At 52.5% G+C, this 260,992-nt stretch overlaps 5 protein-coding genes and 1 long non-coding RNA gene across 20 annotated transcripts; 2 read left to right on the top strand and 4 right to left on the bottom strand.

The window, feature by feature from the left end:
• Positions 1 to 60,634: 60,634 nt before the first annotated feature.
• LOC116229449 (relaxin receptor 1-like) lies at positions 60,635 to 73,206 on the top strand. 3 transcript variants are annotated; one of them, XM_031593921.2, is made up of 18 exons: positions 60,636 to 61,176; positions 63,394 to 63,537; positions 64,204 to 64,284; positions 64,368 to 64,473; positions 64,810 to 64,881; positions 65,138 to 65,209; positions 65,526 to 65,597; positions 66,397 to 66,468; positions 67,900 to 67,974; positions 68,063 to 68,134; positions 69,499 to 69,570; positions 69,667 to 69,738; positions 69,893 to 69,964; positions 70,052 to 70,123; positions 71,190 to 71,419; positions 71,516 to 71,926; positions 72,087 to 72,302; positions 72,571 to 73,206. In XM_031593921.2, the coding sequence occupies exons 1-18, from the start codon at positions 61,125 to 61,127 to the stop codon at positions 72,738 to 72,740; spliced, it is 2,133 nt and encodes a 710-aa protein (XP_031449781.2). In that variant the 5' UTR covers positions 60,636 to 61,124; the 3' UTR covers positions 72,741 to 73,206. The 3 variants fall into 3 exon arrangements, with proteins under 3 accessions (XP_090006670.1, XP_031449781.2, XP_090006671.1); XM_090150544.1 differs by having other exon boundaries at positions 60,635 to 61,176; positions 71,190 to 71,926; XM_090150545.1 differs by lacking the exon at positions 65,526 to 65,597 and having other exon boundaries at positions 71,190 to 71,926.
• A 91-nt stretch (positions 73,207 to 73,297) lies between these two features.
• Positions 73,298 to 115,468, bottom strand: STARD8 (StAR related lipid transfer domain containing 8). 11 transcript variants are annotated; one of them, XM_090150536.1, is made up of 16 exons: positions 115,314 to 115,468; positions 114,632 to 114,951; positions 112,189 to 112,222; positions 85,276 to 85,347; positions 83,784 to 83,865; positions 81,068 to 81,131; positions 78,656 to 80,028; positions 77,744 to 77,917; positions 77,487 to 77,646; positions 77,001 to 77,199; positions 76,684 to 76,894; positions 76,464 to 76,578; positions 75,982 to 76,197; positions 75,418 to 75,638; positions 75,104 to 75,280; positions 73,298 to 74,865 (listed from the first exon to the last, which is right to left on the bottom strand). In XM_090150536.1, the coding sequence occupies exons 2-16, from the start codon at positions 114,674 to 114,676 to the stop codon at positions 74,748 to 74,750; spliced, it is 3,261 nt and encodes a 1,086-aa protein (XP_090006662.1). In that variant the 5' UTR covers positions 114,677 to 114,951; positions 115,314 to 115,468; the 3' UTR covers positions 73,298 to 74,747. The 11 variants fall into 11 exon arrangements, with proteins under 11 accessions (XP_090006662.1, XP_090006668.1, XP_090006667.1 ...); XM_090150542.1 differs by lacking the exons at positions 112,189 to 112,222; positions 114,632 to 114,951; positions 115,314 to 115,468 and adding an exon at positions 109,290 to 109,347; XM_090150541.1 differs by lacking the exons at positions 112,189 to 112,222; positions 114,632 to 114,951; positions 115,314 to 115,468 and adding an exon at positions 109,150 to 109,264.
• Positions 115,469 to 119,993: 4,525 nt separating this feature from the next.
• On the bottom strand, positions 119,994 to 126,661 carry YIPF6 (Yip1 domain family member 6). The gene is made up of 7 exons (XM_031593966.2): positions 126,504 to 126,661; positions 125,925 to 126,053; positions 124,917 to 124,995; positions 124,483 to 124,525; positions 123,412 to 123,537; positions 123,162 to 123,319; positions 119,994 to 122,582 (listed from the first exon to the last, which is right to left on the bottom strand). The coding sequence occupies exons 1-7, from the start codon at positions 126,549 to 126,551 to the stop codon at positions 122,464 to 122,466; spliced, it is 702 nt and encodes a 233-aa protein (XP_031449826.1). The 5' UTR covers positions 126,552 to 126,661; the 3' UTR covers positions 119,994 to 122,463.
• A 351-nt stretch (positions 126,662 to 127,012) lies between these two features.
• Positions 127,013 to 174,942, top strand: OPHN1 (oligophrenin 1). 2 transcript variants are annotated; one of them, XM_090150546.1, is made up of 24 exons: positions 127,013 to 127,242; positions 141,529 to 141,624; positions 144,740 to 144,801; positions 146,314 to 146,385; positions 151,773 to 151,874; positions 152,578 to 152,688; positions 153,310 to 153,414; positions 154,384 to 154,513; positions 155,504 to 155,604; positions 156,778 to 156,869; positions 156,992 to 157,070; positions 158,272 to 158,305; positions 159,424 to 159,486; positions 159,625 to 159,699; positions 161,442 to 161,526; positions 161,833 to 161,891; positions 163,504 to 163,609; positions 165,599 to 165,758; positions 168,391 to 168,538; positions 168,842 to 169,114; positions 170,150 to 170,315; positions 171,549 to 171,599; positions 172,309 to 172,359; positions 172,725 to 174,942. In XM_090150546.1, the coding sequence occupies exons 1-23, from the start codon at positions 127,089 to 127,091 to the stop codon at positions 172,349 to 172,351; spliced, it is 2,367 nt and encodes a 788-aa protein (XP_090006672.1). In that variant the 5' UTR covers positions 127,013 to 127,088; the 3' UTR covers positions 172,352 to 172,359; positions 172,725 to 174,942. The 2 variants fall into 2 exon arrangements, with proteins under 2 accessions (XP_090006672.1, XP_031449824.2); XM_031593964.2 differs by having other exon boundaries at positions 127,014 to 127,242; positions 168,839 to 169,114; positions 172,725 to 174,938.
• An 875-nt stretch (positions 174,943 to 175,817) lies between these two features.
• AR (androgen receptor) lies at positions 175,818 to 222,412 on the bottom strand. Of its 2 annotated transcripts, none has more exons than XM_031593965.2 (8): positions 221,081 to 222,412; positions 200,691 to 200,842; positions 191,984 to 192,100; positions 186,225 to 186,512; positions 182,463 to 182,607; positions 181,568 to 181,698; positions 181,259 to 181,416; positions 175,818 to 180,885 (listed from the first exon to the last, which is right to left on the bottom strand). In XM_031593965.2, the coding sequence occupies exons 1-8, from the start codon at positions 222,049 to 222,051 to the stop codon at positions 180,730 to 180,732; spliced, it is 2,118 nt and encodes a 705-aa protein (XP_031449825.2). In that variant the 5' UTR covers positions 222,052 to 222,412; the 3' UTR covers positions 175,818 to 180,729. The 2 variants fall into 2 exon arrangements, with proteins under 2 accessions (XP_031449825.2, XP_090006673.1); XM_090150547.1 differs by lacking the exon at positions 221,081 to 222,412 and adding an exon at positions 211,166 to 211,310 and having other exon boundaries at positions 175,819 to 180,885.
• Positions 222,413 to 225,285: 2,873 nt separating this feature from the next.
• LOC149916062 (uncharacterized) lies at positions 225,286 to 228,684 on the bottom strand. Its single transcript, XR_016471151.1, has 3 exons — positions 228,640 to 228,684; positions 228,396 to 228,460; positions 225,286 to 226,077 (listed from the first exon to the last, which is right to left on the bottom strand). It is a non-coding gene; the product is annotated as an uncharacterized LOC149916062 (long non-coding RNA).
• Between the last annotated feature and the right edge of the window lie 32,308 nt (positions 228,685 to 260,992).

Here is a 260,992-nt window from a genome sequence, read left to right on the forward strand (position 1 = left end):
TTGTGTCAAACCATGTGCGGGACTGTAAACACTGCAGACAGCAGCCACAGCCTCTCCTCTCTGTGCAGCTGTGCTGTGATGGGATGCCAAGCAGGACATGAGCTGCCCATTCCAGCCCTGCAGGCTCACCTGGAGCACCACTGGTCACAATGGGTGTTAGTGGGAGCCCCCTTGGCACAGATCTGCGTTGTGTGACATGGTCCTGTGTGCTGTGGCACGGTCCAACATGGTGTGGCCCACCAAGCTGTGATATGATGCCTGCCAAGGAACACCACTCTGTCCCAGCCCTGTGCTTCTCCTGGACAGAAGCCTTCTGCAGAATGCCCTGTGGGCTCACGGACCCCTCTGTGCCCAGCCCAAAGGCCAGGGAAGCACTCCTGGAGTGGAAGGAAACAAACAGCAAGGAGCTGAGCCGACGGGCCCTGGCACTGCGCTGTCTGCAGCTTTCAGTGCCGCCTGTCCTGGGCTCCAGCCTTTCCCCGGCAGTCACAGCTCTAATGAACCAGCCCGCTAATGGGCTCCAAGGGTTTTAATTGCTTCTCCACCACCACTGGAGTCAGAGCTGCAGGGCGCACGAGTGAGAGAGGTTTCCTTTCACAATTTGCATTGTTCCGAAGGAAGCACATTTTTTTCCCAACTCCTAATGAATATTGCAAATTCCAAGGGCTTGAGGAGATAAATACTGCCAGGCCAGATCGTGCTCTGCAGAAACACTTTGTCACTAGCTGTTCCCATCATGTGCTCTTTAAAAGCCCGATAAAGTCTAACTCATGATTATGGACAGCTAATGTCTTCAAAGCCCGCACCGACAGAGTCTCTGGTTTCAGGTCATGGAAATGCCACTGTCACTTCAATGTCTGAATGTCCCAAACACATTGTCAATAGGGATGTAAAATGCCCTGAGTCAACGGGAAGGAGGACAAAGGGGAGAGAGGCAGGCTTAGCAAAGCAGGCATAGCCCCGGCCACTTCTACTCGAGCACGGGTCCCTTTCCTGCAGCCAGAAAGTTGGGAAGGTCACTCGGACACCTGATCCCAGCACTGCAAAAGATGAAAAAGGAAAGACAGAACTTGCACCCTTCAGAAATAAAGCTCTGTTTTAACCCCCTCCTGCTCTCCCCACCAGTCCGTTTGCAGGGTGCTGGGCGCGGCGCCGCACTCCCCTCTTCCCCACAGCACAGCCCGACATTTTCTGCTGCATGTCAGGCAGGGGAGGCTGGGGGCTGCCTTGCTTTGGGGCTGATGAGTATAGAGGTGACAGCAAAAGGAGGCATTCAGGTGTAACACACTTTTCTCTGAGCTGAAGGATTGTGGTTTGTTTGGCTCTGCTGCCCCGTGGTGCCCGTGCCAGCCGGCACGCCATGCAGGGTGAGGGGCAGAGGCGGCTTCTCCTTCGTGAGTGCACTGCTGTGATCCAGCCCTGTCTGGGAACTCAGCCTGCCCTGCTCTGTGTGATGGGCATCATGAAGCTGCCATGGGCACAGGGGCAGGCTGTGAGGATCAGTGCGGGGAGGTGGTGGTAGCAGTGATACACTTAGAAGAACAATTTCTAGCCAAGTTACTGTGATTTTAAGGAAAGCCAAAATGACCTGACAGTGCCACGGAGTTAAATTAATCACTATGTGACTTTGCTGCCTCTTTTTCAGCAGAGCCAAATAACAATTTTGCTTCATCTATAGGTGAGACGTTTCTCTGAGGAGCAGAAAGGTGAGGATGAGGCCCATTGTACCGCACCGAAATGTCAGGGCTGTGTTCCTTGGGCTGGGGTCCCCAGCTGCTGCCAGCCCACAGTGAGAGCTGGGGCAGTGATTGGGACTCAGCACACTGGGGCTGCAAGGAGCCCTGCTGGGGCTGCAGTGCTGCTGGGGTGGGAGCAGTGGGCAGCCCAGGCCTGGTCTTAGAAATGGATCTCAGCTCTGTGGGAAGCAGCAGCAGCTCAGCCCTGTCCTGCTGCAGCAGGAGGCAGCGCAAGGGGATGTTTGGATAATACTGAGAGCACTTGGATAGTATTTACTGATAGCACTGGGATAATGCTTCTCTCTTCTGTAGTGTCAAGTTGACGCATTTTATGGTAAATCATTAGAATGTTTGCTGTGAGCATGCTGATTGTACTCCATCCATTTCAATTCAGTGCATCCATGGATATCAGCTGAGCCTTAAAGTGCTCGTAGCACAGCTCACATCATCTGAGGGCACCCGTAAGTTGCCACTGATATGTGCTGATAATATCTGGAGATATTAAAACAAAGGAGTAAAACTTTGGCCCAATGAACCAAAACATTCCGCAATCACAGAGCCAAGAAAGGGAGCACCAAGGAGCTGAAAGGGAGCATCTCCCCCTTGGGAATAATGGTATCCTGCCCACATTGGCCATAGGGGGATGAGAGCTATCCTGCAGGCTCCATGCAGGCACACACAGGCAATGAGTGCTCACTTCTGATCCAGGTACTTCCAGTGGTGTCCTCACACCGCCGCTTCTTCTTTATGCCCTCCATTTCATGGTAAGCACATCTCAGATGGTGAAATGTTTTCATTTTGGATCTGCTCTCTCCAGGAAGCAGGCGGCAGGAGAGTGGTTTGAAAGTCCTTGGCATCATTCACTGCTTGGTTTTATCCCATTATTTTTGGTTTGTTTTTAAAACAAGAGGGAAGGAGCCGTAGTGGAGAGAGGTAAATAACTGCAAAAAAGGGAATCCCACATTTTGGGACACAACAGGGCCAGAGCCAAACTCTCCTTTCCCAGGAGAAGGAGTGATGGGATATGCAGCAAAACCTTTTATTGAAATTCTAAAATTAAATTTGAAGGAAGGATCAAGAATACATACGATTCTATGATATGAATATAGATTCTGGGGTTCCTACTGTCACCAAATTATATGAGGGACAATCATACACAGCCACATAATGCAAAACACTTCAAGTCAATTCCCTTCAACTAAAATTAGGCCAGGAGTGGTTGTGGTTGTGCTGCCATGGCACAGCCATGACCCACAAAGCAGAGCGCTCTGCAGGGCAGACAGAGCTGGGATGCTGGAACTCTCCTCCTGTTTTCTTTTGCACAAGGCAGAATATTTTTTCTGGCTTCATACATCCTCCCTGAACTTAAAAATAGCTGGGTTCCTTCCTGGTACAGTGGAATAGTTTGCTTTTCCTAGATTTGTCATCCAGATTTCCTATTCCCCCTCACATCCAGTAATTGCTTCTGGAGACAGAGGGGCGAGGGGAGCACTGTGCACAGACCCCTGCATGCCCACACTCCACCAAGCACAGCTCTCCACTCACCCCAGCACGGTGCCAGCACAGCCAGCCTTCCAGGAGCATGGCTGCCTTACAGCAGGTCGGGCACACACAGGTTTGCAGCCTTCACCATTCTCACCTTGGCTGCTGCTGAGGAGCCCACAGCTCAGTGCAGGAGCAGAGCTCGGTGACAACCCTGGGCTGCCCACCAGGCACTGCTGGGGAATGGGCAAGAGTGCAGCGTGTGCTTGGCAAAAATAAGGAGAGCTTTACAGACTTGTCCTAAATTCAGTCAGTTCTCCCGATATCTCCCATTCTCCATGACTTGTGAATCAGGCTGGGATCTCAGCAGAGCAGCCTTTGTGCTGACACTTTGTGTTTTTCCCAGCAGCTGTCCGTACTGCTGCCCTCCTCCAAATACCTCTGTGCTGCCTATGGGAAGCAGAGAGACTGAATTCTTTGCAGCCAAAGCTGTACGACTGCTGGCGTGAAGCTCTCGCAGCATCTCCTGTCTGAAGGAGCAGCCACGGAAGTGGGCTTCCCCTCCCTGCCCTTTAGATCGCTTGCACTGCTGCCTGACACAGCCTCAGGATGGCACTTGCCCTAATTGCTCAGCACCGGAAGGAGCTTCGGCTTTGCAGACAGATTAAGTCTGAGGCTTGGAGCTGAGGGCTTGGAGAGCTGCTCGAACAAAGCACGGCTCCATTTCTCCGCCTCCTTTCCTCTCTGGGGGAGGGCGCCCCTGTTCGGAGCGCTGCCCGTGCCGATGTTGCCCAGAGGCGCTGCGAGCGGTGAGTGCAGATCCGCAGACAAAAAATACCCCTTCCCCACTTCCATGCAGGTGTTGGGGCAGGAGCGGGAAGCAGGTAGGGAAACCCAGGGCTCTTGGCTGGGAAAGCAACACTGGTGCTGGCAGCCTGCTGCTTTCCTGCACCAGCATCCCCAGTTCTTCACCTCCTCGCTGCAGAGATGTTCAAGTGGGAGCGAGCCAGGAGCAGACCCACGCTGCACTTGCAGAGCAGAGGGCACTGGAGAGCTCGTGCTGCTCCCACCAACAGCACACTCGTGTCCATCTCAGTGGAAATGGGTGACACAGCGTGACTTTGCAGTGTGAGTGGCCTTTCTGCAGGGTGCAGGACGAGGGGTATTTTGCCCCACACTGCCAGGCACCTATTTGGAATGTGCCTGGTGAGAGCCCTTCCTGAAGCACTAGCTGGAATTGTCCTGCAGCTGCCAGGCCCATGGCAGCCCCCTCCTTCCCTCCTCCCACTGTAGTGCTAAATAAACGTGAACCTGGGCCCCTCTTGTTTACAGGCTGGTGTGAGTGGCTCCCAGAGTGCTTACAGAGCAATCCCTGTACTGCTCACGTGCAACTCCTCCTCCCCCTGCCCCCACGTCCCCCCACGTCTCCCCGCCATACGGACACAGCTGAGCAGCTACTAGATATTCAGAGCCGTGAAGGTTGATAAACAAAAGTGAGATAGGACATGGCACCAGAAAGACCTCAGCTAATGGAATTTTTAAGCTACTTAATTTGGGGGCTTGTCAACCTTGACAGCAAGCCTTTAATAAATGATGTGTTGTAATTTGCACCGAGTTCGCTAGGTGTGGGGAATGGTGCTGCATGGGGGGAGCCCAGCCAGGTGGAACCCCAACAAATCACTGCCTGCAGGGCAGAGCCTGCACTGCCCCACAGTCCTGCTGCAGCTTCACCCTGACACTGCAAGCTCACTCGCACGCAGCCGGAGCCCCCAGACCCCCAGGTAGCTGTGCTCTGGCATCAGAAGGGCTGCCCTGTATCTCTGTGCCAAGGCACATGAACACCAGCCAGGCACTGGGATGAGAACCCCTGCCCAGGGCAGCACTTACAGGAAACGGGTGCAGAGCCTGGGCTGCTGCACAGGCAGTCACATCAAATGAGAGCTGAGGAGCAAGCTGCCCTTTTCCACACTTCCCTCACTGGGGCAGTGTGTCAGGCCAGCAGTGCTTCCTCCAGAGGTTTCTGCAGGAGCTCCAGTTTTTCTGAGCCCTTCTGCAGGAGGCTTTCCTCCTGGCAGGATGCAGGCAGGGCATGGAGTTAGCTGAATGCATTTAGCAGAGGACTTAATGGGTTATGCCCCATTCCTCATCAATTCACTGTGGCACATGCTTCGAGCAAGTGACTGAAAATTAGCTCCGGAGTTGCTCTAATCCACAACTTGGCTGTGTGCACTGAAAGCCTTTCCCTGTGCCACGGCTGGATCCATCAGGCTGCGTGCTACATAAGCTTGTTTTCCTTGCTTCACTGTCTCAGTGAGGTGGGCTCGAGCTCACATCTGCCACACATACACACACCTGCCCACTCCCTTAGCGCTGCAGTCCCACTGAACCTGCGAGGGAACAGCGGTGGCACAACGTCACCACCTGCAGCACCATCACTTCCCAGTCCTGCCAGCTCTCTGGGAGGGTGCTCTCACTTTGGGTCATGAAGCCACCTTCACCTCTGCTCTGTGCAGAGAGAATGACCCAGTAGAGCTCAGCTTAATGAGTGCTCCTCTGGCAGCAGAGCAGAGACAAGCCTGTGACCACTGCTGACTCAGAGACAGCAGCAGCAGCCAGGCTTCTGCACGCGCTGGAGTCTCTGAACCCAAGCAAGAAAAGTCATTAGGAAGAAAGTATCCAGGCTGGGAGACAGCCAGATGGCAGAGGTGGCGGGGAAGCAGATGGGAGATGTTAAACATCCTGCATATCCAAGTGTGCCGAGCCCTGCACTGCTGCGGCTGCGTGGAGCTACTGGGGTGTGGGGCCGGGGCCAGAGCTGCGGGGCTGTGGGGCAGTGTGCCCAATGCAGGGGCTGTGCCTGCTGCTCCAGACTGCTTCCAGCATCCCCACCTCCAGAAGCTGTCCTGCTCCACCATGCTCTTCTTTGGGCGCCTGGCTGCCCTTGGAAAGCCCCTTCCCTTGGAAAACCCCATCCCATCTCCCTGGAAGCTTCAGGAGAGGCCCAGCACTGCTGTGTGAGGCAGCAGGAGTGTACAGCAGGACGCAGCATCTGCAAAGGCAGCCATGCCATGGAGCCCTGGGGCAGCTGCTGGCCATGACGTCATGCTCTCATGAGCAGGGGACAGTCTTACTACCTCAGCCACCACTGCCACTTTGTCACCACTGCCACCTGATCCCTGTGCCTCCCCTGCTGCAGGTCCCACATGCAACAGAGTGCACTGATCAGCATCCCAAGGGCTGAGCTGTGAGCAGAGGCATTGGGAACAGAGCCCGTGTCTCTGAGAGGGAAATGCTGATGGTGTAACACCAAGGCAGGACTGGAGGAGGGCTGCCCGTGTCCTGGGGAGTGCTTCTTACTCCAGCCTTGGGCTGCAGGATGCAAAGCTGCCAACTTCTCACGCTCGTTTTGCGCCTCTAGCCCCAAAGTCAAACATTCTCCAACCAGAAGTGTTCAGCAAAATTAGCTGAAAATCCTGCATAGGTGTGAGATGGCTGAGATCACATTTTAAAGCAAATGTCTCATTTGCTGAATGCCTCTCGCCTGCCTCCAGAACTATGCACAGGAGGCCCTCGGGAAGAGGGGGATGGAGAGGAGCCAGGGGCCGGGCTGTGGGGCTCAGGACGGGCCAGATGGCTCCAAGCACCCCATGCCGTGGTAGATCCTGCCTGTGCTGAGCTGAATCACCCTCTCTGGAGCTTTATAGCTGGCAAAATTAATTTTTTAAAAGCCCCTCCATGATCTCTGGTGTCTGGCATTTGGCTGAGGCATCGGATGCTCTCCAGGCTCCCATTCCCATGTTCTGATGGCAGGGTCAGAGTGGGGAAGCAGGGCCCTACTAGAGGGGTTGCAGCCAAGAGGGTCCCCAGAGCAAAGGGATCCCATGGGGGAAAGAAATGGCCCCAGCCTGCTTTGGGGACAGCCCACAGCCTGACCTGCCCAGAGCTGCTTGGCACTGAGGACAGCAGGCTGGCGCAGTACAGCAGGGCTCCCTATGCTGGGCCACCATTCTGCACTCAGAAAAGGAACCCAAGGCCCTCATCACCAGCTGCCTCCGGCATCCAATTAGGCATGTGCAAATACTTGGGACTAAGGTGGTTTAATTACCATTTCTCTTAGTTCCGAGGCACAGGCACCCAGCTGGCATACACACAGCCACAGGCTCCTCTCCTCCCCAGTGCTTTTCCAGGTCCCCCCTGCCTGGATAGCTGGTGCTCCCAGGCAGCTTTTCTCCTTTTCGAGCAGTTTATCACAAGCTTTCTGCAGATGTGAGATGGGCACTTTCCATCACGATGTGGGCACTTGGAGGGGATGCTGCTGGGAGGGCCCTAAGGTGGTACCACCCTCTCTGCCCCCCATCACCAGCACACACCCAGCCCCAGACACAGTGACCCCAGGTCACGGCACAGCCAGGACCAGCTCCCACTGCCTCCAGCTGCTGCCAAAGGGACCCTGCAGCCACCCCATGCCCGGTGGGAAGCGCCCGGCTCTGCTTTCCCAGCCCAAGCTCCAGGGGAAGCCAAACCTCAGCAGACCAGGCAATTACCAGGGGTTTATCACTCGAAACTGAAAACCGAGCCTATAAATAACCCAGATTTCTGTCTAATGGCTGCATTTCAGCCTATTTTTAATTATCATTTTATGAATGGGTGCATTAGAGTATATTTAAATACCAACTTAGCCGCTCTGTTAATGAGGCAGGATTGTTACAGGCCAGGTCTGGCTATATATTTCGCTGGTATATACATATGCTTCGACATCACATTTAAAAATTAGCTATTTGAAGCGTAAAATTATAATTGGTTTGCCTAATAAAAGGATAAATAAATATCTATTTAACTTCATTACTGTCAAAGGCAGGAGGCTTTTCTCCATTGTCTCCTTAGGGTTTTATGGCAGAAAAGCTAATTAGCTGTAATTGGGTGGATCCGAAGCGAATGAGGCCGGCGCAGCAGCGGTGCCGCTGGGAATGGGGCAGTGGGGCCTTTCCCGGGCTGCTGCCCTGCCTGGGCCGGGGCTGCACCGTGTGTGGGTCCGTCCCCTGCTGCCACGGGAGCCCTGTGTGCCTCCTGCTCACAGATGGGGTCCAGGCAGGGATGCTTTGCCTGGTGGCCTTGGCGGAGCGGCTCCGGCTGAAGGCAGAACCCACAGCCCCTCTTTGCTCTGCAGGATCCCACGCATGGAGCTCACAGCCTCTGTCTGTGCTGGGAGCAGCACTTACTGTGCTTGGAGATGGCAGGAGAGCCTCAGCGGGTGGCAGAGCTGCACCATGCGCTGTGGTGCCGCTGTGCATGCGTGTGGATTTCCATTGCATAAGCTTTTTGGCAAGAGGGGTGAAAGAAAAGCAGGGCTGACACTCGTAGCAAATCACCGAACTGCCAACGAAACCTTTCCTTTTTATCTTTTTTATGAAAACGAGGAAGATGGAATTTTAATAACTGCCCATCCACCCTAACAATGAGCACCAGGCGGGGGATGTTCACACGGACGGTGCTGCCTGTGTTTGCTTATCAGTTCTGCTTGTTGAGCGTGTTCCAGGGATGGAAGAAACTCCGACAGACAGCGTGGAAAATTAATTTTTAATGCCTTTTATTGGCACTTAAGCCATTCAGAGAGGATGAAATAATCCCTGTTTAGGTGGAGTGGCGAAGGTCTTGCAGGGCTGTCGGGAGGCTGAGTCATTCCATGGCCAAAATCAGTGACATCCACAGCCCACAGCCTCACCCAGGGCTGAAGGCCTCCGGGATGGCGCTGGAGCACAACCACTGCCAGCAGTTCTGCTCAGCAGCACGGGAAACAGCCCTAGAATGGGGATGAAGTGCATCAAGGCACGAGGAAGGGGAGCTTCCCCTACTGGGGCTGAAATTCTCTTTCATAGGAAAATTGCAGCCAAAATGATCCAACTGCTTCCCATAGCTCAGGGAAACCTTTTTTTCCTCAACATTACAGCAGTCCTATTGCCTCACCGAGGAATTAATATGCCCCACACTCGAGAGCTGCCCTGGCAGAAGGCTGCTCCAGTGTCAGAGTGTGATCCTGTGGGAAGGCCAGCATGGGTTCATGTAATTAAAAACTGTATCATGACACATGCTCACAAGGGGACTGATTTAGCCTTGTACAAATGACCCCTTTTGTTCTTGTAATGTATTCTTTTCTTCCATCTACTTCTCTTTCTGTGCATGTATTAAGCACCAGCAGTATATTCTCTGCCTCCTTTTAATGAGGTTTATCTCTGGGCACTCATACACACCATACATATCACACACACAGCATACCTCTGTAACCCATACATGTGTGGGTACACCACCCACCCAGCACTCGTGTGAACCCCCAGGGCAGGAGACCCGGTGCCACCATCCCCCTGGGCACAGTGCTCCAATGCCACCCAGGCTGGGACATCCTGATGTCCCCAGGATGCCCATGGCAGTGTGGGAGCAACATGCCTGCCCTCCTTCCCCATCACCTCAGGGATCACCACCAGCCCAGGGATGCCGCCACCCTCTCCCCAGGAGGAAGGAAGCTCAGGAGAGCCTCTTCACATGATGAATTTTAACGTTTCTTTCCACATTCAGCCCAAGTGCAAATCCCTTCAAAGCATCAGCCTCGAGCAGCAGAACTAATTTGAAATGTCACTGAGGTCAAGCCCAGCTTCCCCAGCCATTAACCCGCTTCTCAAGCTGCACACTTCATATTTATTTACATAGTCACTCATTTATTTAAGCCTCAGAACCCAGATTGAAGGAGGGGCAGTGGGGCTGCAGAGGGGGGAAGCCCTGGGATGCTGTCCAGGGATGTGGGGGGAGCACCTCCAGGGGCTGTGTGCCCAGAGTGCCCCAGGGAGAATGAGGGGGTGCTGGGAGGAATGGTGCTCCAGCCCAGCTCTCCAGGTTTGGTTCTACTTCGTTCATCCCTTTCCAACGGCAGGAAGAGCAACTTTGCCCTTCTGGGCAGGCCGCCTACAGGCATAAATCAGTCCAGCATCCTCCAGTCAGTGATGCTGATTGGCAGCAGCTTTGAACCTGCTCTGTATTTCAGCCTTTGCTTCCGATCGCTGATAGATGAGAAAGTACAGAGAGTGGGGGAATACTCTGCACGTGTTTTCTTCCAAAGTTTGGTCATTTGCTCATTTCATGTCCCACTTCCTGGTGAACCATAGAATTTGGTGAAGGTCTACACCCAAACTCTGCCATATCTTGGTTCCTGGTGCTGCTGCCTTTGGTATTGCTGCGGCTTTGTGCTGCCTACAGATAGAACAAAAACATATTTCTGTCTTCCTCACTGCCTTGCCCATCACAGCCCAACCTCCTGTGCCCCAGGGACACATCCCTGCCCCTGTCCTGGCCGGACCCACCCCGCTGCCATGGATCTGCTCTTCATGGGGAATGCATTCACCATGATCTGCTCCATGGGAGAAGGTTCTCCCCAGAGTATCTGTGTCTTTCTAAATGCTTTTCCACTAGGATGTGCCAACTGGGAGATTAAAACCTCTTGCTGAGACATGTCTGGGCCCAGCTGGGACTTCTTAAATGTGAGTGGGCGCAGAGTGGGTCCCTGGGAAAAGAGACCTGGACTGATGCTAGAGGGGAAGGCTGGGCAGGAGAGCACACCTCATGCTCTGCCTTGTGCCTGACAGCCCTCTGCTGGGGAGGGAGATGGGTCTGGGGGGGATTTCTGCCTTTATTACAGTGTAGTCCCACGTCCTGTCCACCTCTGAAGTGCAGGGAGCCCCACATACAAGGGGTGGTGCAGTGGGAATGTCTCCCCATCTTCCTTCCTGCTGGGCTGGAGTCTGGGGAGCAGGAGCTGACCTTTGCTTTTCTTTTTTCAGTTGTGCTCTCACTGCTAGCTGAACTCCAGGCTGTAGAGCTGGCTAGCCTGTGGTTTAAAAAAAAAATCTTCAGAGAGCTCTGGCAGGATATTAAAAGAGTTCATAGTAACTCAAAATGAGTTGGATGTTCTGAGACAGATGTGAGCGAGAGAAGAGGAACTCGCTTGCTGCGTCTCCTCTCTGCTGCTGCTTGAAAGACAGTAATTTGATGGTTTGTTTTGTTTTGTTTTTCCCTCAGAAGCAGACATCTCTCACCCCTCAGTGAGGGTAATGAAAACCCATTTCTCTTATGGTATTCCAACACCTTTCTTCCTCCTTTCTTCCCCTTCCAGCACACCCTGCTGCTGACCGGGGGGTTGGATGTGGCACTGGCTCAGCCGCCTCCATCCTGCTGGGGGCTTCTCCTGTCCGTGGGTGATGCAGTATCCATGGCCAGGAGAATAATGTTTGTGGGGGAAGTTCTGGTGCTGACAGTGACCACAGGATGTGTGGAGGACGAAGGGGAAAATGTAGCAAAATGTGGAGCGGTTCTGCATCTCCAAGCTGTTCCCTCGTGCAGTCAGGCGGAGGATGGAGCACACTGGCAGGAGGTTCCCATCAGAGGCACGGATGCTCTGAGTCCTGCAGAAGCAGCTGTGCAACTTCCACATCCAGGGGGGTGCATTGGCTGCTCCCAGCTTCTCCCACTTTGTGCCAGTTTGCCTTTTGAGGGCACCTGGTGCCTGTAGGATGGCTTCAGAAGAGCTGCAGGGAGGGAGGTGTCAGGCCCTGATGAAGTTATCCTGCTGCAGCTCCTCTTGGGGAAGCAGTGCCAGGCATGCAGCAGCTCTGAACGGCTGTGTCAGCACAAGGAGAGATGTCAAAGAGGACCAGTAACACATGGCATGACAAAAGGTTCTGAGGAAAAACAGTTGTTAGCAGGTTGTTGGTGGGTGAGATTCAAGAGCACCAGCCACACTACCAGAGGTTGTTGGTGTGGTGGAAGGGAGTCATGGCAGTGAGATTCTGTGGGGCAGATCTCATTCTACACAAGCCCTCCCCAGCCCCAGCTGTGCCAAGCAGCCTCCCTGAGCCCTATCCTGCTACAGCTCTCCTCTCTCTCACTTGGATTTGCATCCAGGACCTCAGCAATGCACACTGTGCCACAGGGCAGGCTCACTCAGTTGTCTGAGGTTGGTACGTGGGCACAGCTGCCCCATGTGCTGGCACCTGCAGGCATTTCACCTCTTGCCCATAATGTGAGATGCTGTGGTGTGGCCAGGTGGTCAGGCCTTAACAATCCACACCAGCTGTGTGCAAACTGGGCCTGACATCAGCAAGACAGCTGGTCCGGCTGCCTCTGCCCCTATCTGCTCAGGGATGTTTCCTAATGGGAGAGCAAACCCTCATCGCCCACATTAGGGAGATGAGTGTGATGGAAGGAGCAGAGCTGCAGTGGTGCACAGCTGTCCAGATGTGTCCCACAGCAGGATGCACCAGTGGGAGCCTGGACATCATCCTGGCAGCACTGTGTGTTACTGAGCAAAGCAGGGCTGGAGAGCACCCAGGGTCACCAGCTGGAAATGTGCAGAAGATAATCCAAAAAGGCAAGTGTCTGTCTGTTGCTCAGGTGTTAGCAGAAGTTAATGAGAGTCTCGGTGTCTGATCTCTTGCAATCAATTCCACTTCCTATCACTCTGCGAGAGGTGAATATCCAAGCTGCTGTGATGCTGTTAACTCTGGCTGACGTGCCTGCTTTCAGTTTTGATGCCAAAGGAAATTGCTGGATAACATTGCTGTGTGGCTGCAGATACGGTATGGGGAGCAGGGATATTCTCCTGGCTGGCCTGGCTCAATGAGGAGGCTTCTATCTGAGGTCCATTCACCCAGCAAAACCACTGCTTGTCTTTCCACAAAATCAATTCTGTCCTTGGTTGGGAGAAAGCATGCAAAGCAACCAATGGAGTCAAATGCAGCGCAGAGCTTGTGGTGAGGGGCCACAGTCAGCTCACTGCTTGTTTATTAAGAACAAGAGGTTTGCCAGTGTTTCTTCCCTAAAAACAGGGTTGTTTGCAGAGCACAAACTCTGCAGCTGCCCCACACAGGTAAGGTGGGACCCTAATGGATGCTGTAGGACGGTGGGCAGGGCTTGTTCTGGGACACTAAGCCTTCAGAAATCCTCCCTACTAGAGAAAGCAGCAGAACAAGGGAATTCACGTGCTGAGTTTGTGCTTTGACTGTTTTCCTTCCCTAAAACCAGCTCTACTACGAATCGTCATTGCTCAGCATCGACAGCTGCTCTGTCGGCCTTGAAACGGGATCTGCGGGGGCTGTGAGAGGAGGGGTAAATGCAGCGCACCTCATCCGCTCCCCACCGCCCGTCCTCACAGACTCACCCTGCCCCTTCTGTTCCTGCTCGCTGTCCGAGGAGCAGCACCCGGAGCTGCCGAGCCCCGGTACGGCGCTGCTCGGGATGCTGCCGGCTGAGCGGTATGCAAATGTGCCGAGCGGAGACGATGTGCAACACGACGCCAGCTGCTGGCTCCTTCTGAAATGCAAATCCCGACAAGGGGCCGTCGGGCTGACAGCGGCAGCGGGCGGCTCCGAACACGACAGCCGCTCTGTACGGCGCAGCGCCAATTTGCTGCGGGTGACAGCTCTGACAGAGAGAGGGAAAAGCTGCCGGAGTCGGGCCAGGAGCATCCTGGTGCTGCCCGGGCTGCCGGCAGGGCGAGGACGAGCCGCTGGGGAAACGTGTCGGGAAATCAGCCCCGGTTTGAGGCTGAGCACCGCAGGCGGCACAGCCCCACCTGCTTCAGAGAGACCCTAAAAGATGGGGTGAGAAGGGGCAAAAGGAAACCTGAGTGCGAGCAGAGGGCTCTGAAGGGTACCTTACATCGCCTCTGCTGTTATCTACCACCTCTCGGATGGCTTCAGCATCAATTGCTCTGCCCATGAATGCTGCCTTGTTCTTCGCTATGAGAAGTAAAATTCCTGGCCCTTAGAGCCAGAGATCCTGAAGATATCAGGAGTGCTGACTTCTTTGCTCCCAACTGGAACGAGCTGTTCTGCAGATAGCATCATACATTGAGGGCAGTCAGCCTCCGCTGCTCCCAGGGGGGATGGGTGGAGATTCCCACAGCCCCTCCGTGTCGGGCACAGCAGAGGTGCTGCGGGCAGGAAGGAAGGGAGCGCCAGGCAGCCCCGAACCGCCCTCTGCTGCTGGCAGAGCGCCTTCATGGACGCCCGGCCACAATTGTTTCTCTCCAGCCACAGGGTATGTGGCTCTACCTTAGATGGAGTGTTTCGTTTCTATGGGACCCAACAAAGCCAAACAGCCCTCTGTCAGCCTTTGGAATTTATGAGACCTCTCCATGCCCTGGGGGAGCTCAAGACCAAGCTAACACAAGATCAGGGGCCAGCAGATATAAATTAGCACTGGCTCCAATGAGCCCCTCATCTCTGTGCTCTTTGCACCATCCACAGCTGAGCAGCTCCCAGGACACTGGTTATGTTCTCGGCCCATACTGGGCTATAAAGTCTGGGAGGTGGCAGAGGTGGGAGGAAAAATCTCTACATGTATGTGCTGCATATACGTGTGTGTCCATAAAATGTTTAGCGGAAGCCAATACTTGATCCAGCACAACCTATAAGTGTTAATCATAATAAATGGGAAAAGGGAAACGATTGCTGTTAATAAGGGAGAGGTGTTGCTGTGCTGGTGGGCTGCGGGTGGCCAGTGGCTGAGCCCTGTGCTCCTGCTCCCCATCTCCACTCCTCTGCCTGCCCAGGGCCATGTAGGGCTGTGGGGGCACCATCCTTGGTCACACCAGCACAGCGTCCGTGCTGTCACCACATCCCAGTCCCTGTATCCATGCAAAGTGGTTGAGGAGAACTTGGCCAAGCACCACTGGAGAAGGCTTAACCAGCCCAGCAACCACCCGAGCTCCCAAAGGCTCCGCTCTGCTGAACTCCAGCCGTTACCCAATGAATCCTGAAGTCTCCCCAGGGGCCCAGAGAGGGCTGCCCAGCAGTAATTACCTTGGCTCCGTGCCACCTCCAGCCCACTGCTGGGTGCCAGGGGACCATGGCTGCCCCTGCAATTATGCGCTGGGAGTGTGCAGCTCTGCTGCTCCTCCTGCACCAAGGTGGAAGAGAACACGGCCATGGGGAGAAGGGTGGGAGGTGGGCACTCTGCTGAGTTGAAGGGGCGGGTTTGAGGGGAGAGGCACAGAGAGCCTTTTGCTTTCTCCCATTACAAGCCCCTAAAGCCAGCACTGACGGAATGCTTTGGCTGGGTGCAGGCAGCAGCCTGGGGCTGCCCCGCGGCTCCCCGCAGGTTATAGGAGCCCGGGGAGCGAGGAGAAGAAAGGGCCTGGCTGTGATGGAGTGGTGTGTAATTTTATCACACGTTGCAGCATCTTGTCCTGGCAGCTTGTCACCGGCTGGGCTGTTAAATTCCCTTGAAAAATGAGGGATCCGTGGCAAATTACTGATTATAAGATAGGAAAGGTAATCTTGCTACATGTGATGGATCACTCTGATACTGCAGCGTCAGGTGCCCTAGAAAGCCCCAGCGAGAGCTGCAGAGAAAGTGCTGTGCTGTGCCAGCCAGTGGCAGCAGGACAGACAGCCAACACGGTGCATCAGCAGGACAGACAGACAGCAGTGTGCCTGAGCTGACAGACAGCTGCAGAGAGATGGTGTCACCCATCAGAGGAAAGGGCAAGCAAGAGCCGATGGTTTTTAAGGGAGCTCTGGGAATCCTCGTTACGTTTGTGTTTGGAACGTGAATTACACAGCAAGCTTACAGGTTGCTGCATCCACACTGCTGGGTTGTCCTTGAGTTGTCCTCATTCTTACTCAGGAATAGGAAGGGGACCGGGACAGGGGAAGGGATGGGAAGGTTTTGGCTGCTATGCCACTACACAGCGGTGCTCAAGCACCAACATCCAGCAGGAGCTCTGTGCCAGCCCTGCCCTTCTCCAGGGCCATGTTTTCGGGGAGCAGAGCAGGGGTGGGGGACACTGCCCTGCATCCTCACTGGTCACAGTGGTAACGAGGCAGCCAAATCAAATGGCATCAAAAGGAAGAGCAGACCTCTGGAAGTGCTGAAACAAGTCAGGAATAAAAGGCACTTGTGGAAATTCAATGTGCCATTTCTTATATTTGACCACACCAATTCTCAACAAAAGAAAACCCGGGCTCATTACATAGAACATCAAACCAGCCAAGATAATTATCTCTAATTAGTGCTAATTTAAAAGTGAGGTCTTTTCTATAGCTGGATTGTTGCATATTTCATTAGTTCATTAGATGCTGAGCAGACAATGCCGATAAGAGAAACAGTTCAGAGGGATGATGCAAATCCTGTCCTCCCATCAGCAGCACTGGAGTCCATCCCCACAGCTGTTGGGTGTCACACAGCATCACCCCAGGAATGATCCAATGGTTCAGTGGTTCATCCTCTGGGGAAGTTCAGTGCACACTGCTGAAATTCACTTCACAGTAGTACAGAAAGGGAGAGAGGAACGAGCAGTCCGTCAGTCAGTGCTGTTCTCCCGCTGCCTCTGCAAATACCGCTCCATGCATTGGAGGGCTCTCTTGATGCCTGCACAGGGAAGGAGGATGCAGTGTGCTTCGGACCCCCCTGTAGCTGGGACGGCTCACAGGGATGGCTCTGGGTGACGCCTGAAACCGAAGGTTTCCAAAGGATTGGGTAAACACAGAGATCTGCAGCTCCAGCACTTCAAGACTGCAGGGAAATAACCACTTCCACTTGCAAACTGTACGTGAACTGGAATCCTTGCAAGGCAATAAAATATCCCTTCTCTTCACACTGCAGGTTTTTAATCAGATTAACCTGACTTTATGGGGCTTTTGACTGCAGCCACTGCTGGAGTGAGGTCCGAATTCAATGCGAGTTATTGTCAGGCAAAAGGCAGAGGAACTTTTAATCCTCAGGAAGTTACTGAGCAGGAATGCAGCAATCGAAGAACGTTACCGCAGGTGTTTGAAGCTGTAATTAATCTTTGAGAAAGGAGGGAAAGCTTTAAAGGAGCAAACTTTGGGGTTTTGAAGCATTTCAGAAGAGCAAATCGAGCAGAGATGGAGCATGCAAGGGAGAAAGCTGTGAGCAGGGAGAGGGGCCGGGGTGTGCTCACTGGGGATGGGGAACCAGCAGGGCTCATTGGCTCGGGGTGGGTGGAGTAACCCCACAGTGCCATAGCCAGCACTCAAACCCCAGAGCTCCCCCTGCCAGCTCCTGATGATGGAACACTGCTGATTTTCAGAACTGCCACTGGAGAGGCTGACGTGGCTACATGAGAGCGTCCAGGCAGGAGAGGTGAGATTTTGAGTGCTTTACTGAGAGCAGCACCTGAAAAGAGCCAGGTACGGCATCCAGGAGAATCAGCTAGTTAGTGGCTGCCATTGCAGATGGTGGACTTTTAATGAACAGTAATTTAACTCATTGATTAATTGGAAAGCTTTCCACTCTGGTAATGCTCACCTTACCACGCAGGCATCTCCTGGTTGGTCTTGCCCAGCTCCTCACCTGGCAATGCATAGAATGGGAGGTTGGGCACCAGGAGCTGAGGCAGTGGCACAGTGGATGCAGCTGGTGCCCAGCACTGCACTCTGTCCATCCCATCCCATAATGCCATCAGGGGCTGCTTCCATCCTTCTGTCCGTGAGCTCCCTTCTGCCACCCCCAGCTCCCTGCCCTGTCCCCACGCCATTGTGCCAAACCCCTGCCCTCCCTGGGGTGCGGAGACCCCAGGCACCCCTTGCTTTGCCCATGCATCAGCTGTCACTGGGCCCCAGGGTTAACATTTAGATTTCGTGCTCAATATTCGCAAAGAAAATCTAACATCAAAACCTCAGCGGGGTGCCTGGGAAAGTCTAAGTGAGTCTATCAGAGGGAGCTGCTCTTACAAAGCAGCAGACATCAACAGAGGCTGCTGGTGCTGGTGCTGGTTCTTCACCTGGAACATAAGTACAAATTATAAGTTTAGATGTTATTTTATTAGTAGTATCAACCCTCTTGTTAGCAATCTGTTTCTCATTGCTACAAACACTGCTCTGTGCTGTCAGCCAGCAGTGCCTCTGCTGCTGACCTGTAGTACAGACACAGGGCAGCAGGACCCATCCCTTGGGGTCTCTGCATGCCCCATGGCAAACCCAAAGCCCTGGCACACAGCTGGCCTGGTGCTGGCACAGCTGTCATGGCCCAGCATGAGCTCATCAGCATCTGGGAGGGGGGGATGAAGAGGAAGAGGAGGAAAAGGACGTGATGGCACTTGAAACTGGATACCCCCAAGCAGTGGGGCTGGCTGCTCCACTCCAGCTGCTGCCCCATGTGCCTGGGCTGGGGGGATGCAGAGCCGAGCGAGTGCTTTTTGACAGCCTGAATACTTCCAGTCTTTGATTGGCAGGAGAAAGCATTTTCCCTCACATCTCAGCACCTCCAGGCTTCATCGTGAGGACAGCCAGAATCGTTTTGATACGATATCAACAAGACCTACATGAATAAGGCATAATGGCATTCTGCTAGGATCCAGGAGCTGTTCTGAAGCCGACGCTCAGCTCGCAGCAGCCCAGCCTTGGAGCAGAGAGCAGGAGGAGCAGCCGCTCCTGTGCCATCACCCATCTGTGCCCTTGGGCTCTCAGACTACACTTCTACCCGGGGTGCAGAAGGAGAGAAAGAGGCAAAATGGTTGTGCTGTGGCTTTTTTCAGCAATCTCCTTTTATTTATCAGTTTTATTGAAGTGCCACCTCCCAGCGCTGTAGGGTCATGAGCTCCACAGAGATCCATTTCTCACTGATTGAGCCGAGGATGTGGCAGGAAGGAGCAGAGCCCCGTGGTGCCCCCACTCTGTGGAACCCTGGGACAGAGCTGGGTTTGTGAGCTGCCAGCACGGCCACCCCACGTGGGCTGCAGGGCTGCCCCACCGCCCTCAGACCCCCCCAACAGCTGCTCTCCCTAACAGATTTATTGTTGCTGGTGAGGAAAATGAAACCATGTGGAGCTGTGCGCAGAGCCCAAGAAAGAAGCTGGCCACTTGGAGGCAGATGGGAATTTCCTGAAAGGTGAATATGGCAGAGCATTAAAAGACAAATAAATAAAAAGCCTTGCTTTATTCCTCTGTCTCAGCCGTGCTTCAACTTGCCTCAAACCCCAGATAATATAGGAGCCTAAGAGCTGCCATAAAGGGCAGACCAGAGCTCTATTTAGCCTAAGCTCCCATCCCTTCCAATGTCAGCTACCAGATGCTGCAGGAAAGGCCTGAGGCATCCCATTAAGAGCTCCAATGGGGCAACCCACACGGATGAGATATTGCCACCAAGTTCCAGAGAGCCGGAGGATGCTTTAGAAGCGGAGGCGGGGAGGTTTATCTCCCCCATGTTTCTCTCCTGTTCTACCTGGCAGCAATATGAACATTCCTGGTGAATCCATAACACCGTATTCATGAGCACCATTACGGGTTCTGTCTCTGAAGCATTCTCACTGGGAAGTCTCAGGGAAGCCAGCGCTCTCTTGGCTCACCCCTCAGCAGCAGGTAGCAGAAGGACCCTGCAACCCTATCACCTCATCATCCTGCCCCCATCACCCTGTCACCATATCAGCCCATCACCCCCATGCCTGGTTGGTGTGGAGCAGAGCTCCCCGCTGCCTGAGCCCGGTGCTGGGCACGGCTGCTGAGTTCTCCACAGTTGCTGCATTTTTCCTGCACATATTTCTCTGCATGATCATCTCTGCTCTCACTGCCTCTTCCTTGCCTGCCACATTGAGCCCAGATGTCTCCTTTAAAGGGGAACAGCAAAGTTTTGTTTAAAATAACATTATTTAAAAAAAAAAAAAAAAAAGTCCAAGATCCCCAGCAATTAATCAACCCTACGTGCAGGCTCCAAACTTGCAAACACAGCCGAAAGCAGACGGCCTGGGGCTCAGCTTCCTGCACACCCACCTGCCCACTCCCAGCATCATGGTTCTGTGTCTGCATGGCCAGGAGCTGCGTTACCTCTGGAGGCGTCGGGTCCCATGTTGGAATGCAGGCAGTGCTCCATGCCGTGACACAGAGGGCAGCGGTCCTGCATCCCTTGGGCACAGAGCATGGGGTGTGTAACTGAGAACATGGGGAGAGCCAAACATCAGGAGCAGCGCAAAGCAGAGCCCTGTCTGCAAACTTCTGTTGGGTTTGGCTGCAGGATGGCCTTTGGGTCCTAACAGTGAGAATCGGATCCCCCATGCATCCTTAAGCCCCAGTGGTGACCAGCAAGCTGCTGATGGGGACACTGTCATCACAGCTCAGCTCACAGCTCTGCTCTTGCTGTCCCACGACTCCGAACTCCTACATGCAGCATCGCTCCTGCTTCTCGTGTGTCCCCATTAAATCCACATCCTGAGCACCATGCCCATGTTGGAGAGTGGCACCCTGGGCCAGTGGGAAGGAGGAACTTCCTCTTCCTCCTCCTCCTCCTTCTCCTCCTCTTCCTCCCATCCCAGCCCAGGCTCCTCCAGTGCTGCATCTCTGAATGAGTCTCATCACCCCTGACCCGCTCCCCACCCCCCGCCCTGAGATTTAATTTATCAGGAGCATTATTAAAACAGTCATTTCTCAGCTGTCTAACGTTTCAAACCCCTGCTCTCATTCATCTGATAAATATTTACAGAGCTTGACATTGTCTTCAGCTCATTCGCTTTTGTGCCAAACAATCCCAAACACTCACTTCCCCTCTCCCACCGCCCCGCAGGGCTGCAGCAGTGGGGCCAGGGCCGGAGCCCCCAGCAGAGCCCTCCACCCACACCCACTGCCCTCCTGCACCCAGCAGTGCTGCCGGTGTTGGGAGGGGGTGTGAGCTGCCAGAAATGGAGTGTTGATCTTCTGCTTCCCAAATTATAGCCCAGCATTGTGTGTTTTTCCAGGTTTTTTTTTAATTTTCCACTCCCAGTGTCTCAGGCAGGGGATGAGGTTTGTGCCTAACGCAGCGATGGAGCTGCATGGAATGTGAAGCACCAGAGTGCAGCCTCAAAAGCATCAAACAGTGCCATTCCTCTGCTCTGTCTGCCTCTTCTCCCCTTGCTCCGGCACCCCTGGCTCCTGCTGCAGCTGCTTTCACCCCATCCCCACACAAGCTTCCCTGCAGAGCCTCGGCAGCAAGCGCTGACCGCTCTGACCCCATCAAACCACGTCAGTGTCACCAGCTTCACACCACCCATCCGTCCCCTGGAGCCCAGCACCCCCCTTGCCTCAGCCCTAATGCGGGGCGATGGGCCGGGGCAGCTCAGCACCACTGCTCATCCCTGTGCTCCCTCACAGCCACTCCCCGCAGAGCACAGGGCACCATGAACATCCCAAAGCTGCCTTGGAAAGCATCTGTTTGTGTGAATTTGGACCCAGAGGGAAAGGTGCTGCCTTTTCAGAAGGCACTCCTGCACTGGGGCACCAGGAGCCACAGGCGGTTCTCACTGAGACACCCAGCAGGTGAGGCACTGTGCCCCCACCCACCTGCAGTCTGTCACCCCCACAGGGCCAGAGAAGCCAGGACGATGTGGCTGCAGCATCGCTTCACCACGTCTATTTGTGTCTAAATACAGGATTTCATCAGAAGTGAGAACTCTTGCGGAGACGCATTGATTTCAATGCCGTTTTCAGCAGGTTGGGTCAAGGACTCTGCGGTCACTTCAGAGTGGATGGAGGGAGGCAGATGCTCACAAATCAAAACCCCAATTCTTCTGATTTGGAAATGGATGTTTCAACACCATTCCATTTTGCAAGGCCTTACAGGAGGTCAGATTTTGTTTCCAGCAGAAAAACAATCAATTTCAAGCTCTTGAAATTGTTGAGCAGCAGAATTGCTATCTCCCGCCAGTTTGATCATAAGACAATAATTTCTTTCCACGTATTTTGGGGGTTAGAAAGATGAAGTCCCTTCTGCTGCTGCTGCTGCTCCTCAGAACACCTCTGTGAGGCTGCAGAAGCAAGCAGCTGCATGTGGAGCCCCAGGTCCCAACAATGGCAGCAATCTCGAGGACTTCTTCGGGAAACACCACGGATTTCTCCATCAGCCTCAAGAGAAAGGTCTGATGAGATCAGTCCTCCTGCTGCCTTCCAAAGCAGCTGGTCTATAAAAATGCACTCATTGTTTAGAGAGGGGTGGGTTTTTGTTTGTTTGTTTGTTTGTTTGTTTTTTGCGTTCTTGGTTGTTTATTTTTATTTTTATTGCTTTTCTTTTGCAAAACATTTTGCAGAAATTCCCCTCCTTTCATTCTGGTGACGGTGCAGTCGTGTTGCTGTGGAATTAGCAATAAAATGGATGTGCCAACCCAGAGCTGCCCCAGGCTGGGATCTGCCCACCTGCTGCAGAATGCAGCTCCCAGGCATGGGGCGGTGGGGCCACAAGGCAGCACCCACTGGTGGGCACCGCATGGACGATGTCCCATGCTCCAGGTGTGAGAGCTCACACCAGAGCAGGAGGGAGAAGCATTTCGTTGTTTATGCTCTCTGCAGAATTTCACTGCAGCCAAGTGCAGCCATCCACTCACTCACATACTGAGCAAACACAGCTCTCTTCAGGTGCGTGGCCTGTAGATTCCACCACTGCTTCATCCACGCTGTCCACCACCAGCTCATCCGTAGGATCCACCACCAGCTCATCCCCAGCATCCACCATCGCTCCCTCTATGGCAGCCATCATCTCTTTGCCCGTAGCATCCACCAGCAGCTCACCCAGGTGTTCTGACATTCAGCTCCCATCTATCTGTGCTCAACCAGCCCCACCAGGCTGCAGAAGGTTTGTGTTGGATCAGCTGTCGTGCTGATGTGTCCCACACACCGCTGGAGCTCTGAGGCAATGACACCAAGTGGTCTCTCATGCACTGGGACAATCCTGCACACACGAGATCTGTCTCAGACACAGATGATGAAATAAACTCTGCTGAGAATGTAGCTCATGTCAGTACTTAAAGCCCAAGGCCCTGGGGGTGCCATGGGACCCTGCCTGCTCTGCAGCTCTGGGCTGAGCTCAGGCTGTGGCCCTGGGACGACATTCTCCATGCTGCAGAACAGGAAATAGGGTGGATTTTTTGTCCAAGTATTCATGCGTGGTGAATTGTTAGCAGCAAACCTTGCATTCCCCGCCTCCCCCCACAGTAACTACAGTAAATAAATGCCACATGTGGGCAGCTCCCACAGCCCAGGCACTGTGTGCATATTTGTTATAGATTATCCAGTGTTCCTCAGACTCTGAGTATCGGGAATGTTGAGGAAACTGGTGGTGTTTCACCCAGCTTCAGGAACTCGCTCTGTTGTTTAGAAAGCAAGAACTTCTCATGGGAAAAGTGCTCATCTGAGGGTCAAATGGAGCAGCAAAGGCTGTGTGGTGCCCATGAGCCCCCTGTACTCTCCAGATGTGGGGCTCTCTGTGCACCCCACACACTGTCTCTCGGGCTGTTCTGCCTTTCATCCCACGGACAAATTTCTGGGCAGAATTAAGGACCTTCCGCTCCCCCCCACACACCATGCATGGCCCCAGCACCCACTGCTGCCCTGCTGCATGCACTGCTGTGTTCCTGCCTTGTCACAGCTGGCTGCAACCATGTCCTGAACTGCCTGCAGCTGGGCACTCAGCTGTGATGTGAAGCTGTGCTGGGAGAATGCCTGCTCAGATGGGGCTGCGACAGAAGCAGTGAGCACAGATATCAGCATGTCAGCCAGCCTCCAACCTGCCTTGCAAGGGCAGTGTGCTGGCATTGCACCCCTCGTGTGCCCACATGGCCCTGTGCTTTGCTTTGCTTCCCCATCTCCCACACCTGCAGAGCTCATTGTGCCATCTCTCAAACATACGAGGGAGCAGCATCAGGAGCTGCAGGTTTGGTTCCTTATCTTCATAAAGAAGCCACAGCCCAAGAGGTTTCTCTGCCCAGCACAGAGCTGATCCCTGTGGCTCAGCTCAGCCCAGCCATGCCAAGGGCTGTGGGCAGAGAGGCATCACTGCTGCCATGCCCCTCCTATCCCTCCACCACACATGGTCCGACAGTAGCTCCCATCATTCTCCCTCTATAATTACCTTCCAGTAGTGCACATAACCCACTCATTCATGCTTACATCCCTCGCACTCACGGCTCACCGCCGGCGAGGCTTGCTTAGCCCCGTGATTGACGTGGAACAAGACAACTGTGGAAACAAAGCCATCAATTGACACGTACAGTTTTTAACTGCAGGGTGGTATTTGCAGCCCTAAAGTGATGTCTCATTACTTTGCTGTAGTGATATTGTTAAATGCCAATTCAAACCTTGATCACAAGAGTGGAGCACAGGATTCCAGCCCGAGGAGCAATATTGTGAAGGAAAGAGAAATCTAAAGCCTGCACTGTAGTCCTTCACTGCAATGCCATGGAGGGAAGTGAAAAAGGCCTTGTTATCTTCTCCCCTATCCTCCATGGGCCAACACAGGCCTCTGTGTTAACCCCCAGGGCTCCTCTCAGTCTAAATTTAATAGCTCAGGTTTTCCATCACTCCCTTAGGATGCTGTACTGAAGCCTATGGAGTTGCTCTGCTCTGTGAAATTTCCCTGGGAGTTAGCCTAAATACTTAATTCCTTCCCCCTTTGTCCTAATTAGAGCTAGCAAAATAATGAGAAGATTATTTACAAGTTATCCAGAGCTAAGATTTGCACACAAAATCCATGGGTTGATTTTGCAAGCTGTGGGTGCACGTGTGTGCTGCATGCAATGGGCACGGCACACACCTGCATGACTCAGGAACTGTACAAGTTTGGTTTGGAGCTGGGTGCCCCGGCTGCTGAGTGCATCACCTCCCACCATCCCCTCCCAAAGGAACCCAAGGGATGGCCATGCCTGGGATAGGGCATGGAGCAGAGCCCTCCCCAATGCCCACCTGTTCCATGCCACAGGATGTCCACTGCTGCACGTGGGGGTGTGCAGCCCTTCTTCCCCCCCTTACCCCTCCCAGCTCCCATTCCCATTCTGCAGGACCAGACAGCAGCGTGCCCCATGGTTTGTGGGTCCCAGCACAGCCCCTGCCAGCAGAACGCTGCCCAAAAGGCAGAGCTGCAGCACCACAGGGTGTCCATGGGAGCTCATCCCCACCATGGGAAAATGACTTCTGAGGAGCACCGGGCAGGATATGAAGGCATTGCAGCCCCAGTCTACATAGCAGCACCATGTGCTGCCCTGGAGTGGAGAGTCTGCAGAGACTTCAGTTATAAGCCCCTCTTTCAAAGGCTTTTATTGCACACTTAGTCATAAAACTTTGCCTGGGGCTGACTTGGCAAACGGGTCTCGGCCCGGAAGCCAAACCCTTATCATTTTTTAATAACATTTCATGAAAATCCATTTGGCCCTTTGTAATTTGGACAGGTGGGAAAACAATAGAGCTCGGTGCTCAGCCCGGGCTGAGGCTCTGCCTGCCTGGGGCCCCTGCCCTGCCCAGAGATGCAGTGAAGCTGCAGTGCTGACCTGTCCTTGCTGGCTGCAATGACAGGGACTGCATGACTTGGTCCCTAGCATTTTCCTGCACTGAGCCCTGTGTGTCCCCTGACCAGACACCCATGTTTCCCAACCAAGCCCTTCCCTCCAAGCCACAAGACAGGAGATCTTCATTTGCTGTCAACCTGATGTCACCATCACAAGAACACCAGGTGCTGCCTGCGTGGCTGGGGCTCTGTTCCAGGTCACAGGGATGGCAAGGAGGTGAAAGGCAGAGAGGTGAAGCCTACACCACCCCCAGAGCTGCTCTCATCTCCTGCCTACCGCACCTTCCCCTGCTGAGGCAGAAGTTCCCATCTACAGTGAGATCAGGGCTGGAGAGGTGTCACCAGCCTGGGTGGCTCTATTGGCACAGTGGCAGCCAAGCTGCTGGCAGGAGCAGCTCCACAGTGAACTTACTGCCTGTGTTGTCTGGTGCTCCCCACCTGAAAGCTCCTCCTGTCCCCTTTTCTGACATCTCTGTCTCTCTGCCCCAAGACCCAGGATGCCTTCCCTGTGCCACACCAGAGGTGGCAACCACTGACTCCATGTCCCATCCCCACACCTCCCACCTGCACACAGGGCTGGGGATGGCCACAGTCTCCTCCCAGCACCAGCCGGTCACTGGGCTTAAGCTGTCCCAGGGAGGCAATGGAGGAGAGACCTGCAGCTGCCAGGAGGCAGACGTAAAGTTCAAAGACGTGTTAGATGGGTCTCTTGGCATCAGCCTCTATTTTTACAGCTTGAACGTTAATGCTACCAAAGTTTAAACAATTGTGAGGGACCAGAAGCTTTGAACATGGCAGGCTTAGTGCAGGCAGTGTGCTGCAGCCCTGCTGGGGGGACTTCCCAAAGGCCCAGCACAGCCATGCACGGCAGGCAGCTGGAGCCAGGTACTGTCCTGCAGCTCAGCGGCAGCAGGGGCAGAGGGGTGGCACAGCGTGGGGATGGGGATGATGTGAGTGGATGTGCAGCGTGCATGGAGCAGGGTCAGGCCCTGGTGTGTGTGCCCTGAGAAAGCTGCAGCAGACGTGCAAGCAGGGCTGTGCTGGGACACGGGGTGCAGCACATCATTGCCACCTGCATTTGGTACCAGTTGCCACCAATGCCACCCTGCTCTGCCCGTACTGGAGCTGGTGAAGCAGTGTCACCTGAGCACTGCTCCTCAGGGCGCCTTCGGAGCAGTTTAATACCAGATCTGTGTTTGAAAGGTTGGAGTTATGAGACTGTCAGCATTTCCATTACGGGCCCTGATTAATTTGGGGGATATGGGTAGGGTTAGGAGTTGTCATTCCAGATGTGAATTTTTGTTTTAATTCCTCTAAAAAAAAAAGAAAAAGAAAAAAAAAAGAAAGAAAGAAAGAAAGATTTAAATCCTTTTACTTTGTGTTTTCCCTTTCAAAACAAAGAAAATATGTGCCGTCTGGTCTGTTTTGTTTTTGCTGCAGATCTCCAAATGCTGTTTGCCAGGTTTGTGGCCAAAAGTGCTTTCACTCGAGCTGGGTCCGTGCTCCATCCTTTTTTACAGACTCACCCCAAGTTCAGCCCTGTGCTGCCTGCAGATGCCCTGGGGGTGTGGAGGAGCTGTTGGTCCTCAGTGCCATTGCAACACTGTGGTACAGTGCTGCAGTGGGGCACAGGGTTCCCTTCCTGTGTGACAGCAGTGCCAGCTGTGGTGCCCCAGAGCCATGGGAGCTCCTCCTGTACTTCACTCACACTCTGAGTTCCCCACATTAATTCTGTCCTATATAGGAACACTTTCTGTGCACATTTACAGCCTACATCCTCCTGAATGCTCCCCCGACACCTCTCCCTTGTTTTTACATCACAAGAAAAGATAGGGAGCACTACACCTAATCTAAATATTTATGTTCCCCAGGCCCCCCTGATGCAGTCTATCTGTGTCACATCCCTCCCAGTGAGCACACCATGGAGGTCTGCAGGCAGCCACTGAGGGATGCACCCTGTGAGGAGGAGGTGGGTTGGGCAGCTCAGCTCTGAGTGCATTGCATTCAGGTTAGCACTCAGGTTGGATATTAGGAAACATTTCTGCTCTGAAAGAGTGGTGATGCACAGCACAGCTGCACAGGGAGTGGTGGGGTCACCATCCCCAGAAACACTCCAGAACTGCAGGGATGTGGCACTGAGGGATGTAGTGATGAGTATGGAGGGGTGGGCTGGGTTTGGGGATCTGAGGGGGCTCTGCCAGCCTTAGTGATGCCATGATTGGGAGCATTGGCTCAGTGTTTGATGTCTTCCCGTAGTGGAGCTGGTGGTGGCCACTGTGACTATGTGTGAAGATGCTGCCGTGGGAAATGCATGAGGAGGAGGAGGTGAGAAACCAGAGAGAGCAGCTTGAGGAGACCAACATTTTGCCAAAAAGCAGAGGAAATTCTCCAGCTGGCTCCAGTGGTGTGCAGCAAAGCACTGGAGGACTCATTTACTCAAGTAAATGTGTTTGATAGGGGGTTTACTGGGAACACCACCATGCATGCCAGCCTCACCTGGCCCACAGCCTGGGGGAGCACCCAGCAGTGCCCAGCTGCAGGATCCCACACTCCCACACATCCACTCAGCCCCACATTGGAAGGAGCTGCTCCAAGTGGCTCCAGCACCCACAGCCCCACGGCCATCCCCAGCCATGTGCTGGAGCCCAGAACAGAGAAAGGACCCAGCTGCTGCTCCCTGCAATGGATTGGAGGGGTAACAGGGAGGTGATGAACTCAAGATACAAGAAACGGGCGCAGAGCTCTGCAGAGATAAAAACAAAAGCACTGGGATTTGCTGCAGCTGCTCGGTGAGATTTGGAGGGGGCTGCGCAATGGTGAATTTCCTTTTATTGCCATCTTTTCACTTCAAAATCTGCCTGGCAGCTTTTCAACTCTTTGCAGACAGTTGTTGTTGCTTCTGCTGCTGCTGATGTTGCCAGGAAGGGTCGCAAATAATTTTCTCATTGGGGCTGACTGGGTATCCAAGTTGGGATAGGCATTTCTCAGAAAGAACAGGTAGGGGCTGAAGGCCCTGGAAATGCACTTCTTTCCACTTTTTTTCCCAGTTTGAGGCAATGCAGGGAGTGCAGAGCAAGGGCAGACCTGCAACGATGCTGTGGTTCTTAAAGTCCTCAAAAAGGACATGAAACGGGCAGGGAGCACTGCAGCAATTCTGCCGGGCTCTGATCTCCCCAACCTGCAGTGCTGTGAGGACACTCTGTAGTGCCCAGAATTGTTCTGTCTGTCAGAAACTGTTCAATGAACAGTTCAGCTGTACATTACTACACTGGAATCATTTGGATTGCAATCTGCATTCCTAAAAACCTGCTGCACAATGGCACCAAGACATCATCTGTGGGGCCACGTCCCTCCTGTGGAATCTGGTGCTCATGGGGATCTGTGGGCATGTTCCCTGTGTGCCCCCACTCCCTTGCACCCAAGGGTGCCCCAGTCATACATTTGGCACGGCAGCCAGACCTGCTTCCCTCACGCCCTTGTTGGGAGCTATAAGTGAGCAGCCAGCACAAGGACTGCAGGGAAAACACAGCTCAAACCCAAAGCGTGATCAAGGGAAAGGAAGCCACTTCCAAGCAGGAGGTGGGACCTGGCAATTCCCCCCTCCCCAGATGCTGTAGCTTTGTCACTGTTTGCTGGAGGTCCATGAGTGATGGTCAGCCTCGGGCAGTGGACAGCACTGGGGCACTGGTACAGGTGCGGATCAGGGGGACCCTGCACTCCTGTTGCCTTCCAGGCCCCACAGCCCGTGCACAGCACTGCTTCCAGCCCATCCTGATGTCCTTTCTCATGTGCAAAAGGGTGGTATTCATTGATTTTTAATAATAATTCCCTTGTTCTCCTTTATCATAGTTCCCTTGGTCTCCTTTATGTAATAATTCCCTTCATTTCCATTATGTTATAGCTCCCTCCGTCTCCTTTATATTATAATTCTCTCGCTCTCCTTTCTGTCACACAGCCCAGGAGAGCAGCCCTGGGAATGGCCCTTCCACCCAGCACACTGCCACCAGGGTCCCCAGCCAGGTGCTGGGGAGCCCAGACCCAAAGCAGTGCATGAGGGCATGAGCACAACTTGTGTTATTTCTCAGTACACACCCCGGGTTCTGGAGCAGCAGAGGGACTCCCCATGAAATGCAGTGCAGCACGATGGGCTGATGGGGGAGCAGCGGGCAGGGATGGGCCATATGGAGCTCTATCCATCGGGATCCGGGGCAGCTCTGGGCACTGGGGCTGCTGACCTGGCCCTGCAGGGGGAGGTGGCTGGCACAGCAAGCTGACAGCCCCCCGGCATGCAGGGACATTTCCAGCTCCCCCCACACATTTCTTTTTTCCACAGCTTTTGTGCTTTTTCCCATCTCCCTCTCCTTTTTTCTGCTGCGTTCCCGGCTCTTGCTGGCGAGGCACAGAGTATGGGGAACAGATGGAGGAGGGAAAGGGGAAAGGGGAGGGGGTTTCTGTGTGCCGATGAAATTAGTAATGGAAACACAGACAGCATGTGCATTTGCACATCAGGATGAAATAAGTGTGTGATTTTATGTTTCCCAAATGAGACTGGGAAGTGGACAAATAATTGTTTCAGGGTTTGCGCTCCATTAATTTATTTTTTTCTGCATCCCTCTCGGATTCTCCCCTGGCACTGCCAGGTGGGATTGAGCTGTGGGCACCGGCACTGGGCTGCAGAGGGGGACAGCCCTGAGCTCCCAGCACATGAGGTGTGACATGGCCATGTGTCCTGGGGACACTGGGAATGGCGGCAGCACTGAGGGAGGAGGAGGGCACCCAGTGGGCGAAAAGTGGTCATTATTCACCGTGATGGATGGGAGGAAAAGAAAGTGGAGAGGCGGACAAGGGAGAGAACAGGGAGCTGATTTCCAGATAAAGTTTTCAGGGCACTTAAATAAACAGCTCGACTCGTGGGGAGGCGGGGGGAGCGCTGCGCGGGCTCTGGGCAGCACTGGGAGAGTTTCAGCAGGACACTTCAAATAAACAGCATTTAATAAATGCGTGCCAGCCGTGGGGGCTCGCTCTGACTGCTCCCTGCAGCTCCCCACGCCTGCAGCTGGGCCTGGGGTGGTGTGCAGTGCTGTGTGACGGCAGGCAGCAGTGCAGCAGAGGTGCAGCAGAGGTGCAGACCAGGCAGCCCCGTCCCACTCCAGTGCATCCCTGCTGCCTCCTCTTCTTCCTCTGGAGAACAAAAGAGCAAAAGGGGAGATCAGAAAATGCCTGAGCCATTAAAAACAAAGATGGAAGGCCATCAATGAATTAATACAGCATTAAATGTTAATAATGAGGGGACTCTAAACCTTTATGGGAACAGATTAAAGCCAAGTTCTGCTCCATTAAATTGCTCACGTGACCTCTGCTTTGCACCCACCCCAGGTGAGGTGTAAGGAATGTAGAAGAGGCATTTTTGAGAGGGGTGCCGTGTCCCTCACCATGGGTAGGGCAGTGCTCCCATGCAGTGCTGCTTCATGGGTGCTGCTCTGTGGGTTCCGCTCTGCAGGTGCTCTGCTGCACACTGGTCTGCAGGATGGGAAACCCTTCCAGACACAGAAAATCAATCCCCACTGACACGATGCCTTCCCAGCTGCACTGTTTATAGTTGGCTGAGCAGCGTTTTGCCAGCAGCCCAGGAGCACAGAGACTTGCCTGCTGCAGACACACACATTGTCAGCACTGTGGGCACCAGCACACACAGCATTGCCCACAGCTGTGTGACCACCAGTCAGCTGCACCTCTCAGTCCCTGGCTAACAAACATCCCCACCCCAGCACAGCCCCACTGCACACACTGCGATGTGCCAACCTCAGGGCGTGACAGAAATGCCATGCTTCCAGTGTAATAAAGCCACAATTAATCATCCTCACGGAGCCCCAGCATACCTTTTATTTATTGATGTTATTTAGGGGGCATTTGAAGGCAGGCGGTCAGGCTGTGTCCCATGGTGTCAAGAGCAGTCGGAGCAATTTCCTGAGCGCCTGAATCGCTTTCCCAGCCCTGCCCTCCTCTTGCTGCTCGGTGCTGGGTCAGTCGGCCGGCAGCAGGATGTCATAGGAAACACGCAGGGAATACATTGTGAAAGGTTGCACTGCAAGAGCAGTCTTTTGTACTTCTGCAACAATGTTTACAAACGGCTCTTTGCCTCCTGAGCGAAGCCTATAGCAGGGACAGGGTTTCGAAGGTGGAAGAGAAGGAAAAGGCTGGTGGGATTGTGCACGCTGTATTCCTCTCCTGTTCTTGCAGTATCATCATCACGATGGTTTTATCCTTTACACCAGTGCTGTTTGTGCAAATCATCCATTTCTTCATAAGCACTTTTTTTCCTAATCAGACCTCTAGTTTTTGTTATGCCAAACCACTTCTCCAAATATGGTTTTCAAGCCCTTCCTTTCATTTACCAAAAGACAACCTGAAATGTACACAGCAAAAAATAACAACGGTTTCCCATATATTACTTTCTGAACAGAAAAGTGAACTCCTTTGTGAATGGAGGTGTCTCAGTGCCCCGCCTGGCTGCTGCCAGCCCTACTCCTGGTGGCTCACACCTGAGCTGCTCGCCTTGCACTCAGTTCTGCCCTGCTCCCCTCGCTCACTGTGAGCACAGCCTGTGCTCAGTGTGGAGAGAAATGCAGGGCAGTGTCAGGAATCCTGCACTGCCCTGAGCACACAGGGATGGCTCTCATCAGCATGTGCTGCCAGCCCCAGGGCAGGGAGCAGAGTGGCAAGACTGTGCCAGTGCTGTGTCCCATCAGCTGGTGCACATGGGCACCACACGCCCACATCTTCTCCTCTGGTGGGAGCAGCACTGGGCTGGTGGGCATTGCCATGGTGCTGTGTGTCCTGGGCATCACCACTACATGGCCTTACCTGCTGCAATTCCCTGCTATTGCATCTCTGCTATTGCATCGCCCTGCCCACTGTATTTCCCGGCTGACTGCATTTCCCAGCCCATTCCTCCATCCTGGTTTAAACTTCCCCCTGCCTACAGCCAAAGCTTTTCCTCACTGCTGTAGGACACCCCCATCACCGTGCCGCCCGTGCAGCAGCCGCACAGGGCACACCTTGGGCAGCAGATGGGAGCCGGTTGGCCGCATGCTGTCTCAGCAGAGCCCCATCTCCCCCTGCCCCGTGGAACAATGCAGCTCTGTGCCTGCAGCCCGCAGCCCCGTGTTGTTCTTGGCCGCCCCGCTCGGCTCTCTGTGTGCCGCGGGTTGGGGCGCGGGGTCCTCGGTGGCGAAGCCTTTTGCAATCGAAAGCTTCCTGCTGAGGACCGTTCAAGGGCAGCCCTTGTAGCAGATCTAATTATACAAACAATTTTGTTCTGCTTCTCCAAATAAACACAGCGAGGTCTGCGGGACACGGCACGATGGGAAATTAGAAATGAGAACGCTCGCTAATGGGCTCCTTAGCTGCAGGGGTAAACAGATTATTTGAAAAGGCCCCGGCCGCCCCTCGACATCTCCACCGCTCCTCTCCCCTCTCTGCTCCCCACCTTCCTTCTCAACCCCCCCATCGCACCAAATATTAACAAAGCTTGTGATTTAATCAAATCTCTGAACTGTGAAAGGAGACTTCTGTAGATTTGATTTCAAGGTTTTTCCCGGTCAAGATTTGCATTGAGAAAATTAGATTAAAAGCCTGCATGGAAGAGGAAAGGGTCGGGGGGAGCAGGCATGGAAGGGAATGGGAAGAGTCACCTAGATTCCATCCATTGGTGGGATGGGCTGGAGGTGCCCAGCTGGGGAGCTGGAGGGGAATTCCATGTTCATCCCCCGCAGACAAATGGCCCATGTGCTGTTGGGAATGGGTGATGTCTATGCTGAAGACAGGTTGATGATGAGGAAATACAGGTAACAGAACCCTGAGGTAACTGAGCTTTGCATCACATCGGTGCAACCCACACCCAGCCCCACTCCTACACAATGCACAGCTCTCCTGTCCCAAGCACACACAAATAGGGCCCATCAACACCCAGCATGAGAGGAAATCCAGTGCAGGTCTGAGTGCCTCAGTGGCAGCTTGGCAGGAACACACTGCTGGTCAGGGCTTTGTTTTCATTACTGCCCCATGTGATTTGCAATTGTATCAAAGCTGAAGCAGTAATTACAGCAGCAGTCTCGCCACCCATCTCAGCTCATGTGCAGCAGCACGATGCTCCCAGCCTGCATGTGGGGTGGGCTGCAGTGGGATGGGGAGCAGTGGGCAGGGATGGGAGCGGCTGATCTGGGCTCTCAGCCCCGCTGGGACAGTGATAGGGACAGGGATGGGAATGGGGATAGTGATAGGGACAGGGACAGAGACAGATGTGTCAGCTCGCTCATCTCAGCCCATGTGGAGCTGCACAAGGATAAGGATGGATACAACAAGCTCGGTTACCTGTGGTGGAGCGTTTGTGCCCAGGTGTGAAGATCCGCAATGTGTAACCCACATTGGGAATTACCTAGCAGCTGGGAAGTTATTCTGGTTGATTTGAGGTTTTTTCTAAGCCAACCATACCAGGTCTCTTCTTTCTGAATTCATTTTCTTCATACTGAGATCTTTAAATTAGGTTTTCCTTTTCCCAGATTAAGAACCCCCCTTTGACATTTCAACAATGCGATGTGTCGATTTTTCTGTCCAAAATCCTTTGCCTTTAAAGCGTCCTTCAATCCTACTTTTTAAAAACTAATGCTCCAGAACAAAACAAATATTTCGCTGCAAGTCAGATGTAACATTTCACTAAACCCGGATCAATTCCTTCTTGCTTTCTGATTCCTTAAGCCTGGGTCTCTTCCAGCTGCAGCTCTCGCTGAGCTCTGCAGTTTGGGGAAGCTCTGGGGTGCAAGAAGTGTTTGTCTCTGCACTGGAAGCCAAAGCTCGGATGCTTGGGCTGTGGGACAGGGTGGGCAATGGGGTGATGGAGCAGGTGTGGGTCAGGGGGGACCTGGGGCTCACACTCCTCCATAGGCAGTTTGTGTTTAAAGTTTTAAGTGTCTTGTCACATTAGTTCATTTCCTGCCTTTCTTCTGTGCCTTTATTGCAGCTAATGCATCTTCTCTCATCAATTTTGCAGGGTCCTGGATTGCACCCAGCATCGTGTCCCACATTGTCCCCACTGCCCTGGGCAATGCCTCCAAATCCAGCTGGCATCATCTCTAGTTATAGAGATATGTGAGCTTTCTCCTTCACTCCCCACATCACTAAACCCACCATTCCCAGCTCCCCATGCTCCTTGATGCAGCCTCTCTCCAATCCTTCCCCCTCTCCATGAAGGAGTTGCCTCGGTTTCCCAGGGCTGTGATACCACTGAGCTTAAGGTAGGAGCTCAGGCCCTGCTGGGGGCAGCCCTTGGTGCCACTTGGTGCCGCCCCCCCATGCCACCAACCCACCTTGTCCTGCTGGGCACACCAGCACAGTTCAGTGCCCCTCCTGGCATCTTCTGGTGCCACAGCACTGTCCCCAATGGGACTGCAGCCCTCCTGCACACACCTGTCAGCAAAATCCAGCCGGGGAAAAAAAAAAAAAGAAAGAGAGAGAGAGAGAAAAAAGACTGACAGAGGGAAAGAGCAGCTCTTAAAGGAAATCCAATCCAGAGAGCAGGGCGAGCAGGCGGCCGGCCCGGCTGCGTCTGGGGCTATTGAATGGCAGAGCTAAGTGGTTTCCTCTCCACCTCACAGGGGAACGGCTTTTATGTTCCGCTGAAAAGGTATCCTGCTTGAACAAGCGGAGACATAATGGGGAGAGCATCCATTAAACAGAAGGAAATGAGGGCATGTTAAACATGAAATATTCATGGGGGTTCTCTCCGGCTTGTTAATGCATTTTTGTTTGCAAAATACCTCTCACTTGAGGCCGGTGGGGAAGGGGGGATTGGTCCTGGCTGCACTGTAGGGACAGGAGGAGGACAGGAGGGGCACAGGTGACTCCTGCCCAGTGTGGGAAAGGTTTGCTCAATAGAGTCCTGATGAATATTCCTATGGCCGGTGCGCTCAGCCCCAAGGCTGGGAGTCCGGCACTCAGCATCCTGCTCCTGGCACACGTGGCCCTGGTGTGCTTGGGCCCTGCCAGTTCTTTTGTGCCATTTCACACCGTGCATCAGCCCAGGCTCTGCTGCTCTCAGCCCTAAATCCTTGCTGGGAGAGCTGGTTTTCCCTGGAAGCACAGGGACCGCAGCAGGGCAGGTGGCTGAACTCCTAGCTCCATCCTCCCGCTGCAGCATGGAGCAGCCCTTGGGATGCACTGAGCCTTTCCCAGCTGCACACAGTAATACCTGGTGACACTGAGCACCCAGGTCCCAAGCACAAGAAGCACCAGCACGGTGCTGTGCCTGAGAAACAGCCACAGGGGTCCCCCAGAGGCATCCCAGCATCACACATCCGTGTCCTCCGGCTTCCCATGGCACAGACCTCACCGCTCCCACACAACGCACCGCTGCCTATTTACTGAGACATTACCAGAGAGCATCAATAATTAAAAATAAACTACAATTGTCAAAACAAGCGAACAAAGTGCATCTGGAGATGAATTGCCCTAGCTATGCAAGATGGTGTTTGCTCTGTTTCTTGCTAAGCCATGGATTTCATTAACTTGCAATGGGTCTCCCAGTCATATTGTGCTAATTAGGGAAGCTCTATTGTATTATTGCTGCTGATATTATTATTGCTGTTGTTGTTGTTGTTGTTGTTGTTTTGGAACACAATCTCATGGGTCTCTAATAAGAGATGCTGCACTGAATTCGGAACTGGATGAACCCAGCAAGGCACAGCCAGATGCTGGAGGAGTCCCCAGGACACCAACGGGGGGTCGTTCCTCAGCCCCAAGGGGAGATGGGGTGAAAGCTGAGGGTCCCCCAGCACAGCCCAGTGCCACTCAGCTCTGTCTGCACAACAGATAATTTGGAATGTCACCAGACAAGGAGAAGAGGAAGGGAGAAGGTCTTAATGAAGAATGTTTTCTTATGATTGCTATTTTTCACTCCTAATTAATGAAAGCAGGCTTGGGGTTGGCAAGCAGGAGCAAGGCAGGAAGAGGCGATGAGGAGATTTGCAGTGTGCGTTGCTGGAATTGGTGCAGTCCAGCAGCAGGTGAGGGGAGAAGTCAGTGTGTAATGGAACCATGATGGGGCTGCAACACCAAGGTAAAGAGGCTGGGAAAGATGAGGATCCCATTGAAAAGCGGGCAGCCCTGCTGAGGTCTGGGATCTGCAGGTGGGAGATGGACATCTGGATATTACAGTGATGGTATGAACTCCGAAAGCCGCGAGTCCTGAGGAAATGTGACCAAAGCACGAAGGGAAGATTGTTCAGATGGGGTTTATGCTGTGCAAATACCTCCTTGCAGTGGCATTTGGGAAACACACTCACAGCTGTGGCCTGGGAGGAATTAACACCAGGTTCAAAGCGGCTCAGGCTGAGTGCTTCATCACAAACCATCCGCTTCTGCACCACCCATCGCTCTGGGCTCTGTGCAGCCCTGTGCCTTCCTTCTTTTTTCCTTCCACTCGTGTTAAACAATGCCCACCTCTGCTGGTAATTTAAAACCAGGTTAACATAGCCGTACAGTGACCAACAACCAGCTCATTTGCACTGAAATAGGTTTATAACATTACGTTTTTCCCCTTTTCCCCCTCTGGCTCCCTCGCACAGCTGAAAGCAGAGGGAGGAAACCTGCAGCATTGCCCTGCAGAGAGGGATGGGGTGGGATGGGGTGGGATGGGATGGCATGGAGTGGCATGGGGCTGGGCCAGGGCACCTGGGCTTTGCTAATAGGATGGCCTGCATGTAGCCAGGTCTTCAGATAAATTGAAGCAAGAAGGAGAGGCCTGAGGGCAGGGCTGGTGGAAGTCATGGGTCCTCGCATTTTGCTTAGAGGGGTATGACAAGGTGAGCAGTATTCAGTGAGGAAATGAGGGGAGGGCTGGACTCGCACAGGATAAAGCCCCATGTTACTGGGGCTGGCTGGGACACTAGGAGCCTCATCTGGATACAGAAGGGGGAAAGCTGGGGAGCCTTGAGCAGAATGCAGCTAACAGTTTTGAGTTTGGATCTGCATTTGAATGTTGTTTAAAGCAGGGAGGAAAATGCAAAATGTGCAGAAAGCTTGCACTGTTTGAAAGGTGAGAGAGGACTAGAAGGGACTGACTTGTTCTGGGTCCTCTGGTAACAAGGAAGAGCCGTTAGCATTGTGGAAGACCATAGGATGCTGCAGGGACGAGCCCTGTCCTCGGGCTGCCCCCAGCCCCATATGTGCAGCAGGGATGCTCAGGGAGCTGCACTGGGAACTCACTGCGTGCTCTGACCACGGGTCGTTAGAGCAGTGGGATTCTTAATAAATAATGAACTGGCATTGATTGCTTTTGCCAGTAAGCGCAGAGTGACCTTTATTAAAAATACACGAACGCACACTCAGAGAAAGTCGCTGCCTTCCTGCTGTAGGTGGGGTTATGCAAAAGGTGGAATTGTCCCACAGCAGCCAGAAATGTGGAATGGAGAGTGGGGGGCACCTTGCCCTGGTGCCACCCCAGCACCTCAGTGTCACCATGCCAGCACCCTGACTGCAGAACAGCAAATACAGAGTCCTGAGATGTTGTGGGGTGGCACGGAGCCCAGTAGAGCATTCCCTGAGCTCTGAGCAGGTTTTTCTCAAGAAGTGCATGCAGGGAATGCGGCCTCGGGGGTCCCCACAGCCCTGAAGGACAGCAGCCCTGCACTGGGAAGCTGACGGCATTGACCCCCCCAGCCTGACCATGAGCTCCTCCTGAAGTCTGAGGGACCTGGGCAGGGATGCTGGGATGTGTGGCTGGGGTCGGGGCTGGCTGCATGGAGTTGAAAGCCTGCCTGAGTCAGAGCCAAGCGGGCGAAGGTGGAATTAATTGGAGTGCATGTGGGTGAGTAGCATTGATCACTGAAGTCAGGGGAAGTACATTAGTTATGGCTTTTCAGCAAGTGCTCCTGGAGCAAATGTGTTTGATTGCTAAGTAGAGTTGGGATTTGATTTTACTTATTCTTTCCCTCTGCAGTTTTTGGGTCGGTGTCGGGCACCTGCCCTGCGCACCTCACTGTGCCTCCCACCAAAGAACCCAGCTCAAGCTGTCAGCCAGCAGCCAGCTGGGCAACAGGGGGATGCTACCGAGGCAGGAAGGTGAGGGGTTCCAGCAGAGCAGAATCGCCCTGTGCAGATGGAGCGAGGACTGACAGGGCAGTGCCACGGCCAGGGGGCTGCCCACCTGCAGACACTGCTCCTACAGAGCCCTGCGCCAATCCTGTGCTCTGCTTTGGGAAACCCCTTCTAGAGAGAAGAGAGGAGATGGGTTTAAAGGCTTGATGTTTGTTTTTCATCTACAGAAATGCAAAATGAGAAGTAAATAGGCAGAAGGCTTTGATGATCAATAATTCATCCAATTTGCACTTGTTTTTCTACCCAACACCCTAAGGAGAGATGATGTTAATAAATATGTAACAAAATGATTGGTCTGTTCTCAGATAGCTCTGGGAGCACAGGGATACATGAGGTCACGTTTGCTTCTTCACCTCTGTGACCCGCATTGCTTTGGTATTTAAAGTGAGGATGATGGAGAGATGCTGATTGTGTTTGGAGACCTTTTCCCAGATTTGCAGATTTTTCTCAACTTCCTACAGAAATCTCCTGGCTGAATAGCACTGATGGGGAAAATAAGAATCCACCTTTTTTTCTAGAGCCCTCAAGATGTTCCATTTTGGAGCAGTCAAAGCACATTATGAAACAAAACAGACTGCAATCACAGCCCAGGCAGGAAAGCTGGAAACAAACGGATGCGAGCATGAAATGTGATGTGCAATGAGATGAGATAAACTCCCCGTCTTATTTTGGCCCATTACGGCAAATTATTCATCAAAACACTTTGTTGAAATCAGCCAGCTCCGGGATTTGTTAATTTTCTCTGTTTCAAAATATCAGACTTGGGGGGAGAAGGAGCCAGAAATAGATGCGTAAGTGGCTGCAGCCAAATGGTCCTCGAGTTCAGCCCACCCCCTCTATTAGTACTCATTGTGTTCCTGTGGCAGTTTGGGGTCGGGGCAGCACAGAGCACTGCTGCTCCAGCACTGTGAGCAGGGCAGAGACAGGAGAACGGGCAAACCCAGGGCTTCCCTGCATGATGGGGTCAACCGGCCCCACGTTCAGACATGGGGGCTGTGCTGGGCACCAGCAGCATCTGACAGAACCCATCAATGTGCAGCTGGGGCAGAACAGTGAGAGCTGACTTAGAAGGTGCTGTTGATTTTCTGGTATCGGTTGCAGGCTTGTTTTGTGTGACTAAGTTGGGTGCTCGCTCCTGTTTCTTAGCAACCCTAATAGGCTAATGCTTCTCATTTCTCCGGGAATTGCACAAGACAAATTAAGGCCCAGTGTTTCTGTCATTCTGTCCAGGCAGGTGAGGCACGGCAGCCCCTGCTCTGAGGGGGCTGGGAACATCATGAGGGTCATCAGCTCGTGTGTCTCCAGCACATTGTCCACCTGCATCCCTCATCTCCAACTCCATCCCCCCAAGACAGGCACTGGGCAGGCAGCACTGTGTGGCAGGGATGGGTTTGGTGTTCCACACTGCAAACGCTGCTGAGAGGTTCATAGAGCCATAGAATCATTCAGGTTGGAATAGCCCTCTCAGATCCTCAGCCCACCCAACCACATCTATCACCACATCCCTCAGTGCCGCACCTGCACAGTTCTGGAGCACCGCTGGGGATGGTGACCCCACCACCCCCTGGGCAGCTGTGTCAGTGCATCACTGCTCTGCTGGAGAAGAAATGTTTCCCAGCTGGAATGGGTGCACCAGACTTTCTTCCTCACGTGTGTTGGGCTGCATGCCTTGCGGGTCACCATTCTGATTCCCTATGAAGGCAGTGCCCAAAGCCAGGCCAGAATTGCTCAGCCAGGGCTCAGTGTGCCGCTGCCCAGGAGGAGCTGTGCGCTGGGCAGTGCACCAGGCTGCATTTAGCTTTTCTCTGTACCTTTAAATTGCTGAAGCAATGTAACTTCTCAGGGAAAAAACAAGTCTTTAAAGCCGTAAACAGCTGTTTTCCCTCTTTCTATATAAGAGCAATTTTTAAAAACACTAAAAAATTTAACAACCTTCTTTTTTTTCTGCAGTTTTTTAGTGGAGTTGGGCCATTTCAGGGGTCTGTCAAGCATACTCAGTAACAGCGTGACATATCCAGTAACTACATCACCAATAACCATCTTGGCCTTCCTCTCTGCTTGGCTTTATTACAGCCCCTAAACTAGCTCGATCGGGATTTCTGCTCCGTATTTAAATGAACTTGCAGGCAGTAAAGGAGCGTGTATAAAGGAAGGGGTGAGCGTTATGTCAGTTTTGTGTATTGTAACCCTTTTACTTACAGTCCCTATATCTTCCAAGTTCTGGCAGGGGCAAAGGCACTAACTTATTCACTCCCACTGTCTCCATCCCATAAGTGTGCAGTTAATCCCGAAGCCGAGGCTGCAATATCAGCTTTCTGTTCTAACCAGGGCAGAAAAAAACCAGAGCAGGATGGACCAGCTGCGCTTAGCGCCCCATCAGCTGAATTTCAATGGAATCATTTTGATGAATTGTTTAGGAAGGGAAAAAAAGCCCCATTAGCTGTACATTTGCTGTTAATTAATAGTCTGCTTTTTTCCTTCCCTTTGACGCAGCGCTTCCGCACAGTTGCGCACTCCTCGAGCCATTCCCGCTGCTCCTCCGGTGCCAGGAATGGGGCATCCGTGTGGGTGTGAGCCTTAAAAAGGGAAAGGGTGCAGCCTCAGAGCTGGGAGGGATGGAGGTGTGGAGGAGCAGCTGCCCACTGCACTCCTGACACCAACACGGAGCTGCTCCTGGTCCAGATCCTAATCTTGATCCTGCTCTCCTGGCTGACTGCCCCTTGTCAGCAGGGCTGCCGAGGCATTCCTCAGCTCCCCGCTTTTATTATTTTTAATAACTTCTCCTTTCTTGTATTTATTTTCTGTGCACATCTTGTAAATACCTCTGGAATGCTGCTCGGAGCGGGCTGGCCAACGTCCCCAGGGAAGCAGGGCCACGCAGCACTGCCAAAGCCCCACGCAGGGGGGGCAGCTTTGGGTCAGTCGTTCCCCATTGGCACAGCAATGTGGGGCCACCCCGGGGCTCAGGATGTGGTGCAGACAGAGCCACAGCATCTGCTCGTGCCCATTGTGCCCCATGAGGAGCAGACAGGATGTGTGCCCGAGGGAGGGTGTCCACTCTGAGCAGAGACCCCCTGCCATAGCACCAATGAAGGCAGTATGTACAAAATGCATGGATGTGCTGCACCCGTGCACTCGGCCTGACCAGCCCCAGCAGCACTCTTCAGAACCCCTCACATGATTCTCTGTCTTTTGTGCATTTGTAGATGTAGATCAGCTTTGGGTAATTAATCCAGAAAGAGTCATTCAAGTTCAGCCTGAATTTAGGAAATGACCACAGCTGTAAACACGGGCTTTTCCAACCCGCTTGCATCATCTTAACTCTGCAAGGCTGGGGAATGAAGTGTGAGCTTCAGGAATGTGGATTATGATTTATCTGCTTGTCAGAGACCCCACTGGTGCCCACACACCTATTGGTGCCCCAGCAGTGTTTGCATTCCTGTCAGTTGCTATCTTGGTGCCTGCATCCATGAGCTGCTCTCATTCCACCACTGCATCCTGGCCCCAGTCAGGGCTCACCCCAGCCCTACACGAGGCCAGGGGCTGTGTTAGGGACAGGGACAGGTGGGCTCACAGCCAGGGCCCCACATCTCTCATCTCTACTGCACTGGGACAGAAGGAGGGGGTGCAGTGGCAGTGGGGGCTGAAGCAGTTTTCTCACCTTCAGCAAAGCCTTCCCATTCTTTCAAGTGTTTGGGTTTCCTGCAATAAGCTTTGATTTCCTGGGGCTGTTTTATACTTCTCAAGCTACCGTGGCCTCCAGCTTGTACTGGCAGATCCCTGTGCCTGCACAAAATACCCCTGATGTCAGCCAGATCTCCATGCCTGCTCTGGAATCAGTACAGGCGTGGGTCTGAAAGCTTCCCTGGGGGATATTTTGCCCTCAATATGCTCAGTTTGTGCTTCTCTTTGGGAAGCCTTTCCCCAGGTGCCCCGTCCCAGCAGGGCACTGCCTGTCCTGTGCTCCAACCCCCAGCCCAGGACCAGAGCTCTGTGGGCAGGAGTTCCTGTGCTGCGCCACGTGCTTCATTATCCTCACTAGAAAGAGGAGCCCTGGTAACATTTGGTCCAAATTAATGATGGTTTATTTTGAAATGCAAATAGGTTTTAATCGGAGGGGGAAAGGTGGAAATAGACAGCACTAAGTTTCTACATTCAATTTTTTTTTAATTTTTTTTTTTTAATGAAGCCGTGCATCTGTGCTCTTTTTTTTTTTTTTAATATATATTTCTTTTAATATGGAGAATAACTTTTGTGTGGGCTGAATTAGCTCTAAATGAAAGCAAACAAGGCATAATTAGAAACCGGTCTACATTTTTTCTTCTGTTTCTTCTCCTCTGTAAGGCAGCTTTCTAATAAGGTGTGCATCTGGGAGGGGAGGGCCGGGGGGGAGCAGAGCAGTGCAGCAGAGGGGCCAGGGGCCATGGGGCTGCAGCTGGGCCAGATCCTGGGGGCAGGGCACGGTTCCTGTGCACCCACAGCCAATGCTGCAGGCACCAGAGCTGCAAATTGGCCCTGGGAAGGGGAGGGCTTTGCAGAAGTGTGAATCCGGGAAGTTCCCAGTTGGAAACTACAGGAGTTTCTCATTTAATATGGTGCCACGCTGCATTCCTTCTCTATAAAGAGACCTCATTTAACTTTAGGCGTGTTTATTCATCTAATTAAAAATTGGTCATATTTAATTGATTGCATATATCACTGCTGCTGCCGCCCCGCATAAGCAAGCGTGGTGCAATGGCTTCAGCCCACAGCGGCATCCTGGGCTGGGCACAGCAATACCTCTGCTGCCAGATCACCCCTCTCTGTGCCACCCCCTCTCAACCCACCCTGCTGGGGAGCACCTGAGCACAGCGGGGAGCTGCATGCAGACAGCACTTCCCTGAGCATCCGTGGCTTCCTCCAGCACTGTATCACCCACAAGGAATTCCACCCTGGTCTTGTGGCTTCCAAATCCCTGGGGCTGAGGATCTGAGCCAGCTTCCCCCAGCCCTGCCTTGGTGTGGGGCAACCCCACAGCCATGGGGTGCTGCTCCTCCTCCTCCCCTTCCTCCCTGTCACACCTCTCCTGGGTAATTGAATCAGATTGTCAGCAAAGAAGGGATGATGATTCAGCTCCTGCGAAAGGCCAGACTATTACCTAGCAGCTTAATAATGAAAACTGTCATCATTCTTGCAATAACAAAAGATAAATAAGTTATTAAATGCAAGAGCTTGCCACCCTCCCCAGGCAGGGCACTGCGCCAGAGGAATATTAACTTCTGGCCCCAGCCTTCCTATCAGGGAACAGAGAGGAGGACCCTGAGTGCTCAGTGTTCTTTTTCCTCCAGCCAGCTTTTAGAGGTCTGCCGTGTGCATGCTCAGCAAAGAGCTGGCCCTTCCCTGTTCATCCCCAGTGGGGAGAGGGAAATATGGTCCCAGCGAGTGCAGTAATCAAAGCTTTACTGAGCAGCTCCAGTGTGCAGCTCCAGCAGCGACCAACCTGCGTGGTGCCACCAACCAACAACCTCTGTGGTGTCACCAAGCGGAGACCTGCACGATGTCAGTGTGGCACAGAGTGAAAGGCACATCACGTGTGCAGTGAGAGGTGAGAAACAGGAAGGAAAGAAGGCAGGATGAAGTGACCTCTCCTTCGCAGCTGCATTTTACTGGGAGGAAATCCGTGAGTTGTTACACGCCCCACCAGGAATTAGATGGAGCGAGCCCTGGTACTGCTTAGGCAGCAGCTGTGCGCGGTGCAGACCCATAGGTGCGATTATGAACTGCCAGCCATAATAAATGACCTTCATAACACCTTCCCTCTAAAATTCTCCGACTTTCCCACTAATAAGCAATGTGGTTGTCGAGGCAGTCCTATCGTTTTATCTAAAAATTTCTCCTTCCTTCCTTCCCTGAGGAACATCCATGGTGCCTTCCCGTCAACACAGCCACAAGTTCTGCCCCAGCCCTCCCCTGGGGTCAGTCCTGCTCCCACCATTCCCACCTCCCGAGCTCAGACCCCTTCCCGCAGCTGTTAGCTCCTCAGGGATTAGAAAATATTGTTTGCAGACATGGAACCTCTCTCTCTGAACTATCTCAGTGCCATTTTTAGCCCCGGCACAGCCCATGGAACCACCTTTTTTAATCACCATGTTTACATGCACTTCGTGGAGGCTGCAGAAGTGCCCCGACAAGTCTGAAATCAAAGGCTCGGAGCTGCCCCAGGACAGGGACCAAAGCAGAGCCGTTACCCGCAGCACGGCCGGGCTGCAGGAACACGCTGTGTGGAGGCCATGCCCAACCAACCCCACGCACCCTGCAGCCCCCACCGCCCCTCCCCACCACCCACAGTGCTGCAGGTCCCGGCACGCCGCACTCCATCACTCGCAGCCCCAGCCCCAAGACGCCGTCAGAGACCACAGGCAAGTTTCCATGCGTGGCCATAAAAGAATCCATAAAGTTAGCGAGCATCTTAAAATTAAGCATCTAATGAGCCCCGTGTGGAAGCCAAGGGCTTGGCTCCAGCTTGGCACTGGCTCCGTGCCATGCCCTACCCATAACGGTAGGTGCTCAGCTCTCGGCAGCGGGGCTGGGAGCACTGAGCACAGGGCATGGGGAACATGGGGACAGCGAGAGGGGATCCAAGGCCTTGTGCTTGGGGTACATCTGCCCAGTGAATCCCTGCGTACCCATTCTAGACACTGTGCTAAGTGGTGGCTGTGTGCTCCTTCCCACAGGAAGGGGTATCCGGGTGAGTTCACCCAGTGCAGGGCGCTCCGTGCTGTGCTACTCTTGTGCCACGGTTCATTGCTGCTGCAGAGCATCCCCAGAACATCAGTGGTGAGACGTGAAGGCAGCAGGGAGGGGACCTGTAGCCACACTGAGAGCATTGGTTTAAAACACACTGTGTACTTCTGCTTTTCTCACTATTAATGACACAGCATTCAGTGAGTGAACAAATGGGTGCTGGGTGCTGTGTGCCCCAGCAGGAGGAGATAGCCTCCTCCCCAGCTGTGTATGGCTTTCCCTTGGTGTCACCTCCTTTGCAGCCATCCCTCACGCCCCAGTACCGCAGTGCCCAGTGCCCCCCTTGCCCTGTACCCTGCACTGCCCCAGGAACACACCAATGCTGCCCCACTGCAGGCTCCTGCCCCCAGCCCCACTGCTGCTGGCCGGCCTCTGCTGCTCACTGCCCTCTGCTGCTTTCCTGCCAGCCATAAAAGTATATAGAATATAGAACATTATTTTATGACATGCTATTAAAAAAATAAAAAGACCCTGGAACTATAAGACATGTGCCAAACCTCAGCAGCACAAGCAGAAATGCCTTTGTTCCAGTTGTTGCTGGATCGCCTGAGCTCTTCCGGACACAGTTTGGAGGCTTTTGGGGACAGAAACCTTGTTTTCTTTATTTTACTTCTTCTGGCATGGGGCAGCAGCACAAGTTGTGGCCATGCAAATACTGTCTGTGCTTTACATACAGACCACCCATCTCTGAGTCACTGGCTGGGACTGTCCACATCAGTGTTACAGGTAGAGTATGTAAAGTGTGTATACTCAGTGCATGCACTGAGCTTCAAAGTGTGAGTAGGGATGTGCAAAATGGGCAGAGGTCTCCGATTTCTCACTGAGGATGCTCTCCTCGTGCATTGCTCCTGTGCCCCTCCTCCAGCAGCCCCCTCCTTCCTTGCCCAGCATCCTGAGCAGGCAGCACAGAGCCTGGCAGTGCAGTGCAAGCTGCCTGGCAGTGCAAGCTCTTTCTAGGGTGTCATCACAGTGTTGGCTCCTGTTTGGCTGCTTTGGAGGAACCGGTGCACAGAAAACTGCCTGCGTTTCTTATTGGGGCTGAAGAGACCCAAAGGCCGCAGGGACAGGACTGCCATCCTGCAGGGCTGCTGGGCTCACTGCCCCACTCAGCCCCAGGCGACCCTGGGGGAGCAGGGAAGAAAACCTTAAGGTAAATGGCACAGATCCTTCCTGGCTCTATGGCAGAGCTTTCCTGGCCCTCGGGGCACTGCACCTCTGCTTTGTTTTTTCTTCTCCCATGAGCTCCTCAAAACAGACACGAGGTTTCATTTCCACTCTATGTGATGCTTTGAACCGAAATGAAAGCCCGCTGGTTCCCACCACCACCCATGGCACAGCCTTTCTGCCCTGCAGCAGGACTCCCTGCCCCAGCCCCAGCCCCCGGTGCCAGCCCCTGCTCCTCCCTTCCTCTCCCTCCTGGGCCGGTGAAACTTTCATATAAAACCTGCACACCGAGCTCCATAAAATCCTCGATTCATTCTGCAGATATTTCCTGCACTGGGGCTTTCAGCAGCATCTGCTGGTTTGAAGTACGCATTTTATTCGTCCTGGGGGCACCATTACTTTCAGCTTTAGCAGTTTTGCCTGCTCTGTAGTCCCTGCCAGGCTCCATGCGCGGAAGAGAAAATTGGTGAAAGAATAATAATTATGATTGTTGTAAGTATATATTTCATAGAGGTGGTCGTTTGTGGATACATTCTTTGCTGATGAGGGAGGGGGATGCTGTGCCCCTGCCTTCCTCACCACCCTCCTCCTCCTCCCGGGCACTGCCATCGGGCCCACAGTCCTATCCTGCAGGGACCCCGTGGGTCCTGGGCTGGCAGAGGAGGGAGCTGCTGAGCTCAGGAAACGCAGTGCACAGCGCAGACTCTCTGAGTCAAGGAAATATTTTCCTTTCTTCCCCCAGCTGAGGATGAGCAGCTTTTCTCTGCACTCAGTTGCGCAGTCCCGCAGGCTGGGGATGCTCCCAAGGACCCCTCAGCCACTCAGCCCACTCTGCTTTCATTTTCTGCTGCAGAAATTAGCGGGTTTTTCAAGTGCTCACGTGGGGTTCCTCATTCCTCCCCTGATGGGACAGCCTGGGAGCAGGGCAGAGGGGCAGGATGGATGCATGGGAACACTTGGCATTGCTCAGACCACTCAGAGCCCATCCCTCCTCACAGCTCAGACCATTTTACATTGTCTCACCTGGCCCTGAAGATCCACCTATGCAATTCCATCCATGTGTGAGTGATGTCGTTGCCCTCAGCTCCTCACACCCACCTGCAGCTCCTGCCAGGCTATGCAGGGATGTCACCTCAACACAGAGAAGGAACAGTCCCATAGGTGTACGGCTCTGAGAGAGGAAACTCACCCTGAGTTTCCCTCTGCAGTAAACCCATTTGCCATAGCTTCTCCAGAGCACTCAAAGCAGCTTCCCAGGGTTTGTGTTTGCCACAAAAGCAGAGAAGAGTTGGGAGAAAACTCCCCACACACACTTCAGCCCAATGCTGCCCCTGCCCCACCAGAGTACAGCAGCCCAGGCAGCTGCAGCTGCAAACGCACAAAGCAAGAGATGGGGGAGCACCCAGGGAATCATGAAAGATTGCTCCAGGGACATTAAATTCTGCTGGAAACCACTGTTGTGAGCCAGAAACATTGGTGTGCACAAAGGCAGAGACCCGGAGCTGGGCCTCTTGCTGACACAGGCTGTCCTGTCAGAGCTGGCTGCTGCTCAGCTCTGTGCCCGGCCCCATCCCAGGGGGCTCTGCTACTCCAGCACCTCCACCCATCTGTTTGCTGGGCCCGGCTCCTTGCCCTGCGTGCCTGGAGGCCGGCAGCGCCCCGCGTCCAGCTGCACTCAGCACTGTGCCTGGCCTAGCAGCCCTCCTGAACACCCTGATATCCATCACCCAAAGCAAACATGCATTTCAATGGACAACCCGCAGCTTGGCTCAAGCAGCGGTGAGGGATGTTTGCTAACACTCAGTGTCTGCACTCAGAGAGGACTGGCACAGCCCAAAGGGGCTCAGTTTCATGCTTGTGCACAAGGAAGCTGTTTCTTGTGTTAATTTGTGCTTCAATAAATGTGAAACAAAATTCATTCTGCCCTTTCCCAGCTGGTGTCACCACCGTTCCCTTCTGTTTAGCACATCCCAGCCATCACCTCGGCAACCATGGCACATCCCAGGCAGGATGCAGGCTACAGACAGGTGCCACACGCCAGAAACAAAAGTCCCAGTGTCACCAGCTGTCTGCAGTGGCACAACTGGGTGAGAGGGACCCAGGCAGACACACGTGGGCCAGAGCACAGCGCTTCTGAAGGGGTGTCTGACGGAGCAGCTCTGACAGGGCCGCTCTGATGGGGAATGCTGTGGCAGTGCCTGACCCTGATGGCACCCCAGAGTCCCCACCTGCAGCCCCATTCCTCGGGGGTGTCTTCCCACAAACTGCAGACAGGGACACCCCCACTGCCTGGCTGTAGCACCCGGAGGGAAGCAGACAGAAATCCCACCCAGAGCACGGCAGCTCCAAGTGCTGGCTCTCCTCCCCACACCTCCCCGCTGCCCACTGCCCCACAAGGTACCCATCTCAACCCTGTGAAACGGCACTCAGCCCTTCATCTTCAGCTGTTGGTTTGTCTTCTTTTTCCCTTTTTAGCCTCGCATCGATTTGATTTCAGAACTCACTTTGCAATGAGGTCACCGCTCTGCGATGAGCCCCAGACGCTCCCGCACGGCGGAGCAGCGCAGCGCAGAGCCCCGGGCGGCCCCCGCCTCTCCGCCGCCTCCGCGGTCTGTGTCTGCCCCCGCGCGGCAGCGCCCGGCCCCGCACCGACCCCCCCGGCACCGCAACGGTGGGGACCTGGCGACCACCGCAGCAGCTTGGAACAGGGATTAGTCGCCGTGCGTCCGGGACCTTTTTACCCTTTCCCATCTATTCGTAACGCATCAGCCCACGAGCACTCCCAAAGGCTCGCCTGGAGGTGAGGAGTTAAGGAACGGGGGTGCCCCACTCCCCCCCACACACACCACCAACAGGGTGTGCAGGGGTGCATCAGGCAGCTCGGCTCACAGGGCAGGAAAATATCCCCAACAAATTCTAAAAGCAGCTTGTAAGCAGTGTGGGGAGATAACAAGGCAATCAGAACAGTCAACACAGGTTTCTCAAGAACAAATCACGTCAGACCAACCCGTGTTTCTTTTTATGACAGAGCAGCAGCCTTATGGATAGAGAAGCAGGAGTTGTCCTATATTTTGTCTTTAGTGCCTTTTGATGTTGTCTCTCCTGGCACACTCATAAGCAAGAGAGAAACTGAAGTGATTGAGAGCAGGGTGCTCCCTGCCTGCATCCCATGCTCATGGCAAGGGGACCAGCGCTGGTTGTCAGGCTGCAGTGTTGCAGGGCTGGCTATGGGCTCCTGCATTCATTAATGGTTGACAGCATGAGAGCCTGCCTGTTTATTTTGCATGTGAGATCGAGCAAGGAGGACACAGATATGGGATTAGAATTTGAAATGATCCTGAGAAATAGGAGAAATGATCTCAGGAGAAAAGCAAAGCACGGCCCAACAGGAACAGATGCAATGTTCTGCCCTTCAGAGCAGTCATGTGCAGAAGAGCAGGAGGGGAAGGACAGCACGGAGGGTGTGGGAATCACAGTGACCTCGGGCTGGACGAGTCAAACATTGCCTGGAGGGTCTGCAGCAGCAATAGCAGTCCAGGGGTAGGCAGAGGACAGGCTGTGAAGCCCTGAGGGCATAGCAGGGAGAGCATTTTCGAGCACAGTAATTCAAGAATGGCCTGTGAAATGGCCAGAGAAGAATGGTGAGACTGGAGAAGGAACACAGCTGATATAGGCTGGTTTTCAGATGATACAGTGGCATAACTCTGGGGTCCGTACCAGCCTGATTTCAGATCAGCTCCATTAGCTGCAGCTCCTTGTGGCACTATGGGTGAGATGAAACTGAAGGGGAGCAGGACGTTGGGGAGCCCTCTGCCTGCCCCACACCCTGCAAAGCACTGCAGCTCCCCTCCCCATCCCCAGCATGATGCACACCCCAGCCCAGCAGCCAAGGTGAGGTCTGCGTGCCAGAGTGCCCAGGGGACCCTCGTGCAAGGCTCTTGGCTGGCACAGCCCGCAGATGAAGATTAAATAGCAGTGTGAAACTGCCTTGCCTCTTATCAAAGAGCTGCTGCTCTCCCCTCAGCAATGACTCATGCTCTGCTCGAGCACTTTCCCCAGCCTCATCTGGGATGTATTACCACTTGGACCCCACTCCGTCTCCATACAGATGTGGAGGCTCCTGGAATGTCTGCCTTCTCCTCCTCCTCCTCTTCCAGTGTTTCTGCTACCCCAAGTTTCCCCTCCCCACTGAACGCAGTGCAGTCCCCCACAGCCCCCAGCTCCCCAGCGTTGCCCATTTCCCAAAGGCCACACACTGGGCACTGCAGAGCAGCCCATCCATTCCATTCCCTCTGGCCCCCAGCAGCCCTGCCTGGGACTTCCCACAGTTTTTGAATCCATCACCCTCTCCTTTTGAGGCCCATTTGATTCTGACCTACCAAAGGGAGGGAGGGAGGCATTCAAATTCAGAGCAGTGAGCAAAATTCATTGGATCTTCATTACGGGCTGGCAGCTGGCATTTCAGAAGGGGTGAGCGCACACCCTTCTGTTTAGTGCTGTTTAATTTAACTGTCTCCGAAGCCCATACATTTCTCAGTGCCTGGGACAGCAGTGACTCGAGGAGGCAGCAGAGCTAAATCAGATGCCAAATACTGATTCCTCTGCACATCCCCAGGGACTGACAAGTGGAGTTACTCTCACCATCTGTCTTCCCGCATGCAGCCCCCGGAGAAGATGCGCGCTCCTTCGGCTAGCCGTAAAGACAGCGAAAGGACAAATGCGTTCATTTCCAAGCCTATGGATTTTCTGTTCAGGTATTTCTGGAATGCACTCCATTAAGAGAATGTGTTTTGTTGTCTTTGTAATGGGGCAGAGCTGCTGCACTTTGCTGTTGTAACAGGTGTTGCTATGCCCATGGTTTGCTGTGTGTCACGGGTAGATAGAGATTCCTCCACGCTCCCTGCCCACAGCATCTCCACAGGATGTGTTTGTGTCTGGAGATCCTCAGAGGAAAAATGAGCAAAAGACTGTATTTATTGTTCCTCGTGCTCCTGCACTTCTGTAGGGCAAGCACGGAGATTAATGGGCCGGTCAGAGACTTGGGACGTATGATTAAAGCATTTCGTTTCTGGATAGGACACATCTTCATGGGAATGAGTCCGGAATAAACCCATCCACCACAGACAAGTCCATGGTGTTAGCTCAAAAGCAGTGAGATTGTGAATCATTGCAAGTCTGGGACTCAGGGATAGAAACCAGCTTGCAAAAATGCTGGGTTAGACCAAAACCTGGAACTGAACCCTTTTTTTATTCTTCATGGTTGAAACTATTTAACAGTTTATATTCCTCACATTCTCTCTTCATTTCACACTTCTCAGAATGCAGGAGGGGAAACCCCAGCACTGCAGAGCCCATCGTGGTGCAGCAGAAGTCTCGTTGCTGCAGGGTGGGCTGATGGGACCCCCAGGGGACTGGGGCTGCAGGGCTGTGGGGTTGGCTCAGCCCGGCCCGTGTCACCATCCATCCACCCACTGCTGGCTGACACGCGAGTCAGAAGGGTTCCCACAGACAGAGTGAGCTGTGGTGGGAAAACTCTTCTCTCCCACTTTGCATATTCATTTATGATGATGAGGAAGCTAATCCAGCACCCCTCCCTCCACCTCAACATCCTCAATACCCATCCGCACTGTGCATGGCCTTTCGCCTGCAGTCTGGCTTGCAGACCACACACAGCATCACCCCACCCTCCCTCCTACCCCCTCCCCTCACACCTCCCTGCTCCCCCCAACCATCAGGCTGGATCCTGGGAGCAGAACCTCAGCTCCAGGACTCCTTGCTGTGGGAGCTCAGGCCTCAATCCCCCAGACTGCCCTGAGCCTCTCCCTGCATCTTCTCTCTGTGCAGTTCTGCTCCTGCCCTACAGCTTTTCTTACAAGCTCCATCACCCAAGACTTACTTTTCTTCCAAACTGGGAGAGATGGCAAACCTATTGGATCCAACATTTAAGTGTCCCATTCTGACAGTCAGTGTTTTATTCAGTGCTAATTTGCAACTCTTTGCATTCAAGAGGATATTGAAGCGACTTTAATTTTAAGCAACAGTAAAGCCAGAGTTTGTACAGACCGGGAAGAAACTCATCTGCTTCCTGCCAGCTTGGCTCCCATGGCACTTTGCAAAGAGCAGAGGATAATTGCACAAGGATGAGCTGAGAAGAGGCATATTCCTTCTTTTGTTTTCACTTCCACGGGTTGAAATCTCCCTCTTCCCCAGTTCCTGCAGGGCTGCCATCACAATTAACTCTGCAGTGATGGGCACCGGGGCTCCTTGGCAGTGACCTGATCCCCCACCTGCCCTGCTCTCCCAGGCACTGCACAGCTCCACTCCCCTGTAGTGCAGGTGCTGTTCAGTGGGGGGATGCTTCCTGTTGGGTTTTGTTCAATTAAACCTATGATCCCCTATTAGCTGACCCACACTCCGGAGTCTCCCAGGCACCGCTAAGCGCTGCTGTCTCAGCTTTTCATTTACATGTTTATTTACTGCCTTTCAGATCACCGGGTTTGCACTGTGCAGCCTCTGATGAATAAATAACCAGTGTCCTTGTAGGCCAGATTGATTAAATGTATTTAATTAATGAGCTCAGCTCCCCCTGAGGACTCTCCCAACTAAAATACCGAAACCAGCCCTTTGTATATGATGCCGCCAGGACCCATTGATTTGAAACAATATGAAAGAGGACTAATTTAGGAAGTTCATTGACACTGGAACAAGGACAGCAGGGAGGATGGGGATGGGTTGCAGGCTCTGGAGCACTGTTTGGCCATGCTGGCTCACCCCTGAACAGCTCCTGCACACAGCAGGGAGCGGGGAGTGGGCCCCCAAGGGAAGAAACAATCTGGTGGAGTTCAGGAGCTCTTGACCCTTTGCTCAGGCCATGGGTGGATAAATAGTGGGAAGAGGCAACAATGGGATTCTTTATGAAAGAAGTGCAGAGAAAGCCAGGGGTTGTGTGTAGCAGGGCACATCGTCCTCTGGGCACTGCAACAGGGGAGGGGGAGTCCCACACGGTAAAGCCCATCCCACAGTGCACGAGCACTGCTCCCTGGCCCTCCCCAGAGCTCACAGCCGTATTGGTGCTGATGGATGCTGAGCTCACAAGCGGCCTTTCTGAAAGCCACCAGCAGTCTTCTGCCCCAGCTTTCTATTAGTCACTGCCATGACGGGCAGATGTCAGGAGCTCCCCAGGGCCTCTGCTCACCACGCAGGTCACTGAGGAACCACAGATCAGGGCTCTGAGCAGCTCTGAGCACAGACCCGCAGGATTTGTCCCTGTGCAACAGGGCTCACCGAGCAGAGCTCACCCCCACAGCCCCATCAGAGCTGGGAGGACCCAAGCAGCTCAGCGCTGAAAACGAGGGAACTGGAGGGGACATCCCACTGCCACCATGCTTAGCAGCACCCGAGAGAAACTGCCGCGTGAGTTTGGTCATTAACCCATTAGATAATCACCGGAGCTAATTGAGACCTGCGCATTCCCTCCCTGATCCCCTCCCCCCGTGCCAGCAGCCCGCAGGACGAGGGCTGGCACCGTGCAGCTCATCAGTTGCGTGGCGCTGCCGGGAGCAGCCGTGGCATCGCCGCGTGCCCCGCGCCAGCCCCCGCCGGCTGCCAGGCGTCGCGTGACGAGCGGCGGGTTTTAATTAGGCGCAGACACGATTCCTGTCACAAACACTCTGCTGGGGGTTGTTTGTTTTAATCAGGGACGGGCAGAGACGGGGGGAAGAAGGAAGGTAATTAAATACGACTAAAAACCTCGGAACGCCGTTGATGCGGATGTCCGCTCCCGCACAGCCCGGTTGCTCCGTGCCGGCGCGCCCCGGGGAGCGGAGCAGCAGAGCCTCGCGGCCCGCAGGGGGCGGTGCGTGGCCGGGATGGGCCGGAACCGCGGGGCGCTGGGTTGGGCTCGAGGGGCGGCAGCGAATCGAACCCCCTCGGTGCTCCGTGGGAGCTGTGGCAGCTTTGCTCCCGAAGGAGAGGAGGGGCTCTGGCGGTGCCTCAGCAAAGCGTCACTCAAAAAAAGCGAAATCCCACCGGCTTGGAGGGGGCTGGGGCCAGGTGAAGGGGATGAAGGGCTGGGCTGACTTCTCCTCTCCTCCTAACTGAGGCTTGCAGAAAGCTACTGCGCTAATGCTCTGCTGAGGTTCCTAGCCAGGGACTGGCATGGATGTAGGAGTCCCAGCTGAGAGCCAAGCATGTGGGGAACAGCTCCCGTGGCACAGGGCAGCACAAGCAGCAGGGCCATGAGGTGCTTTGCCATGCCAGCAGGCCACGACAGTTGGCTGTGAATCTAGCCCTCGGCCTTAGAGAAGGCCAAATCCCCCAGAGCTGGGATCTCAGTCCCCTGCACAAGGAGCAGCAGCTTGGCATGGGGTCAAGCAAGCATGTCAGCCCTCCCTTTGAGGTCCTTCAATGAGCCCCTTTGTCTCCGGGTGCTTCTGTTTCCCTGTGTGTGTTTCCCTGCTTAGCATGGAGAATATACTATTCCTAATTTCCCTGCTTGGTTGTCCATAAAGCAATTAGCTGATAATTATTTCTGTTCATTGGCAAGTTAGTTCTAATGATGTTTGCTGAACGTTTGATTATTATTGCAAACACCGCTTTTGGATTCGGGGCTGTGATTGCTGCAGGCGGTTTCTGGAAGAGGTAATTCTTACAGGCAAGTTTTTATAGAGATATCACAGTGAGAGCTGGAATTCGTGATGCTCTCGGCTCTTTTGGTTCTATAGATAACATAATGAAGGCGATAAGCTTGTATGCAGTGATAAGCAGTGGTTTGGTGACTGATAGCATTAGACAGCAAAGCTCCAGGGTGGTTTGGGAAGGAGCTCTGAGAGGAGAGGGGTAACAGTGCTGGGAGCAGCTGGCTGCTCGTGGTCCTGGGCTGAGCGCTGCCAGCCGGACAAGTGGCAACCAATTGATTCCCTTCCCAGCATAAAGATCCTTTTCAAGTCCTGGTTTTGCCTGGAGACCTTTGTGCAGCTCGTGAGGAATTCTATTGCAGGCCTTTCTGGGTGATTTTCTGTGATCAGTGTCTTACACCAAGAGTCACACGGCGGCAGAGAGGGCTCATCCCTGCCCAGGGCTTCCAGTGGGGTTTTGCCTGCTGCCAGCAGCTCTCAGAAGGAATGTGAACTTTTCTCACATCGCTCCCTTCTTTTGCAGCAACCATGGCAGCAAAAGAGCCCTGGAGGAACAGCGGAGTGCAAAGCAAACAAGAAACGGAGCAGAACTGCACACGTTCTGGGAGAGCTGGGGGTGTCAGAGCCTTCCCCTACTGCACACAGAGGGCAGGGCAGGAGATGGAAGGGGCGTGGGCAGGGTAAGAGTTTGATCTGTCACTGGAGCAGTGGAGGGGAAGAAAGTGATGTTGGTGACATGAAGGAGGCTTTTGTCAGCAGAGGACTGAATGAATGGAGGGGCAGTGCCTGCAGTGCTTTGTGAACACCTACAGAACTGGGCAATGGCAGGAGGAAAATGTCTCCAAAAAGCCAGGGGGGTTACCTGGTAAAGCCCAGGTTGTCTAACTCTCATCCAGTCTTGTGGTTTTCAGATCTTCTCCCGGAACTGAAAGTCTGCATATCTACTGCAGTGGCTCCCAAACACCCTCCTGCAAGCTGAAACCATCAAGAAGCATAAAGAAATAGAGGCTGTGAACCCTAAAAAGCAGCACAGCTCAGTATTTGTGTCTACAATCCACCACCACAACATGGTGTTCTGATCAAACCTGTCTGCTTTAAGGCTGGCAATTTCACACCATTTCAGCGTGACAGCTAGAAAGCAAGGACCTCGATGGCCCAAATATTTTCCTGCGATTCATTCTGCAAGGCTCTGCAGAAGAAAGAAGCAGGTAAGTCTGCAGACTCTGGCAGAAGCTGCAGAGCATGCCAGCTGGAGCAGCTTTAGTGATTTGTTCCCCTCCCTGCCAGGTGCTGGGTTCTCTTTCTGCTGATCCATTCCTGGCCAGTGGCTGTCCTGCCAGCGAGCCAAGAGGGTCCCTTTTTTCCCTAAAAGCAGATCTGTGTGAAGCACACGAGCCTGAATGCTCCAAGCAAAATCCCCAGGGCAGAGTCCTGGGCTGGGGCTGCAGGGGGAACCAGGCAGGCAGAGCACCACTCCTGGCTGCAGCTGCCATCATACCGTATCTCCTCGCTCCTGCAGGATTGGAGTTAGTGAAGTCCACGAGTCAGCCAGGCCCTCAGCCTGAATGTCACAAAGCAGCACAGCGTTACCTGCTGATGTTCCTAGGAAGACTTTGCTTCCTCCTTCCACCCCAGGTCTTGTCCACAGGGAGCTGTGATCTCACTGCCACCAGGCTCTGGGCAGAACTGCGCCATCTCTCTTTCCAGCAAAAGTGATGATGAGTAGGAGAGGTGTGAACCAGCAGGAGCACTGTGGGGATTCACGTGTGAAGGGCAAGAGCTTCCTGCTGCCCATCCCCAGGTGTTCTCATGGAGAAGTGCAGCAGCTGTGCAATTCAATCAGGGCTGAAATGCACACGGCTCTCACCTTGTCTAGCTGCAGATGTTGTCCTGGTCTGACCAACACCATCACATCCTGCTCCTGTGGGCCTTTGGTCCTTCCCAAGTCATCAGGAATTGGTCTCCCAGCGTGGTTCTGGCATTGCTGGAAGAGCAACAGTGATATAAAACAGTGCAGCCACTTCTGCAGAGCTGTGGGCTGGCTCACGTGAGTGAGATGCAGGCTTAGGCCAGTATACAAAAGTAAAGAGCTGAGGCTGCTCTGCTGAGATCAGCACCCTGCTTCCCAGTCAGGGAGCATGGCAGCAGGCTGTGCTGTTGCTAGATGGATGAAGAAACACAGTAATGGCCCCAGACCTCCAAGAAATCCAGCTGTACTGCAGCCAGGCCATGTGCCCTGGACAAAGGCAGGCACTGCCCGGCCTGATTCTGGACCTCACCTCATCACAGGGCAGTGAGAGGAGCCTGGCAGCGACCTGTGCTGGGTGGAGCTCAGCCAAGACCCCGGCACACACCCTGTGCTCTCATTTTGTGGTTAGGGCTGTTGCCCAAGAAGAAGTGATTTATGGGTGTTCTGCATGGATAAGGGAACTTGCCTCTACACCAGCGGAGGATTTACCATCAGTCTGAGGAGGGAAGGCAGTCAGGAGCCAGGGTGGGGATGCACATCAGTGAGCGCACATCAGGCAGGTGTGTGGGGCCCCATTCCCGTGCTGCCTTGTTTCTGTGAGCAATCTGAGCAGTGAGAAGACCAGGAACCCTGAAGCAGCCTTTTCCCTCACTTTCTCTTCCTTATAAACCACAGCAGTGCACAAAAGGACAGAAAAAGGAGGGCAAAAACTGGGAGTGAGGAATCCATCAATCAGTGAACCAGCAGCTAAACTCTAAGGAGGGAAAGCGCCTCACATAGAGCAGCAGTGTGGGCACTGGGGGGTTCTGATGTGCTGGGGCTCAGTGCTGTGAGAGCCTGCAAGCTGTGCTGCAAGTCCTCTTTATTACATATCATAAAATGGTATTCCAAGAACAATGCACCATAGCAGCACAGATATAAATAATATGCACTGCAAAACAATCGAGCCTTGTCCAGAGCCTCTGGCCTGGGTGCTGGGAATTGCCTGTGGGTGAGCGGCTGCAGCACAGAGCTGAGCTGCAAATCCCATCTGCAGCCCGAATGCACTCCTGGAAGGTGCTGGGGAAGGTGGGGGGTGGAGAGAGCCTGAAAGAGGATGAGGACAGTGGAAGGACATCTGCCTGCTCGATGCTGTTGTGCTGCCCCCCCAAAGCCTCCCCACAGCCCAGCCAGGACCTGATATGCTGCTGGGCTCTGGATGTCTCTTCAAAATGAAGTGGATTCGATTTGGGAACCAAAGTCCCCGGCTGTGTCCCCTCAAGCTCACATGACCTTTAAGGTCTGTGGGATGCTCCCCAGGCCCTTGACTGCTCCAGTCCCACCTCTGACACCAGGCCCATGTTTGCGCTGCCACTGTCCATCTCTTGGCACCCAACTGCACAGTGACTCAGTTCCTCAGCAATTTCAAACACTGAAACATCTGCTCCAGCACAGAGTAATTAATGACTTTCTGGTTCATCTGCTGAGCAGAAACACTTGGGCTTGCAGCTCTGGTGTAGACTTTTTTAAAAGGCTTCCCATCAGGAGTGTTTAGGTTCCCCTAATTGCTGTGTGGCTGACAGAGAGCTCAGGGCACATCGCGGCACTGGAAGCACCGCACACCACTCAGGAGCTGCAGGCAATGTGCTCCAGGAAGCTCAAGGCACAGCATCACCTCCCACGTGTGTTCATCGTGCATGGAGGAGAATCAGGGCTTGGGCAGCATGTCGTAGTGCAGTGGCAAAGCAGGGCTGCAGACCCCAAAGAACCTAATCAAAAATCAGCACCCAGCACAGACAGGAGCACGCGTGGGATGAGTTTGGGTTTTCCTTCGCTGTGCCCTCTTTTGGCACTTCTGCCAACAGCATCTTTCTGGGCACCTGGGATGCAGCATCCCCAGCTCCCTGCTGCTTATGGGGGCAGGGCAGGCAGCAGCCTGGCACCAGCACTGCTGGTACTGCGAACTGGTGCTCTGCACGGCAGAAGCACATCTCCAGCAAATCAAGAAAAGCAGTGCTGGAGAAGTCCAGCCTGAGCAAGAGGCAACGGATTTGGCTTGAGAGTCATCTCAGTGGAAAACAAAGTGGAAGGAAAGCTGGCTCGCTTTGCTCAGAAGTAACATTATCTGGGGAGATGACAGAGCTGCTAGCAGGACACGCTTGCTGCGAGGCTGGGTTGGAGCAGGCGCAGTGCTGCGAGGTCACACTTCTGACCCCAGCTGTAAATCCACGCCGTGCCATTGCACAAGTCCTCTCTGAGCCGCCTGGGACTCTGTTGTATCGTATTGCTGGGCTTTACAGAGATTTAATGCATGCACCAAAGCCTCCAGCGCCCATACATCACTCGCTGGTTAGTGGGAGGCACAGTGAAGAGCTGGACAAAGATTTCTGCCAAAGGGTGTGAGGAGAAATGCTTTGGCCCATTAACAAAGCTCCTGCAAAGGAATGCAGACGTGGTGTGAGGATGCTGACAGCCGGGAGAGCTGCAGGAGAGGCAAGCTGAGGGCTGGGGGGAGCAGAGGGACTGCAGGAACACCCGGCAGGAGTGGTGAGAGGAGGCACCACTGCCTTCGCTGGGAAGAGGGAATTGGCTGCCATCAGTTTGCAAATGTCTTTCCTGCCTTTGCCCAGTTTCTCCAGTTGTTGCTTGCTCACAGGGTTCCTGTTTCCCATCCTCTATGGGGATGGCCTCCCATGCCGCTGGGTAGCCCTTGCTGTAGCTACAGCCAAGTTAGAGCACAGAGGAATTTTTTCAGACCCTGAAACATGCCTCACTCTGTCCGGCTGCTGGCTTCAATGTGCCCTTCAATCCTAAATAAATCTGATTTAGAACCACAAATGCTCTGTGTCATCTCCTTTCACAGGCTGCTCCCCGCATCCTGGCACAGCTTCCACTTCCACCACAGGACTGTGTCCCCACAGACCCCGCCTGGGGCGCAGTGCCAGCAGTGGAGCAGGCAGGTTTGGGGCCATGCAGTTCTCCAGTGCCTGAGGTCAGAGCCACGTCCTCACATGGCTGTCAGCATGGAGCTCTGGAGGTGGAGGAGATGTGCTTTACTCTCACCTGCTCAGTGCTGATAGGAACGGTTGTTGGGTTGTTTTAAAAGCATCAGCAAGGATTTTGACAGGTTTATTGATAAGTTTTCAATTTGTTAATAAGAATACTCAAATAAAAAGGGGAATGTGTTCATCATTTAATCTCACACACCTGCATCATGCAGCTGAGGAAAGGTGGGAGACCACTCCAGCATCCTGAGCAGATTTGCCTTCCAGCAGCAATGGTTATATTTGTTATATATTTACAGATTTTCTGGACTCATAACAAGCATTCAGAAATGCTGGGAAAGGAGATTCCAAGGAGATTCACCACACCGATGGCAGAGGAACGAAGCACAGAGATCACAAGATAGTGAGGCCACCAGGTCCCCTCCCAGTGGCACAGCTGTGACTCCTCAGGGCCCATCCTTCCTCTTAAGGATGAATCCAGGCCAGCAAAGCAGCTCAGTCTGCTGGTTCCTGGGAGCTGAGTGAGGGCAGTGGTGACCTGAAGGTGCCGGGCGTGGATTCCTGGCAGACCCCTCCAGCCCCATCACATGCAGGGTCTGGGGCTGCCCTGCCCCACATGGGGGCATCTATCGAGCGGGCAGAAGCACGGGCTGCAATGCCAACCCCCTGCGTGTAGAAAGCAGTCCTCTGCCTCCTCCTCCTTCTTCTTCTCCTCCTCCTCGCCTTCCTCCTCCTCCTCAGCTCCCAGCCTCCCCAGCCAGGCAATGCACAGTGCAGCACATGGCTTTCAGAGAGCACTGACAACGTGCTGTGTGCATTGCTGGGAGCTACTGGCAGGAGAGGACCGCTCACATCCCCACGCTCCATTCACCTCTGCCTCCCACAGCAGCACACTCTCAGTGCCAGGAGCCCCATGATGCAGCTGCTCCTGCTGGTGCTGCCCTCGCTGCTCTGCGCTGCCGCAGGTATGTGGGTGCGGTGCGGCCACTTCTGGAAGCGGGGAGGGCCATGGGCTGTCTGCTGGGGGGAGGAGAGCGGGTTTCATGGGCAGCTGTGTCCCAGGGTTTGGGTGCAGAGACCAGCACACGCACGGTGATGCCTTCAAAGAGCTGTGCTGCATGAGGAGGAATGCTGGGTTCAAGGAGTGCTTTCTGTGCAGCTGCTGATGCTGCTCTGTTCATTGTCCTCCTGCCCAGACACCCATGTACTGTAACCCCATGGACAGGTAACCCCAGAGACAACTGCAGGTTGTGCCTCTGCCTCTTAGCTGGGAGAAAGCGAGCATGGAGCAGAGCAGGGGAGGTGCAGGGCAGCGCTAACACTGCGGTCTGACAGGGGACACAGCAGTGGACAAAACCATACAAAAACCAGGTGCTCTTGTGGGGAGCTGGGAAGGGGTTGGCCAAGCATCCAGGCGTTCTATGGTATTTCCATTGAGGCTGATTTGTTGTGCTTTGCTTTTGTCAATGGCAACGCAAACCGTTCCTTCCCTGATGGCCCGTGGGAAGGTAGGGGAGGGTCGGCCTCTGCCCGATGTGCAGTTAATTACCAGGGCAGCCCTGACAGCAGCGCTGGGGGCACAGCTCAGCCAGCAGCAGCCCTGGGTCTCAGCCCCGGGATGCTGGGATGCTCAGCATGGAATGGCCACATCCTGTGCAGCACCAGCAGCGATGTGCTAGCAGCAGCCCTGGGCTTTCCTTGCAGGCAGAGGTGATGTAGATGTAAGTCAAGCTGCTTTGCTGTGTGGGTTAGCTCCTGGAGTATTTACCTTCTGGAAATGAATGTATTTAAGTGACTTGGGAAACCGCTCTGAGTTCAGGGAAAGCAGAGCTAGGCTTTGGTTTGGTTTTGAAATGAGTGGGCTCCCCAGTGGAAAGTTCTCAGCCTGTCCTTCTGGCACTCACACTGCAGTCCCACAGACCTGCGTGCAGACCCCGGGATGAAGCTGCACAATGAGGAAGAATGCGGTGTGTGTGGACTGGGGCTGAGCAACTGGCCTCAGCTGGGCTGCCCCCCCAGCAGCACTCTTTGGCTTTGTGCTCTATTTTGGTCGCAGCCGTTTTATGGGGCTGCGTGGGCTGCGTTTACAGGCCTGTGTGGCCCTGCAGGGATGCAGCAAATGCCAACATCTGCCCCGGCTAAATTTGGCTGCTTCCTCTCATGGCTGGCTTTTCCCAGAGCCAGGCAGGGGGTACATGAGCAGTGCCTGTTGTTCTTTGTCCATTTGTTTCACTTTTTGCCCATCTCTCCTCATTTACCTGATTTCTCCCTCGTACTGTAACTGGCTCCTCCAGCCCCAGGTTGGTTAGTGCAGAGCAGATCCCGGGGCCGGGGAGCATCAGTTCCACTGCGACCTTCAGCTTCCTTCAAAAACAGCATCTGCCTCTGTTTATGTGCGTAAATATATATGTGGGTAAACTCTTCTCCCTCGGTATTTACATAGCTCCGTATGCAAACACTCTCTGCAGTGGGGACCGCGAGGTCCTTCAGCCACGTCTCTGCAGTGTGGGGCTCCCTGGGTCCTGTTTTGAGCCAGGTCAGCACAGGAGCAGCTCCTGCACCTCACCATGGCCAGCATGGGACGGCGAGGCTGCAACCAGCTGTGCAATGCTGCTCTCCCCCTCTCTTGCTTAGGGCTGGCAGTGAAGGCACAGTGCTTGCTGATGAGCGTGTGTGCACAAGTGAGACAAAGTGCTTTTAATTATAGCATGCCCCATTAGCCATTAATAGGCTGACAGCTGAAGGAAATGTTGAGCGACAGGCTGGGCCCTGAAAGCAGCCCTGTTCCCTCCTGGTTCCTGCCTGCTGCCACTTCCCAGTGCCTGATCAAAGCAGGTGTGGAAACGTTTAGCTGGATCTGAGGCATGCCTCTGCCAGGGATAATTGCAGGATGCTAATGAGCAGGGCCCTGGAGCTGGGTACCTCAATGGCTCTGACAGAAGGGGCTCTGCAGAAAGGGAGCCCGAGGCAGCCATGCAGTGTGATGGAACTGGGGTAAGGCACTGGGAGAATGTCTGTCCATGGAGGAATGTCTGTCTGTTGGAGAGTGTCTGCTCTGGGCATAAGGGAGACCCACAGGGAGCAGAGCCCTTTGCTGAAGGTTGGCAGATGGCACAGGGACAGGTGGGCACACAGCAGGACACAGCCCCCAGAGTACTGAGCATCCCCTCTTCCCTCTGCAGAGCCTCTTCCAACTCCCTCCAGTGAAGGGTACGTGTGTCCCCTGGGGCAGTTTCCCTGTGGCAATCTCTCGGTCTGCCTGCCCCAGGCCCTGCACTGCAATGGGGTGGACGACTGCGACAACGGCGCTGATGAGGAGAACTGTGGTAATTAGCAAGATCCTAGGAAGGGGGGGTGTCCCTGGACTGGAAATGCCAGGAACTGGGATATGAGAGCATTTAGGGCAGAGCTGCGGCCTCCCCTGCAAGCAATAGCAACAGCAGGAATCATGGGCTGTGGCGCCCTGGTTCTGGCACTGTAACGCATGCCCACATAGCAGATCCCCTGTCTGGGACTCTCCTGCTGCAGTCCTCAGGGTTGTGTGGGCTGTGTGCAGAGGCAGAGGAATGGGGCGTTCTGTGCCAGTTGTTGGGGCACACAGCTGCAGCAGATGTAAGGAAACAAAGTGAATTCCCTTCTTTGAACTATATGCCGTGCCGTTGGCGGGCTCTTTGCTCAGGGTTGCTGGAAAGCAGGACGTAAAAGAGCCAGAGATTGGGGAAACATGCTGCTGGGAGCTGTGGGTGCAGCGCCTGGCACAGGACAGGCTTGGTGGGATGGAAGAGTGGAAGGAAAATTTTATTGGGGTTGCATTTGGATGCACATAACATGGCCGGATGGAGCTAGCTCTGCTTCACACAGCCACGGGGCTGGAGCCAGCCTGCTGCCTCCTTCCCTACACCCTGCCGGGGGCTGTGGGGTTCTGCACCCACCACGCAGAGCTGCCGGGCACTGCGGGATGCAGCCACGCCTGACAGCACTCCTGCCCACAGTGGACACCACAGGCTGGCTGGGGGTGCTGGGCGACATGCTGGCTGGGAACAGCGGGACAGAGGACGAGGCAGACACGTGCTGTAAGCCACCTTCAGGACTGCATGCCCTCCTCACCACGCGGGTCCCCCGTTGCCCCCTCAGCACATCCCCTCTGGTCCCGCAGTGCTGGAGGTGCTCCCGGAGCAGTGCCGATGCTGGGGAAGGGCTGTGGACTGCACCGCACAGAACCTCAGCGCTGTGCCCAGGGTGTCCCCCAATGTGACACAGCTGTGAGTACCATAGGGCTCCCCCCATCCCAGCACTGCAGGACCAGGGGCTGCTGGTACCACTGATCCCTCAGTGCCTCTCACATACACAAAGTGAGAGCAGGGAAAGGGGGAAGAGCATGAAAATTCTCACCTGGAGAGCAATTAGCAGGATTGTGCTAATGAACAGCAGCTGCCTTGCAACACATTCGTATTTCAGGGAAAGGGAGAGGCAGGGCTCTCTTGTCCTCCTTGTCTTCTCTCTGGCTCTGAATTTGATTTATTAATTATTTTTATTATTAGGTCTATTTTTGTTTTTTTGTTTGTTTGTTTTTCTTCTCCTCTCACCCTTCCTGATAGGGATCTAAAGAGAAATAAAATTCACACTCTGCTTGACAATCAATTCACCGGGTGCTGGAGCCTGAGGAAGCTGTGAGTACTGCCCATTCTGTCCCGTGGGGTTGCATGGAGGAATGAAGTAGCTGTGCTGTGTTCTGCTCTACTCCTCATCTCCATCGTTTGCTCCTTCTGCTCCAGGGCTGCAGGTGTCCCCATCAGATATGGGGCACATCCCTGTTTCCTGGGGACCTGTAAACCCCGAGAATCCCCTAGAAAGCAACTCTCCCTCAATCTGCTTTCTGTTCTGTTTTTTGTTGTTGCATTTTTTTTGTTTGTTTGTTTTTTATAGATTCTTGCAGAACAACAAGATCCGTGTGATCTCACCCAAGGCATTTGCTGGACTTTCTCAGCTTAGGATGCTGTAAGTAAGAATTGCTGCGTGATGAGGCCTGGGGGAGTGGGGCCATGGGATGCAGCACTCCTCACGCACGGCACAGCTGCTCCTGCAAGAGTTACACCGAGCTGCTGCAGGCTGGAGTGGAGTGGAGGGAAAGAGATGGGCAGAGCAGAGGCACCTCCACATCCCCCAGCTCCAGCTATGCTCTCCTCAGCCCAATTCCTTCTGAGCTGGGCCCTGTGCTGGCACTGAGCAGGGAGTGTCCTGGACATTGGCAGTGGGGGCCTGTGAGCAGCACCACCAAGGCAGGAGGAAAATGCTTCTCCTGCTCTGCCTGCAGGTTCCTCAGTCACAACAGGATCTCCCAGCTGCTGCCCCGCACGTTTGAGGACCTGAACCGCCTTGAGTGGCTGTGAGCTCCCCGCTGCTCCTCGTGTGCATCGTGACCCTATTTCCTTGGGGGTGGCAGTCCAAAGCCCTGTGAGGGATATGGGGTGGAACAGGGATGCTGGGCTCATGGCTCTGCGGTGGGAGCCAAGCACTTCTCTCCTGCAGGGAAGAAGCTGCTCCTGCTGGGTTGCAGAGGGCAGTGGGCATGCACAGTGCTGGGCATGGTGCAGGGCACTCTCAGGACCACAGCTCTGTGTGAGACTTTCCCCGTGTGCAGTCAGTTTGCAGGTCCAACCCCCCTCCAAAAGTGCTTAAACAAAAAGGACAGCCTGTACCATTCGGTCCTGTTTACTCTCTAAGGCTGCATTTGGTCAGAGCTGGGGTGCAGAGGCTGCTCTGCACGGTGCCCCCCCCCCAGCACGCAGGGCTGCTCCCAGCTTCCCTCCCGATGTGCCACAGGACCGGCTCTGCCGTCCCTTAAATCAAAGAGGGAAGCAGAACAACGAGCAGCTCATGCAGGGTGGTCTGTGGAGCACACAAACCAGAGGACTTCAGAGAAGTCAGGCACAGCTCTGAATTCCCTGAATGGTGTTTAATTTATCATTGTTTCACAGCAGAAGAGAGGAAAAATCCAGCAGAGCCTGACTGTGAGGGAATCCAGGCTCTGCAGCTGGATCTAACGCTTCAGCTTGGCCAGGAGCTAAGGGGAGGGGACGGGACGTGGGGCAGCCCCCAGCCCGGGGATGGGGCCGTGGCTCCCAGCGCTCTGTGCTCTGCCAGAGCCCCTCCCCGCTTTCACCTCTCCTTCCTCCCACCGCCAGGATACTGGACAACAACAGGATTGCCCGGATCGCCCCTGCTACTTTCTCAGGGCTGAGGTCGCTGTACTTCCTGTGAGTCCTGGGGAACCACTGTGGGTCACCTGGGTACCTCCTGCACTCCTTGGCCGTGCCCTGGCTCTGGGCTTTCTGGGCTCAGCCAAGGATGCTGTGCCCCCACTCCTCCCCCCGGGATGCCCTCCCACTGCACTGCCAGCAGCTGTCGGGGGAAGGGTGGTGCTGGAAGTGGGACCCCAGCCTTGGCCAGCCATTGTCTCTTGTGCTGTATGTTTGTACACCAGACAGGCTCAAGCCAAGCATTGCTTATGAGGCCCACTTCCAAGTGGAAGAACAGGATAACTCTCGTGTTGTGGCTGCCATAAAAGTAATCTTGCAGTCATTTAAACATGATTGCAACGCCTTCTCCACCTCCGCAGTCCGCTGTGCAGATCAGAAACTCTGGCAGCAGCCTGGAGTCAGTGTTAGGGGAGAAGTTTTGGCTGTCAGAATGGAAAAAAACCAAAATCACAGAAATGCGTGCGTGAGCTCACATGCACATATGTATGCTCACATATATCTGACTGCTTTAAGCTGTAATCCCTTGACACATAGCTGCAAGGGAAGAGCCTCGGCTATTGCTGCTGCTGTGGGCTTGCACATCTCTACTGGAGATGCATGGGCTGGAGGTTGTTGTAGAGGATCCAAAATGGGGTGTGGGTGCGTGGTGCTGGGGTGGCTGTGGCCAGGGCTGGGAGCCATCGGGGGTCCTGGGGATCTGGTGCTGGGTGACTGGGACAGCGAGCACTGCAGAGGTGGGGATGGTTGGGGCTATGGAGCTGGGGAAGGGGCTGGTGCAGGGCTCTGGGCAGGAGGTGCTGTGCCCCCAGAGCTCTGTAATGCCTGGTTGGCACCCCGTGTCCCAGCTCTGTTCCCAAGGCTGTGTGTTCCCACGTTGCGGGCAGTGGAGCAGCTCAGTGACGCAGCGTGTTTATCCTTCTGCCTTTTTTTAACAAATCAAACAAACTAATAAACTGCGGTCACAAGAAGTGCACTAAGAAACACTGCACGCAGGCATGTGCAAAAGGGTTGAGAAAAATGTCAGAGGGATTCCAGGCTATAAATCTGCATTTACTGCCCGTCACCCTCGGGTTGCTCGCTGCTGGCTTTGTGCACCTTTCTCCCTGGGCTGCACCCATTCACTCACTGGCTGTGACCCTCACCCATACATCCCAAGGAAGGTGAACAAAACTCTGCACTGCAGTTAAGCTGCATGCACCAGGTGTTTGCCTGCATGAATTGCTTCGTGCTTTGACATGGGAACATCATGGGATCCATCAGTTAGGGAGTTGCTGCCAGCCCTGAGCTCATCTGGGTACCACTGTGGTGGGGCCAGGCACCAGCAGAAAGCCTTCATGGTGTGCCGTGTGGCCCAGTGTTAGCAACAGGCTGCATCCTGTGTGGGTGGGCTGCACTGCAACCCCACTTTTCCCCACTGCCTCCCCACAGGTACATGCTGAACAACTCCCTGGCCAAGATACCTGATGGTTCCCTCTGCGTGGAGACACCAAAGCTGAGCTGGCTGTGAGTACCTGACTGGGGCAGCTGGGTGCTGCTCCTGGGGTGCTGGGATGGGGCTGGGGAAGCAGCAGTGTGATTGCGTTCCCTGCAGGGAGCTGGAAGGGAACAGGATCCGGGCGGTGCGAGGGGCCATCTTCCAGCAGTGCCGTGAGCTCACTGTGCTGTGAGTACTTTAGGGATCCCCCTTCCCACCGTGGGTGCATGGAGGTGGGGATGGGCAGCGCTCAGCTCTGGGCTGTGTCCCAGGTGAATGGTTCCACTGTTTCTGTAAGCAGCATTGGTACTGCAGTCAGCTTTGCAGACTTGGCCAGCAGAGCTCCCCAGAGCCTTTTGTATGGCTGGATACCCAGCGGGGCAGGGAGCTACGGGCGGGGGCTGCTGTGATCCACGGGGTCAGAGGCAGGGCACTGCATGGAAAAAGTTGCTTGTGGTGCACAAGCAGCAGGGCCCGCAGCCAGCTCTGAGCCTCCCACTGGCATCCAGAGCCCCTAAAAATATCCCCAAGGAGCACATAAAGCTCATATGCTGGCTCCATGTGTCAGACAGCGACGAGCTCTGTTTAGTCCCTTCCTGCCCTGGGCTGAGCAGTGCTCCAGGCTCTCGTGCAGGTGCCACCCTGGCGCCAATGAAAGCAAAGAATTCACCTTTGCCCCAGCCCACCCCCTCCTCCTGGGCAGAGCTTTGAACAAAGCTCTGCTCCCTTTGGGCTGCTTCATGCTGCCCACATTCTGGTCCTGCTGTCACCATTCTCAGAAGAGGGAAAGACCGCTGTCTCATGGTCAGAAGGAGATGTGGGTGTGATGAAAGTCCCCTGTGCGTTTTTTCAGTCCTTGGGGACAGACCTGGGTTCTCCCTGACCTCCTCTCCCACGTTTGTGAGGGAGGTGATAGCAATAGGACAAGGGAAATTGACTTTAAGCTTGAGGAGGGAAGGTTTAGAGTAGATGTCAGGGGGAAGATCTTCAGAGAGAGATTGTGGTGAGGTGCTGGAACAGGCTGCCCAGAGAGGCTATGGATGCCCCGTTCCTGGAGGTGTTCAGAACAGGTAGGACAGAGCCCTGGGCAGCCTGGTCTAGTACCAGAGCAGGAGGTTGGTGGCCTTGCCTGTGGCCTTGGAATTTGATGTGGGCATTGGAATTTGATGACCCTTGGGTTCCCTTCCAATCCAAGCCATGCTATGATCCATAACTCTGAGGCTGAGCACTTTGGAATGCTCTTCTGTGTCTCTCAAGACAAGGAGATCTGACTGTAACACAGCCCTCCATAGAGAAGCCCAGACATGTGTTTAATCCCCCAAGTGCACACCCCTCAATTGTTCCCACAGTGAGAGCTGCCCTCAGCAAACAGGCTCATGAATGCCTTCTTTACCCTCTGTCTTTGTTTTTACCCATCTCCCCAAAGGGGGGCTCAGCAGAGCTGGGTGCCCCTGCAGCATCTCGAGTGCTCGCAGCCAGTCCTGTGCTGGGGTACATGCATGGAATGCATGTGGACAATGCTGCATCTGTGCTCTTCCTTCCTCCTGGCCCAGGATCCTGCGTAGGAACAGACTCCGGTGGATCCAGAGCGGGACGTTCTCTGGGCTGAGCAGGCTGGTGGAGCTGTGAGTGCATGGCTGTTGTGCCCCGAGCCCTGGGTTGGGGCCCTCGCTCATGTGGGTTCCCCACTGCCTCCCTAAGCACTGCTCTGCTCCACGTAGTGACCTGTCCTGCAATGGGTTGGATGAGCTCCCACCATCGCTGTTCCACGGCCTGGCTGCCCTGCAGCAGCTGTGAGTACGGCACTCTGCTCACCTGCATCAGGGCTGTGTGCTGCCCTGGGTGGGGGGCTCTGAGGAAGAGCCAGGAACACGGCTCCTTGCCCTCATTTCCAGCTCCTGCAAATGCATCCAGGGGGAGGAACAGTGGCACCTTGTTTCCTTCTAGGAATATCTCCTACAATCCTCTGAAAGAGATTTGCCCCAGCCAGTTTGAGAGCCTGCCCCAGCTGCTGTCCCTGTGAGTCCCGCAATGCCCCAACCCCGCAGTGCTGTTGTGGCCCCACACCCAGCAGTAGCACCCAGCCCTGCTGCCTTCATCCTGCAGGAGCCTGGAGGGGCTGGAGATCCCCAACATCCACAACGTGACCTTCCGTGGGCTGGCCAATCTCTCCCACATGTGAGTGTGAAGGGAAGGGGCACCCAAGCCAAGAACCTCCCCCTGGGGCAGAGGGGATGGCATGCAGAGCTGTGTGCCCCACGGGGTGTGTGCTGTGCAAGGGTGATGTGCAGCCTTGGGCACAGGTGGGGTGTGAAGGGTGGGCTCTGCTGACTGAGGTGGGTACTGGAAGCCAGGGTTAAGCAATCCCATTGAGGTCCTTTGCTTGTGCATGAGCTAATGGCCTGAGCACAGCAGAGATGTGCAGGCAAGGTGGGCATGGTGGCAATGCAGCCGAGGAGCCAGCTGTGAGTGCTTTGCAAGGAGGAAAAAAAAAATGATTAATTTTTTGCAAATGCACATTTTAAAGTACCTGTAATGAATGACAACTGTACATCTTCCTTTCTGTAATTGGTCTGTTTGGCCTGCAAATACGGTACATTTTCTACCTGACTTGCTAATAAGCAATCATTTCTCTCCTTTTATCTATAATTAAGCAGAAATGAGCCTTGCATGTCAGTTTAGTAGTCATTTTCTAATGTAGAGTTTTGCTAAGCTTATATGGAATTGCTTTTATAAGGCCTGAAAAGATTAATCTGAAATAACATGCAGGGGAAAAAATTTGAATCCCTGCTAATGGAAGTTGAGAGACTCAAAAAAGGGATTAATTTTTTAAATGTTTGTGAGAATCACAGGCTGAAGGAAAGCACTCTGTATTTATTAGCCAGCAGTGCAGAACAGGCACAGGTTTAAGTGTGTGGCACTTGATCCAGGAAAGCACAGGGGTGCCTCCAGGCTGTTTTGTAAAGGATTCAGGCTGCTTTAGTTTCCAAAGCAAATTGCAGTGGCTGTGCAAACCACAAGCCCTCTTGTGCTCTGCAAATCCCTCTCCTGTCCCAGCTGCAGAAGAGGGTTACCAGGTACTCCTGTCCTCCAGTGGAGGCTCTAAGGCTTTTGGCTGCAGTGTCAGGGTCTCACTGGCTTTTCTTCACCTAGATGGGGAGAGCAGGGCGGGTGGGCAGAGCAGGACTGGGAGGAGGATGGCTGTGCAGTGGCCATGGCAGCAGCCAGCACCCTCCCCCTGCAGCTACTTCAAGAAGTTCCAGTACTGCAGCTCTGCGCCTCACGTGCGCAGCTGCAAACCCAACACGGACGGCATCTCCTCCTTCGAGCACCTCCTGGCCAACATCATCCTGCGCGTCTTCGTCTGGGTCATCGCCTGCATCACCTGCCTGGGCAACCTCTGCGTCATCTGCATGCGCTCCTGCGTGGTCACAGAGAGCAGCGCGCACACCATGGCCATCAAATCCCTGTGCTGTGAGCCGGGAGCGGCCGTGGGGCGCAGGGGCACCGATGCGATGGGCGCTGCTGAGCGCGGTGCCTCCTTCTCATGGTGCTTTGTTCTCCCCCCAGGTGCGGACGGCCTGATGGGCATCTATCTTTTTGTCATTGGCGCCTTCGACCTGAAGTACTCGGGAGAATACAACCGGCACGCGCAGGGCTGGATGGCCAGCGTGCCGTGCCAGCTGGTGGGCAGCCTGGCCATGCTGTCCTCTGAGGTGTCCGTGCTGCTGCTCACCTACATGACCCTGGAGAAATACTTCTCCATCGTGTTCCCCTTCAGCTACCGCACAGCCGGCAGGAAGCAGACCGCCTCAGTGCTGGCTGCCATCTGGCTGCTGGGCCTCTCGCTCAGCGTCGTGCCGCTGTGCTGCAGGGAGTCCTTTGGCAACTACTATGGGAGGAATGGGGTGTGCTTCCCGCTGCAGTCTGAGCTGGGTGAGCGGCCCAGCGCCAGGGGCTTCTCCACCACCATCTACCTGGGTGAGGCCCTGGGCAGGGCTGGGAATGGGGAGAATGGAGTGCGGGGTCAGGGCAAGCTGAAGCTGCAGTGATGTCTCCGCTCCTCCCACTGCTGGATGTGGGCTGCTCTGCTTCTAGTCCGTCAGACACGCTCAGAGAGAAGTTTCTCCCTCCTATCCAGGCTTGAACCTCGCAGCTTTCATCACCATTGTCTTTGCCTACACTGGCATGTTCTACTCGATTCGCATCACCACCTGCAGAACAGCAGAGAGCAGCGTCTGCCCCCGGGACGTGGCCATCGCCAAGCGCTTCTTCTTCATTGTCTTCACCGATGCTCTCTGCTGGATCCCCATCTTCCTGCTCAAGCTGCTCTCCCTGCTGCAGGTGGAAATTCCAGGTGAGGTCTTCGAGTCTGCTGCTACCCACCCCCATTCCCAGCCATGGGCCTCTTGGGGTGGGTGCTGTCAAGTCTGGGTGCCCCTCCATCCACATGTGGGCTGTGAGGGGAAGGTGGGGAGCACTGCTTATCCCTGGGTGGACCCTGGAAGAGGGCAGCAGTCATGAACCCCCAGGGCTGTGCCTCTGCAGATGGCATTGCCCATTTTGCTGCATGTGTGGGGTGCTGGGGAGGCTAGCTGCCTGATGGCATTTCCTGGTTGGAGCAGGCACCATCGCATCCTGGGTGGTCATCTTCATCCTGCCCATCAACAGCGCGCTCAACCCCATCCTCTACACCATCACCACGGCTCCCTTCCAGGAGAAGGTGAAGGGCTGTCTGCACGCCCGGCGCCCAGAGCTGAGCTCCCGGCAGAGCTTCATGCTGGTTGTGCTATAGGCAGGCAACCCCTGACCCTGCCTGGCACTACCGCGAGGCCCCAGCACACCGAGCGTTCCCTGCACAGCTCAGCCCTGGGGGCATCTTCACAGCTGCTCTCTGGTCTGGCTGCATTCTGTGACCCAGAGATGCAACCCAGATGGCTCCACCGCACTGCATCACAGCACTGCATCACCACGCTGCTCAACTCTGCCACGGGGCATCAGCTCACAGCAGCCACTCGCCACCAGGGTTCCTGCATCAGCCAGCAGCTCTCGTTAGTACTTTATTAATTACACGGATAGGAAGAGCAGCCCCAATCCAAGTCAAACAATCTGTTGCATTGCATATGATACAAAACAAGAAATAGCCCCTTAAATACAAAATACACACCTTTTAAGTGAGCATCACCTGGTGCTGAGCTCTACCGCTGCAGTTATATATTAATATTCCAACTGTACAAGTATTTATATAGAAAAAAAGAAATGCTTAAAAAAAATATTAGGAGAAAAATCACTCCCTCAAGAAGTTACGTATTTTATATATATATATATATAAATATATATATATAAACAGAATACAGACTGGGTCATTTTTATTTTCTTTTTAACCAAAAGCGAGACAGACATTATTTGTTATGGCAAAACTGGCACTGGGAATTGCTCCCGCCCGTGGGTCGTGTTGCCTTCCAGTTGGAACGACGTCAAGTAACTTGGGTCCCTGACTAAAGGAGAAACCAGGTCAGTTCTGGGCGCTGCAGGAAGAAGGAAGGGCTGGGAAGGGGAAGCCAAGCTCCTTGCAGGGTGTGTTGGGGAGCTCTGCACACCTGTAGGGCACAAGCTCTGCTGCCTGCAGTTGCCCAGAGAGACGTGAATCCACCATGCCTCTTTAGTACAATGCACAGGAGATGTACTAAACCTGGCTCCAGCAGTTGGGTTATCACCATTTGCTTGTTTTAGTGGAAGCAGATGCTGCATGATCAGCTCCCACTGGTGGGGATGCTGCACCCCTCACCCCTCTCTAGTAGAGGTGCACTGAGAGCCTCCAGCTGTAGCAAGGAGCTATGAGCTGCAGTGCTGGGCACATCCCTCTTCCCACTTCCACCCTTCTTGCACCACTGCCCCAGCCCCCCTTGCATCACTGCCCCTTCATTAGCTTCCCTGTGGCTGCTCTGGGTTTCTAGCCTTGTCCACCCCCATCCAACTGCCCGACACTGGTGTGGAAGGACGTCCACCCAGCCCCCACCAAAACACAGTTTACAGGGGCACCTTTCAGTTGAATAAGACCAAGGCAGTGGATCAGACAGCTTTTTCCTTCGTCTCCTATGAAATTTAGCACCAAAGGTAATAGCAGTAGATTCCTTCTGCCACTTGACAATGGCTGTCAGTAAATGCATCTATAGATATCTACGCAGTCCTCTCCTCCAGTAAAAGTATCCTTCAGCAAACAGGTTCCCAGCCCAGCTCCCTGCCTGTCCCCACACTGGGTGACACTGCGCATGCACACTTCTCCCCTCGCCACCCAGTCCTCACCTCCTGACACAGCACTGTGATCTCTGGCCTTGGTTCCACTGCCCCCTCAGCTCCCACACCTCTGCTGCCTCCTGCTTCGCTCCACACACCCTCACCATTGGGCATCACCCCAAAGCCCCCTCTCCTTTCCATGGGCAAGATGCTCTTGTCCATCTCTCCTACGAAGCCCCTTGAGGCACAGCTCCATCGCTGCCGGCAGCCAGACCTGTAGCATGCATGGGCCAGGACAGATGAGCAGCAGCAGGTGTGGGGGGTCCAGCTGTCCCTGTCCCTTCAAGGGATGGTGGCAAACGGCCCTGCAGGGGAGCAGAGAAGGGCCATGCACAGCTAGGGCAGCCCGTGGCGCTCTGTGGGGGGGACCAGGCCCAGGTTAAAAGGAAGCATATAAATATGTGCCCATCCTAGTGGCATGTCAGCTTCTCACTCCCCTCTGAGTGTCACAGCCCCATTGGCTGCAAGTCTGTGGTCTGACAGAATGCAGCATCTTCCCAGCTCCTCAGATCTTGGTCTCAGGGCCATTTGGACTCACTGCTGGGAAGGAATCTCGGATCCTCACCAGCTCCATGGCACAGAGGTGCCCAAAGACTTTGTTGTACCACTCCGGTGATCGGCCCCTGGGAAAGGGAGCAAGGCAGGACAATGGGTAAATGAGCAGGGCAGGCCACAAGCAGCACCTTGTTTCTTGCTATCCATGATGGCCTATGATGAACAAGGACAATATGGCAGCAAAAGGAGCGTGTCCTCCCCCCCCCATCACTATGGACACACAGCAAAATGCAGGAACAGCTCCCACACCTCCACCACCAAGCATGGATGCAGAGGAACAGCAGCGATCCCAAGGGTTTCTCGTACCTGAGGTCAGCCCTGCAGATGTGCGTCACTTTGGAGCGTCCCATGGCGCTGGGCTCAATGAGGTACTGCGAGGTCAGCACCACGGCTTTAACACCTCCCTCCACCTGCAGCTTGTCGTGCTCCACCGAGATGGAGATGAGCAGGCAGGCTCCTCGCGGCAGGTCTGTGCGCCAGCACCTGCACACAGAGCAGCACTCAGCCCTGTGCTGCACCACTCCACACGGGGAAGGCACCACACGGGGCTGGGAGAGCCCACGCAGCCAGCCAGGCCAGACCAAGAACACCCCTCCAGCTCTGGTCCCACCTGCCCTCACCTGAGCACCACGCAGTCCCTGCGTGGGTGAGGTGCCATGCTGTCCGTCACGTAGTGATACACCTCCATGTCCTTGTCCAGAGCCTCCACCACTTTGCTCTGAAGCAGATCCTCGTCCCAGAGGTGACGTTCCCGCAGCACCCGCTGCAGCACCGTGGAGGGAGGGGCCTCAACCTCTGTGGATACCTTCCACAAGCGCAGGGGGTGCCCGTCCCCAACCTGCTGGGGCCAAAGGAAGGGTCAGGCAGGCTGTCCTGGGAGCCCATGCACCAGTCCCCAAGCAGTTCCACTGACGGGTCCCACTGCCATGCAACAGCACCATCGCATCTGATGATGGGATGGGACAGAAAAGCTGCTTAGGGTGGTGGAGAGGGGTAAATAGTGATGGGCTCTGAATATAGAGCACACTCCACCTCAGAGCTGTCCCCCTCCAGCCAGGGCAGGGACCATCGGTTCCCTCCTTGCAGAAGGGAATGGGCACCAAGGGCTCATCAGGTGCCCACACTAGTTACTTTGCACCCAAATCACCTTGTAAATCCAAAGATTCCATTTGCAGTAGATTCACCTTTTTGCAGGAGAGCTCTGTGTTGAGGGGTCCCGGGGTGCTCAGCCATCCCTTGAATTTCTCTGACGACTCTTTGAGCAGGTTCCGGACACTCTGCTCAAAGTAGGAGTGTAAATCCTTGCCTTCCCCTTGACACACAAATTCGGACAGGGGATGGGGGTAAGCATCTGCTGCCATGTAAGAGCTGCTCAGCTGGAGCAAGATATCATGGGAGACCTACAAAGCAAGAGTGCACAGCTCATCAGGCTGGGAGTGATCCTGGGCAGCCAGAAAACTGCAGCTCCTCACTGAAGGAGGTGAGAAGGACAGATGCAACCTCCCTGGGCACACTTGCTGCAGCCTGTGACCAGCTCCACCACGAACAGGGCTCTGCTGGCCCCCTGATGCTCCAGGCTGACCCTGTGGGTGCCCTCCCCTCACCCTGCACTGACCCCACAGACCCAAGAGGGCAGCACCAAGCTGAGTGCATCACAGCCACCCACCTGGAAGAGCTTCTTGCAGTCAGTGATCATGTGGGAGAGCCCCTGTGTCGCAGCCATGTTCTCGTTCAGGTCCTTCTGGTCAGGCTTCCCCATAGTGCCTCTCCTGTGCATCACCCTGTGGGATGGCACGAGCTGAGAGCAGGCGCCAAAGCCCAGCCCCAACTCACACCACCCCCAAGCCCTGTAATGCCAAGCAGATCAGCAGGAGCAGAGCCCTTACCTCGGCGAGGTGCTCTCCTTCTTGGACACGTTGAGATGGAAGAGCGAGGGGGCCAGGCACACGGCCAGGTTTCCAGCAGTCATCTGGTTCTCCTCGGCAGAGGCAATGTCACTCAGGAAGTAGAGCAGGGTCTGCAGCACCTCACGGTTCTCATCCGGCATCAGGATGATGGCAGCCTGCACTGCCTGCAGCTGCTGCTCCTTTGGCACAACTGAGGGCAGCGCCTGCAGTCAGCGCTCTGTCCTCACCTTAATGGAACCCCACCCTCCCCCTCCCCGGGAGCAGAGAGCTGCCCCCCAGCACACCCCATGCCTTACACTGATAGATCTGCAGGAAGGTGTCGGTGAGCTTGCTGGTGAAGATGGGCTCTGGCAGGTCACGGAAATATTGCTTCAGCAGGTCGGCCACGTCGTACGCTGACTGCCCCTTGTAGTTAACGTTGTCAGGGCTGGTTTCATTCATGTGACGGAGCGCCTGGATCCTGGACTTCACCCCTGATTTACGGAAAATGCCAACCTGCCAGGAAGGAGCAGGAACATGCTGGGATGCCAGGTGAGCCCCTACCCAGCTCCTCACCCCCTACCGCACACCACAGCACCACACAGCGCTGGTATGGGATGGCTGCGATGACCCCACAGACATGAATACCCCACGGACAACCTTGCTCTCCCCCTTCCCTACTTTCAAGTGCTGCAAGAGGTGAACAAACTGCTTGCAGTTCACTTTTTTTTCCCCAGCTACAGCAGTGCAGACAGCAGCTGCCCATGCTCAGAGCCCCCCAGCGCCTACGGCTGCAGCATCACCTGGTCCAAGCACTGGCTGCGGATGTAACGCATCGCCTGCTGGATGCTTTGTGGCAGCGGCTGCCCGGTCCTCTGCACATTGATGATGGGTGGCACCCCAAAGACTGACTTGTCCCTGTAGTCAGGAACTTTGCTCCGCTTCATGAACTTGGGCACAGTCCTGCGGGGTGGGATGGATAGGTGGTCAGGGCAACCAAATAGCTGCCTCGGCAGCACTATCCCCAGGCTCCATCCCAGCTCCCTCCCCACCATCTCACCACGTCCAGGCTTGCTTGTGGGGTACGGAGTACTTCTCCATGATGGCTGTGAGCCGCAGCAAGGAGCACTTCTGGAGCAGGTTGAGCTGAGCAGAGGATTGGCGATTGATCTCCAGAGAGGCAGAGTTCAGGCTGGGCCGGTGGGAGTTCTGGAAGCTGTGCCAGCGCAGCTTTCTGTGGGGAAAGGCGGGCGTTCAGAGCCTTCCCTCCAGCACCTGGGGTTGGTGCAGGCATTGCAGCAGCCAGGCTGAGCCAAGCCAGCCCAGCACCAGCCCAAGTGCCACAAGGACTTGCATCCTACTCCTCACAGAATAAGCAGGAGCAGTGCCAGAGCACAGAGACACACAGAGATATTTTATCTACTTAAAGGACCACTCCCATCCTGACACTCTTGCCACATCAGCATCCTCCCACCTGCACACTGGCAGAACTGCAGGAGCTCTGGGAAATGCACTAGCAGGAACACCTGCTTGCTCAAGGACAAAAGATGCTCCAACAAGCCAGTGCTCTGCTGGGAGCCCATCAACCCCTTTCTGTCTGCGCTGCTCCAGAAAGGCTCCTGCCCAGCCCCTGAGCTGCACTGCGGAGGCCAGCAGGACATAAAGCACATTCCCAACTCACGAGAAAAGCCACCTCCATACATTCCTCTTTGCCCTGCTCAGGGGCACCCTGCCCTTAGCATCAACCCGGCAGGTCTGGGAAATCCGCAGAACTCAGCAGCGCCGGGAGATTTCTCAGAGAAAGCACGAGGGAGCGCCAGCACAGCGAAAGGGAGCGCTGCCTTCCGAGGGAGCCGCGCTCAGCCCACGCCAGCCGGCCCGTCACGGGCAGCGCCGCGCGTTGGGAGCAGCGGCGGAGTGCGGCCGCCAGGGGGCAGCCGCGAGGCGCGCCCGCAGCCCGCAGCCCCGCTACCTGCACGGCCGGGTGAGCGACGCTCCCACGCCCGAGTCGCGGCGCTCCCGCATCTCCAGCTCTTCGGCCTCGTTCAGGGAGTTGCCCGTGCTGTCAAAGTCACTGGCAGAGGTGCCGACGTCTGACATGGAGCGCTCCTCAAGGTGCAGGTTGGAGGGGAAGGTGGGCTCCCCTCCCGAGTCTGTCTCTTCTTCCTCCTCCTCCTCCTCCTCTTCCTCCTCGCCCCCTTCTTCCCCCACCAGTTCGGGGGAGATGGCTTTATACCAGAGCTCCACCTTCTGCTGCAGCCCCCACATGTGCTGCAGGATATCGTCCAGGTTCTCATAGGTCACCTCCTCATCTCCCTTGCAGAGATCCTCGGTGCTGCCAAACTCGGGCACGTTGTCGTACACGCTCACCCGGCTGCCCAGGGAGCTGCAGGAACCGCGGCGACGGCAGGCAAAGCCCTGCGGGGGGGATGAGCCCTCCACACTGCTGCTGCTGCCACAGCCCCCCAGCAGACCCCCAGGCTTGGCTCCCGGCTTCCAGCTGCTCAAGGAGCCGCTGCCCAGGGGGCACAAGCTCTCAATAGAGAGGGATTTGGGAAAGGTGCCCGGTTTGTGGTCCCTGGGGACGTACACCAGGCAGTCCCCACGGCACGCCTGCCGGTGCTGGCATTGTCCTGCAGCCCAGTCACCACCGGGCTCTGTGGCTGCCTGACAGGCCTCCAGGTGGAGCCCGCCGCGTTTTGGGTCAGATCCCACCTTGCCTCTGCCTGAGCCCACCAAGCGGTTAGTCCTGTATGACACTGAGAAGAAGTGTTTTTTGCCATGGAAAGAGGCAGATACTCCTCTTTTAGGGGAGCTGGCCTTGGTGGTTGAGAGGTCCCCATTATTCTTTGCGCAGTCCCAGCCAGGATTGGCCATGACACTGCTGTGTGGAACATCCTTCTCATCTGGGCCAGCTTTCTCTTTGTCCTTCCTTCGGAGCGACTCAATCCTCTTCAGGAAGCTGCGAGATCTCCGCTTTTTTGGCTTCTCCTTGGAACCTTCGCCGTGGTTCAAGGGCTGCTTGGCCAAGGAGCAGCTGCTGGGGCTGCAGGGGGGCTGGGTGACAGCAGCACCGTGGTCGGGGGACAGGTCAGGTGGTGTGGCTGCAACACCGAGCGTGCTGCCCATGCTGGCACTGCTGTGAAGGGACACAGCCTCCGGGTTGGTGCTGAGGTCAGTGAGGACGCTCTCATGGCTGGACGCCTGCCGCACGCTGGAGGTGGGGACCTCGGAGGCCTGGGAGAGGACATCAGCAGAGCCCACCCGGGACCACCTCTTGCTGTCCCGCTGGAAAGCCCACCGGTCACTGATGGCGCACAGGTCGTCGTCCTCAGAGTCTTCATTCTGTGGGTGGCAGAGCAGAGGGATCCATCAGACCAGGGACACTCAGAGTGTCCTTCACCCTGCTCTGCAGGGACAAGCTCCTGAACCGAGGGCACAGCATTCTCCCCGTTGCGCACACAACGAGGCCACTCCACCCCTTCTGCAGCAGGGCTCAGGGAGCACAAGGAATGGCTGTGCCCAAGCTCAAGTGCTGGGCTACACAGTGAAGTAACATTCTTGCACTGCCTCAGAACAGCTCCCAGGCAGTAACTGTATCTATAACAGCAGAACACCCGGCCATGGAAGCTGGGTGGGCACAGCCCACCCCAGCAGCCCTCAGCCCCTCCCAGCAGCTGTCCATTTCCCTGCGCCTCTTCCACACAGAGCCCCTCCACCCCGCTGCTGCTGCAGCAGCTGCACCGCAACCGGCTCCAGCACAGCCCCTTCCCCTTCTGCTGCTTTGTGCTCCAGAGAAGGGGATCCGGACATGGGAACAATGTCCCCATGTGGTGGCCTTCCTGCCATTCTGCTGGGCAGGTGGGGGTCCTGGGCGCGGGGCCATGGTGCCCCATCTGTGCAGAGCCCATCTGGGACGTGTGTGCTGCTGATAGGGACAGGGACCGGCTGCACCCACTGGGGGGACAGCACCTCCACAGCAAAGGAGCAGGAGAGAATCCTCCCACAGAGCTGTCAGGAGAGAAGTGATGGTGAAGGAGGTGCAAGAAAGGTCTGTGACCCCAGGTCTGTGCGTTGCAGAAGTCCCAGCTCCACACAGCCCCAAGCCTGCTGTCACCACCACCACCACAGTGGCAGAGGCCCAGCCCGTTTTCACCCTGCTTGATGAACCACCGTTACCAGGAGCACCGGGAGCTGTGGGGCAGAGACAGCATGGGCACACACAAGGGCAGTCAGCAGCTCCCACGCTGCACCCTTCCTTGCAGCAGGGACAAGGGGAGAGCGCCATGTGCAGCTGTGTGCACCAACACAGGGACAGCACCAATGTTACCAAAAAAAACAGGCTTGCTGCTCCATGCATTCCCCTTGAGAGTCCTGCACTCACCTGTTTACGCTGAAAGTGGACTTCCAGCTTCATGGAGGCACATGTGTTCAGGGTCATCAGCCTCCTGCAAGAAAACAAGAGATGCTGTATCCCAGCTGTAGCTTCCTGCTCCGCTCGCAGTGCTTTCTTTCTTTTTCCTTTTTCTTCTATTTTTTGTCTCAGAGCTGTTGTTGTGCCTGGTCACCTGTCACCCAGCAGCTGTGGCTCCAGGGATCAGGCAGACACGTAGAGCTGGAGCAGCTCCAAGAACAGCACACAGCTGTGGGCAGGCTCCCGAGCTGCACCCTGCCTGCAGAGAAGTCCAGGGGCCCTCTGCACCTCCTTCATCCCGGCACAGGAGCCATCACATGAGCCCTTGGCACGGCAGCAGAGGAGTTTAAACCGCTCCGGCACGCTGGTGGCACAGGCACTTGGTTGTGGGCCAGCAGGGATTTTGCCAGCGCAGCCATCAGAGCAGCACTCTGCAGACAGCAGGACGTCCCAGACGTGCCTCGGTGCCTGCAGCCCCCCAGCACCATGTTTACTCTCACACAGCAGCAGCCCCAGCATCAAAGGGTGCCTGGCTCCCCGGCTCACAGCACCCTGGACGTGCTGGGGTGTGAAAGGACAAACGCAGGGACGGGGAGGTCACCAAGCTGAAGCCAGCAGAGCAGCTCTGAGCAAACCCCAGAGGGACGCTGCTGCCCCAGCCTGTCCTGAGCCCCCCGCTCTGCCCCTCTGCCTATCTCTCAACTACAGATTAAGGTCCTGTTTCTTTACACAAGTGAATGAATCTCCAGTTCATTCATTTTATTTAGCACTTTGTAAACACTTCTGCAAGCAGAGCACAGCTTCTGTTCCAGTGTGAAAATTGCGTATCTGCACATCCAACAACAACAACAAAAAATCTTAGGCACACTTTACCAAAAATGTGATTAATGCCCCTTCCGTAACTCTGCTGAAAACTTCCAAACATGAGCACAGTTGTGCAGCCCACCCCCTGGGAGCAGAGGCAGTGTCACCCTCTCAAGGCTGCTCATCACATCTATCTGCCTCCAGGACAGTGCTCAGAGAGCTCTGTGAATGAGTGATTACTCGGAATAAAGTAACTTTGCAAAGCAATGACTATCATGGGTCAAAAACGTGACTTCTGCTCTGAACTCAGCCTGTGCTCAGCACGGGATGAAGGTGACCTGCTGTGCCCAATGGCCACCTGAGAAGGTCTGCTGGGTACAGAAGCAGCACAGCTTGGAGATAACATCCATCTGCTCACCAAGAGCAGCAGGCTGAGCTGGCAGCAGAGCACTGGCCTTGCCCTGTCCATGCAGTTGTTGGGAGCCATCCATGCAGGACAGGGACAACCTGCACCTGGCCCTCAGAGCAAAACGCCCCGTGAATGCCTGCGGCCTGCCAGGCAAAGACAAAAGGACACAGAAGCTCAAACGGGGGTGAGTGCTCACCCTGGCACTTCACAGCCTCCCCAGCCTGCACTGTGCACAGCACCATCAGCAGAAGATGAGCACTGCAGGCAATGCAGGGCAACAAGCAGCCTGCAGCCATCCCGCCCTGCACCTTGCTGCTCCCCAAAGCGTGTCTGGAAGGCAACAGCTGTGCCAAGCACTGCTCAGCTTCTCAGCGTGGGGGCACAGATGTGGTGATGTGGCCCAAAAACAAAAGCAGGGCTGAGTCACCTCCCCGCCAACATGACACACAGCCCGGACGGACAGACAGACGTGGGTTCCTCCTGTCGGTGTTTGGTCATTCAGAGCTCATCTCTGAAATGCCACACTGCTTCCTCTGCCAGAAAAAAAACAACAGTGGCATCTCTCAGAGCTATTTTCAACCCTGCACTGTGAGAGCAGCACGTCCTTGTGGGAAATGTGCCGGCTCCTATTGCCAGGCGCTGGGTGACCAACACCGCTCTGTCAGCAGGGCAGCCCTCGGAGCCACCAGAACAGCATTTATTCCAGGAATGAGCAGGAGTTTACAAGCACGATGCAAACCGGTGCTGCACAGCTGACAGCTCCTGAACCCGTGCTTCTGAACACCCATAGCTGCCAAGGACCCACACACAGGGCCAGCACACAGCACCTCTGTCCCACGCAGTGCCTCTCATTGCACGAACGCTCAGCAAATCCCTCACTGCATGCCTGCTCTCTGTCACAGGTGGCACAAACCCAATGACCGAGTGCAAATCTGTCTGCAGACAGAATTTCATCCACAGGCACTCTGACCTGGATCTGGCTCACACCATAAACCACACACAGACCAACACAGAGGTGCGCTTTCCAAACACCATCCTTGCAAAATCAAGCAACAAGATGTCCCTCCTCTATGGCTCTCCCCCCCGGACAACGCATGCATGAAGCATGGCCCAGAGCAGCCAGGAGGAAGGAGAGGAGCTCAGGCAGTAAGGCCAGGTCTCCTTGCACCACTGATCAGTGTTACAGCTCACCTCTCACCAATCCATTTGCAGCAGAGCTCCACAGCCTGGAGTTGCCCACATGTAAAATTACAACAAGGCTCCAAAGTCAAACAAAAAGAACTTCTGGCTAATGTCTGTTCTCCTGCAGCTCTGCATGTTCACAACAAAAAACAGTGCAGTTTCCCCGGCACCACAGTCCACCCAACACAACAGCTGTGTGAAGCATCCGCAGTCACTGCAGGACAGCAGGCAGCACCTGCAGGGCTCAGCTTGGCATTCTGCTGCCACCAGCCAGCTCTGTGGGAACTTTACCTGCAGAGAGATTTGAGAGAATCCTTGTCCAGGAAACTGTGGTCTTTCTTCACAGCGCCGATGTCGAGAGGGAACAACGAGTCTGGGGAGAAAGGCAAGAGGTGGTCAGTACAGCTCCAGGCAGCTCCACCATGGAGAGGTGAGGGCAGGCAGGGCAAGCAGAGCGAGGCAGAGGCAGGAGCAGGGGGCACAGAGCAGCAGTGAGGGTGGCAAACACCAGCCCAAAGAAAAAAGCAAGGCCTGTATATGGCACTGACACCAGGAGCAGCCACTGCGATGGCTGCCACCGCTGGAAGGGAAGAGCAGCCCAGCAAGAAGAGCCCAAGTCCACAGAGTGAGAGAAGAGGGATCTGAGTGGAGATGTTACCCCTGCTTGGAGACCTCGGGCCATGGCGGGTTTTGGAGAGGAGCCACCCCCAACCAGTGCTCGACGGCCATCTCGGTGCCCATAGAACAACACACTGAATGCACAGTGATCCCTCAGTGTCCAGATTCCTTTTGTCCACTATTCCATCAGGGTCAAGAAAGCCTCTTGGCTCCAGTGGAGAGAGCTGAGAGCTGCTAAGAAGTCTCCACCCCAAGAAAGCAGCACCAGTACAGGGCTGCAGCAATTCCAGAATCTTTTTCATCTTTTCAAGTTCAAGTGAAGGCACTGTGTGCCCGGACTCCCTGGGCAGATCATTTTGGGGTGATGAGGTGCCCCAGGACCTCCTCCAGCTCCCCTCACCTCCGCACTCACAGGGAGCTCAGGGGTTGCTGCACAGGGCCTGGGCACGGAGCTGCGAGCTCACCTGGCTGCCAGCGCCGCCATGGAGTGCAATTACCAAAGGGACACACAGCCCTGCCGGCTGTGGGGAGCAGAATGAAACGGCTGTAGGATGTGGGAAGTTTTGCTCAGAGGCTGGGGAAGGGGCGGTTTATTCACAGACTGCAGCCACTCGGTCAGAGCAGACCCCTGGGGCCGGGCACACCTGCAGGACCTGGGCAGAAACTGGAGCAGAGGGCAGCCGGTAAGGCCATTGGCACCTGGTAAGGCCGTGCCCACGCAGTAAGGTCATCACCTGGCAGGGCTGTATCTGGGTAACACCATCCTCACGGGCTGAGCGGGGGGGCAGGCAGACAATGGTGGGCGGCGCAGCCCCACAGCCGCGCTTCCGCCGATTGTTGCGGCCGCTGGGCTGGGCTCCCTGCAGGCTCCCACCGTACGGGGCTGAGCCGCAAAGGAGCTCACCTGCAGCACACCGTGCGCATGGCTGGGGAGTGGGAGCGGGTCTGCAGGGCCCAGTGGGAGGCAGAGAGGCAGGACATACCCACTCCCAGCGCTGGCCGTTGGCACAGCCCGCTCACACCCAATGCACGCACCCCGACCCGCCTTGGCCCAACCAGGAGCCCTGGGATGTTCCCCCGCAGCCCTGCAGCAGGGGTGCTGTGTTCCCTCACCCCTCACCCAGACGCTGAGACCCTGCCCCAAACCAGGCTGGGCGGCTCTCACCTTCATAAAGCTGGGCATACTGCGGGAATCCCGCCGCTCGCAGCCAGTCACAAGCCTTCTTGGCTTCAATTTCTGAAACAAAGCAAAGGAACAGTCTGAGCATCCAACTGGCAAAGGCGACGCTGCACCGTGCTGCAGCTCCCCGCACCGGGAGCCCAGCAGCCGCACCACCTGAGCCCAGTTCTGTATGCACAAAGCAGAAGGAAGACCAGGAACGCCCGCTGGGAAGCAGGTGTGAGCGTGGTGCCGGCAGCGATGGGGCACTGCGGGCTCCCTGCCCGCACCGGACAGGACAGCAAGCAGAAACTGCCCAGCTCGGGGTGCTCCACTGACGTGGGACAAAGGGAACACAGCACAGGAGGGACAGGCCCACGGACACAGTTCTAATTCTAACTCCCAATGAAACGTTTCGTTTCTAAACCCACCAAACCAAACAAAGCGCTCTGCCAGGAGAGGGAGAGGAACATCTTTATTTTCAATAATTAATTCTGAGCCCATCAAAGCTTAGGGCTGGTCACTTCATGGAACTTTTGCAAACATCCTCCAGAGGAGTCTGCCAAAAGAACCTTTTCTTTTCCCTCCCACTTCCCCCATCTCTGACCACCCCCCCTCCTTTCTTTCCAGCTCGCTTTCATCCTGGCACGCAGCACACCCTGCTATAAGCACAGGCTCTCCAGCACAGAATTGTAGCCACACTGGACACGGGATGCAGACAGACAGCTTGCCCAGCCACCAGAGCCCCAACGGTTTCTTCAACCCCTGCCCACCCCATCCCTGCTTCCTCATCCACAGTTCAGCTGTTCCCAGGCTGAGCCTATCCAAAGGCCAGCACTAAGTTCCGGGAAATTTCTCAGATTTACAGAACTTGAGGGAATGTGCAGCCAGAGAAAGCTGCTGTCTGGTGTCAGCAGCCCATCTGTCTGCTGAGATTTACAGTTCTTGTCACAACAAACAGTTGACTGCAAATGTAGAAAATGTGACTGCAGCTCCAGATTTCTGCCTTTCCCTCCCACAGAGCTCAACCCAGAAAACACTGGGATTGAGCCTGATTCACCCAGAGTGCATGGCAGTGAAACTCTCCAATTTCATCACCATCTACTGACAGCTGCAGCTGAGAGCTCCTCTTGCATTTACAATCACAAAGATGCTGCACAAAAAAAAATAAATTAAAAGGACAATCCAAGCAGTTCAATTAAGGACAGAACCAAGGCAAAACCCCTGACCCGAATGCCTGAGGCATTTCAGGGAGGAGGTTTGGAACAAGCATCCAAATGTGGATCCAAACAGCTCAGCTGCCTTAGCTGTGTGCTGAGCCCCAGCAGGACTCAGTGGGGCTGAGATTCAGGAGCCTCGCTGCAGCCCCCATCCAGTGCCATGGGGTGGGTAATGCTGTGACCTTACAGTGGGGAACACTCTCAGGCCGTTTTGATCACCTGTGTCCCTCCTTCATCCCACACAGCTCCTTGACACAGCTGCCTCACCTCAACCTGCCTTCCCCCTGCCCCTCCTATCCTCAGAGCTGAGCCATTGGCACCCAAAGATTCAGGTGTCCCCTGTAGAGACGAGGAGCACAACCCTCCCAACACGCTGCTGCCCCACAGGAATCTCCCTGCCCACAGGAGGGGTTGGGTCTGGCACTTCCACCCTCTGAAGGAGACGGCAGAAGGAAGGGAAACCAGCAGCAGACCGTGTGCCCACCCAGCACGCAGCAGTGCCCAGCTTACCCATGCCAGCAGCAGGACCGAGCTGGTAGAAGAGCATGGCCGAGGCACCAGAGGATCTTTCAGCTGTGCAGGTGGTGCAGGGATGCCGCAGCCCCTCACAACCCCGAGTGCTGGCAGGCAGAGCCACGGGCTGCTGAGCCTCAGCACCTGCCCCACTCCTCAGCCGCTTTTCAGCTTTGCCAGCTGCCTTCCCAACGCCTGTACAGAGCCCAGACCCCGTCCCACAGACGGGCACAGAAAAGGTTTCCAAGTGTCCCTGTCCCAGACTGGCCGCCGGCTTCCTCCTCCCACCGCCCTTTCCACAGAAGTACTTTCCCAAGGAAGTGCAGGAAAGGATCTTTCCGAGCCTTGATAAGAATGGGCAGAAAACCGCTCATACGAATGTCACAGGCGGCTTGTGAATGGCCCACGGGGGAAGTGGCAGCAGTGAGACTGTGGCCAGACGCTGTGACAGCGTCACCCACCACAAGCCATGTCTTCAGTCCTCCCCAGCACCCTCAGCTGTGAGCGTCAGCCCAGGCACAGCAGGCTGAGAACCCCCAGCCAGCAATGGGCAGCTGAGCACCTTCCCGCAGCCCTGCTGGAAATCCCACCCCTGATTCTCCAGGGATGCACGCCTGCACGGACAGAAACGTGCTGGTGGCCAGGAGCCACTGGAGCAGGGATGGGGACAGGTTCCCTACCGAGCTGCATGCCTGTGCCGGTTCTCTGATGTCTAATACAGCTCATCCTCACAGCAGTTCGTGCAGAGGGTCTCCTTCCCTCCTCTTCTTAGCAAAGAGCTCTCACCGGCTTGTAGCAGCTTAATATCTTTGAGATCTGTCTTTCGAACGTGACGGAAATGATTGCATTCAAACTGTATGACAGGAGGAGCAGGCACACGGACAGCAAACAGTGCATAAACACAGCGTGCTCACTTCCTTGGGGGCAAGGTAAGAAGGATCTGCACAGAGCTGCCTTCCTATCGCCAGTAAACCCAGCTGGGAGGAAGCACACATGGCACGAGCAGGGCTCCTGCACAGAAAGGGCACAACAGATAACATGGAGTAGAGAAAGACAGCAGCACTTCCATCTTCAATGTCACAGATTTCTGGGGAGGAGAAAAAGGGCTGCCTTGTTCCTGTTATTTTTAGATGGGTTTCCTAAGAAGACTTGTGCAACCTTTCCCTTTCCCTGAGCGTGCAGTACTCCAGCTGTCAGTACCAGCAGCACTCCAACCTGCTGCCCAGCTTCACACAGATTTGACAGAGTAAAGACACACACAGAGCTGCTGGTGAGCTCCTTGAACGCAGCTGGGCAGGCAGACAAACAGCCCCTTTATGGCTCCTACATCAGAGGCAGCAGTCTGTGTGAGAGGAGCCCTCAGCAAACACCCAGACATCCCCATAGGGGGAAAAAGCTCCTGGTGGTGCACAGCCATTACAAGACACCAGAGAATCCCCCCTGGGCACAGCTTCTGCTTTCTCCAGCAGCTGCTATGGGGAGTTTCTCAAGGAAAAGGCTCACCATCTCAAGGAAAAGGCAGGCACCATCCCCACCCCAGTGATCTCATCCTCAGCAGTGGGGACCTGAACCAGTCCCTGGGGACCGGGCTGCAGTGGCACAGGGGCTGCACTCTCTGCTGTGACACAGCATAGGGGACAGAGGGCACTGCATGGCAGATTGGCGAACGAGTCGGCAACTGGGAGCTGACTGTACAGCCCAGCCCTGCAGGGAGGATTGGGAAGGAGAAATGAAGAGAGGCTCTCTCCTTGTTGGTGAAAGGAGAGCCCCTCACATTCCTCCTCCTGCCAGCTCCTGCGGTGTGGCATTTCACTGACCACACGGACTGTGTGGGTAACACTGGGGGCAAACAGAATGCCTGACAGCAAAACCACTTTCCAGGACCCTGGCTCAGCACTTTCATTTTAACATAAATGATAAAAAAGTAGAAGTAGCACCTCAGGATCTGAATTCCCCATAAAAAGTCCCACACAGCCAATTAGTGTGTGAAAAGAGAACCACAACGTCAAATTGCCCATATGACATAATGGAGAGCCATGAAATTTGCTGCCAGGCAGATGGGAGCGCAGCACTGCGTGGGGAACCTCTTCTGGGTGTGTTTGCATGTTTTCCTTCCACCCCAGTTTAAAACAAACTGTTGCCAACAACACTGAATACACAGAAATTCAGCCCTGTTCCCAGCCCCTAAGCAGAAGTCCCTGCCTACTTTTAAAGAAATAATAGAAAATTCCAACACTCCACCTAAGCAGCGGGTCGCGCCTCGACCACTTACACAAGCAAGGATGTGAAACAACCATCTCACATGGGAAACACACCCTGCACTGCAGAAGGTGTTGCGGCCAGGGGCAGTGCAGTGCCACTGAAGGCAGAGGCATCCATCCTGCCTGCAATGCCCAGCTCTGCAGGGCCCAGCCTGGCACTGCCCACACCCCGCACACTGCGCTCTGCCCACGCCAGTCAGGGGCTTGGAGCTGGGCAGGGGAGCGGAGCTGCGGGCATCCCCCATCCTGCACAGCTCAGCACGCTGTGCCAATACATAGAAACGATCAGCTGCTCAACCCTCCAGCTCCCTGTAGAGCCCAGCAAACCACAGAGATTTCAAAGCTGTGAGCATGGAGAGGGCACAGAGACAGGAATGTCCCAGGTGCAGTGGGTTCCCATAACTAACCTTTGCTCTGCGAAGAGGTCTTGAATTCTGGGAGCTGCTCCTTGCAACATCGCCAACGAGGAATTGTTTGGATGCCTCCACTGGGTGCCAAAATATCCCATGTGCTCCAAGAGGCACCCGGCACTGCTCGGGCACTGCTGAGATGTGGCAGGGAGGGGACAGCACCGTGCCCCTGCAGCCTTGGAGCCCATCATTGCCCTGGTATGCCATGGACAAGCAGTGTGGGGTGCCAGATGAGCAAAGGGGATCTTTGGGGAACACTGCTGCAGGAGGCAATATAGAAATCACCAGCCAGCATGCTGCACCCACATGCGCTTTGCTCTAAGCCTCATCCATGCAGATGGCCACCAGGACAAGAGGAGAGCTGCAGGAGAGAACAACACAGCCGGTGTGCAGGCTGCAGGTACAAGATGTGGATGTAGATACAGGACGGAACTGCCTGGTGGCTTTTTGCTGTGCTTTGGGGCTACAGCCCTCGCAGCAGACTGGATAAAGATAGATGTGTGTGAGGTGAACTGGTCACTGCGGACAGACTAGTGCACTCACTTCCCCTCTGCAGGTAACCAAAGATGTGCCCCCCACAAGCATTTCCACCTCTCACTGCGTTCCAACCCCAGACTTGGACCAGCTCTGAACCGAATTGCTCCAGCACAACACCAGGCAGAGCAGAAAGCAGAGCTCTGCACACTGCCTCCATGCCCCTCTCTCTCACACTCTTGCTCAACCACCCCTGCACCCAGAGAGCAAATCCACCCTGGGGCCAACGGATGCCTGCAGGTGTGCTAATGCAATTACTGCACTCACAAGGACCCAGCATTGCTTTAACAGCTCCCCAAAGGCTGATGATCATATCAGACACTGTGGTTTTTGCTCAGAAACAGATAAGAGCACGTAGCCATTTTCTGCATCCTGTGCACTGTGCTTGGAAGCGAGCAGATCAGTGCCTCCCTCCTGAGTACAGCCCCTGACAACCATTAGCTCGCTGACCATGTGCTGTCACACATCTCTGAGTCTCTCCCATCTGAGTCACACTGGCTGCTGGGTGCTCTCATTCCAGATACTGGAACCCCAAAGGAGAAGCAAGAAGCAAACAGCTATGGAGATGCTCAGCAGAACAAGTGCTCCTTGTCCCACCCTTTCTACAATTGTGCCGTGCCTTCCTGCAGCTCTCACTCACTGTTTGGACAGGCAGGCGCCGTCCCAAAGCCCCGTGCAGTGTGTGCCTTCACCTTGACAAAAATAGGATTCTGCTTTTCCATTGCTCAGAAGCGTTTCAGACCCAGGTCAGCAGAAAGATGCCCTCACAGCCTCCTCCCATCCCCAGCACACTGTGCAGCTGCATTGCAGCCACCACCAAAGGCCAGCAGCGAAGGCAGCATTGCTCTCACCTCTGCAGGGAGCCCACAGCTCCGTACCACTGCTTCTCCAAGCAGTGCAACATGCAGAAACTCCTCTCCAGCACAGCATGCTTTGGAGCCACCCTCAGCTCCTTCTGCTTTTAAATCCCAGTATTAATAAAATATTTACTTGCTTAAGACAGGAGGGAACTTCCTCCTATTTTTGTGCATTTATTGAGAAGAAACACCTGGGTCTGTTACAAACTGCACAGAGAAGGATTCGTTCCCTTGTGGGCTTTCTGCTCCTTTCTTTGTGCAGCACAGAACAGGAGTGGGGCACCTTACAGCCGGGGCACCCAAGGACCCCTACTGTGTGCCAGAGCCCCCGCAGCCCTGGGGACACCCCCTGGAGTACAGTTGGTGCTGCAGTGTCTGTGTCCCACTGCCACCCTCCTGTCCCAGACTGGAGGCCTCCATGCAGCTCTTCTGGAAAAAAAAAAACAACTGCAAATCGTGGCATAGAACCCTGATGTGAAATCCCAGCTTCAAAAAACAGCCAAATGACGTTGCTCATGCAAACACGGGTCTGCATAAACCAGGGCAGGAACTCCTCCATGCCCACAGGATTCCCTCCACTGGGAGCACGAGGGGATTAACCCGAAGTCACAGATTCCTGTTGCTGCCCAAAGCACACAGGCGCTGTGCTGGGACCCCCCAGCATTGCTGCAGCATTGGTCACTGGCACAGCTGCACGGCAGTTCCCAGGGAGGAATTTCCATTTGCTGCAAGCACGCATCCGCCCCCCTGCCCTGCAGCTCACCCTGCTCAGCAGCACAGCCCTTTCCCTCTCCCACCCCCCCACTTCCTGCCTTCCTTTCCTCCATCTGAACATGACATTTCCACGGCAGGCAGTGTGGGATGGGCACATCGCTGCTACTGGGACTCCCAGCCAAAGCCTGTTCTCATCCCATTGCCTGGCAGTGCTCAGAGGGCACTCTGGCACAGGCTCAGGAAACAGTCAGAGGTCCCCAGGAGCTGGCATGCCGTGGAGTCACCACACTGCCACCAGCCTGGTGTGAAATGAGCCCGAATGTTAAAGAGGCCGCAGCTCTCCTACGTCTGCAGCATCTTAAGCAGAGAGCAGAGGGGTTGAGGAAAAGCCATGCACTGTGCACACGCTGCAGCCACCCACGGCCGGCCGCATCCATTTCCCTCTGCTCCCCATGTGCACAGCCACACCCTGAGCCTCGGTGCCCTCCTCACATTGGGGCCAGTGGGAGCAGCCCCTCACCCTATGGGAGCCACGGAGCCATTCAAGGGGAGAAAAAAAGGTAAAAGAAATTCTGCTCTTCTTTTCAAGGGAAAGCTGAACAACAAAACAAACTGCACCTCCTAACCCTTCCCTCAGCCCACAGCACAAAAGCCAAAGCAAATTGTCTGGCTGCAAAGGAAACGTGGCTTTCAAGAAATCTCTTGACAAGAAGGTCACCTCACAGACTTTTCCATCTCCCCCTGAATGTGTATTTCTTGGCTGCAGCCTGCTCCAGGATGGAAAGGCAGAGCCGGGGCACTCACCACAGCAGCAGCTGTCAGTCCTGGCTTTGTCCATCAGGAACGGAGGCCGAGGCACAGTGAGGAGCAGCAGCATGGCCAGCAGCCACCCCGGGCACCGTTAGAAGGCACTGAGGGGGCAAGCAGGCAGCTGGAGGTCTGACTTGTTCCACGCAGGCCTATGCACCATGCTGCTGAAACCGGCCCCTGGGCAAAGGGCTCAGCTCCAAGGAGCAGCGGTGGGAGAGCTAAGGAGGGGCAAAAGCAATAGTGCACACACACAGACGGACGCTGCTTAACTGTTTCAAGCTCTCCAACTGCACTGCACAGCCCTCCCACGCTGTGACTCACCGGCAGCGGCTCAGGGGCGGTTCTGTCCCGCAGTGTGGTGTGAGATGCTGGCAGCAGTGCCACCATCACCACTCCTGGCACAGGCAGACAGCGGCGTGCCATTGCATTGGACACAGAAAGAGCTTCGGTCACGCAGGGTGTGCTGCTCCCTGCAGTCAGCCAGCAGGAGAGGAGTGGTGGTGGCAGTGCCACCAAGTTCCCATTGGGCACTGCTCAGTGAAATCACCACCAGAGCTGCAGCAGCTCTCCTCAGCCACACGTGTGCAGACAGCCTGGCACGAGTGCAGGAGGGTTCAGCTTCTCCTGCGGGAACCACATCACATGGGAGAGCTGGCAGAACTGAAAGCAAGGGCTGCTGCCATCGAGACATCAAAGAGGAGCAGAAGCTTTGGGAAAAGGGTGGTTCAGGGACAAGAGGAGGAGTGCCAGCCGTTCAAGATACACAGACCTAATGGCTGAATATGCTCCAGATCCCTGATGGTGCTCACGGCACTTGGCTTTGCCCCGTGCCTTCCTCCATTCCTGCAGGCAGTGCTCACACAGCCCTGCAGGCTGCAGCCCAGGGCACAGCACGCTCGGGGTAAGCAGATTTGGTTGACATGGCATTAGCCTTTGTAACGAAAAGCACATTCTCTGTCACTGTGCACTCCTCATTCGGTGCTTTTGGCACAAATAGGGAATGAGCTGCAAGACCCTCTCGTTGGAGCAGGACTGAAGCTCAGGAGACAGCTGAGATCCATATGGAACATACCTCGGGGAGCAGGATGCAGGCACTCAACTGTCACAGCCTGGCACAGGCACCCACACATCACAGCAGGGACACGAGGCTGCCATTTGCAAGCAGTTCCATGGACACAAAGGCATCTCCGTGGCCATCCAAGTTACCAGTGACCATGTGCAAAATTTCCACCAACACGGGAGGAGTCCGAAACCACTTCCAAATGTGATCTCATGTCCAAACGATGCAAGGAAGCACCGGGCCCCAGAGGCAGCACTGCTCCTGCCACTCTGTGCTCCAAAGGAAGGGACCGGGGCTGCCCAGGACTGGCTCATGGAATGCTGCACCAGCGCTTCTCAAAGCGCTGCAAAGCTGTGTTGATGCAGGAGGTCAGTGGAGTCCCTGAACTGAGAAGTCTTGTCTAAAAGCAAATGGTGCTGCTAAAAGCAAGCCAGCAGCGCACAGCCAACCAGCGATAAGCAGTGGCCCTATTTACAGTGCTGGGGGCCATTTGGGCTCAGCCAGCAGGAGCACACTGTAGGCAAGGTGGGCAATGAGCTCAGTGAGTTCTGCACTCAGCACAGGGACTTTGCTCCAATTCTCCTCAGGAAAAGCCTCCTCTGCGCCCTTCCCTGCCGGACCTTCCTGTCACTGCTGCTCCCACGGCGCCACAGGAGGAAGCCAGACTGCTATTTCCAGGCACAGCAGCAGGGCAGGAGCTGCCGCCTGGGTCTGCAGCCAGGCAGCGTCTGGAGGTGGGAGAGGGGAGCGGGAGCACAGACCCCGGGGAGGGGGAGGCAGGCAGCCCTGGGGGCGCGTTTGTGGGTTCATGCTCCTCCTCAGCCTGGTCTTCTGGTCCATTTGAGGTGCAGCCACATTGTCGCTGATATTTCATCATGCACACCACAGCTTAGCTTGGTGCTTAGCTTAGCATCATGCACACCAATACTTAGCAAGCAGTATTGGTTCAGGACAAACCCCCACCCTTACACATCAGCCCATTTACTCCCCACCTTGTTCTCAGTACCTGAAGGGGAGCACAACAGCTCTCATCCCCACTGCACATAGCACTGCACAGCCCCCTGTGCCCTCTGACTTTCCTCCTGATATCCAGTAGCAGGGCAGAGGCCAACTCAGGGCAGGGCTCCAACCCATGGACCACAGTGGTGACTTCGCACTCTGCAAAATTCTCCCAAACCAGAACCCCTAGACCACACTGCTGAGATGGGCAACACAAGCACAGAGTCACCACAAACATATGGAGGTCAGAATTAAACCCCAGAGCAAAGGTGGGACCAAGCAGCACAGAGCTGAGATTCATGGAGCTGTGCTGAGCCCCACAGGAGCCCATTCCCCCCATCCTCCTCCCCACCACGAGATGGTGGAGGCAGCAGCCTGAGCTCAAGGCTTCCATTTCCTTGAGAAGCTAACAGAGAGAGCAGCCAACAGAACTGCTGAGGAGTAGTTTTAAAGGATGTCACAGTTCTGCAAAGAGACAAAGGAATATATTTTTTTTAAATACAGACATCTCCTTGCCAGGAATGTGGGGAATGTCAGGGAATATCATAAAACAGGATGCAAAAGCTGGCCTCAAGCAATGTTACAGACTCACATGCTGGCCTGACAATCAAGATGTTGAACCCCAGTGAAAGACAAACCTTGTGTCTGCAGTGGGAATTACAGACCCGGCTCACCCAGCTGGTCCTGGCACCAAGGAAGCCAGCTCTGCCAGGCCAGCCCCGCTCCCCCCTCCACACCCACCCACCCACCCACCCACCTGCACTGAGGCACAGTCCCACCCCTTTACGCACAACGGGAGCCATGGGGACCACTCCTAAACCCCCACACGTGCTGTAAGCAACGGGAAATAATTCTCAGCAATGGTGAAAATGACCCTCTCCTGTAGCTCTGATCGTTAACAGCACTCTGTGGCCACCTGAGGGCTTCAGGCAGGCTCACATCCCTGCCCAGTGATCCCAGTGGTGCTCTACCTGCAGCAGCTGCACACAGCGGGGTCAGGAGCAGGGAAAACCTCCCCGGGTCACACTGAGCAGAGCCCCAGAGCTGGAAGGCAGCAGGAATCCCAAACTCAACACACCAAGCATTTGCATCATTAACATTAGAAAACAGAGGCCACTTACTGGCAAGAAGCACCTTGCGGATGGAACAGGCACTTTTTTTCCAGCTTCCCATCCCTGTGAAATCCCCCGTTGAAGGAGGAGTTCCGTCACAGCAAGACCCACTCAGGGCTCTGGCTCCTCACACCATCAGGGCTCAGACCCAGCAGTGCTGTCGCTGCCTACATGCTTCTAAGCAACCCTTTCCCTCAGAGAGCACCTACCTCAGAGCTGCAGCTGATGACATTTGCGGTAAATCACACAGCTCGCACCTTTCTAAAAATCATCCACGTCTATTATTATGAGTCACTGATTTCTGAGTAGCGTCTGTTCTCTGAAGGGACTCAGAGCCCAGCGCACAGGAAGGCACAGCACCCACGTCCCCGAGCCCATCGCCATGCTGCCGGGAGCCACACGCGGCTCCTGCACGGCCGGGATGGGGCACAGTGGGGCAGGCGAGGAGCGGCCACTGCAGCCCAGGAGGATCCCGGGGATGGCGGAGCTCAGCACCCTCAGCCCAGTGTGGGGCCGGGGTCGCAGCCTTCCCTCTGCTGGGGCAGGACTTGTGCCAGCAGGGCTCGCTCTGCCAAGGCAAGTTTCTCAGTTCTCCGTATTTCCTCCTCTACGAAGACAGAGGATGAACCTCATCAAACACCAATCGCTCCACCTTCTGACCCCGCTCCCTTCCACCCCCTGACAGGCTGTGACCAAAGCACAGAGACGGAGATGAAGGCTCCTTCATAGCCCTGCTGTACACCTCAGCACACCAAAGCAAGCAGGGCCCCACAGCACGGCTCAGGGCAGTGGGAGGGGGCAGCACGGGGCCAGGCGGCCATGGCAGAGCAGGAAGGAAAAGCGTCAACGTGCAAATCCCTGCCAGCAGCTTTGCAGGGCGTAGTTAATGAGCAAACATCTGTGGCCTCACATCCCGTAAAGGACATTCACAAAATCCCCCCCCATTCATGAGAAGAAAGAAATTAAAAAAAAAAAAAAAAGTAAATGATTGCTCCCACAGATGAGAGCACCAGGGAGTGAGCAGCGGGGCAGAGCAATGGACAGCCCCACCAGCACTGCCAGCCCTCAGCGCTCAGCCACCAACTCCTGTGGCTGTGCTGGGGGCTGGCTGCTCCCATCACCAACATGGGATTTCCAGCTCCGTGCCACCGCAGCAGACATCACCCATCACTCATGGGGTGGGGAGCAGACCGGCCTCCCATCTCACTGACACACACATCTGTCATCTCTGCGGCAGCTGTTTGAGGAGCATATCACTACTTTCCCTATTTCCTATTTAACCGTCCTACTGGAAAACCCTTCAGTCAGAGACAACGGTCAGATGGTGGTTTGACGGTTCCCCATCAGGGGCAGCTGCAGTGCGAGCACCCACAAGGCAGAGAGAGCTCCGCAGTCTTTAGGCAGGGAAACAACAGATGCCAGGCACAAAGGGGAGCGTGAACCCAACCCCAGCCCTGGCTCCGGCAGGCACTCACCTCCTACCTATGACAGACCTGAGAAGGACACGATTGCTGTGTCAAGAACAATCCCTGACAACCCGAACAGCATCACCTGGCCGCTCTCACCATCTCCTCTGATTTGTTCCTCTTTCACAGCTCGAAGGCAAACCTCAGACCAGCAGCTGCCCTTGCATACAGCCCTGGTGTGCAGCTGGAATGTGAACGAAAGGAGCGGGTGACAGCGTGGTGCTTGTGACTGCTTTGCAGTTTCCTGTCTCCATTTCAGCAGCTGGCACTGATCACGGGCCCTAAGGTCTGATCCCACTCAGACATATGGAATTGGAGCAGTGCTGAGCACCGGCTGAGAAATGGCACCAAATCCCACTTTCTAGATGGGAGAACGAACACATACAGGAAAAGCTGACCACCTCCCACCAAAGGCACGGCCCATCTGAGCTGGTACCCACCAGTCCCAAAGCAGCTCATGCCTTCCCAACCCACACACAGGGGCAGCCCAGAGCGAGCCCCCCGACATCCCAGTGCCACCCCCAGCAGCAGCACTCACAGCTCAGCTCCATCACAGTGCCTCACTGCCACGGCACCCTGCTGGGGGCTGCCCGCCCCACGGCACCACCACGGCCCCAACAGCCATAGGACAGCAGCCAAGGAGAAACAATGAAAACCATTTACAGGGCAGGAAGCTGCATCTGCTGGATGAAACGCTATCTTCAAACAAGACGTGTTTGGATAACTCCAGTTTCATAACTCGCCTCTTCCGATGTTAGGAAATCACAGTAATAAAAAGAAAACAAAATGGGGGAGAAGAAACTTGGCATGGGGAACAATGGGAGAATTGCTCGACCCCAACCTGCTGCATCTTACCCCCGGCAGCCACAGCTCCTGCAGTAAGCCCTGGTGACTTTGCACAAGAAGAAACATCTGATCAAGTATCAGCAGGAAAAGAGTTCAATCTGTTCTGCAAACACCAAGAGCACAATGCGCTTTGATGATCCTACGTATTACCTGCCTGCTTTATGTTTCTTTTTAACCAGAACCAAAGCGACCGCGAGGGCAGCAGGAACACAGTTAGACAGAGGTGGCCAACAGCGAGCCCTGGAATCTGGGCTCTGGCAGGGATGTGCCCATCACCTGCAGGGATGGCAAGTCCTTCCTTGGGCAGGGCAGGACAGCTCCTGCAGCGTTAGCAGGGGCAAACCATGGTGAAGATAAAACCCTCTGTCCCATAACTGCCTAATGCTAACCAGAAACCTTCACAGGCACCAGAGAGAATAGTGCTTAATTGAACTTAGTGGGTCCCCGCTGCTCTGCAGCACTGAGGCAGCCATGAGGCAGGTCAGAAACAGCAAGAAGGGAATTCCAAAGGGATTACAAAAGGCACGGTGTGCTGAGGGGATGTGGCACCTACTTGGACCACAGAGGGTCCAACACAGACAGGGCTCTGTTCTGTCCCACTCGGTCTGACCCAGCTGTGTAATGTGCCCTGGGCACCAGCAAGCAGGACAGCCACTGCAGGGCCCAGCAGGACAGGGACATGCAGGTCCCCTCCTTCCCCCACCTTGAACAATTTGGGAGAAGCAGCCAAAAGCTGAGGTCACCCCACCAAGTTCTGGCTCCATCCCCACCCGCCTCCTCTCCGCCCCCTCCCCAGTCCAAATATAAACTTGCTTACAGGAAATGCCTTAAAGAAAAGGCACCTCCCCGAGTCCTGAAGAATGCCCAGAAAATAAACTGTCTCTGGACATGAAGGAAATGGCTTTTTCTTTCTTTTTTTTTTTTTTTTTTTAAATAACACAGCAAAGTAGATTTAACCCTTTCAGCCCCTGCAGGAGCTCAGCCACCAGTGCCTCAGGAGCTGTGCTCTGGATGGCAGCACACAAGTGCATCCTCTGCAGAGGTGTCTGTGCACCACCAGCAGGGCTTGAGCAAAACCAGTCTCAAATCCACAATCCCATGCAAGCCCCTCCATCCCCTGAGCACCCACTGAGCCCTGTCCCAGTGTCCCTTAGAGCCTCCCCAAGGGCTGAGCTGTGCCACCTCAGTACCAGCAGTGCTGTTCCTGCAGGGTGGGATTTCAATGCGAAGGCCAGGCAGTGTGAGCAGGGTTGGGCCACAAGCAGTGCCCAGGTGGGCTGCACAGTGCTGCATTTGTTCCAGTGAGGAGCACAGCACCATGCAGGGGCTCTGGAGGCACAAACACCACTTTCACATCAACATCCCTGCACAGAATCCGAGACAGAGATGTGGAAACCTCATAGCCAGAGGCAGCTGTCTCAGAACAGCCACAGAGCTCCCACAGTGCTGAGCAGGGGAACACAGGCACCCAGTGCAGTGCTGAGGGCACAGAGCTGTGCCAGGGCACTGCTGGGACACGAGCACCGACACAGCTTGGTGTGCCACGCAGTGCTGTCCCTGAGCATTCACAGCCTACAGACCATTCACAGAGGGACGCCCTTTGTTGCCCCTCTTCTAGGGAGGAATCTGAGGCAAAGGGGAGTCAGCCCGAGCTCACAGCTCCTGCACCCCCAGAGGTGCCGCCACGCAGCTGCAGCACCTCCCTGACCGTGCTCTTTCAGCAGGGCTGCTTCACCTCTCCGATGTGCAAAGCAGCTTGACACAATTCAGCTGCTGCAGCAAAACGCCTGAAATATCTGCTGCTGCTCCAGAGAAGCAACAGTGCTGGGGATGCTCCAACGTGTGTGCAGGCAGCAGGTGTGGGAAAGGAGAGCAGCAGCACAGCTTAACTTGGCTGCAAAGCACCACGTGTGCCTGGAGCTTGAGGCAGTGTCAGCAGCAGATCCGGCCCACAGGCACAGCTGATGCATGCGCCACAGGAACCAATGGGGCTGCACAACCACGCAGCAAGAAGTGCTCCCTGCTCCAAATTAGCAGCAGAAGTTCAAAATCAGAATAGCTGTAACTAAAGGTAAAAAGATTCAGAGATGGATGTGAGAATGTTGAATGCAACAAGCAGGATGAAGTAAGGGCAGCCCACAGACCTGGGGCTCAGCCCTGTGCCTGCAGGGGAAAGGCTCTTAGGGCTGGGTGGAACCAGGAGGAAGCGGGGTTCTGAGGCAGCACAACCTCAGACACACAACCTCAGGGGTGCTTCAGTTCTTCAGACTTTTTTTTTTCAGAAGCCCATTATTTGCAGCTGAGGGAAGATGACAGTTTCCACCCTCTGTCTGCGTTTGAGCTGCTGGCACAGCCCTCAGGGCTCCAGGAACACACTCCTACCACAGCACCCTGCCCTGCTCCCTCCACACAGAGCCGTGATGAGGGCTGACACCTCACCAGGGGCTGGGGCATGCACTGCTGCTCGGGGTAATGGGGGGGGCAGAGGAGGATCACGCGGAGGGCTGATGGGCAGTGATCTGCCTGGGAGAAGGAGGCTGAAACTGCCCCGAGGTTCTGCTCTTGCCCAACGACGCTGATGAAATGAGGTCATGAGCTCTGAGTCACCCCAAGCATCACCATCCCTGCAGTCTTGTGACAGGGTGGCTGCCACAGCCCCCAGCTGCATTTTCACATGGGAGGACAGAGATGCTGCCCCGTAGCCCTTCTGCTGCCCCCTCCTCAGTGAGTGCTGAGCAGAGGCTGCAGCACAGAGCCCTCCATGCACGCAGATGGAATGTAGCAGTAGCACTGCTGTGCAGGGTGCTGGGGAAGCACTTTGCTGCTTTTCCTCAAAGGCATGGGGGGAGCTTGCCTCCTCTGTGCTGCATCAGACAAAGGGGCATTCAGAAACTGAACTTGTGCCCTCGATGGCAGTTAAAATATTCTTGTGAAACTCATAGGGGGAAAAAAAAAAAAAAAGCGGCGGGAGTGGGAGAACAGAAACCCCTCCAACCGCCCTTGCAAACAAATTGCACTCAGGCAGGAACACAGCGACAGGTCGGCAGCATCCTCTCTCGATGCCACTTGCCCAGAAGCACCGCTGGGAGCACAGCCGCTTTCCCTGAGTGGTGACAGAAGCACTCGGTGAGCACTGAACCTCGAGCATCACAGGCAGCTGCAGCCAGGCGCAGCACAGCCTCAGTGAGAGGCTCGAGCAGAGCCCCACACACTGCGGTCACACACCGCCACTTCCCAGATACGGGCAGGAAATCCCCGCGTGGCCGGGCGGTGCTGAGCTCTGCGGCCAGCCATTAGCAGGGGCACAGCCAGCCAGAGCCAGCCTGCAGCCGCCTGTCCCTGTGGGTCAGCACCTCCAGGCTCCCTGTGCTGAGCGCAGCGGCCACACAATCGCACCTTCAGAGCAGCATCACCTCCAACCCCCCACTTGGCTGCTGGACCCAACACAAAGACATCCCCTGGGCAGCTCGGCTGCTGCATCCCTCACCGAGATGGGGGGATGCAAGGCTCCGAGGGAGGGAGGACCTCGCGCTGCTGTTTGCTCCCCAGGCAGCCGTTAACGTTTGTCAGCCCATTAGTGGCACTGGTGACGAGTGCCCTTGTCTGATAAGGATCCCTGCGGGGTCTCACAAACAGCCCCACGTGGCACAGGCAGACAATCATTAACCAGGACGGGTAGTGCCTGGCAACAGAAGTGGGGAAGAAGAGCACACAGAGACAGGTGCAAAAGGAAGCCAGCAGTGCAGTGAGGGCAGTGAGGGATGCAGGAGCACATGGCTCAGGAGTGCACCCAGCATCACCCTGCTGCCCTCCCCAGGTCGGTCTGGGCCCTGATGCAGCCCGGAGCAGCTGAGGGGGCCAGAAGAGGTAGGAGAGCCCTGATCCTGCAGGGAAGTGAGTGTGGGGCTCAAAGAGTGTGGCACAGGCAGCTCTGTGCTGCCTGCACACGGTGTGGGAGCCCCAGGACAGGCAGCAGCAGGAAGAGAGCACATCTAAAGCATTTCCTGCTGGAAATAGGAAAAGGAGCCTGGTTCTTTACACTTCTGTGCCCAGCCCCGACAGCCAGGCAGAGTCAGTGCTGTTGCTGGAGGTGACTTTCAGAAAGGCTCTCGTACAGGAGGATTATTGCAGGAGGTTACTGCAGCTCAATCATTAACCAAGCAGCAGACCCCTGGCTCTGCTGGAATGCGGCTGTGCCTGCAGTGCTGTCCGGAGCGCAGAGCTGAGCAGCTCCGTCCCCACTGCCAGCTTGACGTGGAGCCACATAAAGGCACTGCCAGCAGCCTCCCTGTGCCGCCCCCTTCCCAAAGGCCCAGAGCTGCCTTCAGCTGCTTCTCCTTCAGAGTCCCTTCACCACTCCCATCAGACAAGAGGAGGAGACACTTCAGGCTGAATTTTGCATTCACCTTTCTGCAACTTCTGTGCAATTGCTACTACTGCTGCGGGACCTGCACACACAGAGTGGCACGGGAGGTTCTGGAAAGCATCTCATTGCACTGCATCACATCTCATCTCAACACACTGCATCTCAGCCTTGGCCAAAACAGCATTTTGCACACAGAACAGCCACCTCCACTGTCAGTCCTGGGTTCTCGCACTCCATTTTGCCAGACGTGATGGGCAGAGGGACAGAGCAATGTATCCCTCCCCAGGGGATGGATACAGACCCCACGTCACCCAGAAGCCCCCAGCCAAGCACAGCCCCTGCAGGCCCCCCCGGCAACTCCCAGCAACTACAGCAGGAGTACTTCCAGCCCCGCAGCCTCACCACACACTGCCTGCGTTTGGAGGATTCCACTCCCACATCCATGTGAACGCAAGAGCCCTTCCCAAACCACACACACGGCTACGGCCCCCTGCTGATGGGCAAACCGCCTCGCGCCCTTCAAGCAACAAACGGCATAAAGAAGGAGACTCAGTTCTCCCTGGTGGTGCCTCACCTTGTTCCACAGAAAGCACCACTCGGGCAAAGGGCAGCCTATTTTTCCCTGCTTGACTTTAATTGACTTGGAGAACTTTCAAATCTTTTTTAAATTTGCACAAAACCCAAAGGGAAGCACTGCAGTGCCCTCAGCCACCACATTTTGCCCTGTTAGGAAAGCACACCGCTGGCAGCCTGTCCTGTGCCCACACTCAGCAGCAGACATTTGAGGCAGTGCAGAGCAGGAATGCTTAACAGAGGCACGACGGCACTTATTCAGTTGGTCTTTTATTAGAAAAGTATTTCTCAAAGGACATGTGAGCATATAAAGGAATGCCCACACCTCCTCAGAAGCTGCGTTTCACATCTGAGATCAGATGTTTTGTCACATATGGGAGTTGCCAATGAGCTTTTGGTAGAAGGATCTGATCTACGTTTTCCCTCAGATGAGCAGAGGAGGGCAGGGGCTGAGCCGGGCCACCGCTCCCCGCACAGCTCACGGGAGAGGGGCAGACCCACGCACAAACCCGCATTGCAGAGCTGCTCCAGAAGCGTTTCAGAACCGCTTTCAGTTAGAAGGCAAACAGAAAAAAAAGCACAATCATTGATAAGAGTTCACGTATGCGCGCGTAAAAGAACGCGAGCTGCTGCCAACACCACCCCAGCGTGCGCTCTGACACATCTAACCGTATCGGGATCTGCACAAGAAAGGGCTTCTGCCCCGAGCACCAGGGAGCACAAAGCACAAAACCAAACACGGGAGGGCTGATGTTTGAGTTAGCCGCAAACAAACAGCCGGCAGCTGGCAGCGCTGGGACAAACCGCCGCCGGTCCGCCACACCGCCAGCTCGGCTCCGAGCTGAGCCATCTCCGGCCCCGCACCGCGCTGCGGGACGGCCCCGCCGGCACAAACCCGAGGGAGCCGCGTGGATCCGGATTTACCTTCGGGCTCTGCTGAGCCTCCGTCGGAGCCGCGCTCCCTGCGGGCAGAAGCGCCGAGCGGACGGACGGGGGCGGCGGGTGCAGCCCGGCCCCGCGGTCTGACGTGTGCCGGAGCTGCGGCCCGGCGCTGCAGGCGGCCGGGGGCCGAGGGCCGGGGTCCAGGTGTCCGTTGCGGAGCCGCAGCCCCCTCGGCCCCTCCCGGCCGCCGGGCCAATAGCGGCTCGGCACGGCACGGCACGGCCCCCCCGCCCCGCCCGCTGCTCTCCTTGGGGCCGCGCCCCGCAGCGCCGGGCTCGGGTCACCGCGTTGGGTCCCCCGCGGGCTGGGCGCTGAGACGGGCCGAGGGCTGTCTGAAGGGAGGCTGGAGAGTAACGCGGGGATACGAAATAAAAAGCTGTATTTACTGCATATCGCCCGAGGGAGAGATTTGTTTGTGGCAAATGGAAGGAGGAAGGGTGGGAGGACGGGAAGCGGCAGGCTGAGAGGAGCAGAGCTCAGATAGGTACGAGGAGAACACGGACACTGAGCGCCAGGGCTGATGGACGGGAGGGACAGGAGGGACGGGGATTTGGTTCCGGGAAGGGGGCAGGGGCAGCCCGGGGGCAGGGGTGGAAGTTGGCAGCGCGGTGGCACGGCCGGGTAAGGGGCGGGTGGGCTCGGAGTTCCGTGGGTCAGAGCCGGGCAGCGGCGCCTGGGCGGCCCCGGGGGAACGGTGACGGTCAGTGGAAAAAACAGCTCGGCTCCGAGGAGGATTTCAAGCATTTTCCACTCATTTCCCCGTGCAAACCGAGAAGGGGGGGAGGGAGCGAGGCGGGAACTCTCCCAGAGACACCGAGTCCCGAGCGACGGGGACGACACTCGACACAGAGCCGCTCACACCGGGGCAGCCGCCGGCCGCGACCCGGGCGATCGCTGGGAGGAGCGGAAGATGCGCGCCGCACCCCCGGAGCGGAGCGATGAATGGGCCGCATTCACAGCCGGCGGTATTTATAGATCCCAGCGCACGGCCGAGGGCCGCCGGCACAACGAACCCACTGTGCGCGGGCACGCGGTGCGCTCACACCCGGCAAAGGGTCCGCGCTGCGCCCGTGCGAGGGGGGGGGGGCGCCGGGTAACAGCGAGCGGGATGTGGGACAGGGACAGCCGGAGCGGTCCTTGGGCAAACTGGGAAGGATCCGAAGGCGTCCAACGAGGCCCTTTTAGGCTGATCCCGCACTCGGCCCTGAGCAGCAGCACGAGCAGCCCAAAGCACAGAGCTGCCATAAGGCATGGCCGGGTAACAGCTGCTGCTGCCCACGCTGCAGCCCGGCTCCTGCTGTCTCCTCAAAATCCCCCCCTCTGGGCTGGGGGCAGTGGGACAACTGGCCTCACCGTGAGCCAGTGCCACAGCTACAGATTAATCCACGTTTTGAAAGGTGGATCACACTGAGAGACAACCTAGAGCAGATCAACTATTGTCATCCTGAGGGATGAAAATAGTTATATATATATAACTATTTTATAGTTATATATATATATATATATATAGTTATATATAGTTATAGTTATATATATATGTACACTATACTATTCCACAGTACCTGAGCATGTCTCAGGCCTGCAAACCTTGCCAGGAATCAGACCAGCAAGCAAAAAAGCAACGCATGGGTATGGTGCTGGCAAGCAGCAATTTAAAATAAGCACTGAAAAGCCCCAAACTGGGATATCCCTTGGAACAGGAAAATGACACTCCTATGGCATGGTGAACTGCACCCCTCCTGGCACTGTGCAGCACGGCCCTACTGGGTGGGAAGGCAGAACAACAAATGAATTCAGAGGGAGAGAGGGGGGAAAAAAGCAGTGAGTCCATGGGAAATGCATCCTCACTCCCTCTGACCACCCACCATGAGAAGAACACTGCGCGTCCACAACAAACACATCCTGAGCAGCCCTGTGCTGCCATTGTCCACCCCTCTTTTTTCAACAACCAAAGTAAACAGTGCAGAGAAAAAACATTCAAATTCTCCTTCAGGTGTATCAATAAGAGCTGACCACAGAAACGGGCAGAGCAGGAGTGGGTGCCCTGGGGTAAACTCACAAGCATACACTTGAGGGATTTTCTCTCTCTGATGTTTCATTCATGTTTCATAATTTTCCATTGCCACAGACGGGAGGACAGGAGAGCCCTGTGACATTGCCACATGAACCAGCTCTGTCCAAACTGAGAGTCTGTGCTGAGCACAGCTGCATTGCCGTGCCTGCAGCAGCCCCATTTGTTTCTGTCTGACTCCAGAACAGTTGTTCACTTCTCTTACATCGCTGCTACAGGAGCTGACACTGCACCGCTGCCCTGCAGCCCCCAGAGCTCCATCTGCACCCAGCACAGCCCTGCACAACAGAAGTGTCCCCAGACACAGCACAGTCACCCAAGGCCCCATGCTGGGACTGGTGCCAGCATATAGCAGATGTGTTTGCTCCCCTGGAGAACAGACAGATGGGACAGGTGGCCACCAGCACAGGTCTCCCAGTGTTACTGTTCAGAGAGGTGGCAGCACGATGGGGCACCAGGCCCTGCATGGTGCTGGGGGACAAATCACTGCTCATGGAGATGGAGTCGGCATCGCACAGCGGGCAGAGCTTCACCAGAGCCAAATTCCCCAGCTTGCAGGGGAGGAGGGCGAGAGGGAGCAAAAGAGGAACTCAGAGACATGTGCACAACAGCATCATTCATAGGAGCTGATTCCGCGTAACAAGGGTCCTGTGTCTGGCCCGGAGCTCAAGGCAATTAAAACAGCAGCCACAGATCTCAGAGAAACAGCAGGAATTTATCTGAGGAATCCGGATTATGTGGCCACTGCTGAACCGGAGCAGAGAGCCTTCAGCTCCCACGAGATAAACAAGCTGGTCAGCAAGGAGCACCCGGCTCCGGCACCCACCCACCCACTGAGCCGCCTCCCAGGAAGCAGAGCAGCCACAGGAGCTGCCCCTGGCTGTGCAGAGATGGGATCACCAAGAGGGGGTTGGGGGGGGTCCTCTCACCCCACACACCGCCAGCTCTGCCCTCGCAGCCACGTGCAGAAGTAGCAGAGGTGGGCGCAGGGCTTTGTGAGCAGGTGGTCACCACAGATGCTCCCTGCACCACGTTTGTTCCATGGGAGGATGCTGACGGGGAAGAAAGCCGAGAACGGTTTATTGTTCCAGAGGTAATGCTGGTGGGTTGCAGAGCTCAGGAAGTGGTTTTCATTCTGGCCCGGTCTCAGGATGCACACACGGGGCTTACCACAATAAGTGAAAACAGACACAATGCTGATTAATCTATGAAAGCCCTCCTGGCTCCAGGCACAGCTGCAGCCCGGGGCAATTTCCTGGGCTGCCAGTCCCAGAGCAACCTTCAGGACAGCAGCACCAGCACAGCAGCCTGCACTGGGTGCCCACATGTGACCGGGGTGCCACCGTCCTTGGCAGGCACACAGTGTTCTCACCAAGCATTAACAAACTCTCCTCCAATATGTTCATGACAGCTTAACTCCTAGGAAAACTCCATTTCCTTCCTCACCTGTGACAATCAAAGCCATCACTGCAGAATAACTCATATCCACACGGTGTGGACCCAAAGAGACCAGCAGCAAAAGCAATTGGTGTCCATTGTAGGTTGGCAGATACGAGATCCAGTTCTGCACACCAGGGCCAGGAGAAAAACTACAGCGGTTCCCCTTTCATGTAGCTCAGAACAAACTGCTTTCAAGATTACTATCCACGGGCTGTCATCACCATCATCTTTAAAACCACTTTTAGCAGAGAAGTTTGAAGTGAAAACACATTGAGCAGTTTTAACAGTCTTAATAAAAAGGTCAATGAAAGTATCATTATGACATTATCAAATACAAAATAATCCCCATTTCTATGAAAAGTACGGTGGGATCTTTCTTTAGAGGGAGGGTTTTTTTTAAGCCGGTTTTTAAACGGAGAATGTTCCAAGCTCTGAGCATCCCGTTATGGAGCCGTAATGCCCACGGGGGGAGGAACCGCCCCCCGGGTCCCACTGCAGGATGCTCCCATCCGGGATGCTGGCCCAGCTCAGCCGCTCAGGAAGGAGCCGCGGGCACAGAGAAGCAGCAGATTTGCTTCCCACAGGACGTCGCGCGTGCAAACACCGCTACGATCATTGCAAACACCCTCAGCCTCACCAGCACTGCGGGCGGCAGCACAACGTGCAGCACAGCTGCCCCGCGGACACCGGGCTGAGTGCCCGAATGGGCACAATTACGCACCGGGAGGGGGGCGGCCCGCAGCCCCTCGGCGCATCTTCATGCCGCGCTCTGCCTCCCCCTCCTCACCCCTCCCGCGGCCCCGCCCAGCACACAGCGGCCGCTACGGCCACCAGCGATCCGCTGCCCCTCCGGGCGCTGAGCCGCCCCGGGAGCCCCAACCGAGAGCCCGCAGCGCCCAGAGCCGCCCGGTCCCCGCTGCAGCACCGCGCACGGCCTCCTTCCGTTATCGGCAGGGAAGGAAGGAAGGAAGGAAGGGGCTCACAGACGGAGCCGTGGGGTTCTCCGCTCCACCCCGAGGCTCCCGCGGACGCGGCAGCGCCGGAGCTTCTCCCGAGGCGGCCCCATCCGCGCTCCCCCCCGCGGCACAGCGGCCCCGTCCCGCACTCACCTGCCCGCCCGCGCCTCCCGCAGCCGCACGGCAGCCGCAGCCCCACGGAGCGCCCGGAGCCCGAGCGCGGCGACTGCGCCCCGGCCCCGTCCCGGCTGCCGCCCATGGGCCGCGCTCGGCGGAACGCCGCTCCTCCACGCCGGGGATGCCCGCGGCCGGGCGGGGCGCGACGACGCAGCCGCCCCCGCAGCCCCTCCGGGCGGTTCGGGGCCCCTCGTCCTGCCCGCAGGAGATCCGCCGGCAGCGCGCTGCTCGCACGTTCGCACCGAACCTCGCCGGCGGCGCTGCAGGGAAAGCCCTCGGCCCTCCCCGCCCCCCCGCAGCCTCCCGTTCCTGCGGCGGCGTTTCCTGCCCCGCTCCGCTCCTGCCGGGAGTGGGCACCGACCCGGGGCTGGGGGCGTCCCGGGAACAGGGAGCATCCCGCTGCCTCCGCGCCTCCTCCCCAGGGGATGGGCGGCGCTCGCTGGGGCACCGAGAACATCGCATCGGGGTTCAGATCCTCGTCAATGGGAGGAGAAGGAGTTAACCCGACAGGACCGGCCTGCGAACACCTCGCGCCTTTCCTTTTCCATCTGACCTGTTACGCTTTGAAAAGAACCGCACCAACGCTGCAGAGCAGCCGCGCAGGTCTCCGTGTGCGCCGCGCAGTGCCTCCCCCCGACAGCGCAGCTCCCTCCAGCAGTGCTAATGGACTCCTTCAGACACTGCAACCATTACCTTTCTTTGCGTTTGGAATGCAGCTCACACGTAAAAGCTCCTTCCAAAGAAAAAGCCCCACGCAGCCAAACCTTCCTTCCAGCTTTCTATGTTCTCATTTTAATTTTTGGGAAGTAGCTGCGTTCAAAACTTCCCTCTCGACCCCTTTGGTCTCAGAGGACACAGAAAGAAACGGCCCTTCCTTGCCTGCAGCTTCCTTCCAGCCTGTCCCAATGGCTGCTCGCTGCCACAGGAATTGCTCCTCAGCACGCCAGGCACAGCCGTGCAGCCAGCAGCCCCCCAGCACGGAGCCAACCCTCTCTATAGCAGCAGCTTTTCCCTCGGTCCTTCAGAGAAAAGCACCCGATCCCTGATAGGATCCTGCTGCTCAGAGGGGGAATCTGCATTCTGTTAGCTACAGGAAACAGAAAACTTCCAGACCTTGAAAGGAGAGCCCCAGAAAGGCCGGGGGAGGCAATGGGGGATGGGGGGCAGCTTCCTGCAGCAGCCGCTGGATTTCAGTTACAGAACACTTTATGGGCAGGAGGAGAACAGGGACCAGGAACGGCTCTGCTTCACGGTGCCTCTCTGACAAATACTTTCCTCAGGATCATATATTGGAAAAAGGCAGCTGTGGCCAAATTGCTTTTGATTTTCTTTTAAAGTCCTTTTTTCCTCATGTTATATTTCCACGTTGTTCCTCAGCAGCAGCTCCCTGCACACAGCTCAGCCCCTGCCTGCAGCCTGGGATGGCAGCGGTTCGCTCAGCACCATTTGCATTTCTGCTCTAAGAGCAAAACAGTGACAGGAGAGCAAACAGAAAGGGCCGTGCATTGCTGCAGGTTGTGACAATGCCACAGCCTTTCACCTGCCCATATCACTGCCAGACAGGCACTGCTAAGGAACCAAACTCTCATGGGGCCACTGGTGCCAGAGGAACTCAGGGGAGCAGGCAGTGCATGAGCAGCACTGAAATGGGCCACCACAGCAGTGCAGATGGCATCCACCAGTGAGCATCCCAGTGCCAGGGAACAAGAGGGACACGAGCAAACCGTGGCTGTGTCCAGAAGCCCCATCACAAAAACCTGACCCGCCTCCAGGGGAAATTAAAGCAATATGGAGAAATACACATCAGAGAGCTCAGCTGTGCAAAAATAACCTCCAGGTTCACAAGGAGGCCGGAGAGGAAGTGCTGGAGATTGTCTCGAGCCAGAGCTCTGCATTGAACATCTGATGGAAGCAGCACAAACTGCAGTTTGACTCACACTGCCCTGGCAGGGGAGCTCTCAGGGTGCACACTGCCATTTAGGAAGTGTCCCTCCTCTTCTTAGAGGCACTGGGATGGGTCACAGAGGATCTTGTCCTGCACACGGCAGAGACCTGGTGAGGGGTGGATGGGAGTGGAGGCTGCAGCAAGTGGAGAAGAGCAGAGGAGCAGGTGAGCAGTCCCAGTGCAGCCCCAAGTCTGACCCACGGGCAGGGGAGAGAAGGAGAAACAAAGCCTCTCTTCCATCACATGGCACCCGAAAACAACAGTAATCACATTCAGTTCACTTTTCTACTTCCTACCACTTCAATCACTGCTGCACTGCCGCATTTTCCACCAGGCAGTGACTTCCCAGTGCCTCACGAGCTCCCAAAACAGGCTGGGCAGGCAATGCTGCCCTGTGCTCTGCATGTGTGGGTGAGCAGCCATGACCTCGTACTCAGAGCAGTGATCTGCCCGAACTGTTCAGAGCTGGTTCATGTACAGCAAGGTTGGGGGGAGGAAGAATAGCTCAGCTGTGACAACACATCAACAAGAGCTAAAATTAGCAGGTTATTCCTGGAGATCCAGATGCTGTGCAAATTCATCCTTACTATTTCACATAGGGGCAAAAGTTCAGCAGTATCCCTCATTTCTCTTCCGTATGATTTCAAGATGCCCATTAGAAGAAGCGCACTTCTCTGTGAAATATTTCAGCATCACCACTGCCTGATACAGTTTTTATGACATTTGAGGATGCTGCCCGCTCACTCCTCACCTCCCAGCAACCAGACTGAGGTCACTGCTTGCTGACATTTGCAGAGCATGCTCCAAAACCCACTTTTGGAGTGGTCTGCTGCTGCTACCGATAGGATTTTACATGGAGGATGGAATTCTGGCGTGCACGGGTTATGTGCAAGCCTTTCCTTTCTGCTTCGTGCAGAACAATACGTGGGAAGTGTAGCTAATGTCGGAAAGGAAGCCGGGAGCGAAGAAGCCAACGAGGAGCTGGGTGCGGGGTCGGTCCGCCGGGCGGGTGCCGGCGCGGCTCCCATCGCGTACATGGATGGGTAAGCACGGAACAGCCCCAGCCCTCCTCGCAGAGCGCTGCCAGAATGTGGGATGGGCTCCTCCGGGCACCACCTCAAAGAGACCGAAAGCCATCGGTGGAGGCAGCGGGGTCCCCTGAGAGCGCACGCCGGCTGCTTCCTTAAGAGACCTCCATTTGCAGAGCGCTCCTGGGTACGGATGGCAGCTGCAGCCGCCCGCCCCACAGCCGAGCCCGGCAGCGGGAGGTAACGGAGCACGGCGCAGCCCCGACCCTGCCGCGCTGCGCCCTGCAGCGCTCCGCACATCGCGCCGCGTTGGATGGGCACCGCGTTGGATGGGCACCGCGTTGGATGGGCACCGCGTTGGATGGGCACCGCGTTGGATGGGCACCGCGTTGGATGGGCACCGCGTTGGATGGGCACCGCGTTGGATGGGCACCGCGCTCCGCTGCTGAGCCGGCCCGGCCCGGTGCTGCCCCACGCTGGCGGCCTCTGTCGCTCTAAAAATCAACCGCTGCGGGGAAACGCAGGAGCCGGCAGCGCGCCCGGGTCCCTTTTCTTCTCACAGCCCTGCCCAAACCACAGAGAGAAAGCTGGTGCCCAGAAGAACGTTGTCTCAGCTTACCTGCATCTTTTTTGTCTTCTAGCCGCGTGAAGCACTGCAAAAAGAAAGAAGAAAGGACGCTCATCATTTTGTTATCTTCTTCATTTTCACATTTGTGGATTCCTACGATTTGTGCTCCTCGTGCAGCTGGGCTCAGCCCCCACATGCCGTGGTCTCAGGGTCACGGGCAGCAGCACAGGGTGGGGCCCCCAGGAGGTGATGTGGGGCTCCGTGTCTGACTTGTGCTACAGAAGGCAACGAACGCACACGAGCTCCAAGCATTGCAGCCATGAGCAGGAGGTGAGCGCAGGGCTCACTGCGAGCACAGCACAGCCTTGGCCATGGACATGCAAAGGCAGCAGCAGCCCTGGCACGGGTATGTAATGAGATGGGGCCATGGGCTCAGCCTCTTTCACACACATTGTAGGATTTGGGTGAAAAGCATCACCACAGTGAGCGCAGAACAAGTGCTTCTCTGAGACAAATCCCAGAAGAATGCCTCAGCCACGTGGGCAGAAGCTGCAGCAATCTGCTATTCTAAGGGCTTCCTCCAGGAGCAGAACAGTGGGAAGGGGCTCTGGTCCCGAGCACTGCTATCCCCTGGGATGCTCTATTGGAGGCACAAGGGACAGCTGGAGCAGAGGGAGAGATCCCAGGACATTCAGACCTGCCTGGGGTGGATGATTGCAGGGTTTGGGTGGTGTGGGGTCACCAGAATGTCTCTCCTTTGCTCACAGCGATGCCCAGGGAAGCAGTGAGAGTAACAGAGTGGTGTCACAGTTGGAAGGAAAGGAGGGCAGGGGACAAAGGCCCTGTCCTCAGGAGACTCCATCATGCCCTCCCATTCCCTCCATGCCGCCCTCAGCACCTTCTGCTCCCCAGCAAACCTTCCACGTAGCTGAGCTCCACCTCACTTAACCCTAAGGTTTTAATCCCACTGACAGCCCTGCACCTTTCTGCCTCTTCCAGAAATCCTTCTGCTCTCAATAGCAGGTAGCTGAGCACAGGCACAGGGAGGGAAAAAGGAAAGAATAAAAAGAGAAGGCTGAAACAGAGCCCTCAGCCTGCAAGAGGCCATCAGCGATGTTCTTACCACAATGGGAACAAGGAGAGGCCACATCCTCCATCACATCCTCCCAGCTCTGCTGAGCCCAGCACTGCAGGGCAGCACCGCTCTGCTTAACCCTATTTTGGCAGCTTTCCTCTCTCCCCATGGCCAGGAGACAGAAGGGAACCCCATCCCCATCCCCCAGAGCTCATCCACATGGGGCAGAGCACAGCTCTCCAGCACAGAGAGCCTCGTCTGCCTGTGTGCCTCTGCCTGATGCCCATGGTGGGGGTGAAGAAAGGGCATGGGGAGATGAGCAGCTGGGGCTGGGCAGTGAGGACAGGCCCTGTGCAGGGCCCTGCAGGCAGCACCCACCAGCAGTGGGAGCGCAGTTCTGCTGCTCTCAGCCCCCAGGACAGAGCCCTCACTGCTGAGCTCACGGGGATGCAGAGGGTTAAGGGCGCTGCTAAGCTCTCTGGAGACAGCAGGGACAAGATAGCTAGTAAAGCTATTAATGAATTTCACAAATGTCATTTTTAGACTCAACAGACTCAACTATTTTGAGCTTTGCATTGGGAGCCCCAGGGAAGAGCACATTCCACAGGCGCTCAGCACGCAGACCCACGCCTGACAGCCCCGTGTGCAGCGCTGACTGCAGAGCAACTGCAGCACTTCGTGCAGGCTGATGCTCCCCAAACCCACCCCACCAACACCTTCAAAAGTGCCCAGCAATGCAATGACCCCAACACAACAGGGGTCTTTGAGAGGTGCACGCCAAACCCAAATGGAAAATACCCGATGCCAAGAAAAGAACTGCTACAGAAAATTAAAAACCCCATGGCCTGCGGTCTGCACTGCTCCTCCAACTCTGCAGCCACCTCTGCTGGGTGGTTCGGCTGGGGCTGAACCAGAGTTGGTGCTCAGTTTGACCCGGGGCCCCAGGTGTCATTGCTGCAGCACGGCCATTCACAGCACGGGGCTGGGGAAGGTCTCCAGCCGTGAGTGCTCAGGTAGTGAGAAGGGAGAGATTTGGGCTGTTATCAGAAATAACCGGGAAGCAGCTGCCTTCCGAAAGCACGGCAATGCCTGCCCAAGACAGCAGCAGCACCACTTGTTGCTGCCAGTGATTTGCAAAGGACGTGTGGGGAAAGCAGCACCTCTCCCAGGCCCTCTGCTGCCACGTCCTGCCCGGAGCAGAGCCGTGACGGCGGCAGTCATCCCAGCCCCAGCAGAACGCAAATACGCACACTCATACACACACTCACACACACGCACACCGCGCCCATCAGCTCAGCACCTTCCCGCACGCACGGACACGGTGCCCCCGCAGCGCACACCGAGCACCGCGTGACCCCAGCCCTGCAGAAAAGAATCCAGCGGGGCGTGAGGACGCGCTTTAAACACGCGGCTCCTTACCTTGGCTCTCCTGAAGCACGCCCAGAAGAAATCCAGCAGCGGCATGGTGGGCAGGGGCACGGCGCGGGCACTACATGTTGGGGCTGCGCCCGGCTCAGCGCACCCATGGGCGCTGCAGGCAGCGCTGGGCAGCGGCGGCGGAGGCAGGGCCGGCAGAGCCCAGCCCGCGGGGCGGGACGCGGATTCAAAGGCTGCACCGTTACGCAGTTGGTCGGGAACGGGCTTGGATTGCAGTTGGAATTCCCTGAAGATTGCGCGTTTTAAAAAGCGGCAGGCTTTCCTTCCTGCCTCCTCAGCGCTGCGTTCCCATTCCCAGGCAGCTGGAAAGAGCGAAGGAAAAGAGAGACCCGCAGGGCAAAGGGAACAGGAGCTCAGTGTCAAAGGCGCACGGAGGGCGCTGGAAACCCAAGCCCAGATGGTTTGCATTTCCCTCCGGCCCCACTCCAGCTCAGCAGCGGTCGCAGAGCCCGGCGCTGCCAGCACTGCTCGGAGCTGCGGCCCCAGGTGCCCCCAGACCCACACAGCCCTGCGCAGTGACCCCCATACAGAGAAAGGGTCACCAATCCCGGCCCAGCATTTACTGTGCCTCTATTCACAGCTCCTTATCTTCCCCCCGCAAACACTTCTGCAGACATAGCGTTTGTTTGCAAGAAAGCCCATAATAAAAGGAAGTGCCACAAACCTCCGTGCAGGCGGTGGGTGTCAGATATGCAGCCCCCGGGCTGGAATTAGGCTGCTTCTAAGCACTTCAGAAACAAAACACCAAATAGCGATTTACGACAGCGTTTCAGAACAAGCAGTGACAGCAGGGCCAGGACACGCAGCCGCTTTCTGTACGTCGGGAGCTCTGCACGGCCCCGGCAGCCCCACGTGCCGGTGGGGGTCCGCCCCCCCAGCGCTGTTTATAGCAGACCCAGCAGGTGCTGCGGGCAGCTGAGCTCCTGCCATGTGTCAGCCGGGGCCGGCGGGGTGCCTGTGGGCTGCTGGTGGGGGGCACATGGCTGGGCGCTGTGACCCCCAGGCTGCCCTGGCCCCAGTGCACACGTCCACTCCTTCCTCGCCCCGTGCTGAGCACAAAGCCAGTTGGTGGAAGGAGGGTTCCTGGTGAACTCCCTGGGCTCCACTCTGTTTGGTTTCTGCTCTTTTGTCATTTTGTCAATCTGACCCTCAAAAAAAAAAAAAAAAAAAAAGAAAGAAAAGTAAAATGTTCTGTGGCAGCCACACAGCTGGGGTGACCCACCAGAACTGTTCCATCAGGGCTGTGCACAGCCACACCTCACCTCGCACCGCGCTCTGCTGCTGGGAAGTCCTTTCCCCACTTCCTCCATACAAAAAAAGCAGCACAAGCAGAATGCTGTCTGCCTCCTTCCCGGGGCCTGGCAGACAAACCGCAGGGGCTGCTGCATACTTGTGCAGCTCCTTTTGATCCAGTCATCCCCAAAACATCCAAGCAATGTTCAGTCTGGGACCCTTCTGCATCGCAGCAAGGCGTCATCCTTGGTCAGCGTGGGCTGAAAGCACCAGATCCACTGCACAGTGCCTGAGAATGGCACCCAACGCTTTCCAAAGCAGAGCAGTGCTGGCACATGGGCTGCAGCAGCACTTCTACCTCTTCCCAGCATTTCTCACATGCCTGTTCCATAGGTACCCTCATATGTTGGGAAAAGCAAATGCAATTTCTACTATTAGCCTATGGACCTCTATCACTACAAGCCATACAGAAGCAGGCTTATGCCAGGGGCTGTTCCCATCAGTGAGCAGTTACTGTCACTGCACTGCTCAGGAGCCCTCTGGCAATACTCTAAAGAGGTGAGGGCCAGCAGCTCCCAGCAGTGCTTAATGGCAGCAGGAGCTCCTGTTGCTGCTCATGGGGCATCAGGAGGTGTGAGTGGGATGCAAGAAGCTGGGAAGTCATTGCCATGCAGTGATTTTCCACTTTCTGCTATGTGCAGGCATTTTTCAGAGTTCAGAAGGAGAGCAGCCGCTCACAGAGCAGGCATTTACCCTATTAGCATAGTGGGAAGAGTAGCTCTTTTATTTTAATGATGCTGAATTGATAGGAAAGTGCTGGAGGGCTGCAGAGGCTGCGCCAGCAGGGGACGTGGTGCTGCCCACAGCATCTCCTGCTGCAGAGCAATGCTCGCAGCCTCTGGCAGCAGCTTCACCCCCATGCTGGGCCCTGCTGCCCCTGGGGCAAAGTGCTGGGGATGGGGCAGCCTCGAACCAAAAGCCCAACTGTGCAACGATGAGCAATGCAGAACAGTAATAGGAGCCACTGTATGTGAGCACATCCAGTCCAGCTTATAAACGATATCCAACACAACAGCCCTGCCACAGACACACACAAACAAAAGCACCATTTGCTGATGGTGAGTTCGATGAAGGCGAGTTATTTTCATCAGGGCGGCTGCTGCTTCTACTTTAAGGAACACTGGGTGAGTTATTAATACAGCACAAGGGCACGTGCTGCGACCAGAATGAAAGGGAATGCCCTTCAGCTGCAGTTCAGGTTCCATAGCTGGCTGTACCCAGCAGCTCATGGCTCAGCCTGCAGCATGGCCACAGCCAGCAGGGCAAAGCACCCAGCCCTGCGCCAGGCTGAGCACAGAGCATCACCTTGCTGCTCTCAGGATCCCCAGAGCTGCCTGGGGCTGTGCATTTCCAGCAAAGGAGACACCTGTGAGTGCTGAACACCTGGGCTGATGCTTACAAACACTCAGGTCAGTATATACACAAAAGCCAAATAAACATTCAGAGGACCAAAGCTCCTACATCTGCTGAATTGGAGATGACCTTGCTGGAAAACCTCTCAGTGGTGTTGGTGTGTCAGTGCATAATGTGGCCCGTTCTCCTGTCTCATTTTATCAGAAACAGAGCAGCAGTTGGCCAGGAACCATTCAGACTGCAGCAGATCCTGGCAGGAGAAGGGCCCACAGTGCACACTGGCAGCATCTGTACATGGGAAAAGTGCCATCAGCAGAACACTGACCAGCAGGTTCCTCTTCCTCACAGGAGTCATAGAATGGCTTGGGTAGGAAGGGACCTCAAGGATCACCAAGCTCCAACCCCCCCGCTGCAGGCAGGAACATCACTGTGCTTCTGTGACATTAACCTTCCTGCAAGCAGAGCAGTGCCCACCCTGAGGTGCTGCTGGGGTGGTGATTAGCAGCAGCAGGCTGAGAAGGTGTACAGCAAACACACAGCAGCAGCCACAGCCCACACTGCTCACAGCCAGGCTGCACCACCTGCACTCTGTGCTCTGCCTACAGCCTCCAGCACCAAAAGCAACCCAGCAGCTAACTGGGAATGCAGCAGGAACAGGGACACGTTTGTCTTTGGGGCCCTCCCGGCTCCACGCCACGCCGTAAGCGAGCTTTGCCTCACCCACGTGTAGCACATGGCCATGGTGGCAGCTGCTGGCTGAGAGGAGCCCTGCTGTACTTCTGGCCCAGTTTGGGTTCATGCAGACAGCTGAGAAATGCCTCCCAGGTGCAGCATTGCTCCCAGCACTGTGAGATGGCCTTCCACATTCAGCCCTTCTTCCTTCAGCCCCATGCAATGGGGTCACAACACAGTGGCAGTGGGCCCTGCAGGCTCCCCCTTGTGTCCCCAGCACCTGGGGTCACATGAGGACCACGGTACCCATGGCTGTGCCCATGCACAGCACGGCCATGCCCCACAGTGTGCCAAGGGCTGGGTGCTGCACTGGGGGAATGCTACTGTGCTCCTCCCCAGGCCCTTTCTGAGCCACTGATGGCACAGACAGGGCAGGCACTGCGCACACTGGGGCAGCGAGCAGCCAGCTGTGCCCAGCAGCACATTTGCAGGGCTGACAGCAGCCAAGCACTGCCACGGCTTTTGGGGATGCCACAAAAACCCAATGGGAACTTCAGACAAACACCCATGCACAAAACATCGTTATGAAACAGCACATTCCTTCCCTCCCTCACCCCGCACGGCTGCAGGAATGTGCTGCCCTCAGACACACGCTGCCACCAAGCTGGGCTGGGGCACTGCCCTCTGCTGCAGCATGGAAGCCCGGGGGAGGAAGAGAATGTGCAGAGAGCTGCACCTCCTTCCCACCTGATTGCAGCCTCAGAGCCCTCCCAAGGCAGGTGCCCCGACCGGCAGGGCCTTGTCCAGAGCAGCTGCTGCTATGGGGATGCTGGAGTGCTGACGAATCACAGAATGGCCAGGGTTGGAAGGGACCTCAAGGACCATGAAACTCCAACCCCCCTGCCACATGCAGGGCCACCAACCTCCTCATTTAATGTTAGACTTGGCTGCCCAGGGCCCCATCCAACCTGGCCTTGAACACTTCCAGGGATGGGGCATCCACAGCCTTTCTGGGCAGCTGTTCCAGTATCTGATGAAGCGGCTGCATTCGTTTCCCTGAATGAGGACTGTTATAGGAAGAGGGAGATTATAAATAAGTGCATGGCATAAATTCTGAGACAGCAACCCAACGTGCCAGAAAGAGAGCACAGTGCACGTGAAACCATCCCGTTCCCATTCTCCTGGCAGAGCCCACGCGCTCAGTGCGGACCCCTCCTGGCACAGCGTGACAGCAGCAGCTGCAGGAGCCGGGAGCAGCAGCAGCACCGCTCCCCGTGCGGGGAGGGAAGGGCAGCACAGCACCAGGGAAAGGAGCCCACACCTCCGGAAGGAAACGCGATGCGCTGCCACCAGCTGCGAGCGGCCCTGCAGCCAAAGCACCGGGAGCACAAGGAACAAAATCCACACCGCCACGAGCAGGCCACGGAGCCGCAGACACAGCCGTGCCCAAGGGCAGGGCCGCACCGAGGATGGCACAGAATCCTCCCCCTGCAGCAGCCCAAGGACTGCCACACCAATCCCCATCTCAGGCTGCAGTGACATCACTTGCCTGTATCCGAAATGCTTCACTTGAGCTGCAGCACCGCTCCATGCTTTGCCCTGGGATCCCCCTGCTGGCACAGGGCAAGCTGCTTCCACACAAGCAGCGGCTGAAGAGTGCATAGAAGAACAAATTATAGCTTTGGCTTCTTAGCTTTCTGAAGTCACACAAGACAGGTAACCCCCAACCATCAGCCTTGCTCGTTGCACTGACGCTCGGTGCTCGCTCTCTGCCCTTCCAAGCAGCTGTGCTCACAAAGAGCCAAATCTTCAGTAGATTGTCATCCTTAAGGTGAAAGGCCAACCACCCTCTGGAGCTTTTCCAGAAGTGATTACAACATCGTAGTGGGCAAATTATCGACGAGCCCCTCACTCAACAGAAAGCTGAGAAGCAAAGTCAGCTCAGTCTGACAGTGAGCTGCAGCAGCCAGGGCTCCTGGCTGAGAGCATCAGCATCCCCCACCTTCTGCTGAAAGAACGACTGAAAAACACCAAACTTGAGCTGTAATTTATTCAATTGGAGACACGAACTCAGGAAAATCTAGCTCCCTGCCTGCCCCCTGCCAGCTACAGCTCTGCAGCAAGTCTTCAGCATCATACATCCTGCTTTCGTGGTTTTAGGCGATGGTTTCCACACTGAAGGACTACAAGTTAGAAAACAAACCTCCATCACATCACCAGTATCTCTCTGTTCATTCTTTCAGACTTACACCACTCTGAAGTCTGTAGCAATCAGCTGAAAAGTAAATCTAGCTAATATAAAAATAACTTCCTTGGATAAGCCAAAAGCCCTATGTTACAGAACAAGCCACCACCAGACTTCTTCCTAAGTCAAAAACAAATAAGGAAAAAGCTGGGATTTTGTTTAATTCCTCTTTAAATAATTTCCCTTCTTTTCAAAAAGAACTCTGATTATCTTTCTGATATAACCACATTAATTCACAAGGCTGGACACTAAATACTACAGAATTCCAAGGATTTCTCAAAAGCAACAGTTAAATTCTTGTGCTTAAATGGGAGTTTTTCCTCAAAGAATCCAACTTGAGTAGTCAATAGCTTCAGTGTCTTTCCCCTTCTCTTGAATACTCCTTTTCAACTTCAGAAAGCTCAACCAACGCTTCAGTGAAAGGAAAGCAGCACACTTTAAAGAAAAAAGATCACATTCCTCAACAGTAATAATTTAATGGACGTTTAAAAGAATTCCCATCTTCATTTGACACTCAAGTATACGAAACAGCACAGCTCCTCCTGCAGCACACAGCCCAGCAGGCACACAGCTGCTCTCAGCCCCACGCGCCCGCTGCTGCTGCTCTGCAACAGCCCAGAGCTCCCAGTTACCTGATTTCTTCCTTTCCTCTTCTCTACCCTCTCAGAAGTGCAACAATGTCACGTCAGTCTGCACATTTAACAATTCCATCCCAATTACCAAGTATTTGTAGTGCTTATAGCAGAAAAGGGTACTCTTCTCTATAAATATAAATTAGGTGTATTTACACTTCAACAGGACCCATTTATATCAACTTTGGGTCCATCTGCATTAGTACAGAAGAACGAAAATCCAAAGCCCATTTTCAGAAAGAAAAAAAAAAGACATTTTAACAGCAGCTTTTCCACCCCCGAAGCATTCCAAAGCTCCCCCCTCAGCCTGATTACTGAGAACTTCTGTACAATCTTCAGCAACCAATGTGCCAGCTCTCAGTCAATCCCTAAGATGAAATATAGATTACACACTTCCATGTTTGTGCATGGCTCTCCAGGCAGGAGGCGTCCTACTGGAGAAGAAAACCTCCCCTCTCCTTTTATAAAAAGTGTTGGGAAAGAAAATATAGAAAAGTTTCTCACATTTCATTTTAGGTACAAAGGAACAATATGCAAATTTCCTTGCATTTATGTGGAGACACCAACCATGTAAACAAACAAATGAATGTCACATACAAGCAATCTAGATCAGAATTTGTATCCTACTTCATAACAGCCACCACCTTCCTTTTAGGAAGATTTATTTTCCTTCCTTCGATCTACCCATCTTAAAACTTTCGGACCCACACCCTGGTTTGGTTATGATACCATCTGAACACTTCAACTCTCAACTTCTCAATTATTTTTAAGAGATACATTCTGTACTCCCCAGACACTTCTACTTCCACTTTTGATCAATATGTAGAGTACTAGGTAGGCCCCTGCTGCAAAGCAGCCTTCACTGGTTTCTCAGGACTTTTTAATCTAGAGGAACACAAAAAGATTTATAATTATCTACTTAAGCACCCCTTCTCATTGGATGTATGGATTAGTCAGTGTAGCCAGAGTTGGAAACATCTGGCTAAAACAAACTTTCTTGATGCTGAAGAGGGCAAAACATAAATACAGAGAATGCTAACAGGAGCAAAGGCAATCAGTTCCCTTCTGCCCAGCTCTAGTTAACAGCAAACTGGACCCAACTTATTTTTTGCTGAGATCTGATTTCAGAGTGAAAACTTACAGTCCTATGATGCGTTTTATATACATTTCACCACTCTGTAAGTGAATGAAAAAGGACAGGAATCAAACAAATTCTTCCTTATCCACCCAACACATAACAGTAATGTAAGGCATGTTCCCCCTGAGCAAGAATCCAAGCATAAGCAAGAACCCTGCCAGGCGGTGTGATCTTGTAACCCATCAAACTCCTGAAGTTCCAAGATCTCTCCCTCTATTCCTCAGACAGAATATTCCCTGTCAGTGTGCATTTCTTAGTCGACACAACTAAAGAGCAGGGCTAATTAAACAAAAAACTCAGTAGCTGGACTTCCATCTCTCTCAAGAACACGCGACCAGTCTTGCAATTCTCTGGCTTTATCCCATAAGCAGCCTTTTTAGACTATCTCCAAATATAAATTAACAAGAGATAAAGCCAACAATCAACTGCAGTGTTCATGTAAAACTTCAGGCTGTGTCACACAGTCTCTTCTGATCAGACATCACTGAGGTGTAAAGGTGAGAATCATCCAGCTGATAACGAAGTAGAAGAGGAAGATGGGGTACACCACGAGCGCCTTGCGGTGCGGAGGCTGGCTGTCTGCCAGGAAGGCTGTAGATGCTGGTGACAGAGGGAAAGAAAAATACTTGAAACAGCACAGAACTAAAACATTGACACTGCAGCTGTTAAGCTTGAAGATCTCAATCAGAATTAAGTTGAAGGACAGAAAACAAAGTAAAGCATAGCTCAGTAACAATGGTCTCCGATCATAAATTAAAGTTTTATCATGTAGAAAAAAGGATGCTGATCAGCATTCTGTATGAGATTCAGCCTAACAGATTAAGAACAAGGGAAATAATTCAAATACTTGACACGTGTTCTTTAAAGGGTATTTATAACAGAAATGATGAAATGAAACACCTAAGCATTTCACACAAAGTTTAATATTAATTACTATCGTCCTCCCTCCAACTGCAATTTGTATATGATCATGAAAATCAACAGAAGTACAGTCAAAGGCTGAAACTCTGTCAACACAAGGGTTGGAAGAACTATTTCTGCAGTATTGCAACAGCCTAGGAAACTCCTGAAACTACAGAAACCCTTTGGCTTCATTCAGCAGAATGCAAACAGAGCCACTCCTTTAAGCATCACACCACTCAGCGCACACAGCATGCTGTAACACTCACAGGTACTCACCTAACGTTGACCAAGCAAACATAGCAATCACTACAATCAGGCGTATAATGAAGCTGACAGTGCCAGAACCTGCCAGCAGCACCAGCCTGCACACCAGCATGGCCACCGTCAGGGGCAGGACGCAGTAACCCAGAACACACAGGCTCTGAAAAAAAGATCTAAAAAGGAGGGAGAAAAATAGTTAGACCACAGTATCCTTTAGATTTCATACCCTGAAGCAGTGTAACTGTTCCTATAAGACAACACTCACATAGTTCCTCCCAGAAGCTTTGAATTTAGTGTGATGACAACTGCACCAAACCAGATGATGACGAAGACCTCAGCAAACTGGGGCCCTCCGTCTTCCTTGCTATCTGCTGATCCCCCCTGCAGCATCCTGTTGTAGACAACAGATACAAGGAGTCAATTGCAATTGATGACTGAGCTTTTGCAAACCTAGAACAGATGACAATAGGGAACTGGAGATGTTGATTCTTAGTTAGACTGTAGACCAATTATTTTTACTTTTGGTATCCACAATTTTGTACGGGAAAAGAAAATGATTGCTGCCCAACTGAAGGCACTTCAGTCCATTTGTGTACTTGTTGTGAGGACTGTGTAAGCACACCAGAGAAAAATCACAGATAAAAGCCAAGAAAATGAACATTAGAAGTTTGGTAGCCTCTCAAAGCAGGCAGAGCACTGCTTGAGAAAAGAGTTATGCCTTAAGGAAAGCTTACGGCGAGAACAGAATGCAAGAAATGTAACACAATGCCTGGAAAAGTAAGCATGTATAGATTTGAAGATTCAATTCACACGGTACGTTTCTGATAAAGTATTTCACTAAGTGTTCTCTGATGCTGAGTTCTGTTGGTGCCCTTTACCCAGATAGCAGATGTCAAAGTATCCACCTTACCCCAGGCATATATGATTTAATGGAGCACCAAAACACTCCTGAGAGTCACAGTCACCTCCCACTGATGAGTTATTACAACAGCCCCTCATTTCCATCAGTTCTCTCCTTAGGATGCACAGTACATACACGATTGCTCTTAAATACAAGGTTTCTCCTGCAGATTAGGGTCAAAGGAGTCAGCCAGATGCATTAAAATCAAGAACGATGTGAATCAGGATCTTCTCAGTAAGATCTTTCCATGATAGGGAGCTCCTAAGGGGCTACAGATGTCCAAAATGTATAAGTCTAAATAGGCAGTGTTTGTAGAAGACTGGAGGAGCAAAGAGCATGATCCTGACACATGTAAAAAGAAATCCTGAGGTTCACATGCTCCCAGTCCTCATACTAAAACAAATACAAATAAATCCACACACTGTAAGTACTTACAGAGCAAGTGAGACACAAAGCACCAAAGGCCCCCAAAGATCCCCTGGAGGTAAGGAAAAAAAAAATCATAAATATGATAGAAAGATATTTTTATGTGAGTAATTAAGCACCCTTTTCCAATTGCTATGGCATCATTTTCATTATACCTCCTCACAACTTCACTATTTAGCATCTTAAACCATATTCCATACATCACTTACAGAAACCCTACTTTCCATAAAAGCTAACTGTTCTATACCTTCTGACACGTGTGCTACTTTAAAACAGCTTTGCTGACCATCTGTTTTTTCACCTCTGCTATTCAGCACTCTAAGAGAACAGACAGAACACAGAGCAGACACTTCCGAGCCCCTGTTCTATGGAATCCCTCCCTCCCAAGCATCCACAAAGCGTGCTCAAAACGACCCTCCACACATTTGACATCTCACACGTACAGTCTCTGAGGAGCGCGCTGCTCTTCTTTGGATACATGACATGGACAAATTTCTTCCCAACAGCCTTCAGATCTCTCAGCTGAAATAAAGAAGTCATTTTTATATAAAAGTTACAGACCTCAACCAAAAGCAAAACGATAAAAAGTAAAGCGGTATTCACAGCAAATCAGAACAGCATCCAACCAAAACATTCTGGTAGCAGACTTTGCAACAAACAATGCTATATTTTGTACACTGCTTAAGAACTCAACCGTACTGCATATCTAGGAATGCCCAATAAAGAAAAATAATTTGTTTACTCCTTTTAATGCTATAATGGGATGATAACAGGCAGGGTGGCAAAGTCTTTGGCAATAGTAAGTGAGAATGAGCTCAAATGCAGGAGCAATGGATACAGAAGTGAAGGAAAAGAGCTGTTTACCTTTGGAAGGGTTCAGGTAGGCAGGAATCTCCAGCAAGATGCCCTCACCTCCACTGCCAACCCTTAAATGAGGGCTGGGAAGGGGTGGATCCTGCCTCCATTCCTTCCATCACTCGGCACACTGCTTGCACCTGAGCTCCCCTGGGCTGGCCCTGCCTTCCCCCCAGGTGCTCCATCACTGCTTCAGGCTGTGACTGAGCATTTCTCATTGATCCATGATCCTTGAGGTCCCTTCCAACCCCAGCCATTCTGTGATTTCTGCTACAGTCCTCTAGGAGAAGAAAATTAACTACAAGTCTTATTAATTGGGATAGTCTTCTCCCAAGTTCCATATGCTTTTACACTTCCGAAGATTTTAAGATGGAAGAAACTTTGAGGCTATAACTATTTGTGACTCATGCATATTTGCACACGTTTTACATAAACAACTCTACAGAAACGGCAACTATCCACAACCCCCCAGAAAGCTTATTTAGATGTACAAGCTGAATAAAGGCACGCAAAGAATGCAGGTTTTGCAGAGCAGTTGGCCAAAGAGCTCAGCAAAACCCATTTTATCACAGACAGGGGAGGGAACGCAAACTCACAATGGTATCCCTGACGGGTTCATCCAGCGTGGAGAAATCTTCCTCTGGGGAATGGGACCCCACGGGAACCGTGATCTCCCCTTCCACGGGGATGTCCTCAGATATCGACACATCTGCCAGGCCTGCAAACTGAACGGGCGGGGAAATCCTTGGAGCGAAGGCAAGGCAGAGCAGCTCACGCCGGCCGCCGGCGCTTTATCAACGGGAACAGGTGAGAGCCGCTGCCCGGAGCGCTACGGACAGCGTCGCGGCAACGCGGGGGCTGCACGCAGCGCTGCCTGACCGAGCGGCTCACGGGCGACGCTCCGGGCGAGCAGCCGTACGCAAACGAAGCGCTTCTGTTCTCCTCGGTACCTCCGCGCCCCGCTCCCCCTCCCCGCGCAGCCCGCGGTTCTCCCGAGGCAGATCTCCGTGCGGACTCGGCTCCGAGCACAGCGCACAGGGCCGCGCTCCGGCCCGGCAGAGCCCACAGCGGCCCGCACCGCACGCTGCCCGGCGCACAGCAGCTTACAGAGCGGCAGCGAAGCCCCGACGTCCCGTCCCGCCCTCGGCCCGCCCGCAGCCCCGCGCCGCGCTCACCAGAGGCTCGGCCGCCGCCGCCGCTACACCGCCTTCCGCCGCCGCCATCTTGGCCGCACAGCCGACGTGGCGCCGCGATTACGTCATCACCGCGCGCGGCGCCTCGGCGTCACGCGCCGCCGGAGCGTCCGTGGTAACGAGGCCGCGCGCGTCGCGCCTCCCGGCCGGCAGGGGGCGCCGGTGCCGCGCGCGGAGGGTCGGGGCCGGGCGGGGGGCGGCGGCGCCGGGAGCGGCCCGGGAGCGGCCCCGCAGCCCTCGGGTCCCGCGGCGCGCGGCTCCGCGCGGAGGCGTCGGGGGGCGTCAGGAGTTCCCGCTCACCGCGGGGCGGCACGGCGCGGTGCGGCGCCCACCCCCGGCCGCGCCTCAGCCCCGCGCCCCCGGAACTGCACCCCCGCGCCGCGCCCCGCCCGGAAGCGGGGGTCGCGCTGCGCCGCGGGGACCCGGCGGGGCGGCCGGGAGCGGGGCGGGGCCGGCGAGGCGGGGCCGGGCATGGCCGGGAGCGGGGCCCCCGCGGCGGGGGCGGGGTGCCGCAGGGCGCCGTAGGGTGCCGCAGCCCGCCCCTCCATCCCCGCGCCCGGCGCAGCCATGGGGCACCCGCCGCTGGAGTTCAGCGACTGCTACCTGGACAGCCCCGACTTCAGGGAGCGGCTGAAATGCTACGAGCAGGAGCTGGAGCGCACCAACAAGTTCATCAAGGACGTGATCAAGGACGGCAACGCGCTGATCGCCGCCATCCGCAGTGAGTGCCGGCTCCGCTGCCCCGCGCTGCCATAGGGAACAATAGAACAACGACCGGTTTTCCTCTATTCCCCGTGCCCTCTAAATAAGAATGCCTTACCTGGAATATACTCGCACCTCGCTGCTTCTGGAGCGTGCGTTCCCCGCGGTGCCTTTAGGAGCGCTGTGCCCGCGGTGCCGGTGCCCACGCCGGGCTCCCGGGCTGCAGGCAGGGCTGCTGAGCTCCCGCAGCGCCGTGCTGGAGGGACGGCGGAGCTGCGCTCGGTGAAGGCGCTCCGTGTCCCTCACGGATGGAGCACGCCGGTACCCGCACGGGGCCACAGCGGCACGGCCAGCCTCTGCACTCACAGCATCAGAGCGTCGTAGAACTGGGAGAGCTCAGCCCACAGGCAGCCCGTAGTTCTTCTCTTTGCGTGTGCATTGTTTCGTTTCTTTCTAAATAACGAAGAGAGTGGTATCTGATCACACGTGGACTTCAGTGCCGGCTCCAAGGGAGCTGCTCGTCCAGAAGCACCGAGGCCCTCTGATCCCCAGACAGGTCTGCTGTGTCCCAGCCCCACACCCACTGCCTTTTGTCCACGCTTTTCCCTCTGGGAGCGATGCACGTACTTCCCCAGTGCTGTCCCTCGCATCTCATCTGTTGTTACAAAAGCTTAAAATAGAGCCCAAGATGCTGCTGTCGGGGCTGTGCGTGCACCAGGCCAAGGGAAATGGGAGAACCTACAGCGCAGGGTGTTTGTGTGCTGCTTTCCTTGTCTGCTTGGTTTTGGTTTGTGTTGCAGTTTTAGCTGCTGCCCTTTTGTTTAGAGCAGCTCAGGGCTGTGTTACTGGGGCTGTGTCTGGCATAGACTGTGTGCCATCTGGAAAACAGCTGTGACAAAGGCTGGCGTGGCCCAAACACCAGCATCACAACTTGGTGGGATGCTGATATCCCGCAGAGGAAACCAAAGATCTCTGCTGGGACTAGGAAGAAACAACAAAGAAACAACAACAAATCAAAACCTGGTTGCTCTTGTCAGACCTGTCTGCTCTCTGAAGGCTCTGAGCTGTTTGGTTTTGTACGGGGAGGGTTGTTAGCAGACACCAGTCTTACAGTTAATATTTACAGTGAAAGGTAACAGGTTTTCTCTTGTCTGTAGAGAGTTGACAGCTGAGACTGAAATGTAAAGAAGAAAGTGGTGGTGAGGGTGGGGCTGAGGGAAAGGTGGGAGGGGACTTGTGGGGAGGGTGTGCTGTGGGACCTGGGGCAGCGCCCTGTGCATTACACACGTGTAACAACCAGATTAACACAGTGAAATGGTGATACAGGAGGTGTAATGACAGAAGGACCAGTGCAATGGAAAGGTGCAACAAAGAAAAAAGAAAAGTGCTCACCAGGCTCTGAAGATCTCAGCTCACAGGAAAACTACACAAGGGAGGAATCTCTAACTGGAGATCTGTCTGCAGTGGCAGTCAGCCCTTAAATGGTGTCTGAGAGAGGTGCAGCCAGGCTCCACCCCTTCCAGTCACACAGCTGAACTGCCTTCACCTGTGCTCCCAGGGCTGATCAGTCCTTTCCCCAGGTGTTCAATCAGTGGTTCAGGCTGGGACCCAGCAGTTCCCATACATACATGGCAGCATCCACGTGGTGTATGGAGAGAAAGGCATGCTGCCTTGTGCGGGTCTGCTGTGCGTGCATGACCTGCTGCCAGCAGTCTGCATGTAGACCCAAACCCTGAAACTGCCCAGAGCTGTTCTTTGTTTTCCATTTGCCAAGTCATAGGAAAAACAAGTGAGTGTGAGTCTGCGTAAGGATCTGCAGAACCCTGATTTACGGGCTGCTGCTTTGGGCTGTCCTTGGTACGTGCTGCACACATGTCCTCTCCCTGCAGAAGTGTCTGGCAAGCTGAAGTTGCATCAACCCGCTTGTTGAGTAAGGAGATCTTAAGTGTGTTCTGACAGAATCTGAACATGAGAATCCCGCCTGGCAAGAACTTTAATGTGGTAGCAGCAGAGGCTGGGCCTCCAGTGTCTGAAAAGTGCTGTTTAAGTGACCTCCACTGAGGGTTTTTGGACTGTTCACAACAGGACTGAACGTGCCGGGTTAAATGCCTCCAGCAGGGATGTCGTGGTGCTGGGTGTGCAGCTGTAACAGAGCTCCCCACGGCTGGTGCTCACATCCCTGTCCTGCTGCAGGGCAGGTGAGGTGTGACACCGAGGGGCTGGAGCAGTGATGTGAGCCTGGTGGTCAATGCATTGAGCCCCTCCAGCCTTTCCAGGGTACGGGAGAACTGAGCGTGTTGGCGTTTTCCCCCATCCATCACTGACATGTTACTCATTGGAATACAGTGTGTGAAACCCCCCTGAGCACCGTGCAGCATTGGGTCCCGCCATCTGCTCCTGTGCTGGTCCCACCACTGTGTTGCTGCTGCTGGGCTTCTTTGTCAACTGGAAAAAAGAGGGAGTTGTCTGTACACAGGACAGACTGAGATGGCAAAGTAGAAACTGGTGCCAAACGAGAAATAGAACTGACCGAAGAAAAGCAAAGCAAAATATTGGGCAATTGTAATGTAATGATCTTAGACTTCAAAGATAGCAAAAAAGTTACTTTGAGACAAAATAAGAGATATTTTTGTTGCAGAGTTGGCCGTATCTTTCCCTATTCATGCCAGAAGTGCTCAGAGCTGCTGGAAGTGCCAAGTGACTGTTTCAGTCCCACGTGCTGCCCTCACACTGCAGCACACAGTGGGATGCCCTGCACTGCTGCAGCCACGTCCCCATGTGTGCTGCAGGGCTGCCCCGAGCTGCAGGCAGGCGGAAGGACAAGGAGCTCCGGGTGCACTGCCTGTGTTTCTCCTCCCTGGGAGTGCCGTGTTGCTGTTCCCACAGGTACAAGGTGCAGGGCTCACCATGCAGATGTGAAAGGCAGAGAACCACGTGTGCAGGTGGCTGCTCTGCAGTGCCGCGCACATCTCTTCCTTGCAGTGGCAGTCCCTGACACAGGCTGTGCGTCAGGAAGCACTCAGCTAGGCAGCCTTGTTGTAGCAATACATCGTTTACATCATTTTCTTTCTGTGGCTTGGTATGCTGGCTCGTTTTACTTTTTGTTGTTGTCTTGGTGGGGCCTGCGGCTTTGTTCTGTGTGTTGTTGTTTATGCAGAAGCATCCATCTCTCCTGGTCTTTGATCTTCTTGTGCAATTGCATATCAGGTGGAGTTTGATAAATGTCAAGTTGAGGCTGTTTTTATTAATTGTGAGCGCTACAAAGGTCTGAGCTGGCTTTTGAAGCTGAAGAGCTTTGAGATCTCATGCAGATGTTGCATACATGCTTTTGAAATCCATTTCTGCACAGTGCGTAGTTTTGCAAATTGCTTCTGAATTTGCATGCCAGTTAAGCAGCTTCTCCAGGCAGTGGGAGCGTTTCATCCTGGAAAGACAGCACTATGAAGGAACACACAGAGGTGCCTGTGCCTGCAGAGTGCACGGTAATTTGTACCAGAAGAGAGCAGACAGGTGTTTGTCTCCACAGAGCAGCTGCTCACATCCATTGGTGCCGTGCAGCAGCCCCAGCAGCACTGCTTGGCATGGAGCTCTCCAGAGCCCCCTGTGCTATTTCATGTGAAGTCTGTAGACAGAGGCTCGGACCCCTTGAGCTGAGATTTCTGGCTGTTGGCATGGTGTCCTAGATCCAGACACTGTTTTTTTGTCTATGTGTGAACAAGGCTGAAGCTCCTCTGCGGAAGGGAGGAAGAGGAAGGTGCTCCGTGCCCTGTGTGCCCCTCGGCTGCTGGCACATGGAGTGCTGGAGCTGTGAGGGCAGACGTGAGCTCTGTGCTGGGCGTTGAGGTGCTGGCAGTGAGATGCTCTGCACAGAGCATGAGCCAGCGTGTGTGTCTTAATGGGATGTGCACAGAACCCTTCTGTGTGTGTTCACAGAGCCCCTCCATGTGGGTGCACTGAGCTGCTCCATGTGGGTGCACTGAGCCCCACTGTCTCACAGAAAGCCATTCCTTCAGCTGGCCTTGGGGGAATCTGGGAGCCAAGCAGGGTTTGTGTAAATAGTTCACTGGTCAGTTGTGTGTGAAGAACCGCCATGCATCCAGATTGTTGTACTGCTTAAACAGGGCTCTGTTCTCCTCTCCTCTGCTTGTATCCTCACACTTCCCTGTGCTCAGAATCATAGAATCACTCAGGTTGCAAAAGACCTTAAAGACCATCAAGTCCAACCACGACCTAACCAAACCACCCTAACTCTAATAACTTCCACTAAATCATCAGCGCTCAGACGGCGCTCAGCACCTGAGCTGTGCACTGAGCTGTGCAGGACCAGACCTGCAGTGATGGCAGGGTGCTGGGAGCGTGGGCTGGCTCTGCTCAGCCTGGCCTGTCTGCCTTCCCTGTGTTTGTCATTACGGCAGCGCAGGGACGCGTTATCAGGAATGATAAAAGCAGCTTCCGAGGAATGTGTTTGGGAGCCTGTCTGGAGCTGCTGACAGAGCAGGCAGCTCCAAGTGCTCCTGCATGAACTGCGTTCAGCCCCGTGTCCAGAGCCCTGCCTCTTCACTGCCCATGTGAGGTGGGGGGCTCTGGGAAGCTCCTGAGGCACAAAGCTGCTGTTTGCCCCCAGTGCTTTCTCTTTGGCCCGTTCCTGAAGCAGGGAGCTGCCTTGGGATGTCCCTGGGGCAGGGATGGCTCACTGCCATAGGAACACCTTTCCCCCTCTTTCCTGGAGTGAGTTACCATATAGCAGTACATGTTAAGCTGTTCCTGGACTTCTGCAGGGGAAAAATGACTGCTGGAAAATACAGCACTCCCCTCTAGCAGTAATATCTGCTTACATTTTCCTGCTCCTTGCTGCTCTTCTCCAGCCAGGGCTGCTTGGATGCCCACTGGCACGTGCTGAGAATTCCTTCCTTCCTTGCTTTGCTATTACAGCCATCATTTTCCAACACTTGTCCTAGCCCTAATAGGAAGGTTTTCAGAATTGTATGGAGTTACTATTGATAACTTCAATTTTTTTCTCCTAATTTCTCAGTTTTTATTGTCTGAAAAGGCAGCAAACCAGCTTAAAACCAATAAATCGCACATGGGACACCTCTTCAATCCAGCAGTTTACACTCTGTAAACTAAGAGTGTCGAGGACGTACTAACAAGGACCATTCTTTTACCACATCTCTCCTCTGCCTCGAAGAACACAGGAACAGAACGAGAGCCTTCACGTAGCTTTGAAGGGAGCTGCGTGCTCCTGAGCACCTCTGTGCTGTGCACGGCCGCTGGCAGCGTCCTGCTGTGGGTGGGATGGCAGCAGGGGCAGCAGGCACAGCTCAGCACATCCTGTGTGTCTGTACGGTGCGCCGCAGTGCTGGTACGAGCAGGGGGCTGAGAGTGCTTTGGCTTTGGGTCACAGATGTGGTTGGGTGTGCGTAAAGATACCCGCCACACCTGGTTCCTCTCACTGAGAAATCTCATCATTTTTTTCCTTTGGACCTGTCTCTGCCTTCCCGAGGGATGGAACTCAAGCCCTAGTGCAGTGCTAAAGCAGTGCTCGGCTTACAGAGCACTTTGTGTGTCCATACGGCAGCACAGCGCAGCAGCTAACGTGCCACTGCCAGCTCTCCCTGCTGAGCACTTCTGTTCCTGTGCAGCGTTCAGACAGGTGGATGAAGGGGACCCCTCACAGCCCAGCAGGCAGCAAAGGAGCTCATCTTCCTGGGATTTAGGCACCATGCACAGAATTGGAGGTCACAAGTTGGTGTAAATCTAAAACAGATATGCCTTATCAGAAGCTAACTAACAAAGAAAACAAAGCAAGCTGCCCCCAAAACCTAATCTGCAGAAGCAGGCAGGAAGGAAAAGGAGCATGCACAGTATCTGTGTGCTCCAGGAGTGAGGCAGAACTTTCCCTTGGGCTGGAGCTCCTCGCTGTGCATTTGTTAGATTTGTTTTGCTGCTGAGCACAGCAGGACGAGCCGGGCGGCCTCGTGCCCACACTGCAGCTCTGGGCAGGGCTGCTTGCTGCTGGCTGCAGGCGCCTCCTGGGGAGGGTTTGGGGTGGGAAGCACCAGGCAGCTCTTCCTGCCTCTCCCCGTCCCTTGGTGCTACAGCACAGATGCTGCTGGGGCGTGTTGTGGTCCAGTGCTTAAAGCAAGCCAACACGCAGTATTTTGGGGGGCTTTTCCCAGCCCCAGTCTGCACCCCAATCTACTTCCCAGTGCCGTGCCATGCAGGAAAGCAGCACCCGTTGCACAGGGAGCTCAGCCAGCAGGCACACAGCACCTGCTTTCTTGGGAAATGGGGATGATCTTAGTGTGAGAGCCCTGAGATCAGCTGCGTGCATCGTCACGCGGGCAGGATCACAGCACTGGGGAGCTTTCATGTGTTTAAATGCATTTGCTCTTCTGCCACACATGAGACATCCACGCAGCTTTTCTTCCATGTTCTATTGCCTTTCTTGGCCTGCTCTCTGGAAGGATGTGGGTGTTATCCATGTTTTGTAACGTGTCTGAAAATCCACAGCTCACAGCAGCGCTGCTGCTGCTGACTAAAGCGTTTCCTCTTGAGTCACCATGTGAAGACTCAGCTTTTCTGCCTTCTTCCTTGAGAAATGTTTTGAATACTTTGGTTAATAATTCTGTTGGTAGCACGCTGGTAACTACAGATGTGGCTTCCTCGTTTGCCTGCCAGCTTTCTGTGGGTGGCTTCAGCAGTGCTGTGCATGCTGTGCCGTGCTGTGCCGTGCTGTGCCGTGCTGTGCCGCAGGAGAGTGGAGCTCCAAGCTGCCCTCCGGCTCATCCCCCAGCCCCAAGGTGTGCATCTGGGCTGGTTTCAGCAGGAGCTGCTGCCTGCACAAAACCGTGGCCATGGGCAGCCTGTGTCATGATGTCCCCGTACGGTGGGTGTCTGACCATAAAAGCTGTGCCCTGTCCCTAAAATGAGCTTCTCAGCGCTCGGGCTTGAGAATTACAAAGTTTCTGTGCAGTCTGGAGAGCCCTGATGTTCAAAGGCAAAGAATGGCCAACTTGTCCCATGAACAACTAGCTCTGCTTTACAGATGTAGAACACGCAAAAAGAGGCTGCTGGTGAAGTTCAGCAGGCACCGATTACTGAACATGAAATAAAGGTTTTGTTCTATAGGAGCAGCTGATAACTGCAAGGTATGGAAACTTCTCCTTCTGGTGCTGTAGAGTTCTCCATGGTTTCACTCTGGGCTGCAGAACGCTCGCTGCTGTCAGGATCCCTCTGCTGGGCAATGCCACCCTCAGGTCCTGCTGGGTTTGTGTTTCTGGACACATTCAGAAAGGCCCTTTGTAGTCGATGTCCTTTTTGTCACTGAGTTCTCCATCCAGGTAAATGTACAGTCACGGTCACATGCTGCTTAAACGGTGGTAAAAGCAGTTGGACAGTAGAACAGCCTTCATGGCAGCCTCCGAGCTGCTCTCTGCAGTGTTCCCCCTCTGCTTTTGTCTGGTTTCTGTTCCTCCAGCCAGCACTGATTACAAAGTGCTGAGCCTAGATCTTTTTTAGACAAGAATAATTTCATTGATCTGACTGAACAGCGCAGCTGTGAAAACAAGGAACGACAAACAGGACCTGTAGCTGAGCTGCCAGGCAGGTCCTGCAGGTCTGCAGCAGCAGCTGTCCTGCGCGGGCACCGGGCCGAAGGGAGACCTGCGGCAGTGCACAGAGGTGCTGCGTGGCGGCGGGAGGAGGGAGAGGCCGTTCTCAGAGGAGCCCCACCGCTTCTGGGACCTCGCTGGTTCCCCAGTGTCCCAGGGCAGGACTCTGTTTGTGGCCGGTGCCCGGCTGCTTCAGCAGCACGGTGAGGGCAGGGCGATGTGGGGGTGCGGCCTGCAGACCCTGCCGCGCTGTGGGCCGTGGGTGGAAAGCAGCCACACGTGAGAGCTGCAGCTGTGCCAGCACCGAGCCGGGCTCCTGCCTGGCCCTGCTGTCAGGCAGCTCTGCGGTCCCCGCCGAGGGCTGAGCCGTGCTGTGTGATGGGAGGCAGCGCTGGGCCGGCTCGTGCCCCCCTCACAGAGCTTGGGCTGGGACGGCTCCGCCAGCACTGCTGATCATGAGACCTCCCTGTGGGGACTGCTTGCGCTCTGCCCCGGAAAAGAGCCTCTTGTTTTCATGTTTGTTTTCGCTGTTCTCTCACTGCCTGTACAGCGGGGAGCTGCAGGGAGCTGCGGCTCGCAGAGCACACCCTCCTGCTGCCCACTGCCTGCAGCTGGTGGCCAGCCCCGTGCTGCCCAGAGCTGCCATCAGCAGGCACACCTGGTGTCCGCAGGGCCACCTCCCTCTGGGTTGTCCTTCCTAAAGCACCGTCTGCTCGCCCTGGCTCAGCATGTTCCCTGCCAAGAGGCTGCTCAGCACCATGGTGCCCTGTCTGCAGAGCTCGGGAGGGCTCAGAAAAGGATGGCAGCAGCAGTGTAATGCATGGAGAAATGCCTGCATCAGTAGGTATGGATGTACACCCAGCGGGGCCGGCAGCCAGCTCCCACTGCACCCTGCTCCCACCTGCCCACACGGCCCTTGTTGCTGTCAGCAGGAGCCACGAGCTGCCCCAGGCACTGCCGGCCCCTCCTGCACCACAGTCAGGATTTGCTATTCTCCTCGTTGCAGAAACACCACCCCACCTTCATCCCGAGCTCTTTGCCTGCAGAGCAGCAGCAGGGCAGCATTCCTCACATGTTCGGGCTCTCAGAAGGCTCTCTTTCATTGCTTGAGTTTAATAAACTCCAGAGAGGGTATGAATAATTTCCTCTTCTACTGGTTCTTTGGTTTAGACTGTGGGTAGGCTGAAATTTATGCAGGGAAAGAGAGAAGACCCCACTGAGAAGGAAACGTGGCTGCAGCCCTTTGGTGCACCATGAAGCGTTTTCCTTCACATCGCTGTAACTCAGGTGAAGGACAAAAGATACACATTGCCTCAGCATCAGGCTGTGCTGGAGCCAAGCTCTGACCCAGGGCTTTTGTGCTACGTGGGCTTGGTTGGGATGAAGCAGCAGGAAAAGTGGGCAGACTGCACTGAGCACACAGCAGCAGGACACTCATCTGCTCCTGTGATCCTCTGGGGCTGTAGGAACTCATCCTGAATGCAAGCCTTGTGTAAACCTGGGGTTAAAGTGAATGAAGATGGGGTTGTTTTCCCTCTGACATACTGGATGAGGATCTGGACACACAGGATTGAGATAAACTGCAGTTGTAGCATTTCTTAACTCACATTTCCATGTTTTTGCTAATTTCTAAGGCTGCTAACCATTTTTAACCTGATTTCAGTAGCCATGTGTTCTGGCCTGGCTGCCTCCTGCCTTTTTCCTGTTTTGCTGAAGGAACTGTCCCAGCTTTGCGGAACCTCTGGGTCAGGTCGAAATGCCATAAAAATGCCAGAGGTGAAATGCTGTTCTTTCAGGAGTCGAGCATTCAGAGCCGAGTTCTGCCTCTTGCTTGAGGTGAGCAGCATTAGTTTGTGACTGGTGCCAGCGCAGCAGATGTGACTTTGCAGCAGCAGTGATGCTGCTCTCTGTGGGGACAGCAGTAGGAACCTGTGCCCTGCCAGGCCAGGGAGCAGCCTGTGCTTGTTTGCACTTTTAGGGGGGTTGTTCCTTCTTTTGTTGCATTGCTTGAGCCGATCCATTGCCCACGTCAGAGCTGGCAGGTGGTGAAGGTTGGGGCTCCTTGGGAGCTGGTTGGGAGCAGCCTTGGTGCTGTGGGAGCTCTGTGTGGGGTTCTGCTGGGTCTGGTCTCATATTGTGCGGCTCAGGTTGGCCATTTGTTTCTGGCAAATGGAAAACCCAAGTCAGCATTTGAAGAGAGGCGTTTGTGAAATGTGAATTCCCACAGATCCAGAAGGCTGCGTGGCACCTGCAGAGAACCTGCCAGTGTCAAAGCGAGCTCTGTCTGCTCGGAGATGGGCCGTTTTAATTACCTGCCTGTAAGCATCTCTCATGTACTGAGCACTGGGGCACTGCTGTGCCTTTGGAACTGCCTACAAGGCTATCCGGCAGATTTTTCTTTCTTTTTCTCATCTGAAAAAATCAACATGTTTTTGTGCTCAGGCAGCTGTAGAGCACTGTTCCTGAAGGCACTGAGTCAGGGCTGATTACTCACTGCCTTAATGACACATCTGTGTGCAGCCAGGGCAGCTCCATTGATTTCAGAGCTGAGGTATGTTGGTGGGACGACGTCTGGGGATTTGGTGGAGTCAGTGCATGCTGTGTGACTGCAGCAGCCCTGCACGGGGAGCCGACTGGCTGTGCTGCAGGCAGTGCTCTGAGAGCGGGGCCGGGCACACGTGTGAAACCTCCGCTCTGGGACCGCAGCATGGACGGATGAACTCCTTTATCGTGCAACTCCCTGCAAAATTATTCAGTGGGAGTTACTAACAATGGAGACATTCTCTCCCCTGCAGGACTTACAGCCCTCTTTTTCTCGTGGAAGAGAACTGGAGTTTCTTGTGTTCTGCGTATCCCATTGCACAGCTCTCTGCAGGACAGTAGAAAAAGTTCTGAAGTGACCAAAGCTGAGGAAGAATGTGGGTGCATCCCTCACACCCAGATCACCCCGTGTCTGGCTCACACGAGGCAGCACAGCCCTGCCCTCAGGAGCACAGAGGTGCTGGTGACCCTGCAGCCACCACCAGCAGCTGCTGCTGGCATTCTGGTTTTGGGAACACAGCGACACGTTTCACTTGGCAGCAGGGGACCACTATAATCCCGTGGATGTTTGGGATGAGAAACCCCATTTTCTTTGCTGAAACCTTTTGTGGGACCCAGGGCACGTCCTCGAGTAGCTGCAATCTCTGGAGGTGGTTTTATGTACGCATAAATATAACGACGTGACCTTCGTGCAGTGCGTGTGTCCGTGCAGGGGCTGCACTGGGCGCTCATTCCCTCCCTGTGCCGGATGCTGCTGGTCAGCACTGTCCTCTGCGGAGTGGTTGGACCTCATCTTTCCTAGAAGAGCAGGTTACTGTGGCCACAGGTTGTGAAAGCCAGCACCGTGTGCTGAACGCTGCAAGGAAGGGAGTCCTAAAGGATTTCTGATCGAATTCACTGTGCTGCGTTTCCACGGAAACAAGCTGTGCTGAGCCAGCAGGGCCCTTAATGCTGACATGAAGCCATCAGATGTTCCGGTGTTGGACAGGATGAGCCGTGCCTGCTTTCTGATGTGCTGTCCTGGTTTGCAATTACAGCACTGTGCTCCTGCTCCTCTCTGCTCCCTGCACACTGCTGGGGCTGAGCAGACCCCGGGGCTGTCGCTTCCAGCTCTGTGCTGTGAGTGTGAAAGGCTGGGAGTGGGCAGGAGCTGCACGCCTGGCAGCCGTGTGTTTGCATCAGAGGGGAGGAAAATGAGGGAAAATGCAGATGCTGTGCCTGGGGGCCCCTGTGCATCACGGGTACGGCCCTCGTGCTGCTCCTGCTGCGGCTGGCTGCCAGCAGGCACTTCTGCAGCTGGGGCAGGTGCCAGAACCATCCCTGCTTTCATTTGCCAATAAACTCCCATCATAGCAATAGTGGTTTTCTTACTATAAGAGTACCCAGTGCTGTCTTTATAGTGCATATGTAGGATTTGTCAGAAATCGGTGTTCAGCCAAGGCTCCATACGTGTGTAAAGGCAAGTAATGTTGGTCTGTAGGAATCTGGTTTCCATTAAGTGATCTCTGAGAGCCATGCCAGACGTTAACAGCACTGCTTCTCCCTCCAGCTGATTCAGTTCCTTCCTAACCCTAGACCTGGTGTGAGTGCTGTCTGTGCAGAATCCATCTGCAAGCACTGGGCACCTCCTGCTTCCCTGTCCCTGTGCTCATGTTCTGTCCAGGGCACCTTAAGGGCTGTTCCCTGGGCACCCCTCACCTTTGTATCCAGAAAACATGCTCATGCACAGAGCCTTGCCCAGGTGGCAGCTCCCTATGATGCAGTGCATCCCAGGGATGTGGTGACAGCCACCACCACCCTTGTTCTTGCAGTGGCTTTCACTGTGTGGATTCTGAGTGGATCACAGCAGCAACCTGGCCTTGATTCGTGTTGGGGAGTTTTCTGTGGGGATGGAAAGCCACCAAGACTGTTTGTTTAGGGGAAGTAAGTGGTGCTGTACAGCAATCCCTATACTGCAAAGAAAGGAAGAGGACAGGAACCGGCACCGAGGCTGTGGTTGTTCCTGAAGCATTGTGCTGGTTTGCTCCTGTACTGCAGGAAAGAGATCAGTCGCTGGGAGCTGCTGGGAACCACTAATGCTGCTGGGAGCTGCTGGGAGCCGTGGCTCCGAGGTGTGGCTGGGACGAGGAGTGAGGAGGGGCTGCTGGGGCCAGCAGTGAGATGAGGGCATCCCTCCAAAAAGAGAAGAAATATTCCTGTGTCAAATGAAACCCAATGGTGCCAGACCCATTAAGGGGCTCTGGCCCTTTTTTGCCATTAAGCTAACGTGAGATGTGGTTTATAGCCTGTCCACCTGGCTTTGCTTCAGCTTCAAGCTTGGCAAGTAAAACTCCAGGCCAGACAGCTTTTTGAAAGGAAAATGTAACTTAAATCAGTTGTACGGTTTCTTTTTTTCTGGTTTTAAATATATTGCATTTGGCTTTTTCAAGTCCTCTGCTCTTGCCCTACCCCATTCCTATAGAAAAGGAATAAATGAACTCAGCTGGCCAAGGAACATTCTGATAGCAGGGCACAGAGCTGGGCTGACACCACGAGGGAAAAGTGCTGTGGGTCCCTCAGTCCAGGTTAGGGCTGGGGTCGGGGTTGGGGTCAGGGTTAGGGTCAGGGTTGGGGTCAGGGTTAGGGCTGACAGACCCACAAGGTGTGGGCAGCAGTGGGAGGTGCTGGCAGTCATGGGCTGCCAGCGAGGGGATGGTTAGCAGAGAGGAACAAAGCTCTGCCTGAGTGAGGAGTGAATAGGAGCCTCTGGGCTCAGCATGTGAATGCACTGAGCGCTGTGGGCACTGAAAGTGAATTATTTGTGGAGGTTTTCCACCAAATTAATGACATCATTCTGTGCCAGAGTTCACCCATTGACGCTCTCAGGCGCTCCTAGCAGCTGGTTGCTAAATAGCCACATTCAGGCTTGAATCTGCCCATTGAAGGGCAAAGTTCTGACCCTTCTGAGCAAGCTGCTGCAAGTAGCAGTGAGTAGCTCAGGGCTGTGCTGTGCGTCCAGTTCTGTGTCCACTTCCTCTCTACAGGCCATAAATGCAGATTTTACAGCAGAGGCTTAGGTTAGATATTAGGAGGAAGTTTTTCACACAGAGGTGGTGAGGCAGTGGAACAGGTTGCCCAAGGAGGCTGTGGATGCCCCATCCCTGCAGGCATCAAGGCCAGGCTGGATGTGGCTCTGGGCAGCCTGGTCTGCTGGTTGGTGACCTGCACACAGCAGGGAGTTGGAACTGGATGAGCACTGTGGTCCTTTTCAGCCCAGGGCATTCTGTGATTCTGTGATTCTATGATAGTAGCCAGGACTTAAGCAGGGGCAGTTCCTCACTGATTTATATTACTTTTTGTGCAGAACCCTCATTTTTGCCCATTCTCTGCACGCTGACATCTGCTCCTTCACCTCTTCCACGTTTGTAACTTCCTGAATTTCTCAGAGCTCTGCCCTGGTGCTCCTCCACCGAGGGGTCCGGTCTGGTTCCGTGCAGTCCAAAGTTAGGGAAAACAGCCGTAAACCAAAGTCTGAAATGACTCATTTGCTTTTGCGTTAGTGTCTACACCCTGCTGGCTGTTCGTAAGGTGAGGTCAGCCTGTCTGTCCTCAGGTGTTTGCTGTCAGAAGGAGACCGCACCGCCCGCACTGGTGCATGCTGCCATCCCCTGCCCGCGGCTGCGTCCCTCTGGCTGCCACCCCGCAGGTCGCTGCCTGGGCTGGGGCTGCCCTGCATTCATGCCGCCCCGTCCCTGTGCAGTGCTTCTGCCAATGTAATCAGAGCCATGTAAACAAAGGAGCCACTCAGAAAGCTGCGGAGCAGCCACACAGGATGCGAGGACACAAAGGATCCCTTTGGCTGGAAATGTCTCTGCAAAGTCCAAAAATAATTGGGGCTGAGCTGCAGCACCTCAGGAAGTGTCCCTGCCTGGGGCTGGGAGCTCCCTCGGCAGCTGCTGCAGTGTCTGACCCCCGGGGACTCTTGGTTTGGGTCCTGCACTTTTCTCGTGATTATTTCTGCCTCTACACAAAGCAACCAAAAGCAAATTCATGGCGACACTGGGTTGTTTTTAACCGCATCACTCAATGTTGTACTTTTCCACTCAGAGTAAATTTCCTAAGGCTCTGTGTAACCACTGTAAGAACACGGCCGTCTCTTTGCGCTTTTCCAGGTTACTCCTCGGCAGTACAGAAGTTCTCCCAGACTCTGCAGTCCTTTCAGTTTGATTTTATTGGTGACACCCTAACAGATGACGAGATTAACATTGGTGAGTTTTCTTCTTTTTGATGCAAACTTTCACTTACTGAGAAGGTGTCTCTCTTTAGGAATCTGCCTATGCTGGTGGTTTCTGAACAGAACCAGGACCGGGTTCCTCAGCCCAGCAGGCACTCACATTGCCTCTCCACGGTCCCACTGTGCCCAACCAGCACTGGCACAGTGTGCTGCAGTGAGCACACTGCTGTTCCATCCCCTGGTGGTCCTGAGGCTCAGCCCATGTTTCCAGTGCAGAGGGAGCATGAGGTGCTTTGCCTTGTGTCCTCAGCCCAATGGATGCTGCTGCTCTTGCTGCTTGGCTCTGCTGCAGGCATCTTGCAAGTACAGGGCAGCCCCGTGCTGCAGACTGCCAGTAACAGCATCCTGTTGGATGTGTTGTTGAATGGGAAATAGTCCCCATACAAACACTTCTGGTTTGGGATTAGCAATCCAGAGTGATTCCTCCCTGCCAGCCCAGCACATGCTGTGCACATTGCACAGCTGCCAGCTGCACCCAAGGAATGCAAGGAGCACCCTAAACACAATGTGTTTCTGAGCTGAGCTGTTGCATTGCTGTAGGGGGGCAGGAGGGGCACACAGGGGCAGCAGGAAATCTCCCACTGCAGTGGAGGCTGTGGGGCACTTCTGAAATAATGGCATCTTCTGTCAGTCTGCAGGGGGCTGCAAGTGAGACATGCTGATGTCAGGTCTCAGCTGGCGCAGGAAGGGGAAGGAAGTAGAGCCTGCTCTGCTGGTTGTGTTATTTAAAGCTGTTCAAAGCGGATTGTGGTGTGCCCTTCAAAATCTAATTCCCTTTATGGAAAGTTGCTAGGTGAAGCCTACTGGAAGTGAGTCAGCTTCCAAACCTAATGGAAATAGAGGTGCTGCATTTCCAAACACATCTGGGTAATGCAGGGAGAGCTGTTGCATTCTAAAGAACTCTGGGGGAGCAGAGGGGTTTAAAGCAAGCAGCTCTATGGGGAGCGGAGAGAAGAGGAGATGTAAGACACTTCAAGGAGCAAAACCCTTTTCTGTTTTTGCAGGGAAATATTTGTTTTGCTTTTTTGAGAAGAGGCCTGGATCACCTGGTATGAAAATGCCTGTATTGTGTTCCTCCTCTTACAGCAAGCCTGTAGCATCTGCTCAGGGCTGAGCTGCTCTGCAAGTCTTTCTTGTTCCCAAAACATGAGCAGGGTGTTGGCATCTCCATAGCAGCTCCAGAAGCTGTCAGGCTTCTGAAGAACACAGATGCGTGTGAGCGTAGGAGCTGCTCTGATGCACAGATATGGGAACGAAGCAAAACATGACTGAGCTCTTATCGGCCTTCAGGGAACGTGTTTAATCTGTAAATACAGTTGGTGCTGCTCTTTCTTCTTTTCGTGCAGACAGACACAGCTGACACCCATGCACCCAAGGCGGTGGTTTTGAGTGCTGTGGGTCGGGACTCCAATGCTGGCACTGCAGCTGGAGCTGTGGGATGTGTTTGGGGGCCGTGTGTGGCTGCAGCCAGGCCATGTGTGCCTGTGTTCCTGCAGGGGAAGAAATGCACATCCAGCAAAAAAATTCTCGGCACTGACATTTTCCCTATAACTTCAGGGCTGGAGGCTTTTCCGCCCTGTGTTAATTCCTTTGCTAGCTCAGACTCCTTGCATGTGGCTCCTGGTGCCTGTGTGTGCACCTCGGCTTTCATGCAGCTGTGAGTAACCACAGGGAAGTCCTCCTGCCAGCCCTGCAGCGGGACGGTGTGCTGCAGGGACGCTGCTGCATGGGGCTCTCAATCCTTCACCGTGGAGCAGAACTCAGAAAGCACTGACTCATAAGGAGAGCTGTGCTGTGTGTTGATGGTGCCAGCTGAGTGACTGCATCACGAGGTTGTGGTTTCTCTGCTTTGTGTCTGCCTCAGCAGCTGTAGGTTGAGTCCTGTAACTCCACAGTTTCACGCTGGCTCACTGCACTGCAGCATCACAGCAGCTTCCAGCAGGACAGGTGCTTTTCCAGAGGTTTTGCCTGTGGATGTGGAGCCCTCAGCTTGCAGATATGGCAAAAATGCATCCTGTCCCTTATCTGTGGCTCAGGCTATTGCTGCATGTGCCTCACTGTGTGTGTGGTTCATTCATTCCCTCGTGGCTGTTCATGCTGAGAGCCCTTGGTGCTGCTCTCCAGAGCTCTGCTACAAGCCGCTCTGCTGGGTCACCTTTTGGTTAGTTCTCAGATATTCTTTGTGTTGGTTAGCATGCTTTGGTGTGAGTGCAGAGCCTGAACTGCAAGCAAGGGGATTCCAGTAGGTATTACAGAGAAAATGCTGCTGTGCGCTGCTTGCAGGTGCTGCTGGAGCTGGGGGCTGTGCACAGGAGCATCTCCCAGCAGCACGGCCCTGTGTTCGTTCCCTCCCTCCCACGCAGTTCCCAGGTCTGCTCACACAGCTGGAAGAGCCCCGGGGCTCCGCGCCCCACCGCGCTGTGCACAGGTAGCTGCTGCCCGGAGCTGGGGCTTCTGCGCTTCTCATTTCAGTGTTGTTACTGCCTGCGTGGTGAGAAGGGTTTCCCGTGACAGCTGGCTGCAGTCTGCCCCGTACCAGTTCAGCTGCTTGCTGTGCTCTGCCCTCTGGGGGCAGGGAGCACGGCTGGATGTTCCGCTCCATAACTGCCCCTTTTCCTGGAAGGAGCTCTGCTGTTCCCACCTGCTCTCCTTTTTTCCACCAGACTGAACAAATCTTGCTTTTTCAGTTCGCTAAAGGAAAGGTTTCATACTATTTTTGTTTCAGTTGGACTCCAAGAAAAATGCTGCTGCCTGAGATTCTTTTTGTTTCATTGTTGAACGTTGTGTGGAGCAATGTCAGTACCTAAACCTTTTCAGCAGCTGCTGCCCTTCCTTCCTCATCACAACGACTTTGTGCTTTTTGTTGCTGAACATAATCTCTGCTGTTTGGGTATTTTTACATCTTGTCCTGGCCCAGCAAAGCCCCCACAGCTCTCCCAGCTGTGCAGTGCTCCTGGCTCCTGGCTGTCCAGCAGTGCAGGGTGAGCTGTGCTCATGGCTGCAGGGATGGCCCAGCACAGGAGCTCTGCACACCTGCCAGCAGCCTGTCCAGCACTGCCACATTGACTGTATCTTTGTCCTCCCTGCAGCTGAGTCCTTCAAGGAGTTCGCAGAGCTTCTCCAGGAGGTAGAGCTTGAGAGATCAATGATGGTAAGATGATCCTAACCGCCTTCTGGTAATTGCTGCCTGGTTGTAACTTGTAAATGCTAAATCATGGCCCAGCTGCAGCACGCAGCTCAGTGTAAAGCTTCTTGTCATGCAGGAGCCACAGCAGCAGGACACTGTATTTGCAGCCCATGTCCTGAATAGCAGAGGGAGAGGTGCTGGATGGGGTGGGCAGTTCCACACCAGCACCCAAACCTCTCCTGCATGCTGTGCAGCCACTCTGCTGCACAGCCCAGCACTGCTGGGCTCTCTCTGGGTGCATTTCTGGCTTCATTCTCCCCAGTGGCAGTGTGCACTGTCCTGCTGTGCCACTGCCCTCCCTGCACTCAGCTCCTGCAGGAAGATTTGCCCCCTGCTGTCATGTGCCCTCTTCATCTTCAAAACTCCTCAACACACAGCTAGTGTTGGCTTTCCATTTCGCTCTTAATTCCAGGAAAAACACGAAGGTTGGGCTCGGTGGAGAGCTTTTACAGCATGCCAGGAATTAGCTGCTGTTTGCTGTTGCCTCGTGCAGCAATGGGAGCTCGTGCCTGGCAGCTCCAGTGGGGCACTGCTGCAATGCCCTGCGTGCCCATGGGAAAGCAGGGGGAGGGAAGCAGCTACAGGCTGCAGGAGAACAGCATGATATTTCTGTATTATTTACAGCCCAGGCAATGGCTCGTTCTGCCATGGGTGAATGAGTGGAAGGGGTCGTTCCAGCAATCATGGATGCTTTCACGGAACTTAGCCGACTTTTCCAATTATTTTGGTTTTGCCTTCCACTTGCAGGACCAGTCTCCTTACAGTAGTTCTCACAGGATGTTTTGTACTGCCGTCATGTTCACCAGCTTTAAACTGCCTGAAAGGGCTGCACCAGTGCAGTGTCATATCCCCTTCTCTTCCCCTCTCCCTTCTGTAAAACATGGGAGACCAGGGCAGGCTTCCCTTTTTCACCACTTTGACACACAGCAGCCGCGGTGCTGTGATGGAAGTAGGGCTCATACAGCAGCGTGCTGGGCCAGCAGGAGGGAGTACAGCTGTGCTGTCTGAACAGAGGGCTCCCAGCCTGGTTCTGCTGCTGGGGCACCAGGAGCAAAGCCTGCCTTGGCTGTGTGCCTGCAGCCAGCACCATGCACGTCCTGAAGGGCTCCAGCTCTGGCAGGTTGGCCCTGGGGATTTCATGGGAGTAACAACAAATCTGGGGAAGACAGATCTGGTTCACTATCTGTTGGCGCACGTGCATATGGTGGGGGGGGGGAGAAACCCTTTTGCTAATTACCAGAGTTCCACAAAGCTTCATGGGCTGTGGTTCATGTTTTCCATGCATTACAAATGGAAACAAGCGGATACAGGAGGTTAAGAGACTTCACCTGTGGACAGAGCACAAGTTTGGAGCCAGAAAAGATTTTCATTTAGAAAAGATCAGGGAGTTCTTGGCTTCCAGCCCCGCTCAGCCTCTATTATGGAGAAAATGAATCTGTGCCCTGTAATTACAGTGTTCCTTTCTCTGCATGTTAGGTACAGAATGCTAGTGATTTGCTGATCAAACCTTTGGAAAATTTTCGGAAGGAGCAAATAGGGTTCACCAAGGTAAGACTTATTTATTTCTCTTAAATCCAAAGAGATTTGTTTTCTAGTGCTGTGTTTGAATTCCTTTCTCTTCCTGCTTTTTGTTGTTTTGTGAAAGCAGACAATTGCTGCACCACATGTAGGCTGCATGCTTTCAGAATCTTCCTCGTCTGATGCTGGCGCTCAAATGCTGGGGCGACTTTACTCTGATTTTTCAGTCAAAAGAGGCTCCAAAACCTTTTCCTGAATTCTTTGGGTTCTCTTCCGGCATAATTCCAGCTCTGTCTCTGTCCTGAGTGAGGAATGCTCTTTCAAAGCAAGATTAAGAACTATTCCCTGCTTCTTTCCCTTTTCTCCCTTCTGTTCATTTAATGCTACTGAAAATGAAATGCTTTCCCCCCATAAACGTGTCCTGGAGTGAGGAGGGGGGAGAACGAGCAGCAGAGGCCAGCAAGCAAAACTTGAGCGCTTTTGTTATGAAATATTTAAATAAAACTTCTAATGAGTCTTTCAGATGGATGAAACTTTAAAAGAAACAAAGTGTAAAAATCAAATACTGCGCATGTTGAGTAGGAAAGATTATTTTTCCCTTGTCTGCTATCAAGAAGTCCAGGTTCCACGTTACCCAGAGGCAGCTTAAAATGGAGCTGGCTCGGAACCAGCTCAGAAATGGAGATGTTTTGGAGAACACTTGGGGCTTGGATTCGGCCCAGCCCATCTGGAGTCTTTGACGTTGTATAAATACAGGATTTAAGAAATGGTACTTGATCACCATCCTGCCCTTCAGAATCCCCCCGTACAACTGCTGCGTTTGTGAAACATGCCTCGGAGCAACCACAGCAGTGGGAGCGTGGTGGGGCAGCAGCACAGCCATTGGAGTGGTTCACAGAGCACCTCCAGGCCTGTGGGCTGTGCATCTCTGTGCATCTGCATTGCAAACACGGGGGCTGAGAGAAGCCTTCCTCTGACTGCCCTGCCTGCATCAGCAGCGAGTATTTACAGAGTCATGGGAGGGATTCAGGGGACGAGGTCAAGCTTTTTCTCCCTTCATGTTTATGCAGCACTTAAGTCAAGAGGGCAACAGCCTACAGATGTTAAGATGACTGTGTTAACATGGCTCTTAGGCTGCTTCTACTTGGGCCAACCCTCGCCATGCCAGCGTCACTTTGCCTATGACTTAGAGCTCTCCTCCAGAGCTGTGCCCCCTCCCCACTGCAGGGAGGGCTCAGGGGGCACACTGAGCTTATGGCACACAGAGCTTATGGCACACAGCTTATGGCACATAAAGCTTATGGCACATAGAGCTCAGGGGGCACACAGAGCTCAGGGTTCACAGGGCTCAGGCTGCTCATGCACATCCCCCACAGCAAGGTCAGGGCAGGCAGGGCCCTCCCTCCATCCCCAAGCCTGCCATGCCATGGCCCCAGCCCTCCCTGGCAGCATGCAGGAGGCCAGGCAGCTGCCATGCAGACCGCAGATGTGGCGGGCATGGCTTGTGCCCTCTGATTCGTTTCCTACATTTTGGCAGAGGCGCCTTATGTGAGATGTTTTCTGTTCTTTGTGCAAGATGCTGAAGCCAGATAGGAAGAGCGTTTGAATTGAGTCTTTGTGATGACTGTGGCTGGAGAGAAGCCAGGCGGTCTGACTGAGACATCTGAGCCTACGTTAACCCGTTTTCCTGGGGATGAGCAGCTTCCCCCTGCCATGTGCAGTGCTGGGGCAGCTCTGGGTGCTCAGCAGGACCTCGTGCCCTGCAGGCTGTGAGGCTGTCAGTCCAGCTGTGAGTTGCTGGTTAAGTGTTTGTGCATAAGAGCCAAGGACAGCCTGAGCTCACCCATTTCCCAGCCCTGGCCTCACACCCCATTCTGCTCAAGATGAAGCAGCAAATAGAGAACAGCATGGGAAGGACACGGCTGGCATCAGAGGGGTGCAGGTTTTGGGTGAGGGAGGGCAAGCATGGGATGGCCTGTGTCCCCATTTCACATCAGGTCACATTCATGGAGCCTGCACTCCACCCGTTTTATGAACTCAGTGGATTTTGTGTCCTGCCACGTGCCATCTCCTCTCCATCAGAAGCTCTTTGAGTGCCAGGGGTGCTGGGTGAAGCAGTGATGCTGGAAAATGAGAAGATTTTGATGTGTGGCCTTAGTAGCTGGGATGGTGGAGCTCTCAGTTATCAGAGAAGGAGAGGTCATCAGAGACATGCTTGTTGCAGATGGAAAGATGGAGTGGGAAGCAGTGAGTGGCTGTGGCCTGGAGCCACCAAAGGGAACCCAATGCCATCTGGCTCTGGGCAGGCTCTGTGCTGTGCCTCTCTCACAGACAGCAAATAGATGGTGGAGGGACATTCTGGTGAGTCCCCTGTGCCCTCACTGCTCCCAACGGTGCTGCTTTGTGCTGGCTGCCTTTGGGTGGGAGCACCTCTGCTGTGAGCTGATCAAAGTAGTATGGCTTCTTGGACTCAAGCACTGGCAAGTCTCAGTGGGGAGATAATGCTGTCCTTTGCTGAATATTCATGAGGAATCCATTTGTGCTCATCTCTCTGGATTGTGCTTCAGTCTGGCTGGTTCTTTTGTTGTGCTCTTTTTTTTTTTTTTTCCCTTTTGTCTTGCCTTGCTCTGTTCAGCAGCCAACAAGCGCTTAGAAACCTTGGCTTGGAAATCAGGAGGGATTTGTAGTACATCCTCCTGCTTTCCAGTTGTATGTTAATTAGCCAGAGTGCAAGATGACTGGCTGTGCACATGGCTGCTCCCAAAGGGCTGCTGCTGCAGAAAAAGCTCTGCATGGCCCCCAGGCCTCGTGGGCACCTCCCATCACAGCATGTGGTCAGCTCACCATCACCAGTGCGTCTGTGTCCTGCTGCTGGCATCACCATCCTCCTGCCGAGCAACCATCTGCGAGCTGTGCTGCTCATGGGCACAGGGTGCAGCTCTGGTTTAATGCATGTGCTACAGGACACCACGGGGCTCGGTGGCTCCTTGTTGCAAAGTGGAAGTAATCTTATGTTCCTGGCTTTGTTAGACATGGCACCTCGTGGCAGACAGTCCTGAGGTGTGACTTTACAGAAGTGGTACTTTCTGCTTCACAGCAGCTTTTGCGTCCGTCTGACTTCGGATTTGCTTATCACCAGCATTAGCCACGAGGGTGTGTTGTTTTGTTCTGACTGCTTCCTGGCATTGGCTCCTCAGCTCAGCGCTTCTCGCATTGGGTTTCACTCTTGGTGGACTCTTCTCCTCTGGGTTTCATGGCTGGGTCTCCTTACTGTGAGGCATCCATTAGCAAACACAGAGTTAGGTGCACAGGGGATGATACCAGAAGATAAACCCAATCCTGGCCAGGGGTCTCATCGTCTCAGTGCATCTGCCATGCAGTGGGTGCAATTACAGCTAAAAGGGCTTGCTGGTCCCAGCCCACCCTACTCTGAGCTGTTGAACAGGAACACTCAGCCTGGTGCCTCTGCAAGCGTTGCTGCGTTTTGCTAATTGTCAAATAGCAGTGTGCAAGGAATAGAGAAACAGGACTCTTGTGGGGTGAGAATTCCTCTCCTGAGGAAGGCAGCCAGCAGCAGTGCTTGTCCAACCTTAGCCTGAGGTTGTTCTAAGGAACTGGTGCCCACTGCCACGAGTCTGAGTGCTGGAGGCGAGCTGCTCCCCCGCCAGGCTGCAGGGAGGCTGCCAGCCCTGGCCTGGCTGCTGCCTGCAAGTGCCTCTGCCCAGCCCTCACAGATGCCATCCACAGGGGATGAGGTGGGCAACCGTGTGCTGCCTCCTAGGGTCTATATCTTCATATGCTCCAGTAAACAACCGAGCATGTGCTCGTGTGTGCCCACTGAAAATAGCATTTCTTCTAGAGGGAATACAGCAGTAGCTGCTGTGAGCAAAGGGCCAAGAAAACAGATAGGCGAGGGCTGACTGCACAGAGCTGGAGCACCAGCTGGGAGCCTCACGTGCCCACTCAGTAGGACATCCTATGTAATAGTCCATACAGGCAGAACAGGGAAGCAAAACTTCATGGCAGAACTAACCAAAGGAAGGAAAAGAACTTTATTTGAGAAACACATCCCCAAACTCAAGCACTGCTGAATTCATGAGCAAACTGCCTAGTATTTAATGGCCTGTTTCTAGCTGGTGTTGGTATGTTTGCTGAAATGGTGCAAGAGAACAGCATTTCAGGGCTCTTAGGAGTTAGCTGGGCGAAGATACCATTAATTCCACAATGGGCTGAGGTGTCCTATCTCTGCTATCCACTTTCTGAGCCTTCAAAAGTTAGCCAGAGGGTTTGGGCATCCTCTGCATCTCCTGCAGGCAGCAGTCCTCAGCTGTTTGGGCCTGGCAGAGGGGCTGCTGGCTGGCTGGACATCCTTAACTGTAGTGATATGATTGCCTCTCAGCAATCACTGGTGGTTCACCTTCTTACGTGAATGTTTTTTAACCTGGCTTCTGCTGATGGTTGATTCTTCACTGTGCTCTTCAGCAAGCTGACAGTCCTCAGCTCAGCTTCTTGCTGGGTCCCCTCTGGGCCTAATTCTCAATTTTCTCTTTCTGTTCTCATTCCAGACATTTACCTCTTAAGATTTGTCCATACAAGCAAATCTTTTTGTTGTAGTGCTTCCTTCATAGAGTCTTAACAGATCAGTTCACACTTCACGTTTGCATGCCTGTGCTTTGCATGTTTGAGATGTAAAACAGGTCAATAAGAACCAGACCATCTGCAGCAGATCTCCAAGAAGTGGAGCTGATCACTGTTTGTTGTAATGCTGGGTGCAGCATTTGGGCTGTATTCAGGCTGGGCTCTACACACTGAAATTTGTGTGAGTTTTGACCTTGTGGTTTGTGATCTGTGTTTCCAGCACCGCTAATGAAGAGATGATGACTTCACCCCCACGTGTCACCATCTCGTCTTCTGCTTTCATTCTCATACATTTCAGAAACACATGATAAAAGCTTCAGAATGGAAAATTGCCAGGCTCCTCGTAAATCTTTTCTTTCCTGGGCATGTCTTTGGGATTAAAGTGCTTACCCAGTTGTTTCTGAATTATGTGAGCAGCACAAGAGCAGATTGTGAATATGTTTTTGATGCGCTAGGGCATCTCAAGTTTACTTGACACTGAAGTGATTGAGAAGGGGAACAGTAACTCTTCTATGGGGCTTTTGCCACAGTGTTGACATGAGAAAATATTTAGAATATCTGTTCCATAAAATCTTGCCAGAGCTTGTTCACAAAGTATAACTGAATCCAATGTAAGCAAATACCTGGGGAAAGCAGCTGGATGAAAAGTGACCTTCTGTTCTGATTCCACCAGAATTTTTCCATGGGAACACTGAATGGCACTGAAGATCTTGTTATTGTAGTATGTTCCTATTTGAAAGACACAGTAACTGGTCCTGCTTCAACTCTTGCATCTACAGGAAAGAAAGAAGAAGTTTGAGAAGGATGGTGAGAAGTTTTATTCCATGCTGGATCGCCATTTGCACCTCTCCTCTAAAAAGAAGGAGTCCCAGTTACAGGAGGTGTGTATGGAGTTTTCTTCAGTCAAGTCTAGAAAAAGCATCACCAAAATGTACCTAAAGCCTGTTCACATGGATGAGGCCAGGGAGATGGACGTGGTAGTTCACTTGGAGTGCTGGGCAGCAGTTGTGGCTTCATGCCTTGCATGCAGGCAGGAGGGCAGTGGCAGAGGAGGCCTTTGAGCTGCTTCTGCCAAATGTTCTGCAGCAGGAAGGGAAAGTCCCAGCCCACGTCAGGGTAGTTGGATCAAATCAGATCTGTCTGATCCAGTTACAAACACCTCTGCAAAACAGAATTTGTATAAGGCATGGTAACATAGCATGCCACAGTGTCCTGCCTTGTGCTGCAGCTCTGGAATTGCTGGTTTCAGGTCCTAGCAGGATTCTGGAGGGGTCAGGACACTGCTGTCCTCACCAGCAGGGCTGTGGGTAGAGAAGGAGCTTATGTTAGAATAACAAATGTGCTTAGGGAAAGCACAGTCCTTACTGAGTGGTGTGAAGTTCTGATCTGTTAATGAGAAGGGTAGATCTGAGAACAAGTGTTCGAGTCTTCTGATTCTGCACCAGTGTTCAGAACTGGAGCCAAACACACAGGGCATTTCCTGAAGTGAGGGCAGAACTACTTCTGGGCTGAGAGACAAATGCTAGTCGAATATTGGATGGATGTAATTTATTTTTTTCTACCTGCTTATCCTTTTTCTTTCAGGCTGACCTTCAGGTTGACAAAGAGAGGCACAATTTCTTTGAGTCCTCCCTTGAGTATGTGTACCAGATCCAAGAAGTACAAGAGAGCAAGAAATTCAGTATTGTCGAACCGGTAGGAGCTCCCTTTACTTTCAGCAGCTGTTGGATGCTCAGGTGTACTGACGTAGTGACAGTCACAGAAAGGAGTGTTACCAGACTGAATGCAGGCCTGGGGATTCTCATAGTGGAACAGGAGTTGGACGCTGGGGCTGCTGCTGCTCCAGTGGTGTTTGATGGAAGACTGTGAAGCCACAGACTTGTTTCTCAGGTCTGTCTGTCAGTCCTGAGAGCAGGCCAGTAGACACACTGTAGGTGGAACTTGTTATTAATTGTCTTGGATGCCTTGTATTTGGTGAGCAGTACAGCCTTCTGAGGTCTGCTCCTGTGTCAGCCCAGGCTGTGTCCAGGGCCCTGCCCTGGCGCTGGTCTCACAGACAAGCTCTCTCTGAGGGTCAGCTCCTGCTTCCCAAGCAGTGTCTTTCATTTGGGTTGTGTTTTACCAAGGCAGTATATCTGTGGGAGGCAGACCTAGGTATTAGAGATGCTGTGGTCAGTAAGTCAATTCACATCCCTCCAAAACTGCAAGAACTGTATTTGTATATATAATTTCTCAAAGCCTGCATCCTGCCGAACTTTCCTCTGATTAGAAACTTCAGAAGATAAGTTTAGTCTGTGTCCTTTCCCTCCTTTGCAGGTGCTGGCTTTTCTCCACAGCCTCTTTACATACAACAACCTGACAGTTGAGCTCACGCAGGATTTCCTCCCTTACAAGCAGCAGCTCCAGCTCAGCCTGCAGAATGTACGTTCCTGCCCAGCTGGAATGGTTTTTTTTTCATGTGCCTTCTATTCTCATTTGTGTTCTATAACTCTTTGAAAGTATTTACAATGCAAAATGCACTCTATGGTTGCACTGTGGGAAGTGCAGAGACGGTTATTTCCTCCTTAGTTCACATGTATCATCTGCTCTCCTGCACAGGAGAGTCTGCAAGTGCTCTGGCAGTGCTTTTCAGAAACCCCAGGTTCTGTCCAGAGGAGGCTATCAACATCATACTGTTTAACCTTGTGCATAAACAAGCCTAAGAATTCCTTCCAACTTCATGAATTTAAACTGTATTTTCTAAAAAGACCTTAGATTTTCATGTTAATGATACCAGCTTACTAAATGCTTTGGTAACCTCCTCTGCTGACCAAGTATACTCATGAGGTGAAGGATCTGTGTCACGGCCCTTTTATCCTCACACTTTTATGGCTGGCCCTCATTCCCATGGAGCAGCAGCCATAAGTCTGCACCAGGCCAAGTTTGCTGCTGGCTTCTTAATTGGTTGAGCTGTGTTCTGTAAAGATGCCTTCAGTTTGCACCCTGCGCTGACACAACTCCTTAAAATGCCAAGCAGTGCAGCATGATCTTTTGAGGAATCAGCACCCCAAGTTTGTAGGAGAATGCACCTGTTACCCAAGGAACAGTGCAGAGCGTTCAGGTGCTTCCTCCTCCTCCACCCAGCCTTAAGAAGTGCCGAGATTCTTGCACTGAAAGAAAAGTGTCCTCCCAGTGATGACTCTTCACTGCTGTTTCAATGTACGAGATGTTAAACCTTGTCCCTTCAACCATCTTTGGAAGCCCCATGTTCTTCAGCTTTCATGTGAATTTGTGGAGTTGGGAACAGATACATTTCTGCCAGAGTACCTAAAGTTTGAGGCTGAAGTTTTAATCAGAAATGCATGAATTTTCTCTTGTTCAGACGTACCTCTTTGTGTGTTCCCCTGCCAGACAAGGAACCATTTTTCCAGCACGCGGGAGGAGCTGGAAGACCTGAAGAAAAGGATGAAGGAAGCCCCCCTGACGTGCAAGCTCCCTGGGCAGCCAACCATCGAGGGCTATCTGTACACTCAGGAGAAATGTAATGGTTTCATCTGCACTAAGATGCTGCAGGGGCACTGAGCCCTGCTGCCAGGGCTGTGCTCGGCTCCCAGCCCATGGGGAGTCTGTGGGCTGTGCCCCGTAGTGGCTGAGGAGTTGCAGCTGACAGCTTTCCCGGTGGTGGCACAGGCTGTGCCAGCCATGTAAACAAGGAGCTGATTGCCTACGTTGGGAAAAAATGAAGTCCTTGATTCCATTTAGCCAGAGAGCCGGAGCTCTGGCAGATTGCTCCTTGTCTGCAGTTTATCAGAATGAACATGCTGTCCTGTCCAGCTTCTCCTCTCTGATAAGGATTTCATTTATAGCCCACCTCACTGTGCAGCTCCGGGGTGATTACAGGGCTGCTGCTTGGAGCTTTTTGTACTGCACTGCTTGCTTCTGTGGAGGTCCCTTCAGCGTGACATGCTGGATGCTGAATTGTTGCTATTTACTGTCCTGTGTAGCTCACCCCAGGTGAAGTGCATGCCCTTGCAGTCAGTCAGCTCTGCTGGTGCGAGTTCCACAGAGCCATGGGCCTTTGGTCCCCACATTTTCTGCAGCCATTTTCTGCCCTGGTCCAGGCAGCAAAGAGGCACTGGGAGAGTGACCCTGTTTGAGGTTGTCCCCATAAGTCAGTCTGGGCATCAGAAAGATGCCACCTTCTGCACTGCATATAGATGTAGTGGCTCAGACGGTGACTCTGAGTGCACATGAGCAGAGCTGAAGTGCTGTGTGGTGATGAAGGTTAACTGCTGGCTGCAAGACTTGTGATTCTGTACTGAATTCAATCAAAATCAATCTCTTACCAGTACTTATTGGTTGTGCAAGCATGAACACTCAAGGGACAGAAGCCTGCATGGCCTCTTGAGTCAACAGATAACTTATTCTGTGAGCAGTTAACTTTTTTATTATATATACAGATGTACTTACTATTATATATTTATGTCCTTAACCTGTACTGAAGGATTCCTGCTTCCCTGTGTTCCCACAGGGGCACTGGGCATCTCCTGGGTGAAGTATTATTGCCAGTATGAAAAAGAGGCGAAAACCTTAAGAATGACCCCCATGGACCAGAAGCCTGGTGCAAAGCAGGTGAGTGCTTTCCTCGCCCAGCGCCTGGCTTTTACCTTCAGTGAGTCTGTTCCATCTTGTTCTGCAAGCAGAGAGAGCACAGCTAGAGCAGAGCCCTCCAGACGGGGCTGGAAGCTGTGTGTGTCTGTGTGACTTCTGTATGTCCCATGCAGACAGGCTGAGAGTCTGCAGCCTGGCATGCACACAGCTGCCTGCAGTCATTCGCTGAGCGCTTCTAAAAGCACTCTTTCTTTCCCTTTGCGTGTTTGCACTGTCACTGATTTGCAATTTTGATTTCTATTTACTTGTAAGGATACGGTTAGGAGAGGAGGAGAGGGCTGAAGTTGCTGCTCTGAGCAGTAGAGTACAGCAACAGCTGAAGAACCCAATCCTTTCACGCTGTACTTCATTTTTCACCAGCAAGGGATGTGTCTGGGAGTTCCCCGCAGCTCCTGCAGTGCAAGGGAAGGGGCAGGGCACTTGGATGGGGCCGTGGCTCTGAGCACTGCCTCTGCCATGGAGCAGCATCCCTTGGGAGCCCCGAGTCATGTGTGCTCTCTGCAGTGTGTGAGCTCATGGGCTGTGTTCTTTGGCAGCCTTCAGTGCAGTGCAGCAATCAAATGAAATGTGGGTTTTGGAAGCCCTTGGCAGAGGGCAAAGAAATGTCCAAAGTATGTGCTGGAGGGATCTATTGTCATGTGTGCTGTAAGCATGTTTGCTGAGGCCTCTTGCTGCCGGTCGGGGCTTAACTTGGATTCCTCCCTTCCCAGCTTCTTGCAGTCTGGCAGTTTGCACTTTCCAGGTCACAGCTGACCGCATCTTCAAGGGCCACAACAACAAAGGGTGCTCTTAAAAACCAAACAAAACCAAATGAGGGGCCGCGCTCAGCACAGCCAAGAGATGGACGTGGCCATGCACAAAGCAGGCCCAGTCTGGAGCAGGCTGCCCATTCTGTGGGGCTCTCCTGGCTCTGCTCATCCATGTGGGTCAGGCTATGGGCAGTGGCACTGATGGGGGTAGCAGTGCTTCCTTCATTCTGAGCTTCACATCCACCACTAAGTGCTGCCAGCACATGACTCTGCCCAGGGCCTCACTGTGCAGCATCAGCTGGGCTTCAGACTGAGGGTGCTGAGGAACCTTCCATCCTCTCCAATGGTTCTCTCTCCTGAGCTTGGCTTCAACTTTCTTTTCCAGGGTACCTTGGACCTGACACTGAAATCCTGTGTAAGGAGAAAGACTGACTCAATAGACAAAAGGTTTTGTTTTGACATTGAAACTAATGAAAGGTGAGATGCTTCGTATTTAAGTGGTCTCCAGGAAGATCAGCCCTGTAATACTGGAGGAATGCTGTTCATTAAAAACTGATCTGTGCTTCATGTTTTCCTTCTGCCCCTGGGTAACTGCACAGGTCTGGGACCATCACTCTGCAGGCACTCTCCGAAGCTAACCGAAGGCTGTGGATGGAAGCCATGGATGGAAAGGAGCCCGTGAGTGTTCCAAGCTACATGGATGTGCTGTCGTGCAGTGTCCTCTGCTGGTGGGAGGAAGATCAGTAAAAATTGGCAGGCTCAGTTTCACAGATCTCTCTTCAGTTGCTTACCTGTAACTCAAGCTGTCAGTTCAGTTACTACACACTTGAAATTGGATTTTGTGCTGTCTGATCTCAGCACAGCTTGCAGTGGCAATGCTGCTTTCCCCCCTTTTAAGCTTTGGTGTGTTTTTCTATTTAACTGCAATTGCCAGACTTCCTAAAAACTGTGGCATCACAGTGTCTGAAACAAACAGCACTTCTGCTAAAGCTCACTCTCAAATCTGCATGACAACATTTTTATTTATACCTGCTTTCTGCAGTGTTTGCAAAGGGTGGAGCAGCCGCCCTGCAGAGGTTCAGCAGCGTTCCTGGCTGCTGTTATTTCCTTCCTTTAATGTGAGCAAAGCATGAATTCCTGCATTTTACTGAACTTCCTGTGGTGTGATGTGCACTGTGGGAAAACACATTGCCTGTGGTTTTCCCCTAGTTTTTGCAAGCAGCCTTTCCCTAGGACAGGGCTGGCAGAGGCTGCATGTTGCCCTGCTACTGGGGCTGAGTGCTGGCTGCTGGGGCTGTGGGACGTGGGAGCAGCAAGGTGGGATGTGGGCACAGCCAGCAGTGCTGTGTGCCTGATGCTTTGGGAAGAAAGCAGCCTGGAATGATAGGGAGGGTGGCTGTGCTCAGAGGGCAGCCATTCACTGAGCAGTGTCTGATGCTCACTCATTTTACTCACTCATGTACAAAGGAGTTTTTATTTTCTATCAAGAATATAATCTACTGTTAGTTCTTCTTAAAGTAAGTACAAATGGCATTTTTGTATGTGGTGAAGAAGGAATGTCTTGACACCTGAAGTAATCTTACTATACAGCACAAACAAGCAGATCTCTGTGTGCCAGACTGTGCATCCGCCGTTTTCACAGGGCACCTGTAGAACAAGTGGGAGTTCTCATTCCATGTCTGAGATTTGAAATTGAAACAGGTACTCCAGTGAACTGTAGGAAGTCAGCAAGCTCATTTATTCTGTAGATAATGGTATCTTGCTTAATTGGAAACTGACTTCCCTTGAATTGGGAGGGGCTGCATTTTCTTTTGAAGTGATGTACCAAATGGTGTTGCATTATGTTTGTTTCTTTCTCCACCCCATTACCCTTTTTCAGATCTACCACAGTCCCATCACGAAGCAGGAAGAGAGTGAGTTATTTCCATTTCTATTCCTCTGATATATTGAAGCTGTCCTGAGGCCAGGCAGTGCCTTTCCCTGCAGACGTGCTCATCTTTGGTTTCTGCAGTGGGCAGTGTAGTTCCCAGAATGTGTCATTTCTTTCTTTTCCTGATGGTGCCTGATACCAAGGGCAGGTAATGGTGAGCTTCCTCAGTAAAGGTACTGACAGCAACGTGCAGAGGGGTGCAGAGCTCCATGTGTACCTATGGGCCCCAGAACAGCAGCAGGAGAGATGGGTAAGGGATACTGAGGACACTTTCCGTGAGAGAGGCCATGGCAGGGATGCAGCTCCTTGGTTGCCTGTGCTGCTGTCACCACGGTGTCCCCACATTGGTGCACGGTGCTTCATGGGCTGAGTACAGACGGGCTCTTGGGGCTTAGGGCCTGCTCTTATCAGCACTTGATTGGCTTACTTGAGTTATCTTAGAGTTAGCATTATCACAGCCATAAGCCCTAAGCCAAACGTTACCTCAAAGTCAACATTTTCAGCCAAAATTTAGTTTGAAACCCAGGTAAAGTGGGACTGATTTTTGAACCATGGAAGTTTGAATGCAGAGTTTTCAGCTAGAATTTCATGCTCTAGAAAGCTGTCAGCTGAATCATACGAGTAAGAAGTTACAGTGCATCTATAAATGATAACTGCCTCTTTCACAGTGCCTTAAGACAGGCACTGATCAGCTGGAGCCAAACCTGTGTTCTGCTTAACTCAGGCAGCGTGTGAAGCTGCTTTTTGTAATTTTCACCTTTGGCTTTTTGATCTAATCGAGTAGATAAGTAAAATTGGCATGATCTTATCACGTAGAAGAGTTGTAATGGCAGATATTTGGAAAATGATTACTCCACCCATTCCAAGCCACAGATCCACACGTGGCAGATCTGTGAACCACGCTTCTCAGAGACAGGGAGGGGGTGGGGGGGTGCTCAAAAGAGCTCAAAAGAAATCCAACAAAAACTGCATAATTCCTCATCAAGATTTGTTCCATAGAAGCACAGCCAGCTGAGTGCTGGGGCTGTGGAGCGCACAGGGATTCTGTGGGGACCTCATGTGGGGCTCTGGCAGCTGAGACCTCTTCCTCTGTTTTAACAGTGGAGCTGAACGAGGTCGGCTTCAAGTTTGTGCGGAAGTGCATCAATGCCGTGGAGACGAAAGGTAAGGAGCCCATGGTGGCATCCGAGGGCAGGCTGGGTGCAGGCTGTCCATGCAGCTCACAGCTGGGTATCTGGGTGCAGGCTCCAGCAGATGGTGCTTTTGGACAGCTTGTGGCTAACACGGCTCTGTTGTTCTCAGGAATTTCCACAGAGGGCGTCTACCGAACTGTTGGCAGCAATATCCAGGTGCAGAAATTGCTGAATGCCTTTTTTGGTAAGAATTGATTATTCCACATGGTTAGATTGTCATATTTTGGTATTGTTTGGGCAGGCCAAAGAGAATGGGCTTTTACAATGAGATGAATCAGTGGAAAGCAGCTACTGGCTCCTGCAGCACCTCTCCTGCTTTTCGGAGCTGTCTCTGCAGCCCACTCCTGCTCTCTCCCTTCACACTGCATTGACTGTGGGTGCTGGAAGCAGCAGGAGGTGATGGCAGCAGTGGGGGTGTGCCTTCCCCCCTTCCTCTTGCAGAAGCCCCAGCAGATGGGCAGTGTGAAGGCTCTTCTCCAACTCACTGCCCCCTGCTGTGGCAGGGACAGCCCTGGTGCTGCTGCAGGTGTGTGCCCACATACCTCAGCACCACTGCTGGGATGCACTGCCCGGGTAGGTGAGTGCAGGGACCTGCCATGCCCTCCTGCGGGGCTGCAGGGAGATGGTTATTTTCATGGACCACTCAGCATATGTACTTCTGTAACAAACTTACTGCACCCTAAATCTTGTGTTTCATACAGGCACATTAATTGCTGGGTGGCTGTCATATCTGGGATCAGTGGTGCCTGGGGCTCAGCAGCACTTCTCCAAGCTGGGCACTCCTGGGGTCTGCCTGGAGCTGTGACTGCTGTCCAGTGCAGATGGGCCTGACTCCTGTGCCCTGTGCACCACGTGCTGGGAGGGCTGCAGCACAGAGCAGGAAGTGTGTTTGTGTTCTATCTGTGTGCCTCGGGCACATGCCAGCCTCTGTCAGCTCCGTGTGTGGACATCTGATATTAATGTAGCATTCAAAGGCTGTTTTTGCATTTACTATTGTTGTTGTTTATTAAAACTGCTTTGTGCTGACACGAAGCTGTACTCAGTTCCCATGGAGCCTGCTATTCAGTTACACTTGCCCGATGACTAATTACTTAGCCTCAGATTTTATTGCTCCTGGATTCTCACCCTCCCTGCACACAGCTCTGTGTTTTTCCCTTCTGACCCCCAGCTGCGTGTGGCTTTTCATTTTATTTAATATTCACCACTTGGATTGACCACTTGCCACCCTGCTGTGTTCAAACTCACAATCCAGAGCCCAACAACACTGAGCAGAAATAGCTGCTGCAGAGCAACTTCTTCCTGAATTTGAGCAAGGAGGTAGATTTTCTGTTTCTAGTCTTATTTCTTTTTATTTAAGTCATGCAGTCTGTTTCCTTAGGCCAGCTGCCCCCCTCCACCCATGCCCTTCAGCTCACCCTGCCACAGAGCAATGGGGCTGGTCAGTGCATGTGGATGGAACACGAGGGCTGTGTGCTCGGCTTTGCCTTCTCCTCCTGCCCCCTCCTCCCCATGCAGTGAGGGGGAATGCTCCCAGATCAGTTGATTGCTGGGGAGTCCTTGGGGTGGGGGACTGGAGCAGACAGTTGGGTTATTTGGGTACGAAAAGACTGATCTTGGGTCTATGGGAATGCACTGTTTCTGCCAGCCTTGACTAGAAGAAAACAAACTGCAGGGAATGTGTCCTTGCTAACTGTTCTCCACCAAATATTACCTGCTGCTTCCTCCTTTGCCCCTGGTTAGCACTGGTGTTTTCATCCAGTGTAACAGCCTCTCTGCCACTAGCACTGCTGTTCTCCTTTTCCACCTTTGGGAATATCCACCTGCTGCTCTAGCTTAGTTCATCTCAAGCGGTGCCCTCCCTGAATTTGTTTTTTATAACAGCCTCAAAACGGGTCTTATTTTACAGCCATTTTGTTCTTCCTCCAGATCCAAAATGCCCAGGGGATGTGGACCTCCAAAGCAGTGACTGGGACATTAAGACCATTACCAGCTCACTAAAGTTTTATCTCAGGTAATGCTGCAGATCCCACTGCTCTGGGCAGTCTGGGAGCAAAGAGAACTGCCAGGTGTGAGCATCTGGCCAAAGGAAAGGGGAAAGAAGCAGCAGAGGCGTTGGAAAAGGGAATGCATCCTTTTTCCTTCTCTCTTTATGAGAAATATGCCTGTTGTGGCAGTGCCACATCCTGCAGTGCATCTGGGGGAGGTGCCACCAGGAACCAGCAGGCTGGTGGGTGAGCAGATTTGCCCCCGACCTTGGAGGTCAGTCACGAGGTCACACTGTCCTCCCAGAGCTCAGTTTTCTGTCTGCTTGTTGCAGGAACCTGTCGGAGCCCGTCATGACGTACAAGCTGCACAAAGAGTTGGTTCTGGCTGCCAGTAAGTACAGCCCCCAGCTGACCCCTCACTGCAGCAGGGGCAGCTCCCTGTGCTGATCCCTGCAGGGCACGGAGGGCTCTGGAGGCATCTGTGGCTCCGGCACCCTGGGTGCATCCTGGTGGGCACTGGGGCTCCCAGGAGGAGCCACACAAGTGTCTGCAAAGGGGCCCAGGGCAAACACACCATGACATCAATTTTGTGCCTGTTGTTACCGTGCTCAGAGCCAGGGTGCATTTCAGATGACTTGAGAAAGCTCTGCCAGGCTGCACTGGGGGATCTGCCACTTGCCACCAACCCTCTCTTCTGGATCCTTAATTTTGAGAGGCTTCTGTGCTATTGCAGTACATTTCTCTGTGACAGGGCTTCATCCTTTCAGAGGGTCTGGAGAGCCAGGACGTGCCAACTAACCTGAAAGCAGATGATCACAAGTGCTCTAGAATTGTTTCTCAAAAGTATCAGGATATTTATTTTAAAAGCAGTGAGGGAACACGATGTGATGTTGCCAAGCAGAGTTAGGTGATCCTTTTAGTTCATGAAATTTGGCCTGGGATGCTGAATCCAAAGCATCTACTGGTACAAGAAATGTGTTTTCATTCTGCACCTCTCAGGACTGAGTTGCAGCCAACATTAACAGAGGTTAGCCAAGTGGCATAAGTAAGCCAACAGGACGTAGCCTTGCTAACCCAGCTAGTCCTCAGCTGTCTTGTGATTACGGCTGTTTCAAATAAGCCATAATATTCTGAGCTGGCTGCATCTCAGGCTGCTGAGAGCCAGCACACTGAGGTGGGGAGCAGGGAGATACAGGGAGTTAGTCATCCTCTCAGCATGAAAGTGCTGGCATTTCGTGGCACACTCAGAAACACTTTGTATGAAGGCATCCTTCGCAGCCCCGGTTCTCCTTGGAGTCAGCAGGAGGCCAGCAGAGATCCCCGCCTCTCCTCACTTTGGACCCCTGGAAAATTACTAACACTTCTTGTTTCTTGCAAAGGAAAATTTTGCACCACCCACTGACTGTGCTCAAGCCTAAGATTTATTAGTTTCAACATTGATTAAACCAATGGAGGCTGAATATGTGCAAAATCCCTTCCTTTCCTCCTTCAGAACTTGCACCATTAAGCTTCCCAGCCGCCGAGATCCCACACTATTCTTTTCACATTGAGTATTTGATTGTTTCTTGATTATTTATGCTTCTGAAAGTGACCTCTTTGGGTCAAGGACTCCATTTTTTCCACAGTTCATTTTCTCATGTTGTTGTGTCCCAGCTTTCCAGGCCAAGGAGATGCCCAGCAAATGGGCTGTGGGTTCCCCTGGTGCAGTGTGAAGGCAGGACCTGACCATGCCCAGCCCATCCCATCCCTGTGCTCAGTGAAGAGCTGGCCCTGAGCTCCCTTTCAAGCTTCATTTCTCCCTCTTTCCATTTCACTTTGTTTCTCACAATCATTACCCTGTTGCTATGTAATCTCATTTTCCTTCTGCTTCCCATCACTGGCTTTGGCCAGCCAGCCCTACATTGCAGATGGAACGGCTCCCACAGATTTTGTTTGACTTTACTTTTCTTTTACTATATTTACTTTAAAAGGCACAAACTTCTCTCTGTGTTACTTCTCCCCAGAATCTGAGAACCTGGACTACAGGCTGGGAGCCATTCATGCCCTGGTCTATAAACTACCTGACAAGAACAGAGAGATGTTAGAGCTCCTCATACGACACCTAGTCAAGTAAGCAGATGTTTTTCTCTAAAGCCAAACTAAGAGGAATAGTGGAATCAGCAGAGCAAGCCTTTTCTTGTGGCAGGTTTGTAAAACTGCATACACCACTGTCCCCCCGGGAATTTACGTTCTGACTGCACGAGTGGTGTGATGATCCCTGCTGCCTCTGCACTAAGTGATGCTCCTCCTTCTGCTTGCTGCTTCCATTCCCTTTCTGACAAGCACAAAGCAAGGAGCAGTTCTAACATGGACACACCACCTGAGAGAGCAGAGCCGTAAACATGCTGCCTTTCAGTCCAGTTAACAAGAACATTAGGTCTGGGGTTCAGAACAGCCATACGACCTGTGCCTCTGGGCTGCGTGTGAAGAGTGCTTTGGTTTTATCTGCAGCTCAATGGCCTGAGCCCTTAGAGCAGCATGAAGGCTTCAGCATACAGGTGAGCTGGCAGTGGGTGCTTGGTGGTGGTGGGTGCTGGGCAGCACCGCTTCTGCTTGCTTCTGCCAGTGAGTAACTGAAAGCATCACTTGATGGTGATGGCACCAGCACTGCGCTGAGAAAAAGGGAATTTTCCTGTTTTGTCATCACACCGAATGGGAAGGCATGGTACAGAAACTCTGCCTTCTCCACCCCAAGGGGGAGGGCTGTGCAGCAACTTGTGTGTGGGTCAGGAAGGAGCAGGACTTGCAGAAACAATGGCTGCTGAGTGAAAAGGTTCACTCCAGGTCCTTGGAGAAGCCTCTTTCAAAGCTGGACTGCTGCAGAAATAAACTGCTCTGGGATTTCCACATCCTCCCACCCAGTGCTGAGCCCTTGGTGCTGTGCCCTCTGTCGGGTGAGGAGTGCAGGTGATGCAGTCCTGCTGCAGTCTGCTTCCAGCCCTTCATGCTTGTTTGTGTGTTTTTGAAGCCTCTCTGTGTATGTGGCAGAGTGAGAGCATCTGCCTTGCAGTCTGATAAAGCTAACGCTGGGATGGTGGTGGTGAGGTTTATTCCTTAAAGCGCTTGTGCTTAAATTCTGTTCCTTACCCCCTTTATGCTCCCAGAAGCCTCTCTAAGGAGAGCTACAGTACAAAGAATTCATTAAATCTCAGCATCAGAGCCTCTCTCTTTTGACATTCAGAGCTCAGGCTGGCTGCTTTTGAAAACACAGTGTCCATCTAGGTGGTTAATGCTGCAGTCAGTGACTGGTGTGCTCTGCAGGCTTGTGTGCTCCTCCCAGACTGAATAGAGAGAGCTCTGTTCTTTGCAAACTGTGCCTCTTTCAGAAGGAAGATGCTGTGGAAGTTTATGAAACTCTCCAATGACCTCCCTGTATTCAGAGAGAGAAGAAAATTAAAGCCAACAGTCAGTTTGGGATTGTACAATCAATAGGTGTACAAAGGTTAGGTTTAGTAAGATGATTGCAGTGGAAAGATAATCAAAATAAATGGAAATGCTCACCAGTGTCATAGGCTCACAGAATGTCCACAAGGAGGAATATCCAAAAGAGATCCTTCCTCAGTGGCAGTCAGCTCTTCAGTGAGGTCTAGGGGAGGTGCAGCCAGGCTTCACCCCTTCTGGCTGCATAGGTGAATTGCCTTCACCTCTGCTCCCACGCTGACTCAGTGCTTGCCTCAGGTGGTCAATCAGAGCTTCAGGCTGTGATCAACAGTTGCCATTCAGGGATAAATATGATATTGCAGATGAAATGATTCCTTTCGTGTATGTGTTGCACAGATGGCTTTTGTGTGCAGAATTAGGAATCAGACGTCGAAAGAGATGGAACAGAACTGCTGTCAGCACGTTGCTCTCCCACAGTGGTCCTGACTGGAGATGGTGCACATCACAGCTATGGACACCTTGGGTCTCTGCCAGGGGTGGGAAACGAATTCTGATGAAACAAAATGAGGAGAAATGAAGCACTGATTCCTGTTGTATCTTCTAAATTTCTTAGAATAAGATCCATTTAGAAACATAAAAGAAATGACAAATGATTCCTTCTCTCTCCCCTCTCTGCAGCGTGTGTGAGCACAGCCGAGAGAACCTGATGTCACCATCCAACATGGGGGTGATATTCGGACCGACCCTCATGCGGGCGCAGGAGGACACCGTGGCAGCAATGATGAACATCAAATTCCAGAACATCGTGGTTGAGATTCTCATCGAGCACTTTGGGAAGGTACAGGGCTGTGCCACCACTCCCACCTCCATGCCAGCTGTTGCTGTGGCAACGACTTGGAGTTTGGCTCTTTCTCTTGTGGTCTCCTTAAGGGGTGGCATTTTCCCTTTAAAATATGCTGTTCTGAAATGCTTCATAGGGAAACGAGCAGCGTAGCAGACATTCCTCTCTATTGCCTGTGTTCTGAAGGAAAACTCTGAGTCTACTGGGTTTTTTGCTTTTCTTTTTAAATAAGGTAAGAGTCTGTATTGAAAGCACTGTTCCCTACCTGGAAATGACAGGACATGATGCTTTCTTGTGCTGCAGTCAGGAGACAGAGTACAGCATAACTGCTAGGGGCAGCACGATGCAAGACATGGCACTGCCTGCCATTACAACAGGAAAAATAACAAAGCAACCAAGTATGGAAAGATTGATAAAAATGATTCCAGTGTGCACAGGGCTGTGCAGGCACGGCTGTGGGGCTGGGGAGGGACCTGTTGCTGGGGCTGAGCTGTTAGAGGAAGGTTCAGCACCCAGCCCGTGTCCGCAGCACTGTGCTCCAGGTTCCTAGGCATGAATTTGGTCCTTCACAGCACATTAAATTATAGTGTTGGAAGAATCCCTTATGTCCTGAAGGAAGGGGAAGTTTGATGGCATCCATGAGTGATGGCAGAGGATGGGAGGAGGGGAATGTCCTGCTGGGGGAATGGATGAGGAGACCAGAGCTGAAGGAGCGGGGCTGTGCTAAAGTGGACATGGAGTCAGAGACCAAACAGGGACCAAATGGATGGTGTGAGTTGTGATGCCAAGGATCACAGAAAAGCGGGATGAAAGAGCTCAGAGGGACTTAGGAGTATCCACACACAAAGCTCATGAAGATCACAGACTGCTTTCTTTGTGGGTTACTATGAATGCTTTTAAGTTCTCATGGCAGAGGCTTCATGTGCTGGGATGCTCACAGTGCTCACTCCCGAGCTCAGCCCCTGTTGTCACTCTCGTGCCACCTCTGCTCAGGCTGAGTCAACACACGGATCACACTGCTGCCTCCAAGAAATGGAATTCAATCTTTAATTAAGCCAGACATCTCTCTGCTTGCTTTTAATTTCTTCAGCAATAAGGTGAAATTAGTAACAGTTATTAGATGGAGTGTGTAAGTTCATCGTTGGAGCTGAAAGCGTCTTCAGCTCACACATATGCAAACACTTAGATGAGCCTGGAGGAAGAGAGATATTACTTAGGCAGTGCAATATGAAGGCTAAGGACAAAGTAACTACTCATGAAGTCTTTGTGGATAATTACTCTTTCTGCAGTTTATATATCAGTGCCACAGCTAAATTAAATCAGTCGATCCCTCTGGAAATGCCTCTTCGCTGTACAAACTTTCTAAACGCGAGGATCTGTCAATATCTTTGTACCTTCCAGTTGTTTAACTTGGATTTTTATTTGAAAGGCAGAATCAAAGGAGAAGCCGCACTCGCATCTTAAAAAGAGCAGTGCGGTGGGGTTTGAAAGTGGCTTCAAAATGTTGAAAAGCATCTCATGAAAGCAGAGGTCTGTGGTGCTTCTGTAGGCACCACGGAGCAGCAGGCGGTGCCATCCCACTGCCCAGACCTTGGGAGGGGGAAGGGTTGAGAGCTTAGGGGCTCATGATCTTCTCCAGCATTTCTGTTTGCCTGGCAGAAGGAGAAACGTGCTTTAAGTTACAAAGATGGCATCCTTTATCTAATCAGGACGTCCTTTTAGAATTTAGCTGAGGGACAGATATCTGTGGGTTCTTCCATACTGAAGGACTTGCCGAAGGAGAGGTGACCCTGCTCCTCGTTGTGCTGGGGCTGAGCTCATCCTCAGGGCTGAGCTGCTTCCTGCCAACCCCACCAGGATGGTCCGGCTGTGCCATACTGTGCCATGCCGTGCCATGCCGTGCCATGCCGTGCCATGCCGTGCCATGGTCTCCCAGCAGCTCCTGCCACTCTGCCACACTGATCTGCTCCTGGAAGCCCAATGTGAATTCAGTGAATACCCATGGGAAAAAAGCAAAAGCAGTTGATGGGGAGCTTGAATGTGTTGTTTCATATCATCAAAAACTGCCCAAAGCCTTTATTCTTTTTTTTCCAGCAATTAAAAAGGGGTCTGGCATAAATAAAAGCCTCTAAATTAACCCCAACCAAGTAGGTGTCATATGAGCAGTGAGAAAAGGAGATAGAACTGCTAACCAGCATTGTTTTTGTGCCAGTATTTCATCTGAGATAATTTGAGGGTGCCACACACTTCATTGTAAACCAAGAGCCAAAGTGTTTTTGCTGTTAAATCTCAAACAATGCAGCAGCTTGTTTGGGTGCTTGCTGCAGATTGTATCGCCTGGTTAGTGTGGAAAACTTGACTCTTCTCAGAACATATCAGATTGAAAGCTGACTTAATCTGCTCTGAGATAATTTGCTGCTGCACATTTTCTCTGGACTGTGATCTCGTTGTGCTGATGAGCTCAGTACTGCCATGGTGTGTAGCAGGCTGCCTGTTGCAGGAAGGCAGCAGCCATGCAGGGCTGTAGCACCCGACCCTGAGGCGTGGGGCTGCCGCAGCACCTCCCTGCAGCCCTGGGAATGCTGCCTGGTCTGTGGAGCACCATCTGAAGATGTGTCTGTCCTTACAGATCTACTCGGGCCCCCCAGAAGACAGCGCTGCCCCCCCAGTGCCTCCCCCCAGGGTGGCTGCCCGGAGGCACAAACCCATCACCATTTCCAAACGCCCTCTGCGGGAACGACCTGTCTTCTTTGGGGCTTCTGTGGAAGAAAGTGGAGGTCAGTTCTGCTGCTCTCCGTCACCCTCACTCTCCCTCACTCCCGTTTCTTTTAACTCCTTCCCAGGAGCAATGTAAACAATACCAGAATTGCATTTACAAGGGCATCAGCATGGCAGACAGTGAGTTCTGGTGTTCAGTGAGAAAGGGAAGTGAGAACTGATATGAGAGGTTGCATTGCCTCACAACTCAAACTGTCACTGGCAGAACAGCCCTCAGACGCTGCCTGGCTGCATGTCCGCACTCGATCCTAACCGTTCTGTCTGTCCCTAACCCGTCTGTCTGTCCCTCGGCTCCACAGCAGACCAGCTCAGCCAGACCCCCAACGGCAGCATCACCACGGAGGCCCCCAGACCACTGCTGCGCAGCCGCCTGCCCGCACCGCAGCCCGGGGGGGAGGAACCGGGACGGCTGCCTGCCGAGCTGGAGGTGGGCAAGCTGATGGCCAGGCTGCAGGACGGCGGTGTGAAGCTGCCTGCCAAGGCTGCCAATGGTGTGGTGAGCAGCCCTGCCCTGCGGACCTCCACGCTCCATGCCAGGAGACCTACGCCCCGGCCGGGCGGCTGCGGCAGAGATGGTGAGCATCACAGCCACAGTGTGACAGAGCAGGGCTTTTGTATGGCTTAATAAGCTCTATGGGTATGCATGATGGGTATAAATAATGAGTTTGGGGCCAAGTTTGAGCTGGTGCTGTCCATCCCCTGAAGGAAGGGGCTGGTGTGTCTGTGTGGCACACGGTGATGTAACCGTGTGTGTTTGGAGCTGAGCTGGGTGGGATCCTCGAGATGATGGTCATAAATAAGAAATACTGCTAGTTCTGCCATTGCCAGGCTTACTTGTGCACTCTCCAGTGCTTTTTAGGTGTTGTCATCCTCCAACAGCTTCACAGCCCTGTATTTAGAAAATGAAAGTGGGGCTGCATGCTTGACAAATGACTTCCACGTACAATAAAGAGAAAGAATAAAAGGCCTGGTTGTGTAGCACAAACATAAAGTTCATCTGACTAACGCTACTGGCTTAATTTAAATTTGTTGCATAAATGGTAGGTGGAAATCTGCCTCTGGAAGAGTAAAATAGCTTTTAAAATTGGCTTGTACATCAATTCCATTTAGTGCTTACAGATTTGATGTTTTCACATTATTACACATAGCATGCTGACAGCATGATCCGGAGACACAGCACAACAAAATGGGCTGCTGGTCCTGAAACATATAAATAGGAGAACACTGAATTAGCAATAAAGTTATATTGCAGCTATACTGACACTTTAAAATCAGTGCTGGAACATTGTATTGCGCTTCAGTGCGGACAGCTTGGGGGTAATTCTGAAAAACTGGAGAAGCCAGCAGGAAGGATGAGAAAATAGGCCTTTTGTCGAGATGTTCCAGTTACACAATTTAGCAAAGAAATTCAGGATCAGAATTTACAAATGCAGGCATGGAAGAGATGTGGCTAAGGAGTTGTCCTGCTGAGAAACTCCTAGGGGTCCTGGTAGTTGAAGGGCTTAACACGAGCCAGCAGTGTGCTCTTGCAGCCCAGTAATGCGTCTTCACAAACACCTCCTCCTCTGCCAAAGCTTCACACGCAGTGTCTGTGATCTTCTGCCTTGCAGGAGAGTACGACGGTGTCCCCAAGCCACGGCCCCATGGCGATAAGCCCGTGATAACACGTCCCCCTGTGAGACCTCCAGACCCACCGTGCAGGGCTCCCATCCCACAGAAGCTGGAGCAGAAGCCGGATCTGATAGCAGGGACAGCAGAGGAAATGCCTTCTTCAGTGTAAGCCGGGCCGGGCAGGCAGCACGGAGAGGGGCCACAGCTCAGCTGTTGGCCCCAGGGGTGGGGGGAGGGCAGGGGGTGGTGGGGACTGGCAGCCAGAGATGCTGCCTTCTACCAGGAGTGCTGGAAGAGCAGAAGGAGAAACAGCATGCTGGTTTCCAGCACTGTTGGCATAGCATGGCTGGAGCTCATGCCCCTTTCCATGGGCAGGACTCTGAGTTTGGAGAAGCTGTGTGAGAGCCAGGTCAGGCTCTGCCCTTAGGGCACAGCTGGGGCGGAGCATGGCCATAGCAAAATCGAAAACACTGCAGGAAATAACAGCTCTGAGCCTCGTCCAGTGTAGCTCTGGGGCTGACTTTCCATCATCTCCTCAGTTACTTCTCAGTGCAGCTGGAGCTCTCTCCCTTCCTGCTCTCAAAAGAATCTCTCAAATGAGATGTTTCCCAAGAAAAGAGAGATCCTGCTTGGATCTCCGTTAAGGAATTGGATGCAATTCAGCTTCATTATCAGATTTCTTCAAGTTTTTAAAGAGACAGAAACCCTGCTGTCCCTCACTGGGATGTGCTTCTCCTTCCCCTGTCATCCCATGGATTCTCAGTCTGTCCTCCCTGCACGCTCACCTGATGCTCTGCCACCAGACTTAAGCTCTAGGATTTGAGTTAGCCACCTGCCCAGTGCCTGTGGCAATAGGAGATGGCAAAAACGTTTGTCATCCTGAAAGTCTGCTGCACTGCAGCCCCTACATTCTGCTGAGAGCCCCTTGTGTGGCTGCGTGACGTCCTCATCTTCACTCCTTAATCCAGAGGGGTGCTGTCAGTTTCAGCTCCATGCTTGCAGGGCAGGAATGGGCTTTGCCTTTCTTCTTCTGAATCACTTATGTTATAATTCTTCCTTTTATGAGGGCAGTTGGAAGCTTAATATGAAGCACATAATAAGTGGAGAGGCCATAAAAAGTGACAAGTGCACATTTACACCCGCACATAGGCTTTTGAGCAAGAGCATTTAAATAAGCTGTGTAATTAAAAGTGATGAAGGGCTGCCTGGTCAGAGCAGCATGCAGGATGCACAGAGTGGAGCTGAGAGCACGAGGAGTGCAGAAAGGCATCACTAGGAAGTGATCGTCTTCAGTGTCTGCTAATGCTCCTGCTCTTTTCCATGGCACAAATGCTGTCTGATTAGTGAATGATATGTGTCAGATAACTGGAGTGACCTCCTGTCTTGTTCTGTTTGCAGAGTGGCCTCCAGGACCAAGTTCTTTGAGACTGCATCCCGAAGAACCAGCAGGTGAGCCTGCAGCCACAGGGCTGCTGTGCTGCAGCAGTGACCCTGCCTGGGGGCACAGAGCCATTCCCTGGGGGCACAGCACACCCAGCAGGAGTTGCTCAGCTGAAACACAACCTAAACAAACAGCCCTGAGTGCAAATCTACTCTGGGCGGGGGCTGCATGAAAAATTAATCATAAATCCACTAATTAGTAAATACGCAGTCATGCATGGAATTAAGCTAGTATAGTCCTGATTGTTCTTATGTCTCACCCTCTGCGGAGGGCAGAGGGGCAGATCATGGGAGAGATGGGAAAGGGCTGGGAGATGGCAGCAGCAGACAGCAGTGGGACCCACATGTAATGTCTGTGCAGGGTGTAGATGCACACAGCCAGATGGGCTGTGATGGCACAGCCTGCACACGGGAGCCCTCAGTGGGATGGTGGGGCTTTGGATTGCTGACACTGTGGTCTGTGGCAGCAGATTTTGTTCAGAAAATATCTGCTCAAATAATCCTCAGTTTCCTGCTCTTAACAGTCACTGAGCTCTGCCAAAAGTGCAGATAGATTTGCATGTCAGACTTGGAAAAGCTGATAAGAGTTGATTGTCTCCAGTGTCAACAATGGTTTCTTCACTTTAAAGATAAATCGCTGACCTGACTGCTACCCATCACTCTACTTATTTGCATTCAATCTTTCTTTTTCTGTTTTCTTCGACTCCATTGCACTTAGTTCCTCATCACCACAAGGCAGGATCCCTGGCGATGAGAGCTGAGACAAAAGGTACGTGTTGGTAACAGTGATCAGCCAAAGCCACATGGTGGTCCTCAGTTCAGCAGATGGGTGGTGGGAGCCCAGGGGAGGGAATGGGATCTCAAAGGAGAGATTGGGAGAAATGTCCTTTCTGCTGGAGACATTGACAAGGGAAGGATCAGGGCTCGGGGTGGTGCCTTTTGTGGTCCATTGGTGGGCATTGCTGAGCAGACCATCCTGCTCTGCTGTTCCTCAGCTCCTCGCTGCAGCAGTCAGAGAAAACACGAGCACTGTGGAAACAGCGGTGCAAGACTTGGGTTTATGCTGGTTCTGGGTTTGCCATCACTGATGAACGTCCACTGCTGCATGTTGCCACGCTTGTTTTCTTCTTTCAGACTGTGCAGCCATCTCAGCCCAGCTAGACCAAGGAGATGTTCTGTGCTTGGGAAATGGATGTGTCACAGCTAAGACTTTTCCAGTTCAAATGACCTGGGGAGCAGCTATCATACTGGACGATAATTTTGGAGCGTGCTGTCAGAAATGGCTCAAGAAATTAGGAGGAGGAGATAAAAATGGCAAGAAGGCCATGACTGCGTTTGTCCTGAACTGTTCCCAGTCCTTTTGCCATCGCTTTCTGCCCAAGTGAGGAATGCTCGCCTCTGCAGGTGGCAGCAGTGCTGGGTGAGCACCAACAGCAGCACGGCCAGGCTGTGAAGGGGACCGCAGAGCAGAGAGCTCTGTGCACCTCCACACGTTTTGGGAAATAACCTCAGTGAGGGGTGACCTTGGACAGATGTCACAAAGTCCAATATGCTGATTCCCAGTGCTTGGGTGCTGGGGAAGAATGACTGGAAGTTGTGTCCTTGCCACGAGAGACTCGTCCCATACACTGCGTTCTCCTCACTTACGAAGCAGTGCTGTGCTTTCCCACGTTCACTGCTGGTAGCACTGCTTGCACTGGGGCTGGCAGGGCAGCAGCAAACTGGAGGGGAGCGGGGGGACACAGCCCTGCTCCTCCTGCTCCCATCTGCAACTGGAGCTCCCCACAGACCCAGCAGAAGTCTCAGTGCCCGTGGTTATTCTGCTGGGCCAGCACAGGTGAGGAGGAACTGAAACTCCAAAAATATGGGTCAATGCCTGAAGTTTTTCTAAGAGGAACACAGTTTCTTATTTGCTTGTTACATTAATTTGCAATCCAAGAGATCTTCAGTCTCTTTCCCTCAGCAGCAGTATTGTACTGATGCCTCTGGTCTGGAAGGGGAGCACATTTCTCCGTGCCAGGACCTCTCCCAGTGCTGCATAGAGGTCTGCGGCTCCAGACAGCTCAGGACTCAGTGCTGAGCTGTAGCATTTCCCTGTAGATAGGCAACGAACACTTCCCTGCTTTCTGTCACCAGTCTAAAGGCAGCTTCTGTTTTCAGTGACTTTCCTTGGGTGTTGGGAGCGATCCCAGAACAGTCACCAAACATTCCTGTTTGTTCCCCAGACACTCCACCCCCCCAGGCCTGGCACAGCTGGACAGGCAGAGGCTGCAGCAGTGCTCTGCAGTGTGCAGGTGCTTTCCTTCTGTGTGCTTCTGCCTGCTTCCTTATTGAATGTGATGCTGGCCTTCGCCGGACACGTGAGTGCTGTGCTGATGGTGCTTCCACCCCTGTAGGCTTCAGCACTGCCCCAGCTGCTCACTCCTGTGCTCACACTGAGCAGTGGCACTTAGCAGTGGCTTTAGAAAAAGGAGTAATGTCACCACTTAGGCTACATTACGTGTGGCAGCATCTCAGGGCTGCTCCATGCTAAGCTGAGCCCTCTGCTGCACTCTCTCATGAGCAGACGGGGTGAACAGCATCAAACTGGAGCGCATTGCGTTTCTGGCTGCACGTTCCCCAGAGCTCAGCATTGAGTGCCCAGTGTGGGAGTCCTCCCTGGGGACAGGCAGCTCAGCATTGTCAGCCCAGCACCTGCTCCCCACTTCCAGCAGTCCCTTCTGATCTGGGGACTTCTGAGGCAGTGGGCTGTGGGCAGGTTGGGTCAGCGTGCAGCTTCTGTTCTGCACTGAGTGCTGAGCAGCACCGCGGGGACAGGCCCTGTGTGAGATGGCAGCTGCCAGTTCTCCTGTCCCAGTGCTCCTGAACGAATCCAGCGCTGTGCAGATGGCACAGATGTCCGTGGGACAGCAGTGGGGTCTGAAAAAACAAAGCCAAGTCTTGTTTTCACCCTCAGCATTGAAAATGGGGAAGAAGCAGCACAGTAAGAACAGGTTCCAGTGTCCTTTTAAATGTGTTTGTCACACGTCTGTGCTGGCTTCTTCCTCATTAGCACGGCGGAGCCCTGGGGACCCTGCTGGGCTGGGAGGCACAGCCCCTACACTGTGCTGTGGGTCAGCCCTGCAGCCGTTTGGTCACGTAGCAGCGTAGAGTACTTCAACGTTTATAAAGTTTCCATGAAGTCAAACGAAGTCCACGCGTGGTTTTTTCCTCCCGCAAACGATGCCTGGGCATCGCACAGGGTGCCAGCCCTGCTGTGCTGCAGGACGGGGCTGCAGCGCGGGACCAGGAGCCGCGCACCCAGCACTGCTCCCGCCCTGCCTGAGCCGCTCTCTGCGCCCCACGGCCACACGGCCCCGTGCCCCTGCAGGTCCCTGCCAATGCCGTGGCCGTGCTCGCCGCGTGCAGCTCCCCGGGGCTGTGGTTTATCCACGGCTGTCCCTGTGTGGTGCACTGAGCGTCACAGCCGCCCGCCGGCGCGGGGCACGGTGACCCCGCAGCGCTGTGCTCCTGCTGTTACCCCATGTCAGCTGTGCTGCGGTCAGTGGGACAGCAGGGCTGTGGGCCGCCTCGCCTCAGCCCAGATTGCTTCCGACCGCAGCCCTGTGGGGTTGCTTTTTTCCTCCTTGTTTGTTAGGTTTTCTTTCCAATGAGCACAAAAGCATTTCTGAGTGCACTGAGGGCCCCAGGGAGCATTCTGAAGCTGCAGCCTTTGCTTTGCTGTGCTGCAGGGGATGCAGGGGTGAGCAGCCCCTCATTGCAGCTCCTCAGAGGCACGGCTGTGCTGCACACTTCTTTATGTTTTCTTACCTTTAACCCCAGGCCACTGAGCGTTGTTCAGCTTCCTCTGCCAGCAAACACCTTTCCATACAGGACTGCTACAAGCCCAGCAGGCTGATCACTCCTGCTGCATTACCAAAGGGCCCATCTGCAGCTGCCATTGCTCTTAATGAGCAGTTGGCTGCAATTTCCTGACCTGGTGCAGCTGGAGGCTGAGCAGCAGCAGCGGGTGCTTCAGGTGTGGGCAGAGCGGGGCGTGGGGGGTCTGGGAGCACCAGCTCAGGGTGAGAGGTGGTTTCTTTTTTGTCGGTGCTGGGGCTGGGTGGTTGTGGTCAGGAGGAGCGCGGTGCTGTGTGGGACGTGGGGAGCACAGGTCTGTTTTATCACAAAGTTACAGAAGTAATGGGGTTACGATTGGAGTTAGAATTGTCCGTAAAGATACTGAAAGCAACACCAAAGGAGGAGGACACAGGGCTTTATTAGTGCCTTGCTTTGAGAAATACATTAATCAAATGAAATTTAGTTTTAAGAGACCCAAAGAGACGTATCTGAGGAGATCAGTCAGCCGATGGGTAAAAGAAATAACAGCTCAGATAATTAATAGCAAAAATCCGACTGTGAAAAACAGCCTCTGTGAATTACCAACACACAGCCTCATCCATTTTGAAATTACCCAATTATTCTTGGCATCTTCAACCCCTATTATTTGTCACACCAAGCAGCATTTCTCATGCACACAACTGAAATGAAAGCTGAATGCAGCGTACAGCAGCGCTCCCACAAACAAATTCTGCCTTCATTGCACTTTGAACAACGACGGATCTGAAGTTACACAAGAGCTGAGTGTGGAGCAGGGAGGGCTGTGTGGGGCACAGCATGGGCTGAGGGCTCACGGGGGTCCGGGCATGGGTCAGGCTGTTTCATTGCCCCCAGTGTAGTATAATGGGTTCTGTCTTTGTCCTGGGCCAGGTGGGCTCCTCTGGTTGGTTATGACACAGACGGTGTCACTCAGCCCAGCACGGCGATGTCTGTACTGGGGTCGCATCCTGCACTGCATCTCACGGCAGTGCGGTGTCACCTCTGTCCAGCCCCAACAGCAGTGTGTCGTGGGTCTCTGTCCTCTGTGTCCCATGTGTTTGGGGCAATCGTGGTTCCAATCAAGAAAAACAATGAAGAAGGTGAAAAGAGTGACAATAGTCCAACTGATGTCTTTTTCTAGAAGTAGAATTCGGACTCGATGACCATTAATTTGGGCAAAGTGATGGAAAAGGCAACAGTGGTGCAACGGTTGCACCCCTTGCAGAGGGAGACGTGTGCTCTGATGGAGCTGCAGGCATCGCTGCGGGCAGAGGTCGGCACTGCAGCGCAGCCACAGCAGGACGGGATGGGATGGAGGTGCTTCAGGAGCCCCCAGCTCAGCGCTACCCTCAGCACCCAGCAGTGAACCAGCAGTGGAACTGGGCTGAGTCTGCGCGTCCCCACTCCTTTTGGTAATGCCATGGAGTTTCCTCCAGGACTTTACTCAGCAATGGTGAAGCAAGCAATTGCAAAGGCATGATGCTCAGTTACTGCTGTGAGCACAGCTGTGGGCTGGGAGTCCTCCCCAGGAGAAAGGCACCAGCAATGGGCTTTTTGGCTTGTTGCAAAGGAAATAAAGTGTATCAATATAGAGAACTCTTTTTATTACAGAGACAAGTTAACAAATAAACCAGCATTAAATTGCCACAGAGCACAAAACACCCGGCACAGAGAGCAGCTTATTATAAACTTAATGTGGTTTTATGTTTGGTGCAGATATGTACTTCTGAAATCGTAAATGCAGGTTTTCCTGCTGTTTTCAATAGGAATGAACAGAAGTCTCTCCTTGCTTCCTCAAAGCAGTGACCTCGATGCCAGAACACAGCTGTGGGCAGCTCACAGCCTGAGCTGTTGTTCTGGAGGCCCACACCTTCTGCAGCTGTGGCACTGGAGCAGCATTTCTGCAGCTTTGTGCTGAGGACGGGTTGCCCCATAGCACCATTCCCAGCACCGAGGGACAGATGGCATCAGCACCTCGGCTGTGGCTGCTCCCACCAGGCAGCAGGAATAGAGCCATTCCAGCAGTCATTACGTTGTAAGAACGTATTTCTATTTTGAAGTGGTGAGAAAATAGGCACAGTCCCAGGATTCTGTCCTGAAGAGCATGGATGCTTTGTGCAGCTGAAGAGAGCAGAGATTAAGGGTGCTCTGCTGCCCCTCGGGTGCCACCCCGTCCCTGTTGGCCAGAGCAGTGGAAGCAGAGCTGCATGCTGACACTGGGACCCCCAGTGTGCTGCATCCATGCCATGCAAGGATGGGCCTCAGAAACATGGGCAGTGCAGAGCCCCAAAAAATAAACCACAAGCTTCTGTTACTATTGGCACACGCTGCCTCACCACCACATGAATACCCAAGTGCACTCAGTGTGCAGTCAGAAAGAAAGCTCGTTAGCAGGAATAGGGCAGGTATAAATGGGGGCATGCCTGTGCATATGTACACGTTTAACATATAGTTTGTTGTCAAAACAGCTCAGGGGAGATCCCCATGGCAGTGGCAGCTGTGTGACTGTGGCAGACGGCACTGCCCTGACTGGAGGGTGCAAAGCCATTCTGTTCTAACAGAGCTCAGCTCCCAGACTGATCTGCTGCTGTTTGCCTACCTATGCATGGGGCAGGATGCTCACTGCCTGGGCTAGCTCCACAGCTGAGCTAAGGCTTACAGCATACCAGCAGAGGTGTCACAGCAGTGCTGGGCTGTGCTGCTGCCCTGCTGTGCACTCCTCAGCTGCACTGTGCCTTCCCAGGGAGCCCAGAGGCTGAGCTGGCCCTGCACGGGGATAGGAGCTCAGCTGGGACCCCCAGGTCAACTGCAACAGGATGAGGACGATGGTGAGATTCTCTTCGCTTTATTAAAGCAAAAATAGACAAGAAAATGCAGAAGAAAACACAAAGTACAAAGATATACAGCAGGATCTGGACTTTGGTATTTCTTGAATATTTTTTTTTTTCCAGTTCCTGCAGCAGCCAATGGAAATAAACCAAGAGACACTGCTGATGTCCCCCTGGCAAACACACACTCGGATGCCGCTGCCCCGGCTCCCCATCCTCCAGCAACCCCTCCTTCATCATCGCAAACAGCCAGAAAACAGGGGAAAAAACACTGCAGAAATTTTCTTGGAAACAGAAGAGCTGCAGGGCACAGCCTGGGCCCCGCATAGGCACTGGGGCTCACGCTGGCAGGGCGTCCATAGCACAGAGCAGCAGGGAGCACAGAGCAGCACACAGCTGGGGGCACAGCCTGCTGCACAGCCCCGCTCCCTTTGCAGCAGCAGGTGGGTGTATGCAAGTCCTTATCAAATTTCATTTCTTCCCCCTCTCCCAGTAGAAAAATACCCAGCAGGATGCACTTAAGTAATGAAACCGCACTGACATGAGCATATGCAAAATGTAAAGCTCTCCAAAGAGGCTATTTAGACCGATCATAAACATCTTCCTGTTGATGACAGAGATCAAGGCATTACCAAGCCCATTATTCATCATTCTCTTCTGCAAACAGCCAGAAAACATTCAAGAACAGAAGAGAACACCAGCAGGGCCTTCCACTGATTCATCTGCATGTATGAACAGATCATACCGATGCCGAAGGTGCAGCAATAGAGGGCTGCTGAGCACATCGGGACTTGCAGGTTGTGCCCACCTACGTGGGAGGACCTCAGGAGGAAGAGCACAAACAGCCACGCAGCCCGGGGGAGGAGATCTCAATACAAATGGCTGTACAGAAAGAGCATTGGTTCAACAGTTCTGTGATGTTTTTCTCCACCTCCTCCCTCAATGGAAACCCTATAGAAAGATTGAAGAACATCTGTAACATTAAATGCTTGTTCCTGCTTGCAAAGAACCTGGCTGCACCCATGGGCTTTGCCTACAAAGCTGGAGGTTATGCTCAGCTCTGAACAGGTCCCAGAAGTAGGAGAATCCACACAGCAGGCAGGAGGCTGTGCACATGCAACCAATGGGCTGAACACAGCTGCCTTTGCTTTTAAAGACACCTGGCACACAGCTGCTTGAGGATTTGGGGGCACAGAGCGCAGCACGTCTTCCCCTGCCCCGCTCCCTATCACACGGAGAGTTCTGCAGCAGCGGGACTGAAGCAGTGCCTGTGCCACGTGAGTGCAGCCTGCCAGACAGATCAAGCGCAGGCTGGGGGCTGTCCAACATCCCAGACCACTGGGAGCCATCAGAATCAACCTTTGATGTGTCTCACTCACAGCGATGTGCCCACATTCACTGTTTCATCACTCCATCCCCAGAAAGCTCTGTGTGAGCACAGGGTGATGCCACCACTGCCACAGGTCCTTACTGCAGCCGTCTCCCAAGGACAGGGCTAACACCCACAGTCACCCATCCCACAGGGCCAGGCCTGGCTGCTTCAATTCTGTTGTTCCCACCTGCTGCCATGGAGAGCAGCTCAGGCAGATGGCAGACAGGTGAGGGAGCTGAGATGCTGGCTCTGTGGGCACCCAGTGTGAGCAGAGCAGGGGAGGGGTGCAGGCAGGGGTTTGGCTGCTGAGGGTCTGAGGTCCGAGAGGCGTCAGGCACTTGTGGAGGTGGCACAGCCATGTCTGAGCAGTTCGGAACAGAGATGGGGGTGCTGGGAGCGCACTGCTGAACGGGCAGCATCCAGCTCACCTCAGGAGTGGTGCCCCGGGGGGAAAGCAGCAGCCATCAACAATGGAGCCTTCAGAGCCCATCCTCTCCCCAGCAGCCTCGTGTGGAGCCGAGAAACATAGGGCTGAGCAGCCCTGCACGGTGACTGCCAGGTGCCTTCCAGCTCTGAGGGTTCTCTCATTCATTGGGTTGCAATTCATCTCTTCCCCTCAGTTGCGCTATTCAACACATCTGCTTCCCAGCACCAGAGCACACATAAGAAGACCCAGAGGAGGCTGGTAAAGGTACCCACACCCACACTTAGAGAGTCAGCCTGTGCCTCACCTTGTTTTGGTTTACAGAAATACAAGAACTGGTGGCACATCTCCCACTCTCCCATGGCCCCAGGGCACTGAAAGTCACTGCAGGAAATAAAGAAGTAACCACCCCCAGGTGCTGCAGACAGGGTGTCCCTGCCACCGAGCAGCCAGACCCTGGCAGGAGTTCAGTCAGAGATGCCACAGGAAAAAGAGAAATTGAAAGAACCCCAGCAGGGAGGAGTTTGCTACTGTCTGCCTGGAGGCACATCATCTCTTTGGACAGGATTCCCCAAGGCACTGCAGTACAGTAGTGCAGAAACAATAGGCAGAGGTGGCTGAGACGGAGGCAATGCAACTGGGAGTCCCTCCAGAAGATCACTCCGCATGGAAGTAAATGGGTTTCACTTTTCCAGACAGGATCTTGGGAACCTGCACAGAGATGATCTCTGCCATCATTTCCGGGTAGTCCACGCTCACCATATGGGCCTTAATTAAAAGATCAAATGTGAATTGATGCAGATCCTTGGCGATCTAGGAAAGAAAGAAAGTTTGTTAGAGAAAAATTCCCCACTGGGTGATTTCTGTGGGAAGGTCAGCAGGAGCAGCGCAGCAGGGCTGTGCCAGGGCTGCCCTCTGCGCATCCAGGAGCACACGGATACGGCCAGGGCAGCGTGCAGGATTGCTCCTGGAGATGATCAGCACACAAAAGCCAATAAAAGAAACTAAAGAAGCAGCCACAGGTACGAACATGAACACAGTGTCCATGTCTACAAGAGCAGTAACGCCATTTCCCAATGCTCTTGCAGGGACAAGATCCCCCCCCTGCTGCACTCCCAAATCCCCGTGCTCCAGTTCTCTCTGCTGACTGCTAGCTGAGCCCAGGCAGACACCGCTGCTCTCTTACAGGATGCACGGAGTCCAGGACCTTGGTGAGCTGGTAAAACCGCCGAGAGCAGGAGGTGGGGTTCTTCCTCTTGCAAGCGATGATCCGATCGAGTTCCTTAATGTAATTCATGCGAAGTTCATCAAAGAGCTTCTGGTTCTTCAGGCCATCCACTGGAACTGGAGGAACAGGGATGGGAAACAGTCAGAGTTGCCCCAGAAGAAGAAGAGAGCCCAGGAAAAGGGAAGGAGTTGTGGGCACAGAGCATGGAGCCCTGCCCAGCTGCCCCCTGCAGCTCGGGTCTGCTGAGGGGAGGACGTGAGCACTCACTAATACTGAAGAAGAGCAGAGCCTTCATGCAGAGAAACTCCTGGGGCGTGATCTGAAGCCACCCAAACTCCTGGGAGAGCTGCCGCATCCTGACGCACTGGCTGTACATTCTGGATTTGTGCATCCGGTACCTGGGAGGAGAAGGAGGGTGGCTCGTGCTGCACCCAGGGACACTGGCACGTCCCTGGCACGGGACTGAGCTCTGCTTTAGGGTGCTGACAGCAATAGGCCTGAAGGTAGGAGAGGAGGGTTTTCCAAAACATGCCCGCATAACTCTGCACGCCTGAGGATGGATGGTACATGGCTTTGCCAGGTTTGGGTGACACTCTGCCTTCCTGGGAGCAGCTGCAGTGACTCACCCCACTCAGTTACACAGAAGGGACACGAAGCTGAGCTCAGCCCTCACACAGCAGTTGTGCTCTCACTCACTGCTGCACTTAGTTACTGTTTGTAAGCTTTTCTGCCTTAGTGCCAATAAAACCTGCTCAACTCAAACATGACGGCACACCAGAGGGACATCGTCAGGAGCTGGAGGAGCTCACAGCACGAATTTGTCTCCACTTCTGCCTTCTGTAACCAACCCATCCTGCTGGAATCAGCCCCCACCCCCACCCAGGAGACAGGCAGCGCTGCAGCCCCTCACACCCACACCATGGGCTGCTGCTGAGGGCACAGCAAGGGAATTGAAAGAAGGCACGGGGAGACATTGCATCTCTCCTCATCATTCCTGCTGACTGCTGCAGCCCCTCTTAGCTTGGATCAGCTCCAGGGCCTAACTGCCCAGCTGCACATCCCATAACCAGGCAGTACAGCAAACCCCCTTGTCTGGTTCTCATTTCTCACCCAGTCTGACCCAGGCAAGGCAAACTTCAGGCTGCTGATGTTTGGCACTTACTCATTGAAGACCAAATCTGGAGCAAAGTAAAGCATCCTGGAGTTGACGTTAGTGAAAGATCTCCAACCCATGGCAAAAATCATGAGACCCATCCAAGAATACTGGATTATTGACATCTGGTCATCCACATGCAAATTGCGAAATCCTGTTCAAAAGAGAAGCAAAACACAGCAGAGGGATGTTACACATCAGTGCTGAGCTCTGGCAGTTCTTGGAATTGTCCTCACGCAGCAACAGTCAGAGGCAGAGCTGAGCCCTCGTTAATCAATTACTTCTTTTCGGTGAAATTCTGGCACTCTTAGAAGTCACCATTTTCCCATTTTGAGAAAAATGGCATGTTATCTCAATCAAACATTAAAACAATTCCAACACCGTTGGTGTGTGATTATAATCCACAGTGCATAATTACATTCCACTGAAGCGAGCATCTGTCTCTTGCTCGGAAAGCTGTCAACTGCAAATGAGCACAAGTGATGTTTCATTGCTGCCTGTGATTGCTTCAGGTCCGTATGCTCCCCTTCCAGCTTTCCTATCACCCACCCAAACAGCACAGCCTGTGTGCACCAGATCCCCTCTGCCCCCAGCGGGTGCCTCCACCCCCAGGACTGCAATCTGCAGGAGCTGCATGCAGTGCGTTTGCAGAGCATAGGTACAGATGAGGCAGCAGAGAATCAGCCATATTCATCCCTAAAACAAATCTATGTTGGAATCTTGTATTTAATTGTTACATGCCTGAAAAAAAAAAAAAAAAAAAAAAACCTTTTGACTTGTGCAGCATGTCTGTTCAGGGATGAATTCCTTGCCTACTGTTGCACTGTCACACACAGTGACAGTGTGCTGGAACGTTCTCCTACTCCATACTTGCTACTGTCCTTCATACCACCCGCCCTCTCGGAGGGGCTTCAGAGGAGCTGTGCTGCTGCACCCAGATGGAGCCTGCAGGAAGGAGCGGCGGCGCTGCAGCCATGAGGACAGACATTTGGTCAGCATGCTGTACCACCATCTGCCAAAATCAACAGGCTTTGTTTCCCTCCCCTTTTAAATTCTCTTTGAGGGAAAAACTTATCTTCTTCTCAGAGGGAATTAACGGAGCAAGGGTAAACAGGGAGGGACCTCTGCATGGCTGTGTCCATACGCAGCACATTGAGCACCAGCAGCACCAGTGGCCCAAAGAGCCCCTGCAGGATGCAGTTCTTACCCACTCAGACTGGTTTTCCCCTAAGCACTGCATTATCACCCCCGACGTATCTGTTGGATCCCTGTTCCTCCCTGGAAGCCTGTGGGCATGGCAGATGTTGTATGGCCAACATCACTGCTAAAGGAAAACACAAACCCACGGCCATAATACATCACTAAGTTTCTGGTATGGCATAGCTGAAGGGACACACATTGATATCTTCTGCAGAGAGCAATCACTGCAAAAGTAATATTACATTTATGGATGATTGGAAAGAGATGAAAGCATAATCTTTTTCTTGTGAATAACCAAAGCTAAGAAGTAAAGTCTTTATCTTCTCTCTTAATATATGGTGCTGCGTCAGAATTACTTCTTCCTAAGAGATCAATTGAGCACCTCATATATTTCCCTAAAGCAGCGTTTCTATAAGAATAAATGGTCATTTGTTACCTTGGAAATGTGATAGTCCAGAGAATGAAAAAAATACACAATCCATTGCATCCTCACAGTTACAGAATGGGTTAAACACAGGGCAAGGCAGCAGATTTGAAACAGAAAAGCAAGCGAGGGATGGGCTGCGATACCCAAAAGGCCCCAACTGAACAGCAGGCACACCAAAATCTGCAATATCTGCAACAAGCAGCAGTACTTGCAAGGGCAGCTTGGCCCCAATCAGGAGCACCTTCCTGCTGCTCCCTGCAGAGCAGTTCCTTCTTTACAGGATGCTTTCCCAGCTCCTTTGGGAACGAATTAAGGCTTCCCACTTGCAGCCAGTTAAAATGATTTTTAAACCAACGCAATCGAGTGTCGATCTGAATTAACAGTAACATCTTGACAACATTTTTGTATCCATACAGTGAAGGGAAAACAGGGATTTAACCAGAGTTTGAATTCTGTATTCCAGAAGCTTTCTTGGCAAGCTGTGGCTAATTAACCTTTCTAAGGAAAGCACAGTTTGGTTCTGCCTGACATGGCAGGCATGGCTCCGATACTCCAGGATATTAAAACTTCACTGAAAGCAGTGCAACACCTTGGACCTATTAACTGCCCCAGGAATACGGGTTCAGGGTGAGATGCAAGGTTCATTCTCATCCATTTACCAGTAGTAATCCAATGCTGTGACACCAGGCCGATGCCACTGCCCCCCACCCCAGCACAGCACTCACTGTGCTCACACCTCTGCTGGGCACAGGGCTGCTCTGTGGGGCAGCCAGAGCTGCTCTCATCAGCGCTGTGCCAAGCAGGCAGCAGGGGCAGAGGCAGTGTTGCCCCCCAGCCCCTGTCTGCCAGCCATGCTCATTACAGGCTTGCAGCCTCCCAGCAGACCCAGTGCAAATTCTTCTCTTTTGCTAAAAACACCAACATCCCACTGGTTTAAATTGGCTGGGTTCTATTTTCATTACTTCTCCTTCACATCACCGTCCTCTGTGCCCACCCGGCATCAGGACGCCCCGCAGCCTGCAGACCCCAGGGCAGAAAGCACCTCTGATGCATGGGGCCACGGCCAGCTTCAGGAACTTCTGGCCAGCAGATCACCTCTGGCTACCTGACAGGACGCTTCTGGCTGCGGAGTGGTGGGGAGCTCTGCTGGCTGCCCGCACAGTCACCCACAACACCAGAGCCACCAACCACCCCTTGTTCATGGACGACCTCCCCGCAGAACAGCCAGAGCGTGGCAGAAGCAAAGGAACCACATAACCATAGCCTGGAGCACAGAGCAGCAACAATGCCATCATTGTTTGCTCCTTCCCAGGAAAATATCAAGAGGGTGACTAAGTGGTAAACTTGTTGTTACTACTGCTGAGCTCTGGTGTTGGCATGTGTCACAGAACCACCAGGAGAAAGCAGCGGATAACAGATCAGCGGTGCCTCAGCCTGGGGTCAGTGGAGCTGATAGGGATGGCAGCGGTGAGCTGCTGGGGCTCCGCGCACTGGGGCACCCAGGGGTGCTGTCAGCAGTTTTAGGAGAACGGCCAGTGCCTGGGGTGAGCAGCGAGAGCATCCCCACACACAGCACAGCTGCGCAGAGCTCTGATGGAGGCCAAGGGCAACACGGCCCCACAGCAGTCCCAGTGCCTGCAGATAGGGCCATGGCCACACGAGGACTTCCCAGCACCCACAGAACATAATGTACAGGTGCTTATCTTCTGTTCAGAGAAGAATTCTGCAGGTTTGGTTCAAACAGCCCTGGAAGTGGAGCAAAACCACTGCAGTGAGAATGGAAAGAAAGCAGGACCCTGAGACTCTAATTAACTCCATGCACTGGGAAGATGGTGCACGCCCATGCGATGCCATGTGCCAGGGCACTGCCAGCACAGACGGAACTCAAGGGCTTGAGTGCCTTTACTCTCTGTCACACCTTGGTCACTTTTCTCATGGATCAGCCACCAAAAGACAAACCTGGCATCGCTGCAATCTGGCTTACAGGGAAGTTACAGGGACAGACACCTCATGGGAGCACTCCCCAGGAAACGTGGCTGTGCAGTCAGGTTGCAGACCACCCCCGTGAGCCCCCCATTGACACACAGCAAACGGCGGGGTGTTAGGATGGTGGCAGGGCTGGGATTTGATCCATCTGTCCTCACCTGGCAAAGCCTTTGCCCACTTGACGACGTAGACCAGCTGCCTCTCCCCGAGCTCATTCAGGCTGCTCAGCAGGTTGGAGAAGGAATCTGGCTGGCTGTTGTCATGGCCGGCACACACCACAGCAGGCTCGATGGCTTCCAGCACATTGAGGAAAATGGGCTGGCACTCAAAGCCATTGACATGTGTCATCACCATCTTAGGAGCTTGCTCCTCTGTGGGGCTGGACGAGCTGGCTGCCTCGGCTTCGTCTTGTGTCTTCAGGCTGCCCAGCTTCTTCAGCTTGCGGGCTGTGGAAAGGACAAACTTTAGCACGACACTTAGAAAAACTTGAGGTTTTTTGGCTTCCAGTTCCACCGGTTTTGTCGGTTTTGCAAACAGCAGAAGTGAAAGTGATGAACCGTAGCAATGCACACAGTGTGGGCAGACTGGGGAGAGCAGAGCATCACAGGCAACATGTATGGACAAAGGGAAGTACACAATGCACAGAGAAAACCGTTTGTTCATTAATCTTACTTGGAAAAAACAAGCATCGTTTGCATCCTCAGCCACAGCTAGTCTCATATTAACTCCTGGTTAGAAATGGAGAAGAAGAACGGGGAAAAGAGAAGTGGATTGACTCCAGCGGGGATCCCATCAGTCAGCATCAAAAGGAATTCCGTGCAGTGAGCCCATGGGGTCGGGGCTGCAGGGTAGATGGATGTGCCCATGACAAAGTGCTCTGGTTGTGGTGCACCAGCTCTGAACCGCATGTGCTGCTCTGCTATAGGATACCCTGGGAGCTCCAGACCTCCGAGTTCTTGGAGTGTTAGCAGCTACCTAACCCAGTGTCTGCAGGACAGTGCTCAGCACAGCGCAGATTGGCAGGCTGCTGAAAGGAACCGCTTTCATACTTCACTGACTACAAAAAGCCCTAATTAATTAGAGGGGGAAAAAAAAGCTGATCGCTTAATTCAAGCAGAGAATACAACATCAAACCAATTGTCCTTGGGGTTTTGGCTCCCACATTACATGATACTTATCTCAAATTTCCTTTCAGCTGTAATTAGAAAAATAAGCAGCGGAACATAAAAATGTCAGCTGAGAGAGCAACTCTGTAAATCAGCTCAGAACGCTGATCTGTAAGGAACGGCCTTTGGATGATCTGCCGTGATTAAGGCAGGCTGCTCTGCAGAAAAAGGAGAGGAAAACTAATAAAATTAAAAGAGGGCAATGGGAAAGCAAGGCTACACCATGGCGTGATGTACTTCAGTGTTTGTTTGCGTGGGGCTCTGAGGTATCTCCATCCCCTGCAGCAGAGCCGCCCAATGGCCGCACCGCCTGCAGCAGTGGGGTGATGGGAAACACAGACACGGGCTTAAGGAAACAAAACCAACCAAACCCCATCTTCCAAAGGCAAACAAGAAGTGCCAATAAGGGTCTGGGAACCTATAAACCAAACCAGTGCTGCATGGAACACATGCGGATCCCAGTCTAAATATTGCAATTTTTTCCTTTTTTTTCTTAAGTATTTTCAATTGCATTGCAGTAAGAAAAGAGCACACAGATAATAGTGCAGGCTCAGAGTCTGCGGTCATAAACTAAAAGAGGGGACAGGCAGAAATGAAGTCAGATAATAACTATTCCAAACGGAGGAACCTTATGTTTGTGTACTGCAGAGCTCATATTCCACAGGGGGCTGAATTGCTGTTAGCAGATGGAGAACGGCTCAGAGTAATGATGCAGGCAGACATCTGTGGCCTTCAGTAGGATGCTCTGGGTTGGGAACTACAAATTGTCCTCCAAAACTCAGCCCCTGACACGGCCCTGCTGGAATCTTCACCTTTATTTTAAATCTGAAAATGCTGAGATGTGGGCAGGTACCTGACCTGACACACTGTGCACAGACTGCCGCAGTGCCACCTCCCCTGAGCAGAGCCATCCCAATGGCGGCTGCTATGCAGTAGTTGCTAGGAACAAGAATTGAAAACAGAGGAAATGCAAGAACACCGAAAATAGCCGCCTCTTCCAGTGCATCTCTGAAACACTCTAAGAGCATTGCAAACATCTGATGTGGGATTTCTCTTTCCTACTTTTAGACATCTCCAGTGCTCATTAGCACTGTTACTCCCTTGGTAGCTGCGCAGCAACGGATACCCAGATTTGATTTCCTCTTTAAGGACATCTGTTCTTACACCTCCGTCCCAGGACAAGCCAAGGCAGGCAGAAACCTGCACTGTCCTCCCCTACGCACGGTGCGAAGCTCTGGGGTTTCTCTGGGTGCATCCAGCTCAGAAGCCTCAGCTCGCTGTTATCAGCTCAGCGAGTCACACATGCAGCGCATCTGCGGTTCTGCTTTATTCTTTCACTTACAAAGCGTGTTATGAATTTGAGAGGAGGGAAAAAAACAGCCCTCGGATGACTATAATTACACAGTATCACGATAAAGCGTTAGGCATTGCAAAATGACAAGGGAGTCCCTTATGTAGCAATTAAGGAAGTTACACACCTTTTAATGAAGCGAACTTGGCCAGCTCTCAGCCAGGACTTGCAGGAGAACTGGCTGAGGAGCCCTGCATTACCAGCACTCACTTCTCACACGTGCTGGGCCAGGGGGCAGAGCGCCTTTCCCCAGGCAGGTCCTGGAGGTCTTGGCAGCTCCAGGCACTGCTGTCCAGCCTCAGCTTTGGGCAGAATGGCAGCAGCCAACACAGATCTCACCAAAACCCCATCCTGTCAACCCTACCACTATTCTTCCTGGGACACAGTTTTAAATTTGAATAATTTTAGTCGATAATTACAATAGCATTGGCATAGTAGACCCATATAAGAGATGTGACAGCCTGGCCTACATTAATTAAAAAAAAAAAAAAAAAAAACCAACTAAAATGATATAAAGTCAATATGTTACTGCTGAAATCACTTTAAATCACCCAGGTAATACATCTCAAAAGTAATTACAAATGTTGAAATGACACCAAACAGGTCTGCCCTTGTGAGGGTTGCTCTTAGCCCCCCTAGTGCATGTTTACATTCATTCCATAAGGAAAATGAAACATTTCTGCTAATTACAGGCAGTGCAAAGGTGGGAACATAACAATGAACCTTAAGGACTGATCACCAAGCAGGTCTGCTGACAAGCTCTGCCTGCTTCCCAGAGAGCAGATACCAGAGAAACAAGCCGTAATCCAAGCACACTGGGCAGCATCCTGCACTCCCCAGAAGGCTGATGGAGAAACACAAAGCTGAGCAGCAGTACAGCTCAGTGGCTGCAGGACTAACAAGGTCCCCATTCACATGAAGGAGAAAATATTGACCTGGGGAGCACCTTACCACTGCTCTCATCACTGGTGCTGCTGATACTGGGAAAGTGCTGTTTGCAATACAACAAGGTGATGGCAAGCTTCAGAAGGCACACAAATAATAAAAATTAGGCAATATTCTCTGGCATAAAAACATAATGAATGCTATCTAGATAGCTGTGAAGAAGGCTAAGGGGTTATTAAGTCACAGACAAAAAAAACCACTGCAGGGGGCAGAAATTTAATAAAAGGTGGTTTTTCAGTCAGACAAGCAAACCTGTAATATAAGAATCCAGAAATGCAGAACAGGTGAGATGAAAAACCTGGAACGTCTGTCACAATGGTGAGCGTCAGTAACCACCACAACAGCCTGCAAAACGTGCTAGCATCTCCACTGTGCCAGTACTGCTTGCAGTTTGTAAGGCAGGAGCTTCATTTTGACAGTGGTAACCGGAGCTGAATTAGGACTAAGTACAGGTCTGACTCACACCTCGGGTACCAGCATGTCTCACAGCAGCCTCCAGCCCTGCAGTTGATGGTGTAGTGGTGTGTGAGCTCAGCCCAGGATGGCAGCAGCACAGAGCACAGCGCTGGGACCACAGAGCCACGCAGCAGCAATGCTGGGAACATGAGCAGCCCAGGGCCTCACACAGCACGGCTGAGATGTGCCAGCAGCCCAGGGGCAGGAGGACCTCACACCCCTCCAGCTGCATGGACTGGGTGCACGTTGTACAGGATCTGGGCATCCACGTGTCTGCGTGAGCAGCAGTGCTGCTCCTCTGTGCTCGGGCAGGAGCAAAGCTGCACATCGGAGCAGGTACCTGAAACTGCAGCTCAGAGAGGTGCTGGAGAGAGAGAGAGGGAGAGCCATGCACCAGGAGAGCTGAGCTAACGAGGCTGGCACCAGCACTGCTTTGGTGGTCTTTTGTTTTTTGACTTTTTCATCCCTCGTTGGCTTTACGGAGTTGATTGAGAGAGAAGATTCTGTTTAATGGATTTCAGCTTTCAGGTCAGGGTGATCCCAATCAATAATGAAATGCTTCAAAATATTGCCATTCTGTGCCAAAGCAGACAGCCCTAAATAAGGCATTCAGCACAACTTCCTCCCACCATTAAAATACTCTGAGCTGCGGCTCTGCTGGCCATGCCCAGCTCGATTATACCCTGCAAGTGCCTACTAATTAACAAGCAGTTAAACCCAACTGTTGAGAGCTTGGAAGCATTTCCAAACGCTGTGGCTCTCTACTGTGGGAGAAATAACTGCGGGCAAACTCAGAGCAGGCATGTTTGCAACAATTGCCTTTAAACTGACATTCAAACCAAATGTAAAACAGAGCAGAACAGGTCAGGGTGACCTGAAAAGCTCAGGGAAAAAATTGAGGGAAAAAAAAAGTGAAGGGAGGGGTTCAGTGCTCACACTGCTTCTGCAGTGCCGGGAGGAAAGCAGCACGCTGCCTGCCCTGCCTGCCAGGAGCTGCGCCTCCATCACTGCTTCAGATTCATTTCCCACTGCTGCCAGCGCAGACGGAGCAGGTGGGCTCCTGTCTGCTGAATGTGAGCATGCAGAGCTGCGAGAACTGTCCTGGGGAGAATAACATTAAAACCAGTGCTCCTTCCTGAGCTGTAGACCAGAACTTTTCCAGTAGGAAATTCTTCACGCCGATGCTGCATCTTCCCAGCTCTGTGCAGTACTGCACAGCCCAGCAGCATCGGCCCAACGCTGACACCCCTGGCAGAGCAGGGCTGCTGTCTGTGCTGAGCCTTCCATCCTCTGCACCTCACGTGGGAGCTGTGCCTCCCCTCACTCAGCTGCCTGGGGTCTCTCCTCCCCAGCGCCTTTCTCGGGGGATTTTCATTTCCATCCTCACAGCGGATGAACCCAAAGCTGAGCCACACAGTGGTGCTGTAAACAGCACCTTGACGTTCTGCATGTTTTTGAGGCAGAAAGAAAGAAAATTGAGCCCAGGACATGCTGAAACTTCTATTTGGCAATACTGACATTTCAGGCAATAAAACGGGCCTATTTGCAGGAACATGAGACTCACTAGCATAACTGTTTGACATTCTAGGTTTTGGACAGAAAATGTCAGATTTTGTGCCAGTTTTGGTAGAGCTACATGATTGAGAACACAGATGAGCTACATCAACACCCATTCAAATGCCGGGGCTGTATTTCTATGAAGAAAAGCATCCCTTTCCCTACTTCTGCCTGTGAAAAATTGTATTAAAATGGGAGCGAGCTATTCAAAGAGGCTCTGGTCTGGGTGAGAACCCAATCACCTGGCTGCTGAGATATTATTTCAGATCATGAGGTTTTAAATTAAGGAAAGGAACACTTCCCAAAACTGAAACACAGACATAACGAAGTTAATGTTTGGGTAGTAGAAACATGCAGCTGTTTCCAGAAGCTCCCAATGCTCCATCAGCCTCACTCCCACACTGCCACACACCAGGAGCCAACAGACATCATCCATACGTACCTCCAAGAGTCATCCCTGCCTCGTAGCACTTCCGCAGGCGGCAGGACGGGCAGTTTTTCCTCCTGAACTTGTCAATGGTGCAGTCATTCCGGCTGGCACACAGGTACTTCTGCTTACCTACAAACACAAGAAGGAAAGGCAGATGGGTGGTGGGCACCAATCAGACCAGACTCAAAAAGAGAAATGGGCTCTCGTTGTCTCAGTATCACTCAGCATTCACTGGGCTCTCATTGCAGTCAACAGCAATGCTGCATCTCCACCTCGCCGCTGTGATGCTTTGCTCAGAACCACCTCTCCTTTCTCACAGCTCTGCAGCCCAGAGTTTGGCAGCAGCACATGGTGCCCAGAGATGGCCTCCTGGGCTGCAGGGCACAGTGAGCACAGCCATTCCCACAGGGCATGCTGCCTACGTGCAGAGCGCTGCCACCAGTGAGCTTTGAGCAGCTGGCACTGATTTCTGGCCAGAGGAAGAAACAGAGCAAGAAAAGAAAGTGACCGCATCAGCACCGACTTCTCAAGTCACCCCAGAAAACTCCTGGCGAAAGTAGGAAAAAAACCACATTTCTTCAGCTGCTGCCACAGAAGGGGTTCACTGCCAGATATATGCGCTTGGTACAGAGATGCCACTGTGCATCTTTACGTGCACTTTTCAGAGGTTGTCTTTTAGAAGAGGAAAATCACTCTTGTGCTTTGCAGCACGGTAGAAGTATGTAATGCTATAATGTGATGGAAAGTACAGTGATAATAGCAGGGCAGCAAAGTCTTTGGCTGTGGTAAATGAAGACAAACCCAAATACAGCAGTCATGGACACAGAAATGAAGGGAAAAAGTTGCTTATCTTTGGAAGGCTTCAGGTAGGCAGGGATCTCCAGCAAGATACCCTCACCTCCTCTGCCAACCCTTAAATCAGGGCTGGGAAGGGGAGGATCCTGGCTCCATCCCTCCTGGTCACTCAGCAGTATTGCACACATCTGGAGCTCCCCTGGGCTGGCCCTGCCTTCCCACCAGGTGCTCCATCGTTGCATCAGGCCATGACTTAGCAATTGACTACCAATTAATTAATAAATAGCAGTTAAATCCTAATGACGCATAACTAAGATAAAGATAGTTTGGTTTGCACATCTTTCATCTCTTGCTTGGCTCTCTGGTTTAATGAGAGCAGTTGCCCTCCAACGAGCCTTCAGAATGCTGCAGGTGACCACGGAGCTGCTCAGGCACTGCTGCACATCTCTGCTGTGTGCAGAATTGAGTCCCTGGAAAGCAGCTCCCTCTCCGCTCACAATTCCCTTCGCAGTGCTGTTTGGGGATGAGTTACTTCCAATGCTGCCCATTCCTGCTGATTGGGCTTGCTGCCTGCAGCTTACAGACTGGTGCTGGGGAGCTCATGGCGTAAGGAGCTGCTGTCCCAAAGCTCTGCTGCTGCGGGTCTCGCCGTGCTGGCACCAATAACAGTATCCTATGGACTGCATTTGCAGCCATCAAGAGAAAACTGGAGCAGTGTTTGCTGAGATCCTGCACAGCAGCACCTTCCAGGGTGCTAAAGAGAATCAGAGGCAGCTACTTCATGCATGTATCTCAGCTTCACCTTCTCGCTTGCTTAGACAGCAGCCACCAGAAATCCAGATTTCATCTCATTTTCTTCACTGCTCCATTTGCTACACATACCAAGAAGGAACTTCTCTTCCTGACTCATAATTTGTTTTTGTATCAAGTCTGAACATGTTCACTGGATCAAGATTTGTCTGATATTCTTCATGCCACTCCAAACTCAGCTCAGCTCGGTGTATAATAGAGCCATATGCCTTACAGATTCTGTAGGAGCAGATTAACTGGGAAATCAGGCTATATTGAGTTTCAATGCTATTTATTGTCCTGCAAGTGCCTTTTTTTTTTTTTTTTTTTTTTTTTTTACACTTCAAATACTATTTCATTTCATCAAAGACCCATTGAAAGGATGAGGCTGAATAATTTAATCATTCTGACATTGCACTGATTTTGGTTCACTTATTTAATGACTCCCCTCCTCCCACACACACCTCCACAATGTCTTAACGTATGAGAAAGAGAAGAAGTGGCCAATTTCCAGCTACACAGTACTCATAAATCTCATTGGCATCATTTGTTGCTTCACCATTGTTCTTCAGGTTCCAAGAAATCATTAAATCATTTGTTTCTGCAATCGTGGCAATGTTGGAGCCCACAGAAATTTCCACCCCTCCTACATTGCCCATGACTCTGAAATTGCACATCTGTATCTTCTGCTGGCACCATCAATCTTCACCTGCAAAACCATACCTGCAACCAGTAATCCTCACAGCTTCACATGTAAGTAATGATAAGGCCCAGTGTCACAGCAACCTCCTCTCAAGTGCACGCTCACAGGGCTGAGCCCGAGGGCTAAAACAACAGGGTACATGTGAACTTCTAAGAACTGTTCCCATTAAAAACTGATGATGCCATCCTCAATGCCTTAGCTGTTAAGGTTGCAGAAATAATGGAGAGAGAGTGCATTACCAACAGCATGTGATACCTTGCTAAACCCTCTCGACACTGTTCTCATCAGTTCCTCCTCTTGTTCCCCCTCTCTTTTGCTCATTATCAGTGCTAAGGGCACTCAGAAAGGCCTCAGAAGCAGCTTGCACAGAATCCCACAGAACACAAGCACCATCCTGCCTTTCAGCAGTTCATCGAGGACGATGAGTAATACACAACTTCAGCTGAAACTGGGTTACTTGGAGTTATTTTTATGCTATAGGAACCGGGTGCTGAGGCCATCCTCTCTCCACTTGACCTCTTTATGCGCTTGCATCAAACAAGAATGGATGCTCTACTTTTGCAGGCACTGGCATGGAGAGCCTGGAGCTGATTTTGCTCTCCTTTCCCTCCAGTTTCCCTGCAGGATTCCTGTCTCACAGCAGCACCCAACACTGGGAGGCTCTATTGGCCATCAGAACTCCCATAGGTGTCCAACAGCCAGGGCTGGGACCTCCGGGCAGAGCACGGATGCCTCATGGCTCAGCCAAGGGCACGGGGCAGTGCCAGGAGCACCGCATGACCATCCTGCCTGGCTCCTTCCCCTGCCCTGTCTCGCCTCCCTAGACTAAACTACAGCACTGCTGCCACGATAACAGCTCAAAATCTTCAAGAGGTCAAGCTCCCCTTGATGGGCTGCACTTGGAAGCACAGCAGCTGCTTGCACCCCACAAGGACACCCCAGGGCCAGGCCCCACGCTGTCCCAGGCCCCAGGCAGGGCAGCAGGCCACCAGCCCAAGGGCTGTCCTAGATGAGATGGCTGAGCACCCCCGGCTGCCCCTCAGTGTGCTGGCCCTGCTTGCTGGCATGGTGGGGACACGGGGCACACTGGGTGCCCACAGGCAGTGAGCCTCAGCACGCGGAGCACAAAGCACAGCAGTGCACACTGTAAGATCTCTAGCACAGTTTTGCTTCCCTGCCAGCGGGCTCAGGGAACGCAAGACCGAAGTCCCAGTCAGTACGTTGCCCAATGGTCACGGCACAGTGTTTTTGGTGAAACGACGAGAGCTGTCTGCCTGGTTCACAGGATCAGCTCTTTGGGACAGACACCAATTTTCTGTTATTTGTACACACTGAGTCTGGCACTGTTTATTTTAAGCTGTTAGCCATTAACAAAAGGGAAACAAATGGTAATGGAAAGACTGCTCACGCATCTGTTTCTGCTTTGTGTGAGAATCAGCTGCTTGCTTGCCTTGTCCTAACGCCTGGGGACCTAAAGGGGTTCTTTTCCCTAACTGCAAAACCTGGGAGCCCGGATAACTCCTATCCCAACCATGAATAGGGTGGACATGGTTTGTAACATGAACCCATGACCCAGCAGAGCCCACATTGTGTCAATGTCCCCTTAAGGCAGCGTCCCAAGCCCCTGCCCCTCTCCCCACCACGGGCAGCCCAGGCTGCTGCTGCAGCACACATGGCAGTTCCTTTTCCAGCCAAAACTGAGCAGTGTTTGCCACAGGCATGAGCTGCTGTAATTAATTCATAATAAGCCACTATTAATAGACTACCTTTGCAAAGTAGTTTTCTTAATATTCACCCATATTTACCACAGTAGTGAAGAAAACCAAAGTGCCCATCGTGATGCAGCACAGTCCTCCAGCTGCCCTCTCTCAGGGCTGTGATTCCAGCAGCCTGAGGGGGCCAGGAAGGTGTGCAGGCTCTGCATGGAGCTGCCTGCTGGCAGAGCTAGAGGAAAACCCTCCAGGGAGCCAAAACCAGTGGTCTACAAGTGCGAACATTCACCAGTCAGACAGACAAGCACAGAAGCTGCAGGCATTGGCAAACTATCAGCGCGTGCAGGTAACAGCTGAGCTTAGGAGGCAATCCAGTGAGAAGAGGGCTGCAAGATGAGGCAAAACGGCAAGACTTAAAATCAAACAGCTGTAGGATTATGCGCAGTTAAGAAGGTATAATTGAAGATACTTAAATCCAGAAAGAGATATTGGATTGTTGCTAAATGATGTGTAATTGTTTGACTCCCTGGCAACAAGACAAATCTGTGATGCTCTAACTCAGGCTGACCTGAAGTCAGCCTGTCTCAAGCTCCACACAGTGCCATGTCTGACTGCTCCTAGACCAGAGCAGAGCCGTCAGTTTGCTTCAGACTTCACACAAGCAATGAGAAGCTGCTGGCCAGCAGACTCGTGCACAGCAGTCACCCAGTGGCAGCAGTGCCGGACAGCCACGGGAAGCCCTGCAGCGGGCTGCTAGGATGGCAAGGGGAGAGCAGCAGAAGTGTCAGCAGTGCCTGCGATTTCACCTTCTTCTCTTTCCGTTGACTTTTAAGGGTAAGAACACTCAAAGGGTCACGAGAAACCAAACACTGAGGCAGTAACATCATGCTGTTGTAGTCTATTGCGAACCCAAATCCTCTGCGCAATTAGCAATAAGAAGAGATAATTGTAAAACACAGTGATGGCCTTTGAAAGCAGTTCAGTTCAACTCACAGCCACCTCAAAAACTGGCAAGAAACTGTTGTTAGCTCTGATACGTTTCTCTGGTGAAAGGCCAATCCTTGCCAGGTCAACACACACTCAGTGCACAAAAGGCAATGACACAGGCTGCAGAGCAGCCTGGCTCTGAGTCCTCTGGGAAATTTGCCAAATCTGATTTGGGGTTTGTTTGTTTGTTAATTTAGCTCACTGTCCCATCAAGAATGCAGCCTGTGGAGTCACAGTCCTTGTACAATCAACAAATATACAGTTAGCAGGGCGGCGTGGTTGGGCTGGTATTTTACAGGCTGTAAAACTAGAAAGATTATCGTGGTGGAAAGAGATAATCAAAATAAATGAAATGCTCATCCATGTCATAGGCTTACAGAAAAAACCTCCAAAGGGAGGGATCTCCAGAAAGAGATCCTTCTCCAGTGGCAGCCCTTAAATGGGTTTCAGGAAAGGTGCAGCCAGGCTCCAACCCTTCTGGTCACACTGCTGAATTGCCTTCACCTGTGTTCTCATGGCTGAGTCAGTGCTTGCCTCAGGTGATCAATCAGTGGTTCAGGCCGTGACTCAACAGCTCCCATACAGTCCTGCAGTATCACACAGAAGCAGCTACTTCACTAGCCAAGATGGCCATGAGCTCTCCTGCAGTCCTGGGGAGAATGAGGAAGGTTCTCATTTCTCAAGGATGAGAGCAGGGTATGGAAAAGTAACTCCTTTCCTGGATGGGATGGGATGGTACAGCAGGAACTCCTGAGGGAAATCCCTGGAGAAAAACTCAGTTCTGTTCTTTCTAATGGTGATTGATTGCAAAGTGTGTTGTGTTTGGAGCACTTGTCTGTTTCAGGACCAAAGCCTCTGGCTCACAGAGCCATCTGAATTGTGCAGAGCGATGCCTGCCCTGTTTGTGTTAGGATAAATGAAATCTGCAGGGGTGGATGTGCCTCTTGTTCGCCAAATCTTCAGTTCTGGAGGAGGAGGAGGAAGGAGGAGGAGCCCGCCGTGGGCTGTGCCTGGCTGCAGTGGTGCAGCACAACTTGGTGGGACTCTGACCCCCAGCCAAACAGGGGTGACGGACAGGGAGAGGTGAAGGCCATTTCTGGTTGCTGCCAGGACTGCAAGTGTGGAAAGTCCACATCAGAGCTGGAGAATCTGCAGCAGCGGTTTTAGAGTTTGCCTATATTTAACCTGGACGGCTTGAGAGAGGCTGTGAATCAAAGCTGCTGACAGAAAGAGACGAGGAAAATACTCTTCTCTTTTCTACTAACTCTCCCAGAATCTTTCTCAAAGAGTTGGTTGGATTCAGTGTGTTTCAGGAGGAAAACTAATGTTATAACAACCTCTTTTAAAACTGTTTTTCCTTTTCTAACCCCTAAGCCAGTGCATGCCCATAAAGTCTTATTAAACACCCTTGATCTATTGCAAAATAAGTCCAGCACTGTACTGGGCAAAGACTGTGATGAAACTAAAACCTATGTATCCAGCTATTCCCTGTTCTCTCCAAGGTGATCTCTTTGTGCTGCTCTTCAGTTCGTAGCATGCTGCTTCTCTGACCTTTCCTAACTAATGACTCTAGAATCAGGAAGGAAACGAAAGCACTGGAGAAGCTTTCCAATTTGCCATTGTAAAACGTCCCCAAAAGTGCCCAAAGGTTTTCAGAGATTCATTTTATGGGCTGCAAGACATAGGAACGCACCGAGTATCAGCTTTCAAAGGTACTCAGCTTTAACTAGGCAAAGTCTGGCTGGAAAATCACCAGCAACATTCAGTATTTGTAAACAAGTCTGATTTACTGTCTATTCCCCAAAATAAAGATGCTATCCATGTATCTCAGAGTAAAATAAACTCCCTCTCTCCTTTGATCAGTAAGCAAAATGCATTTATTTTGCATGTTTTGCTGAAGACCACTGGGCACAAAATAATGAGTGGTCCTGCACCTACCCTATGACTGGGTTAAACCCAGATAAACTGCCTCCCATTACTCCTGCATAACACCTCCCTACGTCACTTGTGAAGTTGGAAACAGCCACAGAAGCAGGGAAGACACACAGATAGGAACAAAGCTGCAAGAAGTTGCGTGGGAAGTTGGAGCTCCAGGACTGAGCCCTGCTATCCACTCTGTATAGGAGTGTATATAGGAGCTGGGTGCCACAGTCTCCCTGCTTGTCAACCTGTGGCTCCCTGCCCTTGTCCAGCTCCCTCATCTTCTGCTGCCATTTATCCAGGCTGTCGCTGTGCTTCCCTCTGCCACCTGATGCCCAAGCCCAGAAGCCTGGTGCTGCCCCACAGCTGCCACCCCTCTGTTTCCCTAGCGCTGTGCCATGTTTGCAAATAGGGCACCCAGCACTTGCCATCCTTAAAAAGAAAGTATCCCCAAAAAGGGGGTTTATTCCATGTAGAGATATCTGCCACGTATAAAAACAACACAGACCTCTGTTCTGAAGGAACTGATGGAAGTTGCACTGAAATCAGTGGACATCCACTCCCTGACATGCAGTGGGACCACTGCCTGATCGAGGGACCAGAGGGAAACGTTTCGGCACTTGGCCCTTGGCCAGGGGATCTTGCTCACGGAACACCAGCTAGCAGCTCTGTGCCCTGCCGCAGGCCAAAGCCTGCCCTTGGAACAAAAGCAGTTGGCATCTGAACCTGCAAAAGGATTTCTTTTCCATTGTTATGTGCTGCGAAGAGCAGCCAGGTGCTGCTGCTGTGCAGCCCCCAGCAGGAGGCAGCGCCCGCTCCTCCCTGCAGCGCACTGTGAGCAGGGGGCAGGATCCCGCCCGGCACAACCACTGCTGGACCCCAGAGCAGCCACACACCTTAACCCTCCGCAACGCCTCGAGTCTTAGAAAGCAGGAAGGGGTGCAAACGTTCTTAAAATTCATGATCCAAGACAAACAAGAAAGGGAACAACGACACAGCGCATGGTTTAAGAACAGTGCAAACAGGGCAGGCTGCAGCCTGCCTTCCCTCCGCATCCTCCTCCGCACAGAGCTGTGCTGTGCAGGACAGAACTCAGTGCAGGAGGAGCAGTGCTGCAGCACCTCTCCAACAGGGAATGTTTCTTCAGCAATGTATCTGACAGAGAGCCAAGGCTCCACTTACTATAAATCAACAATTACTTGCTGACTTAAACAAGCATCTGTTATTTACTCTGGATGCACAGCCAATCCATTTGGCCTTGCACAGAATTGGTGTAGAGACACATTTGTAAATGATTTACATGGGAAAAATGCCAACCATTATCTATTCATGCTATTGGACAGCCATATTTTGGCAATAGGATGCGAGTGTCCTCTGCAGTTCCAAGGAGCCACTCCCAGCATGGGTGACGGAGGAAGGGAAACAGGGATCCATGCAAAGTGCAAAATGGTTTGGTTACTTTCTGAGAGCAATCTGTAAAATAGATTTACAGACATAGAACAACAAGTTCTGTTTATACTCAAAGGTTCTCCCCTACATTTAAGTTACTCTTAAGTTTAGGAGACCTCAGAAATCCACCACACTTCATCCCCACCACTCTCCTCTCTGTCCCCTTGGCTTGGAAGATTCACAAATTAAGTAAGGCTGCTGATTTCTTTTCAACAGAATGAAAACCAAGCGATGCAGGAGATGCTTCAGCACACATCCTTAACGACCTCCCACCTGCAGGGTGGCTTTGGAGTCAGGCTGCTTTACTGGAGAAACCCAGCACTGGGAGGTGGGGGTGGTCGCCCCTCCCCTCCGTGCGCGTTACCTTCGGCCGCCCGCTTGAAGAAGACTTTGCAGCTCCCGCAGGTCAGCGCTCCGTAGTGGCACCCAGACGCCTCATCGCCGCAGATCAGACACGTCTTCTGAGGTGGAAAGTAATAGTCAATGGGCAGGATGTGCTCCCGGCCAGCCTCCAGCCTGCGGAGAGAAGAGAGCAAGGACAAGGGAAGGGTCAGCTAAGGAGGTCAGGGTGAGCTACTGGTGTGCACAGCAGATGGCACTTGGAAGAATGTCCATGGCAAAACCCCACGATTCAGTGCCATGATAAGCCAAGGGCTGCTCAGGAAGAAGGCACGAGGTCACAAAGCCCAGCCCAGTTCCTGGCACACAGAACAGCACGCGGGGTTGTGACTCCTGCCTTCATCCCAGGTACATGTGTGACAACGAATGGCAAAGTGCAGCTACTGTGACAGCACAGCCTGGGAAGGGGAGACAGCCAACACTGGCTGCTGCACTACTGGTGTGATTTTGGCTTCTGTAAAAAGGTTTATCCATGCTCATTAAGCTACTTTGCATGCTCATTAAGCTAGTTGATCCAACACTGTGTCATTGTTGTCACACCGCTACAGATGAGTTTATCCTTTTGATTCCTAATCAAAACAGATTAGTTTTTACAAAGCCATCAAACTCAAAACCTTTTCTTTTCTCCTTGCTTAGTTCCTACTCATTCCCTCTCTGAATCCCCAGCAATAGCTGGCTTGAACTCACTTCCAGGATGCCTTCCTCATCCATCTGACTACTAAGCTAGTCCGAATCCTCTGCTGAAAATATCAAGCAGTGCTCTGAACGTGTTCCAGCAGACTCCTGTTTATACCCATCCCAGGACTAAAGGCACTACCTCTTCTCCTCCCTGTCACAACAGTGCACTGGGAATATCGTCTGCTCCTTGCCCTGCAATGGCCCCATAGCCAGAGAGATGTCCAGCTGGCAAGCAGATGCTGGAAACAAACCTCAGATCCCAAAATACAACAGATAGTGTTGACCATGCAATAGCTGTGATTGTATACTGGAAATGGGTGAGTAGGGATGGCTGAGCTTCCTATTTACTTCTCACCTACTCAGTAGCCTGAATGACCTCCTTGGGGTTTTCAGCCTGGGTGGTTGGAAACAAGGATGGGGACAGAAAGCAGCCCTTAGCAGGTGCACAGCACGGACCCTGGGGAAGCTCAGAGTCTTCTGTGCCTGCTGCCACTTCCCCTATCTCCCACATCCAACAAAGCCTCTTCCAAGTTCTGCTGGGAAAGCACAAGGAGCCTCTGCAGCCCTTGCACAACCCAGGCAGATCCCAACAGAACTCCAGGCCTGCCACATCTCCTTACTCACCTGTGTGCCCAAAGCCTTTCCCTGGCAGCTGCTGCCATTCTGCCCCCTCCCTTCTGGCACACGGCGCTGTGCCGCGCTGCTGCCCCAGAGCTGATGGGAAGCTGCTGCACAGGAGGCACAGGGGTGGGAGAGGTGATTTTCAGAACTGCAAGCTGATGCACGTCTGGGCAGCACAACAAGTAGTAATATTTTAAGTTATTTACTAAAATTGACTTTCTGTAAAAACACTGTGCTAGGCAACTGGCTTCTGATTACCAATAGGTCACTGCCATTGTCTGGTTGAAAATGTGTGTGCTTGTAGTTTCTGGAGATTGAATGCTGCAGACAGGAGTGAATGTTATGTTAGGAGTGAATGTCTCAGTGCCAGAGCTTTTTTGTGTAAAGATCTTCGTACTTGGAAAGGCCCTGTTTGGCCTATAGGGTGAAGCATCAGCACATATCCCAGGGCAAGGGACCGCAGTGCTGGCAGGCAGCCCCTGTCCCAGGCTAACCTGTGTGTGTCCCCAGGGCCTGCAGGCAGCTCTGCCCTTCTGCACGTGGCTCAGGCCAGAGGACATCTGACATGCAGAAGAGCGGCTGGCCAGATCAAGGTTTAATTAAGGAAAGATATGTGTGCTATTTGTCTGTCCCAAACACCAAATTTTCCACTTGAGTTTGCATCTCCTCAGGCGTTTCTAGCTGCCTGCACTGCTGCCCTGCGCTCACTCAGTCCTGAGGCAGTGCTGGGAGGCACCGTGCAGCTTCCCTGGGGCAGCCTCACAGGTCACAGCAATCCCAAAAACAGGGAGACTGCACAGCCTGTGCTCACACACAGCACCCCCTGACAGCACGAACACTGCCTCCGCTGGGAGCTCAAGGACCAACATCTCCGGAGGAGAACTGCAGCAAGGCCAGCAGTGTGTGCTGCTCACCAGAGCAGCTGCCTGGCCGTAATCTTTTGTTTAGAGATTTGAACTCTGGCAACAGGAGCAGCTTCTTTGGTTCAGAATACCCATTCTCTTCTGTCTGACTTCCAAAGCGATACAAATCGGACTGAGGTGAGAGAGCTGCAAATGAGAAAAAGCACATCCTCAGGAGCAGATGAAGAGATTTGATTCGCTTAAACCATGCCGCAAACTGGAAAATACTTGGCCATGCAGACAGGTCTTGAGGGGCTGGTGCTATTGTTCCATGAATAACTAATTGGGATGTTTAATCAGAAGCAAAGGCCGGCTTTGCTTTCAGCACACCGGAGCAGTGTGCCCTTCACATGCATGATGGCTGTGCCTACTGAAACGCATCTGTCTGTAATGAACTCCTAAGGAGTGAAGTATGAAATGTATGAAATGGCACGATTATTTGGTGAGATCAGGACTCAGGCTCTTCTCTGTCTTCTGATCTTGTTGTCACTTCTGTCCTTCAAAACCGATGCTATTTTATATTCCACATTAGAGAGCTATGCAATGATGGTGTTAATAACTGGAACAGCCATTTTCTCTCTCGTTCTTAAGGCATGAAACAAAAATTTTGAGTCATTTGTCGTCTTTTCAGCAGTAGTAATCAGTGACTCATCTGGAGATGCTGCTAATCTACCCTTTCCAAACAAACTCAACTTCCAGAGCTTTGAATTACTGATTAAATGGAGGAGACCAAAGAATATCCCACACTGGAAGGGACCCACAGGGATCACAGAGTCCAACCCCCAGCCTCACACAGCACCACCCAAGCCCTCTGTCAGAGCTGAGCTCAGGGCTGTGCCCGCTGTCCTGGGAGCTGTGCCATAACCGCCTCCCTCTGGGGCAGAGCCTTTCTTCACCCCTACGGACCCTCAGGGCTCCACCCAGCCCCCTCTGTCCTTACAGCTGGCTACAACTCTCCTGCCTGGTTTAGGCATGTAGATGCAACAAACGCCTCCCATCTCATCCTCCCTTCCTCCCCCGCCTTCCCCCGACCCCCAGCACTCTCCCAGCTCAGCACAGCCAGGCTGCATCACCACTTCTTCCCAGGCCCTGGCAGCACCACGGCCCAACCAGCATCACCATGGGGCTCAGCTGCTGCCATAGGGAAATGCTGCTAAGAAATGAACAACAGCGTGATACAAAAGCTTTGCTAAAAATGTCTTATTCATCCTGCATTTGTTTGGATTCCAGCAACGCTAGACCTCTCCTTCAGTGTCTGTTACCCTTTTTGTCCTCTACATGCAATTAGAAATGTGAAAAGGACTAATTTCTCTCCCTCTGTAAGGCCTTTTCTGTTATTTGTGCTGTGTATCTTAGGCAGGAAATAAGCAAAAGGGACTCTCACAGGAACAGCTGCTGTGATGACAGAAGGAGGGACCAAAAAGACCTTGGAATATTTTTGAGGCTTAATTATTTAAAGCTGCAAAGTAGGTTAGCAATCAGGGCTTGAATGGCACGAGACGACACAATGCATTTTTAAACAGCTCCTTTAAACAGCTGAGAAAAGTCCTGCAAGTACCACCATAGCTCCACACACCTGTGTTTGGTGCCCCTCCGTGTGCCCACAGGCAGAAGGGGCTCTCCGACAGCCCCACGCTGTGCAGGTCTGCATGGAGATGGGGATGGGACGGAATGAGCATGCACTGAAGGTTAACCCTGCTGTAACTCCGCTGCCCTCAGGGGTCTGCACTCGGGAAGGCTCTGACCTCCAGCACCCATCGTGTCTGAAGATTGATGTTCCAACAGCTGCTCCTCGGAGGGCACAACAGAGCTGAGATGTGAGATGGAGCGGCACAGCCTGCAGGGTGCTCCTATGCCTGAGTTACCTTCACTGCCCACTGAACTGAAAGCATCTGCCAGGAATGCCCGGGGTTATAAAAGATGCCAATTTGCCTTTTCTTTTTCATCTTAAGAGAGAAAAAAAAATGCAAGAAAAAAGATGTAACATAAAAAGTGGGTAATGGAGCAGGAACTGCAATGATGGTACCTTTAATGATCTATTTTCCAGCTGGTATCTAAGAGACCTTTTAAGAGGGTTCTCAGAACACACTGGTGGTGACACAGTGATGGGCCAGCAGTGGAGGACTTATGGGCAGGGTGCCCACGCCTGCCCTCAGCAGGAGGCAGCCTCGTGTGGGGCAGAGGGGCTGCAGGCAATGTGAGAGCTGCTGCCCACAGCGTGCAATGCTGCACCCCCAGGCTCTGCTGCTCCCCCTGTGCTGCAGAGCTCCAGAAAATAAGTAGTGAGCATTGCAGAGGGCTGAAAATGCACAAAGGCAGTTTGTACAATATATGGCAAGAGTCAGACTGCCAGAAACCCAAAGAAGGGAGATAGCAGAGTGCACACAGACACAACTTGTGGAGCAGTGACGTCGGGATGAGATTCCAGCCCCGTCCACAACGCAAGGCCAAGGTCAGAGCTGCTCACACTGCACCCAGCCTCTTCCACAGTGGAATCCAAACAGCCTCACTATCTCTCTTATTGCTACAGGGAGGGTTTCACTGCCATTTCAGAAAGGCTCTTGGAAGGGAAGTGAGCAGAGTCTACTGAGTTCATAACACATGCAAATATTTCTATACAGTAGGAACTGTAACTCTGCAAAGTAATCATTTGCTTGTCAATTGCTTGCTTTCACCAAACAGCCTCTATTCCACAATGCTCCCAGAAGATCAAAGGCAGTTGTGGATAGGAGAGAAGCCAACCAACCACTCCTCATAACCTCCGAAGTCTCCATTTCAGCCATAAAGGTGCATGTGACCCAGCAGGAGCTGAGGCACAGCTGCCCATCCCTCCCCATGCCCAGGGCTCCTGACTCTCAGTACCAAGGAGTACACTTGCTCTGGCATCAGCACGACTTCTGCAGTTCATTCCTACCTGCTGTAATTAGACCAATTAGTTAAGCAATCCACCGTGCTAACACAACACTACACACACTGGTTGTACTCCCTGTTTTTCTTCACTTTAACATAATAGAACACACACAATTTCCACCCACTTCAATCTTATATCTGACCGCATTTCTCATGCTAAAATTACTCCCACAGCTGCAGCAGGACAACCCACCAGTCTGAAATGAAGAGTTGCAGCACTGTTCTGTGTATGGCTGTGCTTTGATGCCTGGAAAAATCTCACTGTTGCATCACCTCGCCCCTTGAGCAGCACAGTGTTGCTGCTTACACCGACTCGGATCCAGCTGGGCTGTGCTGAACAGACCACGACGTGCTGGCTCTCCTCCCTGGGATGGTGCTGGCAGCTTTGCATCCTGCAGCATCACATGGAAAGGTCCGTCAGGCAAAAGTGCCTGTGGGGACATTGAGCCCCAAACTGAGGACACACACAGAGACCTGGATGACGCAGGACCTTTCTCAGCCATTTCAACTGATGTCATACCTGAGCTATGGTGATGGTATTCGCATTAACTTCTGCCTTTACAATGGTATCTTCTGTATGTGACATTTTCAAGAAAGATATTAAAAATAGCGGCTTCCTGTCAGTGGAACTGCTCAGCTCTTCCTGGACGAGAGCCTGTGACTCACAGCACAGCACCAGCACTGCTAAGTGCACAAGGGTACATTTCAGGCACGAGCCTTGCGTTGCTGTTCACGTTCCTTTCCTGCTGCTGCTCCGGCCCCAAAGCATCGCCGCCCTGCGCTGCCTCAGATAGCAAAGCTGCCTGGAAACTTTAAAGCATCCCATCTGTTAAAATGCTTTAAAAACATGCAGCCTTGTACACTGAAATTATTTCCCTTTTTCTAACTAGCCTTGACTGTGTTTCTAAACTGCCTGTGCTTTGTTTTCTTGTATAATTGCCGGAGGCGGAGAGCTGAGATAGCATCTCTGAGGCAGCAGAGGATGGTGCAGTGTGAACAACAGGGACGTGGCCAGGTGAACACATGTGGGAATTTGATGTTCGTGGCAGTCAAATAAATGCTAGCGGGTGACTGCGGGTGTGTGGTGCCCCTGGAGGGGGGACAGGGATGAGCACACCCCCAGGACAGGATCCCTTGGCTGAGCACTCCTGCAGCATGGCACTGCTGCTACAGGTGGCAGCACAGTGGGGACCAGGGGAAAGCACACTGCAAAGCCCAGCTGCACAACTCCGCTCGCAAATCACATAAAATACTCTTTTTAAAACGCTTTTTCAACAGCCCAACCAAACCATCCCATGCCTATTGATGGAGATGGGCGGGAGAGTTCACTCCATCACACAGACGGCTGGGAAATCTGATGAAGCAGAAAATGGGATGGCAGGTTACTAAGGGCTCCATAAAGCCTGAGCAGAGCCCCTCTGTGGTCCCTGCTTTGCACGGGTGCCTCTGCAGGCAGCAGATGGCTGTTTGGGCATAACACTGAAATTGCTGCTGCTTCAAAGCCTAAGCTCTATTCTGTGAGCTTGAGGAGCAGCTTCAACAAGTCAGCTCAGAGAAAGAGAAGATGAAACACATGATTTCACCAAATGGAGGAAGCACCTGAGCACCTCCTGAAAGAGACAGGCATAAAGCCATTGCAAAGTTAAAGGAGGCTCACCTGATTAACGAGGGACAAAAAGTGAAAAAGGAGCAGTGTGATGAGGCCACAGCCCTGAGCAGCCCAGAGGTCAGAGCTGTGCAGTGTCACCCTGGTGACTGCAGTCACCTGGAATCCACAAGGGCAGGACCTCGGTGTCCTTGGTTGCACAGAACCCTTCTTATTTCCCAAGGAAACAGCCATCCTGTACAGCATTTTTGAGTTAGTTTAACACGCACCACAATCTTCAGTCCTCAGTCCATCTCATCTGCTGGCAAAATGTGAGTACAGGGAAAATCACAAAGTACACCTCATGCTCAGAGGCACCACCCTCTGGTCAGAGGGCCTGAACCCCCCGGGAACCACCTGCACTGTTACTTCTCTTTGCAAGCTGCTGCAGGCACATCACCTGGCTTTGCTCTGGGGATGCTCAGCCTTCCCCCTCCAGGACAGAGATGCTCATTAAGCACCGCAGCAGCAGTGAGAGGACGGGGCTGCTGGCCTCAGGCACACCCGACAAACACAGCATGGGATGCAGCAAAGTTCAGGACCCACACTGCCCTTCCACATGCCCTCCGTGTGCAGATTCCTGTTTGTTTCTGTACTACACGGATCTTAATGCCAGCACCACATCTATAATTCCGACAAGGAATCTCTGCTCACAGCACTCCACAGAGCAATACTCGTGAGCCACGTCTGCTCATACAGCCACAAGCAAACCAGCGCCCATCTCCAGCGCTAGCACAAAATGCAAACAGCACTGTCAGCAGCAGAACGCTCACTCTGTGGGTGTGAGAGCACATTTGCTCCCACCAAACCCGCTGCTCACAGCCAGACCTGCCCACCCGATTCCCAGGGAGGATCGAGGAATCCTCTCCAACAGATTCATACAGGCACAGAAAACTGCAGGCTGCTGCGGGGGCAAACTGTGAATGTGTGGGGTGAGGTCAGGACAACATGCATATCTTCAGCATTATGATAAGGACAGCAGCACACTGCTCCAGCAGTGGGGAGATGGGCAGAGCGGGGAGCAGTGTCAGCAGGGCAGGGATGGCACATGGGCCGTGCTGGGGGCTGGAAGTTGCATCCCAGCATCACATCCAGCCCTGCAGCACACCCAGCGGGCGATCCAGTGCAGGAGTGCACCTAAGTTCACATCTTCATTTTGCTTTGAGTGTTTTCCTTTTCAATTGGTCATATTGATGTCTCCCCAGAGGATGAGACAGCTGTTTTTGTTAACAAGAGCTTTCTCCTGTTCAGCAAACACGTATCTGTTTTTGAAGCAATGACATGATTTTACATTTTCCATTCTGTAACGCAGAAAGTGGTGTATGGCACATTTTTTATTTATTAGATGCTGGATGAATGTCTAAATTGTGATGAAACGGGTCCTTAAAATCAAAAGAAATGTAAACATTCCTCTAGTAAGTCAGGACTAAATTTACCAAAACAGACTGTTTCTTACATTAATTGTCTGCTGAAGCCAAGAAACATCATTTGTAAGCCATAAACTACACTGTCTCATCTTTGCCTAAGGTTCCATGCTGCTGCTTTATGCCTCATCCTTCACACAGGCTGGAAGAAATCCTCCTGCATTTGCAGTCTGCTCAGCCCCAAGCAGCTCTCACTCTGGACAACCACCCTGAACTGCCCTGGCTGAATACATCGATTTCTCTCTGGCTATGTGACCACTTCAGGGCTGGTTTAGCAACGCACTGAACTCCTGGCGTTGACTTCTCCTGGGAATCTGGCCTCCTGCAGGCTTCAGCAACAGCTGTGCACCACCTACCATTATACTGGAGTCCAACAGATCCTAGTAAACATAGGCTTCCCCATTCTTTTACAATGAGAAAGTAGGAATCAGGCTCCACACCTTGCCCTGCTTGCAACACGGGCATAGCAGCACTCCTCTTACTGCTCACTTAATGGGAGACAAACCGCCCTATCAGCTCTGCAGCTGAAGACAACATCTGGAGGAACTTTGTTGTTATATCCCAACCTCGGGTTATTGCCCCATGGAAGGGCTTGGTGTGCACAGGGCTGAGCCCTCCACAGCACACCCGGACCTCAGATCCCAAATGCAGCTCCTGCAGCAGGAGGGGAGGGCTCCGTGCCTGCCTGCTGGGGATTGGCTTCCAGGCTTGGATATTTAAAACATGTAATATTTTTCCCAGTTTATTTGGCAGTGAAATTATTGCTACAGAAACTGGCATTGCTAATTCTGCATTTTTACTCCTTTATTGGATGAAGCTTGAGTTGAAAATGGGCAGATAACAGCAAAATCTGGCACGGAAAATCCAGAAGACAAACAGCAGTGAGAGCAGAAGCAGTTGGCCCAGGTGGCCCAGCGCTGCCCATGGGTGGCCCCACAAAGAGCTGGGATGTGGGGAGGGGGTCCTGGGCACACCGCTCCCCCCGGGCACTGCAGTGCTTGGGGCAGCCCCAGGAACACCAGCACTCAGAGCGGTCACACTCCTGTTATTTTTAGGTGTGTTTATGCTGTGACCAAACCCCTGCACAGATACAGTTGCTGGGGCAGAGGGGGGGGTTGGGATATTTTATCTGGAGGGCAGTGTAAGCTGTATTTGCAGAAATTCACTCCACTGGCAAACCATTTGTTTTCTAGAGAAGACCTCGAAACTTATGCAACCGCACCATCTCCCCGTGTCCTCAGAGCAGATCACGCTCTGAGTCATCTCAAAGAACAAGCGTGCAAGTTATAATGAAGGCTTCGTGTTTCTGAGGCCTTCTTGGCACCCTCAGCCTCGCACTCAGCTTCCAGCACAGCACCCAGAATCTCATCGCCCTGCACCCACACCAGCAGCTTGCCACCAGCTGTGCTCTGCGGCCCCACACCACACTGCAGCGCACATGTTGCTGCAGATACCCGAGGGCCCTGCCACTATCCTGCACCTTGGAGCACTCAGGCCTGGGGTGAACGTGCACAGTGCTTGAAAGGACCCTGCAGGCATGCTCAGCAGTAACCTTTGTGTGCAGCAGCCTCATAAGAACAAGGGAAGCCTGGGCTGCTGGTGGCACACTGCATCCAGGGATGCATGCCATGCAGCACTATGCCTGTTGCATATGGGGGCTGCAGGCATTTCCTGGAAAATGCAGTTCCCAGCACAGCCCCAGCAGAACACGGCTCCGGCCAGAGCCTCTCCTGGCACCGTGGGAGCAGCGCCCACCTGCACAGCTGCTGTGTGCACTGCAGCCTTGCGAGACCACGGCTCTCCTGGCCCCGCTACACAGAGCAGAGCTGTGCCTGCTTTGCTCATGCCTTGGCCCTGCCTCGTGCTCCCCCAGCAGTGAAGCAGCCAGGAGCTGTTTTCTTCCAAGCCCGCCTGCAAACCAAAACACAGATGTCAAGTCTAATTTTAGGCACCCAGCCTTGAGAGCACTCGCTCAGCTCTCTCCTAGACCAGCGGCAGGAACTCAGGACAAATCCACCATGGGTGTTTTTGTGAGGGACAGGGCCAGTCTGCCCCTGTGCTGTGCAGTGGAGAGCAGGTGAGGGCAGGACTGCAGGGCAGGGGGTCTGAGGGGACACACAACAGCAGCAGCAAAGTGAGGAGGTGGAAAACAAGGCACTATATCAATGGGAAAGGGGAGGAGCACACAGACACACAAGCCACACACCTGGAACATGCGTTGCACACATACATAGAAAATCCAAAAAGAAATACAGATCACCTGAAAAGCATTTGCATGTGGGATTGCTCCAGTTAACGCGCCTCGCTGCCGCCCGGATTAAAGCAATTAACTGACTGGCAGACAAATTACTTTTCTCCTTTTCTATCCTTCTAAAAAGGGAAAGGACTGCACAGAGCCCATCCAAGCCTTCCCAGCAGCGCCTGCACTGCGCAGCCCCAACACGTGGGGGGGAGGAAGGAACCTTCACTGGGAATGTCTGATACAAAGGCTCGTTCCTGTACTGTTCTCATCATGCTAGCCAAGGTCAGAGAGCTTTTTCTGCCATTTCTAACCAGCAAAGAAGCTAATGCAGCTAAAATATGTAACAGGAGTCAAACTGCTAAGGAGCCAGGGAGAAACACCAGAAACCAGCAAAGTACCAGCTCAGAAAGGCAACAGTCAGACAGCAAAGCTCCATACAAAGCGCCCTATCCCATGGGCTGAACATGTCCTGCTGCACCCGGAAAGCGCTTTTGGGAAAGCCGCCATCTGCCCACCCACACCTCTGGGTATCGTGAGTGCTTCCTCCAGGAATGGGGCAGCCATGGGCAGGTGGCACAGCAGAGGTGCCATTGAATTTACTCACAGACTCCCATGTACCACTGGCAGCCCCCAGTGCCCCAAAGCATGCCCGAGCTGAGCACTAAAGCATCAGGAGAGACCCATCCCCTCTGGCTCCAGGGCTGTGCAGCAGTGTGATGCATTCTGCCTTTGACTGCACAGAAAATCAGTTGGCACTGCACAGAGCTGCTTCAGGGACACCTGAGATGCCTGGGGGAGCCCAGGAGCCACCCCAGCAGGATGGTGCTGGCACAGAAAGGGCACCTACTATACACAAACACCTGTGGAGCTGTGGTTAGGCTTTGAGATGGTTTCCATTACTGCAAAACCACACCGTGTTCTGTTTGCGTCCTGACAAACAGTTTGTACTACTTCTCAGGAGTGTCAGCACCTGACTGTGTTCTCATTCTGTAGACAGGCTCCCCCAGATGCAGAGCCTGGCATTTCCAAGCCCCAACAGAGCATCGATGAACTTGCTCCTCCTGGCTTCTGCTCAGGTCACATTAAAAGTAAAAAAGCAGAGGGAGGAGCACTCTCCTGCAGTGCTGTGCCCTGCAAATGCAGTCCTGGTGCCAGGCTACACAGCGCCATGCTCTGCCAGGGTGAATGGCACTAGCAATGGTTGTTGCAGTGCACCCCTGCTCTGCCAGCCTCCCCTCTGGAACTGCCCCGGCCCCACAGCCCAGGAGCCCAGTGCTGGCAGTGCTGGGGCAGGCAGCGCTCACATTCGTACCCAGAGGGACTTCTGCCAAAGGAGCCACTCACCAAAACTGTGCTCTCCCACCCTATTTATTGAGAAGGAATCATAATCTATTTTGCCTGGTTGCCTGGATGCTAAACAAGCTGCTGCTCAGCAGCGCTTCTGGGATTGCCATAGAATTGCCATATACTCCTTGTAGCATTTTTATCACTGTTAGAAGACATATTGAACTTCACTTATAATCACCCCTGAAGAGAAAGCAGGACTGTAACCGTTGTTGTTAAAGCAGAATGGAGCACATGTGGGCAGAGCTGTGCTGGTGCCCGGGGCTGCAGGAGAGAAGCACCAGACCAGGTGAGCGCACAGCCAGACCAGCAGGGTGTTTGCCATGACAACGGGGCCACTATCTTTTACTTCAACAAGCCTTCTCATAGCACCATTACTGCTACAAAATAAAAGCAATTCTGGTGCATGCTGCGTGCCGTGACCGCCAGGGCCAACAGCACTGAGCTAAAACCCCAACATGACCAGGCTGTGTTCTGCCATCGCATCGGCCCAGTGAGCACTGCAGCACTGCCTGACCATAATCAGCTCTGCTCTTCCGGGCTGTGAGTGACCAACTGCAGTCTCCATCCCAACACACGTTGCTGTGTCTGCTGGCCCTGCAGGCAGTGTGGTGACACAGGCTGGCAGCACTGCGCTTCCATCACAGTCAGAGGAGGATGAAGGGATAACACCATGGTGTACACTTAGTTATTTCCCTCCAGTTCCCCATACAACACAGTCCTGAAGCTGAATGGCAGCTGCCCTGGCTCCCCCACAGACACGAGGCATGGGGTTCCTCTCACCTCATGTTATTGCCATGCTGCAAGAGCAGATTTCTCATGATCCTGCTGTCAAAGCCAGCATCATAGAGTGCTGAGTGCTGCCTGAGTGATGCGCAATCACAGAACCCCAGAATCACTGAGTTTGGGAAAATCCCCAACCCCACCCACCATGCCATCACCATGTCCCTCAGTGCCACATCTCCACAATTATGGAGCACCTCTGGGAACAGTGACTATCAACTCAACTGTGCAGCCTGTGCTGTGCACCATCGCTCTTTGGAGAAGAAATTGTTCCTAATACCAAACCTGACCCTCCCCTGGCACGTGAGGCCATCACTTCTCGTCCTATCACCATTACCTGGGAGCAGAGGCCAACCCCACCTCACTACAGTCTCCTTTCAGGGAGCTGGAGCGAGCAATGAGGTCTTCCCTGAGCCTCCTCTGCTCCAGACTGAACCACCCCAGTTCCCTCAGTTGCTGCTCATAAGACACAGATCAGAGTGCAGCACCAGCACCAAAATCCTCCCACAAAGCATGCCATGTCCGGGGACGCTCAGGGTGAGCCGGCTGTGGGCTCACACCGCTGCTCATGAGATCTGCACCCTCTGACCACCCCGGTTCCCTGGCTGCGGGCTCAGGCTGAGAAGTTGCACTTTCCCTCCATACGCGTTGGGCTCTCAGTCACACAACCATTGCACACACTGCAGGGATCTGCCTGAGCAGCTCCCAGCAGCAAGAGTTTCTTTCTGGAGAGTTTCCCACAGAACAACTGCCTTTCAGTGAATGCTTATCTGATAAAATCGAAATGCTATCAATCCTGGGATGATAAAACAGGAAGGTTTTACTCTCATGTTTAGCTCTGCAGCACTAGCCTACAGTCACAGCAGGAAAGGATCCATCTGCAGCAGAGCAGCTCATGCTCCAGCAGCAGATCACAGCAATGCCCAACACAGAAATCAGCACCCATGCCTTAAAACCAACAGTTTATACAATTAGAATTAAATGAAATAGAGAAACAATATGAATGGCAAAAACTGCGGGCCAGAGAGCTATTTCCCTATATTACAAATTATTTTTAACTCTGCAAAAGGAAACTGCTTTCATCACACTGGGACAAAGTGTTCCAGTACAACCACAAAAATCTGCAATATATTTTAGGAGGTTTTTGGATTCCTTGCTGCAAGAAATGGCACCGCGTCCCACTCTCCGGGTGGCTGGGGATGCGCTGGGATTCGCCCTTTCCCAGCCCCGGCAGGGAGCTCCCGTCAGCCGTTTCGCTGCGGTTTGCCCTGAGCCCGAGGCACGGCCCGCCGCGCCGCATCCCCGCGGTGCCGTCCCGACACAGAGCAGCGCTCCCCGCCCGGAGCTGGCGCGGCCAAAACGGCCGTCGGGAGCGGGGAAACGCGGCGCTTCCCCGAAGGAGCATCCGGAGCGCAGATGGCATTCGGTGCCGCGATACAATGTTTTGTGCCGCACGAACCGTCCCACGCCCCTCGGCCCCGAGCCAGGCCCGGGGGCAGAGACTTCCAGGAACCGCCGGCTCCATGCAGCGCCCAGGGCGCCGCGATGCCCGAGGACGGTGCGCGGGGATGCGGTCACTTCGCACCGCCTGGGGCTGCCGGCCAGGGTCCCCCCCCGCGCTGCAAATCGTGTCTCATCCCCATCCGCAGTCCCTGAGACACACGCGGCCCTTTCAGCCTCGGCAGGAAGCACCGAAGCACCTCCGACGTTTCACTCGCGCTCGCCGGCTGGAGCGGATTTCCCCGCAGAACTGCGGGCTGAGCGCAGAGCGAAGGAAGAATAGCGGCATCTGCGTAACAAAGTAATACCGGCGAATAGTGCAACCAAAGGAAAGGCTGCAGGAGATGCCGGGGCGGGGGAGTAGAGCTGTGTTGGGCAAATGCTCGCTTTCCCTGAGCTGCTGCGGTGGTTTGCCGTGCTGGACAGAAAACGCAAACACTCCTGTAACAAAGCCCCACCTGTGCTCTCACACCTCTTAATGTGTTATTCCTTTGGTGAATTTTTCCTGGTCCTCAGACAAGTGTCATGCTGAGCTCATCCTTTCACTGCATCAAGTGCTTAAGGGAAATTGGGAAAGAAAAAAAATCAGTGAACGCACCAAGAATTGAGACTTTGGAGCAAATTCCCAGAGAGTGAGAGCTCAGCAATGCAAGAGCTGGGGAGCGGAGCTGGGGAAAGCACCGAGGAGGATGGGGGGAGTCTGCCCTGGAACATTTTTGCAGTGAATGGATGAGAAAGCACTGGGCTGCACAGCACCCGTGGAGCACAGACCTGCAGTGTGAGGGGACAGAGCTGGGCAGGGGCACAGATGTGATGGCAGATGGGAGAGCTCATCATGGGACATGGTGCCAGTGGTAGAAACAAGGAGAAATCCAGAGCCAAAGCAATGAGAGAACGAGAAGCAAACTAGCTAACAAGGGAGAGTGGAAAGTGGTGTTTTTCTTTCATTTGCTCCTCAAAGGGATTCAGGAGGGTCCCATGCACCAGCAGGTGGCTGCACAGCCAACCCTGCGTAGTTCTGCAGGACGAGCACAGCTAACACTGGGAAAGAGAACCTCATTGTGATACGTGAGATCTAACTCACGGAAAAGATGAAACAAATTAACAGCATCAAAACAAAACGAGAACGGATCATCCAGCTAAGCATGAAGTAGAGTAAATGAGCCCTCACCTGGAGCACTGCGTCCAGATGCGGAGTCCTCAGTGAGGAGAAACAGGCCTGTTGGAGTGCATCCAGAGGAAGGCCACAAAAATGATCTGCAGAATGGAACACCTCTTCTATGAAGACAAAGTGAGAGCTGGGGCTGTTCAGCCTCCAAACTGACCTGAGAGCAGACTTTAAGTATCTAAAGTGGAGCTTAAAGAGGGGAGATTTAGGTTGGATGTATGGAAAGAGTCTTTCCCAGTGAGGAGGTGAGGCACTGGAACAGGTTGCATGGAGATGTGGTGGATACCCCAACCCTGGAGACTTTCAAGGTGAGGCTGGATCAGGCTCTGAGCAACCTGACTGAGCTGTGGATGTGCCCTGTTCATTGCAGGGGAGCTGGACTAGATGACCTCTAAAGGTCCCTTCCAACTCAGAATTCTATGATTCTATGAAATGAGGTTGGCCTTACATGTTGCCATTTTGCAAGCAGTTCTTGGAAGTGCAGTGGAACCTCAGATGATTTGCTACCAACACCGGGTGACCCCACAGGTGCTGCTCTGTGAGGACACAGCGCAGGCAGAGCCCACAGTGCAGCTGCTGCCCCGTCCTGCTGCCCGCAGCCCTGCCCAGGCACAACAGAGGAGCAGCTCAGCATACCTGCTGAAGAGGTGGCTCCCATGGGAGTCTCTGTTCCTCAGAACAACAGCGCTATTTGGGAACTCTGTCTGTACCCCATTCTGTGCTCAGAGCAGCTCCTCAGCCCACCAGTGAGGAACCTCTGGAAGCAGCCTCTGAGTGCTGTGCCCTGAGGGAGCTCAGCACTGGTTCCCCCTTCCATGCCTGCCCTGCATCCCTCTCAGCAGCCCCACAGCTCTGCACACCACTGAGGCCTTCATCCCAGCTCCATCCCCATGGCTCTGGTTGCACGTGGAGGTGAAGCACTGCCAGAAGCAAGCAACAGGCGCTACAAGAATTTAAGACACTTTCCAGGTGTGGCCTAGGGATGGCATCTCCCACCACAAGTTTGCTGTGATCTCTACTGCAGCCGAGAGCACTGAGCACTGATGCAATTCACAGCCTGCTGAGTGAGATGGAGTGTGTGGCAGACACTGCTGCTGTGCATGAGGCACAGCCCCATGCAACAGTGTCAGAACGCAATGCCCAAACTCTCCTGAAAAGGAGCAAATACTTCCCTGTGTGGTGCAAGAAGAATCCAAACCCAGCTGAGGGAACTGACCATAGCAGTGCCAATGTCTGCATTTACAAAAGAAAAAAAAAAAAAAAAAAAAAAAACAAAACACAAGAATTGTATTGATGAGGAAGAATTTTTCATATGCTTTTTCCTCTCCTTTTATCAGGAGCCATCAGAGAGCCATAGCACATCAGTGACTTTCCCAGCTGCCTGCAGCACACTGCCCGTGGGATCCGTGCACTATTTGTACACGTTACAGAGCTGGCCCCAGGGATGGGCTTCAGAAACAGCATTCCTCCACGCACTGCTCCTCTTCAAAAGAAACATTTGCATAATATTGCCATTCCCAAGCAGAGAGGTCAGGTTGGCAACAGGGGGAGGGTGAATCCCACTTCTGCAAAAGCCTTTGAGCGCTTCCAGCACAAAGTTGGGGATCTGCAGTGCAAAGCCCAGCACAGGCAAGCAGTGTGGGCTCCTGGCACAGAGCTGAGCACGGCACAGCTGGGGGCACAGGGCAGTGCAGGAGCAAAGCTTAGAAGCATGGCATGGCTGGGGAGCCCAGCACTGCAGAAACACGGCCTTCCACATGGCCTCATCTTCTAGGGCAAGCTGCTGCCCTTGATCTCACTGCCAGAACCTTATCTCCTCCTTCAACAGGCAGAAATTGTTACAGGTGTTATCTGTGAGTGTTATCATGATTGCGGGGCTGGCCACAAAGAAGAGCTGTGGTCGTTGTGCTGAGGATGTGTAATCCCATGGCACACACCCACAGAGACCACAACTGGACCAGAGAATGGAATCTGCAGAGGGGTACAGCCAGCACTTATGGGGTCACAAAGCAGACAGCAGCAATAGGAAATGCCCTGTGGGGACTACAGGGTGAGCCAGGTTTCTCTGAGCCAAGTATCCCGAGTTCCTTTATCACCTTTGTGCCCATTGTGACAACAACAGTTCCCCCTTTGCATTTATTTTAGTTTAAAACAAACAGCCTAAGCCTCTTACTTCTACATTCTTAATCTTAAAGTCACAATCTTAAAGAGAGGGTCCAGAGGAGGGCCACAAAGATGATCAGGGGACTGGAGCACCTCCCCTGTGAGGACAGGCTGAAAGAGCTGGGCTTGTTCAGCCTGGAGAAAAGAAGGCTGCGGGGTGACCTCATTGCAGCCTTTCAGTACCTAAAGGGAGCCTACAAACAGGAGGGAAATCAACTCTTTGAAAGGGTGAGTGACAGCAGGACAAGAGGAAATGGTTTTAAGCTGAGGGAAGGGAGATTTAGGTTGGACGTCAGGGGGAAATTCTTTACGGAGAGAGTGGTGAGGTACTGGAACAGCTGCCCAGGGAGGTTGTGGATGCCCCGTCCCTGGAGGTGTTCAAGGCCAGATTGGATGGGGCCCTGGGCAGCCTGGTCTAGCATTAGGTGGAATGGTTGGTGGCCCTGCGTGTGGCAGGGGGGTTGGAGATTCATGATCCTTGAGGTCCCTTCCAACCCTGGCCATTCTGTGATTCACCTTGACCCTGTGAGCTTCAATTTACTCTATCAAGTCAGTGTCTCATTCCTCAATCAGGTTATGTGGTCACCTTACAGACTGCAGGCAACAGTCACTCAGCTGACAGAGCAGAGATCAGCAGCCCCAACCCTGCAGTGGAACAAAAGCTTGGATTAATTTGTTAATCATACATAAGCCTTGCTGCCACATTCACATACACTGTATCAAAAGCTTAACGTTCAGTCAAGTTGTGTTAATGCCTGCTTTGTTTCCACACAGCGGTGTCTCTAAATACAGGCAAACCCCTGCACAAGCACAGGGGCAGGCAGCAGTGCTGCATCCCTCACAGCCCTGACCCCACTGCTGCTACAGCCCCATCCCACACCATGCCCAGATGGCTGCTCGCAGCAGGCAGCAGCAATGGGACCCTGGGGACAGCATCTGAGCAGGGTTAATGCTGGGTCTGGCGGCTGCTGACTGTCACATCACAGCTGTGTGCCACCAGCAGAGCCATGGCAGCAGCACACCTCAGCCCTACAGGCAGCAACATTCTCTCAAGGCTCTGGGAGGGAAACCCCAAAACTAAGCCCACGGTGCTCTATATAAAAGGAAAGTAGAAACAGCTCCCCACAAACATGTTAAGAAACAGAGGTTGTGTTCAGGAGTTGATGTTGCATACACGGTAAGGCATCTATCTGCTAAAGCGCCTGCATCTAACCCAGACTTTGCAAGCACTCAGAGAAAAGCAGGCTGTACTGCAGCTGCCCATGTTACAAAGGCGTAGGAACCTGAAGTGCAATGGGACAGTACCAGTGCTGAGAGCCTCGCAGAGCACTTCTGCCTCCTTCCAGGACACAGCCAAGGCATTGGACTTTCTGCCAGCTGGCATCCCACATCAACTGGGGTAGGATCATCACCAACCGCCTTTGGAAACTAGCAGAGCTACATGAGGGCCAAGCAGACTGCCCTTCAACACAGGAACTTCACTGTGAAATGCTTCAGGCCCCTCATCCCTCCCTCGTTAGCACTGCTCTGCCCAAGCTGGGCATGACCTGCTGCCCCCAGCTCCAACCTGACTTGCTGCTGCTGCAAAGCCAGGAGAAAACAAACCCCAGAGAGCAGCAGCAGACAAATTGTATGTGGTACAGTGAGCGGAGGTCTCACAAACCTGAAGGCATCAACCCAGACAGCTTCAGCCTGAGCACAGCCTGGTGTTCCTCCCAGCATTGCACCTACCACACAGTGGGGTAAGCACCACTACTTGCTCTCTGTGACCACGCAGCAACGCAGAAGCACTGGGTCTAAAGCACCAGAACAAGGTGTTCTAAAGAATGCAGGGTCCCCCTGAGCTCTACTGCAGATGTGGCTGGGCACAGGACAGCAGGGGATGGGAACGGAGCACCACATACACCCAACCCTGCCATGCTTCACCCAACGTTCCTTACCTATAAGCAGTTGTATCGCATGAGCTTGCAGGCAGACAGCACAGCCCTGAGCTTTGTCCACTGCAGCCAGGCACCTCCATCTCCAGGTGTCAGCAATTGGGAAGCAAAACTCCTTCAGCTGTACCATCCCCACCAGCTCCACACTGCTCTCAGCAGCTTCATATGGCTCAGGAGCAGCATGCTCCATCACAGGTCCTGCTGCTGGCACTCTGTTCACAGCTGCACTCAGTGGGACCCTTCCTCACTTTTATCCTCTTTACTTTTTCCCCATAATCTGCTTCTAAGCAGAATGCACAAATACATTATTGTATGGATGACAATTACTACACTACCCCAATACAAACGTGAGCACTTCAAAGCAGCAGAATGAGCACAGCAGCGCAGGCGGGATGTGTTTGCATGGAGCTCATTTACAGGGAAAATCCCATTGTGTTCCAATCTCTGATCGCAGTGCCCAGGCTGTGCCTGTGTTACCACCCGGGGCTGCCTCCGTGCTCGCAGTGCCCACTGACGCTTTTTCGTTTCCAAAATTCAAGGAAAATCCCCTCACCGTCGTTTTCTCACTCCTGGTTCCATCGGCTGCAGCGACTCTCTCCGTCAGTAACATTTTTGCTACGAGGAGGGAATCGCTCAGTCACACAGAAGTGTAATGTTTGCCCGCTGCTTTGCACTGCGTGTGCCCATTGTACAGAGACAGCCATCCCTTTTTGACGTTAATTCACCAAGAAAACCACTTTTGACTAAGTGCGTCTTCCCAAGCACATCAGTTTCTCCTTTTCTGTAGCTCTGAATACCGTTTTATCTCTACCCAAAACACAACTACTCGTACTCAAGCCGGAGCCGCAAAGCCGCTCGGTGTTTCCACGCCCGCACACGGCACCGTTCGATGCAGAACGATGGTGCTGCGGTCGGTCATCACAAACACCGGCGGTGCTCGGGACGCAGCGGAGCTCCGCCCGCCCGCGGCACCGAGAGGAGCTGCGGGAAGAACGGGACGGAGGAACCGCGAGCGGCAGCGGGACGGGCGGCACTCACCGGACGTCTCCGTAGGCTCCGGCGTAGCCCTCTGCCCAGGGTCCCAGCTCGCTCTTGATGCAGGAGCCGGGAGCGGCGTAGGGCGCCCGCCCCATCGGGTACCACGTCGCCGCGTCGGCGGCGAAGTCGGCGTTCTCGGCGTGGCCGCAGCCGAAGGCTCCGGGGGGCGGCTCGGAGCAGGGACCGTACAGCTGCCCCTCGTCGGCGAAGAAGGAGGGCCACGGCGGCGCGGGGACCGGCGCGCCCCAGGCGCCGACGGCCGCGGGCTCGGGGGGCCTCTCCAGCTTGATGCGGGCGGGCGGCGAGAGGACGAAGCAGTCGCGGCCGGGCGGCTCCTCGGGCGGAGGGGAGACGCGGTACAGCGGCAGCCCCGCGGGCACCTCGACGGCCAGGGCGGCTTCGGCGCCGCTGCCCTTGAAGGCGGCCGGTGCGGGCGGCTCCGGCGGTTCAGCGATGTCGGGACGCGGGGCGCGCGGCGGCCCTCCGGGCAGCGCGAACATGCAGTCCTCGCGGGGCGGCGGCTCTCTGGGCGCCTCCAGCGCCTCCACCGCCAGCCCCATGGAGGCGGACACGGCTTTGCAGAGCTCCTTAGCGCTGTCGCCGAGAAAGTCTTCCTTGGGCGCCGGCTCGGCTCGCCCGGCTCCCGGCTCGGCCTCGGGCGGCAGCAGCGACAGCGCGCTCGGCTCTCCCAGCAGCTCCTTCAGCTCCCCGGCGCACGGGAAGGGCGAGCCCATGGCCGGGCGGGCGGCGGCGCGGGGCTCGGGCAGCGGCAGGAACGCGGGAGAGGCGACGGGCAGCGGGCGGGGGCTCTGCGGGCACGGGGCTCCCGGTGCGGGCAGGCCGGGCCCCGGCTCGTCCCGCGGCGCCTGGAAGGCTTCGCACACGCTCTGGAAGAACGTCTGGAAGGCGCCGCGGAAGGTCCGTCCCGGCGGCCGCGGGTACACGCGCCCGATCCCCAGCTGCACCTCCATGTCCTCGGCGCGGTCCCGGCGGCGGAGCGAGATCCGAGCGGCGCTTCCCGGCCGCGGCCCCGTTAGCGGCGGCTCAGCCCCGCGGTTCCCATCGCGGCGCGGGGTGCGCTGGGCTGCGCGCAACAGGCGGGGAAAGTTGGGCCGGGAGCTGCTCGGGCCGGGCCTCCGCCGGCGTCTGCCGCGCGCGGCTCCTCGTAGCGCTTTTGATCGGCGGCCGGGAGAGCGGCTGCGGGAGGCAGGATCGCGCCGAGAGGAGGCGCGGAGTCGGAGACCGCCCCGCGCCGCGAATTCGGTCCCGGGTCTCCGCAGTGATTAATGCGGTAACTCGCGGGCGGCTGCGGGGGCCGCTCTGGGGGCGGTGAGAGCGAACCCCGGGGGCGGCTCCGCACGGCGCGGAACCGCAGCGCCGCCGCCCGCTCCGCCGCTCCCGGGCTCAGTGCCCGGCGCGGCCCCCGCTGGCGGATTGGGGCCGTCGCGAGCTCTGGGAGGGGACCGGGACCACTCCGCTCTCGCTCTCCTATGCCCGGGGACCGCTGAGCTCGGTTTCCCCCATCCCCGCTCCCTCCCGTCTCCGGCACACGGCGGTGCCGCGCGTCGTTCCTCGGCCCCGCTTTGGCCGCGAACGGCGGACCTGAAAATCTCTGAGGTGTCCCCGACCTGCGCCGTTCTGCTCTTCGCCTGCTCCAATCTGTGCGGCAGGGCGGAATTCAGGGAAGAGCGTTCTCCTCGCTGGGCGCTGGCACTGCCGTCGTGACTTAGCTTAGCCGCGCTGCCCTAACGTGCCCCTCTGCGCTTCAATATCTGCACACTTTTCTCTTTGCACCTAAAGGAGCCCAGCGCCCTTTGTTGGCGAGCAGTGAGGTGGCTGCGCTCTGCGTTCCCTGCTCCATATCAGCCACGGGAGCAGCAGTGCGTGCTCCTGTCCCGCAGGCAGCGCAGAGCTGCGCCCACGCAGAGCCCCTCTGGCCAAGCAGCCAACGGAGCCCATCGGTGTAGGACCTCCTGTAAACAAGGCTTGAGCTCCCCTTACTGGCCCCGTCACAACAGTCCTAAGGCCACTTGCTGCGGTAGGCGCCGTTCCCAGGTAACCCGATAGCAGAGATGTGTGCGTCTGACATACAGCGGAATAAACCCATTAATTCCAACTCATTTGGAGACAAAGGAGGAAAGAAAAGCAATGATTTGTTGCAAATGGATGGGAAGCAGAGCCAGTTGGGAAAATGAAGGATCATTTTCCATCTTTTAAAAGCATTTTTACAATCCAGAGAAGATGGAAAGAAATGAAGTGTTATGCGGCTCCGCGGGGTTTGGCCGCGTCCCCACACCGGGGGCAGCACTGGGCTGCAGCCCTGGGGTGAGGGCTGTGCGTGGGCTCCGGGCACACAGGGGGCACCGAATGGGCTTCATGAGGAGCGGCACAGCCCTGCAGGGGGAAAGCACAGCTGGAACCTCAACGTGTAAAAATAGAGGGAGATGCCATAACGCACGTGGGCAGTGTCCATGCAGACCAACACAGAGCTCAGCACAGCCGGGTCCCCCCCAGCTGCATGTGGCTCCATCCCGGGGCTCTGCGGGGCTCTGTGGGGCTGGCGGGTTGTGAGGGAAGGAGCTGCCTATGGGCAGGTTCACATGGAAAGGGTTTTCACAGAGAAATACACTGATGTGCGTTCTCTCAAAGAGCAGATACAAAGCTTTAGTTGGGTTTTCTGAAACATTAGCAGCAATATTTCAAAGACCTTTTTTCCCCCTATTTTTGCACAGGTGACTCCTTGTTACAGCTGTGTGGTGATCATGGCCTGGCCCTGCTGAATGCTGCTCTGTGCTCCAGTAATGGTGGCACAATACCAGAATCCTCAACTGAACATTGCAGTGGTATCCCTGAGAAAGATGGAGAAAAGAAATCAAGTGTCCAGAAAGATCCGCTGCTGCCCCAAAGGCAAGCAGACACCTGCCAAGTGCCGCAGATTCCCTTTGCTCCTCCAGCAGCCAATAGCTGAAAAGCTCCAGAGCAAAATATATGGACCCTGGAAAACACCAAGGGGAGGATTCTCACAATTAGCACTAAGAAATACCTTGGAAAAACTTGAGGGTCAGCACTGTAGTGTAACATCACCCAAGGAACAGACGGCTGTGTTTCAGAGAGCAGGTGTTCCCATGTGTGATGCTGACAGGCCATGCAAGAACTCATTGGACACCACCATGGCCATGAAGAAAATGATGTCCTCAGCCTGCATCTATGGAGAGCACGGGGATCCATGGGGACCTGGGGGAGGTCTGTTCAAATAATCCATTCTGTTTGGGATTGGATTTCCCTGCGTGTTCCTGGCTCTCAGCTCTGGGCTGGTGTTGTTCTGCTGCCCTGGTGCTTTCCATCCCTTGGCAGTGTCTGTAGGTGCATTGTGCCACAGCTGCAGCTTGCTGTGTGTGTGACACCTAGCAGATGTGCACGAAGGACTGGGAAATGCTGCGTTCCTCTCAGCATACAGAGCCGACATTCCACTCCTGGCTTCCTGCCTGCTTGGTTGAGATCGATTGTTTCATGAGCAATTTTGTGATTGGAACTTCACGTAAACATGAAGAAGGTTCTTCCTTCTTTCTCTCTTTTTCTTTCTCTTCATTTCTTTCCTTCCTTTCTCTTTCTCTCCTTCCCTTCCTTCCTTCCCTCATTTCTTTCTCCTGAAAAGCACTTAATTTTCCCCACGTTCACAGGTTTCTTTTTAAGTACTACTAATGGATTTTCTGGTGTGTAAGCATATGATTGAGTGCTCTTTTTTAAAGATTTTGTGTATGTTAATCTTTGTAATTATCTGAAGGAGAAAATCGTGCACTGCTGTTGCACTCAGTGCTTTGGCAGTGCTTTATTTGTAATTGCTATCCTATTAAACTTTGCATTCTGCAGCATTTTGGAGTTGTTTTGCTGCTTTTATCAAAGTTTTCCATTGAACCGCTCTGCACAGTGCAGCAATCAGACGCAGTACCCGATTTGCATCCATCCCCCTCTCTGGGTGCTGTGCATAAACTGAGTGAAATGGAAGTAATTTGCGGAAAGACTGAGCAAAACCTCTGCAACAGATCATTTTTCTGTAGGTGAGCTGGGCTATGGCTTTAATTATCAATTAGGTGCAAACGAGCAGCAGTATGATTCTGTGTATTTTTTGGTAAAGGGCGTTCCACAAGTGGGCCCATGCTTTGCATCTCATGGCTCCGCAGTTTTGGTCAGATAAATGCACGCTGTGAGAGCACAGCAGCAGTGAGGCTGAGCTGTGCTGTGTGCCCACAGGGGAGCACGGCCATTCCGAGTTGTTGGGTGTCCTCATGGGGAACGTGGGGGTGAGGGGGGACACAAAAAGTGAAACTTTTCAGCACGAGAAGCACAAGGCTGCACTGTGAGAGAAGCATCATCTTCTCCTCTGCACTTCGGGAACATTTTCTCAACATAAACAAATGTTGATTGATTAAACATATTTTAAAATTGAAAACGTGGATTCCACGCTGAACTTGTGAAAATAAACATGACAGCACAACGTGGCTCTGCTCCAACCGCCGGGCCACCCTCCTGCTGACAGTCACCACCAAAGCACCTGAAGTTACAATTCATTGCAAAAGCAAACGGCCAAGTGGAGTGGCCTCGTTAAAGGGGGCACCTCTCATCACACAATGCAGTGAATGAAATATTCCTTTCATAACCATATTGCATCAAACTGCATTTCAAAATCACTTAAAGTACACATGAAGAATTTTAAGACTGTTTCAATATAGGGGTGTTCTTGTGTAACTAACATTGAAAAACCTGGGAAAAAAAAGGTTGGAAGCGTACTTTGATATTTGCATTATTCCTCCTTTCAGATAAGCAAAGAAGTGGAGCCCTTGGCAGTCATCCACCTTCCATCAGCATGGCTCACACAGCAGATTGCAGGCTGTTTGTGCATCCAACGAGCTGCGTGTGCATCCAACATGCACTGCAAAAGCAGATGTGGGGCTGTGTGTGAGTTTGGGTGGTGGGGAGGAACCTCAGTGCTTTGTGATCTGCAATACAAAATAGGCATCTTAATGTAGGAACCTGGTCTTAAAATATTAAAGATGTTTTCTTCTTTCATCTTGCAGAAAGCCAGTTTGCATGTGTTTTATTACTCCAGTTATACATCTTAGAAGCAGTTTCTTCTTTACTGGAAAAAAAACACACTCTTCTTGCCTCAAATTCAGACACATCTTAAGCATATCCCAGGAACAAAAGGAATTTATTCCCTTTACTTCATGTTAGGAATGCTGGAGGTTGCCATGCCTCTCTTTTTCAGTGGCTCCATCCCTGCAAACCTGTACCCTCAGCAGCTGCTGCACACAGCACATTGCCCATAGCTCTTCCCTGGTTGGTACCCCCAGCTTTGTTCTCAGTAAGAGCACTGCTGGGCTCAGAGAGGCATGTTGGACTTCCAGCCCTCATCAGCACGGGCAGTTTGGAATCTTTACAAGGATGTTCCCAAAATCCTGGCCTTTGTGACACTGCTTACAATGCTGGGATGGTTCCCAGCTCCCCAGGAGGATGCTTGGTGGGGCAAACACCCATCCACAGCAGGGCTGTGGGCAGGGGCTGGAACCAAGCCTCCCATTGCTGCTCACTGTGACAGTGGCAATGGCCATACAGAGACCTAAGAGCATCACCTGGAGCACATGCTTCCTCCTGACAGCCAGGAGGTTCCTCATCAAGAGGTTTCCCTGGTGAGAAGCTGAGTTAAATCAGGAATTTCACAGCAGGTAAACACACAATCTGGAGATGTTATACAACTGCTCATCCTTAGAAAGATCAAGGAGGCATTGACTTTTCAGAACAGAAAGAAGCACACAGCACTCTCACGTCAGCCTGATGCACGCCTGTCAGGAGCTGCACTGTAGGCATGTGGGTAAACACAAACACTGCCCAGCCTGTGCTGGAGGATAACAAATACAGAGCTGGGGATGGATTTGTATTTTTGAATGCAAATGCCCGTCACAGGCATAGATTGATCTACTTAACTCTGTGAAAAGCTTGGAACGGCTAGGAAAGAGCTAGGAAAGCACCTCCAGCACCCACTGCCAGGCAGCAAGAGACCACCCCACCCGGAAGGGTCAGATCCCATGACCTCCATGATGTATAGGGACAGGTACCTGGAATTGGAGCATTAACACTTTAACTCCAGTACATGATGTTTTGATGTGGAATACTGAAAACCAAAAAACATAAAGCCATGACACAAGAAATTCAGCAGTTTTCTCTGACACTCGGACCATGACAGCACTGGAACAGGTTGCCCAAGGAGGCTGTGGATGTCCCATCCCTGCAGGCATCAAGGCCAGGCTGGATGTGGCTCTGGGCAGCCTGGGCTGCTGGTTGGTGACCTGCACATAGCAGGGGGTTGGAACTGCATGATCTTTGAGATCCTTTTCAACCCAGGCCACCCTATGATTCTATTTGCCTGTACGTTATTCTCAGACTCCTTCCTCCACCAAGTTACACATTACACAAAGCTCCCTTCAGACAGCTGTCTATGCCTGCCTGTAGCATACAGCTTTACAAACTTCTGCTTTAAAATAACTGCAGGAAAAATTTTTCCAAATGCTGTGTAAAGTTTCTGTTTCAGCTGAACCACTGATATCATCCATCTATCCTGAACACTTCAGCTTTTGTCATCGAGATTTCGGGAACTGAAAATTGTAACATCCATCTCACTTTGTATCATTTGGGCTCTGGTACAGCAAATAGTTTACGTGTGGTATTATCTTTAGACTTGAAAATGACAACTCTTTTGTCTGTGAAGATTCTACACTTTGAATTCAGCATGCATTAACTGTACTTGGAATTATAATTCAGGGGATCATACACTTCAGGGGATTCAGGACTTGGAGAACAATGAGAGGTGCATTACTCTCCCTGAGAAGACCTCTCCTTTCAGTGCCATGCAGCAGGGCTGCCAAAGCAGCAAACAACACAAAGAGGGTAGCACAGATAGTTGTTCTTTGGGGCATAAGTAACACAAGCAGCAGTGAGTGCCGATTTTAAATTGAGTCTCTCTACCCTCAAGGGGTAGAAGGCTGTCACGGGCCCCAGTCCCATGAATGGACTCACTGGGATTCACCCCCCAACCAAAACCTCCCACCAAAGCCAATCGTGGAGATTTCAGAGCCGTCTGGGAGAACTGTTGGGCAGTGATTCAGGATTGCAACTATTTAAAAACACTTCCGCATTTCTACAGTGGAAAAATAGAAATCTCTCAGTTTAGGAAAGCTGAGCACATGCTGACAAACAGCCTACCTTCCCCTATGCCCTCCTCTCTCTGCCCCTTTCCTGCAGCTTAACAAACAAGACCCACCTTTACTGCTTCTGCCTTGTGCCATCAGCTCCTTCATGGTGCGAGCTGCTGGGCTGTGTGCAGATCTGCAGGGAGAGTAGGAGCACGTAATGCCATAAAGCAACAAAGAGCACAACAATAACAGCAGGTTGGCAAAGCCTTTGGCTGCAGCAAATGAGGATGTGCTCAAATGCAGCAGCCATGGATGCAGAAACAAAAGAGGAGGGGCGGGGGGGGGGAAAACACTCAAACAGCAGCTGCTTACCCTTAGGAGGCCTCAAGTAGGCAAGAGTCCCCAGTAAGAGATGCCTTCACCTCCACTGCCAACCCTTAAATGAGGGCTGGGAAGGGGTGGATCCTGCCTCCATTCCTTCCATCACTCAGTACATTGCTTGCACCTGAGCTCCCCTGGGCTGGCCCTGCCTTCCCACCAGGTGCTGCATCACTGCTTCGGGCTGTGACTTTGCATTTGCATGTGCATAGCACATTCCTTCCTGGGCCACATCCAGAACTTTGCCTCTCACTGATGCTGTCAGCTGGAGCTGCAGGGAAAGCATTCTTTAAAAAAATACAATTCCAGCAACCTGGAGAGTTCCTATCAATGTGTCCAACTTAACAATACTCTGTAACACTGAAGTGCCAGGAAGAATTTCAAACTCAAGCAGCACGCTCAGGTTCTCCCAGCCCAGGCAGAGGAGGAAGCAGTGCTGTCTGTGCACGACGGTTTGTGGTAATGACTCTCCACTGAGGGCTCAGTTTGTTCAACAGCATTCAGAGAATCTTCAGGTTTCAGACAACATCCTCCTACCCAAAGATAAAGCAAAGTATTTTGAGTCCTTTCCTAAGATGTGGAGAAGTCAGTGGTGGGGACACAGAGGGATTCATCCCCTATCCCAGAAGGCTGACAGAGCTGCCTTTGGAAACTTCATCACTTTGATCATAGGGGAAGACCACATCAGACCTCTCTGCTTTTCGCTCCCTGCAGTTTCCCCATTTGTGAGCAGCAGAATGCTTTTACAACATTTTTCAGTGCAAACCTCACTGCAGATCTGGGCAGAGAGAAGCAGTGATACCATGATTTGTTTCAGTTTTCTAATGGTAGAGACTGGGTGTGAGTCAGCAGCAGGGCTGGCAGCAGCGATCCTCTCCTTCCTCTCTCATACTCCGACTCTGAGCTGTTTCCATGCACTTCTTATTGCAAATCAGTCCAGGTAAGAAAAGATATCCATTTGGATATTTCAGATTTCTTCTCCCTCGGTCAGTCCCAGAGGCAGCTTGTTCAATAATCACATAGCATTCTTCCAACAGCACCACCAGTTCAGATGTGCCTGGCATCACCCAGCCCTCACCCCATCCCTCTCTGCCCTGCCAGCAGTGGGGCACACAGAGCCCAGCAGCCTGCCTCCCCCCACACTGCTGTGGGCAGAGGATACAGCCGTGCTGCCCAGCTGAGGCAAACTGAGTGCTCTGAGCTCAGCACCAAAAGAGCCATTCCTTGGCACTGCTGCTTCCCACACCACGCTGTATTTCAGAGATTCCCTATGCTCAGTTTGATGCATTTTTAAATTCTGTTTTCCCATTCTCTCAATAGCACGTACTGGGGTCGCTTCTATCTATGAATCCTTGTTAAATCATGAAGTTTAAGATATTCATAAAGGACAATCACCATAGGGATAGCTTTAGTCTGTGGATATTACTGAGGGCTTTGCCTTTCATTTCAGAAGAAGTTAAATTCAGTATATGGGGATAAGGGTGATAAATGACGATGGATGTGATTCTGTGCTATGGAATCTGGGTCTGGGTCTGACCGCAGCAAGGGCAGATCTCCTGGCCGGGGAAGGGCCGGGTGCTGGGGAGTCCTGACACTGCAAAACACTTCTCATTTTTAAATATATGAATAATTCCAGTGAAATCTAGGAAATACATACTTCACATCTTCACTTAAGTGCTTTGCTGGACCAGTACCAGAGTGATCATTTATGAAGTGCTGTAAAATATGTCATACCCCAAGAAAATACTTTTTTCTGATAACATCCTTTGGCTCAGAAGATCCTTTGTAACTACTCAGAAAAGCAGCAAAAACATTGCTCAGAAAGACGGCCATTCCATTAAGCGTCTGTCTAGAGACAAGATTTACAGCTGTTCCTTTGTTTTGTTCCATGAACAGACACCAGGTGATCAGCAGGAGCACAAGCCCACAGCCGCTGAGAGCTCAAGTGATATCGCAGCGCGGAGATGCCAGGAGCAGAATCGATCTTTTCTTTACCATCACTCTCTAGTGAAGTCAGGCTGACAGCACACAGTTCAACAGTTCTCTTCCAATTCCTCCCTCTTACCCGAGGCGAGCTGTAGGCATAACCCAGCAGCCAGCTCCCTGCAGCACTGCTGCTCTGTGCCCGGCTGCCAGGCGGGCGCCCGCTGCGTGCTGCAGTGCAGGACACCTCGCCAGTGGCACAGGGATGCTGAAATAATGAAGCCCTTGCCAACCACAGCAGCCTGCACAGGAAAACTAAAAATTGCTCTTAATTGAAAATGATACATTCAAAGAGAACCTATGGCACAAATTGCATCTCTCTCTCTCCGGAGTTTGGGACGGGGTAATCTTTAAGGTCCCTTCCAATGCAGCCATCCTGTGGTTCTGTGGTTCTCTGCCTGGTGCAGACGCTGCTGCGTTGACCAAAGACTGTTTGTGGTGAGAGCTTCTATTTGTCTGTACTTGAACTCGTTTCTGTTTTCGGTCAGTTGTGACTGCAAGCAGAGGATTTAGCAGTAATGAGAGTCATGTAATCTTAGGGGAAAAAAATGTGCAGTCAAGTGAAAGACCTTCCATGTGCCTCTGCATGCTGTTGCTGAGGGAACCGCAGTGCACTTGGAGGGGATGCGGGGAGCTGTGGTGGCAGTGGGGCCACTGGCTGACAGCACTGAGGAGCAGCCTGCAGGGCTCTGTGCCACCGCCCACAGCTTCCTCCTGAATTTTGGGTGCCTCTGCTACCCTCAGGTTGCCCAGTGATACACAGAAGTCACACATTTCATAACATTTTAAATATTTGGCCATCTGTTATCAATTGTAGACTGCCAGCTCTGCCCTGGCTCCTCAGATGGATGAGAGCTCACGTGGGTGCGTTAAGGGACCTTACAGACAGTTGGTGCAGATGGGTGCAGGAACTGATTTCATCTCCGTTCATTTTAATTCTGAAAGGTAGCAGTGCCTTGCAGCTATTTTTGCTCAGTGTTTTCCATCCTTCCAGTTGAGGGCCATAGGCTGCTCAACTGCCCCCGCACCCCGCCTTGCCGTCCCACCCTCACACTGCTTGCACCCAGGAAGGCTCACTCACACCTTCTGGAACGTCTCTTCCCTGAAGTGAAGGGCTGAGGAGGCACGCAAAGAGAATTTGTTTTGAATGGTTGCAGCCATCTGCAATGTTATTCTTTTCCTTGCCCATATTCATCCCCATCACCTCCAAAGAAATGTCAGCATATTTTCCTTCTCTTGCAAACTGGAAACAGATTTTCAGAAGAGCCTGTTTGTGCACCACAGTGAAATGGCTGAAGTGCTCGGCCCATCTGATCAAGGGCAATAACTATGGCAGTGAGAACTTTGGGAAACTTCATCCCTAATGAAACACGTTCGTACCTTCCGTTGTGCTTTACACATTCGTGGTTTTGGCAGTTTCAATTTTCTCCGGAGGCAACTATGAAGTTGTCACCTCTAAGTTACCAGATGAAATGTGGTCCAGGTCAGCAATGCTGACAGATCAGTTTTCCCAGCCTGAGGTAAGGCTGCTTCCATTGCTGGATATGGATGGAAACCCATGGTGAGATATCAAGGCTGACGGAGAACTGCTGGCCTCACTGCAGCCCATAGGGGCAGGGCAGCTGCTCGCAGCAGCCCACATTTGTTTCATCCAGGCTTCAATATATAGCAGACATTATGTTGTTGCAGCTTATTTGCATACTCTGAGGAAACCAGGGAAGCACCAGATCACCATCTTTTATCCAAAGTTTAGGACATTATCAGTCTTTGCCCCATCTCACAGGCACAGTTGTCCCTCAGCATGTCTCAGAGGCCGTTTGATGTTCTTGTTCCTAACACTACTATTTAGAGACCCTGTAATATACCTAAATATTAGAGAGGAAAAACATGTCTTAGTTCATCTGAGAGTGTTGCTGAGAGATGTAAATTGTGTCATTCGCAGTCTGAGCTGCTGGGGGAAGGAAACTGTCCATTGGAAACTGCAATAAAACCACACGTCTGTATCGCGTTGTTGCAATACAGGTCACAGCAGTGACTAGCACTGATGTAGTACAATGCTTTAGCCTTTACATGGGCGAGAATAATTAAAGGAAAACTCTCAGAGGTTGAATGGGTTAGTGCTCACTAAGTGTTCTCCTGAGGTACAAAAGCTGAAACTGTATTGTCAAAGCCATCCGTTTTGGAGCTGATTATTGTTCATCATATGATGTCCTGGTTACTTTCATAAATCGTCACTGTGAGTTCATTTGATGGGACTTTTGGTGTGTCTGTAAACCATTGGCAGATGTCCCATCTTTCTGAAACATCAAGGAACTGGCAGCTTTGCTAATAAAAAGAAGAAAGAAGGAACATTGTTGTCGTTACTGTAGCTCCTATTAAAGAAGAAAAGCCTTCAGTGCTAACATGTATTTGTAATCTGTTGTTTCTCAGCCCTTACCACTCCTACCCCTCCTTCCCTCCTCCTGAGGAATTTGGCTTTTTGGCCATCCAACCCCTGCTCTGAGAGCAGAGGATAGGAGTGCTGTCTCCACCCAGTTGGGTCCTATCCCCATCGTGGAAAGCTCTTTGCTCCCGCAGCTGTTGCCATCCTGGCGTCCACCACTCCCAGGAGCCTTCCTCACTGTCAGCCTTACCCTACAGTCTCCTTATTTCAGGCCCCAGCCTTTGGTTGGCAGTTGCATCCCCTCTTAGATACAACATGCTGCTGCTTTTTACTTGCTGAACGGAGACCTTTTCCTGCTCCTTTGCACCTGGAAGCCAAGCACCAGGAATCCCCTTTGGTGCCTGCTGCCCCCTCTCTCCCAGCCCAGCGCCCTGGGCCGTCCCAGCCATGGTGGGCTGAACGGAGGGGTGCTGAGCCACGGCAGTGCAGCTCTGCCAGCTCCTGCAGGGCCATGCTTTGTTTATATGGAATAATTCTCTGTTTGGTGTTTTTATTCTGTCTAGATACGGTTGTAACCTTTCAGCAATAAGTTGATGCATGCTTGTGTTCCAACCCGCAGAGAGCCAGCCTGAAACTCTGCTCTTGTTTGTGCCGAACAGGCAACTGTCACTGAGCTCAGAGCCGTCAAAAGGCTGCTGGATGCTTTTCCTTGCAGCAGGTCAGCCCAGGCGCACGGTGAGGTGTATCGGCACACACTCGACATCTCTTTCAAGCCAGCACATTTTCTGATGCCTCGAAGCTCACGCTCCTCTGTGTCCATCAGCGCTGCTGCAGAGGCTGCTGGCCGTGCTGTGGATGCGATGTTGGTTACCTGCATTCAGAAGAGAATGAATGCTGATGGCAAATCTGCAGCAGAAGTGAAGCCCAACGACCATGTGGTACAAAATAAAGCCGAAAAGGAAAATGGATTTCGCTCGTGTCAGGATCTCTGTCAGCTGTCTGACAAGCTTGTTAGTACCATCTTCTGGGAAGCCAAGAGATTCAGCCAATGATTTTATGCTTCCCCCTCTTTAGCAGTGCCGACCATACCAGCCCATCGGGGCATTTGTTTTCCTGCTCCATTAGACAAAGTCCTAAACGGTGTTAGCAAAGCAAAATAAAGTAGAAACAACCCAATTAAGCAGTCCATTCCAAATCAATTACTGTCGCTCATGCTCTGCCTCACAGCTGATCTCTGCATACCTTCAGTCTGTGCTGTGTGCTGAACATGAGCTCAATTGAATTGCTCTTCACCTGGTACTGGGAAAAAAAAAAAAAAAAAAGTTTTCAGCTTTTTCAGCCAGAGAGGAGCAAGTCTAGAAGAAATGCAGTGTATGCCCAGGGACCATAGTAAAGCAATGCAGCCAATTTTTCCCACTGATTTCCATGGCTACCACAGGAAAAGGCAAATGGCTATACAATTTTTGGCAGCTGAAAAACAGATAAACAAGCAGGCTGCTTCTCCTTCTTTCCTTCTTCCCATGGTTAGTCCTTCCTTTGCATTCTGATCTCCCCCCAGCACTGCAGTAAGACTGTAAGCCCTGCATGGCCCCAGCTCCTTCAGGGCACTGTGCTTCCTTTAGGACAGAAAGCCCCATGTGGCTCCCCATCCCTGCCCCATCCCTGCACAGTGCTCACTCAGATGCTTTTGTCTCATGGGCACAGATGTGTGACCATCCCCATGGATACCCAGTGGAGCTCATAGGATTCCCCAGCCCAGACACGTAACTGCCGTGAGACTGGAGTCCAGATTTATCTTAATGAGGAAAAGGATCTGAACAAAGAATGATGAAACTGATTTAAATACAAGTGACCCTGTTAGGCCTGGAAACATAAACACTGCTCAGGTTAGAGAGATTCCAAAGCAAACCAAAATGGTCTCTGCTTCCCCCCCATGACTTTGTGCTACATGCAGTGTTTTGATATCACTGCGAACCATCTGCGAGAAACCAGGGGCTGGGTGGACTCTCCTATCAGCAGCACTGCCACGACAGGATCCAGCAGTGCATTTCAGCTGCACAACGTCAGCGCCGACCCCAGGAGTGCTGGCCAGCATTTGTGCTCAGGCCTGGGCTCTGTCAGCGGTACAAAGCAGCCGTATTGCTGAGGAATCAAAGTCTTGAGGATGAGGAAAGTGAAAAGAATAGAACTTATTTACCTCCTCTGCCATCTGATGTCAGTAGAGATTAAACCACACGGCTTATGCTAAACAGGATTTGAGCTACTTCTTGTTCCATAAAATTCCAGGAAGAGTTTGCATAAACAATTTGAGCAGTGCCTTGCTCTATGGGATGCACAAGTTCTGGAGAGAGCCCAGTCTCAGAGGGCTGTCAGCTGGCTGATGGGAATTCGGAAGAAACCATCCCACATAATGCAACAAGGCCAACTGTCCAATGACTTTAAAATCAGCAATGGTCATAGCTGATAAATTTTAGAGTTAGTTCTTTTTTTTTTTTTTTTTTTTTACTTATCTATTGCAAAAATTATCCCTCATCATGACCGCAGATAGGGGTGTAGACTCCATTAGAGCTTCTCCCCCTTCTATGCTCCACAAGTGTGCAACTTAACAAAGCCCACGGGTCACGGAGAGCTTTTCCCGTGCATTTCAAAGCCCCCATGGGCTGGCAAGTTGTGAAGCCTCTCCTAGGATCCTCTCTCACAGATTTCTAACCTGAAATGCTTTTCTTTGGAAAGCTGAGAATCACCTGCCCTGCAACACGTGCTCCATTTCCTGGGCACAGACAGGTGGCACAATGTAACACAGGCAGTGCCCCGCTCTGCACCAGTGCTGCTTTGTAGCTTCCAGCCCGTGGCAGAGAAGTTGCCTTGGAGTCCACACACTGCACTGTGCACAGAGAGGAGCTCTGCGACTCTCCACAGCCAGGCGCTGCCCGCGCAATGCCCCGCAGTGTCGTACTTCCCAGTGTGCTTTATATTCCTGGCACTTGGAACACTTCTCAGGGAAAAAACGGAAAGGCTGAATAGTTAGTTCATTTCACTCATGGTTTTGTTTTGGCTCCCCTGTATTTTTGCACTGAGTGCTGTCAGTAGGCAGCCCCTGCTGTCTGCTGAAATGGCTTGGTGGCCATCCTTCGCATGGCTGTAGGAAATGGCCAGGCAGCATCTTTCTGTGCTTCTTTCTTAATAAACAATTTTCATTTATTTTTACATTTATCTTGAAGTTTTCTATGGGCTGTTGCTGGCCCTTGGGAAGGCAGGTTTCCTGCTCTCCTGCAAACCTTCTCTCCTTATTGATTTTAAAGGTGCTGGACTTGGCTGCTGGAGAGCACAAAGCAAAGTCTTCCCAGAGAGCAGCACTCCCTCTGTGTTGCACAACGTATAGCTCCAAAGGTTTAGTTCTGAACTGTGCTGACTTTCAACACATGAGAAATATTCCCCTTGCTTGCCTTAAAGCTAGAGCACTCATTTTCTTCTCACAAAGCGGAGGAACCATACAGCTCAAAAATACAAAGAGTCTATGAGATGCAGGAGCTGGGTTACAGGCTGCAAGTTGGCTGGGGCTGACTTTGGCCCTATGAGCAGCTCCTATCTGAGCGTTTGCACACAAAAATTAACTGCTACCAAACTTCCTGACGATTCTCAGCTAACACCAGGATCTGCAGAGCTGCAGCAGGGTTCAGCAGTTGGGAAAAGGGAAGCAATCCCGTGTCATTCCCATTCCTTCCTTGTTGTTACAAGGAATTTTGCAACACGTTTCATGTCTTACCAGCTGTGTCTCCTTGCACCTTTCAATTGCAAAGAACTATGAAAAGCAGCTCCAGGTGGCCTGAAAAGCTCCTTGTAAGGTCACTGAGTGTTACAGTCCTTTGTCCATGGTGAAGTTCTCTGCTTTCTTGGTGCTCATGTAAATGTCAGTGTCACAGCCAAGGCTGAGGCTCAGAAATCCTCAGCTCCATTCCTCAGTCCTCTCACAGAAATCTCCCCTTGTTTGGGACACACAGACTGCATGACCCGTTCCTGCACACATCGGAAATAACCAGGGGATTTTAACCCCTTCCTGTCCACACTGCTTCAAGGAAAAGGCCACAGGTGAGCCATGCCTCAGAGGTGGGGAGTTTCCCTTCCATGTCAGAGGTAGCTTAGCATGAAATATTCTTGTTTGATTTTGCACGTTCTGGAGTGGGCATCCTTATTTGCACTGGGGGAGTGTATTATTATCCTCCCTCTAAACAAAGAATTTAATACACCAGGGAGAATTTACTTAGCTTGGGCCATGGCAGATTTATAGTTTTTAAATGGAACGCTAGAAGGTTGTTGGCACTTAGGGAATCCTGGTTTGTTATTTCATAATCACATATTTATGGTTCCCACAGCACATTGTTTTTGTCTTGCAGTTCGTTTATTGCAGGTCTATTAAGCTGTCAGTGCTCAGCTTCGAGGCACTGTAACATGATTCCATCCATTTTGTGATTGTACTCTCATTCCTCAGGGACTGCTTGGATGCAGATCAATATCAGTGCCCTGGGGAATATAGAAAACATGTTCTGCCCTACGAAGCAGGCACAGAAAAAGCAAAGTGAGCCATTGTCTGAGGCACACACTCCTCAGCAGATGGCTCAAGTGCTGCCTCTTGGAGTGCACTTGCTGATGCACAGGATCCCATCTATCAGGAGCACCCAAGCAGCCACTTACTATCCTTGTTGGCAAGCAAGATTGAAGTAAGTGGTTGATGTTTACTTCCCTAGGATGAAAAAAAGAAGAAAAAAAAAGGGAAAACTTTTGTATACTTTCCTAGGCCAGAATTTTGCTGTTTGTTCTTGTCCTGAACTTTTTCCTCTTCCAAATGGATGACCATATTCTTCATTCCATTTCATAAAAGGATCTGCCTGGTTGCTCGTAGAAGATGAAAGTGACCCAGAGCCCCATGCTGGGCTGCTTGCAAAAGCATCTGAGAGTGAGGGGAGATGCTTTGCTTCACAGAGGACCGTGCGTGTGTAATGATGAAACAGTAACTGGAGCCTGGGAGTTCTTCCAGCAACAGCACTCCATGTGGGCAGTGGAGGTGCCATGTGATGGCCCCATCTCCTGACAAGGGAGAGCAGATGGGGACACGGTGGTGCTGGAATGACCACATGGCTCCCATAGAGCTCGTGGGGCTCCCTGCACTTCCACAGGACCTGCTATGAGAAGAGGCTGACAGTTTTCCTCTTGGCCTCTGGACCTGGACCTGAGCCCTCAGTTTCCAACCTAACCCTGGATGTGTTACAGAGCCCTGTGAGACCTGAGCTGCCCTCACACCTGCTGACAGCTGGACTGGTGCTCAAGCACCATGGGCTTCTACCTTGCACTGCCAGCACATGTACAGACACACGCCTTTACCTCCTCTGTCCAACATTTTTTTAGCTCTTTCCTTCCAAACTTGCGTGTTTTTTCCTGCTGCTGATTTACCCCTCCCTGCCTTGGAGCTCTGTTTTCTCCTTCTCCATTTCCATCATGGTCTTGGGAGTCTGTGAAGCTTTGCCAGGACATCAGCCCCAGAATGCAGTACTTTCACATCACACCACCAGTCCGTGTTCAAGAAAACATTTTCTTGTCCATTCTTTCCCACCACACTCTGCCATTCCCATCACTACATCAAGTCCAGTCCACGGGCTGAGCACCAGCAGGTCTCTGGCAGCTCCCAACATAATTCTCCCCTTATGAGCTCAGTACTCATCAGATCCTACTTATCTATCCGTCATTTGGACGCGAGTTCCCCCTCCTCCCCTGCTGCTCAAGCATCTCTGCTGCCTTCCAATTCCCTCCGCAAAGGCTCCGTCTCCTCCTGCCCACCCTCCAAGTGCTGTCTGACTGCTGCTGTCCAAACTTTGTTCTCATTTCTCCTTTCTCACAACAGACATGCCCTCAGCTGTATGCATTTTGCCTGCAAGTTCACCTCCTCCTGCCCATTTTCTCTTACTTGTTTATAACCCAAATCTCTTCTCTGCTGTAGTGAGGCAGCCTCCCTCCTTCCCGTCCTCCCTCAGTACAGATGCATCTACACGAGTACACCAGAGGTACATACATCTCTAAATAATGATTAAATCCATCTGTATTTTTTCTTAGAACCAGACCCCATAGAAACAGTCTTAAAACATCCATTTGGAAGGGAGGAGAGCCTGGTGTGTGTGTGCACTGTGAGTTAGAAGTTCTCTAATTCGTACTGCCGGAGAGATTATTTCATTCAAGTAGCAAATAGGAATTTTGAGCAGCCACCTTCTTCTCCACCTCTTAATGATGTTTGTAATGCACAGCCAGAGCAGCTGCTCTCTTCACACAGCGTTGCTTTTTGCTGAAGGCAGGAGGAAGTTCAGACTTCAAGATCTTTGACCAGTATGAATACATTTCATAATTTGATTTGTGTCTTCTCCAAAATCAACACAATCCACTGCTGTTCTACATTCAAACAATCTATCATACTCAGTTCAGCCTTAGCATTTGGAGAAATTAACGATGGCACTGACAGACATTTGCAAATGTCTGTTACATGGGTTACAAACTGCCACTGAACTATGAAGACCAACCAGCCACAGCCTGGCAGGCAATTTCCCTCTGTGGCAGCTGTGCTGCAGCTCATAATTGTGCTGAAAGAATCAGCTCGGAGGTCAAAAGAAGAACAAAGACAAAGAAGTCTCAAATAAGAGCAACAAGGAACTGCTGGTGGATGGAGAAGCCCAGGTGGACGCTCAGAGGCAGGAGCGGCACCTCTCCTAATGACATGGGCTGATAGCAGCAGGATGGGGGAAAGGTTTTAAGCTAAAAGAGCAGAGTTTTAGATAAGATGTTAGTAGGAAAAAGCTTACTCGGGGCGGAAGGCTTTGGCACTGCTGCCCAGAGCTGTGGTGCCCCATCCCTAGGGCTGCCCAAGGCCACGGGTGAGCCCTGAACGGCCTGAGCTGTTGGGCAGCCATCCCATGAAGGGCTGAGAGGGTCCTCCCAAAAAAACATGCTGTGGTTCTATGATTCTGTGATGGCCACCTTATAGATCAGGTATCTGAAGAATGTCCTGGGTAGTGGAAATGTTAGCATTCTAAAAGCATGACAGAAATTTGCAGTCTTTTCTCATTTTCTCCTGGCAGAGCAGTTCTCTCCATAGCGCTCAACAGCAGCGCTCACGGCCAGACCAAAGCGTGCGCGGAGCAGAGAGGTCGCAGAGCTGATCCTGCAGGACCCTGCCAAGGCCCAGCGAAGCAACTCCAAGTCAGGCACGCACCACAGTGTCTTCATTTACTTTCCTGCTCATCATTCCTGCTCTTGCTGTCATCTGTCACAGATGAACATGAGCTTTTTTGGCTTCTCCTTCGCAAGTCCCAGAGGATACTGCTCACAGACAAATTAAAACAAGCACAAGTTTCTGAAGCCATTATTTGTCATAATAAAACCCTAAGGCAGCTCATAACCCTTACATAAGGGTTTGCATAAGCTCTCATCAAAAACGCTGATCACCTCAGTTCAGTGCGTCCCGTGCTGAGTTACATATCCAAACAGCTCTGCATTTGTAATGCAGACACAGATGTACATTTTCAGCCAAAAAAGCATTTTGACTTTTGCCTGAGAAAAGGAGTCTTGGGCTGTATTTTATGAGTACACTTGAAAGCTTTTCTTTCCCCTTTTTTCATCTGAGCAGAGATAATCTGCAGAGCAGCTGCTCAGCGCCAGGCATTTCTTCCTTATTCTTACTGATCTAACATCAGGTTATATATTAAAAGTTCTTCTCCTGATGAATGTTTTGTGCAAGTAGCTGCTTCTTTCATTATAATGCTTCTAGATATCAAGGAGAAAAATAAATCTGCTTAATCTGGAAGATACAACCACAGCTGTCCATCACACTGCCACAGATGAGACACCATAACCTGCTAGAATCCATTAGAAATACATCCTGAACCAGTTAAACATCACCTAGAAGATACCATCAGGACAGCGTGGATGTAAGAAATGCCGTCCTTCTAAGAGAGCTGCCTGGAGTTGGAGACACGCAGTACAGGTCTCCACGGTTTGTAAATTAAATGTTAGAACACAGAGGTGGCTCAGTTAACAGTGCTTTCCCACTGTAAGGAACCAAGGGTACGCTTTCTCAGAGTGATGATGAGCAAAAGGGAAGACTGAATGGATTTGCAATGGTAGAGGCTTATCCCAGGCTGTGCAGTTGTTCTGATCTAAAGGGCGCATTTCTGATATCTGGCCAGGATTTCTCACAACAGGCTAACACCAGCCCTGGATTTCTGTCCTTTCTGGGTCATTATCCCATCAGATTAAGTAGATTTGGCTTTCATGTGAAGGAACTCTTTCATTTAAGCAGATAATAGAGCCCACTGAACGCTGCATCTTTCATAAGAAGTATTTGTATTACAGTGAGTAGAGCACGCTGCAACTCTTGGCATATTGCAGCAGATGCTCATAAACACTCACTTGCTCTAGGGTTTGGATCCAGATAGATGTCATCAGGTTTCCACCCACAGAAGTTTCCTAAAACTTTTTTTTTTTTCCCCCCAAAAGACCTCAAGTTGGCATGCTGATGACTGGCTCTTGAAAGAATCATTAATTCTTTGCACCCACGATTCCTTCCTTCCTGTCCTCAGCAAAATAATCTTTAGAACCTACATGTCCCATCACCAGCTCGTAAGGCACAGGTCAGGTGCGACGCATGGTCCTCAGAAGGAGGTTACAAGGCATGGCTTGCAGTAAGGAAGTTGAATTGCACAGTAAATGACCCCACATCTAAGTCATTATCTTACATCACACCCCAAAGCTGCACAGAAAATTCAAGGCAGCCCAAGATTTTAAAGCACTTACAGCAGCTTCCCTTTAAAGCAGAGCGATGCTCAGCTGTGCTTACAGCAGTGGTCACAGCGCTGCAATAAACCCCTCGGCCACAGAAAGGAGCGCAGCGCCCTGCAGTCCATCTCCTGCAGTCACCATGCACTCAGTGAGCTCAGCATCTCTGCCTCGTCTGCTCACTGCTCCCGAAGCCAAGGACAGCTTCTCTCTCTGAACTCAGGCTGAGCTGGATCCGTTCCTTTGGAAGCAGATTACAGCCCGCTGTGTTGCCCCATACTCGGGAACTAGGTGAAAGAAAATGAGTCTGAAAACAGCTGATATTGTAAAGGGGCCTCAAAGAGGTGATCTTGTCTCTAAAGAAATTCCAGCTCAGACATTAATTCAAATTTAGGCCACCAAGGTGCAGCTGCACTTGAATGAGGACAGCGTTCGGGGCAGACCTCGAGAGTGAGCTGCATTACTTAGGGATGACCCTGCAGGAAAATCCCTCTTCTGGGGATAAACAGATGCTGGGACTCTCTGAGACTGATATTGCAGCACATTTTATCAGCCTTAAATAAATTTAAAGTACAACTGGAAAAAAAATCATCTTTCCAACAGTTTTTTTTTTCTTTACCTCTTCTGCTCTTTTTCTGCAATTACAGGAGATTGAGCTGATGCACCGTGACCAAATTTCAAACATTTCAGAAGTGACTTAAGGGCAGAATCCTGTGCTTACATAGCAGCTGAATTCTGGCAGATGACTCATCCCTTCCCAGGGAATCACCTGGTGAGGGCTCTTTTGTTCCTCCCTTTAATACCTCTGTCTGTTCTTTAGGGGGGGAAAAAAAAAAACAAAATCAAAATCAAACAAATAAACCCAAAACAGTGAAGTTAATTGATAAGTTAGAACTCTCCGCTCTTCAGGAAGGTCAGAAAAGCAAACAAACCAAAGGAAACAGAATTTCCTTTTTTTGTTGTTGTTTCGTTTTGCATCCAAGAAAAAGAAGCAAAAAAGCAAAGTTTTTCATTGGGGTTCCAAATCAGCCCTCAGCTTGTAGATATGCTTCCTCATAAGGACAAACAGCCATTTCTCAGAGCAAATCTAACATTCATTGCTAGGAATGGGGGAGGGATCACCAGGAAAAGTGGAAGCTGTTCCCCCTCACATATAGCCAGCCAGGCTGGGCGATAAGCATTGTGGATGAGGGCCCTCCAAACAGGTTTGGATACCCCCAGGTTGGGGAGCATTTACAAGCGCAGTAATAGCAATAGAGCTAATAACCATGGAACAGAGCAGGTGACCCAGGTGCCTTGCCTGGAACAGGAACATTCAACATGATGATATGCTCACCAGCAGAACCAGCACCACCATCAGCACAAGCCTGTATAGATGCTGCTCGATTCGTGGATTTCAGTGCCCAGTTCCTCAGGCTGGGTCAGTCTGGCTTCCCAGGACCAGACTCAGGCATGTCCAAAGGGATGCGCAGGTCAGACAAGGTGCCTCATAGTCAGAGGGGTGCTGAGAGGTGGAGCTTCTCTCTCCATTGGGGGCTGCAGGATCTCCATTAGGTTTCTAGCACATCAGATGTTTTTTCACTGAGACTGAAATGAGTGACCCAGGTCAGAGGCAGGGCCAGGTGGGAGCTCAGCAGTGCCAACCTTCCAATTGCTGCTCCATGAGGCGCGCTTCGTGCTGGCTGTGTGTGATGTGTTGCTTTGGGTCTTCAGTTGTCATCCAGCAGACAGTTTGAAGATTACCTCTTATTATTCCAGCACATTTTCTGTCTGGGTTACAGTCTCTTTTTAGTGTGAATACAGGAACTGGCCTGCTTGGATGTGTGTAAAAGATAACAATCCTTCCTGATATTTACGGAGTTTAAAATTATTTCTTTGTGCTTGAAAAATGAAGAGATACAATTGAAATTCTGCACAAGAATCCAATTAAATAGAGGAAATAGCGAACATTGTGTGAATAACTGGGAGTGCTTAGCAATTACTGAGGCGATTTGTCGGTATTCGGAGGCTTAATTCACTCTGGAAGTTTTTCTGTGAGAACTGGACTTTCTGAAGACAATTTTCTGTGCCAGCAAATCAGCACGGCTGGTGCTGCACGCTGCCCTCGGCCTTCAACCCACCCAGACTGGCATCTTCTCTGTACCTCATCAATGGATGGGCAATTTAGAGAGTCAGCAGTTTGCAAACAGAGGTCTTAGAACAGAGCTGATAACACAGTGCAGCAGAGAACCTCCGCAGGAGGCAGGACCTGCAGCTGCCATTCGCTCTGTGCCTCCTGCTGCACTCAGCCTGATCACTTCAAGCAGTGCCTGTTTTCTGAGCATGTGCTTATTTTTATCACTCAGTCATCCAGGAAACTTTTCAGGACTTTCTAGCAAGACGAGCCATTTCTTGCACCTCACAAGCTTAAGTTCTGTTTCAAACTGACATAAAATTCAGTGACCCTAAATACAATATGCATTTTTTTTCAGTGCAATACATCAGAAATCAAGATTTAAATAAGCACCAAAAGAGGAAAAACAAAATACCTTTTCACAGCCTTCTGCAAGCCAAATGCTGAGGCTGGCAGCTGGATGGGGTGAGCCAGGGCCGGGCTGAGCTGGCTAAGTCTGACTTGCAGCACGTGGATGTTGCAGAAAGGCACCCTTGCCGGAGTGCTCCAGCAGCACTATGGACTGAAGGCACGAAGAAACATTCAGGGAAGAACAACTATCGAGCTGCCTGTGAATAGCTGATTTCTTTTTAACATTAATGGCAAACAAAGGCCATTCCTACTGCTGTTAGAGAGTACCAGCTCATTGGCAGCACGGTAGATGGGCAAAATACCAGCAGGAGAAATCAAGCAGCAAAACCACCTTCTTCTCAGCTCCCCAGGAGAGCAGTAGCAGCCGTGATCTGCACTTTGTGCTCTAAGAATCGTACCAGCTGCACCTCGTTAGCTCATTTCCCAGCTGGCCAGCTTCGTGCTCAGCTTCGTGCCCGGCTTCTGCTCCTGGTGCTGTTCTGCCTGCTGGGATCTCTGCCTGCTGCTCCCGGTGCTGCTGGAGGGAGGGCTGCCCTCGGAGCCGTTGGTTTGGAGCTCTGGGGACCTCCGTGCACAGCAGCCAGAGGGGCACCTGCCCACAGGGCAGCCTGGTGGGGTCACCCAGCCCTTCCTGGGTGGCTTTTTGCCCTTAGATTTTCCTCTGGATTTTTTTTTTAACATCTATTTATGCTTTGATTTCAACTCCCACATAGATTTCAGTCAGTTTTCATGCTGAAATACAAAACAAGTTGTTTCCATGTCTGTTTATTTCACAAATGACTGACTGGGAAGCCCAAGCATTACTCCCTCTTCCTCCCCTTCTCTGAGCCTGACTTCTTGAGTTTTTCTAAAGAAATAAAACTCAAGATGGTTTTTGTGTTTGCACATCTGTGTCCATGCACGAGCAGGTGAGGGTATCTTTTCACTGTCTAAGCATTCTTGTAGAGAAGGATTGCTCGTAGTTTAATCCTGCAAGTTTAGTGAACAAAAAGCCACCTGCATTGGTAGTGGCTGGAGAACCTGCTAATGACTTAGCAGAGGTGAGGGCTCCCTCAGATGGAGGGAGGATCAGCCTCTCTGCTTCCGATTCCAAGAGAATTACTCTGATGGTTTTATGAAATGTGGACTTCTGGCTTTTCAACTGTTGCTCCAGCAGAGCCTGTATTAAAGATTTAGAATATCAGAGAACTTTTTTTTTTTCCTGTTTATGAGTATTTTAAGTTTTCGTCCATAGCCAAACGCAGTCACAAAGAGCAGAACTGGCTCCAGGGCAGAGCAAGGGTTGATGCAACACAGAGTTGTGTTTGTAACCCCAGTTTATCCTTCATTAACAGTCAGTCAAGCACGTCACAAGCGTCGGGTTAGAGGAGATTAGAAGGAAAGTCATGCATATAATCTATCCAAACACTCTATGTCAGCAAAGATATTGGCAAAAAAAAGCATTTGTACCTCAACTTTAGCATGTAGACAGGAAAATCATTTGTTAAAGGGGTGGCACAGCTTTATGGTTTATTATGACCATGTGATTGTAACACTGTCCCTCTAAGATGGCTGTACAGCCCTGTTTATGAATTGCCCAGTATGAAAGTGTCACACGAATTACATCAGTGTGGTAAGAAGGCTGTAACTGCCAGGGGCACTTATGGATGTGGCCAGCAGGTTGGGTGCAATGCATGCAGATGGATTTCACTGCAGGGGCTGAAGCTGTAACAGGGCAATTCTGTCCTGTTACTCACATACCTCTCCAGGGTTATGAATTACCTGCCTACTGCACAACCTCTTTCTCTTCAGCACATGAAAACCTTCAACAGGCAGTGCTGTGGGCAACATTAGCTGCCAGATTGAAACCCTAATCTGACCAAACATCATCTGTTTTGTCTGAGTCCTCCAGTCCCCATCTTATGGAAAGGAAAAGACTCAGCGAGAAGTAGAGGACTGTTTTGCAGCAGGGAATTAGAAAATATGCCTGCATTACTCTAGCTGAAAGCTCCATGAAATCTACTTTATTCTATTTAAAAAGCTGTTAACCTCTTTCAAACTAACCAGTACTTTTTTTATCATGCATATTCCTCAGGACCTTTCTGAACTTATGAAATATTCATCCCAAATCTTCTGTGTTGGGGTATGAAACCAACACCTACGCTCAGATTCTGTTGTTCTGCACAGACTCATCAGAATTCACAGACTATACTAACTGAGATTCAGGCTCACAGTCCTGAATTTGTGTTTCCAATTTTAAAAAATACGCATTGCATCATATGCACTTTGTTTCCTACCCCTGCTCTTGAGTTTAGGCTCAGTACTAACCAAAGGCTTACCCACACGTATGGAATTTAATTGCACTAACTCTGTGCCAATCTATTACGCTCATTTGGTATAAATTTGGGAAAGGCTGTATGTTTAGCAGTAACCTGAGCTCCATTCCTGGCTTTGTCACTGGTCTGCAGAAATCCGTATTTTGTTGCTCTTATTGTAACCTTTCTTGCATCTGAATGTGACCTCGGTACAAACACCATCACAGGTGCTGTGGCAACGACCAGAGGCTGATCTGTGTCAGAGCCTTCAGACTCTCCTGGAATGCTGGCAGTGGTAGTAAACACGCTCAGCACAGACACTGCATTTGTAGCGCAATCTGCCGTGTTCTTTAATACAGTGAAGGCAGGTAGATGAAGCCACACCTGAGCTCAGGCTGCTGCCATAGCTGTCTGTCTGGGACAGAACCCGGGGTTATGCTCGAAGAAAACCCCATCTTACTGTCTGTTACATGACCAGTTTTTTCCAAATACCCTGTTTTCCCTGTTAAAACAGAAAAAAACCCACCAAAGGCGTGTTCCCCTGGGTGCACCACAGTCCTTCGACACAGGAGGTGCAGCATGGTTACTGCATGAGCCCTCTGTTCCTGCAAGCAGTTCAGAAAGCAGCAGCCTTGTCTAAATAAAGACAGCCTTGGCGAAGCACATCGTTCCAGCCGGCGATCGCTGTCAAGGCAGCGTGCGGTCACAGCAAGGCCACAGGGCAGGAACGGAGAGCAAAGAAGCAGAAAAGGCATTTTTGTTGAAATAAACATGAGAGAAAATGCAGCCCAACAGTGAGAAACACATGTAGCTACCACAGGGAATGCCTCGTTACTGGAAGGAATATTTGTTTCCAGGCAGGGTCTTTCTTGCGCAGGGGTTTTCAGCCCGTGGCCTTTATGCCCTTTCTGAATCTCCAGTCTAGTTCTGAACAGCCAATATAAACAGAAAGAAAGCAAGCACTCGCATCCCCTGTATTCATGGTGCTGCTGCACACAGCAGCCTGTGTGCATTCACAGCCCCACAGGAGCTGATTTCCCAAGAAAAATGGTTACGTTAAAGTTGGATTTCAGCTTCATGAAACCCAGAAGTGGCACAGAGGTGGGTACGGAGGTGGGCACGGAGGTGGGCGCAGAGGTGGGCACGGAGGGCCCTTCCTCCCACCCAGCTGCCAGCCACAGGCACGCTGCAGCAGCACAGCAGTCTCTGTCACAACGCACGACCCAAAGGATGGTAAGGGACACTTCTGGCCCTGCACGCAGTTTTCCTTCTGACCCAGCCACATGGCTGCACAGCAACTCTAAACTCACTCACTTCTCTGTGTCAGTACCTTGGAAAGCAGAAGCCCAGTTTCAGCACTGTTTAGCACAATCTCTGGGTCAATACAATCTTTAGATCAGACATAACTCCAGTTCAAGGCAACTGCACTTTCTGCCCATGGAATTTATTATGGTTCATTCTGAAAACGGGATTGCCAGGAGGACTTTCTTCTGAGCCCGTCCCCACAGAGCTGGTAACAAAAGACACTTGGGTGCTCTTTCTTCTCCAGAACAAGGCTTCTGTTGCCCTTTATAAAGTACAGAAAAGTGTAAGCAGAGTGATAGGGGGTAGGAATCTATTTTCATTGAGAAATCTATTGAATCAAGCTTTACTGAGAGTGTAACACATTCTGCTAAATGCTGTTCGCTTTGTGGCCCCTCTGAAACTCTGTTATACAACACTCATGTCAATGGCAATAATTCTGTTAATCCCAGAGTCTATGACACAGCCATGATTTCTGACAGAAGCCACAAGTGGCAACCTGATGATAGGAATAACATGCTGGACAATGCAGTGCAGATCAAACAGCCTTTCTTCTCACTCCCTGTTCATCATCAAGTTCTTGCTGTATTACAGAGATGCTCAGAAGATGGAACCCTCGAGGGGTTTTGGTTCTTACATGCCTGACCCAGCGCTGGTGTTAAAATTATCTCTAAAAAAGCAAGGTCACATCATTCATGCTGCCCTATCAAGATTCAGAGCACAGTCCCGTGGGGCACTGGGGCATCTGTGCAATTAGGGAAGAAAATAGAAGTGTTCCCATCCTTTGGTCAGAGGGGTTTTGTGGCTACTGTTCTTAGATGAAAAATGCTATGAGTTAAGGGAAGTGATGTAAACAAAATCCAGTTTCTAATTTTGGATTGGATTCCCACTTAGGCTTCTAAAAGGAACAGCAAAAAACATCCAGCCCAAGTTCAGAAATGAACAAAGTGGAATAAAGAGGCAAATACCATAATTTATCTGGGTTGCAGTCCCTGCAAAACAACTACTGAATTCAACAGGATGAGTAAATCATTACAGTTTGGCATTTTGGAACATTGGCAAAAAATACATAGCAAAGAAGAGTGATTCATCCAAGTAGTTGGAGAAAGGGAGCCATCGAAAGATTCTAAAGCTGCTGACCAACATAAACAGGCTGCAAATTCAGTAGGTAATAGTGCAGATTGGAGAAAAACAGAGAGAGGAAGAGAGATAAGGAGTCACAGTCTGAAAAGCGAATAAAAGTTTGAATGGGGAAAACATATTTGGTAGTTCAAACTGGGAAATAGTCTCTTCTGCTTAATCACAGGCAATAAATCGTGCTGAGAGGATAATGTGTGACTTGAATGCAGGCAAGCAGCTTAAGAGAGACTCAGATGGAAAACTGAGTTCTGAATAACTCTGAGCATACAGTAATTGTCAGATCTGTGTCCTTACCGAGAACCAGGCAGGCATTTGACTTGTGAACTCTGAAGAAACCCAGACAGAAATGTTGCACCACCCCTTGCTAATAGCCCGTCGGGCTGCTCTGCACCGCGCTCCTGAGCCGCTGAAAGGTGGCATAACTCAGCAGCTACGTCCAGATGTTCAAATGCTGCAGATGAAGCCTCCTGTTCATGAGCTTAATCAGCATGAAAGACATTATGTAGTGCTACAAAGGCATGAGTAACTTCTTCAGCTGCCAAAACAGTTGATGCCACATGCAAGCATTTAAACAGTATAAAATGTCTTGTCAAGAAGTTAGCAGGTAATAGGAAACTTAGTTCCTTACTGTGTGATTTCCCAGGTATGCAATGCCTCCTCTTGAGGGGATTTTGCATCCCGGCATCGTTTATTTCTTCTCTTTACAAGAAAAAAGTTCTGTGGTAGATGAAAGCATTTGCATGAAAAAAAATCAGATGTGCATAGCTTTGCAAATGCCTGAGCAGGATATTGCTCATAATGGCAGAACTTGTTCACTATTGATTATTAACTATCTTTGAGATCTAATGATGAAAATGTTTACCTGGAAGCCTGGAATATTGCCATGAACTACAACAACACAAGACATGTTATATTTTTTGCAGTGTAAAATGATGTGGTAACGTATAGTTTCTCCTGTTGGTGCAAAGAATTGATGTTAGTAAGAAAACCTGAACGGACTGAGGCTGTGGAGCACTGATATATGCTTGTCAAACTCTGCACAGCAAGGACACATCCTGAGCACCACCTCACCTCCAGTTTGTGCCCATCAGGACAGCGATGTGCCTCCACTCCAGCAGAACTCACCCGGATCCAAGTGGTCCTTGGATGGTGGCTGTGGCAGCTACTGGAGCTGCTGTGTGCGTTGTGTTGAGGAACGTGGCTTAGTGAGAGCTGTTGGTGGCAGGACGGTTGGCCTGGATGATCTTGTGGGTCTTTTCCAACCTTGGTGATTTTGTGCTTCTATGATTCTGTGACCAGGCACAGGGATGTGTGGTGCTCCTTCAAGCACTGACCAGGGAGCCCTGCGCTCTCCAGGCAGCACAACGGAAGCACCCAGGTACACTGCAATAGAAGGAGCACAGCTGGGTCAGTTGAGCCAAGTCCAGGTTTCAGTCTACAAGGAAATGTGGAGTTAAATGTCCAGTGTGGGTCTACCAACTGCCAGCCAAGTTTCCAGGTAGACAGAAGGGGGATTTGTGCTCAGCTTTTGGGAAAACTGATGCTGGCAGGAGAAAGGAAGATATCTTGCTAAGGAATTCAGCTTGGAGCAAGATTTCTTTCGTGAGGAACTCCCTGTATTTGGAAGCCCGATGCATATAGATTGTGTGCAGCTGTGGACAGCAGCTGAAGCATATATCTACCTCCTGCCCGAACAAAAGTCATGGTTTTGGACAGCACTTATTCTGGCAAGCAGGTATAGAAAGCTGACGTGACTGTGGCTGTGTGGCATAGACACAAACCAGAATTCTAATTGCTAGTGTAGATTTACCCTTTGTCCTTACTACTTTGCTTTTAAACAGACATAATAAATGCTGTCCATTACTTAGATTTATTCTGAAGGAGTCTAAACTTCCCCAGTTCACCCTTTAATCATTTTCTGGCATATGCTTTTGTCCTTCGTTCCAAAGTGCTTACAATAAATAAAGCTCTTGCAGCAGTTGCAGCGGGGTGGTGTGTCTGTTAGCCTATACATCTTTCTGTTCTCTGTTGTCCTTTTGCTTTTCAAACATACAGCCTTCGTACCTCAGTTTCAGAGACCTGAGAACATCAGCATTTAGCAGTTTGCATTCTGCATCAGATGTCTTATGAAATGTCTGCTATGAACTCATCTCTGATGTTAGTAGCAGTGGCAGCTCTTGTGCCATACGGCAAGAAGTCAGAGCAATGTGCTGCTAATTTGTTGTCATCTCGTCTTCAATATCTGAACATGAATGTAAGGCACGTGCTCATATCTGATGTAGATTTGGGGCACAAACCAAGATAGAGGATATATCTTTTTTTTCCCCCATATGTACAGTCAAATGCCGTAGCAGGTTGTCCTCAGGGGCTGTGGAGTCTTCATCCTTGGAGACAGCCACCACCCACCCAGGCACAGCTGGGCAGCCTGCTGTAGCTGCTCCTGCCTTCACGCAGGGGGTCTGGACTAAGGAATCTCCATGGGCTCCTTCCAATCTCAACCATTCTGTGTCTCTTCCCTATGTCCTCACTTGTGAAATACTAATAAATGCTGCATGTGTTGCTCCATATATTATTTCCATCAGTAGAAAATATCGATTACTTCTTTTGCTCTAGTAGCAATTAAGAGTCTTTATTTACAATTTTTTTTTTTTTTTAAAGCACGCCTGTGGTTTTTGGATGGAAAATAGCAGAAAAGTTCAAATGATTTGTCTTCCAGCTGCCTGAATCATTAATGAATCTGTCCGCCAGATGATGTCACCTGCATGTACACAGGCAAATGCGGAAGAAATTCAAGACTTCGGAAGAAATTCTTCGCCACGAGGGCAATGAGGCACTGGCACAGGACGGTCAGGGCAGTGCGGGTGCCTCCTCCCTGGGCTGGGTGGGTCTTTGGCCAACATGGGGAGGGGTCTGGAGCTCAGGTCTCATGAGGAGCAGCTGAGGGAGCTGGGATTGTTCAGTCTGGAGAAGTCTGGAGAAGGCTCAGGGGAGACCTTTACAGCTCTCTATGAGCACTTGAGGGGAGGCTGTGGTGAGGTGGGGTTGTTCTCCTCTCCTGTGTACGTAGTGATGGGATGAGAGGGAAAGGCATCAAGATGCACCAGGGGAGGTTCAGGTTGGATGCTGGGAAAATTTTCTTCTCTGAAAGAGTGGCCAGGCACAGAACTGAGCTCTGGTTTTCCTGAGAAAGATCTCAGAGAGTTCTGTAGTCACAACTCGAGATAATGCTCAGATGGTGCTGGGCAAGTCTTCAAATCTTCACAGGAATTGCAAATCACAGCCAAAATTCTGAGGAACTGCAAGGTAACAGCATACTCCCTAATTAGGTTCCAAGCACTCAACAGAGCTAAGATTTCTAATGCAGTCCCTCCACAGTCTGCCAGAGCCAAGCTGTTCGGTCCGGCTGCAAAGCAGGGGGAATAATCCATGACTCTTAAACACATGAAGAAAAATACCGTAATTATTCTATGACTGCTGTTCTCAAAATACGGGGCCTTGAGCTAATTTCCAGTCATTTGCTCCTAGCTGACAGTGTTTCCATCAGCACTCCAAGGTGCTCTTGGAGAGTCCTTTTTACAGTCAAGCTAAAAAAGGTCCTGATTTGTGAATGAAAGCAACCAGCAGCACAAAGGGAGCTCACTGAAATACCTGAGAGGACGTGAAAAACAGCCAGCTAACCTTTGCTGGTTTCTTGGAAAAGATGGTGTTAATAGCACGAGAATGTTAGTCCGACTGGAAACAAAAGGAAAAGTTATTTGATGGCCAGAGCCGAGTCTTTCCAGTGTATGCAAAGGATATTAAAATGAAACACCAGGAAAAGAGCACATCTCACAATCGTGGCTGTAATAACATCAGACTTTCTAAATATTGCTGATGAATGTGCTCAATAGATTAAAAAACAAACAGAAAAAAAAACTCACGTGAAGACAAATAACACAAAGCTGGAAGCAATTAGGAATGATATCAACAACTTAACACTGTTCAGCAAAAAATGATAAAATAATTCATGAACTTCTACTGGCTAAACATGCTCTATGTGATTTGAGGAAACATATCCCTTGGATGGGGCAGAATGGAGACCTGGGAAGCCTTGGCGTCAACAGAGTGAAAGAGTGACATAATGGCAAAGGTGGGAAAAGGCCCTTTCATCCCCCATTTAGGATATAATTAAGTTGGCATAAAGCAGAAATAAAGTAGCTGTGAATCAAAGTTCTACTCTTCTGCAGCGTTATCGAGTACTGCGTGTTCTGATAAACCATTGCTGCTCTCTCCTTGGTAACATGACTTTCAGGACAATGTCAATATTTAAGAAGTGAATGTAAGCACTGAGGCGAGAAGCTGTAAGCAAAACCTTCAGATGAGTCGGTGATGTTCTTTAGAACACTGCAAACCCAGAGTGCTCTGAGAAACAGTGCTGTGCTAATGCTATCCTTGGGATCTATAGGAATTTTGGGAACACGGGAGAAAAAGAGAAAGAAAAAGGAATGTTTGTACACTCTGTGAGCAGCGAAGGCCTTAAGAATTGCTTCTTCAATCTTAACAGTGGAAACTGCAGGCATCCATTTATCCCACTTCAAGGCAAAGATACCAACGTCTGTTTAACTCGGCCGTTGTCCGCGATAAATAAAACCCACGGTGCTCTCCTGCCTGCTGAAATGGTCACAGGGCCACACGAGGAGGTGCAGCACAGCAGCTCGGTGCGTGGGACCGCGGGTTTCCCCGAGGTGTGCAGGCTGTGGAGGAGCGGCCTTAGGCAGCAGATCTCCCAGCTTCTGGAAATGAGGGCACACCTCCGGCTCAGTGGCACTGTGGAAATCATGCACATACCTGGAGAGTATGCTTTACTCATCTCCACCGCTGCCAAGGGCGAGGAAGCTGTGCTTTACAGATCTGCAGGAAGGCTATGTTGTTACAACTGCACGGCATCATTTAAGTCAGTTTTGTTATGCTAATAAAGCACGAAGAAATGGCAGCCTCCGGGTACTTCTCACCCTTTCCTTCTTTCATAATTTGCAACTTTCAATTTACATCAAGTGTCAAAAATGATTTTGTTACTGCTCTTAGCTTTACTATCTGTCCCAGGCCACTCAGTTGACACTGCCTTCATCCCACCGCTGCTCCTTGCAGCTGCTATGGAGGAGCATTCTTATTCATGAAGCGATGAGGCAAGTTTCAAGATCAAAAAGCAAATAAATGTTTAAGAATGTCTGTATAGAATTAAAATCTCCCTAATCTTCTACCTTTATCTGCTACTTTCTCTGCTGCTCATCCAAATGGATGAGACTAAAGACTTCAAGGAAATGGGCTGAGAAGGTTAAAGAAAACCCTCAGTTTGAACACCCAGCTGCTCGGCCTTTCCAACATCATCTCTTATACAGTCAGACAGTGGAACTGTGATCTTCTTTTAATGGGAGTGGCTGAAATACCCAACAGCCTCTTAGATCACATTGTGAAGTTCACTTCTCTGTAAAGATGCATGGATGACTTTTTGAGCTCTTTGCATTTCCAAACTCCCTACTGCTCCTTTCCTATCTAAGTGCAGCACTAGGTAGCCCACTCTGGACAAAGTGCATCAGGGCAAGAGTTCTTGAATGATACTGACAAATGAATTCTAAAAAACCGATAAAAATGACTGCAGTGTTCCAGATAATGAAATATTTGGGGAAAAAATTATTTACTTATATAATTTTGTTTTGAGAATGACTAATACATCATTCCTATTGGCTCCAATACACGCTGGCACAAATTAACGCACAAGATAAGGGAAACTTCTGTTTTTCCTGAGGCTTCTAGCTCAAGACTGTGAGGTTTATAATCCTCTGTGTCTTTCTGTGTATTAACGGCCTTTGTCTGTGGTTGGCTGCCCAACCATGCTGGCCTCAGAAAGGAGAGATCTGTTGTGCAGAATTTTCTTCTAACACAACACAAGAAGTCTGTGTCACCTGGGTCATCACGGCCCTCTGAATCTCTGTGGGTAATCACTATAGACAATCTTTAGTGAACAGGACAGCACAAGACAAATTGCATCAAAGTGATTGAACTTTTACCAAAATAAAAACATGCAAAGGAATATTTCAATATCCAATCATCACAATTTTCTGTGTGTTTGTCACTGTGAGCTGCTGCTATGCCACTACATAATCAGCACACTCATTAATGCTCTTTCACAGTAACCAAAATCTATTGAATGTGCAAACCAGCCCTTGAGCTCACAGTGTTGTACAACCTACTGCAAGCCCTACAAACGCCCAACCACTGTGGTGCAATCCTGCCTCTAACAAGGGAATGGTCACTGCTCAAAAAGCCGATTTTTTCATTTTTTCTCTTGCATAGCCTCCCTGTCTCTGCCACCACCAAAGCAGGGCACTGCCGTCGAACCTGATCTGAAAGTGGACACAATTTCACTCAGTAATACCTGCTGTGAAGAACATTATGAGGGCTGCTCCAAAAGTAATGTCCCCTCTTTTACAGTGTTGGATGGAGGTGGTGTGGCAGCAGGGGTTGGACATTCCTGCCAGGATTCATTCAGTGCTGTGACAGAGGGCAGTACAGGGCAGTCTGACGGAATGGGGCCTCGCATGGGAGTGCAAATGGAGCAAAGGGTGGAACTGAACTCCTCTGTGAGGAACAATATGCACCCACTGAGACTCACTGAGCGTTTATGGGGCCCTGGTGTGGCTGCTGGCACAGCGAGGCGGTGGGTGCTGCGTTTCAGTGGTGGTGGCAGCGATGTGAAAGACAGGATGCTGTGGATGGCTGTGCAGATACTTATGGGCACAGCATGCAGGATCTTGTTCATTGCTGGTGAAAATGCACAGATAATGGTGGTGACCATGTTGAAAAATAGTGTTTTATTGCTGAAAACTTGCTCTGTCAAAGCGTGTTATTGTGCTCTTTTAATCTATTCCAGTTTCCATGGGAATAAATAGGAACCATTGCTTAGTGCCTTGGTGTGCATATACACTATCAACAAGCTCAGTAACTGCTCATGGACTTAGACAGCGTTTTTTTATAGAAGCTCCCAGTCCTGATTCCCTTCGTCTGCAGTGCTGAAAAGCTGACTGCTTCTCTCCATAGCCCACCTGATGGAGAGCACCCCACTACTAAAAATCCACATCACGTTCCTGAAGTGCATTTTTCCAGCTTGAGTTTTCAGCCTTTACACTGTATTATGCCTCTAGCAGACATTAATAATTGCACAGCATGTTCTTTCCAGGAATGTCTCCAGTGATACATCTCTATGATAAGTATTTCATTTGTTTCAGACAAAAGCCATGGAGAAAATTAATACTTCTTCAGATTGAATTCTCGCTGTGCGACAATCAGTGCTCCACGCTGCACTCATTACAAAGCTGTGAGCCCAAGCTCAGCATCAGCTGTGCTTTAACACCCATCTGTTACACACAGAACTCCGATTTCCACGTGTCCAGTGCTAGTGAACACAAGTGCCACACTGCTGGCATTGGTGCATTCAAGAAGTTATCCTTTAACAAATGTGTTTTTGTCCAGGTCTAATCCACCCGGCTCCTCTTCCAGCTTGGCTCCCCATGCAACACATTCACCGGCTTCTGTTCATGCTTTTGTGGGAAGAAGTAAAGCTGCATCTGAAAAGTTATCAAAGATCTTGACAAAAACCTGTGTACATGGGGTGAGAGGATGCTGGAAGAAAGGAGGAATAAGCATCTCCTCATTCTCCTCTTAGACGTCTCACATTGCATTGTTATATGTCTGCAATCTAATCTTTGTAACAAAACGTATCACATTGAATTTGTGTGTGCAAATAGGACAGGCACTGTACAGCTTACTCTGCAGCTCTGTTGTTTACTTCTTTCAGACCAGACTGCTTGGGCTTTGACCTTCAATCTCATCAGCCAGCTGCTGAGCCCTAAATTGCTGTGCTGGGGTCAGCACTACCAGCTGTCAGCTACAAGACTCTGTTTTTCCATCAGGATGAACTTTCTCTCTGCATCCCATGCATTAGCATGTAAGTCATCACACTTACAGATGTGAATAGGGGCAAAGTAAAAGCCAGCATGTCAGAGCACTCTGCTTCTTGATATGGAAGGCCATGCAGCCATCCAGAAGGGAGAACTGCTGGTTTCCCCTCCACACTCCTCTCTCCATTGCTGTTGAATGGGCAGTTGTTGTAGTATTTGCAGGTGGCACAAGGTATGGACTTTCTGCAGTGGTAGAAAAGTAGATGATGATGGTGATGAGAGACTGTTTGGGTTTGGCTGGGTTTTTTTTGTGGTACTTGCCATGTTGATATAACATAAGGATCAAAACTGCATGTTCTTGGAAAAAAAAAAAGCAAGGATACAGATGAAAGCCCTTGGGACAGCAGCATCAGGGACAAACATTGGTGTTTCCACAGATAGCCCAGCAGTGCACTTAACAGAAGAGAAACCTTTGGTTGGCTTCTGAAACAGATGAGGCTCAACTACTTTATGCTTTTCAAAAGGGGATAGTCCTTGTTTCAGCATAGAACAGAAGCACAGGTGTGTGGAACAAATTCACAGGAGCAAAAGATAGAGATACCTCGAGTCACTGCGTGTAGTTTTGTTTTTGGTGTTGTTGTTGCTGCTGCTATATCATAAGATCCTATTCAGAAATTTATCAAACATCACTGTATGAAGTTATAGAGTCTGTTTTTTCTCCTCCTTTCCAGTCCTACTGGGAGAGGAACAAAGTACATTTAAACACAAAGAGCTTCCTTTCTTTTATTCCTCAAACTAATGAGTTTAAATGTAAATCAAACACCTCTAACCCACATGGTAGTTTGCATTTTGAACGGAACTTTGGTCTCCATTAGGCTCTTCATTTTCCTGCATCCTTCTTTGCACCTGCTCCAGTTTGATTTTTAATTAGTAAATCTAATTGTAAGATAAACACGTTGGAACAATGGCACAAGACAGGGCTGTGATACCATTTAATTGCATTTATAGTCTAGCTTCTCATGCAAGTTGTTATTTCTCAACTACCTCTGACAGAACGCATACAACTGAATCTCACATACAACATAGGAAAGCCACACCTCAGAAATACAGTGAAGCAGCACCGGGGGATTATTTCCCCAAGAGAAGAAACAAAGCGACAGCAACACCAAAACAACATCCATCTATTTCCTCCTCCTCAGCTTCTTGTACCAGAGTTATTGGTACCCACCAGACCTCACACAAACAAACCTATCTGTTCTGTAGGCTGTAACACTGCCTTCTGCTGAGGTCACAGTGCCAGGTGATAACTTTGATCAGCAAACCACTGCAGACTTCATTCATTTATTAATGTGCTTCCCTCATACTAGGCATAGTTCTGCAACCAAAGGTCATCCAACTAAAACAATTTGGCCAGTGCCCAGTGCAGCAACGTTGACCACAGTTCAGCTGTATTGATGCTGAAAGTTTCTTAGCCTTACCAAAGTTTTTTATCACCATGACTATCACTTGGATTTTTGGCTATGTTACTTTTTACATCAGCTTTTGGAATGGAATGGAATAGCTCTCTGCCTACAAAGTTAAGCAGATGCCTGTTATGTTACGTGCTGACTGACTTTGATCTTTGTCAGTGAAACAAGTACGCTCTCCATTCTGTGTTGTTCTTGTCGTTGCTTTTATTAACAGCTAATTATTTAACCTCAGATCTATTAGAAAACCAGTGGGCAATGGCAGACTACCTGGCTTAGTAGTGCAGCTGCGTTTGGAGACAGATCCACCTCAGTATTTAAACGAAGTAATGCAACCTGTAGGATTGTAACTCTCTGTGTCATGATGCAAGAACAGAGCAAGTTTCTTTTCTTCTTCCCCTTTTTCCCAGCCCTACTTTCACCTTTAGAGCAGTGCTCCTTTACTTACGTCCGTTCTTGCGCTACAAATCTACTCCCACTGTGGGATCAGAGTCCCATTTCTTCCTTGAAAGGAAATTCGACGTACCTGTCTTCTATCCTGGTCTGCTCTGCAGGCAGCTCGGGAGGAGTCCGTTTCCTCAGACACCTTCCCCAGGTTTCAGTGCACTGTGCGTGGCCAAAGTTTCACATTCCCTACTGATACACCTCAGTCTTCACTGAACCTTTTCCTCCTTCTTGTACAATTCTTGCAGCATTAGGCAAGAATGGCAACAAACAAACCTGAAAGTGTGAATTCTTAGGCCATCTCTAAGGGAATTTCCAGAATAAAGCCTGAAAAAATATTTCTTTTATTACCTTACATGTCCTTTTGGGTACAAAAAAAATAAGTCCTTCCCTGCTCTTCTGGGATAAAAAGTTTTACCTGCTGTGTAAATCACAGCATCATCTCCCTACCCCCATCCCTTCTTTTGGATAAATATCTCAATTCAGAAGTGAGATAGGGGAAATACAGCAAAATACTGATGAAAAAGTCAACATGATCGTAAGCTGAACGCTTTCCAAGATCTAACAACAAATTGATAGGTGTCATTCTTACAGTTACAGAATGGGGAAATGCTCTTTAACCTAATTAAAGCCACGCTGAGTCTACAGCAGAGATGTATGCAGTCCATTACCTAACTCTTAAACAACACACAGCAACTCAGCCATTATCAAAAACAGATTTGTGCACAAGAAGTAATAGGGTCCAAGCAAGTCAGCTGCATCAGATTGAGGCTGAAGGAATGAATTTTGTGGAGATATTCACTAATTACTGACTTCTCTTTTGAAAGAAAGTTTACCTGTTTCATACCATCCACCACCAAAGAGTGGAATAGCCTAATTGCCACACTGGGAATATAAAGGGAGTTAATCATAGAATCCAGAGCTAAACTCAGAACTGTTGGTACTTTAATTCCATTTGGCTCTGGCAAGTCCTGCACTGCCTTGCATGGAATTTCATTTCGAAATTATTTTTTCCGCGGTTACTCAAGAAGTGAGACATCACTTCTTTACAGAGAACTAAACTCTGGGTATGGTTCTTTTTAAACAGACATGTTATAGGAAAAATCATGCTGTTTCTATTTGGTAGTGCTTCAATTATCCCTTTCTCAGCACAGTTAATAGCTTTGCTAATAAATTCATGTGTGGACTAATGAGAGAAGAGCAGCGCAGGCTGCACGGCAAGAGTGCAAGACTCCTGGTGACTGAAGAGCAAGGAAAGGACATAGATGGTTTTGGCTGAGGTTTCATTAAAATACCTCAGCTCTCCTATTTCTGCTGTGTCTGAAAATCTTATTCATGAGCCCAAGAGATCCCTGACAGCTTAGTTGGAAACTCATCATCTTTCGTTGTCATTCATAGAGTTTGTAAATAATGACTTACACTTGGCAGCACACCCTACACCACAAGGCTTACAGGAATGGGTTCACACTCCTTACCAAGTGCCCTGCAGCACACCAAACCCCAGGGAAGAACACCCCAGTGATAGAAGATAAGGAACAGCACCGCAGAAAACAAGGCTAAGAAAGTCTTAGCAACCAGATAACCCATCTGTTTACCACAGAGTTAATCACAGCTAACTGCTCCTGACAGACACACATCCAACCTTTCCTTAAACACAGGCAGCAATCGATACTCACCACCTTCCCAGACAATCCATTCTAATGATTTCCTCGTTCTCTGCCAGCATTTTACTTACCGTTTCACTTCTAATCAATCTTAATGCAGTTTAAACACATCGTTTCTTGCCCTACGCAGCATGAACTCAACAAACAAAATATTCCCTTCCGTACAGGAGCATTTCACGTATTTGTGAGGAGTTATCTGTCTTTATAGGTTATGAAGACAGGTTCCAGGATCTCTGATCAGATGCCTATGACACGCTACTGAACTTTTTGTCATACTGCCTACAGTCTCTCCGGGCAGTTTGCAACTTCTTTGGAGAGTTAGTCCCAACCAGATGTTTTGTCTGAGGATTTACCAAAACTTAACTGAGCCACAAGATTACTTCACCTATTCTGCCG

The sequence above is a fragment of the Phasianus colchicus genome, chromosome 14 (assembly GCF_987193195.1).
Source record: "Phasianus colchicus chromosome 14, bPhaCol1.hap1.1, whole genome shotgun sequence".
Lineage (NCBI taxonomy): Eukaryota > Metazoa > Chordata > Aves > Galliformes > Phasianidae > Phasianus > Phasianus colchicus.

Bases quoted from the DNA above. Each gene is read 5' to 3' on its own strand.
- LOC116229449 (XM_090150544.1), top strand. From the start codon at position 61,125: ATGATGCAGCTGCTCCTGCTGGTGCTGCCCTCGCTGCTCTGCGCTGCC. The intron at 61,177-63,393 runs GTATGTGGGTGC...TTCCCTCTGCAG, and splicing joins GCTGCTCTGCGCTGCCGCAG to AGCCTCTTCCAACTCCCTCC. The intron at 71,927-72,086 runs GTGAGGCCCTGG...CCTCCTATCCAG, and splicing joins CTCCACCACCATCTACCTGG to GCTTGAACCTCGCAGCTTTC.
- STARD8 (XM_090150535.1), bottom strand. From the start codon at position 109,053: ATGTTCTCGGTGCCCCAGCGAGCGCCGCCCATCCCCTGGGGAGGAGGC. The intron at 77,647-77,743 runs GTGAGATGGTGG...CCCACCCCGCAG, and splicing joins CACAAGCAAGCCTGGACGTG to GACTGTGCCCAAGTTCATGA. The intron at 75,639-75,981 runs GTGAATCTACTG...CTTTGGCCCCAG, and splicing joins CAGAGCTCTCCTGCAAAAAG to CAGGTTGGGGACGGGCACCC.
- YIPF6 (XM_031593966.2), bottom strand. From the start codon at position 126,551: ATGGCGGCGGCGGAAGGCGGTGTAGCGGCGGCGGCGGCCGAGCCTCTG. The intron at 124,996-125,924 runs GTGAGTTTGCGT...TCTTTATTTCAG, and splicing joins AACCCGTCAGGGATACCATT to CTGAGAGATCTGAAGGCTGT. The intron at 123,320-123,411 runs GTGAGTGTTGTC...CCTCCTTTTTAG, and splicing joins AAGCTTCTGGGAGGAACTAT to ATCTTTTTTTCAGAGCCTGT.
- OPHN1 (XM_031593964.2), top strand. From the start codon at position 127,089: ATGGGGCACCCGCCGCTGGAGTTCAGCGACTGCTACCTGGACAGCCCC. The intron at 151,875-152,577 runs GTGTGTATGGAG...TTTTTCTTTCAG, and splicing joins AGGAGTCCCAGTTACAGGAG to GCTGACCTTCAGGTTGACAA. The intron at 156,870-156,991 runs GTGAGATGCTTC...GTAACTGCACAG, and splicing joins GACATTGAAACTAATGAAAG to GTCTGGGACCATCACTCTGC.
- AR (XM_031593965.2), bottom strand. From the start codon at position 222,051: ATGGAGGTGCAGCTGGGGATCGGGCGCGTGTACCCGCGGCCGCCGGGA. The intron at 200,843-221,080 runs GTGAGTGCCGCC...TTCTCTCCGCAG, and splicing joins GGAGCCTACGGAGACGTCCG to GCTGGAGGCTGGCCGGGAGC. The intron at 192,101-200,690 runs GTAACGCGCACG...TTGTGTTTGTAG, and splicing joins CTTCAAGCGGGCGGCCGAAG to GTAAGCAGAAGTACCTGTGT.